The sequence below is a fragment of the Opisthocomus hoazin genome, chromosome 12 (assembly GCF_030867145.1).
Source record: "Opisthocomus hoazin isolate bOpiHoa1 chromosome 12, bOpiHoa1.hap1, whole genome shotgun sequence".
Taxonomy (NCBI): domain Eukaryota; kingdom Metazoa; phylum Chordata; class Aves; order Opisthocomiformes; family Opisthocomidae; genus Opisthocomus; species Opisthocomus hoazin.
In genome coordinates this window covers 21,877,831-22,165,714 of record NC_134425.1, presented here as the reverse complement: position 1 = coordinate 22,165,714, position 287,884 = coordinate 21,877,831, and the positions used below count along the sequence as shown (strand labels likewise).

The window sequence follows — 287,884 nt, the reverse complement described above, 5'->3', positions numbered from 1 at the left end:
TCACATTGGCCCAGTTAAAGCAGTAATAGTTATGTTAAGCATTAAACTTCATCAGTAAACTATTAATGCATTAGTAATTGTAGTAGAGTATTACTTGCAACTTAAATACTGAAATCAAGACAGTGTACATTATGAATTTATGTAAGGTTTTTCTACGCTACCAACTTGGTAAAGGGATACCCTTTTAGTAGAGCAGGAGCTACATATAATAAGGGCAGCTCTGAAGAAGTCACCACTCATTGAGAGATGCTGCTGTCAAGAGCCTAAATTAATGCAATCTCAGGACTGAAACAGAACTAGACTAACTCACACTACAGACAGTGATGAACTTCCCCTCCACCCCTTCACTTCAGCATGCTACCAACAAGTTACTATGAATCCCTTCCTCTATCCTCCCCAAAGAAAGCAATTTGAAGGTAAGGAGAGAAAAAGTTTAGAGTACATACTCTCTTTTCCAGGGAGATAAATCCTAAAGCTACTACTTAAAAGCAGAAGACAGGCATTTTATTTAAGCATTACAGGCTAAGATGACTGACTTCTTGGAGAAATGAATCAGGATAAAGGATCAGTAACCACAGCTTCATGAAAAGCAACCTGAAGTTTTAATAAATGAAAACAAAAGATTCACTAGATGAGAATGCCACAGCATAAGAAGTCTGAAAATAAACTGAAATACAGGTCAAACAGTATTTATTCTTGCTTCACTTTTAAAGTCTTTAACAAGGATGTTTAGCAACACTCAAATGCTAGCACCTACCCAAGCACATGGAAACCCTTGGAGTTTGTCCCTCCAACCTCACTGGTAAAGCACCAAAAACTGAGCAATAAGTAAACAAGTCACACTTCAGATTTGTAAAGAGAAGTAGGGGCATCTTTTAACTGCCTCACTTCAACAGGGAGAGAAACCACACTGTAGAGAAGCAGCTTACCAACCAAAGTTCATGCACAGTTCCTTAACATTGTAACAAAAGGCTTAGGTGACTAACTGTACCTGATAATTATTTAAGGTCATATTTTTGCTTTGTTACGGTATTTTTACCAATTAAAAGCATATAAAAAGGAAAAGAACTGAAGCTGGAGAACTTAATGTCTTAACAGTTAAAACAAAGGGCAAACTACTGGAAAAGTAATGGCCATTTACATTTAGTGTGATTCCAGGTCAAAATCTTTGTCAATTACAATACTAATCTCAAACTCTTTACAAACAGTGTTAATGCAACCACAAATTGCCAGGCATGATGTTCATTTTTACAAAGATTTTTTAGAACTGGAGACATTTCTCTAGGAAGTCAGGCTGAATCAGGCTTTGAATTGGATTCAAAGGCTAAGAGAAAGACGCCATTATTTTGAGACTTAATCATCTTTAAAAGGTTTTGTTATCTTCCGATTGAACTCAGATATCCTTGTGTTTCATTTGTACAAAGGGGACATGGCTGCAGCCTTCCCCATGCCCACTTAGCCGTATCTTCTTTCAAGAAAAGACTTTTATATGTGGCACACAATTGTTACCTAACTGCAACCTAGTCTTAAAGCAGCCTCAGCCTCCCTGTGTTTATGAAATGTCTACCATCTACATAGTCTCTTCAAACGCAGAATACTTAAAGCCACTGGAAAAGTAAGAGTTACAAGGCAAAAGAAATATATTATACACCAACTGCTTTTATTTAATTTCAGAAACCGTTCACAAGATGGTAGAAAAAACTTACAACCACTTCTAATTTAGTCTTCCATTGTTCCCAGTCAGCTCTAAACCCATTATGTGCAAAGCCCATTTACCATGCATCTAGATGATAGATACAGGCTATGAAATTCTTTATTCTACTTGTAGCAGCTTATGCAGGTGCAGCCAAATACCAAGCCTCAGGACAAATTGTACACAAACTTTACAATGTAGAATTTGAATTTAAAATATGAAACTTAAAATCTACACAGAACTGGTAAAAATCAAGCACAGATACGAGGACAAACTTAAAACCCATGTGAAAAGGAGTCTCGTCTTCCTTTCAAGTGCTTTATTCTGCTACACAGTCAAAATGAAGATGTAAGCTTGTGGTTAGTTTAAATTACACTCTGTAGATACTATAGACCAATTTAAAAGTTACACATACAGCAATAGATGTCCATTGGTTCATCTGGATTACTTATACAATCCAGCTGGACTGTTGAAAACAAGTCAGGCAAAATTTGAAAGAAAATCCTTGTGCAACTTTTTAGACAAACGTTTACTGATGGGCACACTGTACCCCAGGTCCATGATGGCTGCTTTCTTCATCAGAACTATCGTTATAGGCTTCACGTCTCTGGCCACCACCTGAACCACGAGTGGTATCAAATTCCTGAAGATCTACCTCTTCTGCATCACCAATTACATTGGGAAATTCTGGTCTAGCTGGCAGAAGATCTTCAAGTTCCTGCCCCAAAAAAAGAAGTGTATTCAGTACTGCATCTACAACTGCTAAATAAAGTGACCAGTTTCCCACAGCTTTAAGGTTCCCTCTCAGAGCAGGTTTGGTTTAGAAGTCTAAGCTGATGTAAACCCTGAAGTGCATACTCATTTAAAAGTATCCAAAGTATTTGTATCAACTGGAAAACACCATGTAAAGAAACGAACAGCTCCACATATCACCCACCAGAAGTGCAATCAGTAAATACAGTTGCACTCTGAAAACTTATCACACGGCAGCAGGAAGATTCTTCCTCCTGCCCCCTCATGTGCCCAACATCTGCACAGCTCAAATACAGGTTCCATAAATCCATATTCCAACGGGTATTTTCAAGTTACATGTTGCCCATGAACAAAAGAACAACTGTACTTGCATCTAAATACAAACACTGACAGCAAGCACGTGAGGTACACCACACACACTTTGCATACACTGTCAAATAAGACCACCACATTCACGCTTGAAAAACTACTTACTGAAAGCTTTTCTGGGCTGATCCAGTTATTTTCAGGAAACTGAACGTCAAATTTAATGTAAAGATCCCCTTTCTCAAAAGGATTGCGATACTGTGGCATTCCTTCACCTCTGACTACGCGAACACAACCTGTAATTCAAAGAGAAGCAAGCTGGAGAGTGCTGCTTCAGAAAAAAAATCCTTCTCTGTACAATTCTCTTGATTTCTCTAGCCTAGATTCAGTTAACAGGACAACAAGAATGGGATTAAGTGTTCAAGAATCACAAAAGCATAGTCAAAGAAGTCCTTATCAGGTCAGGCTTACCTGGTTCAATTACTTTTCCAGGAGGATATTTAACCACAATTTGACGTCCATCAAGGTGCTTAAATGTGAACTGAAATCCACACAGTGCTTCAACAAGTCCAATCTTATGTGTCATATGCAAGTCGTTCCCATCCCGCTGGAACACCTGAAAAACAAAGACAGGAGATATCTTTTCTAGTCTATAATCATATCTCCACAAGACTCATTATTTAGAATTCATTATTATTTATTCTTAAAATTCAATGTCAAAGCAACAGCCTTTGCACACAGTTAACTTGATTCTGTTAATTCAAATAGCTTAACATGCTTGGAAAGTTTGTGCTCGATGAAAGTGTCATCTAAGATAAGGCTAACCAAATTTGTAAGGTTCAAATTAACCAAGAAGGAATGTGTAACAGCAGTGTTCTCTTACCCCCAAGATCTTCTGCACAAGCAACCTATAAACAGAACTTGTGACTGTTGAACACTATTTCCCCTGCACTGGAGTACAAAAACCACATCTTTGTTTCTCAGCATTTAACTAGTCATCATGCAGATCTGCTTCATCTAACTGTACCTACTGCAGAGCTTTGATCAATTAGTCCACAGCTGTCATAAATGATCTTTAAGCCATATCACTCAGGATTCTTAATCAGAGTAAATGTAAGCTTTATCCATTGGCAGAACCATGACTCCCACCTCAAGGGAAATTTGAAGAACCTTAAAAGCTTCACTAGAAGTCAGTCTAGTTTCACTCACTAAGACAGAAGGTACAGTATTCTTCAGAACTGTTAATACTGTAAAACTAGGCGTAGTTCATTAGAAGACTAAAGACAGAAGAAGTGGCATCCACCATCTGGAATTTGATGCTGTCAGGCACATCTGACTGTTCTCCATGCTTACAGACTGTTCTCCCTTATCATAGTCAAAATCAACTGTGATGCCATGTTTCAATCAGAATTACAGCAGAAAAGAGAACATGTGAAGAACTATGCAAGACTGATCAGACAGATTCACAGTCCTTGACACAGCTTTGAAAAGCTCACTAAGTACCTAATTTTCAGATAACCAACATTACATCCTTAATATGTGACTGGAATTGAAACCTGTACCCAACGCTACTCTTTGTGTCACAACAGAACTTCCCCCTCCCATCACCATTCCATTCAACATTTTTTTCCAGAGTATAACACACAAACTATTTCTTATTTCACCATAGTACTGGCCTTTCTAAACAAAAGCATTCAAAAAAAGAAACAGCCACCTCAACTCTGCCCTAAGGGAGTTTTAACACAGAAAAAGATAAACTGCAATATTTAATTCAAAAGTGCAACGTATATACTCCAGAACAAAGTAAGCATAAGCCTTAACTAACTAGTATAAAATAATAGTGTGTGTTTGTTTTGTTACATGAACCAGCAACGTCAGCATTCTGTGTTACATTTCCACAACCACAGTAGTAGAGATGGAAAGCACCGTCTGGGGATTTTAACAGGAGTTCCCTGCCATGTCACCAGACACAGAAAAAAGGAACAACTAGCATTCTGTTAGCATCACAAGCAAAGCAGAGTGAAGTTAACATCCTGAATGGCTCTTCACTGTGTCCACTGTATCAAAATCAGCCTGAGCCTACCCGAGACAGCTACCTTTTATTAGCATTAGGAAGCACCAGAATCTGCATGTCCTCTGGCTACAGACTTGCAAAGTTTTTTTCTGGCTCACCATGAACACCACGTTATTTGCTATAAATCTAAAAAAAGCTATTCACCATCTCTCCTAGAGCTGCAACTATATAAATTACTTTAAAATGAACAGCCATCTCTATCACCTAAATATTGAAGACTACGATAGAAGGCATTTAAAATATAAACTCAGAAACATTACCTCATTCTCCTTTTCTTGGAGTAAGAGGACAATATCACCTGGTTCCACACCCGGAGCCTGATCTGCTTCTCCACTGAATGTAATTCTCTGCCCATGTTTCATGCCTTTGTCTACATGGACTTCAAGTATTTTTACCTCTTTGATCACCTTCTTCCCTTCACATTTTTTACAGCGGTCTTTTTCATTAATTACTTCACCTAAAGAAGAACAAATTTTGAGTTCAGATATTTCCTCGTAATTGCATCCAATTCTAAAGAAAAGCTATTTTAAAGTAGGCTGAATAACACATGCAACACAATTAGTGATTTAGATGCTGCTTTATGAATTCCTCACAAGAGGAAAGCCAGGCCCAATTTACCCTAGCTGGAAGAGGGGGAAATATAAAGATACATATAACTTTCCAAGCTGTCTTATCAAGGATTTTGAAAAGTGAGAGCACTTTAGAGAAAGGCAAAACAAGACTTTGTCTACAGCTTCTAGCATTCCTTAAGTCTTAATCTGACTCCAGTACCCTTATGACTCAGCTTACTACTCTGAAAAAAAGCCTACTTTTCTATTTCTTGTTGTGCTGGAATATGACAGCTACAAGAGAAAGGATGAAGCTAAAACCAAACTGAAACATCTCCCCTCCCTTAAAAGTCAGAAAACAAATTTCAAACTATTTCAATTAATTGGGAAGCTTTGTTCCACTTCAGTTAACAACAGTGAAAAAAGGATTACTGGGTTCTGTTCATTGGCAGCCACATTTTGCAGTATACCACCACCACAAAGTACAATGTAAATGCAGCCAGTAGAACTAGAATCCTGCATACAAAATGGGAGTAAGATAGCTGGTCAAATCACAGTTTCATGCAAGAGCAGTATGTAGGCTTTCCCACAGAAAGGATGCAGCATTTTCTGACACGTAAGGGATTTCACTTTTATACTGTGAAACTGAATAGTGTTTTACATTGTCCGTCACCTCTAGCAAGACAATTACTTTTTCCAGCAAACTGTATGATGACTATCCAAACCAGATTAAATTCTCTGTTGTACTTCATCTTTATTTTTCAAGTAATCTAGTCTTTGTACAGAGCAACCAAAATACTAGTCACATGCACTGTACAATTTCAGTACTTATTTCCAACACTGCTGTAAGTGCCACAAGCAGATGCACTTGGCTTAAGACATCAAACTTCCCAGCTTAAGCCACCTTTCCTGTGAAATAAAGCATAACATTATGATGCAGCTGAAACTACTGAACCTGCAGGTTACGTATGTAAACTGTGACAAAAAGATGTTCAGAGACAACATCATTTATGGAATGTTTTGACTAGTCACAAAATACAACTCTTTACAACTTCCAAGTATTGTGAATAGCAAAATCATCCACTAGGTGACGTCACTACTCTGCAAACTGCAGATCTAAAAAGGAATCACATGAAGTGCAGATCATGTGGTGAACTTGTTCCCCCAAACACAACCAATTCAGCAAAAGGTATCTTCTTAATTTGAAGAAGTTAAAATGCAACTTCAGATTTCCATTTTTAAGCTAAACCTGTCCTTGTACATCAGGACACCGAAAAAAGACAAAAAGCTCCTAAAACAACAAAATCTTGGTGTTTACTTTAACACAAGAGTAATAGCAGTAAGTAATATTCACATCTAAGTGGTTTTAAAACCCAATCAATCCCTACTATTCAAGGTTCCCGGCTGCTTTTCAGTACATTAAACACTGTAAATCTTGCTGTTGTTGCGAGTAAAATGATTTCTCCATGTTTACATCAGACTGAGACCCAACTGACTAGATGGGAGCAAAGCTGCCCTAGGTTAAGTTCCTCCTGAGATTTAATCAGGAGGTTGAATCCAGCTAAACGCACTTAGTAACACAGAATCACTTGGCCTACCTTCTCCATTGCAGTCAGAGCATACAGACTGCATCTGCTGAACCATTCCAGGAGCCAGCTGTCTGATCATGATACGTACGCCTCTACCCCGGCAAGCATTACATTTCTGCACGGCTCCAGCCTTCCCTCCCTGCCTAGAAGAGAAAGAACCAGTTGCATGAAAAGCAAGTTTTTCAGAAACATACAACAACAAAAAAACCCCCCTACATCAGTAAGTTAATGTGCCTAATTGCACTACCAATTATAATTAGGTTCTCTCCTCCCCTCTTCCCCCCAAAGCCCTTGAATAGTTCCAGTTCCATCAACAGCATCATTCAAGTTCAACAATTTTCTAGTCTGAGAGCAGGCTCCCGTAAGTCAAATACTAATAAATACCTGACACAGATGTTTCATTACACTATATGCCAACAAAGCAACCAAAGAACTAAAAAAAAAATATAAACAAACTTACCCATTACATGCACTACAAAGGACATTCTTGCTAAGTTGTAGTTTAGTTGTCTTGCCATTATACAGATCTTCTAAAGAGACTCTAGAAAATAAAGCATTTCTCCTGGGTTATCATTTAACAACTTACCTTCCCCATGTAATTAAAATACTTGCCTAGGATAAACTACAAAAAACACATCTTCATAAAAAGACTGAATCTGCTATTAAAATAAGATTTTAAAGCACCTTGTTAGTTTTCACAAGGAGTCACTAAAAACTATTCCATACATACGCATACAGACACGTAATCCTGAGCATAGTTTCAGAGAAAAGCTGTAATTTAATCAGAAGAAACCAGATAGGATTGCTTGTGTTTCTCAATAGGAAACAAGCTGATCTAACAATTTAGGTTTTATTACAAAGTCATAGTTTTGGTTTAGTTTTTTTTTCAGTTCTACCAGGCAGGTGAGAAACAAACCTCTCTAGGCAGCCCTGACAATATTTATAGTATGCATACATAAGAACACGTACAGAATTACTTACTATTGTATTGTGCCTTCCATACAAGATAGTTTAGAGGGAAGGGCTTAGCATGTCCCTAAGGCCACTTAATTATTTAGATTTGTTCATGTTTCAATTTTTTTAGAAGCTCTTGAATACACTACCAACCTCCAATAACCTTCATGTATTGACAGAACTTCACGAATACTTTTACCGTTTCTCCATGGATAGAAATTTCAACTCAGTGTACTGAAAAAAGGTTGCCTGGCATCAGTGTTTACACATAACAACAAAACCAATGCTAATTAATAACAAAGTGTGCAGTACTAGCTACTAAACTAAGCAAATGTAAAAGTAAACAGGCTTTACTAAGCAAGGTTTGCCAAACAAAGGAAAGATGCAGCTTAACTTAAGAACTTAGAAAGGACCTGCTCAGCAGGCAAAAAGCCCATCATGATTGCAAGCTAAGATCTACAAAACACAACTAGATGTAATATTCAAGCATGACTTTAAAAAAAAACAAAACCCACACACACAACAAAACCCACCACACACACTCTTCCATTAATTATGCAGTTTAACTTTAGTTCCAGCAGGTATTAGGCTATGAATGCAAGTCATCTCAAGTCCTTCCAGAGCCTTAGAAACTCTGCTTCCCTAAAAATCCAGCTACTGAGTAATACTTGGTTGTTGAATGCTTTTTCAGATTAGAACTTCCAAACATAATTACAGGAGCAAAACCAAGGAAAATAATGCTAACAAAGTCCATACAGGCTAATAACTAGGCAAAGCAAAGCATTAGGTAGTCTGTAAGATTAACCAATCGTGAAAACTGACTTGAGATGACTGCGTTTTTGGCTACACACAACATACACATCTCAAAAGTAGGTGCAGACTGCAAAATATCTCAGCTGAGAAGCATATCAAGAATATTAAGTAGCAGAGTCAAGTACTGATCAGGAAAGCTTGAAAGTACAAATTGCAGTATCAAGATACTCACTTGAGTGGATGCATCATATCTTCTCCTCTTCTTCTACCATTACGACTTCTACTCTGACCACCCATGAAATTGAACAATCCACCACCAAAGATATGGGAGAAAATATCGTCCATTCCACTGCCTCCGCCACTACCTTCTCGAAGACCCTGTTCTCCATATCTATCATATAACTCACGTTTCTCTGGATTTGACAATACTTCATAGGCAAAGCTTATTTCTTTGAACTAGAAGAGGAACAGAGTCAAAACAGTGCATGGTAATTCAGAACTTCAAGGGAGCATTTTACTACCATTTCTTGCCCAGCATAAACACCCAATTAAGAAGGTACACAATAGAACACTTTTCCACCCTCATTCTAATATGCAAGACTTAAAAGTCAGACTTAGGCTTTGTTGTGTTACCTCTTATCATAAAATATGACATTTTATTGCAAAACTTTGTTGACTTTGTTCTTTACTGTGCCTGACATAAGACAGTTTTCTTTCAAACAACAACAAAAAATCCAACCAAAGAAGAAAACCCCCAAGTATGCAATATTGCAGTAGCAAACATGCAAAAAAATCCAGTTACGTACTAATGGCAAAGACTTCAAGATATGTTAGGCACTTAAAAATATGCTAACAATTGAGCAACTTACTAAAAAGCATATGAATGTGTTTGTCCTCAAAACAAATTAACATCTTGTCATAGTCATTTCTGCTCACCTCTAAGCAACCATTAGAATTTCAGTTCTGTTACAGAGAATCAGCTGAGTCAACTTAATTGACTTATTTAATTGCTATTAGCATAACAAGTCTAATTCAACCTTCCCACATACGTAATTTGTTTTATGCTGCAGCAGTTTCAAGAACCTCCACACACACATTTTACCACGTTGGAAAAACTTGGAAAACGGACTATCTTTTTCAAATACCAATGTAGATGCCAATGCCAGCTGACATCATCTCAGCAGAAGAAGAGAGGCAGTTCTTCCCCCAGCATGACCTTCTCAACCCATTTGACTCAGCCAACTGCTGCATTTTTTCACAAGGTACACTGGTAGATCTTGAGATTGGGAAGAAGTACGCAAAACAGGGTTCCCTCCCCCAGTTATTATTTTTGAACAACTTGTAACAGCAATCCCTCAACACCTGTATTTGGTCCCCTAGATGCTACCGTGACAGCAAACTTCAGGATTTAAAAAAAAAGTCTTACTTTGTCTCCCGCATTTGGGTTCTTATCAGGATGGTATTCCTTAGCCAGCTTTCTGTATGCCTAGTTGAAAGAGGTACAAAATTAGTTTAAATTTTCATTAATGAGTTCTTTCCCCAGAAACTCAAGTAGTGTCTTTTATTCTTAAGGAAGAAAGAAAATCCTAATAACGCAAAGTGAAAAAACAAGTGTTTTGAAATCACTCATACATTGGAATGATACATCAAAAATTCTGACATTACTATATGCATAAATTAACTACACTTGGATTTAAACACAACTATAGCACACAACAGCTAGAGCTGATTTTCCTGCTTATCTTCATTAATTCACAGGAAGAATCACACTGGACTTTCCTTAGAATGACTTGCTCTACAGAACCCACTCAAAACCTACAATATGACAGTTTAAGTCTCAATCCATTTGTCTTTCACCTCAATCACAGCAACACATTAACAACAAAATGGCTGCCTCAGCTTCTCATTCAACCTTATCAGTCAATCCTCACAATAATAATTTTATTCTTCCTTACCTATCAGTAATGGCAGATTTCATCTCACTTTGATCTAAGTATACAAGTTACACATGCAGAAATGTACAGATCACTGCTTTTATTTAACTTCATTGTTCTTGGAGGAATATGTACAGCCAGATCTCCAGAAGAGATTTTTTAGAATGTGGGGGTTTTTTGACCAGTACGTTGACTCTCAGGACCATCACTTTTTCTACAGCAGTACTTAATCTGTTTTGCTTATAGTCTGGAGGACCAGAGCAAATAACAGGACAGGCAGAGATGTTTCCTACAATTTGAGTTTTTGACAGTAAAGATCTCAGCTCTTCCCCACTCCACCTCAACACCCTCCAGTGACAATCAGGGGACAGATATTAATAAATTACATGGTATACAGTCTTTTATTTTTTTAATTATACATATAAAAAAATCTACAGGGATGCAATGGCAAACAACTGAAACATTGATGCTTAGAACTGATTTTTCAAAAGCTCTATTTCTGTAGAACTGAGCATCTAAACTAGCTCTTTAGAACTACAACATTAAGAGAGTTTTACACACAAAGCTTTACAGAGGTCACAACTTTCCATTTTGTACTGGAACAACTATGATTCCTTTTTTGTGTCTGCACAGTTATTTCTCTTTACTGATTATCTTTAAATACTTTGTACTTCTGCATGCAATCAAGAAATAAAGTTTAATAAAGAACTAATGAAACAAAAATAGAACACTTATTACAAGCCAAATATTCTAAACCACAGTAAGCATAACAAACACAAATCATAGGACTTACAGGACAAATTACCCATCAGTAACAATGCAGAATCTTCCACAAACCTACATATTCTGTACTAATAATAGGTTTTCCCCAAATATTTTAAGGAGTCTAACCAAGGAGAGAGAAAAACCCAACTAAACAGAACACTAAACTGGAAACCTACATAGCATTATCTAATCAGGGGAAAAAAGGAGCTTGCATGGTGATCTCTAAAAAGAGAGAGCACTCATGTCTTTACTGATAACAGCATTCCAGTTTAGAGCAATTCTTAAGACTACCCATGGCCCAAAAGGAAGCTACCACTACTTGTTTAATCAGCCACAGATCCAGAATCAACGCTACACTGGCACTGTATTATAACTTCAGTAAAACTTAATTTAACTCATCACTGCTAAAGCCTGCTCTGTCATCCTCTTCTGACTAAGCTATTACCTATTTGTTTTCACTGACCTGTATTGGTGTATAGGTTAAAATATCAAAGGAATAAAGCAACCATGTGACCTTTCAGTGACAATAAGATATAGGTGAGCTCCTTGCTGTTGCAGGCAGTTGGAAACTTCACATTCCATGATAGGTCTAATCTATAGCAATTCGTATCGAGCAGCACAGGTTATCCAAGTGGAAAACTGCTGTCAGTTTTTCATTCTTGCAGGACGCAGATACTTTTAAGAGAATTCAGTAAGAAAAAAAAATTCTACTTGATTGCGTTTGGTATACAGCACATCTTCTCACCGCATGCCTTCCACTTCTAACAGTATTTCAACACCGCAGCCGCCTATCTCTGCACAAACTGGGCTGCTGCACGCATGCTGGGTAACGCACGGCTGTTCATACCAGCACCACCCACCAGCGGAAGCAGGTCACTGCTAGTAAACCGGCTAGTTAATTACCCTCCCTCACGTGTAAATGGCTATCAAGCCCTTCCAGAAAAAAAAGTGGTTTATACGCTACGGAATGAACCGGGCGCAGCGAATCGTTCCACCGCTTACCTGGCTCCCAGCCTTGGCCTCGCTTCTTTGTTTACCTCACCTCGTCGCCTCCGGCCGGGGGGCCTCGCGCAGCCCGGCAGAGAGGAGCCGCCCCGAGGCCCACACGTGGGGCAGACAATGGCTCCAGCCAGAACCTACCGGTCCCTCACGAGGGCTTCTGCACCCAGCGGCCTCTCGCTGGCCGCGAGCACCGCTCTGCCGCGCGACAGGGCCGACACCCGGCGGCGCCCGGAGCCGAGGCGGGACCCGGCCGGGCCCCGCTGCTCCCCCCTCCCTCCCCCTCCGGGCCCTGCCCGCGGCCTACCCCACTCCGTCGGCGCCCGCCCGCAGGCCAGGCCCCAGCGGCTCGGCCTGCCGAGGCAGCACCGGGCGCCTTCAGCCGGCGCCGCACCCTCCCTCCCCGCAGGGCCCAGCCGCGCGGCCGAGCAGGCCGCAGCCGCCGCCTTCAGGCCGCGCTCCCCGCGCCCGGGGCCTTCCCTAGGCTCCGCGCCCCTCGCCGGCCCCAGGACCGCCCGCCCCTGCCTCAGCCGCCCCGCGGGGCCCTGCCCGGGGGCCAGCCCGCCCCCTCCCCCACAGCGCCGCCGCCCGCTCTCCCTGGCGCCGCCGCCCCTGCCCCGCACCTTCTTGAGCTCGTTGTCGGAGGCCCCGGGCGGCACCCCCAGGATGTCGTAGAGCTTCGTGTCGGCCACGTTCGCCATGGCGGCAGCGGGCGCAGGCCGGAACGGACCGAGGGGCGGCGAGGGCGAGACCGGGAGCAGGACGAAAGTCGCCGCAACGTCACGCGCAAACGCCCCCGCGTCACCACGCCGCGACGCGGGAGGGGCCCGCCCCGCCCCCTTCGCCCTTCGGCGGCGCGGCCCCGCCCCCTCGGCCCACTTCGGGCGCCTGACCCAGTTCCGGCGCGGCGCGGCAGGGGGCGTCCGTCTCAGGGCGGCGGGGCTGGGGTCTCGCGCATCCGCGCGTCGTCGCCGCGCCCAGGAGGCGGGAAGGGGCCGTGAGGGGAGCGGGGGGCCGGCTGGCTCTGATCCAGGCGGCTCCCGCCCTGGCGTTGGAATCAGCGTTCCGGCGGAGAGAGGAGAGCGCTAGCTGTGCCCTCACCTTCCCTCCCCGTCATTTCGAAGACTGAAATGCCGGTGCTTGCGTGCGCGCTTCCCCGGTGCCCTCGGCCTGGCGCGGCTGCTCCTGCCCGCTGAAGTACGTCGCTGAAGTTTGTGGGGCTGAGGGCCAGCCGGCTGCCTAACCTCCAGCACTAGTGTATTTTTCTTCAGGGACATATTGCTAAGGCTTTGGCAGTTATAAATAGTGTCGGTACCCATCTGCTCCATTTTTGTGTTTTGCTTCACTTCTGAGATCTTAAAAAAAGCACTAGTTGTGCTAGGCCCAAAGCGATGCGGAGGAGCGAAGTGTACTTCAGTGGCGCAGGGGCCCCTGGGCCCTAGCTAGAGACCACTTTCGCAGGCAAATAAAAAGCCCTGTTGTGTTTAATTAGAAGATTGTCTCTCAGAGCCTGGCCGGGGGAACAGCTGCTGAGCCCTCCCTCAGGTGTGGTCTCAGGGTCGTTAGCTCCTCATTAGGCAGGGGCTTCCGGAAGGCTCTAAAAGCTGTGGCAGGTGCCTGGATGAGGAAGATGGGATGGGGTCTTAGAAACCTAAAAGTAGCTTCCTTGCTTCCCTGTGGGTAATCCTAGGGCATGCCTTGAAGAGGGAGCTCCCTGAGGGAGAGGTGAGTAAGACTGAGCCCTGAGGAGAGTCTGTGGGGGACTGATGAGTGACCTGGCATGTGAGAGAGAGCAGAAAAGGCAGTTTGAAGTGATTCTTGGATTTGTGGGGTAGAAATTTGAATAGGCTCCTTGCCTGAGGGGAGCAGATCTGAGTGGTCAAAGGCTTTTTCCCTCGTTGTCTGTAGGAGGACTCTCCATCTTTAGCTCCTTGATGCAGCTTGTGGTTGCAGTGGCTGTACTGAGAAATGCAGTCTGCTGGTGGCTTCTCTGCTCCTTAAGCTGATGTTTATAGGGCCCTAAATTCTATCATTGTGTTTATTCAGTCTAGTATAATCTGATTCAGTAGATGATGGTAATATCTACCTCTGGTGTTGCAGGTGTGGCAGCAGTCAAGAGCTTCAAAGAGAAATGGAGACTGGTCTTGGAGAGAGAAAAAACAGTGGTAGGGCAGAGAATGTCTACTGGGAAGACAGTCCCATGGACTGTAATTATTAGTCTGGTTCAGAGATGCGCAGAAAGAAAGTGGAAAAAAACTTAGAAGGAGATGTGTGTTTCTTCAGTGTTGTTGGAGGCTGTGTGTACAGCCTTTGGTAATTACATGGTTGAACATACGGGGCTGAAGCTAAGAAGGCATCACCATTTGGTTTACCTGTGTTTAGCACTACTTAGCTTCATCTTTTATGTTGGCAAGGCTGAATTCAGCTACTTTTAAGAACTGTCTGGCACTGTTTCTAGAGAAGACTCTTTTTTTTTTACCATACAACATTTTCTTTTTGGTGGGCACTCAGGTAGGGAAAAAAGTTAGAGTGTGTGGAGGAGCACTTCTTTGCCCTACAAGTCGGACTTAGAATTTTAGGAGTTAAGCAGAATCTGCAGGACTGATCTAAGCAGCATTTAAAATACCATAGCATATTATATGTGATTTATGTGTGTCTTTGTATTTTAAAGAAAAATAAATCTAAAGATCTGAGAAGGTGAGCTAGCTCAAACCAGTGGGGTGCCATTCTTATCTATGCCTGTAGGGATGAAGTTCACTAAGTGACACAGCCCAGACTTACCTGTCCTGGGACCTGAGCAGCTTGTTTGCAACTGAAGCCAGAATGTGAGCCAGCAGACTGACAGACAGTAGGAATGCTGGATGAACTTGGTGTATTGACTTGAGCCTAAGCTAAGGAGGCAGTTTAGAAGCACTGGTTGTATACTTTCTTCTCCCTTGCCAAAACATCCTTGTTTTATGTCTTACACAACCAAACCATGCAATAAATAATAAGAAAACTCCTCTAGGATGAAACTTTGTATTTTATTTTCAAGTAGAGCAAAAGAATCACGAGCTTGGATGATTACCTCTGTATTAAATTAAAATGCAGATGAATAGCAAGGTAGAGTTTCCCCTTCCTGCATACTGCTTTTATCATCGACTTGTGAGTTGTACTGACAGAACATGTTAGGCACGCAGCTGAAATGTGGTGTCCTCCCCTATTTTTTTTTTGTGTTGGCACTTGCATGTTGTCTTTGTTTTCTTTGTAGGACTTTTTCCTTTTTTTATTATTTTCCTCCTTCTCCACATAAAAGCTTTTTCATTTAGTTTCTAATGTTATTTTTATCACACAATGTGATGAAAAGCAGTTGCTATATGAAGTTTTGTTTGTTTGCTTTTAAATAGACTGCACAATGGTCAGCTCTGAGGTGTTGTTTTGGCCTTACACAAGCACTAAAAGGGATCATTGAAATTCAGTTCTTGCTTCAGACCATTTTTGCACTCCTTATATGAAACAAATTTAATTTATTTTCTAAGATGAAGGATTTTGCAATGCTTCCTTAAAAATTAAATAAGCATTGATTATCACTGGAGAATCAGAATGAGATCAGTTTCATGTTGCTGCAAAACAAAAATAAACCCCCTTCCTTCAAGTTTTTATCAATTTATGTGTTTAACATGGTCTTAACATGAAAATAGGAGCAGGCATCACAGACTCCTGCTTAAATCTAATACTCTACAGTCAAATTTAAATTTTAAAAAGTGTTCTGTTTAAATACTCCTGAAGAATGCAGTTACACTGTAGGAAAAAAAATTAAGGAGCCTACATGGCCATTGCTTTGAACCTTTTTGGTATCAACTTTCATCAGATAGGGCAGTTAGTGTATCGTGTGTACTATCTGTCTGATTTATAGAACTTTTCGACTATGGAAAGAAAGCAAGCCAGTGAAGAACAAAGAAAGAACCTGAAACTTGTAGAGAAGTTCAAGAGTCACTAGCTGAAGAGCCTGTTAGGAAGTGGGCAGCTGCCTGCGCTGGCAGGTGCAGAAGGCACAACCACCAGGGCTCTTGTGCCAGCCAGCTGTTCCCTTGCTGGTCGGGAAGCGCACCCTGCCTGCCCCTACCCCAGGTCTCCTGACCAGGAGAGCAGGCTCGAGTTTTGTGATATGGTCAGAACAACAGGTTTGGTTTATTGTCCTGCCCCAGCTGTGGTGATGAAACCCAGGGCTGCCTGACAGGTACCTCGGCAGCACCAGTAATACGAGTTGCATGCCATACTGCTTTTGCCCTTTCCTGGCCCTCGTTTTTGCTGTCCTTACACCTATGTCTTTCCATCCCAGTCTCCTCCCAAACAAACAACCCACCCCTAAATACTTATTCCCCTTTGGTTCCTAGTTTTGCTGTATCTGTACTCAGATTTGGGTTACTTAGATACTGTTGCTTAGATAATCTCAGCCTTATATGGTGTTATGGATATGGTTGCCTAGGTGCTGTTGGCTTTGCATGGCTTTACTCCCTAAAAGAGCCCTTGAATAGTCCCTTCTGATTATCTCTTATGTCTGGCAATTTCTCCCGTAATTCCCCCTTATTTCTCCTGTGGGATCCAGCCACCCTCACTGCATTATCTGTAACTTTTGTGACCATCTCATAATGTTATTTGTAATTCCTAGTGATATTTTTTTATGTCCTGTCCAGTACTTTTTCACATCATCTTTAGTTAGTCTCATGCCAAAACCTTGTCAGTGGCCTGTCATTTGCCTGCAACACTATACTGAGCATAGCTGAATAATTGGTGGAAAATCAACATATTAAATACTTACTTTAAACTGAGTTTTTGTTCTTTTTTTGTATAAACATTTAAGGGCTATGCATTTTTTAATTGCAAAATGAAAGTAGATAATCAGCAAAGAGTGGAATATTGGCAGGTAGTGTCATAACAAGCTCAGAAGACTGTACTGTAGAAATCTCTTAAGGGGGAGGGAGATAGCTTAAGGGATTTTCCTTCTGAGTTAGCAAAAAGAACTTAGGAGTTCCACATTTTTAAATGCCCAGTTATCCAGGCAGTTGGGCTCTGCTAGATTTTCCTATCTGAAGCGTATGGGACAAATCTTTTTTTCTTACAAGTAGAGTCTTTTGAGTTTGGATTTAAGTTTTGGGGTGTGGTGTTTTGTTTTTCTGTTACCCAGGGAAATGATCCTGCTTTTTGCCTGCATACAGGCTGCTGTCAGAGATCAGAGCTCCCAACAAATCCCATGTTAGCAACATGGGAGGGGAGAAAGGAGGTGCTTTGATTTCCCCCTCACTGAAAGAGATTTCTGTGTGATGAGCAAATGGTGTTTAGTGTTGTGTATAGACCTTTTAGAAGATTGGGAGGGGAGCGAAAAAATATACAAAGAAAATTCATCAACTTTGTCTTTTCCTAATAAATTCTTGGTCAGGTGCCTCCCTCTGTGAGACAGAGCAAGATAAATTGAAAGTTTCAACACTAGTTTGGCATACTTGAGAATGTTTGTGTGAAGCTTTCAGTTGGAAAAAAAACTTTTTCAAATTTAGGTTATAGAGTGAGAGAGAGATGCCACATGGTTAACTGGCAAAGAGAGCAAGGAGTAAATAATACAAAAGTTTATTCACAACTCAAATCTACACTGAACTTTTGACAAAAGAATGTCTAAATTTCAAAATCGTAATTTGTATTAAAAAAAAACCAAACCAAAAAAGCCCAACAAACAAAACCAAACCAAAACACCTTTACCCAAATACAACTTGGTGCAAATGGAAAAATCATCAAAATCAATGCTGAAAAAAAATCAGCCAGCCCTGCTGCGATCTCTCTGTTATTTAGGTTCCTGAATGAGGTCCAGCTTACTTTTTTTTTCCCCTAATGTAAAGATCTTGGTGTTACTGAGAATCACACTAGGCAAAATGTTTTTGATAAGTTTGTCTTTGGGTAAAGTGTTTCAGTTTATTAAGATGTATAGTGCATGTAACAACTGAGATGTTGTCCTTTTCAGTTATCATGTTTTGTAATATAACTGAGTTATGCTTACATTCACTGGTTTTATATAAGAATTTTCTTTTTTCCAGTGTGCCGCAAGTCCAGTAGTATTCAATACAAAACGAGTGCCTGAGCTGTATCTAATTTTTTTAATTTTTACTAACAATTTAAGTTCATTTGCACTCTGAGAACTCTTTATGTACATTACTGAGAAGTCCTGCTGGTTGTGTAGACTTTTGCCTTTAACTCTGTGTGAAATGGGAACCAAAGGCATTCTTGAGATGAAGGCTGCATTTTGTAAAACATATGCAAAACCACTATCTCTGTATACAAAGGCAGATTTACACAGGTGTTATATTTTCATACTTAAAATTTGGATGCAACTGAAGTTTACATATTCTTGAACTATAAGTTCTTAACAATCTGTCCTACTAGATCCTATGTTCTGTAATACATCTAGACATTCTCTGTGGAGGAAAATATACTCTTGTTTACAACTTTGTGTCTATAATTGAAGGCCTATTCTGAACAAAAGGCTTAATTTCAAAGGAGAGTAACAAGGACAGGTTTTTGTCACATAAATGTAAAGATACTGTTGTTATACCTCTGTATCTATTTATCTTTTCCCGGAATCGTGTTGCAACTCTTACAAAAGAGACTAGGCCCTCTAAATGTAGGGTGAGAAGGTAACAACTGTGAAGAGTGGTAGCTAGGTAGTGCTGAACAGACTGTACAAAGGTTTAAGCAAGGATGAAGGAAACCATTGGAGAAGGTAACTGGGATTAAACAGCAGTTTCTTAGAAAAGAAGACTTATTTCTGAGAATCATCCTTAGATAATCCCTAAGAAGTCATATGGGATTTAATTCTTTCTGGATGCATGTAAAATACAGATGACTAGTTTCTGAGCCACAGAACTTGGGACAGTGTGCAGAAGTGGGTTCTATATTGCCAGATCTATTTTATGCTATCATGGTGTTTTTGGAGGAAAGAAAGTGAGTGTCTGTGTGTGTGTGTGTGTTGGCAGGATGAAGAAGGAAGTACTTACATGGGTGGGGGAAGCAAGGGACAATGGGAATTGGGGGTGAAGAAATATTATAGTTTTAAGAACGCTTTAGAAAGAAAAAGAAAAAGTAATATGGCTTCTTGAGGTAATAAGCTGCCGCTGACTGTCCATCTGCAAGTGTGTATACCCTTTTAGAAGAAAGGAGGCAGCAAAGGTGGAGGTAACTAGCTCTTTATAATATTTTAAGGCTAGGACATGTATAAAATGCAATGAAAGTCTTCTGTAGAAGCAATTGGCTATTCACTCAATAGCTTATTTGTTCTACAGAAGAAACCACAACTGTTCAGTAGCCTACCAATAATCCATCAGTCAGTGGCTGTCTTAAAAAGAGACAGTCCAACTTTTGACAGAATCTTGTCCTTGAACAAGGTAAACATATTCCTGAAAGCTGTTACTGAATTCCAGCTTGATGATGGTTTGTGACTGACCATCTCCTCTATGCTTTGAGCTTATATTTGTAATTAATCTTATTACAGCCAAGAGGCAAATTTTTGCTAGATCAACACTTTCATAGTCGGGGTTTAGGAAATGCATAAGGAATTTATTAGAAACTGTTGAATATCAGCTTTTTATAAATATTTTCCATTGCACGTGCTCTTTCCAGTTATATTGTGTCTCAGATAAAATAGTTTATGTGAATTATTTTACTACAGTTATTTCCATAAGTGCAAAGACTGCAAAACAAATAACAGGGAATAATGCTTCACCTTAAGTTATGAAAGTGTCTGCATTTCCCTTCTTCCTTTCTATAGCCAAAATTTTGAGTCTAGAGTTCTGTGTTATTTTGGAGAGAGATCATCTGATAAAAGTTTTATGTACAAGACAGATCTTTGCATTTAGATAAACGCAGAGGATTGTCACATTTGGAGCTTTCCACAATGAAACAATTTTACAAGCTGGGGCAGTATTTCTTGACCAATTTTAGAGTGCAATTTCAAAGCTGTATACTGAAGAGTATTATTATATATAGATTTTTTTATGAGTGTGTTTAACCATCCACCAATATCTATGACATTATTTTAGTTCTAGAGGTTACTTCATGACTTTAGCTTAGGTCTTGCTCCAGCTGATCTCAGTTTCACTGTTGATTTCAGCAGAAGTGGAAGTTTGGAGCTTTACCAAATGTCTGTCTAGGCTTTGCCAGTTTGAAACATTTTTGAGTAGGAAGTTGAAATGGGAATAGCTTTTTATCTGTCACAGAATTAATAATGTGGACAGACTATCTGAAAGTGTGAGATGTCTGCCTTTCAGCTACCAACAAACTCTTTAGCCTTCAGGAACAATATGTGACTTAGTGGAGAGAAATATTAAAATTGTCTTGCAGATCCTCTGAAGTTTTAAAAGCAGAAGTTGTTCATTCATGTATCTATTACCTTTGTACTTTGGGAGAACGATGACAAATTAAAACAGTTATTTTTCACATACTCCTTCACTTGAATAATGACTCATTTCTGACTTCTTATGAGAGGTTTGGAAAGGAGAAAAGGTGAGGAAATAGAATATCTTGAAGTGTTATTTAGCGACCTTTCTAGTAGTTTGAAGTGGGGAAAAAAAGGCCTGAACAAACATGAAATATTTTGTGAGAAACACTAATAGTTAAGATTTTCAGACTTGCAGTCCTCAAAGATGGCTCTGATTTGGTCATATGCTGTATGTAGAAGACTGGGAGATTTAAGATCATCTAATGACAATTTCCCTGAAGTAAAGGCTAGCTTCCTTCATTCTCATCTAAAACTATTTGCAGTATTAAGCTGCTTCTCTAAAGAACTTGCCCCAGTTATGTGTATCGGTAGTGCTTTAATAGTGCACAGTAGTTATTGCTTTCATGAGACAACTGCAGTGTCTCCAGCTGAAATGTGAATTGCAGATGAAACGGGAAAGGGGAGGAGTCCAGACAAAAGGTGACTGCCAAGAGAGTCTGGCTTTTTTGTGTGTGCGATTTTCCTATCTTTTAAATGTCATTTAAATAATCTGTATTACGTTGGACATGCAACCCAGCATATCAGTAAGGTATCGGAGATTTCTTGCTTTTTTGCTTCCTTCTCTCATCTCTGTAAGGAATAGGGGAATTTTGCATCTGATCCCTGTGAAGAAAATTGCAAGAGAAAAATAAAGAAGTGCTTAGGGCTACTTTATCTCTGCAAGCAGATGCCCATTGTAACCCCCTTCGAGTTTCCACCAACATCCTGGCTCAGTTTCCTCAACCATAGCTGTCTCTAGGGAAGTACCTGCAGCCACGTTTTTTTGCATCTGAGCCTTGTTGAAGTGGAGATGAGGGTCGTTCACAAAATACCTCTTGTCTACTAGAGGTCTGAGGCTTGAGAAAGGCAGCCTTTTCTTAAGGCCAGAGCTCTTCCCAGAATGTGTTCTAACATCTCTGATTAAAACTAAGAACAGTTCTTTAAGATCATGTGCCAAAAAGACTGCTGTCATCAGGTGATATGCTTTGTATTACATTATATACTAGTGGCTCCCTTTATGAAAAGTTTGTGCTAAAGGACTTGAAATCTTTTCTCTTGCTACTTATTGAAGCAGGAAGATGTTTTTTCTGGATCTCAGAAATTTGCGATGTGGAGGTTAAGAAGAGGCAAACTGGCTCTGTGTTTAGGAATGTGCATGCAGAAGCCCGGGTAACATACAACTGAAAATAGTGTAGGGTGGCCGTGCTGTCTTGCAGAAGTCTTCCTCTTCTGCCTTGGTTATGGGAGAGGCAGTCATCCTAGTTAAACAACAATTATTGTGGTTCATCTTGGGTGTCTTCAGATAAACTTCTGAACTTTGGAATCTATTATTTCTGTTAGTAAAGAAATTAATCCCCATAAAGCAAGACAAAATGGGCGTATACTTCATTTCCGGGTAAAGCTGAAGTATGCAGCTCCAAGAATATTCTTGTTCCTTTCTCATTTTTATCAGCAAATCTTGGGGGGAGGGGGGCGAGGAGAAAAGCCTGGTATTTTAAGTGTGTCACTCTTCCAAATCTAAGTAATCTTTGGTGGTGGTGGTTGGGTTTTTTAAATACTATGTGTGTGGTGACAGTTTAGGATGCTGCTGATCTTCTCTGAGTTGAATTCAGTTGCCTTAAGGTTATGAACTTCCTTGTCTTCTGGTTGCTATTTTGTCCCTCTTAATTCTGGTCTCCTTTCATTAAATGAATTGTTGTTCCTCCGTGTTTGTATTCTTGTAACTGACCAGAGAGATAATGGCGATGGGTGACAGAGGGAGAGCCAGCCCTTGTGTACTGTCGGCTTGCCGCGACTGTCGCCGCGGTGTCCCCGGGCCGCCTTCCGTGACGCTAGAGGGAGCTTTTGCTTCTTAAATAATTCTGCTCCCACCTGTAAGGGGCCTGTAACCTGCCCCTGCTCAAAGGGTTGCCTAAAACCAAAACAAACCCTAAAACCCCCTCATAACTGTAAATGTAACAAATGTAACATGTAGGGGATGTTATCACTTCAGGTGGTCAGAAACAAGTCTTGGTTCTTTGTGAATATTGGGAGGGTTGCAAGACAAGGGACTCCTGAATAATCCCTTTAGGCGCCTGGGCCTTGGGAGAACAGGTATGCAAACTACAGAGATAAGGAGGCTGCAGGATAATCTGAAGACCCCTGCCAAGAGAGACGCCAAACAAACATGTGCGGCGGACATTACCATATATTAATGAATTCTTGGAAAAGCCATTACTATGATAAACATTTCTTGGAAATGTAATGAATATGTATGTTAACATAGCATAAATACCTAGTAACTGTGTCTCTTCGGTGCACACGTTTGGAGGAGAGATCCCCCGTGTGCCCGGTGCCGCAATAAAGAATACCTGCTTAATAGTCTGCCGACTATTGAGTCTTCAATTCCGGCTTTTCACGGCATCATTTCTGGCACCCCAGATGGGACCCGCTCTGCTCGGCTGCAGGACCCGCTGAGAACAGGACTCCCTAGGGTACCCCCGGGATTTCCCGGAGGGACTCCTCGCCTCACTCGGATCACTGCGGGAGCAGACAAGGACCATCTAAACGAGTAAAGGTATTCTTTTTTTTCCTTTCTTTCTCTGTTTTGGTATGTGAGACCGGTCGTTTGGAGAGTTCTCATAAGTCATAGGAGACGTCCTACGCTGAGCGCTGTACACCAGGCTACTAGTGCCTGAGGGTGTACGTCTTGGTACGTTGGTGCAGGCACGGGCAAGTTTGTACTTCTGTAATAACGTGCTTTTGGTAGTCAGTTGTGCGTTGGTGCAAGCATGGGCTGTGCTTTGTACTTCTGTAATAACGTGCTTTTGGTAATTGTGCGTTGGTACAAGCATGGGTTAAGCTTTGTACTTCTGTAATAACGTAATTTTGATAGTTGTGCGTTGGTGCAGGCACGGGTTAAGCTTTGCACTTCTGTAATAACGTACATTCATTATTGGTATGCTTAGGAAACCTGCTTAAGTTGTACTTCTGGTGATATGGATTTGTTGGTATTGAACTCGGATATCGGATATCTCGGATACTGGCTTGTTAACATACCCATCAGGCATGGTAAAACCAAAAAAAAAAAAGAAAAAAAAAAAAAAACACACCCAAAAAACCACCTTGCACGGTGAACCTCTTTTCTTGTGACCAGAATATTAATTGTGACATTTTTGGAATGTGGTCAGAGCAGGACAGAAGGGGACGACAGGTTAAAATTGTTAAGATAAAGACTAACGGAAGTACAGAATCAACAAAGTAAAATGGGGGACAGCAAAGCAGTGGTATTTTAAATAAAAGCCCCTTAGGATGTATTCTAGCACATTGGAAAGCTTGTGTGACTGTGTATGAAGCCTCTGTGTGAAAGACAAATAAGTCAAAAAAAAAAAAAAGAAAAAAAAAGAAAAAAGGAAAACACTCCACCATGTATGTTTGGTACATTCTGCTGATTTCCAGTTTTTGACTTGGGACTGTTGTATTTGAACTCTGAGTCTTCGGGGCTGTGGTTTATGATTTCTTAAGTATCAGTGCAGGGTCTTCCCGTGGGGGGGATTTTGAGAGTCTCTCCCAGGATCTACATGGAAACATTGGGAAAAGTAGGGGGAGACCCCTCACTCAACAACATCTTAATAATGTATGGGGCTTGGTTTGCTTAAAGAAAATCAGCATGATTTAGGAATTGAATTGGGAGTTTGGGGATTGGTTTTAAAATACAAGTTGGTATATATTGTGGGGTTACAAGTTCTCTAGTTATTTGGCATTAATTGATCATTTAGGGACTCTGGTTTTGGGGTATGTATTCAATATACTGTATATATTTGTTTTGAAAGAGCTCTATGTCTATAAACATGTTAACTGAAGTGGTTTGCATGTATATATTGTTGTACTTAGGTGATACAGTTTGTAAACAGAAGGATTTTAAAAGATCGCTTCTAGGTTGTGTGTGTGTTTTGTGTTAACCGATTGGCGGAGAAGTTGAGAAGTTATTTTATTGTTACATGAGCTTCGGAGGGATGTGATGCCCTCACAAACAATTAATTGAATTATGATATGTTGTTAGAATTGATGCGGTTTTGTGGAAAATTACAAAGTATTGGAGATGAAAATTTTCACGCAGTATTGAAAAGAAAAAAAAAAACCAAAGGAAAACCCCTCTGGATTTTACAGAGGCTTGTGTAAAGTGATTAGAACAGAAAGGTATCAAGTTACAAGCTGCTGTGCTAGCTGCTGCTCTAAATGAAGGAAAAAATAAAAAAGCAAAGTTCTCAGAAGTTAAACAACAGAAAAACAAAATGAAAAAGAGGGGAAACAAGGTAACTTTTTACAGTATGGACTACTAGTGGAGTGTGAATCAGAATACAATACTCCTGTGTTACCAGTAAAAAAAAAAAACAAAACAAAAAGAAAACAAAAACAGGTGGAACTTATTGGGTAGTACAGGATTTAAGAGAAGTGAATAAGATTGTTAGGGGCATACACCCTGTGGAGGCAAGTATGGTTTATGGTATTGGATTTAAATGATGCATTCTTCTGTCTGCCTTTAGCCAAAGAGAGTCTGAATTTATTTGCATTTGAGTGGGAAAATCCTACCACGGGTAAAAAGACCCAGCTTGCCTGGACAGTGTTACCCCAAGGTTTTAAGCATAGCCCAACGATCTTTGGAAATCAACTAACACGAGAACTTGAAGCATGGAACCCGCCCTCCAGAGATGGAACCCTTTTACAGCATGTAGATGACATTAATAGCAACTGAAACAAAACCTGACTGTATACAGTGGACTATCAGTTTGTTAAAGTTTTTGAGATTAAATGGGTATCAAGTCTCTCAACAGAAAACTCGGATGGTGCGGCAACGGGTAACCTACCTTGGATGCAAGCTGTCTGGACAAAGAGAACTAGGAACAGAACAGAATGAAGCCATCTGCAGGACTCCCCTCTGTCAGACGGTAAAAGAGCTCAGGACCTTTCTGGGACTGACAGGTTGGTGCTGGTTATGAATTTATAATTACGGAATAATAGTGAGACCCTTATGTGAACTTTTGAAAAACAACCCCACCCAATTGATCTGGTCCAAAGAAGCTCAAAACGCATTTCAGACACTTAAGCAAGATCTAATGAAGGCCCCGGCTCTGGGCCTGCCTGATGTTATTAAACGCTTCTGGCTGTTTTCTTCTAAACAGCTGGATGGAGTAAGCAAAGGATGGCCAGTACGTCTGCAAGCTGTGGCGGCGGTGGTCTTGACTATTCAGGAAGCCCGAAAATTCACCTTGGGCCAAAAGATCACACTACTGATCTCACACAGAATATCAGACAAAAAGGGAACTACAGGCTTTCCCCATCCCAGTTTCCACGATACCAGGCCATTCTAATTGAATCAGAGAATATTAATATTGTAGTAACTAATATTACGAACCTACCTTCTTTTCTCAGCGGATCAATCTCTGAACCATCGGTACATGATTAGTTAGAAACCATAGAGACTGTGTACTCCAGCAGACCAGATCTGAAAGAGGAACCCCTGGAAGATGCACAGGACTCCTGGTTCACGGATGGAAGCAGCATTGTCGGCCAAGGTATTCGAAAGGCCAGGTATGCGGTGACAACAGCAGACGAAGTAGTTTAGTCTCAATCACTACCTGCTGGAACATCAGCTCAAAAGGCTGAAACTATTGCCCTAACTAGGGCTCTGGAGTTAACAAAAGGAAAAAGATAAATATATGGACAGATTCCAAATATGCCTTTGGAGCTGTCCACGCTCATGGGACAATTTGGAAGGAGCGAGGACTATTAACTGCGCAAGGGAAGCAGATTAACTATGCTGAGGAAATCCTTCGACTATTAGAAGCTGTTCAACTACCAGCAAAAGTTGCCATCATGCACTGCCGAGAACACCTGAAGGGTAACACTGACCAGGAAAGAGGTAACAGGTTGGCTGACTCTGAAGCTAAACAGGCAGCAGAGAGAATGTAAGAGATTTTAGCCTTAATTCCAGATAACAGCAATAGAAACCTGAGTGACCAAGAAAATGTTGAGTATTCTAAAGATGATGAAGAATTAATAGAGGGATTAGGGGGCCAAGTTCCATCCCAGGGATGGGCCTACTTACGTGATGGCAGAATTATAATCCCTGCTAAACAGATATGGGGGGTGGTTAAAGAAGAACACAATAGGACACACTGGGGAGCGGACTCCCTGTACAAATTTTTAAATCAGAAATTAATAGGGAACAATTTGTATACTACAGTCCGACAAGTAACCCAACAATGTGAAACATGTTTAAAAATAACCCCAATACAGGTAACCGGGTACGATTAGGAGGTATTGGGAAGGGAAGTATACCGGGACAACATTGGCAAATTGATTTCTCTGAACTTCCAAGAAAAGGAGGGTACAGGTACTTATTAGTACTCACAGATACCTTTTCAGGTTGGCCAGAAGCATTCCCCTTGTAGAACAAATAAAGCAAGGGAAGTAACTAAGGTATTATTAAATGAAATAATACCTCGATTTGGGGTACCGACAATTATCTCCTCGGATAGGGGGATGCATTTTTGTGCAGAAGTAGTGCAACAGGTCAGCAAACTGTTAGGAATCAATTGGCAGTTACATACGCCCTACAGACCACAAGCCAGTGGGCAAGTAGAAAAGATGCAAAAATATGCCAAAAAGCGAATCTATATTGGTACCAAGCATTGCCTATTGCACTACTTTGGATATGTGTAAAACCTAGGGCCAAAGAAAATTTGAGCCCTTTTGAGATAGTATATGGGAGACCATATCAGGCTAAAGATCAGGGGGAAGATTTGAACCAGTTGGGAAATCAGTATCTACAGAATTATGTTATATCCTTAGGAAAACAATTAGAAAGGATTAGTAAAAACGTTTTGGGTACCAGGGCTAAAGGGGTAGATCACTCGATCCATCCATTTAGCCCTGGAGATTGGGTTTATGTTAAGAATTTTTCAGGTGATCCACTGAGAGAGAAGTGGAATGGACCTTACCAGGTATTGCTGACTACCTTCACTGCAATCAAGATTAGAGAACAACCGGCCTGGATCCATTATTCCCCAGTGAAGAAGGCTCCTAAACCAGGATGGATGGTCGAAAAGGCTGGCGGTTTGAAACTATGATTGCGGCGGTAACTTTGTTAAACCTAGGCTTTTTAGGATACTGCGATCACGACAACTCGAACTACATAACTGGACCAAGATTTGATTGTTGGATTTGTACTGCCTTACCAAAAGGTGACATGAGACTCCCTTTATACGGGGTATGATCCACTCATTGGAATTGTGGCAATCCCAGATATTGGTCAGCAATAATAGCTGCCTACGGAAAGCAAGATCCAACACTTGTTCGTGCCGACCCCCCTTCCATACACACAAAAATTGTACTTGCAGGGATGGGTGGAATGATTATATGATCAACAAAACTACAGTAGAAGTAGGAACTTGGGATTTGAAAGGGACAGGCGTGACAAAACCCCATTAGAAACCTATAGCCCGTCGAACTGGGATTATTTCAGGAATGTACCAATTGGCTGGGTAAACCGCGGAGCATTTTATGGAGCTAATCTCACAGCTACTGACGGGCCCTGTAAATTACACAACAGGTATTGGTGGCGATGTGGTAATGGCATTAGCAGAAAGCACTCCCCGCGGGTTGGAAGGGAATGTGTACCATAGGTCATCTAGTCAGCCAGGACCGAATATATAATCAGTCCCAAATACCTAAAGGCATATTGAGAACATCTTGGAGACGAGCCAAACGGGAAGACAACCCACTTGTAAGTAGGGGAACAAAATTTAACTTCTTGGCTCCCCTATTTAGAGTGGTTGAAACAATTACTCGTGGGAATGATCACAGTGGTGGTTTTGGGAATACTTGTTTGCATGTCTCTCAAATGTCTTCTTTGGTGTTGTCAGGATTCAGTTGAGACACACAGTGATTGGAAAAAGGAACAAGATTAGGCACCAAATAGAATTATTTGAAAATAATACCTACAAAATAGAATAGTGAGGATTCATAGCTTTCTAGCTACAAATCCTCAAAAGAAAAGGAGGAATTGATAACTGTGAATGTAACAAATGTAACATGTAGGGGGTGTTATCACTTCAGGTGGTCAGAAACAAGTCTTGGTTCTTTGTGAATATTGGGAGGGTTGCAAGACAAGGGACTCCTGAATAATCCCTTTAGGCGCCTGGGCCTTGGGAGAACAGGTATGCAAACTACAGAGATAAGGAGGCTGCAGGATAATCTGAAGACCCCTGCCGAGAGACGCCAAACAAACATGTGCGGCGGACATTACCATATATTAATGAATTCTTGGAAAAGCCATTACTATGATAAACATTTCTTGGAAATGTAATGAATATGTATGTTAACATAGCATAAATACCTAGTAACTGTGTCTCTTCGGTGCACACGTTTGGAGGAGAGATCCCCTGTGTGCCCGGTGCCGCAATAAAGAATACCTGCTTAATAGTCTGCCGACTATTGAGTCTTCAATTCCGGCTTTTCATGGCATCACCCCAAAAACCAAAACAAAAATCTTCACTTTGTCAAACTAAACAGTTGTCATTAAAATTACTTATCTGAAATTGTCTGTCAGTTATGGCAGAAGTATCAGGATGTTGAACTGTTTCCATAGTAACTTGAAAATAGATGCTTAGGAACACAATCTACTAAACTGGCAATGAATTAAATTGGCAGTAATTTTGGTAATTATAGCGAGTTTAGTGGGACTTCCGTGAATTCACTAAAGTGTCAGTTTGAGCAAAATCTGCTCCATACTGCCTGGTCAGACTGCTCTCTGGCAGTTGGTTGTCTGTGCTATGCAGGAAACCCGTTCGAATACAACCCAATGCTTCCACTTTGGAGCTGGTAACAGAAACGACAGTGAGAAGAATAAGGTCATGCTTTCAAAAAATAGAAAATAACACAATTTGAAACCTATAGGCAACAGCTGAAATGGAGGAAAAAAAGATTTGTAGATGGCAAACATCGAAATCGGAGGCTGACTTGTATTTGCTATACATCTTGCAGTGAAAGGAAAGTTTAGGCAAGTGCTGTGAATTGGAGAGTGACAGCCAAAGCTACTTTTGTTTCATTTAATGCCAAGTGTAACCATCTCTCGTATCTCATGAACATAGCTAGGATCTGTAACACCCTATGCTTTTAGTAGAGAACACAGCTTTGCTTGTTGAGGGATTTCGTGACCTCCTGATCCATTAGGACGAAAATCCTCACTCCTTTAAGAAGTGTAGAGATTGTCTTCTAGGGAACAAGAAATCACTTTATGAAGAGGCCTGAATCTCCTAGCCCTCTTGTGTTACTTAGGTGATTTTTATATGGAGTAGTTAATTAGAAAATCATTTTGAACTTGAACACCCAAAATAAAATTTTCTGTTTTCCTGCTAGTCTCATTGGTAAGAGTTCATGTAAGACAACCTATTCTATTTTGCAGTTCTATAAACCGTGATTAAATATTTTGTGGAGCCTTCAATTTAGCTCAGAAAATGGGACTAAATGGAAGACAGAGGAAGATTTTGCCTGGTATCCAAGAGACACACATTTGGCAATAATACTGGGGCTTCTGATTACTGTGGAAAAAGCTCTCCGTCTGTTCTGTACTTTACATAATTAAGTTTTTCCTTTCTGCTAGTATTCTTAATAGTAGGAATGTAGTCTGTCATTTAACAGAGAAAAAGCACTCTGCTGCCAAACCACGGGATGGGGGAAAACAAATTATAGAGTAAAAAGTCTGAGGACAAAAGAGGAGGATGCAGATTTTAAAATTCTATTATTGTGTGTGTGCATTTTTTTTAAAAAAAGACAATTTCAATAATATTTAAAAATACCTTATAGAAAATATATGGCTTATTTCTGGTCGTTAACATCAGCAGATGCTTAAGGTGGCATCCTGACTGAGTTATGCTCATATAGTTCACTAAGAAACGTGATCTTTTGATTCTAGTGTTCCAATAAGTGATTTGCTGTGAAAATTTTTATTTGTAGGTGGGTAGGTTAGAATCATGTCAGTAGGTATGATTTCAAGGCATTTCAGGTGTTGTGGACAGACTACTAAAAATACGTTCTTTTAAGAGAGTCAGCTTTACTGAGTCATCTTTCATAACCTATATAAAAATGCAGCTAAGATTTGTGGATGTATCTGCTTTTTATTCTGATATTCCAGACAACTTCACTTTGTCAGAAGACTTGCATTCTGTACAGGGAAAGCACAGAACTACTGTAGTAGTAGTTGCAGACTGGCTTCCGAACTACATTCACTGAACAGTGAAGAAGAGCTTTTTTGACCTGCATATGGGAGCACAGCATGTGTATTGCTAAGTGTTTGTTACCTTATTAAACTTTAAAACAGTCTGGCTTTTTATATGGGGGAAAAAAATATCTGAAAGCTTGGGGCCTTTAATTCACTCAGTTCTGTTAGCTAAAACCAGAAACAATCACAATTAATCAAACAAGCTGATTTTTCTCAGTCAATAAAATTAGAGTACGTGGATTTGGCATGCTGACAACTGAGCAGCTGGTTTACACTGAGTATATTGATAATCTCAGAAATAAGATGCCCTGGTTGGAGGTAAGGTCTCATAACAATAAATATGCTATTTCTAGATGGAAAAGTGAATAGTGAGCCCAGATGCCTTCCAGCATTGCTCCAGCTCACAAACATTCTACCTTCAGCATTGCCTTTTCCTGTCAAGCGTAGGAACCTCTGGACAGTCACAGCTCAGTGCTCCTGACAGGAACCATCTCAGCTAATGATTTGTGACAAAGGGATATATGCTAGCACTGCCATAACACGTAGGAGAAGGAGAGTTCACTGGCAGCTCTGAGCTGACAGAGGGCAAAGAGCCTGGCTACAGCACAGCATCAAGATGAGCTAAATCAATTAATAGCTTGCTCCTCATACTGGTAAAAGCTGTGTCAAAAGAAGGCTGATATGACTAGAGGAGATTAATAGAGGAGGGAGTCATCCCTTACAAAATGATTTAGTAATTCTTCAGAAAGAAAATGTGCTGTGTTTGTCCTGAGAGACAAGGTATAAAATAGAAACTATGTAAGTGTGAACATTTTTTTTTTTTCTTTTCTGGAAGTATTTGTATGAAGTCTTGCAAAGTTAAAAGAGCATGCTCAGAGCATGCCTGTATATGCTTTTTGTTTTGTTTTTTTTTTTTCTCCTGCTGCTAGATAGCCAGCAATGCCTTTTCTTAGTTCTGTATCTCTGCTGAACATAGGTGAAATTACTTAGCTGAACTGATTATTGAGTAACTAGGCTGGCCCTCACTTATGAGGTAAACTGTATGAGAACCTCTGTATCTGGAACTAATGTATTAGCCAGCTGTTCAAAGCAGAAGATGGTAATGTGGGTTGTAGAGTACTTCTACAAGCAAAAGAAAATTTAATGGTTTCTAAATTGTAAGTAAACACCTATCTCATGGGGGTTGTGGTGTCCTAAAGAGATGAGAAATCATAGCAGACTTTTTTTTTCTAAATTATGATTTTAATCCTAGCGTCTGTTGCTATCCTGAACAGTTACAGCGAGCTCCTCAGACCTTTGCACTAAAATTCCTGTTGCTTCTATCCAACCAGTAAATCACTACTGTTCTGAAAAATAAGTGATTTAAAATAGTTACTGACATAGCTTAAGATCTTTTGCACAGCCATCTTCACTTCATTCTCCACTTTGGCCCAATATCACCATAGACAGTAATAGCAAGATTTACATCACATATATTTGTTTTGTCTTGCTATACTTCAATTTTCCTTCCAGTGAAAGTGAATCTAATAATTTGAATGTTCTAACCTATACACTGCTGATAAATTTATACTAATACTGTTCCGATTAAAATTTTGCTGGAGGTAATAATGGGGAAGGGAGGACTGAGCTATTTTACATTTTTACATTGAGAAGGATTCAGCAGCTAAATGATACTTCCGCTCTTGATTTCAAAGACTGACAGTCTAGTTTCTCGATCTATACTAAAGCAGAAGTCTAGTTTGAGATTAAGACATGTTGTATGTACCTACCTGAAAGCAAAAATTGGCACTTACACATCTTATTAATATTCATTGAAGTCTTAAAATATTGTAATGGGTTAGGCAACGAGTAATTTTTCCTGTTTTATGTGTGAGTAGGGTGAGACAAAGCAGCCATTTTAAGACTCTTTGTGAAGATCACACAGAAAGCCTTTGTAAGAAAAAGGGACTTGACAAATATTTCCTGTTTTTAGTCTTGCTACTCTGAGCACTTGCCCATGCTATTTCTTTGTCCTAGGTGAGAATAAATACATAAATTGTAATAAATAAATAAAGTGTGCCCTCTTGGCTGCTTCAAGGAAAAGTAATAAATTTGATATATGTACCCTCTAGAACACACACAACATGTCCCAGGATTGACCTATTGCTTCCAACCGGTTCTGAATGAACCAAGCTTATCATGAAAATTCTGGCTAGAACTCTTTTTGCTAGTTATTCTTAGTCTTGGGTTGTGATTTGTAGGAGTTGGATTGTAAACCCAATAAGAAGTTATGCTAAATTTTTGGGGCAAGTAGGGTATCCATAACTGCAAAATTAGGAGTTTGTAACTTGGATCAAAAGCCAAAAAGAGGGCTGCCTTCTTTCATTGAGTTATGTAGCTGCAGGAATCAAGGGGTGGGTGATGGTTCTGTATCCCCAGGAAATGATGGTGAACAGTGGGACTGGGTGTATGGCAGTGCAAGAGGCAGCCCTGGCCACTGATTCCTCCTCCTGCTCTTTGTTCCTTATTGTTGTACTTGCAGTACTGAATTTTGCCTGCATTGGTGAAAAACCTTGAGTGGGTTTGGTGTATACCTATATTAGCAGTCAAAAGTCAAGGCATGAATTTGTTAGATACCATGCACAAATTGTCAGTCAAGCTAGATATCCATCAAAATAAAATGAGGACAGAAGAATCCAAAATGTGCCAGGCATTTTGCAGTATATAATTTTACTTTAAATATATGTACACTTTAATGCACATCAGCTTGCTTTAAAATGCACTGAAATTAATTTTAAAACAAACCAACCTTCTGATTTGCAGGAAATAAGAGGAATAGCATGCAGAAGTATCCAAACCTGCTGAAAATGTTAAATAAAAAATCAAAATATGTAGAGCTACTTGTGTTGCATGTTAAAACTAGTAAGCAAACCAGTTATGATATGCGTATGTCCCATAAATTAGTTTTAGATGATATTAAGTTATTATCTATAGATGTTCATTGTGGCAAAAAGGACCTGCATTTTTAAGAGATATTTAGATATAATGTCAGACTGGTATAGCATTTCTCTTTTTCCTGAAAATACTTCTGAATGTGGTGTTTGTCTAGTTTATTAGTAGACTTTAAATTCTGTGCAGAACCTTAAGCTTTTATTGCAATGCTAAACGTAGATCAAGCTTGGTAGTCTTTTAAATATCAAATTTTTAAAAACTCAATGTGTTTAATGAGAAGGAGTGATGTTATACAGATCAGACACTGCATCAAGTGTTGTGCAGGAAGCTTGCTTGGTAAATATCCCAGTTACATTGCAGAATTGCACAAATACAATGGAATCTAAATTTCTTCTCCTTCACATAAGTCCAGACCAGTTTTATATAACCTTTTATATATGTAATACAAAACCTAGCTAGTCTCAACTTAATAATGAGTTTCATGTAATTTAAAGTGGCTCATTAGCTGGTTGACTCTCTGCCTTCATTTCATGTTAGTCTGAGGAACGGAAAAATGTCAGAAGTCTCAGGGTTGTTTCTTGCATCCAAAGACTCTAGTGGCTTGGTGTCTTTGGGAGGGAGGTTGGGAGTAAGATTGTTCTAGAAAATTTTTTTCTTTTTTTCCTGTTTACAACAAAGAAAGAAGTGTATGATCTGAGATGGTATTTAGAACTTATTTATGTAGAAAATTTGGATTTTGTATAAAAACAAGTGTAATTGTGTACCTGTGTTGCATGTACTATACAGACTCCTCTTGACTGAACTAGTAGCCATCCTGTTTGCTTTTAGTTTAGTGAGGAGGTGAACACTATACAGATTGTGATGATATTTACATTTTTCCTGAATGTCATATTTTCTTTTAAATGGTGTGCAATAACCTTTCTTTCACTGTAGTTTGCTTTGTATGTTAAGACAAAATTGATCCCTGAGCAGGAAGTTGACACAAGAGTTACGTGCCCGTTAAATTCTATGTAAACTCCACCTGGTACATGGGATTTATACTGATATTTTGCAACGTGTTGAACTTCACCTTTAAGACCTGGTTAAAGCATTCTTAACTTGATGTCAGTAGACCACTTGTGAGGAGGAACACTGCTTGATAAGAGTTGAGTCAAGCATTGACACTTTTTCCATGCTGAATTTCTTGAAACTTTGAATAGTGGTTGTAAACAGTAATCCCTGTTTTCTCATTGTCATAAGACTTTGTTCCCAACATCTGCTACCTCATACCTACCTACTGAAAGGGAAAAAGAAGTTAACATCTTTATGTGCAAGGCTATTAGCATACTAGATCAGACTACTGTTTTGTCTGTCCATGTGTCCTGTTTGACATGATGCCTATAAATGAAGAAACGCCTGAAGAAAGTGTATTCTTAAAGGCTGAGTTCGAATGTATAAAATTTGGGGATTTAATTAAAACTAGAAATTGAAGATTTTGGGTACTTTTCAATCCCCTGACGTTGATCAGTGTTTTAACATGGACTCTTACCTGTGCTGTCAGTCAGACATGTTTGATGTGCTTAACTCTTGATACTAGTAAGTTCCACAGCCAAGCTGTTGTATGTTCTTATAAATATAGGCCAGTTCTTAAACTCTTTAAGTCGGTTTTCATATGTGCTTCTACAGTGATGAAATGGAACAAGTTTTTCTGCTGTGGCACTTTTGTTTATTGGCATGGGGATCTTTTGTTTCATTTTTGTGTTAGTTCTTGTACCCAAGTCCAGAATTTAGTCCAAAGATGTATTAGTATTAATTCCAGCTAAAAATAATCTGGAACCAAGTCGTGGTTTAGTTCCCTTCAAGACTTCAAGTTGCACAATACTTTCTATTATTTTATTGTACTGTCATTATTCAGTGGAGGAAATAAATTTTGTGTTATCCTTTAGAAAACTAGCACAATAAATGAGAATTGGTGAATACTATAGAGGTGGAGTTCGCATAGTAGTTTTAATTTAGGAAATTTCATTAGGACTGGGTTTCAGAAGTTTAGACCTGTGCCTGTACATAGGTACGCTTACAAGTCTTGTGTGTCATTATAAACTGCCTTTAATAGATTTCATAAAAGCTAAAACAGCAGTGATGATTACTGCTTTGGTAAATTTGGACAAATGTCTGAGTATTTGTATGAGTATCTGCACAAATAATTATTTGAAAAAATAAATGACTTTTTGGTTCTGATGATGCTTTTAAAACAGCATTTATATAAGGCTATCTGATCTAACACTGTCTACATTACAAATGGTTTTGCAGTCTTGCTTGTTCAACATTTGTTTCAGGGCAACCTCGTTACTACTTTTCTGACCTTCGTCTATAGCTTTGCTCTGATATAATGTCCTGGAAGACTTGCTGGCTAACACATGTTTCTGATTTAGCAGGATTCCCTTGGTGTTCCAGGCTCTTTTGGCTTTTCTCTGAGCTATTCCAGTGGCACGTGGACACCTACACAGCACAATTTCAGTTGTGTACCAAGATATCCTAAACATTCTTCTTACTTCTGCCAGTTTACTGTGGAGAAAAAATATTTTCCTGATTCACATTGCTTAGTTATTAGGCTCAGTTTGTGAAATCAGCAGCCCTGGTCTCTTAAGAGTTCCACATCAAGAATAAAATAGATAATGCAGATCAGAACTGAAGTGCATGGACAGAATTTGAAGACTGAACTTACATAGCACCCATCAGCAATTTGCCTGCTTTGAAATTGTCACTACATTCATTAGTGTTGAAAGTATCCTGCAGATCTGATAGTTGAATAATTGAAGTAAAAATAATAATAAAGGAACAATCATCCTCTCTAACTTGCTATAAAAAAACTAGCACCGAAAGTGCATCAGTGGCTTGCACCTGTGTCCTTTTAAGACTTTAGGACAGCATAGAAAGGAGTTGTTTTTCTAAGAAAACCAGTGTTGGTTATTATAGGAATAGTTTCAGACTATAAATCAAATATATTCAGAAATTGATTAATGCTTTATAAATCTCTATGCACAACTTTATATGCTAAAAGGCAGTCGTTATTTGTATAAATATTAGTGCTTTAGAATTCAAACTTCCTGAAGTGATTGCTTCAGGGAGACAGCAAGATCCAATTGTGTAGTAGAGACCTTTCATTTTAGCAGAGGTTAAAAATAAAAATACTGTACTGAAAAATACTCATAGGATTGCATCATCCAAGTCTGAGCTATCTATAGATAAATGTTACAATTACCTTCTAGTATATTTATTTTTCTGTCTGTTCCAAATCTGAATATGTATCCTATAGGGGGGAAAAGAGCTTGATCTGAAAAACTATGATGCATTCTTTCCCATGGTGCTCTCAGTCACCGCACTGGGCTGCGAGGTCATCTGGGAAAGACAGGACAGAAAGCTCTGCTGGGAGATTACTTTGCAGTCCTGTCTTTTCTCACTGCGTACTTTTGAGGAGCTTTCTCCAGCTCAGTTGTGCAGATAATGACTGTTTGTATCTTTCTGCCCCTGTGTTGACTTTGGTTAACTGTTGCATTCTTCCCGAGTCTTCTTCAAATCTTTAAAATGTATTTTTCCAGCATCCTGTAAATTCTAGTTCTCCTTTAACTTGAATGAGGCAGGGAAGGAGGGCGTACAGCTATTGCTGCTAAGCTGTTTACTGGCATATGCTTTGTTAGTTCAGCTTCCTTTTTCTCATCTCAGTATTGTTTGTAGCTTATCTGTAAATAATGCTGAATCAAGAAAAAGAAAACAGACAAATAGCAATAGGACTGGCTTTATCCATTTTTGCTGTAAAACATCATATATATATTGGGGCTGCTAGTGCTTAGGACACATCATTTCACAGTGCACAGCTTGGACAGATGTGATATAAGGTGCTTTGCCAAAACAAAGCTTGTGTTTGGAGGTTGGATAAAGTAGTGTTGAGGCAGTTTTGTTTTGTTGAGGTTGTCTGAAAAAAAATTTTCAAAGTAAGAGGGATGGGGAATGTTATATTCTAACCATATTTGAGCAGCATTGGTAAAATTTGCTAGAAATGCCTCGCAGTAGTCCATATTTTGTTTTCATTTAATACAGTATAATTTAGAGGCATTGTTTTTACACGAAAAAAGCAGAATCAGGTCTAGTACCTAGTTTTATGGTAAGAAAGAATTCAGAGAAGTGAAGGGGAGGCATGTGGTGCCTGTTTTTAATTTCATTGAGCTATTTATGTAGTTTAGGAAGCAGTACTAACTGAAAAAAGCAGGAGACACCACAACGTTTACAAATGGATTTTTACTTTTTGTATGATTAGCAGTAACTGTTTTGTTACATTGATCATGTGTGCTATGCTATAACAGAATTATAAACCCCAGGAGGAAGTAGCAAACTGCTATGACAAAACCAGTCATACGAGCAAAGCATCACTCTGACACCACTCACAAAGGTAGTAGTCGTGTGACCTCTTGCTTGGAGGTGTGGGTAAGAGTAAATAGGGTAATGTGGGCCCAAAATTCCTATTGACAAGAGAATAAAGCCTTGTCCTGTGCCATTCTTCCTCCTCTTCTCTGTAGAAGACCCCACCTGCTAGGTTCTCCAGAAGCTGATAGATATGAGTGAAAAGATTTTTTGTTTTGGTTTTGTAATATGCTTTTGCCTGACCAAGCCACATTATTCCATGATCCGGTGGAAAGAAAGAGAGCAGGTTCTTACAGGAGGCATATTTTCCTTGCGGAGGTGGAGGCATTTTATAGAATTACTGTGTGGAATCTCTCACTTTTAAAGATGAGATATTGGGAGAGTGAAGAACCTCTAAGCTATTAAAAACCCCCATAAGCTCACCTACCAGTATTTCTGTGTAGAGTTTACCACTTGTAGATATAGCAGATGTATACAGCCTCCATGTTAGGCAGCCACCTGCTTCGCCCTTGCTTAGAGCTATTTCTGCTCTTTGGTTAGAACATGGACTTGTTTTATGAGCACCTGAAAATAAGTGTTTCATTTATTATAAAAATTATATTTGTTTTTACACAGTTGTTACTTGTGTGACTAGATTCATCAAAGACAGTAGACTGCTTATGCAAGTGACTGTTCAGCTGAGTAAGTCGTGATATATTCCTTATCTCTTATCAAGCAGTTGGTATCTTCAATTGAAAACTGCTATAAAAACTTAATGTAATAATTGTCTCAGTTTTGGTAGTTGTCTTGTATTTGAATGTTCTGTCACTAGCAATAAATGTAGAAGGTCTTGAGAATTATTAAAGGATTACTTATACAAGATTTGATATGCTTCTTAAAATCCTCTTAAAAAAAATTAAAAAAAAATCCTTAAATATTCCCAATACTAAAATATTTTAAAACCTGTCATACATTTAGTTTGTTCATCTATATTTTTGATACTTGCTTTAAAAAAAAAAAATCTGTTGTTGAGACATATTTTGAGAGGATAGAGATCATTTATGGAGTTTAGAATTTCTGTTCTAGTTATCTTTCCCTGTGAGAGCAAAAAATGTGTGCTCAGCCTTTTGAGCCTGTCCATGGCTCAGGATAAGCAACAGTGGAACTTGCAGCCTTTCATCTTCTTTTTTTTTTTAATCTACTTTCATAGTCACAGGTATAAATGAAATCTTTGTTTCCATTTTCTCTAATTTTCTGCTTAGTTTCCATCAAAGCAGGCTCTGCTTGGAGGCTTTAAATAATCCATTACTGTGATGCTTTTTTCTTGAAGTGTTATGGGCTTTGTTTCATCAGGGAATGGACTGTATGTTTTGTTCAGTGTCGTAACCTATAAATTACCTTTTTGCTGAAACTGCTTCTTTTACTTTCTACCTAGAAGATGACTGATCACTGGATATAGACAACCATTTCCTGCCTCGTAATGTAACAGTTCCAAACCAGTGGTACCCATAAGCAGCCTTGTATTTCGGGCTTTTTCTAGTTAGCCTGCCATATACCTGCTGAACACAGTGCATAGCTGGTAAAAATGTGTGCAGTCCTCTGCTGAGCACTCCCTTGGAGCGACTCTCCTATGTGGAAGCATTGGCACATGGCTATCCTGTGTTTGTATGAAAAAGTTATATTGAAATATTTCACTGCAAGTAAACATTTTTGTAGACGTTGCCCTTACCTATAGTCAGTATTAGGTATGAGAGGAAAGAAGGGAGCAAGAAGGTTTGCATGGGAAAGATCCCAATTAAAACTTGTAACGAGTTTCACATGTATTAAGTGTTACATACATTTAGTAACCACCCAAATTTGCCCAGTGTTCCCATGTTCGTTAGTTTGACCAGAGACAAGCTGAATCTGAGTGTAAGTTAAAAAAAATCAAGCTGAATACGTCTAAGCCAGCAAAGTGTAATACTTCAATTTAATATCAAGTATAGTAGCTAACCCTTGCTGCCATTCTCTGTGACCATTCCAACCTTTATGGAATTGTGTTGATTGAATCAAAATTCAAAGTTACTACAAAGCCTGGATTTTTGATGATGCTGTAGAGAAGATGTGTTTGTTCTTTTTCCCACTATTCTCTGTGTTGGTGGGTTTTTTTGTTTTTTTTTGTTTTTTTGTTTTGCTTCTGAGAGAGAAATAAAACACAATTCACCTAGTTTTATTAGCAGTCTCTGCTCCAGAACAGATTTTTGTCATTACTGTTATCCTCCTTTCTGTGTCAAAACAGTTTAATATATCTTGTGACTACATTTTTCTTTGGTATTTCTAGTATTATCCCCATTAGAAGTGGGAGGAACTGTGCCCAAAACCAGATTACATGAGCATACTCTTGGCCAGGAAACAGTTTAAACAGTAATTTGTTTACAAATGTTTACTCTAGAAGAACATGACCTGAATAATGAACATCACCTTCTCATACACTGCCAAAAAGCCACTGTCAGCATAATCCCTGTAGCAATAACAATGCTAGTGTTCTGGTTGCAGACAACTTGAAAAAGATCTGTCACTAATGTACTAGGTGTATTTGCAATTTTGTGTGGATGGTTACTTGTAATTTTTCCTAATCTAAATATCATTTACTTAATAAATGCACCCTGATTTCTCATATTTTAGGACCTGGGTAAAAGAGAAAGTAGAGAGAACTTAGAATTCTAAGATGCGCTACCTTTGTAGTTGGGATCCTGCTAGTATCTTCAGAAGTGTTAACATTTTTGCAAAAAGATATATTTACCTCATTGCTTGTTTTGGCTGTTCACTTTGGACAGTTTTAAATCTAATTTTAAAGAGATCTTGTGTTTGTTACTTTCCCTACTGACTTGTCTTTTATTTCCTTAAATTGTGAATTTCCTACCTGTGATCCAGATTTGTTAAAAGCATCACGAAAGCAACGCTGTAGTCAGATTTTTTTTCTGCTCCTTGTTGCTTATATGCCACCAAACAATTATACTTGTTTTGCAGCACAGGTGATAGTAGTGGTTGCACTTTGCCCAGAGACTGCAGGAAGCAGTCACATGTATCAAGTGGAAGATGGTTAGCCATTCAGTAACTGAGCAACTTTGCTGGTTTTTTCTTCCCTTCCATTGAGTCTAGATAAAGCAGTTATTTTGTAAGTGGTTTTTTAATATTCCTCTTTCTTTGTAGTTGTTTCGATTTTTCTGTGCTGGAAAAGTAGATCTGGCAAATGGCCACAATCTTGTTTGGGAGGAAAATATAATGAGAAAAAATGTAGTTTCTTTTCAGTGACGTGCATGCTGTCTTGTTTCAGGAGCACAATACAGTCTAAAGTTGAAAGCCTAAGGAGAATCTTTCATGTCTGCTGTAACATTTTGCAGTGAAACTGAGTTTTATAGGAAACTTGTATTGTCACACCATTAGAAATATTCAGGGCAGACAGTTAACATTTTATTACTGCATCCATGCAATTAATAGACAAATTTGATCACTTGATCTCAAATAACTAAACCACGAAAATACAGTGAACAATGGCATAATTGGGAAGAAAATCCATGACTCCTGACAGAAAAGTTAATAATTCTGTCTTTTAAATCTGGACTACATCAGTATCCCTTTCCAATCAGTATTGTTTTGTGATTTGATTATAGTACAGTTACGTGCTTAAAATTGCCACAACTGCAGACAAAAATAATCTTAAAATTGTTGAAACAGTTGGTGTAGAAAGGCACATACGTAAATGTGCCTTTATTCATGACCTTTAATAATTTCTGAGTCTGCTAATGTAATGGGTACAGGAATTAGGTACTTGACTGGTAAGACTCTTCTTCCATGTTAATGCTATGACTTAGTGTACCAGTTATTACTGGAACATCACATCACTGCAAGTAAGTTTTTTCCTTTATGTTCTTTGCTTATTTATTTGGCCCTCAGTGTGCTTTAGTTGGCATTAATGGAGGGACATAAGCCTTTCATTTGTGTGCTTACCAGGATGTAAAGAGAGAGTTCTGCTCTCACTCTGACCAGTAGAGCTTGTGACCAGTCTCATGAAATGTCAGCTATGCAACTGCTGTAAACAAAGTAAGAAATATTTATCTTGTCTCTCCACTCAGTCTTGTTAGTGGAATGAGAAATATAGAATACAGTAAATAACTTTTCTGCAGTCAGAGATGGGGAAAAATCATTAATGTAATTGTAAAGGGGGCATGGCATGCCCTTTTTCTTGATTCATTTCTGCCTTGGCCTCCTGACTTAAAAGCCTGAAATGTACATTGATGTAGCAATTCAGTGAACTGCTGTCTAGCAAAAGAATTTTCTAAAAGTCTCTGTTTTGGTAGGGGTGTAATTGAGGCATCATTCCTTCTTCCAGAGTAAGTCAGAACTTAGAGGATATTTTTTTTTTTTATGTTCTCTCTTCCTCTGTATGAGCTGTGTATCCATCTCAAAGGATTTATTAAGAAGCATTTTCACTTGTTTGCATTCAGGAGGGGAGGGGAAAATAATTTCTTTGATGTTCCCAAGTCTTTCCACATAACTGAATTAAACCCTGTAACGATGTTAAGCAAAAGCTATGACAGTCACATACCCTAACTTGTTTCCCTAAAGATTGATGTGATGGGTTATTCAAGCTGACACCTCTCTTCAGTTGTTTGAACATCTTTAATTCTACATATCTGTACTTTATTAATCTTTAATGCAGATAGTGTGCTTGTAATAAAATGGGAAGTACTTAACTCCTTTGCTAGATTTTCCACAATATCCTTCTTTCTCTCCAGTATACATACTTTTTTTAAGTTTAGGTTATCCAAGATGAAAATATCTGTATTTTAAATTGTATGTGTAGGTTCTTACAGGGTTGCTGGATAACTGTTTGGCAGATTTTCTCCCCTATTTGCTATAGATATGAATGGGTTAGTATTTTAAATAATTGCTACAGGAACATAATATTGTACTTTCTGATGTTTATTGAAGTTTCAGTATGAATTGTTATCTACAGGAAGATAGCCAGTAGTCTGAGCTTTTGGTCAGATAGAGGGGAGGACAAGCATAGAACATAGTTTCACAGTCAGCAGTTTTAATGGATGTTAATACTGTAGGAAAAAGCAGAGCTGGCAGGCTTTGGCAGCATATTCAGTCTGAGGTTTATGTTATGTTACTTGGGTTAACGCTGACATGAGACTTAAATGTTACAATCTTCATTAATTTAGATGTGCTGAGTATAGACATTAATGGACACAGGGCCTATTTGGTGAGGAAATAGGTTTAGCTATTTTTTTCAACGTTCGTTGTTGTAGCAGGCTAAAGAGGACAATATTCTTGAATAATCAAATTTGTCTGTGCTTAAGGGTTTTTTTTGCACTAGAAACAAAGGACTTGGTCTTTGGATCTATGTTATGCACCATCAGGATCATGAGTGATGTGAATATTTCTGCAGCCTACTGTTACAGTGTAAAACCTTCAGTGGTGTCACTAGAAAAATCAGATTATTAGATGGGTGATAAACATCACTGGTAATAAATGAGAAAAATCTTGCAGTAGAAAAGTGCAGTGTTTCAATAATGCTGTAGTTTCTTTGAGCTCTAGAAAAGTAAACCTGTTTTCAGTTTTATATTGGCATTAGAGAGACATATGAGTTATGCCTCGGGTTATATATGCAATTGAATTTTTCACCCCTTTGTAGGCTGTTGTTGTGTAGTATCTGTTCTGATACTTTTGTAACCTAACCTTTCTTTTTTTTTATACTTTCCTACCTAGCTTTTCCCTTTCTGAAAAGGCTTATGACAAAGATTTTCTTTCATAATCCTTTTAAAAAACAGTAAAAATAATAATTAGATCACATGTGGCATTTTGATTGTATAGCTTGGCTGCTGGGAACAGAGAGAACCTGATTTAATTTGCTAAACTGTCTTTCACTTCTTCAATTCTAGGCAGTAGTAATTAATATCCATACAAAGTCTTCCTTAAGAAGAAAAAAATCAATAAGCACATCTGACCTTAACAGGGTTTTGCTGTTAATCAATAGGATCACTAACATAATGTATTACCCTTCAAAATATCACTCTAGATCTTTGGATCTGTCTTGAAATCTTTCAACTTGAGTGTGAATTAGTGTTGAAAAGTATTATTTTAGTATGTTCAATGAAGTGAATGCCTATTGTTCATAGAGGATCCAGAGGGGATCTCCTTCCTTAGGAGACTATATAATTTTTTTATCCTCTTCAGTAAAACAGAGCTGATATATATCCCACTTTATACTCGGACATCCTAAGGTGTACAACTATACTGGACAACATAGATAATGTTCCATGCTGGGGGGGGGGGGGGGGGAAGTTTGGAAAAAGAGGAAAAATAACTGTATTTTACTATTTTATTTTTCCTACTTTGAAAGATTGCATAGCCAGAGAGCTAGACATAGAGAGGACTGACTTATAACTGTGCAAACCCCAAGAGATTTGCAGAAAATCCTGATTCCAAAACCATGGATCCTGAGACAGATTTATTGTCTTTCACAGTCTCCCCTTCTCTGATGCTGTAGCTGACTGGGCAGGCCCTTGATTTCTGGTTGCTTATCCACTTAATCTGGTGGGCTTTATATGAGACCCTAAAATTTGAATGCTGTCTGAGAGGGAATCAAAGATATGTATTTTTATTTTCCCCTGGACATCATATCGGGTATTTCTGTTAAGGTTGGCCTGGGGGCCCACAGGCAAGACTGCCATTCATTTAAGATATTCTCCCACCATTGCTTAAAGTACTTCTGTGATGAAAGAAGAGAAGGTAACCTCATGCTTAGGCAAGCGGAAGACTAGTTATTACATTTGTAAATATGAGACACACGTTATTCTGCTTTGAGGTAGGCTTGGCTTTCTGCCAGTTCCTTCAATCATTATAAATTGCTTTTTGTAACACAACAAGGCAACCAAATAATCTGCGTTTTCCTGTGAATTTACATAAATAACTCTTCATTATACTGTAAATCTGAAGCAACTGTCCCATATCTTTCATTTTTTTGGCAATATTAATTTCTGTGTAGCCCGACAGTAAGGATAAGCCATGACCTCCACTTCTCATTCAAATAAAACTGAATTCAATTACCTATTTTTCCCTTAGTAGTCCTTGTTTGATCACCCTAGGTATTTTTGTTTGTTTTTAAATGATGATGGATGATCTTTTTAGGAATAGGAAAATTAATGTAGAAGTGTCTTTTACACTCTTTGTACTCATTAATGGTCCACTCTGCCTTGATGGCTACTTGTTAGCTTGAGCTCCTTGTTTGGTATCGTTGCTAAAGAACAGTTAGTAGCCTGTATTTGTGTTTCTGAGGGGAGGAGAGAGTACTGAAAAAGTAGTAGGTTTCTGCTCTTTATTTCTCTTCTTGAACATTAGTAGTTGCCAACTGTATTGCAGTAGGGTTATCATAGAATCATAGAATGGTTTGGGTTGGGAAGGATCTTGTAGATCATTCACTTCCAACCCCCCTGCCCATAAGCAGGGACACCTTCCACTAGATCAGGTTGCTCAGAGCTCCATCCAACCTGGCCTTGAATGCTTCCAGGGAGGGGGCATCCACGGCTTTTCTGGGCAACCTGTTCCTGGGCCTCACCAGCCTCCTAGTAAAGAATTTCTTCCTTATTTCTAGTCTAAATCCAGCCTCTTTCAGTTTAAAGCCATGACCCCTTGTCCTATCACTATATGCCCTTGTAAAAAGTCCCTCTCCAGCTTTCTTGTAGGCCCCCCTCGGTACTGGAAGGCTGTTGTAAAGTCTCTCCAGAGCCTTCTCTTCTGCAGGCTGAACAGCCCCAACTCTCAGCCTTTCCTCACAGCAGAGGTGCTTCAGCCCTCGGATCATTTTTGTGGCCTCCCCTGGACCCACTCCAACAGGTCTGTGTCTTCTCTGTGCTGAAGGCTCCAGAGCTGGACGCAGGTCTCCTGGTGGGGTCTCAACAGAGCAGAGTAGAGGAGTAGAATCCTCTCCCTCGACCTGCTGGCCACGCTACTTTTGATGCAGCCCAGAGTGTGGCTGGCCTTCTTGGCTGTGAGCGCACACTGCCAGGTCATGTTGAGATTCTCATCAGCCAGCACCCCCAAGTCCTTCTCGGCAGGGCTGCCCTCAATCCATTTTCTGCCCAGCCTGTATTTGTGTTTGGGATTGCCCCGACCCACGTGCAGGGCGTTGCACTTGGCCTTGTTGAACTTCATGAGGCTGGCACAGGCCTATCTCTCAAGCCTGTCTAGGTTCCTCTGGATGGCATCTCTTCCCTCCAGCTTGTTGACCACACCACTCAGCTTGGTGTCGTCAGCAAACTTTCTGAGGGTGCGCTTGATCCCACTGTCCATGTTGCCAAAAATATGTTAAACAGCGCCATCTCAATACTGACCCCTGAGGAAAATCAGTCTTCACTGGTCTGCACTTGGACATCAAGCCATTGACCACAACTCTTTGAGTGTGACCACCCAGCCCATTTCTTGTCCCTCCATCAAATCCATGTCTTTCCACTTCAGAGAAAAGGATGTCGTTTGGGACAGCGTCAAGTGCGTTGCACAAGTCCAGGTAGATGACATCAGTTGCTCTTCCCTTATCCACCCATGCTGTAACCCCGTCATAGAAGGCCACTGAATTTGTCAGGCACAATTTGCCCTTCGTGAAGCCATGTTGGCTGTCACCAGTCGCCTCCTTATTTTCCATGTGTCTTAGCATAGTTTCCAGGAGGATCTGCTCCATGATCTTGCTGGGCACAGAGGTGAGGCTGACTGGCCTATAGTTCCCTGGGTGGTCTTATAGGTGGTGCTGAAATGTTGTCATTAAATCCTGATGTTACCCATCTAGTAACTTGTAATGTAAACTATTTCATAAATGTATGTAATGCAGCTTTTGATATTTTTATAAATTGACATTAAAGCCAAGTATTTCATAAGTTTAAACACAGTAAAGCAATATTTAAATCTACCTATTATTGCTCTTTGTGGACAAAAAATCCACGTGCTTGCTTTAGAGAACATTTTATCTTATGATGCTAATAATTAAAGGAAAGTTGGAACTACAATTAAAAACACCCAGACAAACTTATTGTGTGTGTTCTAACAATTAATAAGAAATAAGTCATGTTTGGATTCTACTAGTGCAAGTAAAGGATGTGTTTACTTTATGCTAATGTCCGTTTTTTGTCCTGCTCTGATGTGGAAAGTGCAGTACAGTAAAGCTTTTCGAGTTTGCAGCTTATTAGTACTGGATCTTAAAGGCAAATAACTTGGTTTTCTGTTATTACTACTTCTCTTGCACAAATCTAATATTTGAGTGCTTGTATTCAAATCTGTCAAAACAGACATTAAATGCAGAAATGTCTGGAGAATGCGATAACCCTAGGAGTCACACAGACCTCTAAAAATTACCTAATATATGAGATTATTTTAAGCATCCATTACTTTTTGATTTGTTTACTATACACTTGAATTTTACATAGATATTTTGTGCTGTTGTATATTCCAGAATCTCCTTCACCGTTAAGGATAAAACTTAATGATGACAGAAGATAAAATAGCCTGTGCAGAATCTTTTGCCTCTGGTAAGTGCAAAGCAAACATCTTCACTCTGCTAGATCTTTGTTTTTCATTACTACTGCAAAATTAAAATTGTTTGGCTTTGGCTCAGGCCTTCAAGTGCTCTGTTGGGTTATTAAACATACAGTGGAGAGCCCATAATGAGTGGTATTGCTTATGTACCTTGTCTGTTTATTCTTTATAAATAGAAGATTCATTACAATGTTTAAGAGACTTGGGATTTGTTGACTTGTCTTTCTAAGAATCTCTTATTCTCGTAATTGCTTTCAAGAGTATTTTCCTGCTTTCTTCACTCTCATTAATCACTGAATCATCTTTATTTTAATAATCAGTGGCGACTGAGAATGTTATCCAGTAAACTCAGTACTAACAGCTGGTTTCTTCCAAATTATTTGGAGTATTGAGGGTGTTTACTGAAGTGAGGGAACCTACCATACTAGTTAAGTAAAATTGTGTGCTTTATTACCTTGAGAGTAATTTGAGCGTGTTGAAGGGCGAGTTAAACATTGTATCAGAAATGTCCAGTGGTTGGTATTTTATTGTCTCCCATTTTGTATTTAAAACCAAGAACTGTTTAATTTTCAACTCTTCTCCTTTCTATGCAAATAGCTTCTTTAATTTTTGTATGATTTGGTGTGCTTTGCCAGTGGAACTGAAAGGAAGGTTAAGCTCTGGATTCCTGTGTTATTTACAGGTGAATGCAGTAGTTTTTAGACAAGTGTTGTGAGCAAACTGAGTGTGATAACCAGGGGCAAACTAAACTTCTCACATAAAAAACACACATCCTTTTAATTCTGATATTACTTCCCCATAAAATACTAAACCTTGAGTATTAAAACTGATGTACTGTGTTCCAGTTTAGCCATATTCATTTGAGGTTAAGGAGATAATCCTCTGAGCTTTGTGTTTTCCTTGTAGTCTCTTACTTTCCAGGTGAAAAATAAGCTGCAGTATAAACTCACAAATTAGCATGACACTTGAACTCTGAAATGCTGTGGTTTAATGATAAATACTTCTACAATATAATTCTTGCTCCTAAATACATCTGGAAGGAAGACAGAAGCAACTTTTATGTAGGTGATAATGTACTTTGAGGCTAATTATAAGATGTAAACAATATGCTTGTATTTCTATATATAAATCAAATAACAAAATAAGATTTAAAACTTTAAAGATGTTTAGGAAATCTGTGTTTGGGAGAAGTAGTTCAGAGAAGATGGTGTGATGTGCATCCTTTAAGTACGCTGGCAGCATTGACAGCTCTTACCCTTCAGGAAGCATGATTCAGATTCCAAAACAGCAAATTATTTTTAATTTTTAGGTGTGTAGGTCTTGGGTACCTATTATTTGGTTTATTGTAATACTTTATTTTTTGTTGAACGAGATTTGACATAAATTTTATGGGTTTCTCCAGTGTAAAAGCTATTACTGTAAATTATGTGATGGTAATGGAAAGAAATAGAAAGACATAAAGTTCTTACTTTGTTTGTCCCTGAGCCTGGCTCTGTAAGAACACGCTTATAAAAACTAAGCTGGTTTATCTGGTATATGGTAGATTATCTTCAATAGCTAGATAAGAGGGAACAAGTTGACAATTGGCAAATGACTTGTTGATCTATGAAACAGATGGAAAACAGATTTTTGTTAAGCTGATTCTGTAAAATGGAGGGTAGCAAAGGAACTTGAGTGTGAAAATATACTTGCAGTTCCATGGTGACACAGAACCACGTATTAGAGCATACTGACATGTGATTTATTTGTGTATTTCTAGGGGGGATTTACCCTATACAGAGATGGTTATTGGAAACCACAGGAACAGAAGCCTTAAAGATAGTAGCTTTTATATTGTTAGATTGAGACAGGTGCTATAAATACTAATTTTCAAAGCATGAATCAAAGAAAGGTTTTTGATTTTAAAATCCTTTCTCCCATTATAATTAATATTCAGTTGTAACACTGTCATCTCAAATAATGTAAACTCAGCTTATCTTTCAGGTTGACATAGATTAGGAATCCTATTTTGGTAAACAGTCTACAGACCTGAGGAATCATAGGGCTCATACGTAAACTTTGAAATGAGGAGATGTAAATGGATTTGACTGAGTTTTACTGTGAACAGATATGTAGAGACTGACCATGCAGGAAGATCAAACTGTAGATATGTTTCAGTATATCCATATGAATTAAGTTGTTCCATTTCAGCAGCAGTTTATTCTTGGCTTCTCGGGTATCACAGAATCACAGAATGGTAGGGGTTGGAAGGGACCTCTGTGGGTGCTAAGATCTTTTTTTATTACTTTTGCTGTTGGTAGGCTTTTATATAAAGGATTATACTTTAATAGTTTGGAAACTTAAATGTTGCTGTCATCATTGATGTAAGAATCTTCTTAAGGACTAAATTTATTTGAAAATAAGGCAAGCCTTTTCTCCTCATTCAGCAGGAGATTTGGTGCTAATTCACGGAATTGTCTGTACCAAGTAAAAACTAAAACAAAGTGTATTTTAATGACTTAAGAATTCTGTGCCTACATGACAAGCACCTTCTCTTATAAGTCAAGGACAGCTCTTTTGTTAACCTTTCTTTGTATTGATTTAGTAAAAATAGGCAGTAATACTTATAATATGCCATTATAATTTGTATGCACTGTGAGGGTTATGTTGTCATGTTGTCTATAGCAGACAACAGAATCTCATGCATTTTTAACTACAAATTAGTATTTCTGTGATCACTGAAACATTTCAGAGTCGGTAACAGTGTTAAGTCTGAGTTTCCTGTACCACCGTCATCATATCTATAAATGCAGACGTTTCCTTGCAGAACTCTCAAGAATCATGGTTCTCAGTCACTTTTATTTTTGTATTGGCCATAGGTTTACTTCAGCAACTGTTACCCACAAAAATCCTTCATGTTAGATAGTTTGATGCCTACACTACTATGATAAAAGGTAAAAATTAATTGTAAATACCAAAAAGTAGTTAATGTTGTTGGCCTGTTCTTGGTCAACATGTTTCTAGGGAACGTACCTTTGCTTATGTGCATTCAGTGTTACAGAGGGTATCAGAGATAAGGGTACAATTGAGTGCAAAATCAGGATGCTTCTAGAAATGTACAGATTTGAGATGGAGACAATGGAAATGTGCTTACAGTATTTAGATATTGCAAGAGCATGAAAGGTAATGTTTTTTTGCTAATGCCAAAAAAAAGTTTAAAGACCACAATATCAGCTCCAACTTGATTGAGACTGCAAAACCACTATTAGATTCTTTTGCTGAAAATGTCAGCTTTCTGCACTCTGAATAATATCAAGCAGTCCACCCAGTTAGGTTTTTCTCTGCAGTGAAGGGAATTTGATTATACTGGAGGTGGAATTATGGCTCTAATAGTTACCACTCATTTCTTAAAGCACAGCTATGTAACTGAACCCAACATTTCAATGAAATGTATAGACATATTTTTTAAACACACCATGCACAAGTTTTCCTTCCAAATTTTTAGGTTCAATGTTAATTTTGCCTTCCTTCTAATAAAACAAGCACTGATATTTCATTTTCCTGCCCTTACTATTTATTGAAGCCTATAGACATCATTATTCCTTTGGGTTTCTCTCTCACATCTGTGCAAGTGTACAGCTATTGTCACAGTAGGGGTTGGGTCTGCTCTTACAGAAATAATGAAAAGCTCCCCCCAGGGGAGTTTTTGCTTTGTATTGGGATTGGGAGCAGGTGTCAACTAGGTAGGAGTATCTTGCCTTTATGCTAAAGACAAAAAACAGATTAGAAAGCCGGGGTGGGGGGGGTGGGGGTGGCGGCTGGCAAAGCTCGTAGAGCTCAGCTTGGGGATACTGGAAAAATTTACGTACAGAAGACATGACTGGTTATGGGAGCTCACCTATATGCTCTGGGGTAGCCAAAAAGCAGCTGCATTCTGAGCACATAATCAAAAAGTTACAAATGAGACTGAAATATTTTTCAGGCCATTTGGGTACCTCTTCAATAGAGTTTTCCCCCTTTTCTCCACAGACTTGGGCATTGCAGGCTTGCTATTTGTTTTATTATTACAGGTTTACTGTTCAAAGACAATATAACTTGGGAAAGAATAGGGATCACGTTATTTTTAACGCACGGACAAATATACCTTAAAACTTCATCATGCTAACCTAGCCCTTATAAGAGTTACACAGACAAAAATGACCTGTGTAAAACTATGTATTACTTGTTGAAAGAATCTGGAACTAACAGAACGTCACAAATAACATTCTGTATCATATAGGTCATGGTGAGATATTTATTACTGAAATCAATGAGAAGTAAATGAAATCTGTCAATAAATGTTTTAATTAAATATTAAATGTAAAAGTTAACTAAATTTTTTTAACACTTCTCTTCTGCATGAAATGCATCTAAAAATAGTGCCCATTTTCATTCTTTCAAATTGAAATACGTTCTTGGACCAGTATAAAAACTGATATCAGGATGCGGCCTCAGGAGTCTGATCTACAAGCTTCTGATTAAGTTCTTTCTAGACATCTGACAGGGATAATTTTGAATTTGGGAAGTACTGAAGATACTAAATTCCCTTTTTTTTTTTTCTTTCCCTTCCTCCCCCTCTTAAACTTCTAACATTCTAAGCATTTGTAAAATTTTTTTTTGTCATTCTAATGAGAATCCGTGAATACAGCTGTTGTTCATCTTTTATTTTAAAGAAAAGATTTTTCAGTTGCTAGGGTCTTTTTTTTTTTTTTTTTTTTGTACTACAGTCGGCACAACAAACATTATGGTTTTACATACACTTGTAAATATGCCCAGTGCGAACTGGCAGGTCACCTTTTGTGAAAGGTTTGCTATAAACAAAATACCAAAATAAACCCAAACAAACCAGGGAATAAAATGTAGGCTAATGTGGAAGTCATATTAAGTATTCTTGGCAAATTGCAATGTATGCAGCAACCACTGCACGTTATTCAGACCTGCTCATCGGGACACTGAACAAGCCTGCTGTACAGGTGCTAGATTTTGATTTAATAAATAGTCTGTACAGTATCAAACTATATAAAAAGTTTAAAAACCACAGTGAGAATTATTATATTTTAAAAATTTTTCTATATTGTAAAAATTTTAAAATTGGGTCCAAACTACCATTTTAAAAAAGGTATGAAATGTGCAGTTTTGCAAGTGGAAACAAGGGGCACAAGAAAGCTTCTATAAGGGTTAGTAAGAATTGCTTTGTGATTTCTCTTTATCTTCATATATCTGGCAATCACACAGACCTTAGAGCAGTTCTCTTCAGGCAACTAGGACATGAGCTAAAAGTATCATCACTGATTTCAGTAGGGAAGATTGGCTGCGATAAGGAGTAAAAGGCTATCTTAGGAGACAAATGTACAGTACAGTCTATTTATGTAAATACTTGGAAAATGGAGGAACAAAATTATTTTTGAACTACAGAGCTGTGAAATCAGTGAGCCATATGGATCTATAATATATATGGCAAAATAGCTTAAAACCCTAAACCTTCTTGAAAGAAAACTGTTGTAAGTCTGCATCTAGAATAACCTAAGTACTTAACTGTGTTTTAACCAAAAGCTGCAAAGATTACATATTTCCAAATGTACTAAAATTAATATAACTCAGTATCTTTAAAAGGCAGTAACCCTTTACACTTATTTCTCAGAAAGCATAGAGTGAGGAACCGATAATTAAAGGCAATATAAATTGTAGGCAAGATGAAACAGATGGCTGTAACGTAATTCTTGAGTCTTAACTGGCACTTAACACTAACTCTACTTCCAATTTGTTAAATACAATAAGACACCTATGTTGACATACACGTGGTGCACTTAACTACTTTTATTTATGTAACTGAGGTATTAAAATTGTCTTGAAAACCAGACATCTAAAGAAGAGAAAATGATATGAGTAGTCGTTGTTTTCAGTCATCAATGATTAGTAGTTGTTGCTTTTTTTTCTTCCAATATCCTTAGCTTATAATTTCCATGAATAGTGTCTTACTCCTCCACTAGATAGGTAGCTTCGGAAGATGGGAGGAAGTCCATCATTTTTCAGCAAGAATTAGTTATGAAGACTTTGTTTTTTTTTAAATGAAGTATAATAAGCTAAAAATGTGTGCATCTCACACACTGCATATAGTACACTTGTAATATATACACTGTCATTATACACAAGCATCTTGTATGTACACTGATACCACCTTCAATAGCAAATTAGAAGTCAATAGATAGTGAACCTTGTGCTGTATCTTCTCTTCCTCTAACATAGATTTCACATGGAATCTCCTCCATCACCCTGTCTTCTATGACTTGCTCAGGGCAGTCATGCGTTTGTTTGAAAGTGTAACTACTTTTCTTGAATGTGCTATTAAATGTTTTCATTGGCTGAGGCTGCGCAAAATCATTGCGAAAGGGAAGTTCCACGGAGCTGAGGTTTGTCCTGCTTTGTTTTATATTAGAGGCCTGGGAGCCACAGTGGTGGTCATGAATGCACCTGGAAGCTGCTGAAGGGCGTCTCATTTTCTGATAGTTTTCAAGTTCTTCTGATAAATCCGCCAAATCTGCAGAAATTTCTTTGTCCCTTAGTGAAAACAGTTCATAATGTGGAGGATCAAATACTTCCTGGAAACCAGTTTTATTGAAAGCAGTCTTGCAAGCCATAACCTTTTTGCGAGGTTGCTTTACTTGCACTAGAATTGAAATGATGAGAAGAACTAAAACTATCCCTGATGTGATGCCAATGATTGTTCCATGAGTCTTGGTGATTTGTTCAAACAATCCATTTTTTTTCTTTTCTGTAAAGTAAAAATTAGGATTATGATAAGGCTTTTATTATTTTCCACACTCTGATCATGTATTAAAACAAAGTAATCTGCATTGTGATTGCCATATAAGTGCTGTATTAATTAAATGACTTAATGGCACTGGAGACTAGCCCTGCATGTCAGCGGGATTTATATACTGGATCTGTGCGTTTGTTCATCAAGTCTCATTCCCAGTCTGCATCAGTGGCTACCATCTGATAATTCAGTGCCAGGTGGAACACTGTGGCCAGTGCATGCCGACTCAGCTGCGATGTGGCTTCAATCCTGAACCTATACTGATCAGTTCATACTCCAAAAGCCACAAGTTAAACAGGAGTTTAGACAGCTACAGATGAGATGCTTCTCTTACCATAGTTTCGTCCTGCTGGTAACGTTCCCATTGATGTCAGCTAAAGCAAACTTAGATTTAAAATTATGCATTGGTTCTTTAAAAGTGAAATATTATCATAGTGATGTCAGGTTGACTGTACTGTTTGTTTCCACACCTTTTGAAAACTTAATGACTGCGTCTATTGTGTAAGTCTGTTACTTGTATTCCAGTTTTAACCATCCACTAATCAAGTCAGTTGGAAAAAAGAAAGGGGAGGGAGGCAAGGGGGAACCAACCAACCCAAATTATATGGCACTTTTGGCTAGTACTTCATATGAAAACGCACAAGATGGCAGCATCAGAACAAGATGATTTTCCATACTTAAAATTCTTATTTGAAGATTAAAATTTTCCAGTTGGATTTCTGTTCTGTAAATGTACGTGTCCTAGGGGACTAAAAAGAATTCTACACTGAGACCCTGCAACATCTTAATGGGGGAGAAAAGCATTTAAGACTATGCAGAAGAAAATGTAGTAGCCTAAATATTGCATATTATTTTCAGATTTCTGGCTCCTGGCACCTGGATATGTGTGTTATGCATCTAAGTACTCCCCACACAGTGCATGGAGAGAGTTATATACCATCATATGCTATTTGAAACAATCTGTATACTAGAGAGAGTCCCGAGCAACTGGCTATCAAGAAGTTGTATCTGAAATACAGTTGTACTTCTTAGACTGTTTACTCTGAGTTACCTTCCTTCACATTAAAGGTATAAATATATCTCCCCTTGTCCTGCCTAGATTAGACCTTAGTGTTACTATACTTTGTAGGAGGTACGAATTTCAGTGCTATGGCAGTTGTCTCATCTGCATCTAGGTTTCTTTATTATCAGAAGATATTCCAATCAAAAAGTTGTTATGCAAAAGGTGATGTCTTCTTCAGTCTATTAAAAGAAATTGCACACATCTGACTTTTCTATCATTTTTTCTGTCACTGGGCTTAGGCATAGGGTAGGTCACAATATGCTCAGATTTAGGTAGCTCGATGTGAGCTAAAAGAGAAATTTGGATGCCTGCAGGAATTGAGCACAACTGGTGAGAAGCTTTTTTTTGAAGGCTAGGTATAGCTCATTTGATTGCATCAGTCTTCCTTCAGTCTACTTTAGCTGGGAATATGGATCCAGTCTTCAGCTGTCTCTTAATTATCTGCTGTGCAAGTATTAAAGCAGAATTTGGATTGTATTCCACATAAAACATGGTAGGTTATTCAGCACCAGATACAGCAATTTACAAGTATTGGGAAAGACGCTTTCTTCACATTGCGATACATTTTTTAAGGAATGCATTTTTTAAAATACTGCACTACGTGAGTGAACTGTGGATTCTAAGCAAGACTCTAGAAAGCAGTTGGTAGAGATGGGAAAGAGATCGAGAAATTGCACTTAAGAGGGGGAACACTGAGTATTATCAAAGCTAAGGATTGCTTAGAGGAAACTTATTTCTCTATTGAAAACTTGGGAGTTATGGATCAGTTTTGTTAACTGGAAAGCTTTCATAATATACCTTGCATCAGAGTATTTATTAGTGGTGTGAATTTTTTTGTTTACCCAAAAAAGCAATTTCAAAGTAGGGTTTTTTATGTTTATTTACTAAAACAAGTTTAAGCTGGATTTGTGTGTTGAAAAGCCATTTTATTTCAAGATTTTCTGTAGATAAGGTTTTGACCCTTCCTGCAGGGTCAATTCTCTTTGAAATGGAGTATGTATTTAAATCTTTCAGTAGTTTTGTGTTCTGGCCTATTTATGCCATTCTCTTTGTCTAAAAAAACCCAAGCTCAAGTTTGTGGTTTTATTGTTTTATTTTAGCCAGAAAAATTGTTAACCTTAAACTGGTTTTGTTCCAACTCTGAAAATTTAGTTATTGGTGAAGCACAGTTAGCAGAGTAACAAATTCCTCAAATCATGAGAATTTTTCCTACAAAACCTGATACTGAAACAAGCCTCTACTGTAGTTGTGATGGTTTAAACCATACTCCTCTACTCCATGTTCTAGAAGCCTCTACCCCATGTTCAAGAAGTAGTGATTTACATGTGCCTGTTTTCCATAAGCAATTACTTCTTGCTTCCTAACAATTCCTCCTTCCTCCCACCCATTCTCACACCATATGCAGCAGCTGCATTTCCTCTGAGATAGTCTGTGATTAACAACTTAAAACAAATGTTTTAGAATTGTATTTGAAGATTGTTGCTTCTATTTCAGCCCTGAGAAAGGCCTTTTTGTGTTTGAAGGCTTGTCTTTGTTCAGCTCTATTTTTTTCTGTCTAGTAAAAAGGTATTAACCTGTTCCTACAATCCTTGCTTCATTTAAAGTTTAGAAATGAATAGGGTGCAACCTGGCAAATACTAATTTCTGCTTCCTTTTAAGCCGACATCCTTTTAAAACAGAGAGTATATGCTGAAGAGCAAGAAACTTAATTATAAAGCAGTAAGATCAATATTCAGGATGCTTACATGTCTTCTGAGTTTAAATAAAAAATTTGTAACACCTTCCTGAGATTAGCAGAATAGCTGTCTTCAGCATATTTCCAGGCAAAAGACATTTCATGACTGCCTTGAAAGGCAAACTGACCAGCCTAGTTCATAAAGGCTACACTTTGCTCCATATTCACCTCTGCAGTGATTTTCATCCCAAGGGTATGCACAGTTTTGAATGCCATTGCAGACTAAAGAATTATTGATGCACATGTTGCTATGGCAGAAGTAAGTGTTGCCTGAGCAGGGAGCTGCAGGAGAGAAGAGAAAGAAAACATTAGGAATTTTCAGTAATTCACGCATTCCAATACAACTAGTAAATTCCTGTTATTTTTTTAACATGCATACTCATTCTTTATGTCTGTTTGAAACACAATCACTTTTCCTGCACATCACTAATTATCAGATGATTTACTGTCTCTTTGTGTGGTTGCTTTCAGGTGTATTATCAATGCTACCAAAAAAAACACCTGTCTTGCTCAAAATGGGTAGCACATAGACAGTCACACAACACAGATAATGGAAGAAGGCTTTAATACTTGTCTTTGAAAACTTAAAAATCACATGCTCACCATCAATTGTATACTTATTCAATCTGCTGTGCATCTGCTATGTAGATGGAATAGCTGGTTGTGAAGCAGTTCCTGAACATCTGCATTTTAGAGCCCATTAATATCTTAAGGCAAATCAGATTTCAGCTTGTGGAGGACTGTTTCAGTAATTGCAAGAGACTTCAGTAACTGGAGGCATCTAAGGCATTCCTGCTTGTGAATCAAAGCTCTTAGATCCTCCTATTAGAGCTAATGCAGGGATTAAGAGAGAGTACAGTTTAGCTGTTTATCTATCTGCCTATATATAGTTTGAAAATAAATAAATTATCTAAAAGTTGCCCTAAAGATTTTATGTTTCTGTGAATGTTTGTTAGCTTCTTGACATTAGAAAAATATATTAAAAATAGTAGTAATTTTTTCTGGTTGTTGTATAATATACATATGGAATTATTTACGAATTCAGGGCACTGGACAAGAAATTTATTTTCCCTTTATCTCAGTAATGTGGTATTTTCAAGATTAGTGGAGTCAGTTATATATTAAATAGCAAAGATGTATGATAGACTACTACTTGGTTTTATAGCAAGAATTTATTCTTGAGCAGTCTGGATTCTCTGAAACATAATGCAAAACCCAAAGGGTACAGCAGAGGAGGGTGACTAGTCCTAAATACAGCGTTTCCCACTTAGTCCTACTGTTAGGCTTCAGAGTCTCAGTGACAAAAAGAGGAGTTAGGCCTAAGAGAAAAGAAAATTCAAACCTTTAATTCTGAATTTGCATTCCCTAAATCTAGTATGCATTGTCTTCCCATTTCTTACTCCATTGAATTTTGGTAAGCTATGCTTGTTGGTTTTAAGATTTTGCATTAGCTTCCTGTTATGCTTAACCCCTGGCAACCTGGCAAGAAGTTCCATGCAGGAAGCTTGTGCTTCAGTTGTAGTGCAAGTGCTGTAGTACTTTAATGTAATACAGAATGTGTTTAGAAAGTATTTTGGAAGAGTTTATCGCTGTAATTTCTGTGTTTAAATATGTCACAGTAACGATCACATCTATCTTCCTCACTCAACTGAGATGAGAATTTAATTGTTGGGAAAGTAGATTTAGTCTAAAGAACACTGTTTTAAAATAGGAGCAATGCTTAGGAAGGTACAGATCACACCCATTGTATCAGTTACGAATTAGATGACGTTAGGTGCAAGAAGGGTCAGGTGCCCTGGGAGGAATACAGACACAGTGAGTGTGCAGGGATGGGGCTGGGAAAACCAAAGCCCACCTGGAGCTGAATATGATGAGGGACACAAAATGCAACAAGAAGGGCTTCAAGTGTATCGGTAACAAAAGGAAGGCCAAGGAAAATATGGGCCTACTGCTGAATGGGACAGAGGGGAGCTTCCTTTGATGCCTGGGAAGGTGATAGAGCAAATAATCCTGGAAGCCGTTTCCAAACACATCAGGGACAAGAAGGTCACTGGGAGTAGTCAGCATGGATTTATGATGAGGAAATCATGCTTGACTAACCTGATTGCCTTCTAGGATGAAATTACTAGCTTAAAGCGCTGTCATTAGAGGCACAAAGTCCAGATGGAGGCCATCACTAGTGCTGTACCCCAGGGGTCAATAGTGAGGCCAACACTGTTTAACCTCTTCATTAATGACCTGGATGTTGGGACAGAGTGCACCCTCAGCAAGTTGCAGAAGATACAAAACTGGGAGGAGTGGCTGATAGACCGGAGAGTTGTGCTGCCATTTGAGACAGGCTGGAGAAATGGGTTGACAAGTACCTTACAAAGTTCAACAAAGGGAAACAAAGTCCTGCAGCTGTGGAGGAATAACTCCACTTATGTGTACAGGCTGAGGACCAGCCACCTGGAAAGCAGCTCTGTAGACAAACGCTTGGAAGTCCTCAAGGAGAAAAAGTGGAACATGAGGCAGCAACGCACCCCTGTAGCAAAAAAAAGCCATCAGCATCCTGAGCTGCATTAGGAAGAGCACTGCCACTAGGTCAGGGGAGGTGATTCTTCCCCTCTGCTCAGCACTGGTGAGACCACATCTGGAGTGCTATGCTCAGTGTTGGGGTCACCAGTACAAGAGATGTATGGGGGGATCCAGGGAAATGGCATGACGATAAGGACTAGCAGCATCTGACATGACTGGTTTGGGTTGCCCTGAGTGGTTGTGGAGTCTCCATCCTTGGAAATGTTCAGCAACTGACAGTATATGGTCCTGGAAAACTTGCACTCCTTGATGCTTTCAAACCAGAGAGACTTCCTAGTTAAGTTTCTACATCAATAACCTTTTTTCAAGAATGTTTTATGCCCACTTTGTTTCAAGGGCCAAACCATTTTTCAGTGGGGCATGATTCAGTGAGACATAAGTTCAACCATGCAATTACCTGGTAAATGGAGGAATTAAATCATTTTCCTACACTCAGACTTAACTATGTCTTTAACTGTTTCAACAACTGCTACCGTTTAGGAAAAAAAATATAAAGGAACCTGGTTGGTGTGTTGTCAATGTGCCAAACTACCACCTATAATGTAGCAAGAGTGGATGCTAAGGCAGTTCACATTATTAATGGTTTAAGGCACAATGTAAGCATTATTCTGTAAGCATCATATGAAATCATGATACAGCAGCATCCTGGCTTGTATCAGGAATAGTGTGGCCAGCAGCAGTAGGGAGGGGATTGTGCCACTGTACTCAGCACTGGTGAGGCTGCACCTGGAGTACCATGTTCAGTTTTGAGCCGCTTACTACAAGAAAGACATTGAGGGGCTGGAGTGTGTCCAGAGAAGGGCAATGGGGGCTGGTGAGGGGTCTAGAGAACAAATCTTATAAGGAGCGGCTGAGGGAACTGGGGCTGTTCAGTCTAGAGAAGAGGAGGCTGAGGGGGGCCCTTATTGCTCTCTACAACTACCTGGAAGGAGGCTGTAGTGAGGCAGGTGTTGTTCTCTTCTCCCAGGTAACTAGCGATAGGATGAGAGGAAATGGCCTCAAGTTGTGTCAGGGGAGGTTTAGACTGGAAAGTAGGAAAAAATTCTTTACTGAAAGAGTGGTCAGGCACTGGAACAGGCTGCCCAGGGAGGTGGCTGAGTCCCCATCCCTGGAGATGTTAAAAAAACGTGTAGATGTGGCATTTCGGGATATGGCTTAGTAGGCAGGGTAGTGTTGGGTTGACGGTTGGACTTGATCTTGGAGGTCTTTTCCAACCTATGATTCTATGATACATCATGATATAAGCATTGCCTGAAATTATGCTGCAATCAAATTCCAAAGGGATTCACACCTTCTCCCTGAAGGACTAAATGATGATAGACTAAAACTTATGCAGGAGTATCAATCTAGATATGAAAACAGGTATCCCAGACAACTTTAAGCAATTCATAGAAACCGGAAGATGTACTCAACCTTTCTAACCATTATACGCAGATAATGGGAGAAAGGCTAGTAGTTTAAATGGAAATATTCATGATGCAGACTACAAAAGAAAAGGCTCTTGGCCTTATTAGCGCATATGGGGAGAAAAGACTTTAGTTTTTCCTTCTGAATTTGGAAAGAAAGATTGGGCAAGGATAAATAGCATCATAGTTTAAACAGAATAGCTTAAAAATGCTATGTATGTAACAGGCTATATATCTACTAAAATATTTCTGACTGTGTGATAAAGGAGGATCTATGAAATTCGTGTCCAGAGTAGTTATCATGGATCCATGTGTATCTGCTGATGTTTCAATATGCATCTGTATGGAGTTCTACTTCTTTTGGAGACACAGGAAGAATTATGATGTAAAACACGTTCTCTTTTTTATTTCCCTAAACAAGGGAATTTTTTCATGTTTGTGTATTCTTGAATGACTCATTCTGCTGCTGCTTCTCCATCCGCCAGCACAGTCTTTATCTTACATTCCTGTGTAGTTGCTTTAACATTTTAGGGGGATGGCTTTTGCTCACAAGTTCATGAAGACGGGACAAATGGACTTCATTTTCCTTTTGTTTGTTATTTGGGCAGTACAAAGTCTAAAAGTCACGATGATTGATTGGTTCCAGTCCAGGACTTCAAGGACATAGCTGGACTTTTCTCATAACAGCTACCTAAGTCTGGTACAATGTTCAGTGTTCTTTATATCTAGCATTATTCATGTATTGAATCAAGCCACAAATCAAATACATTGATTTTTTAACATTGCTGTTGGCTGAACGAATTAAATCTGCAAGCAGCACTAGGTGTGTGTTAGGTGACTGTCATGCACAATTAGTTCATTTATGTAAATCTTTTCAGAAATATTGATTGTTTTCATGGTTGGCTTCACATAATTACAAACCATCAGTAAAGTAGAAGAGAAAAATAGCTTAACAATCTGAAAATAAGATATGCACAGATTCACCTTTTTCAGTTAGAAAAATTGCTTATCACTAGATCATTTAAAAATATATGAAACAATTTTCAGACACATACTTTTCACCTACCCTATCCAATAAAGACAGTATCTCAAGTTAGAAGATAAATAAGAATTTACAGAAAAGAAATCTGTACCTTTACAGATTTTATTCTGCCAATGACTTTTGAGTTGCTTTAAAATCATGAGTTTGGAAAGTTATCTAGCTTTAGGACTAGTTACTGTTTCAACCTCTTGCATGCAAAAAACCAAAACAAACACCACAAAAAAAAAAAGCCCCAAACCCAACAACAACAACAAAAAACCCCACTCCAATATTTATATTATAAATGGGTAATTTCCCTGGTAAAATTCATAGCATTCTGTAGATTGAAAGCTGGAATAACTTGTGCTATCACTAATATTACTAAATGTACTGAAATAAAAGCTATGGGAAAAACAGTAACAAATTTTGCAAGCAAGCTGTGCTTAAAACTGATATTTATTGAAACAGACAATATCTAAAGCTTATTAAACGTCTACTGTAGGTTAAACAATAGAATAGTTTGAACCATGCAACTGTTTCTTACTACCATGTATGGAAAGTAAGCAATAAGCTATTTCTCTTAAGTCTTTGTTACTTTAGAAAGATTACAGAAAGTAACTTTTTCCCCATGTTACACTTTACTATTTTATGGAACTGAATATAAAATCTACTTGTTACCTATAACCTGAACTTTTTTGCAACATGATGACCAGGATTCCTTTCAGGACTGGCTACAGACATGTTCTGTCAAAAAAAGTTATTTCTTTGACAGCAAATCTGTACTATTTATTCTTCTAGCAGAACTTTTTAAAACCCGTTAGCATAAGCATCGGTCTGATTTCCTGAAGTGGCAGACATGTTTTATTCATTTCTCCCCATGTATCTCAGATCTGCTCTGCAGTTCTAAACTTAGTCTACTTTTGCGCTGAAGATGCCACTTACCTTCAGGTTCTGCAATGTGGACAATGTCATCCTTTGTAAATATATGAGGCAACAAAACTCCATTAAATTCAGAGAGAAAGCACTTAGAAGAAATCTCACAAAAAGCTTTCAATAAACATCTAATTTACAATGAGAATAAAGACTATCTCTAACCGAGGCTATGAAATCCAAACAGAAATCCAGATTGCATTTACAGCTCTGCTTTTAATACAGCCTTCTTAAATAAATTTTAATTTAACTGCTTATCCATGGTTGTGCAACACAACTGGGCTTTGCCAAGGGAGCATGTCTGGCATTTAGAGCCACAGGTGGCTGAGGAGGAGGTGGCAGCTTAGGTGTAGCTGGAGCGGGTGCAGTACCACATCAGAAATTGAGGGTAGGGCTGTGGATAGGAAGAAGATCCAGACTCTGCAGGGTCACACGTGTTTTTGTGTCTTCTGAACACCCAGCGTGGACTTGAGAAGAGCCTGTTGTGTGTCTGGCAAGGAACTGGAAGATGGGCGCTGCTGGCACAGCATGCTTTGGTCCCACTGTTGTCTTTTTTTAAGTTATCTTTTTTTAAGTAAGTCTGTGCTCATTTGTTGAACCCTCTGTGAGAAGGACATAGCCTGGGACTATATTATTACTGAATTAAAATGAAAAATAAACCTTTTAAGGATGGAAGAAAGCCTTTCTTCAGGAACCATGCTTATAACTGCAGTAAAGCAAGTATTTAATTTACCTGCTAGTATGTGAAGGAAACGGGAACAATCTTTTTTGTGTGTTCCTGCTGCGTAATGCATAGCTGGTGTTTTTCCTAAAGTACCTGAAGTACCCTAATACTAGGAGAATAGGCACTTTAGAATCTACTTACGATCCACAAATGAAGTGAACAGCATTCTGAATCTGCTTAGTCTACTGCCTTCATCTGCCCACATTCGTACCACACCTGTCCCTGTCTGCAGTGTGACATCGTTTGCTACGGTGCTGCAAAACTTCGCCTTCAGGTTTTCAATAGAACTACTTCCATCATACACAGCAACAAAGTTTCTTTTGCATTCATTGGAATGCTCCATCTGATAGTCGAGAAATCGCAAATAAATCTGTTTTTAAAAAAAAAAAAAAAAAAAGAAATGAATGTCTCAAGGAAAAGTAATACAGAGAAGACAGTTTTCTTTCCTAGCAAATCTTAAAAAAGATGTTTTGTCCCCTTACACATATAAGTAATTCTTCATTCACAACACTTTTAAACTTACGTTTTCTCATTAAATGTCAGTGTGGATTATTACTTCAAATTTGTCTTAACTATCTGTTTCACTTCTCCCCTGTTCCCCCAAACAATATTTATTTAATATTTACTCCGATATATTTCCAATCCCCTTGGGGAAAAAAGTAAAAAAGCAATACACTTGCTGAAGAAAGCCCTAAGCAGCTCTGCAAAATGTGCAATTGCTCTAGAAGAGATATAAGGAACACATAAATGTGCTGAAAGAATTTTAATGGTATTTTGACTGTTTTCTTTCTAATTCATATAAACAGTGTTAAAATATAAGGGAAGGAGTCTAGTCAGAAAAGGTCTGAAGTAAAATAAGGAAATAAAAATTTGTCGCTTCAGAATTAAAGCTAATTACTGAACCAGAACAGTGCTGCAGAAGACATAAACCATGAAGTCATGAGTAATTTGAATAGAAATGGAAGCAGGAGAAAAGTAAGCTGGCTATCTAGGAAGAGTTAATAAGTTTAAGCCAATCTTAATTCCTCCAAAAGCTGCAATCTAATCCAAGAGAAGGCAGCATATGTGGTAGAACATATGCAGCAAGAAAATTAGAAGACCAAGATGGCACTTGAAGAGTAAGCAGGTAATTTATTTTGCTGGAGCAGGAAACATGCAAGATTAATTCAGTTAGAATTACATGAAAAGATCGTAGGCCTTTTTAATCTTTTGAATGGTTTGGTTCAATTGGAATTCTCAGAATTCTAGTGCAAGTTGATGAAATGTGTGACCAAGTCACCGAAGCATGCTGCCAAGTCCATCTTTAAACTTCAAAAATTCCTCAGATAGCCATTACTTTGACAGAGAAGTCTATCCATGCGGAGGCTGAGGTCTCCAGCTCTGTGGGAGAAGAAGTGCTCCTTCTCTATCCCTGGGGTCTTCAGTATGTTCCTCAGAGAAGCTTGGGTCTAGACTGTATGCATTTGGAGTACAGTTTGCAATTACCTCTCTGGCTAAGGATGCTAAAGACCTTTTGCACAGTGCAGTTTTCCACGCGTCTGCCCAATGCCAAGAGCTGCAAGCTCTGGTTTAGTTTGTGAAGCATGGAAGACAGGGTAGATGATTACCATGCTTACTACTGCTATATTACCTATGTTTCTGACCTTTTGCCGTATCTCGCTTTTAGCCTCCACTAGTGCCAAAGCCTTTTAAAATTGAGTTTTAAAGAGTTCACTAAACCAAAACCAGCCACCTTGGGGGGGGGGGGGGGAAGATACCTCCCACATACATTTAACAGGCTCTACTGAAAACAAGGTAAAAGAGCACAGTAAAAGACAGGTGGCACTGGTACATCCTGGCTCCTCCTTTCCAGTGTTTTCCAGAGGCACGTTGCCAGCACTGTCTCCCCTTGCACACTCTGTAAAAAGGTGCAGCCTGTGCCGTATTATCTCACACTGCATCTCACTGTATTGTGATTTTCAGTAGGGTTTGGGGGTGATTTGTTTGTTAGGGTTTTTTTTGCTGCTGTCTTTGTTAGATTTACTGGTGGAAATTCTCAATACACTGAGAACCTGTCTTCCATTGATGTCTTATCTCACGAACATGGGTGTGAGCCCTAAGTGCTAGTATTTCGGCTGAGAAGATGGTATTTTCATTTAATGATTGACCTTACGTATCTGTTGTGAAATTACAATGGAAGCTAAAAATAAATCAGTATGCTTTTAGTAGAGCTATTCTGTGTATGAAAACAAAGGAGTAATTCCATTAAAAGCTCAGCTCTGCAAAAGCTCCTTCTGGTTAGTGTGTTAGGCAAGTAAATATAAAAGGTCCTCATTCTTACGTTATATTGATTATTCCAATAATCTGAAATCTGGAGGTAATTGTATTAAATGTTATGCAGATTTAAAAAATCCTTTTGTTGCTGCAGTTGTGTTGGTTTTAAAATTTTATTTTTATTGCAGAATCAAATTTGAGGAAATTAAAAATGTCTGTGCTTTTTTTTCTCAAGAGACTGCACCATATCAGATCTAATGGTTTTTATCATCATAATTCTGCCAGAATTTAAGCCTGAAAAACCACTGTCAGAATACTAGGAATTATTTTTCTGTATTGTTTTAACTCAGTAATTTAGGATGATGATCTAATCTCAGGACTGATCCAACTATAACTCTGCCTTCTGGCAACATTCAATAATTTATTGAAATACTCATGCATAAGACCTGGTGCACTCAAGTGGCAATGTAGAGAGAAAATGGTTTTATTATTGTTTCTGGAAGAACTGCTACTATTACTTAGACTAATATAGAGCTCTTGGGAGTTCAGTCGCTTCCTCAAAGGCTCAAATCTATTAATGGAGTTTTAGTTTCTTTCTTGTCTTGTCCTCTTATTACCATATTTTAGATTGCTGTTTTAGAACTAATTTGGAAGTTGATGAATAGGGCTGGTTGGTTAAATATCAGGAGTGTGTAAGAAGGCATAGAGTAGGTTTGTCATCTTGGCAGCTACTGCTTAAAAATATTTTTTTAATTTTTATGCACATACAAGCAGTGGTATGTGCTTTAATACACAAACAGAAGCAAAATTACAGATGTGTATGTTATATGGAAAAAAAAGTATGTATTCTTTAGTGCAACTCACAAGTAATTAACAAGTATATGATTCTCAAACATACGGCTGTTGTGGGTTTTTTAAACAGGCTACAGCTATTGTGTTTTGGAATTATGAATAGGATTTTATGCTTCTCTCTGCCCAAAAATAAAGGTCAAGTTGGTTTTAATGAGCATAAGATAGCAATGTTTTTGGAAGCAGTCACTAGTTCTGCAGGCACAATCATAAATATCAGGTACCTAGGTAACTAATGCTGATTTTTGGCTCAAGCAGCTAATATGCCCCTTTAGGGCTTGGGCAGAAAAGCTCTAGCAAATTTTATTGTGGCACTTCAAGAGGGTGTGATCCTATAGCTAAGTCAGAAAAGAAAGAGTGATAATTCCTCAGTTGTTCATTTTAGCTTAGACCACTGATGAGAGTGGGTTTTGAGGTGCTGGACTGTGAATTAGACTGGGGAGGAGCAAGTACGTGTTCTGTTGACTTTGAAGAGAACCAAATTCTCCAGTAGAAGCAATGGAGGCAAAATTTTAAACCATGACAGCAAGACCTACTGGAATTTATCAAAGGTGTTAGCCAGCATTTTTGCCTGTGGTCTTAAAATAAAACCACAGTGTAAGTCAAATGCCCTCAAAAATTGTTGCTTAAACAGTTTTCACGGTTATTTTGTATTTGAAATTTCAAATAATGGAAAGACACCACTGTGGACTTGCTGTATATGTTTAATTTCAGAAACAATCCTCTATCTGGATTTCCTAAGCCACTGATACATAATTCATTTTAGTGAAAGACATTATGCAAATCACACCTAGTGACTATTAGCTGTTCCTAATGACTTGGAAGCCCATTATATGCCGAATGTTACGAATGAAACCCACCTTAGCATTTGGAGTAGCCTTAATTGTCCATATGCAGTCAACTGCTTGTCCCGGTTTTGTTTTTCCTTCCTGTTCTACTTGACTGGAACGTACTATTCCATCAGCTCCTGAGAGCTCAAATTGGCAGTCTAGGGAGAACATACACCTTGCTGTCAAATGCAGTATGGTATTAATTTAAAACTTCATGTATAAAGAAATTGTTACTGTAATACTAGACCTGGGATGGGATTTAAAATACCTCCTAGGTAAGTGAAGTCAGGATCTGTAATAGAAAGAAGTCATGAATCACAGGGGCTATCAATACTCAAGAATCATTTCAAGGTTTAGTATACTCTGAAGATTATGTCCATTTTTATTATGTCACAATAAAAATTGCCAGAAAGTTTACTGAATCAGTTGGAAGGTACAGAGACAAATTTTTTTTAAGATGATACTAATTCACAAAGATTGACCTTATCTGAATAAGGTAATTCTATACTGACAGCTCAGATTTCCAGCATAACACCAAAAACTACAATTTGGTATTTTGCTCCTAGATTACATTCTGAGTTTAACTATGCCAGTTTTCACTGAAATCACTGGAGCTCCACGAGTGCAGGGGTTCTTTTTGTGCGCATTTTTATCAGATTGCTGTCTGCCTAGTTCTGAACAATTCAAACTGGAGTAGTTTAGTAGAATATATTAACACTCTGAAATTGCTAATTGCTATTAAGAAAGAATATAAAGAAGGACAGTTCAATACTAAAGGTAATTTTTCCTTGAGTACCCATGCCTCTTCTGTTAGCGCAGGTAGCACAGTTTGAGACGTCATTTATGAAGGCAGAATTTCACCTTGGTTGCTCCTCTATCTTCTCTCTTCTAAATGCTGTGTGTACGTAGTGTAGGTATCTGTAGTATATACTGTAGTAGTATACGATATGCATACTACTAATGAAGTAAGAATATACTTTTTCATAACAGTTAACTGATGGTACTTGACTTTACCGGGACTAGGGCTTGGCTAAAAATTAGTCTGTAATGGCCTGGGATGTCCCAGGCTTACATTTCAGTGATCAGGTCAGTGTTTCCTCACAAATCACCACAGACGCTCACAAGATGCACCCATTCGCAGCTGTGGCATAGAAAATCACCACAGAAATCACGCAAATCATAGCATGTGTATGTGGGTGAAATGTAAGCCTATGCAAAGAAAGCACTAGTTCATGCAAATTGCATGCCTGCTTTGTACAAAATTGTTTTCGAAATGAAGATCCAGATTTTGGCTCTTTCTGTGGTCCCCTAAATGTTTTTCCGTATAAAGAGTTTATTACTTCCCCTAAAATGCCTCAGTCCGGAGCTTGACTCAGTACAGTTGAGAAAATGCCTTCTTTGCCCTCCTCTGTTTTAGTTACCTCTAGTGAAATCTGTGATCACTGTATGTAAAATTCTGAAAGAGATTTTCAACCTTCTTTGTGAACTGATTTTTTTTTTTATGAAGTGGGGGTGTATATGTATGTCCCCTTCCATTTTCATAATCCCAGAATATTTTACCACACTCCATGTAAATATAGAGGAAAAAAAAAGGAATGGAAAATATCAGTCCTTCAGTTGCTGCAATCTATTGTGAAAATAATATACAGTTTAAATGTATATTTAAAGTTCCAGCCTGGAGCTAGGCTCAGTTAGTTTTGAAAGTGATGTTAATGCAATGGCTTTGGAAATGGACTTAGCAAAATGCGTAAGTACTGTCCATACTAAAATATTTTAGCACATTATTCCCAGTGGACTGGTCACCATGTTAATCTGAAGAGTTTCCAAGTCTAAATCCCTAGCAAGGTCTACAGTTCTCTAAGCAGTAATACATAATCACGTATAGTGTTTACATGTGGTGTACGGGTAAAGACGACATTAAAAAGTTATGCCTGTGTATACATTTATAGTAGTAGTAAAGCTGACATTTGTATATTGTCTTTTGTCCCAAAGGACAATAAAATGCGGATAACTACAGGTACAGCATCTATGAAGTACAGCAGTCAAGCACTGCACAAGGACATCAGGTCAAATTTTCTTGTAAAAAGAATGCTCTGCCAGTTTTAAGTGGCCCCACAGAGCAGATGTACTTTTTGTTTGTCTAAAGGCACTGTCAGCACATTATCCTCTCCTTCATACCCTGTAAACGACACTGTACTTTGAGCAAAGAACAATTCTGTTGTCTGAGCCTGTGGTTTGAGGGAATCTAGTTCTACTGAGAGCTCATGCTTGCACTGTGTAGGCGGTATTTCCTCTGGCTTTTCCGAATGGAGATTTAAAATGTTCTGCATCTGGCTGGAAGTGCTACTGTAGATTTGCTTCAGGTGTTTTTGTCATAGCAGCTTATATTCCTAGAAGACAGGCTGTTGAAAATGCCAGCTATTTGTCTACATAAACACTCTTTCCATTAGTACCACTGGTGAAACTGGTATAAGTTACGAGTAACAAAGAGGGAAGTTGTTAAAGCCTTCAGCATGAACAAGATCAACGGACTTCTTCACTAGGAAACTACAGACCTGTAATTTCCTTCAGTCAATTTTCCAATGTGGTTTTAGTCAAGTATTCTGTAGGATTAGCAGGACTTAGACTGTATCTATCGCATTGTCATTTTGCCTCCATAAGCACCTTTGGTGAAATACCACTCTAGACTGCCAGCATAAACACATCCACAGAGTTTAATGGGAGCAGATCATTGTTAACGCGGTCAAAATTTTAGGCTTCTTTACCTGGTATAAATGAGTACTTTGCTTGAAATCCCTTTCCTTCCAGCTCCTCATCAGAAGTAAACTTGATCCACATAAATCTCCCTGTTGATCTAATTAGTGTAGGACTTTTCAGACCACAGTAACGATTAATGAGAGGGGAGAAACCAAAAGGTCCATCTCGAACCTCCAGATGATCAAACCGACATTCAAATGAGGGTTCTATGTAATACGGTTCATCAAAGGTCAACTCAATTCTTTGTCGTGGAGCAGCTAGACATAAAAAATTGAGCAAAAGATTAAATTAAGATCTATATAAAAAAACCACATGAAGACATAAAATAATGAAGAGATAGGCTTCCAAAACAGCGAAATAAAAGAGTTTGGAAACTTCTCCAAATACATCTGGCAGTCTGCTACAAAAACTCCAATACACTGTAATAGGAATAAAAAAAAAAATATATATGGAGTAAAAGATACTGTTTAATGGAATTTTACGGAATTTTTTTGCTTGCTGATCTTTATTGTTGAGCATTCAGAAATGACATAAATTTAACACAGCACATATTACAGATATTACCATGCTAAATGCTGAAGATAGTCTTCAGCCATCTTTTGCAGTTTATTATTAGCAACATTGGAAGTGATATTAAGATAACAAGCTCCAATTTTTATCTTAATAGTTCCGTGCTTTCGTAGATTACAGTAGATCTGATGCTGGCTTTTCTGGCTGTAAGGGTATGTCTTATTCCATATAGCCAATTCCTGATTGTTTGCATTTTCTGTTAATGTTATTACTTCAGAGAGAAAATTTAGCTGCTTCTTCAACCAAATGACTGCAGAATTTATTATATTACATTATGACTATATTACATTATATTACAGTATGACTATACAATACTTGACAGTATAGCAAAATGACACAATTTTCATAGTCCAAGATTATCTAATTAACAGTAAGATTAGAACATAACAAAACAGAAATACAGCACATACCTTCTAAGATATAGATGCACTCTTGATTTGGTGGGTACATGTTAGGGTAGTTTGGTGAAGCAAAATGTCCTCCATTACTTGTCCGTACCCAGTTGTCACACTGGGTAGGAGGAATGCGATTTACTCCAATATTTTGTCCACCTTAAGCAAGAAAAAAAAAAAGTGATCAAATAAATTTCTCCTGCAAGCATGCAAATTTGATTTTGTAAGAGTAAAACACTGACATAACACACACCATACAAAAGGGGAAAGTAATTTATTTTGGTTGAAAACCCTCTTCTATGCCACTTGTTAATATCAAGCTAGGACAATCTTACGTTTAATTTAGTGATGTGGTGTATCCTAAAGACATCACAGTTTTTTTAATATCAAGTATGTCCAGTAATCCCTGGGAAGGGAACAGAGGGAGTAATTTTTTTTCCAAATCAGTTTAGATTTTTTGATACTCTTCTTTCTAAGCCAAATAGTCACAGTGGCTGTCAATACAGCAGCATTATTTTATGGCTTCTGTCTTCTCCATTCCTATGCAAATATCTTCCCAAATATTTGTTAGCTTTTACTATTTTTGGCCCTCATTACAGAGTATACTGAAGTACATGGCCCTTTGTTTGAATATCTACTTACAATAATTTGCTGGAATACAGAATGCTTGTAATGCAATGAATTATAATATGTAAATAAAATAAATACAGCAATGGTAGTTTGTAAAATTACTAGCAACAGGTAGATTGCACTGGTAGCAAAGAGTCTCATTTAAGATCAAAGCTCCTCTTCTGGGTGTACAAGGAAATACGATCTTTGAGAGTATGCAGTTTACTAAGCTAGTGCACCACGCTGGACCATTCACAGCAGCTTTGTTAGTTTGGATTTCCTTATCCAAGGAGAAGGGAGTTGGGAATAGTATGATCTCCCTGACATTCTTCTTAAGTACCTTTGAGCCTTCTCCTTGATATCAGCAGAACTGGAGAGTATAATTATGTGGTTTCTGCTAGATTTTTCCTAAATCTGAGAGTGCTCTCAAAATGCTATTTATATTTATGCAGTTTTTCTTTGCAGACCTTTGAGAGGGAGTCCATGCTGATACAGGTCTTAGCTGCCTCCAGTAAATTACATCACCTTCCACGGGTATCTTGGCAGGTTTTTGATTTATGGGGGTGAAAACTTAGTCTCTCCTGCAGAATTTGTTCAAGTAAATTCTGTAGGTGTCAGTTCAAGGAATTCTTCTCCCCTATGTGTGGGTTAATCCCACATATGAGAAAATAAGGTTTGTGAAACCGATGCCTTCCCCACTCAGCAGGCTTCAAAAATGTTTTCGGGTGGACTATTTGAAAAGCTTGTTGTTAGATACTGAAAACATACATTTCTATAGTGTTTTTTTCCCCACCTCTAAGGTCTAAACCAGTAGAATTTTAACTGGGTAAGTGAACTTCCATGTTATTTGTGACTGGATGTCTTTATTCAGTTCACTGCAAAAAAATGCAGTAAATACGGGGAAAATGGAAAACACTAGAATTCATATTGGTAATTCAAGAGCTATTAATACCTGAACACAAATACTTTCACTTATATTGTTTAAAAATTACGAAACTGTTACATTTTTTTAACGAAAATCATCAAAACAAAATTGTACCTTGGGTCTTCTGTGCAACAGCAATCCCTTCCACTACAAGGATTGTTACTAGCAACACTGATGAGAGAAATGGGACAGGAGAAACATCAAAAATTCATCAAAATTACAGACCATTTTGTGCAGTCCTGATTCATGCAAATCCTAGAATCACTAACCAAAACAATGCAGAACATACACGCTTTCTTAAAATTTCAACTTTAGAAAACCAGTGCAGTCTAAGTGCACTGTCCGTTCTTCTAGGTTCCTTAAGAAAGTGTGTATGAGAATAGCAATTTATTGTCTGAGGGGACTTTAAGAATATTTTCTAGAGTATCTACTAATTTGCAAGCATTTTATAAAATTAAATCATATGTATCTTCTATATAACTTTTATATCCTGAAACGAGATGTTTCACTGCTATATTGAACCATATTTATCCTAAAACTCCATATGCATAACAGGTACAAAAGACTTCTCCAGCTTCCAAGAAATTAATCAGGACCACAGCAGACACTGCATGGTTATATCCCTACACGGATTTCAGGAGCACTATAAACCTGTGCTTCCTAGACTGGTGGTTGTGCTGCTGCCACAGTGTCAGTGATTTCTGCAAACGATGTGACAACAGAAAATGAGCAGATACAAGTTCTAACAATAGGGAGACCTACTCTGAGCAGTGACAACAGCTAGGATGTGGACACTGTCAGGTGTACACCGTTGCAAGCATTCTGGTTTGCTGCAGCGTTGTGTTAGTCTCCAGTGCTGGTACATGCTGGTGTTTTCTAGATTTGAACTGACTGAATATCGGACATGTTAAAGATCTTGTTACGCTCTTCCCCCTCCCCTTCCTCTCCTCCCAAGAAGCTGTCTAGATGATTTTGCTTTTGGCCTTTCCCTTATGTTTGCACTTTTGTTGCACCCAAGAAGTGTGAGTCTGAAAAGCATGTATTAAAGATTCCATATTCCACTATTCATCAACAGTTTTAAAGCAGGCTTGATGTCCCAATTTTCCCAAAATGCTTTGCCTCCTCAAATTGTTAGGGATTACCAGGAAGGAAAAAGAGAATGAAAGAGAGCATATAATTATGCCACTCTTCAAATCTTTCATTTGCTTCCATCTTGAGTATCTCTACAATTCTGGACACATACCTTGGAGAACTACCTAAGTAGGCTAGGACACTTTGCCCTGGACAGAAGCTGGCTGAGAGCAGACAGGACACAAATTATAAAATCACGAGTGTCATTGAGATGGTAAGCAGAGAGCAACTACTTGCGGTCTCTTCCAGTACAAGAACTAGCGGGGTAACAGACAAAGTTAGCAGGTGGCACGTTCAAAGTAAATGAAGAGGTTTTTTGGTTTGTTTTTTTTTTTTTTAATGCACATACTTCCTGACGCTTCGTTAAGGTAGAAAATTCTGTTTCAGAAACCCCTTCAGCCGTAAGTTGTTGGAAGTCTGGTATAATATTTGGGGCAAATATAATTTGCTCTACTTTTATACTCTTTCTGAGACCTCTGCTTTTCTGTCTCCGTGAAAGAAGATACCAGGCTAGATGGGCCTTTGATTTGACCTGGTACAGCCTTTCCCATGTTCTTAATCTACTTGTTAATACTAAGTCAGAGAGGCATGGCCTCACCACTGCTGGAGAAAAAAGATTTCAGCGGGAATTTTATCGTCGCATTCAAGAAATTCATTTTATCTTGCCAATTTTCCCCTCTCATTGCTTAGGCATTTCAGGGGCTTGTGCTGAAACAGCGTTTTCTCTGTGTGCTTTTCCCTGTGTTGCTGTGAGATTTTCAGCCCTTTAGAGAGTTCCAGAGTGAGCATGCGCTGACTGTGAACTACAGTGATCTTGACTGAACTCATCTAGATGCTACTGTAATGCTGGCAGAGATATATTATCTTGGGGAAAGACAAAAGGAATGACAGTCTGCCCCGAAAGTGTCCCCCTAGCATTTGTGTTTTATTATCTATGTTTCTGCTGCCCTTTCTTCCCTCTACTCATATTAAAACACATTCTGTATGAGACTTTCCTCACCAGCAACTGCTTTTTCCCTTGTAAGTCGAGTTCACAACTATAGGTGTTATAAATTACCATATGGGTCTTGCAGACAAGCGTTATGTTCGTAGAAGCTTATTTGATTTTTAGGGATGGATTATGAGATAGTAGGTTAAGACTTAGGTAGTTTTGCAGTTTCCATCTTTGCAATAATTATGTATTTTCATCAATACTAATATACTGAAAAATATACTTCCTGTCATTATCCCAATACAAAGTATAATTGCTGACTCACCCTATATTGAAAATTCATCCTTCAGAAGAAAGCATCTGGTATCCATTACTGGTGTTTAAGGTATGGATGCTCACTGGTCTTTAAAGCAAATAAATTAAACAAATGTCCCACCTTTATTAATATATGATTGACACTAATTTTCAGGTATTTTTCAGTTTTAGTATTTCTTATATAGATACTACTATTTCAAAATGATTTGCAGTTTATTTTTGCAGCTTCTGTGTTTAAACTGTGCACTCAAAGATCTGAGTTGAAGTGCGTGATCTTGTAACGTATTTGTACTACTGAGATCTCTTGTCCCTAACAGAGAATCTTGATAGTGGTTATAAAGTTGTCTACTTACTTTCTTTGGGTTTTTTCCTGCATTGGTTTTGGAGCAACACTTCAAAGTTGTCTTTTATCATTAAAGTAAATGCAGTTTCCACAATCCTAAGCAAATCATGTGTCAGTATGTTCCTCTACTGAATTAATCTTTCTTAAAGACGTACTATGCCCACCCTCTATTTTGCAAGAACACAGGAGCCTCTTTACAACTGTGCCGCTTCTTAAAATATTAAATGGGCTTTATCTTTTTTTCTTAAAGCAAACAAACACAGAAATATGAGGAAAATAAATACTTTCATGACAACAAAACTCATGAAGATAGTCACTTTCAAGTAATGCTGAAAAATCTAATGGTTTGTTGGTTTGTTTGGGGATTTTTTTAGTACAGCTATCTGCTATGGCTAACACGGTTATAGTATACCTTTTGTTTTTCTTCACCTTAAAAATATCGGTAAGCTTCTATATTTATTTTGGTGATTGTGTTCTCTTGTACAGATAGAGATGGCCTAAGAATAGATGTTCAGTTACACTCACTAGCGATTTCCATCTTTGAAATGATGCGGGTACAGAAATAAGCCTCCTAAAAGGACTTCAGAAAATCTGACTGGCTTTCACTACAGCCTGTGCCGTTTCTATAAATAGTCCAGAGCTGTGTATGCGTGTGTAAGTGCAAAAGAACAGTGCATGTTTCCTGCAGAACAGCATGGATACAGAGGCAATTACAGAAGATAAATGGGCTGAATATTTGTCTTACTGTCTTCCTTTTGTCATGTTATATGGATGAGTGGGTACAATAAGCGTGGGCCACCTCCTCTTTGTTCCATGCCCTTTTCATCCTCTTCATTTTTAATCTCTTCCATCTCTTGCCTTTCCCTGGCAATGCCTATCCTTCTCATGCTCTCAACAACCCTTAAGATGCATTCGAAGCAGCCCAGGTGGCAAATATTTAAGGGCCTTCCTTTGCCATTACTTTTATCCCAGGTGATAGTATGACAAAGAAAAGAGGTGTCTCTGACTAATACTCTGTATGTGTGCTGTTCTTATCTCTGTGATGCTGCTAGAAAAAAGGCGGAGAGAAGACTTGTATCTGTTCTTCCTGAGAGAACGGGGCAGGGACACCTGAAGTAGCACTGCCTTAAACTGCATGCATTTAGATGACACGGTGGGGGATAGCAAACAGGAGGCTTTTGGCTGAAAACAAGGCCTATCAACGTTCAGGATGAAAGGAAAAGAAAGAAGGAAAAAAAAAAATCCGTCAGGATATTTTTAGACCGCTTCCATTAACCCATTTTTGTGTGCATTTTAAAAACAACAAAGCAATCACTTGGTGTCCTAAATCCATACCACTTCCCGGGAAAATATTTTCAAATCTCAAAGACTAATTTGCACGATACAAGTCAGTAAAAAGGAAGGAAGATGTTTAGAGAAGAGACAGATCCTGTAGGGTGCAATGGAGAGCTAGTGCTGAACCAGTGTCCTGGGACTGCATGTGGGGACACAGACACCGCGATTAGGACAGACATGAGACCCTGAACTACTTTCACTAAAAGTTTTGTAGCATTTTCAGTAGTATGAAGAATGATCTTGTTAATTCTGCTAAATTGAAATTCAAATAGTGATAACGCACCTGAACTTGCAATGGGACACAGTATTCCTCTGCTCCTTTTTTCCTCTTTTAAAGTCTTTTACCTATCACTGCGACATGACTGTTCTTCAGTGTGGACAAAAAATTAACTCTAGACTGGGCTCCATTTTCTATTATGGTACAGGAAGCAGAAGTACTGAGTACCTAAAAATGCCACCTGAACATGGCTTGCGAATGTAAGCAACAGCACAAACAGTGCAGGATTGCATGACTGCATTGAGTGTCAAAGGGAGAGAAGCGTGGGTTTGGTTGGTTTGTTTTTAATGGAGGAGTGTGGTGAGAATTCTGCTAGAGGACACTGAAATACAGGAGACTGACCTTATAAACTTTGAGATATTTAGTTGATAAATATAAAAGAGGTTAGTGCTTCTGCACCTTATATTGTGCTTCTACTTCATGATACGTAAACTGTAGAAGAGGCTATCATTAAGCCAACAGCAGTAAAGCCACTGAGGCAGACAGATTAAGAGGGGCTTCTTTTATTAACGAATCTGGTATTTGCTACAGACTTTCATTCCACAAATTAAGGTGCATAGTTTTGTACTACCATTTAAAGCTCGGATAGTTTTTATCTGTGTGAACATTAACTACAAATAAAGAAAAAGCCGCAAGCTCCTGTCTGCTTTTAAAAGAATTGATTTTTCATTTTCTTCACTTTTTTTTGCATGAAATATTTTAGATCACATAGCCTGCAGACAGCTGTATAAAATTTTAAGAGTGAAGACACTAATCATACATTACAAATTCTTATTACTATGCTATTGTTGAAATAGGCTTATGGAATAATAGGAAAGAATCTCCCGAACTGGTGTAATAAACGATGCATTGTTTGCAGGAGTCAAGATTTTCTTTGCTAGCATTTCTTAAAACTCTCTAAAATGAATCTAAGATGCAAAAAAATATGTTAATTTGTGTACTGATGTATACAGAGAGAGATTCAGCAATGAGCGGCTCCTTTTTAAAGATGAGAATAACGTAGTTAGTTTTATAGTAAACGGATGCTCAACCCAACACGGAGAAATCAGTGTGCTGCTTAGAAAAACAAGTGCTTTAGGGTGCAAATCTGACACATGCTTGTACTCTCTGGCAAGATCCATTCTTCAGATTTCATGGGATACAGTCCTGCTCTGCGCTCCCTACGGTATGTCTTTCCTCTGCTTTTTCTGCATGCTCTAGGGATCTTCACATACAGAGAAAACAGAGCAGATTTTCTGTGTGGCACTGAGAGCAGTGTCTGTCTTCAGCGATGATGGGGGGGATCTGTGCATGCAGGGCAAGCTGAATATCAAACTGGGGAGCAGTCATGCACAAATGAGAAACAGAGTGAAAAATTCCACCAGTTTTTAAAATAAAAACTTAATCATTTAGAGTACTAAACATTCTTAGTGTAGTGGTAGTCAGAATCCTAGGGATAAAGATGACAGACATTGCTTAAAGCACAATCCACTTATTTATCTCTCTGCTGTACTCCCTGGATTAGGCAGGACCTTGTATACATATAGTCCAAAGAGACAGTAATTGGCAACACACAGGTCATGCACGTTAGAAAGTCTTGCCAGCATGCCTGCTTCTTTCTGGCAGATACAGCCTAGAGTAACAAATGCTTGATCTTAATTATATACTATGTTTTGCCTTACGGGAATGAATTCTTTTCTGTGTACTGTTCTAGCTCCTAATTTGCCCCGTGTGCTAATACTGTTACTCTCAGTAACTGCTAATCACAGTATCCCAGCTTCTACATGCATTTTCTTTCGTCACATATGTCTAAACATTAATGTTAGCTATTAATGTGGTGGGGACATTTGTGATGTCATATCCTATCTTATTCTCTGCCCAAGATTTACATATAGAACATAAATTACTTATATGTGTTTTGGTTGCTTTTAAGGACTTTGATCAAGTGTAGGCTCCCCTGATGTTACATGCTGCACAAATTTGAAGTGATCGACTGGTCTTCTTGTAAAGAACTTCTGCAATTTAGACAGACAATGTGAAGTCAGGGAAGGCAAACAGATGCTCTGGATTTTATCTAATTCTGTGTGGATGGTCATCTCCTTTTCTTTCAGAAAGCTTATTAAGTGTATTTCTGATTCAAGCCATTTTTAGCTCAGAAACATAAACTGTAAATTCCAGGGAATGAGTTTTTTGTCTCTCTTCTTAGCATTTGGTGACATTTGCTAATTGATGAAAGGAATACTGAATCTGTTGCTGCTTTTTTAGGCAAACAATTGTATTGCTGAGGATGAAAACATAGCAGTTTTCAAATCCCACATGCTCTTATAGTTCATAGTCTGTATATATTCCCTAATCTCTTGTGGTCTCAACAGGACATTTGAAGATTGTTAAAATGAATATCAAAGAGCAGTTAAGGTGGCTACCTGTAACCCAGCCTATTAACAGCTCCAGTGATTTCCTCATGGTGGAATATACCGCAGGATTGCCACAGAACAGAGTAACAGAGGTGAAGGTGTGCATCAGGCAAGACATATTTTGGCTGTTTGGATGTCTTACCCAGAGCATGCTAGTGAAGCTGCCAACCCATTTTTAATCCTCCTCACAAAAGCTTGACAGCAGAAGTGGGCTTCACCAGCTATTAACAGTGACTCTAGTGCCTTTCTAGGATCCAAATCTTGTTAGCCATTAGCATGCCAGCAGGATATCTGAATGCATGCAGGTCTATTCTCAGATATAACAGTTTCATCTCACTCCAGCTGTTTCCAGTAGGGATTCCTCTCTTTAAGATTGCCAAATAAACAAATAGGGAGTCGGTATCTCTGCAGAGAAACCAGGTTAACTGATTCAATAAGTAAATGCAGTTCTCCCGCATCCTTTTGATAAAAATCATCTGCAGGAAAATTCATGCTTGGATGGATCTATGATAGGGTCCCTCTCCAGGTTTGTGCAAAACATTTAACATTTCTGATCTCTTCCTCTATTAGAAACGTAGAAGCAGCTGTGGGCTGTTTCTTTTTACCAGTTGCTCCACATCCTGTTACTTATAATCCATTCCTGGGTGTGTCTGCCAGCAAAACTTCTGCTAGAAGAATGGTATCTTTCATTTTTCAAAACACAAGCGTTCGTTTTTATAGGGAAGATCTTTTTTCATCTCCAAGCGATGTGCAGCAAGAGTCTGATGAGACGGCTGCATGTGCAAACCGTGTTGTTGAGGGGTTCCAAAAACCTTATTAAAACATACACACTGACTTAAAGTTCAGATGGTTCCCCTATAGCTGACAGAACTGATGCTGCTGTACATGATTATTCTGAATACATCCTTCCCAGAGATTACTTATTCCTAGAACACCTGGATAGTAATACTTTTGACTAAAAAATAGATCAGATTGTACCAAATGTCTTCATCTCTTGTTCTTTATTATCAATGTAGTGTATTTTCCAGTAGAAATCTCTTCAGGAATGTCTATTACGGAATTTAGTATCAAAAGTTCTGCTGTCTTCTGTCACGTCTGACAACAATTTGTGTACAGAATATAAATTTTTCTATTTCTACTTCTTTCAGAGTATATTTTTTTCTAGCTACTCACTCTCAGTCCCTTAAAAAGAGACTTCTCCGTGTTTACGGACTTTATTATATGCTAAAGAAGGTTTTGTGAAATGTACTGTTAACATTGGCAGTCCTTTCCGGCTGCATACTGGGTCAACTTTGTAATAACAGAAAATGGAGTGAAGCATAAAGATAAACTAGAAGAAATGTGCGATTTTTTCATGAGAAGTTACCTGCTGCTTTTTTGTTGAAAAATTTAGACTCCCCCACCCCAATCATTTGCAGTATTTGAGGCGGCAGTTGTCAGTCATATATCAACAGAAAGAGGTAGCAAGCTATTTTAAGTTGTCCAAGACTGTGCTTCATTAATTAAGAAACAATTTGGAGTATCCAAGACAGAAAAGCAGCAAGCTTGTTTGCAGTGCTTGAACCCCACCTGTATCCAAGACACTACAATTAAGATTTTGCTTCAGTCCAGATAAGCATGTCCATCACTACATGTGTAACCTTTTTTTATGTGTACAAAATGTGCACAAGAGTATACGCAATTTCTGCTACAATTGCAGATGTTTATCAGCTTTCTTCACCATTCCTGCAATGAACTATATTGTGAATTTCTGACAGGTTCGTAAGTGATGAATAGCTTATGAAGTTTCATTTTGGGGGTAATTCTTCTGTCTAACCTCTCTCTGTGAATTAAACCTTACAGAAGGTGCTGAAAATCTTAAGCTTTTTCATTAGATAGGGATACATAATTCAGTAGCTCCTTTAGCTTCAATCCAGTGTTAGTCTGTACTCCAGCTTCAACTATATACCTGATTTATACCCTGAACTTTTCTATTAATATCAGTGTAATTATAACCAACTTGTTCTGTAAAAAAATTTAGCAGTCATTGTCAACTATGTCTTAGGAAAACTAGGGAATTAATGTTTTTGAAGTTCTGCTACTCTGGGAGCAGTGCATTTTGGCTATTAAGTTTGTATATGTATTAATAGCAATGCATAATACACACCACCAAGTACCTGCCCTGTTTGTTAACACAGCAGCTTTTTGAATCCTATTCTACAGTTACTTGAGTTACTTCTGCTTAACTGCTTAGCGGTGCATGCTGTTTGGTGCTTACCTTTTTTTTAGCGCCGCAGCAAGGTTTGCAAGTAGATCCTATTTTGAAGTAATATTCTGACTTACACTTGATGCTGCCTTCGTTAGGGCCACTGTAGCCTCTACAGTCAGTACTTTGCTTTTGGTTTCAGTGGACAAATCATGAAATCCTTAACAGATTTCTGAATTATCTTTTTTCTCTGCTTGTTTTTAGCTTTTTGGGCCATTGTTACACCTTTTGATTTTGGAAACAGGAGGCCATAATTCCTAGCTTTTGTGTGGAAGAAAGCATTACTTCCTAACACTACTTGTTTGTGAGAAATTAGCTGTTAAAATCGTGCCAAAATGCAAATGAGGGGGCTGAGCAGAATGGCAGGAAGTTAATCATAGTACTCCACATTCTTGCAACCTGCCAGAGTTGGAAATAATTCTGTACCTCATTGGAAGGCTGGGAATGTCGACTTTCCAGAACTAGCAGTAATTTGTCCTAGCCCTGGCTGCTTGTTGACTTCTCAGGACAGAAACTACCGAACTTTCATTTTGACTTTTTAAGGGAAAGCTGTATAATAACTGAAATAGTCCACAACTAGTGTACAGTCAGGATTTAACTTAGGGTTCGTTGCTTTTTTTAACCAAATAACAGCATATGAAGATGAAAGAGGGAGCCTATTTGAAGAATGGGAACAAGTTCTTGGCAAACACATTTTGGGGGAATAGCAGATATGAGGAAATTCAAGATGGATGTATTTACTTCCAAAGCACAACAGAAGCATGGCTTTATTAAGAAAGCAGCTGCTTTTCTCTCTTACGACACGGAGGGTTATAATGCTTTATTGCTGTAGAGCAGTTGCATTTTGCAGGCTGCGCTAGGATTAAAGAATGATTCCATAGTGTGTTTAAAATCTCATTGAGAACTGAAGATGGGAGGAACTGGCTTTGCCTTTAAACAACCAAACCACAGCAAGCACCTTGGCCTCCAGTAGGTTCCATGCACTGCTGCGAAAGCAGGTGGGCACTGGCTGGGCTCCACTTCAGCAAAACCTACACCTATGGCAGCCTCACCGCTGCTGTGGTCCACCACTGCTTCCACCCACAACTACCGGCAGGTAGGTCTGGATGAGAGCAATTAATCAGTGTAAGAGGATGGGACTCAGGATGAGTCTTTATAAAGTTTTGCTGAACACTATGGAGAGAGGCAATAAGAATGATATTAAGATGTTTATTTAAATCAGCCCTTATTAATGACAGCTGAGGAAGAACATAGAGTAGTTCTGAACAAGCATAACAGAAAAAATTTTAATTGCCACGAAGTGAGCATGATGGGCTTGCTTCTGTCCTGAGGAATACAGCCAAAAAATATAACCTTTGTGGATGACAGCAATGTATAGATGCGTTCCATATTAGGAACAGAAGATTAAACTGTTTCTAACTATTATTAAAAGATATATGACTTCACACAATATACTGAGCTTCACTGTTCTTAGCAGAATTCTCCCAGTTCTGCACACACAGCTATTTGTATGGGGGGGGAAAAAAATTACTGCCACTGTAGGTAAGGTTTCCATGCAGCATTTAAGATGTGACTTGTAAGATACAGAGGCTCACTTTGAATGTTATTCCCAATAGTTTCCTTCTGGGATTAAATCCACGTGTCTGTTTACAAGGGTCTTTTTTTCTTTGTGATTCGATGTAATAATTGGACTATATAAAGTCTTCTAGTGAAGAAGAGATAAAAGGGAGTGTATGATGCTAAGTAATGATAGGTTGTTTCTGTAGGCATGGCAAGTGATGCATTTAGAATACTAACAGCTTATTGATTAATGGCTTTATTGTGCAATTTATAGATGATGAATAATACAAAGAAACTTACTGTAGAAGGGCATTTTACCTGGATACCACTGTGATTTGAAAAGACTGGCGTGAGGTCTGTTCAGGAGAAAACCTGTATAGTCAAATTTGCAGCAATCACATATTTCTGAAATGTAATTAAATCTGCTTATGTAGAAAGTAATTAAGAAGCAGAAATGTCAGTTGTATTTTATGGCTGTTTTGTAGTGGTTTATGGTATTTTACTACAGTACTTAAAGTAGAAAAAAAAATCCAAATGCCTTTTCTCCCCCATGTAAGTCTTATGTTCCTATCTTATCTATACTCAGCAGATGGTTAACACCTATATAGAGACAGACATTTATCGAGAGCAAGTATTTTCTGTCTCTCAATTATTATGCTAATAAATGAAAAATATTTATTTAAATTTTCAAGACATCTGTGTTCAGGCCAGGAACATGGGATTTTATGGGGCCAAGGAAACAGTCTGGATTTAAAACAGACTTCTTTACAACTTTCATAGTGTGGGAGGTCATCAATGCGTATCAGAAACGGTCCCTCACTCTGCAGTAATGCCTTGTTGGCTTCAATGATGCAAGCAGATGCTCCAGAATTTCCTAACAGAATAATTTAATAATAATAAAAAAATCCCTGATGGTTCAAGTCTGCCATTGCTAAATAAGATACAGAATGCTGGAAATAATCTCTTGAGGCACAGGATTAACTGCCCTATCTAGCTTTATTTTCTAACAGAAGACCCCTGCCCACTGTCGAACTGTATAAATAATACCACAGACAAAGAAATTCTAGCATGAGGAGCCTTCCTCAGTTGTTTACCTCTGAGCCCGAAGAAGTTAGAAACAAGATTTAAAAGCCTCCAGAGGAAGGGAAGCACAGGTGAAGACCGGTCAGGCAGCAGCTCGTGACTCAGGTGACTGATTTGGAGAGAGCCCTGCTGAAAACCGCTCCTGCTCCTGCTAACAAGGCTGACGGCTGCTCGCTGTTCGGCAGCGCGTTAGCAGAGTTCCGGCAGCAGACACGGTGTTTTTACTGCGAAAAGGCTGGAGCGTAGGAAGCTCTCCGCGTCTCGGGAATATGCGGGGCACTGGGGCAGGGACGCTGCCACCGCGACCCGCGTTTCTGCAGGCTGGGACACCCCCCGCCCCGACCGAGGTGCCCCCACCGCCCGCCCGCGCCCGGCGGGGACGGGAGCAGCCCGCGATGGCTGCGGGCTGCCGGCAGCGCTCGCCCCGCAGCCCCGAGCCGGCACCGCAGCGCCCGCTTTGCGCGGAGCGGGGCCGGGGAGCCGCCGGTCATCCGGCGGGGATGCGGGGGGTGGGGGGGCAGAAGCCCCCGCGTCCCTCGCACCGAAGTTTCCGCTGGCGAAGGGCGGGCGGCCGGGGCAGGGCGGACGCCTCTCGGGGTACCGCGCTCTCCCCGCCGGCGGGGCGCGGACAGCTCCTACCTTCCAGCACCGAGCAGAGTTTGTGCAGGGCCATCGTCTCCCGGCGGGCCGCGGCGGCGACTCCGCGGCGGCGGCGATCACGGGCGGTCCATGGCCGCGGCCGCGCGCGGCGGCCGCCCCCCGCGAGGGCGCTGTGGCCCGCGGCTACGGCTGGGCCGGCCCCCGCCCGCCCGCGGCCATGCCCGGCGCCCCCGCGCGGGGCGCGCTCAGCCTCCGCCGCCCGAGCCCGCAGCCGCTGCCGTGCTTGGTCCCATCTAGAGCGGGGCGCGGCCGGCCTGCCTGCCCCGGGGGGCGGGGGGTCCCCGTAAGGCGGGCTGAGCGCAGCCCGGCAGCTCCCGGCCCGAATGGAGCGGCTGCCGGTCAGTGAAGCTCATTTAAGATGTGAGGGGTGTTTGCCTGGATGAGCCGCTTGTACGCATGTGCCCGCCCCCCGCGGAGCCCCGCAAGCAGCCGCAGCCGGCGGGGCTCCTGCGCTCCTCCCGCCCGGCCGGGGGCGGCGGCGGCCGTCCTCGCCCCGTGCTTACGGGGGTTCGGTAGCGGCCCCGCTGAGGCACCGCGCCTCGGCCCGCCGCGGTGCATCACGCCCCAGGCCGCATCCTCCCCGCCCGTCCGCCGGGATTTTCCCATCTGCGGAGAGGGCCCCGGCGGTGCCGGCCGTCAGGAGCGCGACCGGGGCGGAGCGGGCGAGCCTTGCGGTCCCTCTTCAGGACACGGTGGCTCGGGTGAAGCTGGATCCCGGCTGTCCGCCTTTGTTTGGGATCCGAGCGGGGTCCCGGTGCGGTGAAGGGGAGCCAGTCCTCCCATTCGTCTTCCGTTCCTCCCCTTCCTCCCCTCGCTCGCGGCAGAGCCCGAGCGGCGTGCCCGGCGGCCGGCCTGGCTGCAGCGCGCTGCCCGCGGCTCCGGCGCCGGGAAGAGGCCGTCGCACGCTGTCGCGCGGCTGCTCTCTGACAAGAGTGACAGCTAAAATGGAGCTATTACTTTACAAGAAGTTAATAAAAAGGCGCACTTAGCCTGCTGCCTGCCCTGGCTGCCGTCCCTCTGGTGATCCATCACATCGGGTTCGTTTGCGAGGGGAGATGTTACTTGCGGAGGGGGCAGGTGGGCGGTGTCGGGGAAGGGCGGCTGTAGCCCCGGGAGCAGGGCTCTCCGAGGGCGGGGAGGCAGAGCCCCCGGCCAGCCGGTCCCGCCGCGGGGACACCCGTGGCGGCCGGGGCTCCGCGCCCTCCCGGACACCCCGAGCTGGCGATGGAGGTGTGGAATTGCGAGAGCCGCTGCTGCTCCGGACAGCCGGGAGCGCGGCCGCGGGAGGCTGCCATGCCGATAGGCTCCGCGTGAAACTGTAGCCACACATGGAAGCCCGGTAGAGATTTTTCCGAATCTCCCCTAGGGTTGAAGTATCTCAGGGTACTTCATATAGGATGTCCTTTCCCTAGAACTGCTGGTGAGGCAAGGCTGAGGGCTCAGGATCCCCAAGTACTGAAACACGGGGGTGTCTGGGTCTGTGCCTGGAGCGTGTTGCGCAGCGGGCAGGAGTGGTCCGAGCCCTTCGGGCCTGCCCACCGCAGGGGCTGCCGTGTCCGAGAGCGGGCGGGTGGCGGGAGGTCATGTTCTGCACCGAACCCAGGTCGCCCCTTTTCTTCATTGCGGTCGTGTGCAGAGATGCGAGGCTGAACCTCCAGGAACCCCAGGCGGAACCCCACTGTCCCAGCTCAGGCACTTTGTGGAAGCGATTTGGGACTCACTCGATGGAGCCATCAGATTTTGCAAACTGTAAATTAGATGCACGATTGCAATTTGGGATTCCATCTCCTTGAGGAGCAGGGCCGCTCACTGCAGTCTCGAACATGACTGTGAGAGGTGAAACTCTGATTTCCTTGTGGTTTGGTGCTATGTGTTTGAATGTTAAATTCTTTCTACAATGTTCAAAGGTCAGCATATCCTGTTAGAAAAGGTCATTCTCTTCCTTCAGATTATCAGTTAAATATTTCGGGCTCTTCAAGTCAATACAATGGTTACTGAGGGTGAACTATGCAAGGAGGGACCGCAGGGCAGGTGAACGCAGCTGGAGTGGAGCCCAGGGGGCTGCGGGCGGTGCAGGGGCTGCGGGAGCTGTCATTCCTCCCTCCCAGAGCTCCTGCGCCCTGCTCAGCCACGGGCCGCTGGGGAGACCCAGTGAGACCTTACATTAAAGGTCCTGGGCTTTTCTGGGTATTAAAGATCTATTCGATGTTCTAAGGAGCTTGATGAAGTATTAGGCTTGATGCTCTGGCAAAATCCCAAGTTACGTAATTATATTATTCCACTGACTCGAATTGTCCTTTTAATTTCAAACAGAGATGATACAGTCCTTCTCAAAGGGTAGTTTTTCCATGAACTGTTGAATAGCTGCTGCATTCCAGCAGCGGATAAAGCAATTTCTCTCTGTTCACCTCTTAAAAATGTTTTTATAGTGGTGTGATGAAATGTTAAATTCTATAGTGAACACTCCTGTATAAAGAGAAGTCCTCATTAGGTGGATCGACTTGCATTTTTTTTTTTTACTAACAAAAATGTTTACTGTAGTAAATCAAGAAAATGCCTAACAGACGAATAATTTCTACTGCATCTGTGCATCATCCATGATTTTTTATCCTCTCTGAAAGTACATAAGCACAAAATTAAAATCTGACTATGCTGTTGTGCAGATTGTTAGGAGACGGGGGGGGTTGCTTTTTTTTTTTCTTTTTTTGGAATGCACAGGGTAGCTGATGGCAAAATTTGGCTCAGGTATTTTTATTACTTATGGTGATATAAGAAATGAGATAACGAGCCTGATTCTCAGATCTCAAATTGAATTTGCATTGAAGAAAACTATTTGTGGTCGATTGTCTCACTCCAACGAAATAGGAGAAAACCCTAGTAATAGCTTGTGCTCAGTAGAAGTTGGTAGTAATTGCAAAGTCCCAATCTGCTACAGTCAATTTAACTGAAAAGTTGAACTTCCAGTTTGTGCATTAGAAAGCTGAACAGAGCTATTATGCACTTGGGGAGGTGTAGTAGCTTTTCCATCCTGTGTTTTTTCCCAGGGCTGTGTCAAACTGTCAGTGTGGGAGACATAGGTAGTAGCATCAACTCATAGATCTGGGGCATATTCTGATAGCGCTTACTGCTGCTTTCACAGCAATTTCTCACGCGGACATCCCTGTTGCTTTGTTTTGCTAGAGTGGTGGTGCTTTAAAAAATTGTATAGCAAACTAGTGATGGGTCTAAAGAAACTTTCACTTCCCATTTTCTGTGCCTGCAGCATGCTAGTTTCCAGGGAGGAAAATGCTGTGCCACCACGTCAAGCCCGCAGTAAGCTTGAGTTAATGAAACTTGAGTTTGGGAGTTAAGAAATAGAGCTTTTGGACAGCCACTTGTGTATTGTTCTGCTGCTCTAGGGAGTCATGATGATTATTTCTGAATGGGAGTAGTTCACGGAAGGCAATGGGACTGCTTGTTTTGATTTAGGTAAATACCTGCATGAGCAGTTAAAGAATGACTCAGTTACAACAGGTGCTCTGCTGTAATAAAAGGTTTAAATTTCCATTATTAAAACTGGTTTTGCCTCCTCCTAGCAGTTCTTCCATAAAACTTCCTTTGGTTTGCTGTTTTGCTAGAAGTTTTAATTTTAATATTACCTAAAGTATTTGCTGCTCTTGAGTAGCAGATTGTACATCACAAATAGCCTTAGACCAGCAGGTTTTTTACTATGTTTGAGGCTCTTTGGATATTGTTTTTAAAAGAGGTTGAAAAAATATAATGTCAACAGTGAGTAATTGTGAAAGGAAGTTAGGAGTTACATTGTAACTGTTCTCATACCTGGGTTTATCAACAGGATTTAGGTGCATTTGATAAATCTTAATCATATACAATTTCAATTAGAAAATGATAGAAGGTGCAAGTGCCTTAGTGTGGTAACGTAATATGTAATCATACATAAATATGTATAATTTGCTTTGTTATTTATGATTGAGTTAATAAGACTGCAAACTTTAGAACAGTCATGAAGAATACTGAAAGTCTTCAGAACACTTACAGTGCACTTCACTATTTGCTAGACAATATAATTAGATCTGAGTATTAGAATATACCTGCAAACTTTTCCTGCTTAACTCGGGATTCAGGAATAAGGTTAGTGTATCTTTTACAATTTTTATGGATTGTATCATAGATGAGATCACATTTTTCACTGAAGACAGGAATTAATTATAAAAATAGTACTGTGTGGTTAATTCTTTTCAAAGTGACAGCTCAGGCTGATATTACTAGTGCCTCAACAAAAAGATGCTGTTGCCAAAATGGAAAAAAAAAAAAAGAATGGATAATAGGCCTCCTGAAACAGCATAGCAATATTTCAGATTTAACATGTCTGTTGCTGTTGATTTCTTAACATACTTCTCATCTGATCAAAAAATTTGAATTAGTAAGAATAACAAGTGGTACTATTGATTTGCAAAGTTTGAGATTATTTTAAACATAATTTTATTTTCTAGATTTTTAAAAGTAATTCTTTTGGTTATTAATACCTTTAAAACTGGAATGGGTAATGCTTTTACGTTGCTTTAGCAAAACTAAGCTCTGATGATTATAATGTAGTAGAAACTTATGGATTGACTTCTCGTGTTCTCTTTATGTGTCATTTATTTGAAAGTAGTTATAAAATTCCTGAACTGATTTGGTGCATTTATAGTGATTACTTTTCAATTAATTGTAGCAAATGTTTTAAATAAAGCTGCCTGTTAAGAAAGATGGCCTCACTATAAGATTCTTCCATACCATCCACTCCTCCATTATTGTCAAACTATACAGAATATGCCTACTAATCTGCAGCAGCAAAGTTGGTTCTTTTGTTGGGGGATTATAGTGCATTAATGATAAATCTGGTAGGAAGATTCAGTCTTAAAGCTCCTCCTGGAAAATGAGAACAAAGAACGATGGTATTTCAACTGCCATCTGTCAGTTGGCGTGTCAACAGTATTTTTATATAGGTGAGATTTCACACCGAAGAAGCCTTCCAATAGCATTTCTCACCAGGGCTGTGTTATGGTGGATGCATTTTGAAAATTTATGTAGCTAGAACTATTTCTCACTTTTCAGTTACTGTGACGATCACCTGGAACTACACTTTCTAATTGATGTTGCTTTCTTAAACTTACTGGTAGAAAAGTAATAACCTTACCTAAAGATATTTTTGATGCTTACAGAATAGAAAACCAAAGTACGACATGAAACCTTTGACAAGAGGTTCAACAATATTTAATGCCTTAATTTAAAATAGTATGCATATACTGTTGTGAGCCAAGCCATGAGTAGTTAGAACCTGTAGTAAACTTTATTATAAGAAAGCTATTAAAGCACCAATAATGTATTGTATAAAGTGATGCAATGATGCACTACTGAGCATGCAAAATACCTTAAAGCAAAAGATACCGAGTTCATTGTTTTGTTAACTTGATAACAGCTTAAATGTCAGCATGAGGTTATTTAATTCCCAATTGTTTTTCCAAAAAACATAAGGAGGCTAATCTACGTTTATTATATTGTGATAGCGGGCTACAGCCAACTTTGCTGCCACAGTGGCATTATGTGTTTAGCCTTATTCTCCGACTATCTGAAAACGACAGGAAGATATATTGAATTGTGTTTCCTCTTCATTACAAAATCTTTTATTACTCTTCCTGTCGGGAGCAAATTCTATCAGTGGGGTTTAAAAAGTCCAATAGCATTAAGTATTTATCTAAAAAATCTTACCTTTTCATGCCACTCTAAGAGAAATATTAAAGGCATGTATTAAGGAAATATGCTACCCTGAATAGTAACAGTAATGTAATATGCAAGTCTCCTTTGTTGGAATCTGATCAGTTCATATTAGAAATACCTAGAAATATCTTCATAGCTTAGCAGACTGCTTATCAGTAGTTCTGTGATTTTTGGCTTGGTGCTGCTGTATGAATGGGTCACTGTTCAGCACTGCCATGGTTACAAATCGTTTGACTGTGATTCAGGCGGACAGAATGAGCTCACCTTTGTACCTGCACTCTCTTTTCTGTTGCTGTGTTGACAAGCAAAGGCAGTGTTACAGGACAAGTGCCAGCGTGGAGGAGAAGCCTGCTGCAGAGGTCATCGCCTGTAAGACCAACGCTTGGTAGTTCATTGAGAAAGTATGTTCTAGTTTATCCAACAGTATTTATTAAAAATGCAAACTGACAGATTTAAATGCGCAATTAATCATGTAAACTCATACCACTGAGGAATAACTGCTAATAAAAGCATGATTATTTTTGGAAATTCTTCCAGGATCCAAAGTACACTCAGCAATTGTAACTTTATCACCATTTTAAATATATACAGTTGACCTACTCGTCTTAAGTAATTATTACAGCCTCATGAAATTTGGGCAGAGTAGTGTACATAGATAATGTACACTGCTTATTCTGAGCGTCTTATTATAGTCTTCATTTAATCTTTGTGTATCTCATCCCTTAGCAATAAATGTTTGGGAGTCAATCCTCATTCTCCTTCCACTCCAAAATGTTTCTTTTAACTTCTTTAAAAACAAAACCAAACAAAAAAATCCTGTACCTTTCTTGTAAGTAAAAAACCCCAACCAACCTACTTTCATAATGACTTTAGGCCTTTCTAAAATACGTGTGGTTATAGTTTAATTATAAAAGAAGTTTATGTAATGCCGATACATTTTTATTATTTTAAATTTTTAATGTGCTGTCCTCTCTAGAAATAACACACATAAATACTGCATCTATCCCATGATGAACTACTGAACTATCATTAACATTGCAGGTTTCTTTTAGTTCTCCAAGTCCGAAATTCTTTAACTATTGCACATATGGATTTAAACAGAGAAAAATACAGAATACTTCAGGTTGAGCACCATTTAGTACAATCAAAATAATTAATGATCAAGTAATCTGAAATTGCTCAAGCTTAATTTTCAGAAATGCAGGTCATTTTGCAGGAACGTATACATGACAAGACCAATTCAAGTGGTACAAAGTATTCTGCTTGCTGAAATGCTGAACTTTATTTACACAGCTTTCTTTCTATCAAATATTACTAAAGAATTAGTGGTACGTAAACAATGGTACATGCAATTTGATCCCTTTACTAAGAAAAATAAATTCACAGTTCTGTTAAATAAAGACCAAATGTTATTATATACAGTCTGTTAACTGAAAGGCCTTGCGAGACAGTCATGTCTAATTTTAATAATTTCCAAATAAATACCAAATAATGCAACATTTACAAATAACACACCAGCAGTATTTTCACGGTAATCATTTTACAAATCAGAATTTAGTATTTTAATCAAGCAAATGAGTAGCAGCTCCTTCATAAATATTAAGGCATGTCACATAGCATCAAAATGGAACCGATGAGCCTCCTGTCGCTTCTCTCTGTCATCAGCTTTCTGAAAAATAATAATAAAAAAAACACTTCGTGAGATCTAGCACAATGCTGTTACAGAAATGAGTTGTCAAATGTCAGAGAATGGTTGATTTTTTCCAAATCACGCATTTGACAAAAGGCAAAAAGCTTAGTAAAAGCCCCAGTAATTGGCTTTTAAACGATGTCAGTTTGAAATAGCAAGAATCTACTGAAAATTGGCTTCTGCTGTTACTGCTCAGCTGTTTTAGTATTTATGACCCATTATTTTCTATTATTTCTACCACTGCTTTTTTAAAAAATGAAAAATGTTTCCTAGTATGCATTTATTTAGTCAGCATTATAAATATGAGATAAAATTACTCTGATTAACTGTAAATGTCATCTGTGTTACACTTAGAATTATTTTATTTTTAAAAATTTCTGTTAAAATAGAAATTTAGACAAAGGTGGCAGTTCAACCAACAATTAACAGCACCAAGTAGGTTAAAAATGTTCGACGTTTTTGTTCGTATTACGAAAATGTGAGGTAGGATGCATTTCCCTGCTTATTTATGCAGAACACACATTGATCTGCTGAAAAAGTAGTGTTTTTGATGGTGATTGGAAAAAAGCGTATTTAAATTGTACCTATAATCCATGTAATGTGTAAAAACATGTCCTCTCCCACAAGCCTCTCGTGTTCTAAAGCAGTAAGGGAGTATGAAAGCACTTATTAAAGGATTTTTGAACACATAGTGTGAATTTTTCTAGAAAACAGTGTTTTTGTCATGACAGACAGCATGTGTAAATCCTAGCATAAGAGAATATAGCAAAACAGATTTAAATGCTTTTTAGCTTGCTTATGCATAACTTTTTTTTTAATGAATAAAATGAAGAAAAGCCTTTACAGTATGCTGTTGTGTTGGCATTCAGATTTGTATCTCAGTTGATAAATATACATGACAATTTTGGTAGAAATTTGTGCATGAGTTCTGCTGCAAAAGTTTGTCATCTGCTTTGGCTCGAGGCCAAAGATTTCCTCATCACACAATGTTTATTTATGATAGCAACTCTGTTCGATTAACTATGGATTTTACTGCATTTTGTGGCAGCAGCAGAGCTGTCAGTGAAGTTTAAGATATATCAGTCTGGCTTTTTGGCAGGGACTTTATCAATGTCAGTAGTATTTTAAACGTCAAAAGTGGGGTGGGAAGAAGGGAGTGGCATACTCTTTCCCACACTGAAATGTTTGTCACATTCCACAAAATTTTATAGTCTCACTTAGAAAGCAATTTTCATTCCATTTCTTGTATGCTTCCTGAAAAAATTACTACTTCAAATCTGACAGTAACTGATACTCTGATGAATCCATCAAAACTTCTCTAGCAGTATTATCATCAGTGTAGTGTTCACATGACTAGCCTCAAGACCACAAAGCAGGTTATAAACAATCAGAACACAAGAATATCAAGGTCCTTAGCTAATGTAGCAGACTGTATTGTTGTAAGATGAATAATGGTGTAAATTCTTCCTCAAGTTCTCCTTCATTTGATGTATCAAAACTGAAAACTAGTAACTGAGATTTAAAAGGTGGTGGTTTTTTTTGTTTTTTTTTTTTTTTTTTTTTTTTTTTGAATGGATCCAAAATTTCTGTGGCATGACAGAGCAACACCCTAGTTATTTAACAACACAATACTTGGCTGGCAGATGAGTGTATAAGAGCTATTGCAGATGAAGGGCTCCTCCTCCTACTTATCTGCAGGGGTCAATGTACATGGTTTATTTTAACTGCTGAATAAAACACTGCAGCTTACAGACAGATATATCCTCTGGGGCAAAAGGAGATATTGTAACTGCCAGTACATTTCCCCTTCCTTTCTTTGCTATAGGTACTCTAGAGATCTGTAAGGGAAAACAGCATTTAGGCAGAACAGTATTTTTATGAGAGGATGACTGAAAGAGGCAGTAAACCGAGAACAAGCTTAGAAGCAAGGAACTTTGGAGTTTAACTCCCAGTCATGTCAATGATGCACAATATGGCCTCGGTCAAGATTCTTATTTGATCTGTACCTCAACCATTTCTTCTAAAAATTTGGAAGGTAACAATAAATAGGAGGGCATTGGAAAATTATAGGAATTAACAAATGTTTGTACAGTAGTCTGAAAATACATAGAATTTATACAAATATTTGTGCCTATTCTGAGCAAGATGTAGCTGTTGGAAATGAGTGTATAATCTAACCAATATGCCACTTCATTCACATACACCTAATGGGGTTTGAAATAGCTCAGAAAGGACTCACTCTGGGCTGAGTGCTTCTTTGCATTACACTACATGAACTATTATATGAAGAATTGTTTTAAATGTTGACATTGAATCTCTGTGTCTCCAGATAGAATTACACGTGGCTAATCCTTCCCCAATTCAAAGTCCAATTATTTTTTCTGCTACTTGTGTTGCTTAAGATGTGTTGGAGACAGAGTTAAACGCAGCCAGTGCACAGTCCTAGCTACCAGTTAGCAACACTTTCTTGGTACAGTAGGACATGCCAAGGACAGTCATCACAAACTTTGTATTTCTTTGCTTTTTGTATTTTATTCCCAGCTTTACTATTATTTGGAGATTGTATTTAATGTTTTGAAGAGTGAAGATTGACAGACAAATAACATTTAAATATGAAGCATGCGCAAAGCTTACCTGAATGTTTAACAAGGTCATTTTATTTCCACAAGCACAAAATAACAAACAGTTCTACCATGTCAAAATGTGCAGTAATTTCATCTGACAGCTAAGATTATGGTTTGGGTATGTAGTAGCATTTATTGGCAATCCTGCCAGTTGGGTATGATTGCTAACCGAGAATAGTTAAGAAAAATGGGAACGCATTTCTTTTGTGACATGAAAGGCCTCTTTCAAAATGCTTCTTCAAATCAATGGATTTCTATACACTGCATGTATAATTCAGACACACAGAGGAAAGCAGCCAATATGCACACGATTGACTTCCTATACAGTCTTGAATGCTAATGTCAGTGCAATCAGCAGAGAGAGATACAGAAAAAGAGACATTTTCCTTATTTTTAGATTACCAGCAGAACTCAAGATAAGTAAACTGAGTTTATGTTCCATTTTCCAAAACAGTACTCCTTAAAACTCTGCAAAATAGAAAGCTTAGATGTGAAACAAAAATGTCTCATTTAGTTGGGAATAAAAGCTTAATGGCAAAAGCTTATCCATGTTGCTCTTCATTTCCCTTTTTAAGTGTCTCAGAGCTTAAATAAAAACAATTCAAATTTTTAAGCTTGCAGTAAATACTGAATTAATAATAAACACATTTTGGGAATTAATGCAGCCTGCGTCAGAAATTCCACTGTAGAAAACTACTCAAAAAACCCCAATGTACAAGATGCTAAAATATTAGGAAGTGTTAAATAGTACAGAAAATATAGAAAAAAAAGAGTAATTAATTAAGCTTACCTTTTCTTGCCAGTGTAATATGCCAATTATTGCCAGGATGAAAACGCAGACACCAATTAAGGCTATAGCTGTTAGCAGCACAATGTTACTTGGGGTCAGATACAGCTTGGCACTCCAGCTATACAGAAGAAGAAAATCCAAGGAAACATTAATACCTTTCATTAGGAAGCAGAAAACAGATTCATCTCATGAAGATGAAAAGAACCTGATAGTGTAAGACAGGTACCAACTTAGTCTACAGAAACTAGTGGCTATACTTAGAGACTGAAGCTTCATGGTATCTACTTCGAAATTTATGGCTTAATATAATTACTTTCAGGTAATGCCATGTCAAAATTCAGTTTCTGTTTAACTTTCCAGGAATGCTATGGATATCCTCAGGGACTGACTTTTTTCTCATTAGGAGATTTATCTCCTGTCCCTGCCCAAGACAAAGTAAAATGTGAAGGAAAATGTTCCACAAAACTGCTTGGGGCTTGAGGAGATGGAGAAGCAGCGTGAAATAAGCCTCTAAGATAGGTTGTTTCCTCCACACGAGAAGCTCCTCTTGGACAGGCTCATGGGGTCCAGTTGGTTAGGCACCTCTCAGCCTGAAGTTTACCCAGGGACAACTGCAGGTGTAGGCAACAGAACCAGTTGATTATGGCAGGAAAATGCTGGAGACCAGCAAAATCAAGCACTTTAAGGGCTTCTGGAAGACATTGCTCAAATGTTGTGGGGTCCTGAGGCTCAGTTAACATGCTTTTTGTACGGTCAGCTTCCTATCATGGGAAGGCTGTCAGCAGGAGGCTTTATTTTGAGGCAGCACTGAGGCCTCTCAGGAAACAACATATCCTGTTGAAAAAATGTATAAATTTAAGAAGTGTTTATTAAGAAATCTGATTTCTTCTGGGGATTCGATCCTCTGCTATTCTACAGTGTCCATAAACTTACTTTATAGGAAAGCAAAAATAGATTAAGGGTAAGATGACAGAAAAATTTCTGCATAACACATACATTCAAATACCTCAAGACTGTTAGTAAATTTTCATCTGGCAGATGTTATTCCTGTGGTTGTTAATTAGCAACTCAAGTGGCACATCACTTTTCAACTGTTATTTGTCCTATAGGAAAATTAACTGCTGAAACTGATGTCAGAATCATTTCTGCATGTTAAATGCAACTGACCTCACTAGTAGATCAAGCGGCAAAAAGCAGCTGGAATACGTGACTAATGTTTTCTCTAATAGCAAAGAGAGAAACATGCTCTCGTTCTGGGATAAACATTTTAATTGCAAAGCAAATTCAGTGTTCAAGCTCTCGTGTAACCAACCCATTCACCTTTACTTGAAGAAAAACATTCATACTTGTGGCAACAGATACTGCGTTCAGAGGGTTGAACTAAAGCTTTTACATGCAACTAGACATAAATTGTATGTTTGGTGAAACAAAAATGCTTGCTTCAATCATTACCATGCTTGCAATTTGTCAAAAAGAATGTTGGTAAATCTAGCAAATATGATTTACAGGAGTTGAGCTGGTAATAGATTTTGATTGTCTGTATCAGCTAGTAATAGATTTTGATTGTTTATGGGCACTATCTACGAGTCTGTGTAAATACCTGAGAAGTATTCCGTCTAGTCACAGAGGCAACAACATCTATAGAACTGAGCCCCCTGCCACTGTTGTTACATTTACTTTCTGTAAAAGTGACTATTTTTAAACTTACACATAATGTTTAATTTAAGCTCTGTATTAATGTAATTTTGTGAAGTGCAAATCAAAACGATGAAGTTACCTTCGAGGAACATTATGAGGATAGGGGATGACTATCAGCTGGGAGTTTGGTATGATAGCTGTCCATTCTTGTTTTCTTATGGACTGAAAGAAAAACAAAGGCTATGTCAATTCCTAACAAATCAACGTACTTCAAAGAAATTGTCTGTTGAAACATACAAAAGGAGAAACAACAAAACAGTTGCTTTTTTAAAATTTTAAATATAAGTGATTATTCCCTTACGTTTGTATAAACCTTCTATTCTGAAAGCTCCAAAGTGCTTTAAAAAAAGCAAAAAAAAAAAAAAGCAAAGTAACTATTGCTGACATGAAACACAGCATCTGCTTAAAAAGTACAAAGCAACAACATAATAGGGAAAGAAGAAAAGAATCAAAGGAGGTAGGCAAAGCAATTATCCCAATCAGAATTTGTCCAGTACACTAATTTGGATACCTCACTTTTTACATTAGTACCATCAGATCTTTAAAGACTGAAAATGGTCAGGACCCTACTTTTATGTTTCATCTGAAGATCAGGTAATCACAGTAATCTCCACCTCTCATTATACTGATCATGGTTTTATCACTGAGGCAGAAAGGATTATGTGAGTTTACAAACCAGTCAGGCCAACGCCAGGGAAGTCTTACAGCTGAGACGGTAACAATTGGACCAGCAGATCTAATAAACATTTATCATATAAACAAGCTCTATATACACCTATGCTAACATTTATAGACAACTTCAGTCATCTTTTGGTCTTAGTGTTAGCTTCAGAGCTTATACACCCCCCACAAGACAGGCATACAAGGTTCTTTTTGGCAAACTTTTCTGTATTCAAGCTTACTTCTTTGATATTCTTGCTTCTGGAAAAAAGGAAAAAGTGTCCCTAGCAGTATTTCCATCCAAACTCTATTAGGAAAGGTAATACCATAAATATTAGCTTGACAATCTTATATCTCAACTAACCTTTTCTCCTAAAGGACGAGGAATGCCAACGTACAAGTGGTCAAGGAAATTAGCACTACGGCCCAAGCCTAGCACGTTGTATGGCAACTGGAGAGCAAAATGTGCTGACTGGCTAAGCTGTCCAGCTGAAATAAAGTCAGAAAAGAAGCCCAAGTAAGTATTTTAGAAAAAAAAGAAAACAAACCCACAACCTCAAATCCATTAACTTCTTACACAAATACACATTTCAGAGTCAGTAAAAAATGTTTAAAAAATTTTAACCAAACGTGTGATTATTTAATTCTTAAAGGCACAATCCCACATTTCCAAACTACTTGTGGGCACTCATTTGGAGAATAGCTTAAATGCTTTCAATTTCTAGGCAAGATGATTCTTTGGAGCACCATTTATATACTAAACTAAATCTCTACTATTTGTTACAAGTTGAGAAGAAAGCAGCTATCCACATTTATTTTGATATAAGTAGTGCCAGATCTTTTGCTCCATTGATTTACAAGCTCAGATTCAACATGTGAAGGTTCACTTTAATTCTTCTTAGTGTTAATCAGTAACTACTGGTTCTTCTTGTGTCACAAAATTTGCTAACTAAATTCTCATGAACAAATTCTCAAATTGATTTAATGAAGACAGGATTACAGAGGTTACATGTTAGGTCCTAGTGAGAGCATGTAATTATAAGTAAAGGAGAGACTGCAGATAAAACATAACTTTCTTTGTTTCCTGAAAAGGCAGTAAGGAAACAGACAACTCTTGCAGCTATCAACAGGTTCACTAACATCCCATTTCCAAAGTATCCGATTATTCAATTTAAATAAAAATCTTGTAATCTTTTAACTTCTAGCAAACTGATTCAGATCCTGTGTAGATTCTTTGTTCATTCTCCAGAAAGCCTCCCAGTAAGTGATCTGGTTACACAGCAGGATCTGGTTACCAGCATCTCTTAAACATCGCAGTGAATTCAGCCCTTCACCAGATTAATAGAAATGAATTCAAGGCATACTTGACAACCACAAGTAGGTTACCTCATCAATAGAAACAGTTTTTCACAAAGATACGATGTACAGTCAGTATTTTTAAAGTGTCAGATTTTTCTCTGCTTTGACATCTGACAGATTATGCCTGAAATTGATTATTATAAGTTAAGTGACAAAATACAACAGAATGTGAATTAAAGAACATGAATTCCCATTTTGTAACATGTTTAGAGGCAAGTCCTTTCTACCTCTCCACACCTTCTTTCAAGGCTTGATTCTGAAAGTTAGTATTTTTCTTCAGACAACTGGCTGCTGGCCGTAGTACTTGCACTGCATCTTGCACAGTTGCAGTAACAGCGGGGGATGGGGAGGAAATCCTGAACAACCACCACTACAACTTTTTTGGCAAAGCCAAACATCCTTTCAAGAAAAAACAGAAACAAACTCCCATTCTTGGCTGCTGGAGACAGCCCGATAGGTGCGAGCATGCATTTGCCACTACACAACAGCAGTGATCCCAGTGGGAAGTCTCTGGAAAGTGACTGTACGAGAGTGTTATAGAAGCTCTTACACCAAGGGACTACCAAGATATGGCACCTACTTTCAGAAGCAGCTCTTCAGCTTTTGCATCCTTTTAAGGGGGACAAACTACTTTGTATATTGGATGATGATACTTTTGAACCCCTATTCAATACAATGATTACTGCATGCTTCTATTTTCCTGAACCTCCCCATCCTCCACCAGTTTTTTAGGAAGAAGCTTGCCATATGCTGTCAGGCATGTTTTGAAACAAGCCCATTTAATCATGAGGTACATATTCCGTATTACTGTCGTTTTAGAGCTATGATAATTTTCTTTAAAAAGGCAAGATAACTATCAACTAAATACACTTAGATGAGATCTGAAAAATCAGCTTGACGCAGTTACCTTTTTATTAAGCTAAATTGTTATTAGCAAAGAGAAACAATAACAGTTTTCCTAAACATCAGGCATATTTTAGATGCAGCACCATGTAATAAGCAAGCAGATGTGGAAATATTTAAATAGGACTCGTACTTTCAGGCCTCTGTTGAGAGGGCAGGGTGTACTGTGTACATTGTTAGGTGAATTCCTAGATCATGGCATCTGTGGCAGACAGCATTAGCTGAGCAGCTTTTCTCTAAGAATGGGGATATTTCCAGTAAGTTGAGATAACAGTATAGGACTTGAGTCTTGAGTCTGGCCCTGCTTTGTCATTGACTTCCCTTACATGATCTTGGCTAAATTGTTCAATCTCTAGGTCTCAATTTCCAAATCTAAAATTTGAGTAATTATCAATTAGAGTAAGCATGTATTATCTGAAAGCACTGGTTACCAACATAAAAGTAGCAAGGAACAAAGGTAGGTTTATTAAATATGACTTAGTTATAAAAACAACAATTTATGTATTACTTGATCATGCTACAACATAACCAAGACTTTTCTTTAAAAATTTTCTTCACTAATGCTGAATGCTGAAGGACTTTTCCCAAAAGAACAAGGCGTTGCTGTAATATTTAACATTGAAAAGCTTTTAGAATGACTTTTGAGTGAAATATTTAGGATTATGAGGAGACTGCAACTGAGATCTTCCTTTTTTTCCTTCATCATACAAATGAAATGAATGTCAACTAAATTAAAGGAAATAAAAGAAAATGTCATACACTGTGTGCAGTCAGCCTTAAAGAGGTTGAAGAGGCAGATACTGCAGCTAGAATTCTTAAAAGCATTGAATAATTTCATGGCTACTAACACTAGTTCTTACGCCTACTAAGATAAGGATCATGAAATGCTTCACGATGTAAATAGATCATTTACAAAGGTCACAAAGGAATGTCTTCTTCTGCACAGTGGACAGAAAATGTGCACATACCTTTTCTTTATCTGCCTTTAAAATTGGGAGATACTAGCTAAGCAGGCCTTGGGATGATAGCATATAGAAGGTTCTAGCTTACTTTACAGCTGACTATAAATAAAGAGATCTTTGAAACTATTTCTTGCTTTACTCCACCTGTACCTATCATATATTCTGTGAGAGTTTGATAGGTACTCAAATGTTCCACTTAGAATTGCAAACAAGTAATTAAGAATGATAAGTGTTCATCTAAGAAAAACCTTGAACAAAGATTAAAAATAAAAAGAGAGATTACAGAGTAGTGTTAACAGTCTATTGTAATTTCTGAAGTTCTCGGTCACCAGTAATTAATTTACTTATGAAAGTATTTCAAATTTAATTAGCAACTGTAGCTATTTGCTGTGTTGTAAAACTATTGTAAAGAGTTTTCTACTTGTTGCAAGATTTGAAAATACCATTCCATCTTCAAGCAGGAAGTTGGGATTTATTTCTTATATTAAGATTGTTCTTTAAGCTTTTAGAAGTCTGTGCAAGCAAGATGGAGAAAGTGGCTGTTGCTTCACAGCTTGTTTTTCTTTATCAGTAGAACTGTTACTATAAATAAGAATTTAAAAAATCTCTTGCCCATGCTGCACATTATTACTTTTTAACACTACTTTAAAGACTGTTCAACACTATGTCTTTTGCCTTATGCTTCTTGTTTCAAAAAAGTTATTTGGAAGCCCCCACATATCGTGGGCTATGATACATGAGGCCTATGGTATAGGTGTTGGTGTTTACTGCTTCAAAAACCTTGGGCAGAGTAAAAAAACTCAACATTTTAAGACATGGTTTTCAGTGGTTTCAGCTTGTCAGAGACCAAATTTTTAAGAAATACCTAATGATTTTGGGCAGTCAAACCTTACAATATTTTGCTAGTTTGGTATTCAGAAATCATTCTGAACATCTCTGAATCAACCTCTTTATTTTTGAAGTCCGATATATAAAATCTGAAGCAATAAATATCATGAATGTCAACTAAATTAAAGGAAATAAAAGAAAATGTCATACACTGTGTGCAGTCACAATTTCAAAAGTGAAAGTCTTGACTGAAAAACAGAATTATGTGTCGTCTATGACACATATAGTACTTGTTCTTTTGTATCTGAATTAAGACATTTCCCTTCTGTTTCCATTATACTGATGTAAACTTCCTGAAAGCTTAAGAGTAGCACAATATGCCCTGGGTTAAATTGCAATGTCGTCAACAGCTTATTTCAGGGTGACTAGATATAAGTAACATAAGTGCTTAAATGAAGCCAATTTAACTTTATGAAGGGATGGTGATTGCACTTACATGTAGAAGCAAAGCTTTTTATTGTTTCTTTAAACAGGACTGATAATGTGTGATACTGGATGTACAAACAGACTAGTTGAGCCTACATAAATAGCTTCACAAAACTGGTATTGTTCAGTCAGTTTAAAGAAGCTTATTTTGTAGAATAATAGAGCAGAACACGCAAGATCACTACACAGAGCTGAAAGACTAATGGAAATTGATTTCAAACCTGTGGTCTCCTGAAGCACCATTCTTTTTTCTTTTTTTTTTTTTTAGTACACTTTTCTTGACAAAATATCATTTGCTTTTAAGTAGTCCATTAAAGCCATTCAGATTAATTCAAAATACAGTAATAATATATAGACTTTCAAAAGTCCCCCAAATTCAATATATTAGAGGACTGAATAGCTAAATGTATTTTCATAAATAAAAATGTTATGTCATTATTTCTTCCACTTGCTGTATTTTCGTCTAATTTGCAAAAAGATGCATTTATCAAAAGCTTTAATACATTCACCAAAACAGTAACTGAAGATATTTGTGAAGTGTGAATCAACTTGTCACACCCTCTCCCCCCCAATCTAACAGAGTTAGAAAATATAACAAGGAGTTGCTTTGTTTTAGACATACATTCTTTGTACCTGTTGACAATGTAGGTGGCTTTTCTGGCAAAAAAGCAAGTTTAGTGTGTAAAACATAGTATCTGAGTTGTTGTCCATAGTCTCAGACTTGCATCTAAATTCTTCTGTACCGTCATCTGCCTTAATACGGAGGTCAGCACGTGAATGACTGCTTTCTTATAGATTAGATACACATATGCATTCTAGAAAAACTGAATGTTATTCCAAAAAACTACATGCAGAAGTTGCACGAATTGCTGCATAGCTGTGAACAACATGCACAGAACAGCTGGAATATGACAAAGCCAGTTCGAGAGTTAGGTAAAATTTCACAGTGAATGTGCAACACTTCACCTGCATGGCCGAAACGCTACAGTGCTATTTACCTTACAGCGATTATCAGTAGCATGCTACATTGCGCACCAAAGTGTTTACCCATCTTTTGAAGCTGGCAGCTTTGAAAATATGGCAGAACCACTTACTGCAGAAGAAAGGGAAAATATAACTGCTACTAATGAAATACCTGGGTAATATGCGTAAGAATTTACAAAACAGCTTTCAGAAAAAAAACCAAAACCCCAAGAACTCCAAACTTGAAAGCTTTTTAGAAAGTTGGAGAATTTGATTTCTTTGGGTTTAGTTGAAAGCTGTACATCGGTTCCCTTATTACTGCCTTTGGAGTTGTAGGTCACTGATTGGGGAAAAAAAAATATAGTGGAGAGAGCGCTCTTTTTCTGCTTAAAATTGTGCATTGACAACTTCAGCTTTCTAAGGGCTGTCCCCCTCTTCTGACTTAGCTGTCTGCCTCTTTTCATTTGTCCACACCATAGGAAATTCTAGATTAATGCAGTATGCAATTTCACCTTTCAACTTTTTCTGCAATACCTTTTCCTGGAGTTCCAGAAATAACTGAGGGGAGGGGATTGAAAGTGCATACTTGCAACTTTGATACCTATTACTTGCAGTGCTGCTAGCACTTGTGATACTTCTGAAAGCCAAACTCCAAATGTGATGCATTTCTATGAGAATACGTGTTTTCATTAAGCATAACTTTACACCATAAAATTATAAAAGTAAAACTAGAAACTCTTTAAAAACTCTTAAAATCCCCAAACAAACAATAAATTCATCATATTGCTGATATTCCAACCCTTTGCACAGGGGAAAGTTGTCTAACTTGTAATGCCTAAATACTTGAAGTGTGGTAATATTGCATGCAACAATACAAGTTCAAATAAGTTTTCTAAACAAAAGAGAGTTATTATAGAAAAACACACTAGCAGGGTAACCCCACCTATAGCAACCAGAAAATCCCTCTTAACAGAAACCAGCTATTCAATTATTAAATGATTCCAGCTTGTTCCATGAATACAGTCTTCTTTCTATATAGTGAAATTTCACGTAATGAATCCTGCAATGTCAAATGGCTATTGAAATTAAGCTTATTTTTCTCTTGTCTGGTACATATTGCAATGTTTATGTTTAAATTCATTACTGTAATAGCTGCTAGACATTTGTGTTCACCTCAAAATCCAATTTAGTTAAACAGCATGAGAACTCAATGCAACAACAGGGAAGACTAAGCAGATTTCAAAAAACCAGAAGGGCACAACTTAACAGCATGCAAAAGGTCATTCTGCCATGGAAGGCTTAAAACAAAACTGAGTGAAACCAGCAAAATGAAAGAGCTCTGAAATCAGAATTGCAAAGGCTATCAGCCCATACAGCTTCAGTCATACAGATGCTTAAATTATGACTTGATCAATATAAGCAATTCAATTAATCTAGTCACATGATAATATTATGCCTACGTATGGATATTGATCTTTTAGTAAACCTTGAACATTTATTGTTCTGTTGTTCCTGGCCCGCAGGATTACTATTTTTGGTAGACACAAACTGCAACTATGACCCCATGTATTTCAAACACTATCGGCATATTTTTACTTTAAGAGAGAAAACTAAGATGTCCATAGCACAGGCTGAAACACAGATGATATCTCCCATTTTAAGTGGAAGCCAAAACATGAAACAATTTATCAACCTGAAGCTCCAGCCAGCTTGGGCCTGGCTTTCAGGGTTCATCTGGTACATACAAGACACGTACATCAAAAAATATGTAAGAAAATATTCTGGGTATGCCACATGATGCACAGAATAACAGGCCCTCCCTGCCACAGGTGTCCTTATCACAACCATGGCAAGAGGGAGCTGTGAGCATTTTTGCTGCAGCTGTCTGGCTAGTCAACACGCTACAGAGTCGGCCAGTACAGCTGTGGTTATGGCAATGCATTGCTGCCAGTCTTATCCTTCTAACTGCCTGTCTGCAGGCAGGCAGACTTCAAGGCCAGGAATTCCTACAAAGAAGAGAAAAAGAAGGTATCTGAGAGTTCAGATGTTACAGAGAAGAGGGAGAAAGCAAGCAGGAAGACCGAAAAATTGCGTTGTGGGGAAAAGAAAATGGGTATCAGAAGGGAACACAAGGTAAAAAGATGCTGATGGCTAAAGGCAGCCTGATGTTCATAGTCTGAAGTCTCTGCAGGACTACCCAGTCATTTGACCTGTTTAGCCCCTGACCAGGCAACATTGCAATAACAAATGAAAATACCTGTTTTGTGCTGATGCTATAATATGAAAACATCCTTGTGCAGTTTCTGAAAACATTTCAGTAAATTAACAGCTGCTCCATGTTAAATTTCAAATATCTGATGTTTTTTATGTTGTTCTGGGTCCACTAGGGCATTAGTTCTAAGAAAATCAGTTTGTGTTACTGGTAATAAAATAAATGAAACCAAACATATCAAATAGGTAGCCTTCTCAAGAAAACACAAAGGATCATTATTGGGACCCACTTCAGCTTGCAAAGATGACATGCCTGCATTTTAGCTAAGGTCAGAACTGTTAACAAATAGAGCTGTATAGATGTAATCTGCAGTAATCTAACTGGCATCAGTCATTAAGCAAAGTTCTATTCAAAACTAAAGAGATTTAGCAGGGCTACTATTTCATTATCAACGATCACTTTTTTTAGGATGCTGAAGTTTACAAAAACCCCAACCAGCCACACAACAACAACCCAACAAAGGCTGACAGCTTGCATTTGGTTAGCTTTACTAAATTAATGTTATGTATCCCTCCCTGTCCCCACCCCAAGAACAGCTTCAATTTACTCTGCGCTCAGCTTCAGATATTACACTCTATGCTATGCATTGTTGCTTACAGGATTCAGCTGAAAAACACCATGTCAGAATTATACTACAAATTTCTTAGAAGCCAATGAAAGCATGGAAATGCAGCTGTAGAGCTGAAAATCCAGGCTGACACTCATACTTAACCGTGGGGTCTCCTTAAAAATAACCACTCCAGAAATGGGGAGTAGAGAAGGCAGATCACAGGAAATGCATTAGAAAGCATGACTTAAGCTTGCATTTGCGTACTTCTCCTAGATTTACACCTGGATCTGATCTCAAGCATAAAATTCCTTAAATATCTGAAGAAGCTGTTGCAATTGAATTTTCTCTCAGAGAGAAAAGGTCTGTGGAGATATTAGCCACAGATGTAAGACCCAGTGCTTCTCAATTCTAATGCTCATTTTGGCAATTGCTATTCCTTGGAGCTAATTTAACAGTATTTCTTGTTGTACGATTACAAGTGAATTGAGCAATGTGAAAGTAAAAGCACAGAATATGTGCTAATTATTATTCTGCTATCTTTTAACAACATACTGGAGCTTTAATAGGAGAGAAAATAATTCTAACAATGTTTAAAAAACTCCCCCTGTTGTAATTATGCAAATTTCCTGCAGTTAAAGCTTGGCAGATCAAAGAACCTTAATACGAATTAGATAAGGACAGCCATATTTGCCTTTTTATTTTACTCTTTGCATGAATGTTGCATACATGAAAGATATCATAATTCAGAACTAAGGACCTGCAGAATTATGAAGATCAGAAGCAGAATGCTGGACATTTCGTTGAGTACCATATGATTTACTTTATCCCAGGGCTGGAAGGATAACTTAAGGTGACTGCATAGTTTGCTTTCAGTCGTCCATCCAATTACCCTTCCCCTGCTAAGACCAGTGGTAAAGACAACAAATAGCATCATATGGCTTGGGGGGAGTAGGGGGTGGGGTTAGAATTGAAGGGTGAGCACTGTTTTCATTAGAAAAACAACTATGTTGTTACTCACGTTACTTCTTGGGAAAGAGATTATTTTAAAAATATGATTACAAACAATCAGATTATTTTTTTCAGATTCTGCTTTCATATAATTAAAAGCTTCAGATATGGATTGCTCCATGGTATTATATAAGGAATGCAAATAAGATGGTGAAAATTAGTTTTTAATTCATATATTGATGTCAAACCTTTAAAAGCTTAATGTGGAAAGATGTTTTGTAAGCCTATATATAGCCAAAAAATGCCATGTGGGTTTGGTATTGCCCGTCAGTACACATATATGAAAGTGTTGCTTGAGGTATTTCTTGACAGTCAAACAGAAAACGATTCTGATGTAACAGACTGTTTTTCAGGATAATAACCTATAGGCCAGTAATTCTACTTAGAAGAACATTTACTGAATTTTATGAATAGGAAGTGTAAAAGAAGAAAGTTTAGCTACAAACTTAATATAATAGCTTCAGAAAATGTGACTTTGAAAAGTTCTTGCAGGAAGTATACAGATTCAGAAAATCTATTAACATATCACAGTTGAGAAACTGATCAAAGACAGTATTATAAAATTCCCTGTAGCAATACTGCTAGGGTCATAAATGCACTTGGAATTCATTACTGTTATTTCATAATGCCAAAACAAGAAAGGAAATTCATCATGATTGGACTCTGTTAGGTTTTTATTATTGTAAATACGGTAGCAGTGAAGATGAATGGTACTATAGCTGTAGTAAATCATATTTGATAGCTGTTTCTTAGAGTAAATTGTAAAACCATTGCATTTCTAAAAGAACTACCTCCCCCCCAAAAAAAACCCAAACAAACTCACCAAACCTTAATGTTCAAGAAAAATGGATTTGTTTTTGTTCTTGGAAGAGAGAATCAGGAAAAAAAAAATTAAGAAAATGATACCTGAAATAGGTCCAAATTTTAAGCTAGATTTATTCCCCACAGATATAAGGAATTTGTAAGTTCTATGTGCATTCTTCCATGACACAGAGGTCTGTAGTCGGAAGAACATCTTTATTTCACCACTGCGTTATTCTGTAAGCTTGCTTAAGTAGTAAGTGCCAACCAAACCCATCTAAACTTGTATTTCCTCAAAGTGGATGTTAGAATCAGTTTATACTGCTGTGAATTAATCTTTTAATAGATATTCTGCTCTTGAGATCCCACAAATCCATTATTTTGTCATCATCTGATTAAAATTATGTCAATTTATAAAAATCAAATTTATTTTAAAAAGCAGCATGTATTATATCATCGAGATATGCCAAGTTTCAGTCCTCTACAGTTATATCCCAAATAGAAAATATTTTTAAGAATCTAATAATATAGATTCTGATAGCTGTTAGACATGATTTTTTAAGTGAATTGTATGAGTTCACTTAAAATATGAGATTTTTAAGTCTGAGACTGTGTTAATTACAAATACGTAGCAAGAGTTAAAAACTTCTCTGACTACATGAACAATGAATCTAAATGAGTATAATTACATCTAAGCAAAGATTATGTTGTAGTTTTTTTGATTTATAGCCATTTTATAACACTTTCCTAAAGAAGAAAAAAAAGGGTCAGTTTGATGGTTTTACTAATGTGGTTTTTTCCCTCAAGCAAAAAATAGCTTTTTTGTTACTTGAGCAAATAGTTCTTCATCAGTACTCCTGATTCTCTCATAATAAGATTATGTGTAAGTATCTATTCACAAGTCACATGGCCAAAGGAACTATGAAGCTGCGTTTTCATTACGTTAGTTCATATTCACGCGGCTGCACCAGATTAGGTAGACCTGTATTCAGTCCCAGCGAGCCTCAAGGAATAAATACATTGCACTACTTTAAACCCACCGATTTCTTCGTTTAGGTGCATGTTCACCCAATGAATGCACTCAACTAACTTTTAGTGACAGGCTTGAAAGAAATTTTCTAATACAGAGATTATACTAGTTTCCAGTAACTCTGACAGCAGCTCTCAAGAAGCAGCTTTATCAGTAGGTCCGTATTCCAAGACAACAGCCCCCAGGAGTGCAGAAGGGCAGCACTCAACTGCAAGTACTTTAGTTACCAGAATCACAGAATCACACAGAATCACAGAATAGTAGGGGTTGGAAGGGACCTCTGTGGGTCATCTAGTCCAACCCCCCCGCCGAAGCAGGGTCACCTACAGCAGGCTGCACAGGACCTTGTCCAGGCGGGTCTTGAATATCTCCAGAGAAGGAGAATCCACAACCTCCCTGGGCAGCCTGTTCCAGTGCTCCGTCACCCTCAGAGAGAAGAAGTTCCTCCTCATGTTCAGACGGAACTTCCTGTGCCTCAGTTTGTGCCCATTACCCCTTGTCCTGTCACTGGGCACCACTGAAAAGAGCTTGGCCCCATCCTCCTGACACCCACCCTTCAGATATTTGTAGGCATTTATAAGGTCCCCTCGCAGCCTTCTCTTCTTCAGGCTGAACAAGCCCAGTTCCCTCAACCTCTCCTTGTAGTGGAGATGCTCCAGTCCCCTCACCATCCTTGTAGCCCTCCGCTGGACTCTCTCCAGTAGCTCTTCATCCTTCTTGAACTGGGGAGCCCAGAACTGGACACAGTACTCCAGATGAGGCCTCACCAGGGTAGTGTAGAGGGGAAGGAGAACCTCCCTCGTCCTGCTGGCCACACTCTTCTTGATGCACCCCAGGATCCCATTGGCCTTCTTGGCAGCCAGGGCACACTGCTGGCTCATAGTTAACCTGTCGTCCACCAGGACACCCAGGTCCCTCTCCGCAGAGCTGCTCTCCAGCAGGTCCACCCCAAGCCTGTACTGGTGCATGAGGTTGTTCCTCCCCAGGTGCAGGACCCTGCACTTGCCCTTGTTGAACCTCATCAGGTTCCTCTCTGCCCAGCTCTCCAGCCTATCCAGGTCACGCTGAATGGCAGCACAGCCTTCTGGTGTATCTACCACACCTCCCAGTTTGGTGTCGTCAGCAAACTTGCTGAGGGTACATTCTAACTCTTCATCCAGGTCGTTGATGAAGAAGTTAAACAAGACTGGGCCCAGTACTGACCCCTGAGGGACACCACTTGTCACCAGCCTCCAACTAGACTCAGCGCCGCTGATGACAACCCTCTGAGTTCTGCCATTCAGCCAGTTCTCCATCCACTTCACCGACCAAAATCAAGGGGAAATCGGTGAACTCCAATCTTTATTATGCAAATTTGTGAAAGTAAAAGAGTTTTTATTCTTTACTAAGATATGAAGTGCGTTCCAAACTGTTTATACTTCTGTTGTTTTGAAAAACAACTACTCATACATCTTTTAAAAAAGGAATAGGTACACAAAATTGCTTATATTTAACAGTATGGGTCTTACCGGTATCCTATCAGAAACTCAACTCTAAAGTCAACATGCAACATGGAAGCAAAAAGAGGACAAAACCCAAGATACTTGGTCATCAAGAAGAACAGAACAGAAAAGGCACTCCAATGTGAATTAAAGTAATATGGATAACACAGTAGGAATCTCTAGAAACCTGTCCTGAGGCAAAATGCCTTCAAAGTGGGATTGAAACTGTGAAACTAAGGATGTCTGTATTTGTGTGACTGAATCCTGCATGTCTCTGCAAGCAGCCTTACTTCTGTATGGAACCTGCAGCATCTTTTAGCCTTATCTTCTCTTTCCCCATAAACCCTCCCCAGTACGCTAAGCCTTTTTCTGCTGTGCTCCCTCGTTACTGCTTGGGCAACAGCATGTCAGGCTATGGCTAATGGCAACTGCACGCGTGCTGAGCATATGGCCTGCCTGAGGGCAAAACAAGACCAAGTAACTGTTGATCTCTAAGTAAAGTCTTTTTCTTGTGTAGAATTCTGTCTTCTACCGAACTGCTGATTCTTACAGAACTGGTACGGTTTTATTTGAGGCGTGTATGTTCCAGTTAAAATCAGCTTAAGTAAGCTAGTGGATGCAAAAGTTATTAGGGATCACAAATAACCAAAAAGACAGCGTACTGAAGTAAGTTTCACACCCGCAGGAATCCAGGCTTTTGAGGGATAAGGAGAAAGATCTTGTGTAGGCCTTTATCAGTACTTTCTGATATGGTTAACAGATAAGGCTGTACTGAGACTTGGCTCTGACAAAGCTTGCCAGCCTTCATCTTGGTAATTGGCAATAATGAGATATGCCAGTTGTTACCCAGTGAGAACTGGCTGCCTAAGGGCATGGGTCGGACAGTCCAACAGAGTGTAGCGTGACTGAAAGTCTCTAAACTCATCATGGGTTTTTAAGTGTTTCTAACTAAACATGTAAGCTCTTTTTAAATTTAGCTTATGAAGAAAACCTTCAGAGTGATGAAGCCGAGTGTACAAGTGGCAGGCCAATTAGCAGTTAAAATGAATTTGTGCAACGATTAGAAAAAATACTCTGCATTTTCATGATAGCATTATTTATTAGTTTGATTACAATATAGGCTAATACTTTCAAGCTTTCAAATCCATAGTTAAGCATGTATGAACACAGAAATGTTACAGAATATCTGGATATGCATCTATCTGGTTTATATTTCAGGACGACATCTTTATTTTTTCTAGGGTGGAATTAACAGTCCTGAGCACAGTATTCAAGGTAAGAGCGTTATCACTGATTTAAGACCTTAATCTGTCAGCAGTTTTTCCGCTAAATTATTGCTATTATTTAAATTAACATTATAAAGAATACAGTTTTCCCAGTGAACTATTTAAAATTTGAGTTTAACTTTGAAATAAGACTTGAGTGACAGAATGCAGATGACTACCACCACTGATCCCAACTCAACCACTAGGAATGAGTTGGAATGGTGCTATTTACAGACACACATACCTGATCATGTTTTGGCTTGTGAGTTTGGATTTTTTGCCTAAGCAAGAAGTGAGTCCATTGTGAGATGTGGTCATAAGATTAACAGTCAGAAGTTAGACTAATAGACCACTTGGTACAGATACCTTTGTCTTCTAGGAGTACTAGTACATATCTAGGAAGACAGCATAAACCCAGGACATTCTTCTAACATCATAACTGCCTGGACCATGGCATAATGATTATTCTTTTTTTGTCTACTTTGTTTTTGGACTCATGTAAACTGTGGCATCTGCAACATCACACGCAATTAAACCTCTAGTTAAGCTATAAGTTGCATGAAAACACTGCTTCTTTCCATTTATTTTGACCCTGTTACCTAATGATTATTTGATACCTTGTAATTCTTGTATTATATGAAAGGATGCAGCCATTCTCCCTCTATCATCCTCGTGCTACTCATGATTTTACAGATGCCTGTTAGCCTGCCAGATGTAGTGAACAACTCCAGAAAAATACAGCCTCAGTTCACTGAGTATTATGTTGATCCTTTTCCATGTGGCTATAAGATTCTATTTGGATATTTCAAGGCCACTGTTGTTTCTTAATACGTAATTGCTAAGGAACTGGTAGAAAAAGCAAATCATTAGAAGCTTACGCTATTTCACAAACTGATGATATTGTACCCAACCATTTTTCAGATTGGGCGATATAGCCAACTGTTCAAACCCTATTTGCATGGAACAGAAGAAAGTGAAAAAGAATGCAGTTGCAATGTTTGTAATAAACATGCAATCTGTAAAGAAAGAAGGGAAAGTTAGGGGTTTTTTGCCTTGTAAACTGCAGACGCTATTCAAAACCATTTCACTTTGTAGACTTCTTTCCACGTCTTTAGTTTGCTGAGAAGTGTATACAGACCGACCATGCCATGGGTATTCTCATTATGAGGTTATCTTACCTGACCCATTTTTCAGGTATCCATTTGCATCTACAGTAGTGTACATGATGTAAGGACCAGGCTGATTAACACCAAAAGGCTAAAGGGGGGGAAAAAGAAAAAAGCGGGCAAAATTTCAGGAACAGTCAAAGCTATAGTAATATAACAGTAAGCCAAATAAAAGTGTTTCCAGATTAATGATTTCCTGTTGATATGGATAATTTTGAAATCTTGCAACTGTTTAGGTGATAGCATTATGTGGAAATTAATTTTCAAAATAAGGCTAATGGGTTGTCTAAGTAATGTTTAGTTTCTCACGAAGAAAGCAACACTATTCAGTCCTCTGGCAAGAGGTTTAATGTTTCCTTGGAAGTTACAAGTAAAATAAAAAAACCCTAAAATTAAAAGAAATAACTGCACGTTCTGAAAAAGCAGAATTCATTCGATATTGTCTGAGAGAATGCACTATCTTGATGGTCTTTCTGAATTGAAAAATACTACACAAATTCAAAATTTTGTTATTGTTATTTAGCAGTGTTTTATTTAATTCATGAAAGTGGTTGAATAGTTAGTTGTTGAGTACCAATATCTATTTTAAGCAAATTCTCTTGAGGGAGGAAGTGTACTTAAACATCAAAGTATGGGGGGGGGGGGGGGGTCGGGGGCGAAATCAGAGTTGTGGATTACTGAGTGATGAACCACAACAAATTCACCTAAGAAGGAGGTGGGGGGAAACAATTATCTGCTATGGTGGGGGAAAGAAGAGGAGCGGGGACAACTGTAAGAACAGATTTTAAAGAAAATTTTCTTTTTTTTTTTTAATGCAGAATTCAAGCTGATATTAGGGTATCAAATCCAGTAAAGATCTTTCAAATGAGTTACAGAAAGAACACCTAAAAGAAAAGATGATGAGACATTTCACATCATGCCTCAAAAACCAGTAAGTTCTAAACTGTAAGAGTGATAATGATCAAAAGCCTGAAGAATAACTGATTAGAATGAAGAGTAAGGAGACCACAAAGGTGATGTTAATGCAGATCTATGAAAGATGAGTAAATAAGGTGAAAACATGATGCCCCCCCACTAAGTAGCTGTATTCTGACATAATGTAATTTGTTACTTTCTGAGAGAGGATTTCTTTTACAGTGGAGGCAATAGTATTTCTATGATCTTGCTAATGAAACGTTCATCAACATCTGCTGTCAAGATTTGCTTTTTAAGCCCTCTCTTTAGTTTTGTAATTAAGCTAATAATACTATCACCCCCCCCTCATTATTTTATACCAGAAATTAAAACCTATGTCTTAAAATAGGTATGAAGAAAAAGTTGGTCCCATTTGAAGCAGCTTTTGTATTTTCAAGTAAAAATTTAATTTCATATTTTTGCAGAGCTAAAGTGCTAATGCTAGTTTTGATTCCTCTAAGTTCCTACTTTAGGCCAACTTTCACTGTGAACATTGGTGAACATTTGCTAATTGAAAGGTTGGTGAGTGAGTTGCAGGGTCTCTGGAGATGATTAAAATAATTAAAATAGAAATCAGCACACGTTCATGTAGCTATCTGCAGAATCATCAGAACCAAGTGTTTTTCCTGCCCTTCTATCCTTCATTGGACCCACTTACTGTATTTTAGTCCAGAAACAACTGTATGGCTGAATCTGTCCCATAATCAGTTTTGCCTGGCCTTTCTGACTGCCCAGAACAAGACTTGGCACAGTACACAGTTTGGGCATCCAGCTGTATTACACAAGCTTTTCTTGTATCTGGTATATCCCAGCCCCCATGATGCTGGGTCACAAAGCTCACTGCAGAATCAGTCAGTTGATTTTGTCTCTGAGCAGGCAGCTGGTGAAAAGCATGAGTCTCAAACATGCAGAACTTGGCCAATCATGATTTGGATTATACATTCTTCTAGTCAACAACTGTCTTAATATGTGGAAAGCTTTTGATTTAATCAGACCTCAGCTTATTTGAAGCTAAATAGTAAATGCAAAGTTATAGTTATACTTACTGTTATTTTCCGAGGACAGTCATTACAACAGAGGCCACTGAGAACTGCAAAAACAAAAAGTGAGCTTGTAGTGTTTATGTTAACAAGCCATCTTATAAGGTCTGCCTCTGAAATCTGTCAAAGTACAGTAACAGCATCAGGTATCCATTAAAACACATAAAGACAATAAATGTCCTCTATATCAGTTATATTAATATATGAAAAAAATTCCTAGTCTGTTTGAAGCATACTACTTTGCCAGAATTAATCAGCTGGTCACTGTTTTATCATACCTCATTGGTTAACCAGCTTCAAAAGGAGAGAATTGCCAGTTAAACAAATTCCACATTATAATATTTTTAAAATGATGGACTGTACATTTTATTCATTATTCTTAATTTCTAACCATTTAAAAATATTGGCAGAGATTCAGCTTTACTATTTAAACTGGTAAAAAGGTAAGTAAAGGCTTTTCCTTCTATACAAGGAATAGTTTTAAAACATGATTTAAAGCAATTCACAAAAGCTGTAACAAACAAAAATCTCACTACTTATTTATTCTATGATTTCAAAAGTATTGTAAGCAGATGCATGTAATCCTACTTAATATCTAAAGCCTGTGACAGTTGTTCAATTACTCGTTTAAAACTTATTAGTTTGAAAAATCAGTTAAATTACAGAAATATCTGTTAAACACTTCTTTATTATCAACTAAATAGCGGACAATGAAAGCCATCTGGTCTATAACCTAGAACATCCTGTCACATTGAGTACTAGAACATCAGTATTAACACGTCTTTAAAACAAATAACACACAGACACACAAAAATCTAAGGTATCATTCTGACGCAACATTTGGACTTCGAATGACAACGGAGTGGTTGAGCAGCAGCCCCATAATGGCTATGAGCAGGGAAGAGGATACAGACCAGGCAGTATCGAAGCCAAGTAAAACCAGAACTTTTCCATGAGTTAAGGTATCCCGAAACAAGTGTGGCAGACAGTGAAAACTAGGATTTGGACCAGATTTAAGGGCAGGTCATCCTAACCACCAAGATTTTTTTTTTTTTTTTTTGAAACCATTTTCTGTCTACTTTAAGGCTTCATGGAGCTTCTGGTACAAAATGTTTGGGGACAGGGAAATACTAAAAGGTGCACATAAGAAGTTCATAGCATAATAGTCTGATTAGAAATCATTCCCTACTGGTGTAAGAAATGGCAGTGTTATAGTGAAGGAATATTTCTAATATTGTGTGCAAATATTAACAACTGTCATGATTCCCAAGTCACCTGCAATTTAAAAATGTTTAAATTGCCAAATACAGAAAAATCTATTATTTTTATACAGTCCAAAACAAGTATCTGGACATGTAAGAGGAAGGTGTGGCAAAGCAGAATGTGAAGACTCTGTGTATCTACAAATAGACTTTTTAAGCTACAAGCTTATTTTATATGTTCTACATAGATGTGTATGCAAGTGGAACCAACTGTTCCCATTTTGATGCAAAATGCCACACTGCAATTTGCTGTTCAATTTCACTACTGGAACAAATAATCTGACCAAGTACATTTGACATCAGTTATAATGAGCAAAAGTGTTCTCATTGTCCATATGTCAAGTCAGTGAACACAATGCATTTATTGATACGCTAACTCACACAAAACATGTTTTGTTAGAAATACTCTCCCCTGTATCACAGTAAAAATATTTTTAGACCACTCATTAATTCCCATTTCCTGGGGCTTCTATGCAAAAATACTCAAGCCCTAAAAGGGTGCTAAAAAAAGGCTTGCTCCAATTTTTAAGATAGATTTACACAGAGTGAATCAAAAAGCATGTTGCCAATTACTCCTTTCCCCATTAAAATATCACACAATTATAATTCTGATATGGCTTTGGGAAGTGCAAGATTTTTCTAGAGGATTTTTTGCATGCTTGTGTGAATTACACTACCCATATACAGTATTATTTAAAAGAAGGCTTCCATCAACATGACAAATCATTATAGTGTATTACGGTGAGAACAAAGCTCAGGCAAAGGAGAAAGTAATAAATGCATCAGCCCCCAGTAGTAGCTGCAGTTCTGTTTATCTTACGGTGTGCAGAACGTGTGCTTTAGAAGGATTAGATGCATTTAAATAACATGAAGGCAAATACAATTTTTGAAGGTGAACCTCTAGCTGTTCCTGTTTAGCTTTGTCCTCATAAGCTCACATACAGCCTCATTTTTCACTTGTTCTCCAAAAATCAAGGAAGACAGACAAGCAATGAGCTCAAAGCTCAACACCTCTGCAGTCTGGATGAACATGGTAGGGCCTGCAATTTGAAAACCTAATTACTTTCAATTACAAATATCATCATTTAACTCTAGCCTTTTAAACCAAGCATCTAATTAATTCACACACCCTTGCCACGTTCATTGTCATTCTGTGCTTTTATGGTAAGATGTATTTTGTGCCATGTAGTGCTTTCAGGACAAAAACACCAAACTGACAGACACATGGAAACAAACTGGCTCTCAGAACAGATCATGCAGCATAAGCAAAACATACACCATGCTCATCATCACTGAAATGAAACCAGTCCATTTTGTGCTAGATTCTGCGTCATTTCCAGTTGATATTGGAAAGAACTCCATCACTCCTTGTCGACAGGACAAGGGGTAACGGCTTCAATCTGAAAAAGGCTGGATTTAGACTAGATATAAGGATGAAATTCTTTACTCTGAGGTTGGTGAGGCACTGGAACAGGTTGCCCCCTCCCTGGAAGCATTCAAGGCCAAGTTGGACGGGGCTTTGAGCAACCTGGTGTAGTGGAAGGTGTCCCTGCCCATGGCAGGGGGGTTGGAGCGAGGTGATCTATAAGGTGCCTTCCAACCCAAACCATTCTGTGGTTCTATAAAGTAGGCTTGATATTACAGAAGTACAGCAAAAAAGACAGAACTCTCTGCTGGAAAAAGACTGCAACCACTTCGGGCACAGATGAAAATAAGTGTAATTGGTTATTGTTTCTTGCCTAGGTTTCTGAAAATATGCAGAATAAAAAGGCAGTCACTGTGGACAAATATAGCATGTTCCTTCAAGTCAATATTGCTGTAATTTCTTCTGGTTCCTTTCTGTGTCACTATGGCATACTTACTTATATGTGCAAACAGAATTTTATTTTTCCTCAAATTAGTGATGTATGAGCTAATCTTCCTCCAAATTTAAAGCAGCATCTCACATTAAAACAAAATAAATCTAAGTTGAATGATAGATATGTGTAGATCTAATGCCATTTTTATATAGACAACATTATGTTATGTGAGGAGATAAGTGAAGGTTTGTATAAAACATTCACAGAAGGGGCCTCATACATTCAGCTAGTCCAACCCTTTCCCTCAAAAACAATTAAATATACTACATAATTTCTTAACCTAGTTGTCAGGATCTCTAATATTGGTAACTCTGGTAACTAAATTCTCCAGGAACTTATGCTTGTATTTCACAAGCCATCATTGTGGAAATTATTCTTACTATTTACTCTTCATAGTTTGTTACTTTATGTTGCATCCTGCATGGACACACAGAACACTTCTCCCATTGTTATGCATCATTATGAATTTAAGACACGGATGTTCCTTACATTTTTCTTTTAGGCTGAATAACTTGGTTCCATGTGCTCTTTCCCTGCAGATCATATTTTTAGACACTTGGTAATTCTCTTTTTTCCTTCAGAAGCCAGCTGAGAAATGAGGTTTTAAAGACCTAGTATCTGTCTTTAGAATTTTGCTAGGATGCAGAAAGAAAGCTCCAGGATGAAAGGAAAGATTTAGCCTGCCTCCGAGTGAAATAAGACATGCATTCTTGTAAAATAAATAAATAAAAAACAATTACACACTCAAGAGATGATGAACACTTAAAGGTGATTGTGGTCACCACCAATATTAAAAACAGCTAAAGCATTGAAAATAGTGGGCAGAATTACTTTGAATTTTAATAAGTACACTAAAATAAAAACAAGAAGAAACCCTTTGAAATGAAACATAAGCAATTTATCCAAGTTCAGATTCTGCAACAAGAGATTTCTGCAATCCCTAATATTTTCCATGCTGTGTTTTTTCTTTTCTAGGATTATCATACACAGCATTACCATGATGTTGTTATATACAGAGGCTCAAATATTCACATTCCTCTCAAGGTCCCATTTTGACTTCACTATACAGTGATAACTTACCGATAACTTTAACAAAATAGGCATCTGCTTCAAAGTTATTTTTTAATGTATGGATAGCAAAGTCCTTGTTGGAGTAGCCTTCGCTTAGCACAATGATATCCAAGATTCCCTAGGGAAAAAAAGTTTACATTAGAATGCTGATTTACTCTAGATATAACATCTAAATTTAACAAACAAATTCCTTCAGAGATACAAGGGAAAAAATAAGAGCATGTGCAGCAAAGGTTACACCTTCACTACTAATTTTAGTATCTTTCAAATCTTATTAATCTACGGCAATTTAGGACAGAGTGCTCCATCCACAGCTAGCCAGGCCAACGTGTGTGGTCCATGGCTTGCTTCCTGCCACTGAAGAGGGCAGCTCAAATGGAGCACCTGGAGGGGCAGCAGACTCTTAGGCAGTGATGGGCTGCTGCTGTCTGCTCACCTTCCAGGAAGCATCTCAAGAGTGAATTTGCCAGGCTGAAGGCACTGCCTGCCATGTGCTGTGAAGCCAACGTTTCTACAAAGCAGTCTGCCACTGGCACACAGACAGACACAGCAACACGGAAAGAGAGCTGCTTTTTTTGCTGTAGTAAAGAGTTGAACTTACGTCTTCATATATGTCAAAGAAGGTTGCTACCACTGCATCCTTGATTTGATTTAGATCCGAGAGCTCCCAAAATACTTTAAACATACGACGTGCACTCTTGCAGCTTACATTATTGCATGGGACATTTTCTAGTAAAAATGCTTGTTGATTGCTGTAAAACATGTATATAAAACAACTTACTTGCTATGAACAGTATAAATAATAGACATTACAAAAATATTGTAATTAAATAATTTAAGTCTGCTGAAGTTAAGTATAATAAAAACAAAGCTAGCAGCCACTGGATACTTTAAAATCCATAAGCATTTATGTTAACTTTACAGACAGAATTATAATTATTATGTCATGCCTGACTTAAACCAATGAATTCACTAAATAAATGGGTCCAAATCAGCAGGAATGATTTCATTAACCATCCACTCAAAAGACTGAACATATTCTTACTTCATTCTGAAACAAGTGCACTTATCTGCCATTTTCCTTAATTCCTCCACGGTCCTTCAGCTTAAACACTACTTTAAAAGTGTCAGTGCTTTTTGATTATTTTATGACAATCTCTTCCCACCCCAGCTCCATTAATACATTTTCTTACACATTGCATGATGTTTTAAACAAATTTAAGATTAAACCAAGTCTCTATGGTTATTTTTCCATTGTTTCAAAGCAAAATAGAAAACACAAAACCCAACCTACTAGCACAGTACAAATAGGACAAGAGAAACCATGCTGACGACTAATAGCATTATACGCCGTCTCTGATACTGTAACATCGCCACTCTCACTGGCAGGTCTGTATCCTGAGAGCCCGCTAGAATCCATCATGGCCTTGGCAATGGGAACAGCTGAAGTTTCCTCCTCTCATTCTGGGGGCAGAGCCAGGCAATGGAGCAGACAATGCTCTGTAAAGCTAGCTAAGCATGTCAGAGCCCAGGGCAATAACCAAAAACACTTCTTCATTATGACCTTGAACATACTGCTGCTTCAGAGGGTGACAACAAGGTGTTCTTCTGTATCTCAGTGGCATCCAGTGCCTCCAGCATGCAGTCACACACACAAGCATTTCGCCTCAGGATATTGTTTTTTGTTGTTGTTTTTTCTTTTGTCCCCCCCCATTCCCCCCCTGTGTTTCTATAGTATATTTCAGATAATTTGCTACTCATAAGAACTATATCCCATGATATTAATATTTCTGCTCCATCCATTTCAGAAATAGAGAAGGACAAAACATTTACCCCAAAAAAAAACATTTGACAGCAGAATAAATCAGTTTCCTTGCCTGTTGCCAAGTTAGAACCTCAATAGGAAAATTTTCTTTCAATTCACATTTTTCAAATTGTCAGAAATTATTAGATGATAATTATTTCAAAGACAAAAGATTGTCAAGCTTGCATTACACTTTACGTACAGAGTATTGTTCAAGTCTAAACTGTGCACGGTTAGACACAAGAAGTTTATTTACTACATGAACCCTTTTTATTTCCTTTCCTTGGTAGTGTGATTTAATGACTTTCAAAACATCACAAACTGGACAAACAATAATGTAACACCAACTGCACTGCGAGAACAAAGGAAGATACTAATCAAAGTGGCACTGAGCAGGGAAATGCTACTTTCCTTCACCTTCTGTATCAAGAAGAGAAACAGAAGACAAACAGGAAGAAAAAAACCAATCCTGAACCCTAAACAGATGCTGAAGACTGAAAAGTGCACTGTAGGAGAGCTACCTTGTAGAGGGGAAGAAAAAAAAATTCATAGTCGTAGTGTCCCTTGTGGCAGAGCAGCGGAGGTCTGGAGAATCCCTAACCAGAATATAACTGAAAGTCTACTAATGTTTATCGTAATATGCAGCAGGACATTTCATACTACTACTGATTTATATCTATACAGTCCCTTTTGAAACACGAAGACAAGCTTACCTAGTACAATTAACAACTCCAACATGTGACATATAAATGTTAAGGTACAGCAAATGTTAACTATACCTGCAAGCACATACGCATAGGTTTAGATTCACTGCTGTGAGTCATATGAAGCTGAAATCTAATTTCTTTATTTTGATTTTTTAAAGAGTCAGTGTTATTGCTTACTATAAAAAAATTAAGAACCTGCAGGGTAACAAACAAAAACAAAGCAATTCTAAAGTTAATGAAAACTATCACTACTGGTGAGAAAGATGGGATAAAACAAGGCTCAGGTGAGAACTGCAATATTAAACTACTTTTAAGTTTAGTGTTTTGGTTTTTTTTTTTAAGTGGCATTTACAGAAACGCATCACTTCACTAGAAGCAGAGGGTTTTTTTTTTTTCCTGTTTACAAGCTAGCTTTTATTAGCTTATAATTAAAGCTGAGCCTTCTTTCCTGTCAATTTCCAAGGCAATTCCTTGGCATTTATTTATTGATGTCTTCTAATCATTTTGACATCTATACCAGCATTAAATTCCTCTTATTTCCTCTAAAAGTATCTTTGAAAAGCACAATGAGAAGAGTTAATAACTTATTAGATATGTAGCTTCTAAACAAATGCTTTAACTTGAGAATATCATCAGGTGTCTTCTACAGCATTTTGTTTTTCCTTTCAAAAACACCAATATTATTTATAGTAAGGAACTAAGTTGCAGGCTCACATTTAATTCCAAAATGATTCCATTTGATTCTTAACTTTCCTCACATTTCTGGCCAAGATTTTGAATGATATAACCTGCCATTAGTATTTGAACAGCATTTGCCAACTAAAATACACTCTTGAAATATTAGTAGTTTCTGCTGAAAATATTAATTTCTGATACGTTTGCTTATGTGTAAATAATTCCTTTTTTGATTGAAATTGAGTGAACATGACTTTCCTTTTCCTAAAGTATTTTCAGCCCATTATTTCTTGATAATATACTAGATAAGGATTTTATCATGAAAACATAGGAGTAATCCGTAACACAATTTCAAAGTAACTACCTCTAAAAAGCAAATGAATGCAATGTACTTGCAGCCTTCCTCACATCCACATATACAAACAGCCTCAGTGCTTTAAAGTCCCATCTAGTTTTCAAGGTGAGCTACATTCTGAGTTCCACTGAAGGCTGCACATATTATAACTAGTTGTCTTTGTGCACAAATTTAATTTTTTCGTGGGCACAGTCAAGTAATTCTCACTTGACTCAATACAAGATAAAAAATAAACACTGAAATAAAATATTAATAAATTATTTTAGGTTTTGATTACATGATAATGAACACTAATGGACACCAGAAACTATGTATGTGTACATGTGTATAATGTCTTAGTAATTGTTAGCCACGTTATGTCCTCCTTGATCCTCCTCCCAGGGCAGTGCTGGTACCGGAGTTCCCGTGTGCTACGCCTCAGCATGGGAGGAGGAAATCATGGCGTGTTGGCCATTTGTTTGAAAGGCTGCAGCAACAGGGGCAGTTGCAGTGCCTTACTGTTTGCAAAGGAATTATTAGTTATTTAGGGCTTTAATACACAAGCATCACTAGTATCTACATCCGTGTTTTATTTCTGCTACCTACCACAATAACCAAGAGCAAGTTTATGACCTTCCTATTATTTTGAACCAAATTTTAAAGATTAACACCATCAGAAAAAAAAATCTCCCTGTAACAATGAAAATCATCAGTATCCTTAAAATGACAAAACAATGCCCCTGAAAGCCTACGGGAAAACACATAATGACAGACACTGCTACGATGGTAAAACCTTAAAATCAATGCTAAACTGCTACACAAATCTGTAACAGTCAGTATCGAACAATTCAGCTTAAATACTGAGAAGAGGCAGAGAAAAAAACTGAACTAAGAATAGCGTATCACCCTTAACATGCTACTTACAGCACATTTAATATCTAGGTATACACACCAATGTGTATACACAGTAGCAGCTAAATTGTGTAATACCTGCACAACTTAATCCCATAACAGCTTACGAATCATGCTCAATAAAGTCTAGAGTTGTCTACAATTTGGAACCTTCTGACCAAAGTCTGTGCAGCAAAGCCAAATTTCGTAAGGCTGAATAACTACAAGCAAGGTTTAACACTGAAGAAAGACTGAAGACTTATCTCAGTTCTGTTCTAGCATATTTCTTTGCAATTGGAATTAAATATTTACTGCTTAATTTCACACATCTCTCGTTCTATCATTTTTAGGCTAGTTCATTTACAGTTATACAGGGGACATCTAAATGACTAATATCTTACTCCAGACATTCAGAATAATTGAATTTACCTCTGGTTTTTGCTCAATTAAAAGGTGCTCATCAATCCTACATTTAAAAGAAGTCTTCAACCTTACCTCTGACAAGTGACAACTAACAATGACTTAGGAAGAGATAATTTGGTCAAATAAGGGTCCTTTCAAGTATACCCATAAAAAGATTAATACATGTACATTAATTTAAAACTAAGCATGAATACCTGGAAAACTTTCTAGAAGTGTGTTATACTCGAAGTGTTTCATTCAGCTGCCCATATGCAGCTGTCTGCTATCTCCAAGTTTCAGTCTTTACTGTTATTTATCACCAATGTCAGAGAGATACTGTATTTCCACTTTACCATGACTTTACCATTGAAAAACACTTCCTTTGAATAAAAGCATAACTGAAAAAATGCTTCCTTAGATAACATGTTTGCAAAGCAAGATGCCAATTATTAGCATCTAATTTGAAAACAGCTGGTTAAACAAAATTTGTTTCATGTAATTAAGTGGGAAAAAGAGAAGTGTTTATAGACTCACATGCAGTACTTACACTTTCAGTGTTACCAGAGTCAATTTAAAACCAGCATGTGAAGAAGTGAACAGATTTAGATAAGATAGGAAGTAGAGATGAACCAATTAATAACTACTGATAAAATCCCTTTACCTATTATTATTCTATATACATACACAGTTTCTAACACAGTCATAACTAGGGATGAAAAATTCATGTATGTATCTAGCCTGAAGAAAAATCTATGGACTGGAATTCTAATGTGCAGGTTTTGACTCAAGTCAGAAGTTTAAAGACTTCATAATGGACAGATAAATACGTAAGAATCGACTGTGAATTTAGCATCTTCACTTGTTGGAATTCATTGAGTTTCTGGGTTCAAACCCCCACCACACCTGCAGCCACAAGTGATATTCCTTTTTTGTTGTTGTTGCTGTTAAGGAATGTCTCCATGCGGTCAGAATATTACATGATTTTATTTGAAATCGAAAGTATATGGCAGGAGATGAAACAGTGTAGTCTTATGGTGGTTCTGAGAATACTGGAAGCTATCAGTCACTTTCCTGACTTACTCACCTGGAAGGACAGTAAACCAACATTATTTCTATCATGTCATTATTTCAGTGTTTTGTAGGTATTTTTAAGGATTTGGTCTAAAAGTACGTTCCTGAATTGTGGTGAAAGCAAATAATTGGTTTTAATAATATTCTTCCATTATCACATAGCAGTACATTTTCAGATGAATAAAATAGTTTCTGCCTCCTTTAGTTTCTGTAAGTTACAGACAGCAACTAGAAGCTAGGCTTCCTAGACTATAGCACAGATTGAGGTCAAGAGTTTACAAAAATGCTTTTATCATTTAATCACAGTAATCAATCACTGAAATTAGATCTGTAGATGTAGCATGAAAGGCTTCAGAGAAATAAACAAACAGCTTGATCCAGAAGTGTTTAAAATCAATTAAATAAGGTTTTCATTTTAATTTGCTCTAATTTAAGAAGAGCTTTTAATTTAATTCCCACACCGTTTAAATTCTCTCCACTCTGTGGCCCAGTTACGCATTTTAAAAGGAAGCAAAGCGTAAGTCTCTCAGACACAATGAATTAATATCACTCTGAAAGTGACATTTGATGGCGGGTCAAAAAGCGTGACTTTCATTTCCATCCCGAAGTACGAAGAGCCTGTTCCCATCACTTTTCTACAAACACTGGAAATGTACAGTGTTAACATGCAATGTATTTCTTAATTCTTAGTTTACTTACTCATTTTTTGCCAGACTTCCTCAGCTGTCTGAACTTCCCTTTTAATAAACTGTCAGATCATCTGCCAGTACCTTCAGTCCTTATGCCTTACTGTGTCACTCAACTTTGAAGTCAAGCTTCAAAATAGCTTTAAGACGCACCCAATTCAATAAATAAACAATTGCAGAAGAACGGAGAATAAAGATAAGAGTGTATCACAGTAATTAATTGCAATGAGATGTAGGTATGAGACATAAAAGCCTATCCTATCCTGGGCTTTTATAGGATTAACTAGTTATAAACTAGTTAAATCTTTTACATAGTATTACATTGCCACAATTATATGCCAGCCAGAGGAAAGAGGCTCCTAAAAATCTTAAAAGATAAAATAACTTCAAATAAACTTCTGAACTCCGTAAATCTTCATAAAGTCCTTCTGCAGTGTACTAGCCATCAGGATATACACTAGAAGATAGCCTATAGCACAGCTCAAAACACAAGATTTGTGGGGCTTAAGTAAAAACAGACAAGAACAACTTTATAGTTTACTTGTCATGGTATTTCTATGGAAAAGGAAAGACTTTGATTCTGGTCTTTATTCAAACTCCCAGCTGAGCAAGGCTGTGGAGTGAAAAACCTGACATTCAGGGCCACAGTACTTCAACTTTGCCTACACAAGTTCTGGGCAGTAACAGCATTGCCTCCTTCTCCTCTGCCATATCTGAATATAAACAGCTGCTGTGCTAGTATTTTAAGGCTCAGAGGTACAGAGACAGAGCTCAGCTGCTCACTGCCTTGTCTCTGAATCATATCACGTAGGCTGAACACAAGCACGTAGCTCTTCAAACTGGGTCATTTTTAGATATGTGTCAGTATCTGAAGAAATCTAACACAAAATTGTCAGTGGGTGACGTGTTTAGGCAACCACTAGAGGATCTGATTTGACTTCTTTGACTTCAGCATCTAAATTCTGTCTATATATTGTTCCAAGCTCCTCAGTTTTTGTACTTATGGACTATTAATTCAAACTATGGACATGCACCCAAGCTCATCCAAAATACCATACAAAGGAAGATAATAAATACACCTGCAAGAGAGACTTATTTTGCCTTGTAATGCACTAGTGGAAGTATCTGTCATAGATCCCAGTAAAGATGATGTTGAGACTCCATAAGGCATTGATTAAAATACCTTGTACAAGCGATGACATGAGGAAGAAAAAGGGGATAGCACAGATAATCTTACATCTCTTCTAGAAAACCCAAGTTGTGCAGCATGAGGCAGACCTCTAGTCAGGGCATGGCACGCTGCGCATATCCTGTCTGTAAGTGAGGTTCACTGACAATATGGTCTCTAGAGGTCTTTTAGGTTTTTCTTAGAAGTAAACAATTCTATTCATCATTTCTACTGTCAAGCAAAAGGATGTTCACATGAAAACATGCTGCGTCGCTTCAAGGTAAAGACAAGGACATGCCAGTGGTATCATCACCAGGTGCCAAGTGAGAGCTGCCTGCAGGCTTCTCCGTTCCGATTAGCTGGGTAAGTTTATCCTGCAGCCAAGTGATATGTGCAGCACAGCACAGGCATGCAGCTACTCAGGTCAGCTGTTATGTGGATCACTAACTCCTCAGTGTACAGCAGCCTCCCTGGAAGCATCACTACATGCCCACTCCCACCTAACACCAGATGGTAGCAATACAAAGTATTGAGAAAGCAAGTAATGAAGAAAAAAGAAAAAAGTAAGAGAAAGATTACACTGACAAATTTAATAGGAAAGGTTAGAAGGTTTTTTTGTTTTTTTTGTGGGGGGGGGTAGACAGTGTTTATTTATTTCCTTTAAATTTGGGCAATATAAAATCACTGGTACGTTACTAGGTATATCTAAAATTCCTGGTTGTCAAAAAGGGCAAAGCACTATTGCATTTTTCAGCCACTCAGCATTCACTCCTTGTGACAGCATGGAACAGGCTCCCCAGCTGTCAGCAGCCTGGTGTTACTAGCCAACACTGAGAGCTGAAGTCAGGATTTTACAGCAGATGATTTGGGAAAGGACAGGGAGAGATAATCAGCTCCTGTAATCCAGAAGGAGAGCCTAAAATGGTACTTCATACTCCCCTCCGCTGTGCAATTCCCCACCAAGGGTCACAGCCTGAGTGTATACAATTATGGATTCTGAATATACCATGTAAATGCATACCTTTTTAAAAGGGAAAAATTTAGGAGAGATCAAAAGTCTTGTTCACTTGATAAAATGAATGAAGTGCACTGAAATTAGTAATTTGTATGACTGATGATTGAACATTCAATTTGATAGTCTTTATTTCTAGGTTTACATATACTCTACCTTCCAGATGTGTTTTTTAGTATAGCAAGAGCATCTGGGTAGCCATCCATATTGTAATCTCCAATATGAAGTGTAATTGGAAATGAAATTTCTGCTGAAGATTTGGTATCTTCATATGGTACAAAGCCCCAGAGTGTGTCTTTATTTCTGAAGTCTTGCAAGACTGGAATCCACTGTAAAATAAAACAAAAAAAAAGAACAGCTAGGTTAGAAAATACATTTTATTTATTAAAGCAACCTAATTATTTTTAAAACAACTGACATTTCTCCACTGCATCAGGGCTCTTAACCATGTCCAAATTTCCAAAGAGGAAATAAGGATTATTTCCTAACTCTGTCATCAAATGAAAAAATTAATTTGAAGACTTTTCTATGCAATAAAGTATTCCAGAACAGAAAAAAATAGGTAAGGTTGTAAGAATAAAGGACCTGTGTTTTAGAATATGTCCAGTGCGTGGAGGTATTCAGGAACAACTTCACTAAAATTCAGGCTTGCCTGGAATTGGTACTGATCTTTAGGTTTAGGTAAGCCCAAACCATCAGGGCCTCGAGATTCTGAGTGCCTTTGTTTTTCTTGGAATTGCAAGCAATAGGCAGCATTAAAGCTGGAGGAGGGATGCACCTTCATTAAATCTGTGGACAACACCAAGTTGTTCAATCAATCTGCTTCAGGACAGGATGGCCATTCAGAGGGGACCTAACAAGACAAGAATGGGCAAACAGGGACCTCAAACAATCAAAGAAAGTCCTACACAGGGGAGTAAACCCTGTACAGGCTGGAGACTGACCAGCTGGGTAGCAGCTCTCCTAAAAAAGAAGCGTGAGTCCTGGTTAACATTCAAGCTAAAACTGAGTGGCAGCTATGACAGCAAACTGCATACTGCACTGTAACTGCTGCCTACTCTCCTGCTGATTGAGGCGACTGATTATTTCTCTTTATTCAGCGCTTGTTATTTTGCATCTGGATCCTGTGTCCTGTTTTGTGCCCCAGAAGAAAGATTTGAGAACACTGAGTGTTTAAAGAAGGGTCACCAAGATGGTCAGGCGCTGAATATTTACTTAAAGGACAGGCTGAGGGCACAGGGTTTGTTCAGCCTGGAGAACAGAAGATTTAGGGGGGACCTCATATTGCCCTTCCGGTATCTGCAAGGAGGTAACTGAGAAGATGGAGCCAGGCTCTCTACTGAGAGATTTATGGCAGAGGTACAAGAGATAATGGTCGCAGACTGACATAAGGGAGGTTCCAACTACAGATAAACAAACAAAAATTCACTGATCATGATAATTAAACTAGGAAAGAGGCCCAGAGAAGTTGTAGAATCTTTGTCCTTTGGGGGTTTTCAAAGTCTGACTGGACAAAGCCCTAAACAACACGGTCTGAATTCAGTGTTGACTCTGCTTAAAGCAGGAGGCTGGATCTCCTAAGCTTCATTTCAGCTTGTATGATTCTGTTATTCACGGATGTTTAGAAGTTCAGGAGCTTCAATTCCCCTCCTATTTTCCCAGCGGCACCAGATACTGAACTGTTTGATAAGACATTAAGATTACACTACCAAATTGAAACTACAAAAGAAATGCAAAGTATAATTTCTCCAGGACAAGAACTAGACCGTATCTACACTTACTTTCCACGAAGTGCTGCAGAGGTGCTAAATAGGAATTTATCTTAATTAAAATCAAAGTAATTTCACCGGGTGGTATGAAGCTGAAGTACCTGAGTTAACAGAGCTACAGAAAATTCAGTGCCATTTTTAAAGCCAGAAGTAGTTTTATATGTCAACTAACTGACAATGCCTTCAAAAGGACAGAAGGGTGCCATCTTAAAGGATCACTATCACCAACATCAAAAGCACTTAACAACATCTTAACTGTCTCTCATCCAAGCCTTAATTTAGCTATTTCAGGAACCAGAATGAGATCCCCGACAGCATCGTTTCCTGCTGTGGAGAGACCCCTCACGAACACAATCCAGTAATCAGCAACATTCCTGCCACATGGCAATTGTGTGCGACACGTGGACTGGTCCCTTGAGATTACATACAACCACATGCATATTAGAGAAGCCCTCAAAATTATTGAAAAAGTGCACTAAGGTCAACTGTGTTTGGATATCACAGGTGGCTTAGAAGCCTGGAGCAGCTCTGCCAGACACTGCACATACTTAGGGCCTGTCTGCCTGTGCAAGTGACGGCATCTGAAGTGCACCGACGATCTACAACATTCTTGATGAAAAGTCAAAGTTGAAATTAAACACACTTTGACCCTCGCCTCCCCCGCAACATATGCATGCCTATTTAGTTACTGTTAGCTGCTGAAGGTTTGGAAAATCTAAGGAAAGAAACAGAAAATGAGACGACTCTTAACCTGAGGGAAATTTTTCAAAGGATTAGATTTCTTAGTACTTATTTGTCATGCAGAAGACAGATGAAACAGTATTATTGCAAAATACTGTAATTTTGAAAAACACTGATTGAAATCAGAACCATGAAATATAATCTAGTTTTTACTTTACACGGTATCATTCACACAGTCATTGCAGTGAAATCCAATTATATCCCTCATATACTTTCTAAATGTTCCCATGTATGATAACAATATTTTAAAGAAACAAAATTAAAAATGAATTTTTAGGTGCAAATCTGAATCTGTATTCTGTTTTTACTCTACTCAAAGAGTGATTCATAGAAAGCAATTTTAGAATCGTAAGGTCTACAATGAAATGCAGAGATTAAAACAGTAGGTGAGCAAAACAGAAACCTCACCTATTGCTACCAAGCACGCTAAGATTCATCCATCTCACTGTACCAGTTGTGGGACTGTTTATAACAGCAGTTGTAAAACATTTCAAAAACATCAGTCTAGCAGTTCTAGCACCATACGCAACTTAGTCCGACAGTTTAAACTCAGACTAATCCGGACTTTTGGTGAAACTCAACTCTAAACAGCAGTATGGTGTAATGTAATGCAAAATGAATTGTTCGTATGCCTCAGAACATATACTTCAGTGCAGAAGACAAAAAACTAACATCTGTTTGTCAATAATATGACTCTCCTACTTCTTTTATATTTCATAATTGAGACAATTACTTTAAGCTTCATGTTTGCTGTTACTATCTTAATAGGAAAAAGACTAAAACTATTTCTTTTCTATTACTTGAAGATAGGAACAGGTGGGTATGAGGACGACACATAAAGCTATTTTTGCAGTTTTCTCACTGTATGATTTCTTTTACCTGGTTCAGGTGAAAAAACAGATTGAAAAATGGGATGAGTATCTAAAAGAAAATTTAAATGAACACATAAAATTCAGTCAGAGAAATCAAAGATTTACTAGTACTCCTTCTGTTAAATTGCACTGCATATCACCACTAATAATTACTTAAAACATTTATATAGATATTTTACTCATTCAATTCATGATTTTGTAGACTAAAATAAGAAAAATATCTTTATTTAAGTGCTTGAAAATTTGTCTTCAAACTCTTCAAATACTTGTTTTTCAACACATAGAACAGAGAATGCTTTATTGCCCTGTGAAAACAACATCTTTTTCATTTTGAAAAAGATCTTGGGTACTTGAGAAGACTTTAAAAGTAGTTGCACTCACCCCATTTGACTTGAAAAGGGCTCATTTCTTTCAGAGTCCACATTCTTCTATATGTTAGGCAATGCAGTTCTCTTGCTCTAAAGCGCATTAACAGGTCTTTGAACCAAAACTGTGGGATTAACAGATCTCAGTTTTTAAACTATGGCCAGAAACCAATGAAGCACAAACCCCACGTCCAGCCAGCTGCCCACTTCCAGGCCACCTAACACAGGCAGGGAGCCAGCTGCGAGTCAGAAAGCATTTGGAAATTGGTAGCCCACTCTTGGCCAATACCTTTTCTGGAAATGCCAGGGTTTCTCCTCCTTTCTATAACAAACACTATCCCAGGCTATACAAAGATGAGTTATCAAGAGTGGCGAGAAAGAACTAGCCACAGCAGCAGATGTCTTTTTCTCTAGGGGCTCCCTTTCTACTGTACATTGCAGTTCAGCTGCACAAACAAAAATAAATCCAGTGATTTCAGGATGCATTACACTTTCAGTGCATATGAAGGTCACCTGAATTCCATATACAGTCAAGTAGCCACTGTTGCATAAAAATAAACTAAGTAAATTACCTATACATTACACCAGTAACTTCTGATGTTCAAAGCCTGGAAGACCGCAATCCCCAACATTGATTTAGCAACACAGAAAAAAAGTAATAAAAAAAAAAAAAAGTAATCAAAACAGCAAAAGTCGTATTTTCGATGCTGGAATGTGGCTTGCAGCTGCACAGCTGCTTTGAGAAAGACAAGCAACTTAGAAATGACGACAGGAGCTTGTAGAATCTGAGATTTATCAAAATTACAGCAGCTGCCATCTCTCCCCCTCCAACTGTTATAGAGGAACAAGGAAAAATTTCAAACAGTGACCAACTGCAGCCGATAATCAATGCTGTCAGATGTACCTCTCCAGCCTAGAGAATGACACCACAAAGACCCGTGGTTTGCTGTAGGATGCACTGCTGTGTTCTACTTCAGAGCTGTTAGATTTGTAAGAGGAATAAAGCTATGACCTTTCTATTGTACAGAGAAAGGTTATAAGCATCATCAAGCCCACAAAGAAACACTCAAATGAAGGGACTGAAATAATACTGTTTGCCTCAGGAAACAAATGAAAAATCACACTGAATACTTGGCAAAATTAAAAGAAAGATTAGCCATCTCTAAGAATATCACATCTAGAGTTTCTACAACAAGCAGTTCTAGGGACTTTAAAACCAGTTTCAAGGAGGACTCAGTCTAATTTTCAGAATCTAGATGAGATCTAAATTGGCTAGCAGATTAGTCTGTAGCTATTGCAGTTGAATTTAAAGAAGTCTGAGGTGTCCTAACACCTGCCCCAATCCAAACCAGTGTAGGGGATTCTACTTCAGATCTGACTGCAATTCTTCTATTGCTATGGAAACACATTCTTTTAAAATTTTAGTAGGCCTGTATCTCCTTAAGTCACTTCTACGTATTTTGTTGGCCTTTGCTTTTGCTCCATCATCCAAAAGAAGAAAATTTATCTGAGATATTTTCAATATTTATAAAGATTAAATAATTAAATAAATTAAGACTTATGGTAAAAGATCATCCTTCAAATAATTCTCCTAGATCTGCTTGGCTTTCCAGTAGCCATCAAGCTGCGCCAAAGACATAATGAGAAATATACTGTAGACTGACAGACATCAAACGAGAGCTTATCAGAACAACTCCAAAGTCTGAGCCATTCCATGCCTCCCCACAGCATATTTTCAGAACCACAAATTCTACAGATGCGTTTTTCTGATCGCTGTGTATTTCATCCCAATGCATCACACACTATCAAGGAACTATGTTAACTGTTTTTCATTTGGTTTCATCACATGTCAGAAGAAACAAGCGGGAAGGACAGAATCAGGTCCAGTTACCACAGGCAAAGTATTTTTTGTAGGACAGTCATCTAATCTGTGATCTTTCAGATCTGAGAGCAGTAAGTTTCTTAAGGGGAAAAAAAAATAAATAATCTGGAAACCAGAATTCTCAGCTACACTCTTAACACTATAAATCCCCCCATTAAGACCCTACAGCAAAAACGGAAGAGAGATAGTGGATATATAGCATCTTCTACTTTTTCAAGAACAGACCTGCAGTCTCTCAGTTTCCCATTGATCCCCTATCATTACCTACCCATTCTTATATTATGAAGAGTAAGGCACTAAATTTATAGCTAAAGAGCAGTTGTCTCTTGACATAAGAGCACCCCAACTACTAAACAGTGAAATGTAAGCAGCCTGTTACAGCAATATAATCAGTGTAACCTGCTTATCAAAAGTCTGTGTTCTCCCCTTTGACCAGAAAGCAGTGCAGGTATCATGAACTGAGCATCCACTTGCTTCAGACAAAGGCCATGACCTGTAAATCAAACTCTACTGCAACACTATAATCCATTGCCTCTATTCTGTGTTCACAAGGAATTAATGTAAAAAAACCCTAACAAAACAATCCACAACCAACCAAACACAGTGCACACAGGAAAAACATGCATTTCTAAGAACAGAGATGCCAAGAGGAGCAGACGGAGAGAGATATATTACCAAATTTAGAGTTACTCTTTCTTACACTGATGGTATATCCCATCCTAGTTATACTTCCTTAACTGACTGGTAACTGCATGCTCTCTTTTGCAATACAGAGTGATTTTCTAGCCAGTAGGAAACTATGCTGTGGCCTGTGTTCTAGAAATTCTGACTCTTTAAAAGAGAAAATCTACACTATAAACTTGGGCTGCAGACCGTAACAAGAAGTACCTTATCAAAATAGGTACTGTTCCTTGAGCGAACAGTCTGTTCACCTATAAATTCTAAAGTATAGATCAGAGAGGTACTATGTATACAAAAAAATTCTACTTTTAATTTGTCAGTAAAGAAATAATCAATAATTCATAACGTGGTTAGAAACATGTATGGCATCCATTAGAAATTTCTGTAAGTACACAATAGTGAGTTTTGCTGTCAGCTATAACCAAGTTCTTTATGGGTCACCTTGGCTTTTAGGTTCCAATTGCTAAATATGAACTTAGTAAAAACATTTATTAATGCAAAGAAACGAACATTAGGTTCATTTATTTTAAGCTGTAACATTATTATAAAGCAGGGCAATGTAAATACTTAAAACTTTAATACTTTAAAATAAATGAATACGTAGTAATCTATTCCATGAATTGTGACCATTTCTCTCAAAACAAGTAGTGTTGTGAACAAACAAAGCTGAAATAGTTTAACAGAAACCCAATCCTCAAGATACATAGCCTTAACAAGTCTTCATATACCATTTGGAACTCAATTAATAACAATCAAAGAGACAGTAGAAATAAAGCGTAAGAGGTGTGGGCCGGTTTGACTTGTGTGTGTGTATAAAAATAACTCCCTAACTTAAACTGAAGAAGCTTATTTGAATTAATGAGATCTGGTTTCAACTTTTAACACAAACCTTGATTGCCATTTCATGCTAGGGCAGTTATGGTGCTTAGAATGCAGTGTCTTGCAATCAAGAAAGTGACTCATCAGAAACATACATAATTTTCTTGAGTGGAATTATCTACTATATAGAATCTAGGTATGCAACCTCTTCCACCAAACCCATATCTTTTTAGATAGGTAATAAGTAAGTAAACAAATAAAAGTCTCTTATGTGCAATAATTACAGGTGAGGACGTTTCATTTTTCTTTCCTGGAAAATTTCATAAAGCACAGTATTCTCCTTTGTCTTTGCAATTCTAAACTCTCAGTACCTGATCCAATCCTAGCTTAGTTAAGTAGATGGCACTTTTTTGACATGTTTTATCTTCACAGACTGGTAATAAATGTTCACTTTGTCCGTCCCCATCTGTCAAAGAGAAAAAAAAAAAAGACCGTCAGCTTTGTATTTGCAAAATCATAAGCCTTGTTTGCAAGAGATAATCAGCTGTGAATAACTTATTTTTTAAAATATGAAAAATTCATGAGATGAACTAGACCTTTTCAAAATCCTTAACCTAATCATCTAATTTGGGTCTTTTGTTTGAAGATTGTCTTTGTTGATGTATTTTCATCTTGACCCATCACACAGAGAAAGTTTTACATTTTGTTTCTTATGATAACATGATATATTTAGAAGAATAAGTGGTTATTAATTTACTCAATCCCTGTGTTTTGCTGGGAGGAAAAGTACCTTTAATACAAATCTACCATCACAAGTCTATCATAAAAACTTACTTAATTTTCTGGACTAGTTTTAAACTCTTGTGCTGTCACAGCAAGACTTTAAGAAGAGTCACGAGTTCACATGCCATATGTTCATCTATAACGTAAGATAAAAAACAACACTGGAAAGTTGACTAACACAATGGCTAATAAATTCCAGGCTTACAGAATTAGGCAAATCTGAGTAATTTACAGGTTTTCAAAAATGCTCTTCAAGTGCCTTCAATCTATGTATTTCCAAACCCTTCAGTAGAATAATGACTGTTTAACGTTTAAGCAAGCAATGCCTATTTGCATGTAAAATTCTGTCACACAGAGCATATAAGGAAAAAAAAAAAAATCTATTTACTGCTCATTATCTGCTCCAGGAGAAATGCCTATGTTCACATTTTCACCCTGCAGTCCTGCCTAACATATTCAGAAATACACTGCCCTCCTACAAGAGGTGCGCCACCACAAGTTACCTCGTATGGCCTGAGCAGGAAGAACAGGGCAGTTGAATGTAAGCAGTCAAAACGCAGCAGCTACAATTGCTGCATTAACAGCTACTGCTGCAAGTCCTGATCATAGCCAAATTTGACTTGCTAGGGAGATGGTATGCCCCAGACCAGGAAAATTTCAGGGAATCTGCTTTTCCAGGCTAGGAAATCAAAGCTCATACTGTAATAAAAATTAAAATCATCTTTTCAAATTCCCCCTTAGCCCATACAGTTCTGAGGAGCTTGGTATTAATGTTTTAAGTGGATTTCATAAAGTTGCTTGATAAAATCTCCTTAGTTAACATACAAAAACTAGATTATCTGCCAAAGCCACCAACTCCCTTATTCACTTCCCAACTTTCACGCACCAGTACAGGCTTGGGGTGGACCTGCTGGAGAGCAGCTCTGCGGAGAGGGACCTGGGTGTCCTGGTGGACGACAGGTTAACCATGAGCCAGCAGTGTGCCCTGGCTGCCAAGAAAGCCAATGGGATCCTGGGGTGCATCAAGAAGAGTGTGGCCAGCAGGAGGAGGGAGGTTCTCCTTCCCCTCTACACTGCCCTGGTGAGGCCTCATCTGGAGTGCTGTGTCCAGTTCTGGGCTCCCCACTTCAAGAAAGATGAAGAGCTACTGGAGAGAGTCCAGCGGAGGGCTACGAGGATGATGAGGGGACTGGAACATCTCGCCTACGAGGAGAGGCTGAGGGAGCTGGGCTTGTTCAGCCTGAAGAAGAGAAGGCTGCGAGGGGACCTAATAAATGCTTATAAATATCTGAAGGGTGGGTTTCAGGAGGATGGGGCCAAGCTCTTTCCAGTGGTGCCCAGTGACAGGACAACGGGCAATGGGCACAAACTGAGGCACAGGAAGTTCCTTCCGTCTGAACATGAGGAAGAACTTCTTCCCTCAGAGGGTGACGGAGCACTGGCCCAGGCTGCCCAGGGAGGTTGTGGAGTCTCCTTCTCTAGAGATATTCAAGACCCGCCTGGACAAGGTCCTGTGCAGCCTGCTGTAGGTGACCCTGCTTCGGCAGGAGGGTTGGACTAGATGACCCACAGAGGTCCCTTCCAACCCCTACTATTCTGTGATTCTGTGATTCTGTAATAAACTACTGACCACAGTCCAAACGTTCCATCATACTTTACCTGTGCTGTAAAAAATGCTTTCTCAGCCTGCCAAATTATATTTCTATGAAGCTGAACCTCCTTTTACTATATATACGTATCTATCTCTGCGCATAGTTAAGTTTTCTAGGTCCCTCCCTTATTACATAAGGAAGCTGAGAGATGGAAAGTAGGATTATGAGGGGGAGGAGGAGTGATGAAAATATCAGCCTTCCCCAAATATCTCCAAGTGATAAAGCCAGTCACCTTTAGTGGCTTCCTACATCCCATCTGCCTCACGCATTATTTTACCTCACCACCAAACCCCTCCCAAACTATCACGGCAGCTCTGTTATCAAGGATAGACAATTTAGGATGCTGAGTAGCCCAGGTGGCAGAAATCCAGTAAGTTTGGATCCAATGAGATGGGAAAGGAAATTACCACTGAATAGAAAACTAACATAGCAGCTATTGCATTTGACCAGTCTGAAATCAGCGCCAACTTCTGAAGCTGTTTGCTTTCCTTCTGCATCATTCAAGAACAACAGCTAAAACATGTTACTCACTTTAGTTTTTGCTTACATGAACTAGAATAAAATATAAACTTAAAATCTGAGAAACTGTTTAATTTGCAAATTATAAACTATGGAAATATAAGCCCTAATCTTCTAATGACATTTCTACAAAAGTTACAGTCTAAAGTCATTTTAGAAGACTTTCAATAACGCATGAGGACAATGAGTCTTCAAATACTAACTTCTTTTCTGGCTCTTTGTTAGTTAGACAGGCACAAGGACAAGGATGTTCTCATTTTAAATTATGCTGTGGAGCAGAGGAGAATATAAAATGTTTGATTCTACTTAAATTGCAAACATTCATCTTGTTATGCTGATAACTCAGTTTGATACTCTTGTTCTGGATTGGATTGCTAGCACTTTGCAGACATGAGCAAAATGTTGGAAAGAAGGCTTCGTGTCCATGGCTTTCCGTTGAAATACAGTGAACAGGCAGTTACAAGTTATGAGTCTCACATGATTCCTAGATGGCATACGACTGCTAATTTTGTCTTTACATATTTTGACATAAGTACAGATTTGCAGCTGATGAGTATGTGGGACTGTTCTTTTTCTGGCCTCTTCCATTGCCTATAAAACTTCATCTTTATTAACCTTGTGATTCTTTAGTATCACAGTCAAGCCAGAATCACGTGCCGAGAACATGCTAGCTGATAGCTGAGTTTTTATTTGTATGTCAAACGTGGTTTAAGTCGAGCATTACTAGCAAAGGGCATTTGGAGTTTAGTGAATATTTAGCCACACCTAGCACTACAAATTACACTGAAATTGCAAGAAAGGATGACCTTGAGATTTCCAGCAATCTGAACTGAGACTGCTTAAAATCCAAACAGTAACAGATAGACTAGTAGGCCCTAGGAGTCGAGTGAAGACTACAGAGGATCTCCAGAAATAGATTTCCTAGGTAGACCTAGGCTGAAGTACTTCATTAAAGACATGTTACACAAGGTGTTTTTTTAAAACCTGAAACTAGTGCAGCTTATTTCAGCTGGTCTGATGGGTTCATCTGGTCATTGTCACTAATGCATGTTTTGTCACCTAGGAATAGCTAATTGCGCTAGAGCAAATGTGCTAATGATACTAATTTTTAATATGTCTTCCTCCTCCTTTATGATGGAATTTAAATTCAAGATTAGAGTTTAAAATTGAAGGATGTTTATTTAAATTGAGATTGAAACCATGCATGAAGAGAAGAGTTAGCATTGTGGGTCCAAGGTAAATTTGTTGTTAGTGAGATTGAGCTCTTCTGTGAGCAACTGCTGGAAGTTTTTGGTGTGGTCTTCAAGATCAGCAGAGTTCTGCCAAAGGTCTGTATTTCAGCAGGTGCTTCCAAAGTGGGAATCACATAAGGATTAAGAGTAAATTATTTTCTTTCAAAACTGGAAAAGCTGCTCTATCAATTTCTTGGTTTCACACATTGCCTTTGAAAAAGCTTCAGAAGTACAGAAAACACTACATTTCTAGTTATTACAGATCAGGACAGTGTAAAATGGCAATGGATAGTGAAACAGATTCTGCTTTAGCTTTGTGCTTAGGGCTGGTTTTTGGGGAAGTTTTTTTTCTTCTTAGGCTTTTTGAACAAAGATTCATGCAAGATTTGCATTTAAATTAATTATCCTACAGCTTTAGCCAATAGTCCAGGTGGGATTTATCTTACTTCTTTTTATAAACGAATTGCTGCAGTTGATTTGTAAAATATGTGTTACTATTTTTGACAATCTCCGATTTTTCTTCAGAAAATTGCTTTTGATCAAATAACCTCAACAGAAAAGATGAATCTGTACATCATAAGATGTGCCTTAGAAATAAAAACTGGAGAAGAAATAAGAGATAATAGTATGATACAGATGAAGAATGTTGGGCTTTCCTCCTTTTGACTGCTACTTTTCTGTAATATGGTATTTAACTAATTGTGGGTTTTCTTAAACTACTCTGCTGTGACTCAGAAGATATTCTTGTTTCATACACTTCTGAGGAGGAAGGAGATGGAAGTGCTTTTAGACAGCTCAGCATCCTCAATCACCTCACCATGTAGTCACCTTCAGCTGAACCTCACAACCTATATCACTTCAAAATAAAAGTGTCACACTGTAAAGCCATAGTTTTATAGAGCCATATAAAATGGATTTTATTAAAAAATATTAATTCTAAAATACTGATTTAAGCAATTGAAAATTTACAAAACCACACATTCCTAGCTTAAAATTTAGTTTGAGACATCTATGCTTAACACAAATGTAATCATACTAATTTATTGGACTAATACTTTCACATCTCATTTCTTTGTTATCTTTAAATTCAGCTGAGCACAGTGTAAAAAAAAAAACAAAAGAAACCCCCCCCAAACCCCCCAAAAAAACCTCAAATCCCCCCAAAACCTCAAAAAAAGAATCAACCAGTCTAGTAACACAGATTGTGCACCTCAGAGAGATTGAGAAAAATTACTTGCAGCTGAAGCTTTAACATTGATTGTGAATGTTTACACCTGCAAAAAACATAGTTCAGATCTTTTCAGTCTATTCTAAAAGTAAATTTGAGCAGGAGAAAGCAGAAAATACCTTCTAAAAATCTGATTAACAACATCATAACATTATGAAAAAGTGTTATATGTTCATAAGCACACATTTTAAAATTAATGCACAAATAGCAATTGGTGTCTCAGTGGTTACTCAGAGATTCAGCGAGGTCCCAGTATTTCACTGACTTGCACATTAACATGTAGCTATTGTGCTGTCTGCTAATTTGTAATAGTGACACTAGAGTGTTTGGGTTTCGGCTGCCACCGGCAACAAAAGCGCCACGTGGCCGCCCCTCCCCCCGCCGGCGTGCGGAGGAGAATGGAAAGAAAAAGGCAGAAACTGGTGGGTCGGGATAAGGGCAGTTTAACAGAACAGCAAACAGAGGGAAACAGGAACAACAACGATACAAATAAGGAGAAAACACAACGAACCCTAACGACCCAGACAGCCGCTCTCCCGAAACAGGACCCACGCTGCACCCCCCCCAAGCCGCGAGAGCGTTCCCCCCGCGCCGCCCCCCCCACCGGAACCCAGCGTGATGTCACATGGTATGGAATACCGGGCTCTGTTTGGCCAGGTGGGGTCAGCCCCCACCCCCTGGCTGTGCCCCTTCCTGGATTCCGGTGAAAATTAACCCTGTCCTGGCCAAACCCAGGACATTATCCACCCCTTATTCCATACCATCTACGTCATGCCCAGGTCCCCCATTGCCCAGTTGATCACGACCACTTCTCCTGTCTCCAGATATCATTCCCTTAGTCTATGGATCATCACTCTAAAGTGTCCGTTGAGTTCATTTAATCCATGACTTCAGGCTCCATCTGTCATAATGGTCTTCCGTGGCAGGAGAGGTGATGTGTGGTGGTGGGCGGTCACTTGCTGCATCCGGAGCTCACGGCTGATGTATCTGGTGCGGCCCGTGCCCACAGTCTGCAGGAGATGTTGATCTTGATGAAGTTCACACAGAATCACACAGAATAGTAGGGGTTGGAAGGGACCTCTGTGGGTCATCTAGTCCAACCCCCCTGCCCAAGCAGTGTCACTTACAGTAGGCAAGTTGCTGGATGCCAGTTGTTGAAAACCAGGTCCAGTTCCATCATCGCTGTGCTCTGCTAGGTTTTCATCAAAAAGTTCATCCTTCTTTAATCTGGACAATTCTTACTATGCTACTACTGGTACAAAATATAACAATTATAACAGTGATAACAGACAGTGACAGGGTTATTTAACAACTAACTTTATGCAATTTATTTATGGACTATTCTCGCCCAAAATCAAATCCCCATGAGGTACACATTGGACTTCCCCATCCTTCCGCATTACCCACCAGGTACACCCAGGTCCTTGAGCAAAAGCAATCCCGTGGACGGGCTTGCCTTTGCCCGAGGCAGGACTAACCCAAACTGTCTTCCCTAACATGTTCCGCATGTGCACTACAGGAACTTTATCCCCTTCCACGGGGCGCTGAGGTTTTGACTGGGCAGGACCAGCCCGGTTGGTGGACCCTCTGGTGTTAACCAACCAGGTGGCCTTTGCTAAATGGGTATCCCAATTTTGAAAGTCCTACCCCCCATTGCCCTCAAAGTGGTTTTTAGCAGCCCATTGTAACGTTCGATCTTTCCAGAGGCTGGTGCATGGTAGGGGATGTGATACACCCACTCAATACCGTGTTCTTTGGCCCAGGTGTCTATGAGGCTGTTGCGAAAGTGAGTCCCGTTGTCCGACTCGATTCTTTCGGGAGTGCCATGTCGCCACAGGACTTGTTTTTCCAGGCCCAGGATGGTATTCCGGGCGGTGGCATGGGGCACAGGGTAGGTTTCCAGCCATCCGGTGGTGGCCTCCACCATTGTGAGTACATAGCGCTTGCCTTGGCGGGTTTGTGGCAGTGTGATGTAGTCAATCTGCCAAGCCTCCCCATATTTATATTTTAGCCATCGTCCTCCATACCACTGAGGCTTTACCCGCTTGGCTTGCTTGATTGCAGCGCATGTTTCACATTCATGGATAACCTGTGCGATGGTATCCATGGTCAAGTCCACCCCTCGGTCACGAGCCCATCGGTATGTCGCGTCTCTTCCTTGGTGGCCCGAGGTGTCATGGGCCCACCGAGCTATAAACAGTTCACCCTTATGTTGCCAGTCCAGATCCACCTGAGCCACTTCAATCTTAGCAGCCTGATCTACCTGGTGGTTGTTTTGATGTTCCTCAGTGGCCCGACTCTTAGGGACGTGGGCGTCCACGTGACGGACTTTTACAGCCAACTGCTCTAGCCGGGCAGCAATATCTTGCCACAATGGGGCAGCCCAGATAGGTTTGCCTCTGCGCTGCCAGTTGTTCTTCTTCCATTGCTGCAGCCACCCCCACAAGGCATTGGCCACCATCCAAGAGTCAGTGTAAAGATAGAGCACTGGCCACTTCTCTTGACTGGCAATGTCTAAAGCCAGCTGGATGGCTTTCACCTCTGCAAACTGGCTGGACTCACCTTCTCCCTCGGCAGTTTCTGCGACTTGTCGTGTAGGGCTCCATACAGCAGCCTTCCACCTCCGCTGCTTCCCCACAATGCGACAGGACCCATCCGTGAACAGGGCATACTGTTTCTTATCTTCTGGCAGCTGGTTATACAGTGGGGCCTCTTCAGCACGTGTCACCTCCTCCTCTGGCGATGCTCCAAAATCTTTGCCTTCTGGCCAGTCCATGATTACCTCCAGAATTCCTGGGCGACTGGGGTTTCCCATTCGGGCGCGCTGGGTGATCAGAGCGACCCACTTACTCCACGTAGCATCGGTGGCATGATGCGTAGAGGGGACCCTCTCTTTGAACATCCAGCCCAGGACCGGCAATCGTGGAGCTAGGAGGAGCTGTGCTTCAGTGCCGACCACTTCTGAAGCAGCTCGAACGCCTTCATATGCTGCCAGAATCTCTTTTTCAGTGGGAGTATAGCGGGGCCTCGGATCCTTTGTATCCCCGGCTCCAGAACCCCATGGGTCGACCTCGAGTCTCCCCTGGTGCTTTCTGCCAGAGACTCCAGGTTGGGCCGTTCTCCCCGGCTGCGGTGTAGAGCACGTTTTTAACATCTTGCCCTGACCGGACTGGACCAAGGGCTACGGCATGAACTATCTCCCGTTTAATTTGTTCCAATGCCGGTCGTTGCTCAGGGCCCCATTCAAAATCATTCTTCTTCCGGGTCACGTGGTACAGAGGACTTACAATCTGGCTGTAATTTGGGATGTGCATCCTCCAAAAACCCACAACACCCAGGAAGGCCTGTGCTTCCTTTTTGCTGGTTGGTGGAGACATAGCTGCTATTTTGTTGATGACATCCATTGGGATTTGATGGCACCCATCCTGCCATTTTATTCCCAAAAACTGGATCTCTTGCGCAGGTCCCTTGACTTTACTTTGCTTAATGGCGAAACCGGCTCTCAGAAGGATCTGAACTATTTTCTCCCCTTTCTCAAAAACTTCCTCCGCTGTGTCACCCCATATAATGGGGCTTTCACAGAAGGATCTGAACTATTTTCTCCCCTTTCTCAAAAACCTCCTCCGCTGTGTCACCCCATATAATGGGGCTTTCAGAAGGATCTGAACTATTTTCTCCCCTTTCTCAAAAACCTCCTCCGCTGTGTCACCCCATATAATGATGTCGTCGATGTACTGCAGATGTTCTGGAGCTTCACCCTTTTCCAGTGCAGTCTGGATTAGTCCATGGCAAATGGTGGGACTGTGTTTCCACCCCTGGGGCAGTCGATTCCAGGTGTACTGGATGCCCCTCCAGGTGAAAGCAAACTGTGGCCTGCACTCTGCTGCCAAAGGGATGGAGAAGAATGCATTAGTGATGTCAATTGTAGCACACCACTTGGCTGCCTTTGACTCCAGCTGATATTGAAGTTCTAGCATGTCTGGCACGGCAGCACTCAGTGGTGGTGTGACTTCATTCAGGCCACGGTAGTCTATTGTCAGTCTCCACTCTCCAGTAGATTTTCTCACTGGCCATATGGGACTATTAAAGGGTGAGCGAGTTTTGCTGATCACTCCTTGACTCTCCAGCTGGCGGATCAGCTGATGAATGGGGACAAGGGAGTCTCGGTTGGTACGATACTGTCGCCGGTGCACCGTTGTGGTCGTGATTGGCACCTGTTGTTCTTCAACCCTCAGCAACCCCACAACGGAAGGATCCTCCGAGAGACCAGGCAAAATGGACAGCTGTTTAATTTCTTCTGTCTCCACAGCAGCTATGCCAAAAGCCCACCGATACCCCTTTGGGTCCTTGAAATAGCCTCTCCTAAGATAGTCTATCCCAAGGATGCACGGAGCCTCGGGGCCAGTTACAATGGGGTGCTTCTGCCAGTCCTGCCCAGTGAGGCTCACTTCAGCCTCCAGTACGCTCAGCTCTTGGGACCCGCCTGTCACTCCCGAAATGCAAATGGACTCTGACCCTTTGAACTCTGATGGCATTAAAGTACACTGTGCACCAGTGTCCACTAGAGCTTTATACTCTTGTGGATCTGACGTGCCAGGCCACCGAATCCACACCGTCCAATAGACACGGTTGTCCCTTTCCTCCACCTGGCTGGAGGCAGGGCCCCTCTAATCCTGGTCAGAAAATTTGCTGCTCACCTGCTGTAAAAATGACTTGGAGGTCCCCTCCAGAGGATGGGAATCAAGGTCAAACTGTCTACCTGGTCTGGAGAGCTGGCTTCTGGAAACTGGAGCGGCATTTTTCCTAACAGAATCCCCTTTTGTGATTGTTTTACCTCGCAACTCACGGACTCGTGCCTCTAGACTTGAGGTGGGTTTTCCATCCCACTTCCTCATGTCCTCTCCGTGGTCACGCAAGTAGAACCAGAGGGTGCCCCGGGGTGTATAGCCTCTGTATTCCCTCTCCTGAGCAGAGAAACGCCTGCCCCTAATAGCTGAGACGCGGGCCCGCACAGGTGGGGAGTAGGACATATCCTCTTTGAATTGCTAGAACTGTCAGGACAATTTATTCACAGCTGAGACAAGGGAGGAAGAGAGACTTTCCTCATATTGCTGGAGTCTGACAGCCACCTCATCCACTGTTGATGCCTCCTTACCTTTCCAGTTTACAACTGCCAGTGAGTTGGCATGTGAGGAGGGTGCGCTCCGCACAAACTTCCTCCACATGGATTGTGAGCACTGGAGTTCATCTGGGTCTGTGGGTACCTGCTCATCGTCTGTGTCACAGTAAACCAGCTCCCGCACAGCTAATTCCCTCAAGTACTGAATACCCCTTTCCATATTGGTCCACTTGCCAGGATAGCATACAAAATCGTCACTGAAGGGGTATCTCTCCCTTACGCCTGACAGAAGTCTCCTCCAGAGGCTGAGGACTTGTTCCTTTTTCCCAATGGCCTTGTCAATGCCCCCGTCCCTGGCCAGGGATCCCAGCTGCTTGGCTTCCTTGCCCTCTAATTCCAAGCTGCTGGCCCCGTTATCCCAGCACTGCAGCAGCCAGGTGGCAATGTGCTCTCCTGGGTGGTGGCTGAAGTCTTTCCGCATGTCTCGCAGCTCCCCCAGGGACAGGGACCGGGTGATGATCTCTGTCTCCATCTCCCGTGATGACCCTGGCTCATCATCATCCCTCCTGGAGCGATCTGCTCTCTTTGCGTCTTTCTTTAGTTTTACAGGGGCGACTGCTACTGGCACAGGTTGGTCATTGGGCTCAGCCGCGATGCGTGCAGCTAGAACTGGGGCTGGAGCAGCTGCTGTGCCTGCCAGGGAAACCGAGGCAGACCCTTCAGCTGTGGCAGCGGCGGTGCCAGTCGGGGGGGCTGTGACTGCCTGCTGGGCTGGAGGGGCTGCAGGGCCGGCTGGGGGGGCAGCGCCAGTTGCAGCGCCTGCCGCTTCGCTTCCCCCCCTTTCCCCTTTAAGGCACTGAACAGTGTTGAACATGGCTCGGTAGGCATGGGCCAGACCCCAGCACATTGTGGTGATCTGTGTCTCTCTGGAGTTCCCAGGGTGGCAGCACACTTTTTTCAGATGTTTTACCAGATTGTCCGGATTCTGTATTTGTTCAGGGGTGAGTTTAAAACACACCGCAGGTGCCCACTGCTCTAGACATCTGCCCATGCTGTCCCACACACCCAGCCACTCACAGCTATCCAGCCCCGGGACAGGTCTCTGCAGGATGTTCTTAACGACTTGCTTAACCCTAAACAAAACCCAGAACCCGTTCAGGAGGCATAACAAAAGGAGAGTGCTGCCCTGGTACTCGAAATTCTCAAAAGCAGTTAGGACCAGCCTGAGGAAGAGAGGGGGGGCGAAAGAGTGGGGGAAGGTATCCCCTTCGGTTTTCCCCACAGACTGGGTTTGATTATTAACAAAATCTAAGACATAGGATCCGAGGTACGGAAATGACCGCAGTGCCGCATGCAAATACAAGACTAATTTCATGCACAGTGATGTTATCATACCATAAGTCGATATCGTACAGTACAGCAAAATCATCATCTTAATCCTTTTTCCAGTGATGATGAACAGCATGGCAGTAAACACATACTGCAAATAAGGGTTCAAAAACCACAGCCATCTAAACAAAGTCAGCAACATTTTTACCAGCGACTATTTAACTAACACAGAAAAATGCCTATAACAAAATTTAACAAAATCTAGGAAAGCAGTTTTAACACCCGCTGCTCAGCCCTGCCGTTATCCCCGCTCCACGTCTGGGCGCCAATTAAATGTTTGGGTTCCAGCTGCCACCAGCAACAAAAGAGCCACGTGGCCGCCCCTCCCCCCGCCGGCGTGCGGAGGAGAATGGAAAGAAAAAGGCAGAAACTGGTGGGTCGGGATAAGGGCAGTTTAACAGAACAGCAAACAGAGGGAAACAGGAACAACAACGATACAAATAAGGAGAAAACACAACAACGAACCCTAACGACCCAGACAGCCGCTCTCCCGAAACAGGACCCACGCTGCACCCCCCCCAAGCCGCGAGAGCATTCCCCCCGCGCCGCCCCCCCCCCCCCCCCCCCCCCCCCCCGGAACCCAGCGTGACAACACATGGTATGGAATACCGGGCTCTGTTTGGCCAGGTGGGGTCAGCCCCCACCCCCCGGCTGTGCCCCTTCCTGGATTCTGGTGAAAATTAACCCTGTTCTGGCCAAACCCAGGACATAGAGTTTGTGTAGTTTCAGCTCTGACAGTTAAGAAATTGCTGTAGCAGGTCTATTAGGTTTTTAGCCTGGTCAATTTGAACCAACTGGATTATCATCTCTCATTGGTATAGGGCTTTTGTGATGGGGGGGTGGGGGGGAAACTATGTCAATTCTGTCTGATAACTAACTTGTAACCTACATCTATCCACAACTAAATAGAAATGTATATATATATATAAATTAACCAGGCTGCACAGGCAAATAGGCAGCAGGCCCTACAACAGATAAAAGACAGAATATAACTGTCCACTACCAAATTAATTTTTTTTTAAAGAAAAAACTGCTAGTGAATTATAAAGTTTTCACACTTTAAGAAAAAGATATACATACATAATCAACTTCTTCCCAAACCGTGTCAGAGATATGCTTTTAAAGCAAATGTGCATATAATTTACTTAGCATGAGTAAACATAGGCAAAAAATACTCAATCTAAATCTTCAAATTCCTTTAAAAAAATGGAAAAAGGTGCCAGAAAAGTGGCATTTGTCAACTAAGTTCAAGGGTTATTAGATTCATTGCACACGCTTGTACAATGTACTTTCCAACATGGGCTTTGAAAGAAAGATGGGACCTGAGGAAATGACAATAACCGTGATCACTCAGTTCAAAACTGATTTGTAGTACAGCAAGATAAAGTTGTAGTTATGAAGAGCAAAATGCTTTTGGTGGGTGTATGGTCCAAATCTTTTTTACTTCAAACAGCTATGTAGTGTTGCTGCAGTGTAATCGTACTTCTGCTCCTTTATAAACAAAAATTGAATCAACTTTTTTGATTTGAGACAACAGACTGATTATTATAACTTACTACAGTTGTGTTAAATAAAAAGAAGTTGTTTTCTGGCAAATAGAAATAAGCTAACTATGCAGGCTAAGACAGTGAGAACAACCTAGCTTTCATAATTCTGAACCTGATACTACATAAGAGCAAGACACTTCATATACCATAAAGTCCTCCTGCTTTGAGAACCCACTGTTCTCATTTGAGAATACATATTCCAAACTAGCTGTGGTCCCTGTATCCCTGTATTATTAGACTGTGTCTGTCAGTGCAGTTTTTCCAGTTCCCTTCAAAAAGACGAGAAACGTCCTCAACGTAGTACAAAAAAAGCCAAGAAGTTGTTCTCTGCTGTTGATTTAAAGTCCAAATAAATATAAGACATCTCTTGTTTAATACAACACATCCTAATGAAGCTTTATATGCTCTTTATTTCACCATACATACAGCTTGCTCACATCTCTCCCTCTTGGCTTTGCACAGTTCTCATTCTCCTTTGTCATGGTCCTTTCATTTAAAGTTCTAAAGAATAGTAAGAAAATAAGGAGGAAAAAGCCCTTTTATGGTAGTGCTCAAAACAATACCCTTCTGGGGCAGGCAAGACAACTACAACCAGTACAACTGAGTTTGATATTCAAACAAAATAAAGGTTTGTTTGAAAGCTGATTATCTTAAATTTATCTTCTGAAGTAATAAAATGATTAGAATTCTTTTGTCACTCTGCCTTTAGGTGTTCAACAAGATGGTCATGACAGAGACAATTATCATAAATTGCACATTATTAAAAGAATTAGTCAGCTGCTTTTAGAAAATGTGAATCACAACTTCAAAAAAACAGATGAAAAGAGCTTTTACAGATGATTCAAAGTTCTGTCGACATTAAAGAAACCCTTATAATACTCTCCTTCACACTGAATCAGTTCTGACTTTAAGTCTGTCTCTGTCCTTCCAAAGAATCCGTATTCACACATCCACTGCAAGAAAAGCATTTAAACACAACGTGCCAGCGAACTGCACAAAGGGACTTCCAGGCTGCATCTGATCCACCAGTGCAGTCTTCTCTCAAATGGAAAGAGTGTCTCAAATGTACTAACTGGAATCCAAGCAGGAAAAAGAAACTAGCTTAAATAGAAAATGAGAACCCTCCTGGACACTAAACAAGAAGTAGCACTGAAATTCATTGTAGCTTATGCTGAAAACTACTAGTTCCAACTATCTTATATTGTTATAACAGAAACTACAAAGCCTGACTGTACAGCTTGGAACCTAATGCTACACATTTAGAAAGCTCACATAGCATTAAACCTTTACATGCTAACAAACGAAGAGGGTAACACTAATTAAAGTCACTTGTGTGACTAAATTTTGAGTTCAGACTTCTTGTTACATTAACCATGAAGACTGTCAAAGAAAATTAAAATCATGAGGAGATAAAGTTGTTCAACAAAGAATGAATAAGCAAGTAGCACAAGTACCACTCCTCTAATTTTATTACTGGAAAGAAAGTAATTCTTAACATACAAGCCCCTTTGACAAAGATTAATATAAAGCAACATCAATTTTTTTTTTCCAGGACATGTAAGTATTTGTCAGCAACATGTGAAAGAACTTGGCAAAATATGGGAAACAGACCCCCCCCCCCCCCCCCCGCCATGGACACTGCTTGGAATTACATTTAAAACTAAGTGTACTAAAATATCTTACTGTATCCAAGTCATAATAAAGACTTGGAGAGAAAAATAACAGAATTAGTGTTTATGTTTTGGAGGGAGTCAAGAACGCATATAAAGTTAAAGTTAGATTACTGAGTAGCACATGTCATCTAAGGCTGTAACTCCAGGCAGTCTAGGCCACCACACAGCGCTCTCACAGGTACCAGGACATGCCAAAATGCTCTGAAATATTTTGCTCTTGCAAAATTAGACAATTTAATCCCAACTGTATCTTTATTATATTATTATTTACCCTGTGCAGATTCAGGGAAAACAAGAACTGTATCAGAAAAAAAAAAATCTACTTAACGTCTGCCCTATTCTCAGATCCATACCATGACTGCAAAAATGAATGATGAAGTTACTAAGGCAGTCAGATGGGGTGCAATCTGTAGAGCAACATGATCTATTTATAACAAACATGAAGTTTCACTTTCGTTTGTTTGGTTGTTTTTTTTGTGTGGTTTGTTTGGTTGTTTTTTTAAAGTAACTGCAAAGGAGTAACACTTATAGCTATGGCCTTAAACCTCAATACAGGATCTTTTTCTAGAAAGGACTGTCCAAAACTGTAGAAATTTAAAAGATAGGACTAATATTAAAATGAAAAGGTATCACTGAACAGCATTGCTGGTTACCAATTAACAAGACAAGCTTAGCTTCTAAATACACTTTCATGGACTGAAACACAAGTGGCAATTAACTTGGTATGTATGCACTGCTGTTTCAGATGGACTGAAGTGCATGTGTTACTAAAACAACTTCTTCCTTACCTAAAGTCACTTAGAATTCTTTATTATCAGCAGCTTTTGTATCTTTTTCATGCAAACCGATCACAGAGAAAACAGTTTTCTACATATGCAGAGCGTTTCAAACACAGAGGTGTTGTCTTCCGGCATCTAAAGGTTCTCAGAGAATCCTTTTGCTGACTACAAGAGCACTAGTATATTTTCATAATACAGTGCTCGAAAGACAATTGCTTTATAAAGGGGTTATTTCCTGAAATGCACCATTAAAATTTTCCTTTGTTACATAACCACTACATATGAGGATACAACATTCTGAACAAAAAGAAACTCAGATGATAAAACAAAGTTGATATACAAAACTAAAAGCTACAAAATTGAAATGCCACTGCAGGCAGAAAAGCAGTGCATTTAAGATATGATCAGCTGCAGGATAATCAAAGTCCACTTCAAACATTTTTCACCAAAATGCATTTTGCATGGTGCAATGAATGGCTTAAAAAAAACCCAAAGGTTAGGCACTCTGTTATCCTGTTTAAACATAATCAACTGGCAGTAATAAGCTATCATTTCCTATGAGAAAAATGATAATTTCTACCATATGTCATACAAGTAGTTAACATACACTAAACAGTTCAATGACTTGGTAGGGAGAACAACAGAGAAGATTGTCTTAGGACTATTAGTTGGATAACTGGATTTTAAGTATGAGAAAAATTTGAGTTCAGGTCCCTAAAAGACTTCGAACTTAAACAATTCCTAGCCATGCTTTGCCAAAAAGCAAGCAAGTTTGCATAGTAGGAGTAAACACAGACTTCATAAATTAGGGAACAGCACAAAGATAAAGACTCCATAGCAGCCAAGAAAACAAATGGTGAGTAAAAGATAAAGAACTGAGGTGGTGTCGGCTAAATCTTACCTTGAGAAAGTAAAGAGTTGTGTTGTATTTACTTACGAGGACACTATCAACAGTATGAGCTAGTTTGATTTCGAAAAAGCTATTTTTCATTCTCTTTACATACAGACCACAACAAATTTCTTTGCCTAAACCAAGCAAAATGAATGACTGATTAATCTAACTTTTACATTCTTAGGTCACGTATCACAAAGGATGCTTTATCAATCTCCACTATCCAACTCAACCAATCATAGCTGAAGAGCAGTTATAACATTAATTCCTTATAAAAATGAATCAATAGACTGTATAAAGAACACAATATTCGACACTAATTGCTTCTGGGTCACTACTTTTAAAGACATCTTTCATTAATCTTCAAAGTAACAATAAAATAGCAGGTTCGTCTGTGCAAAATATAGTCCACATTCATCTCGTCACTAAAAAAAATAATTTTGAGCATCCCACTGAAATCCTTAAATTTATTTAACAAATACAAAACTTTCTGCTGTTTTAAGTGACAATTGATTAAAACTCTCTATAATTGCAATTATTATCAGGATTCTACCCAACATCTATGATTTTCTCTGAAGACAGTACAAGCAAATCTTATAAAAAACCTCTGCTAGCATATAGATAACAACGGAGGATTAATCATTTTTGCTATAGCAACCACTGCTCTGCAATTACCATAGTGACATGAGATGAATAGAAAAAGTAATAATGGAGAACTCTTCCTTGTTTGGAGCAATGTGTCAGCCAAGTAAGTGCAGAATTCTCTAGTGCCCAGCTCTGCTCACCTTAATCAACCAAAATGCCATTTGTAGTAAATATGTCACAAAGCATTTCTGATTTATTTTTAAAAGGGTAATGCAAATTTGTCAGTTGTTCACTGTTCTTTAGTCAAGTTAATGTACAAATCATTGCTATCATGTAACAGAGGGGAATGCTACTTATTTTTGAGGTTCCAATTTAGACGTAAAGTCTAAGGCCTACTATATTACCATAGATATATTGATACATATACACCTGCTTTCACATATTTTTCCCTTCAGATACACACACATAAATGTAGTAGACCTTACAGATACATATATAAATATAGACAAACATACATTTGCATATCTTTTTCATGAAAAAATGTGTATTGAGTACTTCAGGAACACTTGGTGCTAAGACTACACTAACATTTGTGACAGTTTCTCATGAGTCACCTAATTGTTGTTTTTTCCAGCTCCACTTCGCTAAATAATTTCTACTTGATAGCTATTGTTTAACCTGCTTAGTTTAGGAAAGGAAACCTTACCCAAAATTAGTTGCCTTTAGAGATTCTCAGTCAGGATCTTATTCACTCCCTCCTTTTATCTTATGACAGGTAAATACTTATGGCTGGAAAGGGTACTTAAAAAAATCCCACACATCTGGAGGCAGGAAATAATGTTAGATAAAGTCACCTTTTGAAACAAAACATGCTTTGCTAAGATGTAGGTGATCAATAAATCTGAATCTCAGACTGCAGAAGTGCAAGGGTGTACCAATAGAAGGGTGGGTGTAAACGAGCGGGTAGCAGCACAAGTGCCAAACTCCCAAGCTCATGGCTGGACCTCACATTGTTCTGGAGTCAAATATGCACAAGGTTAAGTAAATGAGAAGTGGCAGAGCATGAAAGCACAGAGAAATATGGAATCCTTTGAGACCTTTAGCGAATGGCAAGGCTGGCACATCAGCTATGAGGTACAGAAAATGCCAAGAGAGGGGAAGAAAAGAGAGACAGGCAACACAGAAATAAGGTAACAGGCTTGTGACTGTATATTGAACATGTTTCCAGTCACAGCAGCTGTATCCCCATTTCAACAGGGAAGCTGCTTGCAGCATGCATAGAGCAAAGCAAGAGGCTATGGTATGTTATGCTTGGTGTATCACACATAGTTTGGCAAAAGCTACTTAGGTAGGAAGTAGTGCAATCTTCTAATGCATCTCACTTCACATTTTCATTGTGCTATTTTGATTTGTTGTGCAATGAAACTTCTTTCAGGCCCCATTACAGATAACCAAATTACTATTTCAAACTGCACATCATCATACCTTAATTTCCTTTGACTTACGACAATCATTATTTCATCATTTTTGAAACAGGAAAAACTGAAAAAAGGAGATGTTCAAATCTGACAAACCATTTCTAGTAAGGCATTTTCTTTAACTTCAGCTCACTACAAGCGCAATCTGTATGATAACTGCCTACCTTTGGAAGTATCTAAACCTGTACAGACACAGCACAGTGGGTAAATGTAGTTACTCTGGTACAGTGTTATTCCAGTAGTGTCAGATTTTGCCGCTTTATTGTTAGACTGGTGCAGAACAAAAAATACTGGAATGAAAATGAACATGAGCAGAACTCAACTAAGATCCTCCTTTGCATTAAAAGGTTTTTTCCTCCTACCAATTACTGTATAGCCACACTTGCACAGAACTATTTAGCTGTAGGTAGGATTTTTTTTTTGATGGTGGTTGGGTATTATTCAACTTCCCTCAGACTGCATGTCATAAAGCACATGGAATTTAGAATTATAACCCTTCATTACTCATACACATTTTTTTAGTACCATATTCACTTCGATATTCTCTAAAACTTTGTTCAATAAAAACATAACTATTTGTTGTTTTGATTATTTGAAATTAGTGCTGGGAAGATGAAGAAAAAAATTGATGCACTACTCAATTTCCTACCGATTGTTATAACAGAAGAAAGACTGAAGTCGTAATAGTACTCAAATAGTAAATTTGACATCATAAGTATTTCCATAGTTATCCGAATAAACTTTGTTCCTCTATCAAGACACACACACACATTTATAGCAGTCCTTTCACTCGCTTAGGAAAATTAATGGGCAGAAAGACCATTCAACTATTTCCCACTCTTCACCCTGGATGACCTTGAGTAATGTGGAGTGAAGATAAAAGACGACAGTGTGTAGGTAGCTGTTCAGGAAGAAGAAGCAAGACCCTCATATTGCAAGACCTGTGCTGCGTGTTCTCTCAGAGAGGAAAGGGCTGAGATCTTTCAGAATAACCACGTCCAAAGAGTCAGCTTCTGAAAAGCTATCATCTCCTCCCATAGATGATACTGATGACTCCTTGCCTCTCCATCTGCTTTGCCATACATGCTATCCCTCTGCATTTATTTGCATGCATTTCTTAAGTCCCTGAATGCATTTTCTCCCGTTACATTTATTCGTACTAGAAAGACTGCTCCACTGTTGCCTCACACCAGTGCGCTGCCTATGACTTTGATGACAATTAACAGAGCAGGGTATCAAGCAACTGGTGATGGAATTTCAACACAGCAGCCCCCGTGGCTGCGCTAGCTATACCAGCCGCTGTCTTCCGCAGCCTTGGCTGTACCAAAACATATGGTGTACCACACTGCTGTATCACTGCACATTCAATTTACTCACATTTTCAAAATTTTAACTTTAACATTTGAACAGTTCCACTTCACTTTCCAGCGTTTAGTACAATGCCATTAATTATGATAATTTTCTAGAATTATGATATATCATTTGGGCTCATTAGTTACCTAACATAGAGGAGAAATTATCCCACATAAAGATTGCTTTCCACATTCCGCTGTAAAAAAAAAAAAAAATCTGATTTCTCCTTAGTACTTATTAAGACCCATTATTCAGAACATCAACTTGGAAAATGGTTACAAAAAACCCAACACAAAAAATTTTTTTAACTGCAAAAAAATGTAGTATTCTGTTCTTTCCTTCAGATATTATATACACAAGTGTTTACATTTGTAGATAAACAGTAAAAGATTTTACAAAAACTTTTTACAAAGATTTTAGAAAACTTGTTAAACATTTCACAGAAGAACCTAGAGCATTGTTCAGCTTCTACCTTACTTTGTATAGTATAGATCTGTAAACCCATCCATAGCTGCTAGAGAAGGACCTAAGGAGAATTAACTGTCCAGCAGAGGTGTCTTCTAGTTACACACCAGGAAACAGCTTTGCCAGAACAGTACAGGGCAAGAGAAGCGGACTCTGGGTCTAATATGAAGCCTGGCTTTTAATTTAAAAACTGTGATTTTCTTTAAAACAGATTTTAAATCAAAATGATGCAACAAGGCTACCATTTGACAACATTTAAGACAGGCTGTCTCAATTAACAAGCGCGTGGTAGAAATATAATACATCAGTTCTTTAAGAAGTTATTTACATTCAAAAGCATCAGCAGAATCAGGCCCATAGCACTTTGCCTTCGGTTGCAAAATTCTTATTTTAGTGCACAAAAAAAAGGTATTTTTTGGACTATGAAACAAACATTTCTTGTTTGTAACATGACACACACGTTGATAAGACGATTGACTGAAAAAGTACATTCTAATAGAAAAATACAGGCTTTCACTAACCCTTGCAAAAATAGATTTACATATAAATTAAGTTTTTCTTCTGTCCAAAAGCCTTCCAGAATTTTCAATTACAACCATTAAGACTTTACCACGTTTCATCAATCTTCATACCAGCCATTTAAATTCATTTACATTTTGGCTTTATTAGCTTGTACAAGTGAAGAATTTATGAACATTTACTCAAATAGTATCTTCTGAACAGGATTGGGGAAAAAAAACAAAACTGTGAAAACAAAATACACGTCTGATAAAAGTAAGTCTGGTGTTGTACCATGCCTCAGGGTAATAGTACATGTCCTTAAATGTGGCACTCCAGAGTAGACACATGTGATGCAGAATGAACTGGGATAACCAAAGTTGAATTTATTAAGAATTGTTCCCCGATATTTCAAGTTTTACAGTCAAACAGATATAACAGAGAGAAAAATAAAAAACCCTTTTAGAGCTAAACATCTTTATTTGTTCCTTGATTTAGAGTACGTAACCAAAATATGAAAGAGAAAGAAACACTCAGGATATTAGAAAAATAAAACTCACCAAAATCCGCAAACACGGACTGTCCAACAACTTTCACACCATTAGGCGCTTCCTTACTATTTCCAGCTTTAGAGAAGTTCCCATCCTATCAAACAGGACAAAGATGATGAGAAACTGAATTGCAGACTAAGTGATTAAAATTGACTCTCAAACCAAAGAAAATACACATCAATAAAAAAGCACCTAAGTAGATAATAAAGAGACACCTCAGCTATGGAAAAAGATGCACTCTGAAAATTCAGACTGAGTTTTTGCATTTCTAATCCTTCACAGAGTCTTACGGAAGTTCAGTAATAGTACTATTCAGATACAATTGTCCAGATGTTTTGCTGTGTTATAAGAAAGATTGGGTTATATCAGCAGCATAATCTAAACCATCATTATTAATTATTATGTAATTAAGTGACATCAGTGGACAAGGGAAGAGCTACAGATGTTGCCTATCTTGACTTCTGTAAAGCCTTTGACACAGTCCCCCACAACATCCTTCTCTCTAAACTGGACAGAAATGGATTTGACGGGTGGACTCTTCGGTGGATGACGAATCGGTTGGGTGGTTGCATCCACAGAGCAGTGGTCAATGGCTCAATGTCCAGATGGAGATCGGTGACAAGTGGTGTCCTTCAGGGGTTCGTACTGGGACCAGTACTGTTCAATATCTTCATCAATGACATAGCGGGATTGAGTGCACCCTCAGCAAGTTTGCTGACGACACCACTGTGTGGTACGGTTGACATGCCTGAGGGACAGGGTGTCATCCAGAGGAACCTGGAGAAGCTCAAGAACCTCATGAAGTACCACAAGGCCAAGTGTGGGGTCCTGCACCTGGGTTGGGGCAACCCCCAGTATCAGTCCCTTCATCCCCCAGCCTGTATTAAAAGCAACCCTGAGGAGAAGGACATGGGGGTGCTGATGGATGAGAAGCTAGACATAAGACTGTAATTTGCGCTTGCAGCCCAGAAAGCCAACTGTATCCTGGGCTGCACCAAAAGCAGTGTGGCCAGCAGGTCAAGGGAGGGGATTCTGCCCCTCTGCTCTGGTGAGACCCCACCGGGAGTCCTGTGTCCAGCTCTGGAGCCCTCACCACAGGAAAGCCATGGTCCTGTTGGAGCGGGTCCAGAGCAGGCCACAAAAATGATCCGAGGGATGGAACACCTCTGCTGTGAGAAAAGGCTGAGAGGGTTGGGGCTGTTCAGCCTGGAGAAGAGAAGGCTGCGGGGAGACCTTATAGCAGCCTTCCAGTACTTGAAGGGGGCTTATAGGAAAGATAGGGACAAACTTTTTAGCAGGGCCTGTTGTGATAGGACAAGGGGTAATGGTTTTAAACTAAGGGAGGGTAGATTTAGACTGGATACAAGGAAGAAATTTTTCACAATGAGGGTGATGAAACACTGGAACAGGTTGCCCAGAGAGATGGTAGATGCCCCATCCCTGGAAACATCTGAGGTCAGGTTGGATGGGCTCTGAGCAGCCTGATGGAGTTGAAGATGTCCCTGCTCACTGCAGGGGGGTTGGGCTGGATGACCTTTAAAGGTCCCTCCCAACCCAAACCAATCCATGATTATGAATACTAATGTTGCATTTATGCATGCTGACGTGTGATTTTATAGATATATTTAAGATATAAAAACACACCTGCACACCTGTTAAAAATAGCTTCCAATTTTACTTCTAATTAGGAAATAACTTGATTTTACATTTAAGTCTGTTTTATGTCTTGTTTCAATTGTCTATTATTAAAAGCTAAGCCTGCAGAAAACAGTATTCCAGTATTTCATCAGAAAGACAAAAGAGGAGTGCTAGATCCTTGTTCATTGTAGAACTGGATCACAACTGGAACAAGACCATTTAAAACGTTAAGTTTTTGTAATCAGGTAGGATGAACTAAGACTCACTTTTCTAGTCACTGCAGTGAGCTCATATGAAATGCCATGCACACAGGTATACATAAAGCCATGGAGACAAATAATACTGTTTTGTGGATTATGTATAGTTAGCCATAGTGCTTACTCGTGTCATACTCAGTTTGTAGACTTCAAAGCTGTTGAAGATGCAACTCTGCAGACAGTTAGCACATGGACATTGGACTACGTATCTTTACCTTGACCTATAATTTATAATGACTCAGATGAAGAAAAAAACCCCAAACTCAGGCAAGTCATCTCCATGTAGAAAAGACGGCTAGGCCCTGCGCTCATTTGGCCAGTAAAGCATGTATCATATAAGCAAATATTTTAAAAGCATTTTGTGGTGCATCAGTGAAGGGAATTACTTTGCCTAAGTTTGTAGAGCAATTTAACAGCTTTTACTCGATCAGTTAAGGTATTTTAAGATTGATATATATGTACATATATTTTATATGTATGACATTTTACTGGGTTGATTGATTCCAAATAACAGAATTCTTTCTCTCTAAAGATAAGCAAATCTATGCATAAAAAAATATATAATGTAGGATAATATTTAGAATACATGAGTTTGGGAAATCCAAGATTAAGAAAATGAAAACAAACCCTAGCATCTATAGAAGAGACAGGCCAAATGCGTTGTGTAGTCACTAACGCTCAATCCCTCAAGAATTAAATTTACCAAAGTGAAAAATGGTTCACTTTTAAGTCTATATAAAAGCTAGAAATATGGAATTCATGACCCACTACTTTAAAAAAAAGTGGGATAAAAAAAATATTGGGAGAATACCTGTCAGCTGGGTTTTTTTTTAAATATATTTTTAGTTCAGCTGCTGGTTGAAGGTGGCCACGTTGTCCCAGACAAGACTACATTCCCTGTTCTACAGTGACTCATTGTGATATGATGGATAAATTTTCAGGTAAGTAAAGCCTACAAACCTCATTCCCTAACTAATAAGAAACACATTGAGCACTTCCTGTTATAACAAAAAAGTAAACTTTTAACATGCATGTGCTAAGATTCTTATAGTCCTTTTGGATAACGGAGTTAGTATAAAGGATACACTTAATTTCAAATCAACTAATTTAATTAATAGTTGTTAACAATGAGGTTGGTTCTTCACTGACCCTGGCTAGGTTAAGCAATACAAAAGCAGAATCTCACTAAATAAATAAAATCACAGAATCACAGAATGTTAGGGGTTGGAAGGGACCTCTGTGGGTCATTTAGTCCAACCCCTGCCGAAGCAGGGACACCATTGACCTACTCCTCCCCAGCCTTGAACTGCATTTGTGATATGTGGTTAACATATGAATCAGGATTCTCTCCACTGTAACTTGCATATGTATTGTAACAGTCAGAAGTGAGATTTTGAACCTCTGTCCCACAAAACCTTACCCAAGACCTCAAGTCATACTTCTAAGAAAGCTTACTTAAATACATCAATCTTTGAGACAGCAAGAATAAAAAAAATCTGATCATCCTTTTCTTCATAAATCACTACGCTAAGTGTCAGTAACCTCCTAGAACAGCTGATGACCCACCAGGAGTCCTGCTAAGGTGTATGAAGGCAGTCTCATTGATTCTCCTAGTAGTCATGTTAAAAAAAAAAAAATCTGCAGAGGAACTTATGATCTGCTGATGAGTAAAAGATCTCCTCCAATGATATTCTGCAGTCTGACTGCAATAGTGCAGTTAGTGCCTCTTAACATCGGTTCCACTCATTTCTGAAACAAGGAATATCAGATTACCCTTTTTTTTTTTATCTTGTCTTGTCTGTGTTTTAACAGAATGGTTATTTGTGTTTTCTCTCTCACCTTATTTATCCATGTCTCAAACTCAACATTTCCTGAGGTTGGTAATGTAGTAAGGAACAAATCTGCAAGGAAAAAAGTAAGAGAAAAAATATTTAATGGTAGACTACTCAAATATTTGATCACTTAATAAAGAAATATTATATAACTTATTTAAAAATGTATTACCTATATTTTATGTTATAAATATATTCCAGGGATGTTTAGATCTACATATATTAAGCAAGAAAGATTAAAACCCAAAAACCTCAAAAAACTATTTTCATCCCTCCTACTCTTCTCTATAAATAAATATACCTTCTGCACTCAACTTCTACATTTGTATAGGTTATACACAAATTAAGGTAGCCTCACGTGAGATAGTAAGTGCTAGATGTTATATATGCATGCTGAAAAACATTTCTTAATAGTAAAGACAGACAGATCTCAAAGGTAGAAAAAGTATACCATAGTTATATTTTTAGTAAGTCAAATTTTAAAATAAAAACCTCCTAACAATCCTTTTATTTTGGACATGTTGAATTAAGCAACAGATATGCTGTTGACAGGAGGAGAAAAGGAGATGGAGAAATATTTCAGGCTTCCTTTACACTAAAATTCTCTCAAACATCAAAACAGTGCAAAATAATGCTTCAGAGGATTTATCTGACAATGCCTACTTAAAGAGGAGCTTATTCATTGCCATTTAGGAAAGCACCCAAATTAGGAAAATCAGAAGCAAAAGCTTTATAAAGGAGGTTAAAAATACATGGGGGGATGAAATTTAAGAAAAAGTAAATAAATTATGAAGACCAGTGTTAAGAAGTCCACATTTTAAGAAAACTACTAAACTACTCTTAGATTTAAGCAGTAGTTTTAATTTTCATTGTGTCGTGTGTGTGTCCCCCCTCCCCGCCCCAGCAATTTAAAATATCACTATTTGAATCAGAACACAATGGTTACTTTGAAGGCAGGAAAAAAAGTGATTTAAAAAAAGAGAGAAGATTAACACCTGACTCTGAGGTGGTTTACTGAATAAGCAGGTGGACTGCTGTACAGGGAATTTCCAGTAACACAATAAAAGATACTGTCTTCCAGGGAAACTAAACCCAACACCATAAACCTTCACACCAAACAAAGGACAACACCCCCCCCCACCTCCAAATCCAGCAAAGACTTTGCTTACAGGTTTTTCCCCCCTTCCCCAGCTTGAAAGTTGCACCATTTCATTTTACTCTCCTGAATGTCTGAAATGGCAATTTCCTTTAGATCATACAGAATCAGAATCACAGAATCACAGAATAGTAGGGGTTGGAAGGGACCTCTGTGGGTCATCTAGTCCAACCCCCTGCCTAAGCAGGGTCACCTACAGCAGGCTGCACAGGACCTTGTCCAGGCGGGTCTTGAATATCTCCAGAGAAGGAGACTCCACAACCTCCCTGGGCAGCCTGTTCCAGTGCTCCGTCACCCTCAGAGGGAAGAAGTTCTTCCTCATGTTCAGACGGAACTTCCTCTGCTTCAGTTTGTGCCCATTGCCCCTTGTCCTGTCACTGGGCACCACTGAAAAGAGCTTGGCCCCATCCTCCTGACACCCACCCTTCAGATATTTATAAGCATTTATTAGGTCCCCTCGCAGCCTTCTCTTCTTCAGGCTGAACAAGCCCAGCTCCCTCAACCTCTCCTCGTAGGGGAGATGCTCCAGACCCCTCACCATCCTCGTAGCCCTCCGCTGGACTCTCTCCAGTAGCTCTTCATCTTTCTTGAACTGGGGAGCCCAGAACTGGACACAGCACTCCAGATGAGGCCTCACCAGGGCAGTGTAGAGGGGAAGGAGAACCTCCCTCCTCCTGCTAGCCACACTCTTCTTGATGCACCCCAGGATCCCATTGGCTTTCTTGGCAGCCAGGGCACACTGCTGGCTCATGGTTAACCTGTCTTCCACCAGGACACCCAGGTCCCTCTCTGCAGAGCTGCTCTCCAGCAGGTCCACCCCAAGCCTGTACTGGTGCATGAGGTTGTTCCTCCCCAGGTGCAGGACCCTGCACTTGCCCTTGTTGAACCTCATCAGGTTCCTCTCTGCCCAGCTCTCCAGCCTATCCAGGTCACGCTGAATGGCAGCAGAGCCTTCTGGTGTATCTACCACACCTCCCAGTTTGGTATCGTCAGCAAACTTGCTGAGGGTACATTCTAACTCTTCATCCAGGTCGTTGATGAAGAAGTTAAACAAGACTGGGCCCAGTACTGACCCCTGGGGGACACCACTTGTCACCAGCCTCCAACTAGACTCAGCGCCACTGATGACAACCCTCTGAGTTCTGCCATTCAGCCAGTTCTCAGTCCACCTCACCGACCACTCATCCAGCCCACACTTCCTCAGCTTCCCCAGGAGGATATCATGGGAGACTGTGTCGAAAGCCTTGCTGAAGTCAAGGTAGATAACATCCACAGCTCTCCCTTCGTCTACCCAGCCAGTCATGTCATCGTAGAAAGCTATCAGATTGGTCAGGCATGATTTCCCCTTGGTGAATCCATGCTGACTACTCCTGATAACCTTCTTTTCTTCCACTTGCTTGATGATGGCCTCCAGGATAAGCTGCTCCATCACCTTTCCTGGGATGGAGGTGAGGCTGACCGGCCTGTAGTTCCCTGGGTCCTCCTTCTTGCCCTTTTTGAAGATTGGAGTGACATTGGCCTTTCTCCAGTCCTCGGGCACCTCTCCTGTCCTCCAGGACCTCTCAAAGATGATGGAGAGTGGCTCAGCAATGACATCCGCCAGCTCCCTCAGCACTCGTGGGTGCATTCCTTTGGGGCCCATGGATTTGTGGACATCCAGATCACTTAAGCGATCCCTCACACAGTCCTCCTTGACCAAGGGAAAGTCGTCCTCTTTGTAGGCTTCTTCTCTTACCTCCGGGGCCTGGGATTCCTGAGGGCCAGTCTTAGCACTGAAGACTGAAGCAAAGAAGGCATTCAGTAGCTCTGCCTTCTCCGCATTCTCCGTCACCAGGACACCCGCCTCATTCAGCAGCAGCCCCACGTTGTCCCTAGCCTTCCTTTTGCTGCTGATGTAGTTGAAGAAGCAACTTCACATGAGAAGCATTATACCGTGCTTCACTGGAATTAATTATATTGATATTTAAGTATTTCCTGAAGGCAAGAGACAGGAGTAATAAAAACAATCTGAAGATATCAGATGTAACTTGGAAAACATATATAAACTTTCAATTTTTAACTTTGCAGGAAGTTTGTGCAATATTGTTCATGACTATCAGATATAAACCAGACAAATATTAAAAAATTCCAATACATTCACAGTGAAAAAGAGAAACATGGAACAATATAAGCCTTAACTCACTTTCCTACAGGCCAAAATGCCACTAGAGTACTGTGTGTGGTTTTGGGCGCCTCACTACAAGACAGACATTGAGGTGCTGGAGCGTGTCCAGAGAAGGGCAGCGAGGCTGGTGAGGGGTCTAGAGAACGAGTCTTATGAGGAACGGCTGAGGGAACTGGGGCTGTTCAGCCTGGAGAAGAGGAGGCTGAGGGGGGACCTTATTGCCCTCTACAACTACCTGAAAGGAGGTTGTAGTGAGGCAGGTGTTGGTCTCTTCTCCCAGGTAACTAGTGATCGGATGGCCTCAAGTTGCATCAGGGGAGGTTTAGACTGGATGTTAGGAAAAATTTCTGTACTGAAAGAGTGGTCAGACATTGGAACAGGCTGCCCAGGGAGGTGGTTGAGTCCCCATCCCTGGAGGTGCTCAAAAAACATGTAGATGTGGCACTTCAGGATACGGTTTAGCAGGAGTGGTGGTGTTGCGGTGACGGTTGGACTTGATGATCTTAAAGGTCTTTTCCAACCTATGATTCCATGATTTAAATCTTTGAAAAGAGTTTCTGAGGTTCAAATAAGTATTTCAGGTAGGGTTGTAGTATAGTCATCCTGTAATTTGTGCTGCAATTTGCAACTAGTTATGTGCCACGTCTCATAAAGAGCCTACTGTGGCATAATCTCTAAGTGCTGTATTTAAATACACAGCAAACGACTAGCATTTGATTAGCAAGTATAACAGGTTGTGTAACCTTCAGCAGAGATGCTGGCTGGCACTCCAACTGGTTTCCCACCCCGTCTCCGACTCAGTTTCACTCACCGCAGAGCTGAGCTCTCACCTTCACCTGCTAAGGCAATCCTCCCTCTGCCCAGCCCTCCGTGCAAGGACTGATCCCGGGGAGCATGAACTCAGCATTCTCTCCGGCAATGCTATGTTTATACATGTTTTGTGACTGTCCCAGAATTAGACAAAATGGTATAGCTGCCAACATAAGACATAATTCACCCGGTATTATTATGCTAGAAATTCAGCTCTGAATAGTTGGTTGTTACTAGGTTAAGTAAATGCATCAAGTTTTTATGCAGCACAGTTATGCTTCTGGAGGTGGATGGGGAAACAAATACAAAAGGCTGGGGGTATTACAAAGTCCTTAGCTCCAAATCATTTAAGATTAAAAACAAAACCAGCAAAAATACAACAGCACTATGTCTTGACTAATTCAATATGCTATGGAATGTCATTTAACAATTATTCTTAATTTTAAAACCTATACTAATGCAGCATACTATGAGAACTTCTCAGTAAAAAAAAATTTAAAATATCTTTTCTTCAGTGGGAAAATGTAGTACTACCTATAGTATCCTTACAATAGAGCTTTTCAAATAAAGAGAAATTGATGTCCTTAATGTCTTAATGGGAAGTCATATAAGCACTACTATGAATTGAACTATCTGTAAGTAGTAATATATCTTGTTTTCATTTGAGCTTTATAGACTAAATGCATCAGTTACAGCTCCTCAGAGATAATGGCCATGTTTGACTCAAAAGACATTCCACACTGTTCATCCCAGACAGAGTTACAACAGGCCACAGAAAGTCAGCCACTCAACATGACTGGGCAACAATGACAGCAGAGTAAAACACAAAAGTACACCAACCCTACTTTTGAGACACAACCATTACCAACTCACTCAAGTATTAGTGAATTATTTGTAACAGAGTATGTATGCGTACTCTATATTACACGTATACACCTATTTTGTAAAAGCATGTAACAGATTTGCAATGGATTTTTCTTATGCATTGAAAAAAAAATTTTTTTTCCCATTCTTAGTCTGAAGCATATTATAGTAGTTTTTCCCTCCTCATTTAATCTGATTTCATATTAAGCACATAGTCATATTTCTGACTATTTCTACACAGGGAACTGAAGTCATACAGGAAGGCAAGGAACAACGGGCATATAAAATCCCAGATGTTAGGACCAGAATCAAAAGTAGTTCTAAAATAAACATTAAGCTCCATGAGAAAAAGAGTGATGAGAGAACCACGGTGGCTGGGATGTCACACAACTTCATAAAATCAAAGAATACATTTAGCTATCTGCAGCGTAGGAGGAATAAATCAGGATACTAAATGCAAGTCAAACTACAAAGAGCTAGTAGAAAGATGATAAATTAAAACACCGAAAATGTTTACTATGTTAAAAATGGGGAGGTGCTTACAGATTTAAAGTCTTTGTTCAGCCACTGTACAAACCAGTTATTTTAATGTGAACACATGTTCCACATTTTGAGAGTGGGAAAAGAGAGCCATGTTTTCAGAGGAGAAAATCTACCACACATGTCTTTGGTTTGCAAGAGATCAGTGCTGAACGTGGCCCTCCACAATAGCTCAAAGATGATTCAGTTCAGCAACGTGCCTGTTTTGCACCGAACTCCCTCCCACACCCAAAACAGCTTCTCTTCAAAGTTAGTAAATCACTTTTGCCTTTTGTTCCTCTTCGTGTACTCCTCTGTCTCTCCTTTTTTCCTAACTTAAGGCACATAACATTATATACAATAAATGGAACTGACACACCAAAGCAGCTCCAAGGCGCCTGTAATATTGCACTGGACTGGTAAAATGCAGAGGCAGGCAAACACAGCAGACACTGTTCCAGAAATAGCATGGAGAGGCTTGTGCCCCGCTGCTCCGAAGTTAAAGCAACAAGCTGTGATTTCCCATAGCTGCGTACAGGTACAGCAACACCATCTTGAGCTGTAGAGCCAGCTGAACCAACTCAGCTGCTACCTCACTGCCACTTTTCCCCCTTTTTATCCTTAAGCCACCTTAGAAGCTACATGGCTCAAGTGCTCATGGGTGTTTTTGTGGTTAAGCCCTCTTGCACTGAAATCAAATCGAATGCTTAATGTTTACAAGTAATTTTCAATTTCAATCAGGAATGTCAGAGACTTCAAAGCAAGCAAACAAAAAACCCCCAAACTTTGCAGCAGCAGCATAAAAACACAATGTAATTTAGACACTCCAAGTAACTGTTTATGAATCTCTACAGTTCAGAATTACAAATGTTTTCTTCAAGTTTGTAGGAAAGAAATCTGTAAGGAAAGCCAAGCCCTGCCTCGTACAATGTTTTAGATCAGATGATTTCCAAAGGTTACTTCCAACCTAACTTATTCTATGATTCTATCTGGCTTTATTATTTAAGTTTTTGTCCCTACGAGCCAAAAGCATGAGAGAGGAAACAGTCAAGAATCTGTGCAATTCATAAATATCATTTTCTATACAGCTACTGAAAAAACTCCTTGCAAGCACCTCCTTCCCAAAGGATCAGTGTTCATGGCAGATGCCACTATTGCTATAGCTTTCCATGACTACTATTACTAGATTTTTTTAATATAAAAGGACTGCAGGTAAAACAATGGAGCCAAAAATGCATTAAGATCTATACGTTCAATACTTGGATTACACAACAACGAAGACATAAATTCATTTCCACACTTTTTATATTTTAATACACTAAACATCTTGAAAATGGCCACATTTTTGCTTTGCTTCTTGCTATATCAAGAAAACTCAACCCCTCTTTCCTACAAGGAATGCCTATCGTATTACATACGCTCAGGAAAAGTCACTTGTCTAAAGACATGCTGCCGCATCACCTTTGGAAGTCAGTTCTGGTTGCAATTTCAGCTGTAGAAAACAAAATCATTTGCACACAGATCTCCAAGTTTAAAAAGCACAGATAGAAAAAAGAAAAAGAACAGAGTGCTATGCTCAAACACCGATGAACCTAACAGCACCATGTAAGATATTTACAACCTGAGGTTATAAAATCAAATAATCTTAACAACAATCCTAATTATTTACAGAATACAATGGTGATACTCTGGATGCTTTTACTAGGCAATAGGTACATAAAGGGATACTAAAAACAACAGGCAAGGATGTACCTTTAACAACGCTATGCCACTTGCGGGTTCTGGATATACAATAGAAATAGGCAATGGGAGGAGGAACAATCAGCCTGGCCACTTTCCTATGCCACTGCCAGAGAAAGAATATTGGATTAGCTGGATGGACCACTAGACTAAGCCTGCAGGGCATTTCTTACGTTTTTAATTTGTGACTTTATGTAGTAAAGACAAGTAAAATCCTTGATAGCTGGGATGAGGGGAAGATCATGTCAGACTCGGGCAGATTTCCTGAAAAGACCCACAGCCTAAGAGAATGGCTAGAAATAAAAAAAAAGCAATACTGTCTGAGAGGAAATGTTTCTCTTAAACAAATGCAAAGTGAAGCGTGTTCACATTTAAGTATGTTTTCCTGTTTTTGATTTAACAGGCAGCAATTAACATAAAAGCAACATAAGCAATAGGAAAATTCATAAACAAAATTCAAGAGCCTAGGAATAAGATCAAGAATTAAGGAGGTTACCCAGCATTTTAGATCCACAAGACTGAAAAATAACCTAAATATATACCAAACACTTCGTACAGATGTCCAACACACACTGTGGTTTTGTGTCACAGCATATTAGCATTTTACTCGTAAATTTACTTTCCCTAAAAAGTGAGTTGGTGAGTAAATTTGGCTATTCTTAATTTGAATTAATTGGCTTAGTAATAAAATGATGCTATCCATTTTCTACTACATCTTATGAACAGTAAATAAGTATACTGAAAAGCGCTGAATTCAGCATTCATTCTTACAAAAAAAGGAAACGGAGATTATTAGAATTTATGTTTCAGCTTGAAAAAGGGAAGAACATTGAAGTACTGTATTGCAAGTTCCAGTAACCTAAAGCTCATTACAGAGGAACTACAGCAGTTCCATCCATCTTTACTTGATGGGATCAGCTAATTTTGATACAGTATCAACATATGGCTCAGTGAGGACTGAAAAATCTCCCCAGAGCTACGTGAAACTTGTACGGCTAGACTGCATTGAGCCTAGTGCCTTTAGATTGATCTTGTATCAATGCCAACGTCATCCCACATACATCTACAAACACTGAAATAATAATTTGAACACAGAGCACCCATATCTTGGCTAGACCCATTTCTGACCATTTCTGTGTAATACAGCTAATGGAGCATTATATAACTACTAATGTTTCTGGTGGCCCATCTCAGGCAAGAAAAGCATGGCATTCTTGCTACAGGGACTCAGAAACCAGGCACTCACAATAAAGATGTCCAAGAGATTATCACCTACTGAGAGCTCAACATGTACTTTCAACAGGTTATCTGTCATGACAAAGGAATTCCACAGAAAAGATGATTAAAATGCAGGACAGCATTCAGACACCTTGAACCTGAAAGCATTTCTACTCTTCCTGTAATCTCTAGCTCCTTACACCACGCATCTTACAATTTTTGCTGCAGATACAGAAATAATCATATAGGCAGTTTCCAAACAAACAGCTGTACGTCCAACAGCAGGTCCACGTCCAATCCTTAGCCCACAGCATTCTTCACACAGACAATCCTAGTCTTCTCTCAACCCTTTCTTAGGCAACTACGCTTCTATTATTCCACGCACCACTAGGTCAGTCCTCCTGCAGTAACTTCAAGTCCATCCGTTAACATCCTCCTGTTTCAGAAATTCATCCAGTGTTTGCTCCTCATCATTTCCATCTAAATTCCTTACCTCCAGCCTGGATTTCTTACCCACTTACCAACTTCTGTTCCCACTTCCTGCACGTCCTCTCTGCCTTTTGCCCCCTGCTCTCAGTTATGCATCCAAACGCTGGCAATACCCAGAGCCGCAATGGAAGGGAAGGCTTCCATAATCCCTGCCTATGGTACGTCCACTACTGATGGCTGTTTTAGAGAGGCAGTAATAGCAGTTAAGGAAAGCAACAGACAACCCCCAGCTGATATTTCTAAAACCTGCTTCAAACTGGCTACATTTGGATAGATCTCATAATTAAAAGAGCAAAAGAAGAGAGACCTTGCTATCTTTCAGGAAGGATGTTTCAAAAGCAAGTGCTAGGTCACTAAGGAAAAAATTGCCCTAAGTTATCAAATCCCAAACCAGCTCCACCACAGCCTCAGTTGCGAAAGTATAACTGAAGGTTAGTAAAAGTTCAACGCGGAGGTAGGCAGAGAGCTTAGAAGACTTCAGCCCAACTGGAAAACTGCAGACAATCCTATTAAATAAAGCAGAGAGTATTATAAAGCCCACTTCCAAACATTGCTTTTTCTTATTAGGACTACTAGGAAATTGCAATAAAATATAACTATGCAGAGTCTGCTCCAAGTTCACTTCTGATTATCCTTGTTATTTCCTTCACTTTTGAGTGTTATAAAAAACAGAACTATTTATAGATGTAGCATTCATTTCACTAATGACTGATTTGACCTTTCTGTTGAATGTCAGAGGGCTTTATTCCAGAATGAAAACTCTCAGCATCTACGGCTGTCTTCAGAGGCCACCAGGGCACAAGCAACATTCTTAAGTTACAGCTTGATTTCACATTTACTTCAGAAGTTTAAGTTAACCAAGGAATAAAAGCCCCCGTTTTTAAACACTAGCAAAACACACAGGGTATTATCCAATTAGAACACAGAAGTGTACACTCCAAACATACCTAAAAAATTTTTCATTTGTGTGGAAGAACAGGTGTGTCTCTGTGTATTCTTCATCCAGAAGTTACTTGTGGATATGAACATGTCTGCTTGTATGTACTGGTGTATGCAAATAATGTGCTGACCTAAACATCTGCTTTGCAGTGTGTTGACAGAATGGGTAAGGTGACAAACGTATTAAAATCATTAAATGCCATAATACCTAATGACAAGTAAAAGATAACATTCCTATATTTACATTACAAATTTTCCTCTGTTTACATTACAGTTTGAACCACCAATAGGAAAAAAAGGCATTTAAAAAAAATTAAAAATGTTATTCACAATTTTTTTAATTGTACTTACACAACTTAGTTTGTTCAATACTTTTAATACGCACAAACCTAATTTTCTACAAAAAAGTTAGATATAGCCAGTTTTATTGCTTTACTGCATGGAAACGGAACACCAAACTTGACAAGTTTTGTGCTTCATCATTTTTTCATTCAGGTAGAGAAACCCTCTATCATTTGGAATTCAGATTTGTTTGTCAAGTTGGCATTAGTAGAGAAAATGGACTACATCTACTGCCTACCTACTGCAATTCAGCTTTTACAATATAGATGTGAGTACAAGTTAACTGCAAACTCATTAGGTTGGTACTTGTCATGCATTTTTGGTGTTAGTCACATGAAACAGTAAGTTAAGGAAACACTCCTTCCAGTGACTTCCTCCTCTGAAAAATTTAAGCAAAACAAAAGCACTTCATGTTCCAAACAAGCTAACTTGCATTTGCAAATCTCTAAGAAACGTGCTTCTAATAAAAAAAGCTGTGAATTTATCCTGCTTTTCAAATGGGTCTTTCAAAATGTAGTAAGTGTTTATTGGAACTATTTAGTAAAGCAGATGATAAACCATTATAAACAACATAATTAAGCACTAAAATACCTTTAATTATTAAAAATTACTACAGAAAAAATCGATATATATTAATTTAAAAGCATCACTTAAATAGAAAACTTTTAAATTAGATTTATGCCAACTAGTTATTCTTCTGAATATGCAGAGCAGGTGGGACCATTCCTCTGTTTTTTAGCACTTCAAACATGAGTTTTCAGACAGAAAATTCTGTTCATTTTCAGAATAAAGGCAAGAATACTGTTTCAAGCAACAGAAGATGACCACTCAGTGTTAAGAGTGCTTTCTGAACCCATTTTCACATTCATGCTTTCTCAACAAAATGCTGTTTGGGGTAGAACCAATTTACTTCTCACCTATATTATTTATTCCCATAAAATATATTAGTACCCTCCAGTGTATATAATTATATCAGTATGTAATTAAAAATTTCAAAAGGAATAGCTTTTGAGACACTTCATAATGGCAATTTTAAAAGTAAAACTGCTAAGCAGATAGCACAGGTGATGGGTTCTTGTAGAAAGATTAGGAAAAACATAAGTTAAAATTGCTATTTCTTTTTCTCTAAAGATCTCTACTCATTATTTAATTCTTTTTGAGGTAAGCTATGAGCAAGAAAAGTGGCACTGGCAGAAGTAGACCAATGTCAGCAGCAGCAGATGCAGCTGATCTGAGCAACTCTGGTTTCATCTCATGAGCAGCAACTCCCTGTGGTATTGAACACTGTGCAGGAGCCAGTGGAGGAATGGAGGTAGTGGGAGATTGTGTCACACTGAGCATTTTTAGTTAGAGATAACAAATCTGTGAATACTAAAAGTAATAAAAATCAAACAAAACTTTACAGACATAGATTGAGGTCCCCCAAAATACATCCTGTGTATCTTACATTACATATTTTTTGCCCCTATTATTTGCTGTAAACTCTCAGGTAAGCTCTGTTATCAGAGCTTAAAACAGTTAAGAAATTAAACAATGTACCCGTTGAATGAATGAAACTGTAACATGGCATTACTGAGTATTTGTTCTGGGAAGAAAAAATAAGGGAGGGAGGCAAAACCAAAGAGAACAATTTCACTTCATGTACATATGCACACACCCCCAGTTTTAAAACGCCACTCAGGATAAGTTTTAAAAGGCCAGATAATTTGTTTGCAAACATAATGAGCCTGGTTATTTTAATAGAGAATAAATGCAGATCTATTGCATACAATAAGCTTTGATGATAATATTACATGCAAAGAGGCTACCAGCTTCCATCAAGAGGAAACTCACCAAGAATATAATCAGTCAGACATCAAGCATTACAGTGTCCTCAGAATTAAGCTTTAAATGATTACAACAGAAAAACCACCTGTGAATTGAATGATTGGTTTTCAAGAAGAAAACTATCTACATTTATGCGTTTAAACTAAGAAGTGGGAATCAAAAAGAAAACACATTGTAAATGTTCTGGTACATTAGGTTTCTAGATTCCCAAAGCAAAACAACATAAGAAAATTAACCACCAGAAATCAGTAAAGAGCTTAGCAATTAGCTTATAGCAAGCTGTTTCTGACTAATGATTTTTCCACTTTAGTTTTCCCGAACTAAAATTTATGATTTTTTCTTCATTTTATATAAACAGTTCCAGAAATATGTGCAATTGTGCACATCATGTGCTAGTGCTCAACATAAGACAGGTTGTAAACACAGTATTTTCAAACTTTGAATCACATAGCCAAATAAGGCACAGAGTATTTACTACAGTAGCTATTTTTCATAGCATTCAAGGATACATTGACACATGTACAGTATGAAGCTACAGTATGATTCAGAGTCCAAGGCAGTCTGTCTCATACATTTGAACATTTTAAAAATATTTGCAGGGCCACGGCCTGATTTCTTGGTAGAAGACTTGCAACTTTAAGTGCACACAAATTTATTGTTTATTAATAACTCTTCACCCCCCCACTTTTTTTTAGTACTAAAATTTTGGCATAGAAAGACAGCATTAGACCTAGCTGAACATGTGACATTTGAAGATGTTTTAATTGGAAACAATCAAGTTAACTAATTAGAAAAACAGACATGTAGCAAAATAATTGCTATCATAAAAATCTCAGCTTCAGATAAAGCACTCTCGATACACCTACGAGAGCTTATGTTAAGAGTCTAATCAGTGTTTACCTAGTGACCCATGCTAAATTTAAACTTCAGCTTGGTCCAAAGTATTTATCTGAAAATGCTTACTGTGATGCAAATCAAAACCAGCATAAACAAGGTATGTTTGTCTATTGTCTAGCTTTAAAAAGATGATCTGTATTGTCACCCAGCTCCACATCATTTCTGCGTGGTCCTTATCAAGTCCTTTTACCTATCTTGGCCTCAGTTTCTAGCTATAGCACTTTTCTCCCTGTTTTGGTTCATGTACTTCAATTGTAAAATCTTCAGCATAATGACCATATTGGGAATAGTGTTTATTCAATTAAACAGTATTATTCCATCTCTTGACTAACACATCTGAAACGCATTTCTGAGAAAGATGGAGTTCCTGTTTACTTTGAGTGGATTAATGCAAATAGAGGTTACTTTTCACCTCCTCCACTGTAAGTTAAAAGGGTTAAATCCTGTTCACATACATCTTTTCTTAAGCCACATGATGTATATCTATCAGTTTGAAGATGCAACATTTTTAAAACAGGTCCCTTACTTGAGGAGCCTTTGGAAACACTCACCTGAACTGTCATGCTCTATAAAACACACCTGAGCTTAATCTGTTCAGATAAGCCTATTACTATTAGCTTCAAGATTATTTTCTTAAGCCAGTGTTGAAAAGAACTAATGACAAGTGTAAATATGTACTACTAGACACCCAGTAGCCCTATCCTAATATGGCTCATGACCTTTCTTCATTATCTTTCAGTCTCAGTGCATGTACAAACAGTGACACTGAGAGTAGATAGGTTGACTAGACCATTTCCATTCCCTTCCAGATTGGAAGGGATCTTCCAATCTCAGCCATTCTGTGAACTAGTTACTCCTCCCCGGAGCAACATACGCTTAATACACATGCAGAAGACACTTGAAAATTTTGTATTTACTTTATCCACAAAGCACACGTAGACCCTTGGTAGAAGTTTTATACTGCAAATTTTTGCACGGGATATATAAAATTCCTGGCCTAACTTCACGTTACTTACTGAATAAAAAATTATAAGCTGAGATTTCCGCATGATAATGCTCTATTTGAAAACAGCAGCAGCATTAGTATCTGAAACAGCCCAGCTCATATCTCACCAAGAAAGATTAGTATTATCTTTGTTCTGGTAGTATTATCTTTGTTCTGGTTAGCGGATTTTTGGATTATAAAATCCTTACATAGTTAGCCTTTCATGAAGCATTGTTAGAGATTAAAAACATCTTTATGAACATGTTCTCATATAATGAAATCATAACAATTCAACTTCATTTTACCCAGAGCACAACAAGTGTGCCAATTAAAAACTGTTTTGAGGGTTTAGTATTGTCAGGTTGAAAACGGGTTAGGCAATAAACTAGCAAAAAGATTCTCGGTCTAGAGAGGATTTTTTTTTTTTTTTTTTTTTTTTTTTTTTTTTATGTCAAGCACTCTGTAAATCTCCTAAGCTGTTTATAATGATAGAGTTGCCAAAAATAGTCCAGCTAAAAATCACTGAATTGGCTGCATCTGTTACAGAATACAAAGCATTCCAAACCACTGCAGATGATTAGAAAAAGGTCTTAAAAAAACCCAGGAAACAACAAGCAAAGATGGTGTACTCTGGGGGTTTGCTTTTTACTAGTACACAAAACAGTGCATCCATTTTAAGTACAGCTATATCTTCAAATTCATGAATAGTACCATTGCCTGCAAGTAAATACTCTGATTTTTTTTCAGTCAAAAAGTACCACAGCAGCATCAAATGTCACGACTAAGTCTTTCGGACAACAGATTTCAGCATGCAGACTATTCCCCTGCATCCTCATTAATGCTATCTTTCTAATTAATATGATTCTAATGTGTACCAGGACCTATTAATTGAGGTTTTGTTCTAGCTCAAGAATGGTAGTGTGGGTGATTGTTGTGAGTCAGAACAATCCTCTCCTCTCCACTAGCTCCACTTAAACCAACCAGTAAGTAACAGACTCCAGTGAGAAGTCACACGGTATGACTCGTGTCCCTCTCCGCTGGCGTAGAAGGGCTGTGCCGCCCCAGCTATGCTAGCGAGGAGCAGAGCTGAACGAACAGCAGCAGCACCCAGCCACCTGCTGCAAAGCCTACCCGGGCTGCACAGGGAGAGACGCAGCACTAGCTGGGGCACACTACGGCCACATCAGCACCTTATTTTGGCACCGCTTGGCAGAGCGCATTTAGAATCACAGTGCTGTCAGTACTGCACAGACAGTTACATACAGGTTGGTTTTTGCTTTGCCCCCCACTCCCCCCTTTTTAATTGTATCAGCTGACCACTTCCATGAGTCACTTGCCCAACTCCATACACACTAACACAAATTAAAGGGGACATGGTGAGAACACTGAACAGGTATTTTTTGGAGGACGCACAGTAAGACTCAAGGTGCAATTTCATGCTTGGTTAAAGGCAGGCTACAACTGCTGCTACTAAAATAGGAGTCTGTGTTCCCTCTGCGCTTACATTGGCTCTGGCAGTCCTGAAGCTGCATGGCGAGTTGGATCAGCTTAACTCAAGGGAAAATGAACTGCTCCCACCCACCCACAGCTCCTCAGCAGTTAACTACAGCTGATGGGAGGGAACTGCCATAAGTGTGCAGACAGGACAGGACCAGACGATTTGTGACTCCTCATTTTGGCAGCAGGCAGTCTTGGAATAACATACCAGTCATGAAATATCAGTTCTCACTGATAAGGTATTATTTTTTCAGCAACACATGACTTGTTCACAGTTCATCCAATTTTCACAGGGACAGCAAAAAAGCAATTTACCATTCCCATCTTAGAAGCAAAAAATTATTTTCAAGAAAATAATTCAATGGTAATATTTTCTCCAGTCTTCTCTGAGAATGAATTATTTTCCTTGAAATTTTCCTCAGGTTGCTGTAACATAACACGTATTTCAGCCTGAGGTGTTATATCCTTGTGTTACAAGTAAATAAAAGTCAGGATCTTTCTATGGGGAGTGCTTCATAGAAGCTTCTATTCACATCTTCAGATATTAATATAGATATGAATCTATAAAAGCTCCTGGCACTCCCTACACAAAGATCCTAACTTTCATTTCTATTTAATAGAGGAACTTCCATACATCACTAGCACTAACTGGAACTCTCTGGACGTTCTTTAGGCTGTTCGCTGTCATAAAAACCTTTGTGTACTCTTGCAAAAATTAATCAATCTGTGATTGATTTACGTAAGCAACTTAAGACTTCCTACCTCTACCTATCTGTGAGTTTAGACTTCAATATATTCATCTTTATATGCTACTTGGAATGCTCGTCTACACTGCCTGTGCCACTAAAACAAAATTCCAAAGGATTTATAGAACTGTGTTAGAATTGGTTATTACATGACACTGATTATGGTAAACAACCGTATATTTAATTTTCCAGTTAGAATTTCCACTTGACAGCTTCATGCAGCAACGTGCCAGAACTGAATATTAAGATTTGACTATGTGCTAAAGCAATTAACTTAATCCCCAACATTTCCAAGCATCTTAATTAAATTTATGGACTCTTTCCTCTTTCATTCCCGTGCTACTAAATAGGAGAAAAATAAGCTCTCTTTCCAAAATTACCATATATGAATCGATGTACATTGCACACCTAGCAGAAGAGAAAGCATTTCAGAATTCATTTAGTGTGTGAAGAAATTAAGTTTAGCATGATATTTACATGTGCTTGGAGGTATGAACGAGGTATGGGATAGATTCATCATGGTAATCGAAGGCTAAGTTTTATTGTGTATTTCATGAAGAAACCCCAAACAAAACAAAGCCACCACCAACAAAAGAAGAATAGTTTATCTACCATAAGAAAAGTTGTCTCCAGCACTTGTTTGTGAACACTGAATTATAAATAGGTTATAGGATTACTTATATAGTAATAGAAGAATAAAATCTCACGTGCTATTTTCTCAGTGATAAAATTAACTACAATAAAATAAAACAAAGTAATATCGAAATCTTCAAGAAACAAATATATAAGTCCAGTCTTGAAAACATTCTTCTGAATGAACTACAAAACTATTTTCAGACTCAAAATGAAAATCCAGCCCTGCTTCTGATTGTTACAAACTTCATACTAGAGTACAGCATCACGAAGAAGAAACAATGCTTTAATGGTGAACACAAAATTATTCAAAACAAGCATTAGTTCTGATGAAATTATCATCAAGAAGCAGAAAACTTTATTAGATTATTTATTTTGGCAGTTATTTTTTTAAACCCCAGGATTTTCAAATTGTAGATATTAAAATAAAATAATTAAAAATAATAAAAAAAAATTCCAAAGTAGCAAAGTCATAGAATTACTGACACAACATTCCAGAACGAACTCTTTACAATCATCAATAAAATTTACTAAAATATTAGAAGCAAACTGCAATACATCACATTGTATACTTAGTGATAAATATTTTTAGGAAAGTATTTAACACTTATGACTTACCAGCAGTGAAGTCATTATTTAAATCTATAAAAGCATGAGAGTGTGGTATATACATTGTACTTCGAGTTTCCAACGCAGCATGCCATGATAAGTTCCTACAGACAAGAATAAAAGGCAATACACTTCATCAGCACTTAGAGACTGTTAATCATGACAATCACCTTTTAAAAAAAATTTGTGAATTTTTAAATAAAATTGAACAGAAAGCATGTTCTCCTAATGCTAAGCTAAATTTACTACCTCGCTTACAGTATATTAAGTAACTAGCGTAATTGAAAGCTTCTCTGAAGGATGATTCATAGCACAGGGACTTCAGTTAGATTTTATTAACTTTCTAAAGCAACTTTTTTTGTACACAGAAAATGATCACTACCCACGAAGTGAAACTTAGTGCCTAGACTTCAACTGTAGATCCTGAGACACTGATTGCTGTCCTCTCCGGTCTCCTGAAGCAGTTTCACTATCAGTACTAGCCAGTTAGGAGTAACAGGTGTAGATTGTTAAGCTCACTGAATGGGTGTGGAGGCAAAAGCCTTATTTAAACCGTTCTTGAGGGCCATGGAGACAGATACATGTTAGAAAGCCGGTGTGTTGTTGCCATAGCAACAGAGTAATCATCTCATTGATTTCTCTGGTGGCAACAGACCTCTTTTGAAACAATAGCTAAAGCAAGCCACACAGGAATGCAAAGACTTCCTAATACATGCTTTCTTTTACAATAAACTTAAGCGTTTAGATTTGCATGCAATCAATAAGTTGTGACACCAACACTTGGATTTCACACAGCTGCAAGTTTCTACGTTAATGTTACTAAATAACATTCTATACAATCTTATCAAGTTCCACTTAAAAGCTGCAAAATAGAAAGTTAGAATAGAAAGATGCGAACTTCTTCAAACAACTGATCTGAAGAGCCAATCCTCTAAGAAAATGCAAGCCCTGTTCTTAATTTTTCCAGTTTTTCACTGGAAATTATTATCAGTCAAAAGAAAATAGTTCCAAATGTCACAAGAGTGGTTTTCATTATCATCACAAAGGTAAGAACAAGGTATTTATGTTGACATTTATAATTCAACTTGCATCCTAAAGATAATTTTTGTTATCTTTTGAAAACATTCTTTGACAACTGAGGGGAAAAAAAAAAAAAATCTCTAAATCAGGACATAGTTTTAATTCAAGTATCCTTTTTCAAAGAATGCCCAGACCCACAACACTATCAATGAAGTTCTCCCTTACAAAAGTCAATGACTGAATGTCTGCTGAGTTCGGTTTGGCAAATGTCACAGGAAAAGATGTACAGAGCCATATGTGTAGTTATTTAAAAAAAAAAGTCATCTTGTACAATAATGACACTTTCACTAACTCAGTCACACTTATTTGTGTCCTTGAATATCCAATCCTAATAGCTCTCAAAAGCCAAAGTTTTCTTTTTCTTTATCAGGCGACAAAATTCAAAAGCAGTATCAAGAAAAGTGAACAGAATGTGAACTGTCCTTCTCTAGTGTCCAGTACTGGTTTTAACAAATAACTTATTTTCAAAAGACAGATTACAAGTTCTCTGGCATCTTGCCCAATATTAGAGACATTGCTACTTGTTAATTTTTTCTTTAATTTTAGACACTGGTTCTTCTAAGTAGAGATCCATTTTCTTTTGTTATGCTTTGATTTCAGCATTTATACCCAAAACACAAACAAAAAATAATCCTTTCCATAGTCCTTACTAACCACTTAAATATGCCTTAAAATAATAATTTTTATCCCAGTACTTGCTAGCTAGTCCCATTCTAGAAATTCCAGGGCTAGCAGACACTTTAATAATGAAACTTAGTTCCCTTTACTGCAATCTCATCTCATAAGACTTCAGTCAACTCCTAGTCGCAAAACAGTGGCCTTAGCCACTCCCTAACACAAAAGCTGCGACACAGAGAACATCACTTGCATGCACACTTATATCGCTACTTCAAGTTGCCTCTGCCTTATGTCTCTGTATGAATCTCTTCCCCCAATAAACAACCAAGTATTTTGCTTAATATACAGCTTAATATCCTTCCACTTTGCACTTCCCATGCTTTTGATTTCCCACGTTGCCTAACCTTCCCATTACAATTAATTTCCTAGGTAAATGAGAGCTGAATTTTGTTTGAAGTTTACCCCAAACTCTTGCACATTTTCCTTTTGCCATCCCTTACAATATAAGATCTGTTCCAGTACTTGTACCATCGACCTGTCACTTCAACTGTTAGACTAAATGCAGCTTAAATTCTACCGATGCTACTTAAAACCTTTGGTTTGTATTTTTTTACAGCACAGAATTCCGTAACACAGACAATAATAAATATCAAAGTGCACTAAACAAAGGAGACTATAACTGTTCCAAGAAACAATTATGCTGTTTCTCATGTCAAATAACAGGGTTTTCATTTTCTCAGCTCTCAGAGTGTCTGCTTCCCCTATAAAATAACACGACACTTGAAAAATCAGATGCAGTCTCATAGAATGTTTAAGATAAACATGGAAATGAGAGAAGATTCATATGTTTACACAGTTCCAGTTAAACATGAGTCCTACGCCTCTTCAATAAGAACAGAAGTGGATGCACAATGAATCAGTTACTGAAATTCATGCTAATAAACAAACCTTTAGCTTACCCGCCTATCAATATCTGTGGCTTATTTGAATCACTTGTGACACCAAAGACATCAGGAATCAAGTCTCCATTAAAGCTGAAAATGCAAAACAGTTTAGTATGACCTTAGTCATTATAGGAGTCGAAATTAACTGTTCTTAAGTTAACCTGTATTTGGTTAGCATTTTCCCACCAAGCAATGAAGAATTTTCAGCTGTGTAGCTTTTTCTGAATTTTGGCTCTCATCTGAGCTGCTAGTACTAGTATGCTTCTTTCAATATTTTACACTATGTCACGCATTTCATTTTCCAGCTATATTCCCCCCTCTCTTCTGTTCAGCATTTCACACAGAGGGAAATGCACTGTGAAAAGGCTATTTGCTCAGTCCGATAAGCCATGAAGGTTTTTGTTTTACAAAATTCACCAAAAAAATGAATGGCTCTTTCTGCATAAAACAAAGTACTGAAATTAAAAAAAAAAAAAAGCTTATTGAGTTACTATTTCCAGAATGATACAATATACAAGATTTGTAAAGATGACTTCTGTCATCTTTTGTTAGACCAGCTGACATTACACAAACCACCCCATTCCTAAAAGATAAAGAGCATGTGTTTCAAATTTTAGTGTTAAAATATATTTAAGTTGCTCTTAGTCACCATTATAAATATTGTTTTGTAAAAAAGTAGTTCACTTACTCCATTACTAGAGGCTCATCATGAAAAGTCTTATTTAACATAGTTCTATGGTTAAGATCTGAAAACATAAAATATTCACTTGATTCAGTTACCGATGTTATGACATTTACATTTTTAACTTAGATATTCTTCTATTAATTTACAACCATCAGTTTTATGATTAAAAAAAATCAGCCACCACTGAGCATAAACAACTAAATGGCTTCCTGAAGTTATGCAGGAAAGGCGAGTTAGTTAAAATGCTGAAGCTTCTTCTCTCTCTCTACTAAGTTCTTCAACAAATTATTCTAAATAGATCTTAGTAAAAACCTATTTCTGTGTATGATTGCAATCAGATAGACACACAAAATCTGAAACAGTTGGGATGTAGACAGTCTGAACATCTAACATTGCACATAAGACCTCTGTTTAATGTTTTGTCACTGTAAAAGACATTCTTGGTCACATACCCTGAGTGTTTGAAATAAAAATTATAGATAGACTGCCTAAATGGGAACTAAGGATTTTAAGTCCTAATCAGGTTATCAGCTCTCAGACTTCATTGTCACTTGTAATCCAAACTCCTTGCCACATGATCCCTGTTTCCTTCCTCTCTCCATAATGTTTGTCTTCTGTCCAGTTTCCACATCTTAGATGACAGTACCCTCCTACTGACTCGTCACACTTCCATTACCCAAGCAGGCAGCACATACCTTCCCCGTAGCCTCACTACATACCAACCATTGCCTGAATTTTTAACCTCCGGCTCCTTTTCTCATATGCTCATTTGTGCCTCTCCCAATATTTGTTCATTCAGAAGCAAGACAGCATAAATTAATCCAAATGCTTCATGTTCTTCCCAATACTACAGACACCTCCTATTGTCTTAACACTTGAGCCAGTGCACTTTCACAGGTTGCTCATTTCATCTCTGATTAAAGCCGGAAGCAATGGTATCTAAGGCCATCACTTGCCTCACCTGTAACCATTTTGTAACACAGCTGTTTGCAACAGTGATTATTCTTCAGTAGTTTTTCTGGACTTAAGAGTATCTTCTTTTGCTTTTCTGTCCTTCTTCAAACTCTAAACTCTTCCCAAAACCCTTTTCTAGCAAAGTCAACAAAAAACAAGAGACTTCAACAGTTCACATAGTCCATGACTCTACCCTAAAATAGAATCAGCTACACCTAGAACACTGCTAAAAGATTCTTGAAAACTTGATTCTAAAGTTCTCGAAAACTTCCAATGACAGAGACTCTAGAAACGTCTCTCAAAACCTACTTCAGCGTGTCACTGTCTTTAAAGAATTTGGTTTACAGAAGTAAGAATGTTATATTACTGTTGGTAAGTTTAGGTATGATACTTTGAAAGTTTATGTACTAAACTTTACACCAGGTTCTCAACTCATTTTAAATGCAAGATAAATCTGTTGAGATAATCTTTGTGAAGCTGACATGTATAATGGGGAAGCCATGAGAAGTAGATTTTCAGTTAGTAGGTTACTGTCAAATTGCAGCATTGTTTGGTTATGTCTGTTGCATGATATACAGCAAGAGTTTTAGCTTTGTTCTCTTTCATTAAGTATTAAATACAGTTTAACAGCGAGATAGTATATGGGTATGAAGCTGAATAGCTGCTAATGCCCATTTAGTTGTAAAAACAATCACTACAAAAAGAGTTACAACTTTCTGACAATACTTTGAATTATTAGAAGTCTAACAATCTTATTAATAAGCAGTCTTAGCAACTCACCTAATGTTTGGTTGTGGCCCCAGAAAATAAATACTGAAAGTTCATCTCTGCCATGATTTTGTGCATGGGTAGTCAGGAGGACATCCATTTGTGAATCACCATCATAATCTCCAGGAACTACACTGGTTATGGTAACACCAAGAGATCTAAAATTAAAAACAAACAAAATGCCACATGCAAATATTTCTACAAATGTGTGCATGAAAACTGAGAGTACTTGTGTGTTCAAAGGCTTGCCTTTTTGTCCCAATTATTATTAAGTTGATCCAATACAATATGTTCCTTCCACAACCTGGCTTTTCTTAATCTATCACAAAAGCAACTTTAAATCAAGCATTCTGCAGTCTGTCTTCCTCCAAGTAAGGATGACACTTTCAGCTCACAGGCATTCTTCAGTCATATTCTGTTTGTTAATGCTATCTAGACTTCACCAAATCCCTTCATTTGTTGGAGAACCAGTCCTCAAAAAATCTGTTTGAGAGACCAGGATCTTTTGGTTGCATTCCAAGAGCAAGACCATAAAGCAAAAGGAGCAGTTAAGCAGCGGGAGTCAGACAGATAGCTCAATCTTTTTAAAGACAATCTGATCTCCTCCCATCTTCTGCCACGTCTTACCACTCCTCCCTGCATTTGTTTGTTCTTTCTATCTTTTTTTTTTGGTTACCTAGTCAGAGACTCTGCTTTACACACACAAACATAGATCATTCTGTTAAGAATTAAATTAACTTTTAATAGACATAATAATACTAGTAGCAATCATTATTGATAAGTGGTAGTGTATCCTGTAATACTATTATAGTTTGAAACATACATAGAAGTGTACGTAAACACACAGCTTGTTTTACATTTATTAAAACTGATGCTTTGTTTAAAGTTATGTTTAAACTTTAGTAAGGAACAGATCTCTACACAGAAGTACCAGAACACCATTCTCCATATCTCTTCTTAAAGCAGATGATATTGGCTGGATTCCATCAGTTACTACAGCGACCAGAAGAATTTTTCTGAAGACATGTCTTGGGTCAGAGACTGATACTACTTGCCAAAATGACTTAACCTAGGATATGGATGATAGTTTGCTTTACTAGGAAATAAAGTCCTGAAAAACCACGTCAACTGCAAAAATATTCAAGGTATGGGTATTTTTAATACTAATTAGAGGACAAAAAACAAATAATAGAAATTTCATAAGGGGGTGGGAAGTCACACCTATTAGTTAGCAATGTGAATGACAAAACTCGTCTCCACAAACTGTCATCTTGCTGTCAGTTGAACTCAGCATTATACAAGTATGCACAGAAGGTCAGTCTGACCTAATTATTTAGCTAAAATATGTACTCTAGGGTTAACAGAAGGCCAAGATGTTGACAAGAGTGGCTGATACAGGAATGTCTAACCAAGAACTACTATCCTTGGGAACAAAGTATATCTTGGAAAAATACATAAGCTAATTAAGATGTTTTTGAACAATTTGGAACTAACAGCAGAAGAATGATGAAAAGTGACCTTAAACGAACTATCCTCGTTATAATACTAAAAATCACACCCCTTGAATTGGAGATGTCGGCCCCAGCAGAGATCGTTATTTACTGAGCATGCGTAATAAATTTTCGGAGCACTGTATCTTCAAACCGAAGTAAGAAGCAAACTAAGCAATCATAGTGAGGAGGGTATGGCCAACAGGCGGAACTGACATTTTAAACTGTATAAATATGTGATGTGATAGTAAGTAGCTTTGTGGAGTTACCACCTAGCACAGACATGAAATCAAGTGATTATCTCAGCTCTGTGTGCATCCTGGATGTTGCACACCAGGTAACAAACTCAGTTTCTGAGACAACAGTCTGACTCACAAAATCCAAACAAATCAAATCAAAAGCCTATCAGGAAATTAACCAGGAAACTGGTCAAAGACCTGGAGCTCTAAGGGCAAGCTGAACAACATAGACAAACAGGTAACAGCAGCACAGACAATTCCACCCACATTCCCACTGACTACAGAGATGCACTTTCAAGAAAAAAGGTCACTTCCATTGTTTCACCACTGAGTATCAATACTTACTTCATTGGTAACTTAACACGGGGCTTAAAGTAGGGTTCCTTTTGGTCAGCCAAAAAGATAATCAACTCATTTCCTACAAAAGCAAGCAAGACGATGAATAACAAAGGAGGATTGTAAGTGGTTTATATAGAAAAAAAACATTCAAAAAGCTGTGCCACAAATAGTCATTCCTCACAGTAGCAAAAACTTTGAAAGACTTCCTATACAAATACTTCCTCCTCATTCAAAGGAGCACCTCTTCAATACCAATATATCGCTTAAAACAAAACTTCCTATAACAAGTTAAGAAACATTACACGTGGAAAAGTGGTAGGCATCAGTTCCATACAAATCATCCAAGCTTAAAAGCTAACTGAAATGAATTCTTCTCATGCTGTCTCTGACATAGCAGGATCCAACAGCGCTTTCCCAAGTGAGCGGACAAAAGCACTGTAGGTGAAACTCACAGACGTAACCTGGTTCCCTGCAGGATTTCCTCGCTCAGAGGCAGTGATACAAGACACTATCATTTAATTATTTCAGGAAGATCTAAACACTGGCCTGTATTTTATGTTGCACAAATAACTGAAATTCGGGGAAGAAAAAAAAAAGTTTAACCTGAACAATTAAATGTATTTTCAGTCGGTAAACCACAATACATATGCACTTAGTTCCGCAGGTAAAAGAATAGGTCACAGCTAAAGAAAAAAAATACAATTCTTTTACTCATCCTTTACTGTGTTTGTTTTCTTCATGCTCCAAGAAACTCACCTGTAACATCCCAAACTGCAAGAACTATGTTCCCCAATTGTAAATAATTCTACATCTCCAAACTTGAGCTACCACAGAGTATTTCAAAAGCATCATTCTGTGGCAAAGTTCACAGCTGTGAAATAGCTGAATACAAGCTTTCCGGCTAAGGAAAAAAGATAACTGCCATAGATGTATTTGTCAAGGAGAATATGCCAACAACTGAGTAAATGAAAACAAACCCTTTCAAAATGGATAGGGGCAACTAGTGCAGTCCCATCTGGCAAGCTAATAAAGCCTGGGTTGCACCACACGTTCACAGATGATTGAAAAAGTTGGCACATGCAAAGGTGAAGAAGCCTGCTGGCTGGTTAAGCTTTTGATAATAAAGCTGTGGGTTGACTGCTAAAACTTGTAATTCCGATTTCACACTATAGCCTTTCACCTGCCTTTTACCATCTATGTGGTAAAGCTGTGATGATGATGAAGCAGCAAATGTGTTTTTACACATACCAGGTTCCAAGTCATACCACTCAGAAATGAGATTTTATGGTCACTAAAGATAGATATATGAAAATTTCAGCTCAGTGCTCATCTATAGTCAAAACAAACTGACTACTGGAAATTGTTAGACAAACAGAAAACAAAATCACTATGCGAGTACATCAATCCACAGTGCATACATCCTAGATGCCGTTCTCAGTTCTTGTCCTCTCATCTCAAAAGAAATACAGAAGAAAGGAAAAGAGTACGTAGGAGGGTGTGACAAAAGGGAACGGTTTCCATACAAACAACAACTATGTAGATTAGAGATCCTCAGTCTGAACATCTGAGTGAGGACACCACAGAAGCTCTCAGAATTCCCCAGTGAAATGCAGAAGGTGAAGAGGGGAGCAATCACTCCCTTCCCTGTGCTATTAGAAGACGCCTCAACCACAACGAGAAGGTGGTAGGTGGAACAAGCAAACAGTACGAGCTCCCCCACTTCTCCCCGTTCGGCAGATACACTTACAGAACAGGTAAGTGTATGCACAATTCTATTTGTTTATATACTCTAGTGTCAGAAATTGACAAAAACCCAGAGTCCACTGGTAATTTTGAATTGTTCTTGCAAGAAGATATTTTTGGATCTAGCTCACCTCCTATGTTTAGCTAGTTTACCCTCTCTTACAAAGCTCTGAGTACCAGGTGATTTTTCTTTCATGTATCTGAGCATATGAAACATAACTCTCATTCCAATAAAGTAACTCAAGATCAGAACAGTAATATAAATCCAGCAAAAGGCCCAGGACATCATGCCCATTTCCTTATTAAGGGTCAGGATTGTTAGGAATGGGCTTCTTTACCAGATCACAGCTCCTCAAAGTCTAGCATTATCTCCAGTGCTCGCTTCTTCAGTGCTATTTAGAATTAGCTATTACTTTTGGTTTAGCAGGTGTGCTGTAGGTTTTTCAAGCTACTTTTTGCCAAGACTTCAGTTATGTAAAATAATTATTTCAAGTACATTCTTTCTGGCTGATTTTTAGAGAGAGTATCAAGCAGGAAAACTCTCGCAAGTGCTGCTGTGCAGCGCTTCTTAGAAAGTACGAGCCTCGTTTCTAAAACTTCTAACTATTCACATTTCTATACATTCATTTGAAAGATGAGGAAGTAAAAATTAGATCTCTTATCGCTGACGTTCATTTCAAATCTAACCTCACAGGGCATTTTTTCAGCAGATGAGCCAGTGGAGCGTTTCCAGGGAGCCACGCATTTGAATATCTCAACTAGATGGGAAATTCACTAGTGCTTTGCTGCAGCTACTTACAGAAACATTCTTGAGACTGACGAAACAGAAAAACTGAATTTGAAAATAAACTTATTGTCTGAATGTGTAGCTTCAAGCGAATAAAATAATCCAAGATTAACATCTGCAAATACGACTGACCACAAGCTCCGATGTGGGGTCCCCCCACCTGAAGCCCAAGCAGAGGCATACCCGCTGTGAGGGGCCGATTTACCCAGCCTCCCACCTGAACACGGCCTTCAGGGTGGGCCAACGTGCAATTCCTCCTCCTCACAGCTGCCAGAGGTTTCCCAAAACACTGCAACAGCAGGAGCAAAACACCGACCTGTGACCGCTCGCGAAGTCCTCGCCTCAGAGGCGCAAGTTCAGCTGTAAGGAAAGGCGCTTCGCCCCTGCGCGAAGCCGCGCCGTAGCGCGAGGTGCAAACGCCCGACTCGGCCCCGACAGCAGCGCTGCCGCTCGCCACGCCCGCAGCCCCCCGCTCCCCCCGGTAAGCCCTACCCCGCCACCGGCAGCCGGGGACGCGTCCCGAGGAGGGAGGCCGCAGCAGAACAGCGCCGGTCCCACCGCGGGGCCGCCCGCTGTCCCCGAAGCGCGCCTCGGCCAGGGAGGGAAACCCCCACGGCAGCTCCCCGCCGGCTGCCGCCACACCGCTCCCGCTCCCGCCGCGGCGCGCTCACCGCCTCGGAGCACGAACAGGTCTGTCTGTTTGTCCGAGTTGAAGTCCCCGAAGGCCGCCAAGGCCCCGTAGGCCTCCGGCCCGAAGAGCTGGGCCGTGACGTTCTGCAGGGCCCCGCCGCGCGCCGCCAGGGCCAGCAGCAGCCACAGCGCGAGCCACCGGCCGCGGCCGCCCATCCTGCACAGGCGCGGCACGGCCCGGCTCGCCGCCCGTATCACTTACGGCAGCGCGGGGGCGTGCCCGGCGCCGCAGCCGGCTCGCTTCCGGGACTGACCCGGCGGCTTTGCGACAGCGCCGTGACTGCCTGCGCGCGTCTCTTTACGGCTGGCGGGAGTAGCCGGCTGGCGCTGGTGGGGTGAGGGCAGCTGTTCTGGCCGGAGCGGGCTGACGGCGGTGGCGGGTCCTCGTCGGGATGGCGGCGGCGGCAGCAGCGGCGGCGGCCCATATGGCCGATGTGAGCTGGAAGATGCTGGAGCTGCGCGCTCGCTCTAAACGTTCAGGTCTGACCTCTTGGCTTGCCCGAGAGGAGCTCCGGGGCTCGCGCTTCTCGCCGACGCCTCTACCCCCTCACTAACCGCCCCATTCCCGCTCTCCGCTCCTCCCTAGGCCCCCAGCTCTTGGCCGACGCCGCCCCCGTGGCTGTCACCCCCCTCCCCGCAGCCTGGCTCGCCGCCGCCCCGCTGGGCCGGGCTCCCCGGGGCCGGGGCCGGGGGCCGGGCGTGGTGCTCGGGCGCGGTTGTGGCTGCTGAGGCAGCGCGCGCGCGGGGGAGGCGGGCAGCGGCTCGCGCTGGGCCTGTGGCGAGCTGGCGCGCCGCGGGGGTGTGGGGACGGAACGCTGCAGGCCCCTGGGCCGGCCTGCCCGCTGTGGGCAGGTGCTCCTCTGGGAAAGGTGACTTGTTTTTAGCGTGAGCATTGCTTGTTCTGCGCTTGGGCTGCGTGGCAGCTGCCTGCTGGGCTGCACTAAAGGGCGATGTTTACCTAGCTGGCTGGAATTGCCAAACTTCGAAAACCCCTATTTAAAAATTTTTTTTAAAATAAAAAGCTCTCTTTTAGGGCTTTAATTATTAATGTTCTACTGGAAACAGTTTCCAAACGATCGCTGTGGTGTTTACTTACATGTCATACGGGCTTGTAAAGGTCAATTGTCATTTCCTTGCACATTTGATCGATTCTGCTGTGGTAGTGACTGATCAGACAGTGTGAGAAGAAAACGGAGCTTTACGAGGGCTCTTGGAATTGGTTGATTAAAGACTGGTCTGATTCATATGGCTTGAAAAATTCTGCTTATGTATAGTATTACTTTGCAAAATGCCATGATCAAGACTGTCCAGTAAATGAGTTGATACTTTGTGGCCAATTGTAATTAAGCGGTACTGTTATCCGGAAATTGATTTACAAGTGTAGCCACGGAGCTCTACAAAATGAGGTCTGGAACCTGCGCGGTTGGAGTGCGTGAATGCTGAAGAGCAGGGCAGCAGGCAAACTTTGGGACTCCCATGCAGAACCGGGCCCTATGACTGTGGAAGGCATTTGGATGGTGTTAAATGCTTGAGTTTTTCTTGACTGCTGCTGCCTTCTACTTTTTTGTTAGACATACAAGAAAGTGTCTTTTGTGACAAGGACAGTAGTTCACTTCCTTCTTTAGCTGTTCATAGAGATTTTGTCATTTATATAGTAACTGAAGAAATTTATTTACTTGAGAAATAAAGATTATTTTAGTCAAAATGCTTTTCTGATGAAAGAGTTGACTTAAAAATAAAATTTTATATGTAATCTTTCAGTTAACATTCGTATCTGAAAATGAAAATCATGTTCTTGTTTCTCAAATTTACTCCTGCATCTTTAGAAGTATGTTGAAATTTGTATAATCTCAGCGCTTTTGTACTTCCTTTCTGGTGCTGTCAGGAAGAGCTATGGGTGGTATGGGCACTGAAAGTGGCTGAAACTCCCCCACGCTGTTTGGAATTAGCTGAGGTCTGTGCTCGAGAGTCCCAGTTTACAAACAGTACTGTTTGTTCGGGGTTGTGTGGGGGTTGTTTTGTTTTCTTTCTTGTTTTTTTTTGTGTATGATGCTTGGAGTAAGATATAGTAAACATGGAGTATAGACTCGTGCATGAAATGCACCAGTGATTCATGGTTTGTAGCCGACACGAAAGTATCATTTAAGACCCCGTGCTGTAGGAGGTAATCCACATCTTCATGTTTATGTATAGTAAATTATGAATTACATTTTTGCTGGTAAAAACATATTTTATTGAGAATTTTTTCTTTCCATTCCTTGAGCAATAAAATACCATTTCATTTGCTGCTACTGTGGTAATTAACAGTTAGGAGCTGAAATACTGAAAGATATTCAGTAGTTGGCCATTCTGCAACCCCTGAAATTTTGGTTACTTTAAAAAACATAAACTTCTTTAAAGATTTGGAAAACCTTGTCATCATGGTTATAAACATAATTTTCTTATTTTACATTCCAAACTGGAAGATACTCTACTTCAAATAACCAAGATATTCAGTACCATAAGCAATAAATATGACTGCAAGAAATATCCTAGTGTAAATTACACGTGGGATAAAAGCAGCACTATGCATAAGCAGAATTTTAGCGCCCCATGATTACTATTACTTAACACTTTGATATGCCCTAGTTAAATCAGTGTTTTTATTCAATCCTGAAATAAGTCAGATTTTGTTCAGCACCTTTTGACATTAGTAGCAAATTTTTTGTTGAACAAAGCTACTGTTTAATGCCCAAAAGATGGCCTTTGTCTAGACTGTGTCACTTTACTCAGAAAAGTTTTATGGAAGTAAAATAGAGACAATTTTTAGGGTAGAAGAGGGAAACATTAAATATAATGAAGCTTTAACATCCTTTGTGCTGTGCACTCTGTCATGTTAATAACTCCACTAACATTGCTTTCACTTAATTAAATGCTGGTTGCCTTTAACATTTACTAAACAGTTTTGAAAATCGCTGTAGCGTAGCCTGAGACGTTTGTGATTAGCTGCACCAATTTGAAATGGCCAATTTGGATGATGACAGAGCCTCCTCTGCGCATGCTTTTTTAAAATGTGGTAAGTGTGCAGTTCTGTGTTTTGTTTTTGTTTGTTGCTATGTATTTCAACAAAAAATTATTGTGTTTTGTGTTTCATGCAGTGTTTTGTGCTAGCAGTTTTTTAGCACTGTACAGTGGAACTTAAAAGTTTGAGCTCTTTCAGTAAAAACTTTCTGAAATTTGGAATCTACATAGATTGAGATCTACTGTTCACATTTTTTTATTTTGTTTGTGTTTTGTGTTCTTGTAAGTATCTCTCTGTGTAACGATTTCTGAACTGAAATTTCTCTGAAGATGATGGTCATGCGAAAGGTGCACTAAGAATGGTGTTTAGAATTAACGTCTAAAAAAACCCAGCATGAGTGGTTTAGAGAAATGAAGTAAAACTTCCAGTAAGTCAGTCATTGTTCTGAAGCTTGACTTTTGGAAATTAAGTGGAAGCAAAATGAAGCCTCCTGGCACAGCTTCTCTTTAGGTACAGCAGAAGCTAGAATGTATGATGTTGCCAAGACCGTTACTGATTTAGTTCAATATATTTTGAGAAGAGTTTGACTGGAACAAATGTGCCCCTGTGTGAAGCTCACTGATCTGGGGAGAACTGTATAGGGCTCCTGTTTAGTCTGCGTTGAAACGCAGAAGCAGTACAAGTGCTAGTGAGGGTAACCAGGTAAGGGGATTTCAGCTGTCTCTTGCCGCAACTGAGTCCCTTGAGCTACTCTGCCCTGCCGCTGGCATTTGTGTTTTGCCCCTCTAAATGTCAGAGGACATCTGAAGTGGTGACATTGTACTTTAAAAATTGCTCTTTCCTAATTATTATATTGATACTTGATGTTTCTGTTGTTATGATGCAAAATAAACATTTTTAGTAGTTTTAAGAGCTATTGTTTTTAGTTCTTAGACAGGGCAATGACTGCCTTGGATATCCTGAATGGTTTTCTGCCTTGCTTGTAGCAGTTACAAGGCTTGCGTGGTAGACTTTGGCATTTTGGTGTATTTTGATTATGTGAAGCTCCAGCATACTGGCATGATGGTCGGTGTTTTATATCTAGTGTTCCATAACTTCTCTGTGTTGTTAGTTACTGTAAATCCTGAAATCAGTAATTTCCATTAAGTATAATATACTGTAGAGAGAAATCGCCTCATAGCAAAGGAACAAAATAAACTGGGACTTAGTTTTTCCATGAAATTCTGACTGAATTATATGCACAGTCTAACAGAGGATTTTTCTTGATAAATGATAGTTGAAAAGTTTTGTCGCTTTGGAACTATTTAAATGAAAGTATTACAAGGTTTTATTCATTTTTATCTGTGTCGTTATAATCACTCAACCTAGGTAACACTTTGTACCTTGTGTTTACTCCCAGCCCCTCTCCTGGGGTTTCCTTACCGTGTTTTCATTGAATTGTAGAACAGTTCCGTTTGGAAGGGATGTTAGGAGATCATCTGCTTCAGCCTCTTGCTCAGAGCAGGGTCAGCGATGAGATCGTAGCTTCCTCCTGTAGGTAGTGATTAAAAATCTCCACCAGCAATGGCACTGACAGTACGTGTTAAGTTCGTGGAACTGGAGTTCAGATATGGGAGAAGGGAATTTTCCTTCTAGTGGAAGTGATTCTGAAAATTAGTTTCTGGTACCACCTTGCTCAACTACATGCGTTTGGACTTAAAAGCAGATGTGTTTCATGGCAGATAGCTATTAGAATAAACTGCATTGTATCTAACAGTGTTTCTCTCCAGTACTGTAGTAAGTCTGAGCTCAGGAGAGACTGCAGAAGTCTCAAAGGAAAGGAAGTCTGATGTTCGGAGGATGTGATTCGTTTGTGTGATACCATTTCTTAAACTTTGCTGTGTGAAGAAGTAGAATCCTCTTTGGTCCCAATGACTTCTGTAATGTGAAGATGTTATTGCCCGTACTGATATTGGGTAATGAAAGCTACTGTGATCTGAGATCCAGAACTTGTTCCTGTCTGAAGTGTTGGGTTACATTCAGATCTAGTGTCGCATTAAAGGACTGTGGTCAGTTTTTACTCTCATCAAATCTAGAAAGCATGCTGGTATTCTCGGCTTTTTTTTCGTTTGGTCTGTGCTGATTTAATTGTGCAAATAAACAACTTCTTTTGTTCCTCTGACATGTGAAATGTTGGAAATAAAACTCTTGTTGTGTTGCTTCCATTTGTTTTGTGATTAAACTTCGAGAGAGTGTGTGTTTGTAGTGGGTTTTTTAATTAATTTTTTTACTATGAAAAATGTAATTAATCCTTGTTGAAATACATGAATCTTTATCCATAGACTAGGTCCAGAATTCTGTTCTGATGCCTGTTTTTCTTTAACATCTGCAATTGCTGCCATCTTCAAGGATGTGTGGGTTTCAGAGCTTCCGAATGTACCAATTTGGGAGCAGGGTTTCAAAATGTTGGCCATAGCTTTTAAATCTAAATATCTAGGCAGTTTATAGCTCTTCCCTGAAGAGCAATTAATGCTAATCTCAAGTATAACTGGAATAAAAATGAAGTAGATGGGAAAGTACTTGAACATCAGGATGACATAATGTTCTCGGCCTCCAGAGGTTGTATGTACATAAGTATTTACAGTGGTAATAGCTTACCTCAGAGAACTTCCCTTAATTTCCTTCAGTTTTGTATTCTATGTAGAAGAGATAATTAACTTGTAAATTTTTCCTGTAATTGTTGTACATTTGAGTTTCATCTGCTGGCTGATGTTCTCTCACAGTTTTCGTGTTTTAGCTAAGTCAGAAATATCTTGTCTGTTTATTACTTTAGGTCTATGGTAGTATTTGATGTCTGTGTTATCAGTTATGGGGCTTTTTCAGATTTCCTCATTTATTCTTATACTTTGAAAGTAAAGGACTATCTTTTTTAGTATTCTTCAACTTGAAGAATGGTGAAATCGTATTACTGTGGAACCTGTAAGTAGTAGGAAATGAAAGGGGATTAATTTTTGATTCAAAGTGTGGATATGGTATATTTTAGTCAGTGCGGTATCTGAAGACAAACAGGAATTTCATTGGCCTTGGGGTGAGGATTTTGAGTGTTCACTTATCAGACATTAAATACATTAATGCGGGAGGCAACACTGATTTCCTGTCTGGTTTTTAAGTGATTTTGAAGTAGTTGCTGACTTGCAGCAATCTACTTCTGATGTAAGGAAATAATGGACATACTTCATTCTTTGTGGAGGAAAACTGAACTACCATGTGCCCTATTTAAATTTTGTACAGGGACGTTACACCGTTGTATAGCTGAAGAAATACGGAATCAACAAAGTTTTATTTTTTATATTCCTTCCTAGCATATCTGCTTATTTACCTAAAATAAACCTCACACTATATGGTTACCATGAAATGAGATATTTATGAAAAATAGTATTTGAAATTAATGTCCTCATTCTGTTTGTTCTGACTGCTAACGTACAAATTGAGAACTCAAGGGTGCTGTTTGCGTATGTCATTCTTTTATGTTCAAGTTTCACAGAGTCTTGCTGCTGTCATTTTTTTTCAATTTGAAAACCTATTTTAAATATGTAATTGAAAATAACTTTCTATGGCTGGTTTTTGTCTTGCTGAAATGAACTATTAAATAGATTTTGGAGAAGAATATAGATGGGCTTCTTTTAGCTGTCCTAAAAATAGCTTCCACTGCAGTGTGGTCTCACTACAAAACCACACGGAAGGAGCAGCAAGCTTCATGTTGGTCCTGTCTGTTTCTTGCTTTTGATTAGATTGTGATGCTGATGAAGCATGATTTACCCCAGGACTTGCCGAGCATAATGCTGTAGAGACCCAAGCAAAACAAACTATGTAAACGCTAATGAGGAAGTAATGGAGAGTGTGTGGAAAACTTTGGTTTTAAGTGTTCCTTTAAACAAGTTCTCCTACTTGTAGGAGTACTTTTGAGGAATACATTCAAGACATAAAACTTCACTTTTTGTCAGTTTTCTTTCAACTCATTTAACCTTTTTGTTTGATGAACAGTCTAGTGTGGCTGTTCTAATTTCTTTCTGCTAGTAAAGTTTCAAACATCTAAAAGAATATAATTTGTAGGTGGTGGTGCTTTGACATTTTCACCCTCTATTCTGTTCAGTCGTCTTTCTGTACAAAGTTGAAATCTTTGAATGCTCTGAAACAGAAGAATATGCTTTTTGTTCATGATAACTTTATTTTGTATTTTGTTGGCCACAGAGGGTCACAGATTGTCTGGTAAGTATGTAAATTAGAACAATTTTATTTTAGAAACTTTGGACTTGTGCCTGTGAATACTGAGCTGTATTTCATGGTGCAGTACTGGGGTTACCATCTGGCAGAAATAGACTTTCTGAACCTTTTTCACACACAAAGGACGGTGTACTATGTATGTGTTACACAGTTAACAAATCTAAGAGTAAGAATTTTTATTTTGCCTTTGAAAATCTAGTAAGTAAATATTTTTCATAAATTTGCTACTTTTTATGCAAAAAGTGACTTACAGAAGATTTTTTACCTGTACGTATTCTGTCCTACTTTCACGGAATTGCCTTATAAAATTACAATTACTGCTGGTCACTACTGTGTGCTTTCACAAGATGAGTTAATAGTATAGAGTAGAATAGAGTTAATAGTATAGAATCATAGAATGCTTTGGTTTGGGAGGGACCTTTAGAGACCATCTAGGCCAAACCCCCTGCAGTGAGCAGGGACATCTTCAACTCCATCAGGCTGCTCAGAGCCCTGTCCAACTGGACCTTGAATGTTTCCAGGGATGGGGCATCTACCACCTCTCTGGGCAACCCGTTCCAGTGTTTCACCACCCTCATTGTGAAAAATTTCTTCCTTGTATCCAGTCTAAATCTACCCTCCCTTAGTTTAAAACCATTACCCCTTGTCCTATCACAACAGGCCCTGCTAAAAAGTTTGTCCCCATCTTTCCTGTAGGCCCCCTTCAAGTACTGGAAGGCTGCAGTAAGGTCTCCCCGCAGCCTTCTCTTCTCCAGGCTGAACAGCCCCAGCTCTCTCAGCCTTTCCCCGTAGGAGAGGTGTTCCATCTCTCTGATAATTTTTGTGGCCCTATATATATATTTCTCATTCTTCCTCCTCTCAAGTGGCCCTGCAGGAGATCTTGCCATCCAGAACCCTGAATAAAGACAAATGGATTTATGGAAGGAGAGCAGTATGTTTATCTAAAATCAGAAGCTGGAAATGGTTTACCCCAGTAAGTTTTAAGCAATCACATCTTTCTGATAAGTAGCTCATTTCCGCTGTCAGGAAGAGAGACCTTTCAGGTGCGGACAGGGAAGCAGTCAGTATGTTGGACACTGGAAAGGAAAGGTGTGGATTCGATAGCATTGTGTTTCTCTGGGATATAGGTAATTTGGGGCTTTATCTGTTGGATAGGCTGTTTAAGCTTTGATAATACATGAGAACGAGCTAACCCTTCTTTTGGTTGAAGGCGTGAAATCAGTTAGGCTCGTTGTGGTGATGGGTGAAAACAAGGTTAGGAGAGGTGAAACGTTAATACTGTTGTACATGTTCGCCATTCTCGAATGCAGGCAGGGAAGTAATAGTTAAATTTGGGCTACTTTTGTCCCTCTTCCTTCTGTTTTTCTACATATCTTCAGGAATTCTGTCTGTAGTATACTTAATTTTTAAGAAGATATTCCTAGAAAATTCTTAGCATTTAGTAGGCTGTCTTCAGTAATTAAACTGTACATTTGTGTAGCATTTGCTGTAGCTCATTGTCTATCCAGGTGGAGGTCTTGTTTGTGTGGACAGGTACTGTAGAAAAAATGCATATAGAAATCTTCTGTTCTCTGAGATTTTAGAAATTACAACTCTTTTTTTGAATTGAAACTCTATAAATTGTGCTTTTGTATAACAATCATGATAAAAATCACATTGCAGTAATTTTTAGCAATAGTAGAATTATGAAACTGATTCTGATCTTGATTTTGTTTTTTCTCTTCTTTTTTTAGGTTCGATTTATGAGCCACTTCAAAGTATTCATCTTCCAAAACCAGAGGGGGCAAGTCTGTGGGATAAATTAGATCATTATTACAGAATTGGTAAGTTAATAATTGTTCCTGCCATGAAAGATGTAACTTACTAAAATATTTACAGTTATGGTTATGATAGTAATTAACTTTGCCTTAAAATGATATCTGCAGTATTTAATAAGGATTTTTATTTTCTGAAAAGGGTTCTGTCATTACAATTCCTCATAAGATTCTTGTGATAATATAATCCATGTATTTGGATATTTTATACATTGCTTGAAAAATCATGACCTGTAAATAATAATCAAAATAGTCATTTGCGTTTGTCAAATGGTAGAATAGATTCAGAGTTGCACCTGATGGTCTTGGCTGGGGAGGGCTAAAGGTAGTCTGTTGACAGTTTTTGATGCTTGAACTAACCCAGATATGAATTAGAATTGATATTTACATGTTAAATATCATTGCTATGTTATTCCTACTTGAGGATAGTTTCCTAAATTTCTGCTGAGAGTTTGAAAGGCGCAAAAACTGGAGGGCTGAATTACACTTCTTGCTGAAGACAAAAATGTATATTGGAAATCCAGTCCAGCTGTAAGACTGAATTTAGAATTGTTTTGGATAAAATGGTAGCCTAGTATGGCGGCATTAGCCAGTTGCAGCTGAGGAAACATTGAAGTAGAAGAAAGCTTTCATGTAGTACTTACAACAGTTTGACAGGTAATCAGCGAGAAGTTGTTTTCTTGTTATTAATGATGCTGTAATGTGGTTTTGTGCTGAAATTTTATCAGTTTACTAACTCATTTTAAACCAAATTTAGTGTTTTTCTTTTCATGATGAGATCATTTTAAGCCAAAAACATACACATTGAAGAAGCAATAGCTTATTTTGATCCTTTTGGATGTTGGGGCTGTTGTGTTATAGTGAAGTCCTGTCTGTATTCTAAAATCGGGGTTTTTTTAGAGGCTGTGCAATTGACTGTTTAAAACTTGTTTTAGTCAGGCAAGGATACAGAATAGTGAACAATTTTTCCATTCCAATTTCCATTCTAAAGATGTGGGATGAGACTCCCTTCACTCAAATCCCTTTTAAAGTTAAATTTGTGATGTGTGCCTCGTCTATCCGTCGATGCGTTGCTTTTTGTAGCTGCACTGCTTTTATCTTTCTTACAGAGGAGATGACTGTCCAGTTTGCTTTTAACACTTGGCAGCAGCAAAAACTTGCGCTCATGCTTGCTATTTATCTGTCGGGCACTTATGTTGCAAGCATTCTGCTGCCTCACTAAAAATTTACTATTGAATTTATACTTCGTGTTAAAATAATTTTTATTGACTTTTTTAGGTAACATTTTATCAAAGTTCTAGTTATGAGATATTAAGTCACTGAAGAATATAATGCAAAAAGCCACAAACCCCTGTAATTTTAAATTAAAATGCTTGATTTCTAATACATCGACAATAAAGAGGCTTTTTAAATTGGTGTTTTATAACTTTCTGGAAAAAAAATTGTTTTCTTGTCTTATAATGGACAGGCTATTATTAGAAGGGTTATTTTCAAGGACATTAAGTCCAGTTTCAATCTTGTAGCACGCTGGTTATTCTACAATTTTAGAACAACAATTCACAAAATGCAAAATATTAACGTATAATAAGAATGAAAGTAATACTTAGCATGTTTTTCTATTTTAGTTACGACAGCTTGAATATTCCTGTCTTATTCTATTTTTATTGTGTCAAGATACTGAGTTAAATGATTCTGTTCATCCTTTCTCATTGCTTACCATTCATTTCCTCTTTTAAACATATTGATACAATCATGTGGCCTAAGTTAAAAGTTTGAATTTTATGAGTGTGTAGTTCTGCAGAGTTTACCTAAAAAGGGAGATTACTGGTTTGCAATGTAGAGATTCTGTACGGATTGGGTAGTGCTGGAACAGAGGCTTATAAATAGCTATGAATACTGATTTTTTTGTGAAAACATTATGTGGACTTAAACAGCAGTGTGACAAAAATTGTGTTGTGTGTCTCTCTCATTACATTTCTTTCTCTTCTGTTTTATGTTGTGTGCGCTCTAACAGGTTGTTCATATCTTGATTTATTCCTGAAAATCTGTGTGGAAACAGGAAGAAACAGAAGTGTTGTCAATACCATTTTTTCTTTTTTCCAGTTAAGTCAACGTTGCTGCTTCATCAAAGCCCAACCACGGGTCTGTTTCCTACGAAGACATATGGGGATAACCAAACGGCGAAAGTACACGACAGTTTGTACTGTGCTGCATGTGCCTGGGCATTAGCCCTTGCTTACAGGTGAGCAACTTCTAAACTCACATCTCTGCTATGTTACATTCTGTTATGCAGTACCCTGAGAATGTTTTAAAAGATGAAGCTGTACCAAAAATAGTTTTGTAAACCCGTAGAGATGGTACATGTTTCCAAATCTCAACAAAAATATTTATGTAGCTGCTAGGTTAAAAAATGTCACTCTACTTTTGCTAAACATGTTTTCTATAACTTAATTGGTACCAATGTTCTGAAACAGGGGAATTACTGCATGCTGTTAAAAATAAAGGTTATTGTGGCAAACTGTACTCAAGGAATACTGCTCTTTTTAAATGTGGTAGGAGAGTTCAGAGCAGAAGCAGTCTTGTTGTAGGTAGTAACAATCCGGGTACTCACAGAAGAATGAATGCTTGAATGGTGAGAAGTTTATATGTGGGAAAGAAGTGACCATCTTCCTTGGTAGGTACAGAGGCTGGGCAGTCTCAGTTGTTAGCTCTTCTTCTTTTGCGTTTCTTCCATTTCCACTGTTAACTTGTTCGAGAAGCAGGTTAGTAATTTGTATGGGTGAGTACGACCTTAAGAACTATGGGCGAGTTACCTCCCATAACAATTTTTTCGTAATTCCCTCTGCTTTAGGACAAATAACTATCAAAATTGCTTCCTGAGATTTAGTATTCCTTGTTTCCAACCTTGATACCCCAGCCACCCAGGAAAACACAGGCAGAGGTGATGATAACTCAAATGCAGTGTATTTAAGAAAGAAGATGGTGTGCAAACATTGAATAATTTACTCTCATTAGTGATCACCTTCTTCTATTAAGGTAGTGATCACATTCTTGAACAAAATTCTAGTATATTTTACAGAAGAAGGGTCAGAAGTAATATGGGGAGCTACTGTTGAAATAAAGATGGTTTACTGGGCAGATAAAAATTTTTGAGTTACTTTTTTGTCCCTATTTATTGCTTTAGATTCTGTATCTCTGACGCCAATGTGAAAAAACAGTTATTAAAATTGTCTTCTAGGAAATGTTGTTACAAAATGATGCTTTTTGAAAAAGGAGACATACACAAATCTCTGTTTACCTCTGGAGATGCTGTGCCAGAGATCTAATAGGGTTCAAAGTTTTGAGAAACTTTCAAAAATTAGAAGGAAATTAACGTTCAGAATGTGTAATTATTACTTTCATTTCTTATACTGAAGTCTTTGTGTCTTTCTTTTAATTCTTCTTTCTGTTGGTCAAATAAAAGCATTTGAAGAAAAAAACATAGGAAAAAAAGTAGGAGGAATAAAAGAGGCAGGGGTGATTGTTTTGAATTTCCAGCAACTCATAGAAGAGAGCATGGCATAATGTTGCCCGAGTTATTCAGTCTTTAATTTCCAGTGTGTAGAATTGCAGAAGATACGTGAAATTTGTGGCAGTTTGAAGGAAGGGCAAAGTGGCAAGATAAACTGCTTGTGTTGCTTCCAGTTGTGCTCAGAACAGGGTCCTGCACTTCAGGTGCTGTGTGATGAGTTTTCTGTGATGGGCAAAGGTTGATGACTGAAATTAAGTGAATAGCTAAAATCTGAAATGAGCCAAGATAAGAGAAGCAGATTACTGTGCTTGATTCATGCCAGTGCTACTGTGCATGTTCATAAAAACTAAATTGCTTGAGACTGTGTTAAGAACACAAACACAGCTGTTGTGAATAGAGGAAAAATGTTGTAACATGAAAACTTCAGAGCTTTTACATGTGCTTCATATTGGTCTTTGGATTTGCGATAAAACTGAGAATAAATCCTACTGCTCAAAAAATTCTTAATGTTAATTTTGTATTGTCTGGTTTTATTTCTTGTGGGGTTGCTTTTACTCCCTTGTTTGAACTTTGTGGTTGGAAGCAAGTACATTTCTTGTACCTAAGGTTATTATTTAAATAGCATGATTTTTGGATGTGTAGGATTTTTGAAGTTACCACTAGCTTCCCAATTTGCAGTGTAGGCAGCAGAACCTCAGCACAAACTATTAACATGTTAAGTATGGTGGAAGAGGATACGCTGTGTTTACAGCATGGTTATCATCCGCTTACCTGTAATCAAATTTGTAACAGCTATAAAGCAGACTGAGAAATAGCAGTGAGCATGTTATTCTGTTTTGCATATTCGTATCGGAGACGCGTTGTTGTAAGTTACAAAGGCTCAATCAAAAATTGAGAACTGGAAAAGACAGAACACAATGCAATGATCAAGGTTGCTTACACACTACATTTCTTAAAATAACTGGATTTGGCATTGGTTTTAGTATACATTTAGTAATATAGTAGTTGTAAGTGGTGTTTGATTTCGTGGTATAACAGTACTAAGGTATCTTGAAACGCATTTCTGGACATTTGGAGTGTTTAACTTTCAGACTCATGTGCGCAGCTGTGTTTTTTTCAACATCATCAGGAAAGTGGCTGCTTGATTATGAATGACAGATACTTTGTAGAGTTAATGAGAAATTGCCTTTGTGTCTTGGATCTCTCAAGACAGTGTCTTGCAATGTTATAGTATCAACAAGGATTTTCTTTTCTTCTTTTTAAGTTTCGAAATAGAAATGCGTAAGTTGCAACATAAACTAAAAAATGTGGGTTTTTTTTTTTTCTATTTTTGTTGTTGTTGTTAGTAAGGAAGGATGGGTATGGCTATAAATCTGTTGAGATGAGTGTAGGCACCACTATATAACAGTGTTAGTTAAATACTTAATATTCCAAAGCACTAATGTGTCCTCGCCCCCCAGTGAATTTATGGTTTATTTTATGAGTTATCTCTCTTACCCAGGCGTATTGATGATGACAAGGGAAGGACTCATGAACTGGAGCATTCTGCTATAAAGTGTATGAGAGGAATTCTCTACTGCTACATGCGTCAGGCCGATAAGGTAAAGCACTGTAGTGTGGACACAGGCACTCACTTAATTCTAAAGGATTAATTAAGCTGTGAAAACTAACTTCTAAATGCAGATAGAATTCAAAAGGGGAATGGAGCATCACTGTGTGGCCCAGCTAAGAACAGCTGCTTTGTTATTGTCAGGTTGCAGCATTGTTTTAGGGTAGAAGACAGAAGCATTTCGCAAAGTAAACCTTAGGGCATATTTGAAACTTCTTCAGGTTCCTTTTGCAGTTATTTATCCCATTTAAACATTAGACCATTAATTATTGGGTTTCTTGGATGTCTTTTTCGTGCTTTAATGGCAAGATGTAGAATTTCTTTTACCCAAGACTGGAGAGTTTTCTTTGCACTGTTAACTTGGATGTTGCATTTGCAGTTGTTCTCCTTGTCTAGGTGATCATTTTGATGATTTTGCTTGGTTTCTTTAGCAGCCGCTTTCCAGTATTCTTTGCCTGAACGATGTAAATTGAGAAGGGCAGCAATCCCAAATGAATAAGGAAACAGGGTACTTTACTTGTGTTAGAATACAGTTGATATATTCAGCCTGTAATCCTCTTGTGAGTATAACCTTCTCCTCCACCACATATTTTAGATGTGATGGATTAATTTTGCGTAGTGGTTAGCAGTATTTCTACAAGTAGTTAATTATCTGTATTCCTTGTGATTATTTTAAGTTTCATGTCACTGACTTTTAATTGTATTATTAAGAAGAATTCCCATGTTACCATATGGTTTCCATTACTTCTAAGCATGTAATGAAATGTCCGTAGGCATGAGATATCAGTAATAGTAATGATAATAATAATAATCATAAGCAAATCGTATATTGCCAGTTGTATTTATGCTGATGTGGTATTTTTTTCTCAGTTTTCTTGGTCTGTTTGTTTGTAGTATTCAATCTGTAATATCTTGACCTAAATTGATCATGTTACATTTGAGCTGTTGTTTTTCTCTTTGATGTGCAGTGGTTTGCTTTGAGGAGGATCAGTGCAGATGTGAATAATGAGCATTAAATTAACACAAGTGTCACGCTGCTGACATGCTGGTTGTCAGATTTTGCCTTGATTACTATAAATGCTTCTCTCTTCCTACAGTGTAGTAATAAGCACTCTCAGGTACCTAACAGACATGGTCAGATTGGACTTTATTCTGAGAGACTCTGTATGTGCTGGCCTCATGTAGAAGGAGGATATTTTTAATAGTATGAATTATATGTGCCCAAATGCTGAGGCATTACTTGAATAGATCACAGAATTACAGAATGGTAGGGATTCGAAGGGACCTCTGTGGGTCATCTAGTCCAACCCTCCTGCCGAAGCAGGGCCACCTACAGCAAGCTGCACAGGACCTTGTCCAGGCGGGTCTTGAATATCTCCAGAGAAGGAGACTCCACAACCTCCCTGGGCAGCCTGGGCCAGGGCTCCGTCACCCTCAGAGGGAAGAAGTTCTTCCTCATGTTCAGACGGAACTTCCTGTGCCTCAGTTTGTGCCCATTGCCCCTTGTCCCGTCGCTGGGCACTACTGAAAAGAGCTTGGCCCCATCCTCCTCACACCCACCCTTAAGATATTTGTAAGTATATATTAGGTCCCCTCTCAGCCTTCTCTTCTTCAGGCTGAACAAGCCCAGCTCCCTCAGCCTCTCCTTGTAGGAGAAATGTTCCAGTCCCCTCCTCATCCTCGTAGCTCTCCACTGGACTCTCTCCAGTACCTCCTCATCTTTCTTGAAGTGGGGAGTCCAGAACTGGACACAGCACTCGAGATGAGGCCTCACCAGGGCAGTGTAGAGGGGAAGGAGAACCTCCCTCCTCCTGCTAGCCACACTCTTCTTGATGCACCCCAGGATCCCATTGGCTTTCTTGGCAGCCAGGGCACACTGCTGGCTCATGGTTAACCTGTCGTCCACCAGGACACCCAGGTCCCTCTCCGCAGAGCTGCTCTCCAGCAGGTCCACCCCGAGCCTGTACTTATGCATGGGGTTGTTCCTCCCCAGGTGCAGGACCCTGCACTTGCCCTTGTTGAACCTCATCAGGTTCCTCTCTGCCCAACTCTCCAGCCTATCCAGGTCATGCTGAATGGCAGCACAGCCTGCTGGTGTATCCACCACACCTCCCAGTTTTGTGTCATCAGCAAACTTGCTGAGGGTACATTCTAACTCTTCATCCAGGTCGTTGATGAAGAAGTTAAACAAGATGGGGCCCAGTACTGACCCCCGGGGGACACCACTAGTTACTGGCCTCCAACTAGACTCAGCGCCGCTGATGACAACCCTCGGAGTTCTGCCATTCAGCCAGTTCTCAGTCCACCTCACCGACCACTCATCCAGCCCACACTTCCTGAGCTTCCCCAGGAGGATATTATGGGAGACTGTGTCGAAAGCCTTGCTGAAGTCTAGGTAGACAACATCCACGGCTCTCCCTTCGTCTACCCAGCCAGTCATGTCATCGTAGAAAGCTATCAGATTGGTCAGGCGTGATTTCCCTTTGGTGAATCCGTGCTGACTACTCCTGATAACCTTCTTTTCCTCCACTTGCTTGATGATGGCCTCCAGGATAAGCTGCTCCATCACCTTTCCTGGGATGGAGGTGAGGCTGACCGGCCTGTAGTTCCCTGGGTCCTCCTTCTTGCCCTTTTTGAAGATTGGAGTGACATTGGCCTTTCTCCAGTCCTCGGGCACCTCTCCTGTCCTCCAGGACCTCTCAAAGATGATGGAGAGTGGCTCAGCAATGACATCCGCCAGCTCCCTCAGCACTCGTGGGTGCATTCCTTTGGGGCCCATGGATTTGTGGGCATTCAGATTGCTTTAGCGATCCCTCATGCAGTCAGTATAATGCTGCTTGTGACAGAAATTGCAGTTGTTATATTCTGTTGCTGATGAATGTATGAGTTGTGACCTAAGATGTGTTGAATGTGTTCATGGACTAGACATAACTCCAGAAAACAGTATTCACTTTCGTGCTTCTGGGACTGTGCTATATGCTATGTAGAGTTTGTTGGTGGAGAAGAATATCCCATGAAGAGAAGATCAGTGTTGAAAATATTGTGAAATGTGGACCAGGTACTGGCAATGATGGTTAGAAAATTCAAAAACTGGTTGTTGGAGAGCTTAGCATGACTTGAGGAATTATGGAGAAGGATCTTCTTTCATTAACTTCATTCTTCCCTTTGTGAATTTGGTTTCCTTCCTCTGCCCTATTGGCAGCTCTCTGACAATCTAGATTGTTTTCTCAAATAGCCTTGTAAGGTAGCAGACATTGTATTTCATGACAAAAAAGGAATCAAAACTACTTTAAACCCACCATCTTATTTCACCTCTTTGTTGTTAACCTCTTGTATTAGTAATTAATGTTATTGCATTCCCTCTCCATCGTAAGAGATTCTGCATCATAGAGGCTCTTTCTGGGGTCCAATCATAGTGTCCATGAATAAAAAGTTATTGTAACCTGGGGTACTGTTCTTCCTACCCATGACCTTTATGTTTTCTTTTTAAGCTATCAGCTTTTCCTTCCAGTATCTGTAAACGTTTCACTTTACGTCTGAATGTCACAAATTTTGCTTACCAAATAGATCTTTGTTTTCCCATGTACTCTTTTATGCTAGGTGTTCTTAGCTCTTGCAGCTTTTGATTTGTTACAGGACCTACAAGTGGCAATTTCTGAACGCTTTTGTACGTCTATAACCTGGAAGGCTTAAAAATTATTGTTATTAATAATAATTTAGTTTTGTTTTAAAACCTTTGTCAAATGGTTAAATGGTACAACAATAATTACTGAATTGTATGGCTCAAGATTCATAAATATAATTACAACTGTTGTTCCCAATGTAGGGTTTGGGCTCTTACACTCCAGTAACAGCTTTAAACTAGGAATGGTGAGGGAGAGATCGTGCTCAACAATCAGGCGAGGAGGTGGTGGATGGGTAGGCAAGCAAAGGGCGTGAGGTGATGCGAACAGAAGGCACATAGCATTAACTGGAGTGGAATTGTCCCAAGTGTATGTGTGGAAATAAGGAGGTACCTATGGGACAGCTTTATGGAGAAGAAAGCTTTCATACCTCTTCTGGGAAGTCGGCATGCTTGGTTGCTTCTCAGAAATGCCCGTACACTAATGCGTGCAGCATGGGGAGCAAAAAGGAGGAATTGGAAGTATGTGTGCAGCTCCAGGGCTATGATCTTGTGGGATCTCAGAGGTGTGGTAGGCTAGCTCAAGTGGCTGGAACACTGTGATGGATGGATACAGGCTATTTAGGACATGCCAGGAAGGTGAGGAGGGGAGTTGCCCCAGATAGTTTCTGATAAGTTTCAGGAACTGTTGTTTATAAGTTTTACATAGTGGTCATGTCAAGAAGTTATAAAATATCTGAATTATACAGTGATATTTGTGGTTGCCAAACATACTGAAATTATTGACTTTGCTTTTATGTTTTGCCTTTGATTCACCTTTAGGTTCAGCAATTTAAGCAAGACCCCAAACCATCTGAATGTCTTCATTCTGTTTTCAGTGCACACACTGGAGATGAGGTCTTCTCCCATAAGGAATATGGTCACCTTCAGGTAAAATATGTATGTGTGTGTAAATGAAAGTTTGGATGATTTTGAAGAGTGTTATTGTTGTCTGCATTCCTTCATGATGCAACTGTTTCAGTTCGTTAAGATTTGTGTTAGATGTGTTGTACTTGATAAAATTGAGATTCCTTCTGCATTTTTTGGTAAAAAAGGCAGACTGCTTTGAAATGTAACTCAGTGGTATGTTTTGGTCAGAAGGTACTGAAATAACTGTGGGATTTGCGGAGGTAGATGGTTGTGTATAAAGTTGTTTCTTTTTGAGACCAACAGATGGCTGTCAATAAGTATCCTGGCAAAAAACATTGAAGTAGTCAGTAAAGTGAAAGGTTTAGTGTAATCTTACATTGAATATTGTGATTTTTATTAACATTCCCAGCTTAATTTTACGTAAGTCTGAGCAATTTTCATTCATAGTAAAGATTGAACATACACTGTCAACAGCTTTGTCTAGTTACAAGTTGTTGTTCACTGTTTCGTGTAGTGGTTCCTAGTCAGATTCATTGCATAATTGATTGTTTTATTGTCTTTCATGTTCCAGTGTTGATTTACTCTTTTTTTTACCCCTTTTCTTTACCTGCAGATCCTTTTTTTCATTCATGACCTTGTTCTTTTGCATTCCATAACTCTTCGCACTCCTTTTAGTTCAGAAATTGCTAGTGAGATTATTCAGAATTGACAGTAGGTTGATCATTATTTAATTTCATGTTGACAACATCACTTAAATAGTTTGTACAGTAAATGTGTTGAATTCAGGAAATTAATGTTCTGAGAAAAATGATTTATGGAGTTATCCTAAGTTAGCATTTTGGACTTCTGTGTAGAGCTTCCTGAACATGCACATCTTTTGTCTGCAGGAGGAGACAATAATTTTGGAACCTGGGGAGCATGCTGTGATAGTTCAAAGTCTCTGGTTTTTGTGGGAACTCAACTCTTCCCATAAACATGAATGCACATCAGCAAATCTCAGAGAAATGCAGGGGTTTCAGCTCTGTAGAGACAATAGAAAACAGTAACTGAGGTAGTTTATTTGGAAAGAATGGAATATATTACGTAGCTGGTCTACTGTTAGTGCTGTACTAGGTGCTTTACAGATTGTATTAAGAAACTGGAGTCAGTGGTCTTTAAATCTTTTGGAATGTTTAGAATGTAGACCTTATTCTTAATCTGGTGTGTTTCAGAGAAGAATCTAATTTTTTGTTTTAGATGGTTTCTCTAAATTTCATATGCTTAGATTGTGGTTTTATAGCTCATTAATGAAAGTTATTGTGGTAAACTTACTTTCTCGAATGAAGTTGTACACATTTTCAATTATACTAGAATTCTGTGCAACAAAAGCAGTTTTCTTTGGTTCATTAATAAATTAACATTATGACGCTCATCTACAGCTGCTGAAGGTAATTACTGTTAATAATAAATGTATACAGATACAAAAGAAAACAGTTTTTCACAAATGTAATCACATCTGAATGTTGTAATTATACTTCTGTCAGTTGATAACTCTAAAATTCCAGTTAGAGATAAAGTTATTTGCCTTTTAGATGTGCTGTGTGCTATTCAATATGCTGCTTGCCTTCTTGGTGCTCTGCTTGCTAATAAATTGTCATAAATGTAAATGTGAAACAGCTTGTGACTGAAGTGATTGTTTATGGGTCAAAGCAGTATGCCTAAGCAAAAACATTTTAATATCATAGTTTCAAATTATTTAAAAAACGATACTGCAGCAGGAGTTGTAGAGGCCAGTGCTTGTTTGTGGCATTTCCTCTTATTGTTTCCATGTCATTATGTCTAGGATACTGGTAGATTAGGATAATATTCTGGAAGAACGAAAACTGTGTTATAGCAAGACTGTCTTTGTTAGTCATTATCACATTTAGCTTGTTTGTTTATTTAACTCCAATAAACATAAAGTTAATTATAGTATCCTTTCTGTCTTTAATTACTTCAGATAAATGCTGTGTCGTTATTTCTCCTCTATTTGGTTGAGATGATCTCTTCGGGGCTGCAGATTATCTACAATACAGATGAGGTACAAAATTATTTCCAATGTTAAAACACACACCTTATTAAGTTGGGGTTTTTTTCCTTGGTTTTATTTACTTACCAACTCTAAAATAATTGTTCTGGAAATGCACTGCAGATATTCTTCACTTCTAATGGAAGTCACAAAAGATAAATAGAATGAATGGGTACTGAAGTAAATTAATAGATAATAAAGTGTTAGATATGCAAAGAGTGAATGTAGCATGACATTAAAAAGTGTTACAGTTGCCTGCTACTTCTGAAAGGTACAAGGTCAAGAATTAAAAGGTCTGTTAGGACAGTTACCTTACAGTTATGCTCTCACTTTTCACCTTGTTTCAAACTGTCAGTAGTATATGCTATCCAGTGGAATTTCAATGTAATAAATAATAGGGTTAATTTTGTAGAAAGCTGAAGGACTTTCTTCAAACACACATGAACTAGTGGGTGTTAAGAAGTTTTTCTCTATCTTTAATTGAAAATAAAACCGTTTTATGTCATGGTAAGAGATGCTTGTAAGTTTAACTGTTCTGTAAATAATATAGTAGTAGCCACCATGGCCCTGACTTGAGGACAAGTCATATCAGGACAACCTGCTGTCCTGCTCTAAAATGAGGTTGTGTTTTGAGACAGGAATGGAAAGCACAGATTCGCCCCTGCCCCCCCCCCCATTTCCTTAATGTGGAGTCTGTAACTTTACTCTGGTCTCTTGAACAGTCACTAATATATATTGCCTTAAAAAGCTTAAATGCACTTATACCACTTTGAAAGAAACAAGGTTTTTCCAGTAATTATGTATTTGCTTTATGTTTTTATGCCTCTTCATTAATGTTTTTTTTAGTTGATGAGAAAACAAAATGACGCAGCTTGTCTCCTTTCTTGCTTAGTTAGATCATATGATAGGTCTATATTATTTTCTCTGAATTGCCTTTATGTCTGTGAGGAGGCAAATGTATATAATTATGTGTTTACTTAGCTTGACTTACAGTTTATGTTATCCTCTAGATGTTTGCATTTAATTACAGAATCCACAGAAATGCCTGTGTATAGACTCTTCAGTCAGTGGATATTCTCCACTTCAGTGTCAGCCTGTAGTTTTCATTGCATCCATACCCTAGAAATCTGTGGACTGTGAAGATTTATACGAAGATTATCTCACCACAGAACTGTACATTCTATTAGTCTCTGTGTAGCCTCAACAATTGAATATATTCTCAGATCTTATTAACACCACATAATTATGGTATTTCCAAGTTTTCCTGTGTGTCTAGATAATAGTCAGCATAGTGGCATTGGCAGCGCTGTGGATGTGGCAATCTGCTACCGAAACATCAAGATGGATATTTCTTTCCAATGATATCATTGCACAATGTATTTAGTCTCCTCTGTCTTGTGGAGAGAGGGTTTTGAACCAGTGTGAACACAGTGGAAGGTGCTGGCAGATGGTTGCGATTTGGCCAGCTGTCTGCATGAATATGTTTGTACACAGAACTCTTGGCTGAGGACGCAGTCGCTGTATACTAGGCTGCTTGATGTCAGGCATGGCAGCTGTCAATGCATTACCCTCAAGTTGCATCTGTTTGCAGTTGAAAAATTAATTTAATCGCATCTTTGCATCCGTAGCAAAGAGAACAGTATACGATTGTGCAAGTGAACTGATTTGAGAGCAGTTAGCTGCACATCAAACAGAGTAACACTGGTATTTGCAGTCATGCATGCTGTGTGTGCATTCTCTATTGCATCTTGCTTTCCACGTGCTTGATGTCTGGATAAATAAGCTAAACACGCACAATCCATAATTGCTGTAAGTGCGTTAGCATTGAGTTGGGTATAGTATTTACATGCCTATGATATGAATGATTGTTCTCTGAAGATTTCAGTTTGCAACCAGTTATCTGCTGACTTTTTTCTGTAAATCTGTTATTTGGAAACCCTTAGTTTCATGAAATATCTGTAATCGGAACGTTTTTTTTCTCATGTTCTGAACATCATCACTGGTAGAAAGTTATCGGTAAAGTTATATATTTCTGTGTGGTGTTCTTGTGCTCTTTGCTTCTTCATTTAGCTAATGCATCTGAATTTCAGTTAATAATAGAAATAGGAGAAGCCACACTCTTAATCACTGGGTGTTCTAGCTTCACTCAGAGAAAGTTTTGTTTTAATACAACCAAATGCTAAATTCCAGGGATGAATGTTACTGTGCATATCTGAAGAGTGGGACAATCTGTTTCCTAGATATGGAAAGATTTAGTGTACAGATAACTGTACGTGAGCACCCTGTAGTGATATTTCAGCAGAAACATGTACTATATAGGGAGACAAGTAAGTAATAGAATTATATATATTGCTGGTGGACTGGTATTAACATAAAGAGTGTATCTGAAATAGTAACGTTTTTTAAGATTTAAAGAAAAGTGGAGAACAAAAGACAAAACAGAGGTATGCAGGTTAATGAAAATGGAAGCAAAGATCTTTCAGTAAAAGATTTGGTTTTAATCTCATAGTTCACTTGGAAAAAAAATTATTTGACTGCAGTAAAGTGGCGGCTCCTCTGTAGTTCTCCAGTATGTTGTGTTTATAGCCATTGCAAGATTCTCTTTTCCCGCAGAATCCCCTAGAATAACTTGGATGAAAGGGGATGAAATCCCTGCTTTGGTGGATGAACCAGTGTAAATCTTGTGTTTATGGTTAAATTTCCTGTAAATTCTAAATGTGGACTCTTTGAAGTGAAGTATAAAATTTAATCATCAGTTTAACTTTTCTACTATCAAGCAACTCCAAATATCTCTTTCAACAGCGTAAATGAGGAAAAAGTATCTGCTTAAATAAATCCCCTTAAATACCTTAAAATACCCTTTAGATACCTTAGTAGTCAGTTGAAACATGTTGATCCAAGAGGAGATTTGAAGTGTAATGAATTGGTTCAGAGTTTTATTTGTGTTTATAAGTGAGTGTGTTTGAATCTGCAGAAGTATGTATTATCTGGAACTAATGTAATATGCTTTGGCCTATCAATTCTCTTGAATGAAGAAACAGCACCAAGATTTCTGTGTCCTACTCTTTCAGGATTTAATTTCTTTTGCTCTTTGATGTTGTTTTTAGGGCAAATCTTTTTTAAAAGATCAAAATGCCACCTTTTTGGAGCTCTTCAAATACATGCCTTGAATATGAAATCATTTTTATCCCTGGCTTTGTAGGAACTTTTCATAAATCACATCATCACCTAATTTGGGACAGCTCTCAGTAGTTTGTGAATAAAAACCTGCTTTAAAGAGAATATCTGAACTTGGGAACATCATTCTCTGGGGGCAAGGGGGAAAAGTCTGGAAGGCACATTTAAGATGGCTGAGGAAAAACAACTTTGTCTTTTTGAAAAAAAAAAAAAAACAAAACAAAAAAAACCAGAAGAAAATATGCTGTCATTTTCCTTTAGTCACTTTTCTTTCTTTCCTTCTTTACTGTAGGTGTCCTTCATTCAAAATCTTGTGTTTTGTGTGGAAAGAGCCTATCGTGTACCAGATTTTGGTGTCTGGGAAAGAGGAAGTAAATACAACAATGGCAGTCCAGAGCTACATTCGAGGTAGGTGAGCGACTGTAGCTCTTATGGTCAAAGCAAGTAAATGTGATACAAGTAAAAAGAATTCATGAGATGAGATAAAAATAGTAATGCATTAAAATACTGTTTGAACTAAATTAAGGTTCTCTAAAGACTAAGAGATGTATTTTGGGAAAGTGTGAAGCATAATTTCATCATAATATGCGTGCTGAAATAACCACAGAGATGCTTAGCTATTTGAGTATTCAAATTCCAATAATTATGTGCAGCTGCATGCATATAATTCTGAAAATTGTGTTCAGAACATTTCAGACTCTTGAGGCCTGTGCAGTAGGTAGAATTCACAAAAATCTTTAGGAATATCCTGATTTAAGAAGTCGTTGAATCATGAGTCTAGATTTTCTCATCACCAAGCTGGGAGGAAGATGGACACTGGACACTGTGGCAAATATCCTAGTGCACAAGTTCTTTTCCAGGTTCTTCAGCTGCTACAGGTAACTGGGCATTCTGAGTCGTCCCGGGAGGCAGGGGGGAATGTTCTTGACATTTTAATATTGGAGTGGTCCAGTTCACTTCAGTGGGATTGCTCACATGCTATCTTGAAGGATCAAATCTGTAATCTGACAACTTGCTTTTTTTAGCATTACTATTGTTTTCTTCACTTTTTGACTTCTGAGGTTTTATTAATCATAAAAATGGCTGTAGTTTGGATATCTTAAGATTTTTAAAATATCATTGATCATCAGAATTATCGTGGGCTTGCAAATAATACATATGTGTTTATTCCAGTCTTTGATGTTACCAAATGAATCTGTGTTCTCTTTTCAGAATGAAATAATTTTTATTAGTTTGTATACAGGCATGTATTTTAAGCTGTAGATATAATTACATGTCATTGCAGCAAAACACTTAGTTTAGGTGTGTTTTTTTCAGGGCCTTTGTAGATCTGTAGTACCAGTATGAGAACTCAAAACTCCAAGTTGTTATTATATAATCTGCTTTATTAGTTTGCTGGGTATTTTTCTTCCTCCTGTGTCTCTAAAATTGTCAAATGCCAGACTACATGAGCATTCACTTAGGGAATCATATACTTCCTCTGAATCTCACCTTGTACAAATCCGCAAAGGAACACTGGAACTCCTGTGTCTCCTGCTGTTAGCAGCATTCTGGTTATTCAGTATGTGAATTTCCTCCAGGGAAAACTGAACATCTTTCAACCAGATGGAAGTGGGCATGTTGTCTTGTCTTAATCTCGACTGACGTTTGTAGGTTGGTTTTTCTAAGGGTGAAGTTTTATGAGATGGACTGAGCCAATCTGGCAGATCATTGAGCTGGCACAAAAGGCAGTACACAGTTTGGTCCTGATTTAAAAAATAGACTTTGGTCAACAGAAATGGGTATTGCCCCAATTCATCTTTTCTTGTGTGCGTCTTGATACTCTGATTCACTGTAGGAAGCCAGTAGACAATTTCCCTTGTTCTCGTAAATCAGAAAAAATGGAAGAGGAACATACATCGAAAGGAAGCCCTGGGTACACTAAAATATTCTCTAGACTTTGTTATGCTCCTGTTGTAGTGTATCTACCGAAGACAGCTCTAGAGAAAACAAAAAAAGAAATCGAGAAGTGATTATAACTAATCAGGGTTAGTCATGAGTGATGTGTGTCTGTCTTCAGTGGTTATAGACTCCAAACCAGTCACTTAAGTTTCAGTATTAAGTATGCTGTACTCCTGGCCCTTAAAACTCACACTGTAAGTCTACATACAGCGTGTGTTCACTTTCAGAGTTAGAAGTTCATTCTTGTCTTTTATTGAAAGAGGTTTTCTTTTTAAAGAAGATATTATATAATACAAAGTCCATGAATAATAGCTACAAATTATGGCCTGTGTTAGAAGATGCAGATATTGTAAGTCTTTACACAGTCTTGGTATTCTGTCTTAGTACAGTTCAAAATATTTCTAATAAATGATAAATAGCGAAACACTCTGTGGACCAGGTCTTCACTGATGTATGCAAATTGATGTCTTTTAACTGGTTCAAAGACAAGATTTGTAACAGCTTTTATTATAGTGTGATCCCCTTCCCATACGGCTGAACTTCTGAAAAATTAATTTGTCCTGTAACCATTTGATCAAGCTGTTCTCCAGGCATCTGCTACTCAGCAGAATGCTACCTCTGCAAAATGTCTTTGACATCTCCCATATGTACTGTGAGAATAATGGAGTTGCCAAAGTGCAGTATCTTCATATTCCAAATCTAAGACTGTAGAGACTTGATCTTGCTTTTCTCTGTGGTGCAGGTATTACATTGCTGTAGTGCCGTTCTTGTTCTGTTGTGTTTTGTCTAGTTACGAAATTATTATTATTGTTGTAGGATTGTTTTTTTGTTTTGTTGTTTGGGGTTTTTTTTAACATCCCTTTTGGTGTTTGATGTTCGAGTTGAATTACACAGTTCTTGGATGGAGGCAAGAAACTGTGGATGGGAGGATTAAGGATGTATGTTCCTTAAGGTGTGTTTTGATTAGCAGTTGCTAAGAATATGCAAATTTTAGTGCTTGCTCTCAGATATTTTACTCAGAGGGTAAATCTAACAAGTAAAAGTTACTGGGAATTATGAATGATGTTTGAGTGAATTTACTAATGCTTTTTTAGCAAACTGGAATTAAGATTTGTCTAGGTTAGTCTCAGCTTCGCCTGCCCCAAATATGGATTGAGGTCAAATGTTACCCATAGTGTTACGATTGCAAGACTGCTCTTGATAATCTGTGACAAATCACAATAGTCGGCAGCTACAGTAAGGTCTACAGATTGTACCTGAGGAGTTTCGGTATGGACATTAAGAAGAAACCTTTTCACTTGAAGCGCAGTGAAGCACCAGAGCAGGATACTCAAAAGAAGTTACGGTATCTCCATCCTTGGAGGCTTTTGAGACTTGTCTAGCTGAGGCTATGGTTTACTTGAATTGGTCTTGGTTGTTATAACTGGCTTCAAGTGAGATTTCATGTTGGACAATGTTCCATATGTCCCTTCCCAACAATGACTTGATGATCCTGTGAAATTTTCAGAGGAATATTTAAAGAGGGTTTGGGTTAGGCTTTGTTTTGGGGCCATCTCCAAGTAAGCGATTTTTTCTCTGGGAATACAGTCCAGCACAGGTTAACACAGCATGCTCATAGGGGTTTGCTGAGTGGAGGAAGGAACATACTTGTTAAAATACTTTTTGCCTTTAATTCCTACTGGTCAAACAGTTGTTTTTTCTGTTATTAAGTTGTAGAGTGTGAAGAATGTATTTTCTGTAGAAAGACATGAGCCCAACAGGAAGGCATTAGTCAGGATGAATGAAACAAGTGTCTGAAGGGTGATCTTCATTCTGAAGTGTGTTATGTTGTGTGATAGATAGATAGGGTGAGTAGTTTTACGTTACCTGAATACCAGCAGTTATAGAATCATAGAATGGTAAGGGTTGGAGGGGACCTTAAAGATCATCTGGTTCCAACCCCCCTGCCATGAGCAGGGACACCTTCCACTAGACAAGGTTGTTGCTGTTGAACTACTATTAGTTCTCTACCTTATGTCAGTAACTTTTTTCCCTGCTCTGAAAATATCTCGCTGTTGATATTCAAAGTGTTGTTTGGAAGGGAAAAGAAGAATGTGAGATTTTAACATGTGATACTGATTTCGGTGTGTGGGATTTCTCTTTTTCTGTGTATGCAGTTTGATAATAATACTTACCTCCTATGAAAAGTTCTGTTCTGAGTCATCATGACAACTTGTTTGATCAGTTGCTAAGTGATAATTAAAACAGAACAATTGTTAGAGCAGTTACATTTTTGTTTAGGTATTTGAAACAAAGCCAGAAAAATAATTACATTCACAACACTTCACTGAGTTCAGTTCATTACTTCACCACATTCGCCAGTACCAAAAGCTTTCATAAGCAGAAGATAGTGAAACAGAGGGATTTCACCACTGTTTGGTGGCAGCTGCTCACAGCAGAACTTAGTTAACCGAATCAGCTTTCTCTTGTTGAACCAATTAGAATTAAATCCCGTAAGTACTATTTCTGGCAGTGTTTCAGAAAGGAAGGTGGAGGTTTATAAACCTGTTGGCAATAGTTAAAGAATGATAGAGTCTGAAATCGGTGTCTAAAGTCCTTCTAATATTGAAACCAACCCAGATAAAACGATACTTAAAATAAACAAAATCTGTAACTCTGTACTGTATTATTTTCAGTATTTTCTGTGTAATCATAATTGACTCCCATCTTTAAAATATGGATTAGTTAGTAAGCTTCTGATATTTTATATTTTACGGGAATAAATAGTACAGTTTAATACATTAAGGTAAAAAGTTTGCTCTGATCCCAAAATGCCACATGGAATATAGGAGAATTAAGGTTAAAACACAGTCCCTGTTTGCAGTTTTCTGACAGTTTGGTTGGTACACATTTTTTGGGCCAAATTAGTGCAGTTGTTTGTCAATACTATCACATTCTTACACAGAAGACATCACATCTTCTCTTATACAGAAGTTGGGGATTATTAGTGATAATTTTCTGAATATTTTTTCTAACTCAGTGTTGCTTCATTAATTGTTTTTATAAACAAAATATCTAGGACTGTCTTGTTCAGAAAGTACATATTCCTAACTGTTAATTTGATTATTTCCCTGCAAATGGACTGTGGCCCTCAGACTCTTAAGGACGCTTTAATTTTTCACAGGCATGGCTGTCTCTGTGCCAGCGTTGTTCTCATGTTGTCTGGCATATGGATCCTCTGACAAACTGTTTTGGTTTTCATGCCTTGTTTGGCAGTACTGTGTAATTTTTATCACAAACGAGATGGCAAGAAAAAGGAAAGTGTGGTTGGCTGAGTGGATAATCAATCTTAGAGAAAAAAAACCATATGAACTTTTAACTGCTTTTTTGTTCTTTTTTTTCTTTAAGAGAGTATTTCAAGGAATTGCTGTGCTAATAAATAAACTTGCTATATTATGGGTTTATAATTGGTATATTCTGTTTTCCACGGACTTGTCCCAGTTCTTAAAACTTCAGACTTTTCAAGCATCTATATATAGCAGCATAGATGTTCTTGTTTGTTTGTTTTGTGCGTCTTTGTGTGTGTGTGTGTTTAGTTTGGTTTTTTTTCTCTCCAAATTTGTATAAGGTGCACAGTTGGAAAAAACACAGTAGCTGCATCTAACTGGTTGTTAGCCGAGGGCAGCATCACCAGCTTCCTCTCCCTTATAGGGAAAGGCTTTATGCATCGATGAGACTTTCAGGTCTTATTCCCACTGATTCCTGTCTTGCTAAGGTTGGAGGTTTTCTTCCTGCACTGTTGATCCATGTCCTCATACTATGTTCCATCATTTTTGTTTACCCTTTGGGTCTTTTTTAACTCTGAATCTTTTGTCATGTCAGCCCGATTAATTCTGCTTTTTCCTTTTTCAAGCTTTTGCTTTATGTCTTCAGATCTGTAAACTTTTAAAGATAACAAGGTAGACATCCATATTTTCCTGTTATCCCACTGTCTTCCTTTTGTATTGTCTCATTTATTGTCATTTTTTGACTAAAAATATTTGAGATTAGTTGTAAGCTACTTGGAAAGCAGAGCTCCTGTCTAAAGGAATGGTCAGTTAGGGAGAAAGATGGAACTGGATTCTGAAGGAGGAGCTTCAAAATTGGGAGAGACATTTAGGGATAGTACATGGGGCATCAGTGAAGTCAATAAATCGCTGTTGTAGTTTGTATAGAAATGAAGCAGAGACAGATAAAGATGCATCGGTCAGAGGCACTGTATGTAAGTGGAGACAAAGGCATAATTTAAAGTTTACGTTGGAAATTGGAAGAATTACACTAGGCTTTGTTTGGCTGGATGCTCTCAATCTGTTTTACCACATCACCTAAGAAAATGTAAAATGTGTTAGTTTTATTACCTAGACTTCTGTAGTATTTCTAGTTCCTATACTTTTATGTCATCATGTAGTAAGCAGTCCAGAGTCATTTCCCTACTTTGAATGTATTCGATAGTAGAACTGACAGAAATCTGGTAGCATTATATATTATGTTTTTAAACTCCAGTGCTGTTAGGAACTAGCTCGTTTAATATTTTACTCTTTGATGTCCTATGACATTAACATCTAGAATTTTTGAATCAGTGTCCAACAATGTAGCTTTCTATGTGGATGTTAATGCTTTAACTCCTTATTGCAGTTGAATGGACACATGTGAAGTTGGCCTATCTATGATTATGTATTCTTTAAAACAGTATTTCAAAATTCTGCCCTCTGTCATACTTCAAATTTCACATAAAACTGTCAAATGCATGTGGAGTTCTATTAGCTTAGCTTGAGCTTTTCTTTAAGAAAAATCATCAAAAGTGTGTGTGTTGAGAGAGAACGCTTATTCTCTTTTTTTTTTTTAAATAATCATAAGGAAAGTCGAAGACTACTGTTAATGAAACAGCCTTGCAAAAGTCTTTTTGTGTATATTTTTATATGTTCTGTATAATTTTCATAATCAGTAATATATAATTTGATTTTTAAATTATGTCATTATTAGTGATTTTAGTAGATATGACCAGTGCTTAATGTCTTTAAACATGAACTTGCTAACTTCAAAGCTTGTTGATAGTATTTCTGGATCTTGTTTTTGTTGTGATAGATACTAGTCATGGAGTAAATGAAATAAAAGACGTTTCACTGTATGGTTGACAGCAGAGAATCCTCCTTTTCTGAATCCAGATTGATGAGTTCTTTTACTGTATCAAAAGCTAGGCAGAAATCAGTCTTTTAAGTTTAGTGCTTGAAAGCTGGGTTGAAAAAATGTGCTGAAGTAAATCTTCTGTTAATATACTATTAGCAAGACCTTGAAATACATAATGCCAGGTGTCTAGTAGCAAGGTGAGAGCAGAAGTGCTTTTTCCAGATGGTCTCTGACATTTGAAGACAAATAAAAATGCTGAAAAGTATTTTTCAAAAAAAACCCCAAAGCAACCCACCACCAAACAACCCAAAATTTGCTGCTTCATGATTTTATTAACATAAAGCTTAAGCACAAAATTCAAATCAAGAAACGATTAAAGCTCTGAAAGCTGTCAAACATGTCATATTTTAGTCTGGGCTTGAATTATGATAACTCTGGTTTTTTTGTTGTCATTTTGTTTTCTCCTCAGCTCCGTCGGACTGGCAAAAGCAGCTTTAGAAGCAATTAATGGTTTCAATCTCTTTGGAAACCAGGTAATAAAAATGTTTGTTCTCTCTTTTTTTTTTTTTTAGCAGTAATGATTTACACTGTGGATCAGAGGATATTTAGAAAGAATTTAGATTCCAGTTTCTTAGATTGCAGCTTTAAAAAAAGTTAGTTAGCAAACTGAGTGCTGCTGTTTCAGGTACAGAATTTGTCTGATAAAATTGTAAGTGCCCTTACTATCAAGAAGGACTTTTTTCCTTAAAAAAAAAATAATCTAAAATGTTTGCGTCTTACTCTGAAAAAGGACTTGGTTGCCAAAAAGCTTTTTCTTGCAGAATTGTATCTGTTGATCATAATACCTCCACCTACAAGTATTACCTTACTTCTGTCTTGTTCTTTCTTGTGGCTTTTGACTGAGACTTTAAACAAGCTACTTATACATAATCCCACTGGTTTATTGGGTTTTAGTTTCAGTATGTTGCATAGTGGTAAAGTCTTTTCTCATCCTTTCGCATGACTTGGATCAATTAAGAAAGCAAGCCTTTACTTAGATTTTTATCTCTGACTTGTATTCCCAATCTATGTGCATCTTTTTTCAGATATTATACCTGCAGTAGTCTGTAGGTAAAATAAAAGAATACTCTTCCAAATTAATGATCTAGAAAATTTACAAATGTAAGAGATATGTCATTGTCAAGCTGTTGGTGTTACTAATGAATGGAAATGAAGGGTAAAAAAGAAAGTTGGATAGCATCGGAGGTGTGTAGAAATAGTTATAGAACTTGCTGGTGAGTCTTGTCTGTGAATTGTGCGGAAGGGAGGGCAGGTTGGGCACAAAGTGGGGAGCTCATCACACTTAAATAAAGGTTCCATATTGCACTGTTTTCTTGGAATCATTCATCCTTTTTGACTTGTAACTGACAGACCTTGCTCACATGCCCAAGTGTCTGTATTTTATACAAAGTAAACATTAATTGATGAAGCATGCTTTGTCTCAGGGTTGAGTAACACTTGAAATGTATGTTAAAAAAAAGACACTGGTTTACCTGAATAGCTTGGTTTTTATACTTAACTATTTTTTTCTGCAATTAGGCAGTATATGATCCTTTTGAGTCTTAATAATTTTACAGTTGTGGCATTGACTTGAAGTACTATTTGTATATTTTTTGTGTGAAGCTTCCGTATATTCTTGCTGGCTTCAAGATAGGATTTTTTTTTCCCCCTCTTACTGTAATACCTGTGCTCTCCGTGAGAAGAAGCTGCCTTTCAGATTGTGATACCTGTCTGTTTCAAATACTCAGCTTTAAGAAACTGGATTAAATGCACTGGTTTGCCATAGAGAAAGTAGTACAAGGGACAGAAGATATAAATGGTAAAATGGTAAATGGCGAAGGGGAATGCTCAGGTGCTCTTTGATTGAGCTAATGAGTATAAGCTAGGTCAGCTGTAAAGGTGTGCCTGGGTGACAGTCCCAGTTGCATTCCAAGTTCCTTTCTGCACTGTTTGATTTATTAAAACATTCTTAGTTATTTGTGTCTCCATTTTTCTGTTGATTAAATGGAAAGTATGGCTCATAACAGTCATATAAAATAATTATTAGCACTATTGGACAAAAAGTTCTTCCTTTTAGTTTATAAATATGAAAACAATGGTTAAACTAAAACTTTTTAGAGCTATTCAGATGCCTGGAATGAAAAATATAAGTTACAATTGGGTTTAAATAGTGACCAATGACATGGAAGTATGATCTATTAAACAATCTTGTCTATTGATGAAAATCTATACAACTTACTGTTAATAGAACCTTCTTTCTCTCATGGCATAAAACAGGAGATCCTACTAAACAAGGATTCTGACTCTATAGACTTAGGTATCCATTACGTTTTTTGTGGATACCTATTCATGGTGGGTTTCTTGCTTATGGGTTGTTGGTTTTTTTTGTAGGGTTGTTTTTTTTTTTTTTTTTGCAGCTGTATCTTTGTAGTAGTACTGTAGCACAATAGACTCTATTCAGAATCCACTCCTCAGGAAAGATCGATGGCTGTTTGGCGATGAGTGGAGAAGTATGAAAGTGCTCTTTATGCATACACAAATACCGTGTTTCAGAAAGACTTAGCCGTTTGGTCTGGTTTGGGTTTACTCTATGTACATTTTAAAAACCGATGTTACGTGTTAAGAACTAGGAGCTAGTAAGGATCTTAAATAATGATCAGATGTTGTATGCACATTGTCATATTTCAGAAAAAACATATATCTACGATCTTTACTGTCCCAGCAGTCTCAAGCACCAGTAAATGTGTCTGCTAGTTTTTTTTCCAAATTATTTTTTACTAAATTCTGAAAAAAATGAATAAATTGCTGAAGCAAAACCAGTTTAAATGCTGTGAGAGTTAATTTCCAAGATACTTGGCATAAACAGAAACCATTTTGACCTTCAGCCTGCAGCAGGGTTTGCCTTTGTGCTTAGCTCCAGCTGCGTTCAGGAGCTTTCAGAAATCTGTGGAGCCCCTCGAGAGGAACTTGTGTGCACCTGCGACTGCGGGAGTGCAGCCTGCACAGATCGCTGCTGAGGACGGCATGCTGCTCAGCCTTTTCCTGCAGTTTTTTTCACTCGCACTCTGGCTGCTGGAGGAGACTAATAAATACAAATCTGTGGTGTTGTAGCTGTGCTCTCACACGTCCCTGGGTGTTATATATCTTTGAGTGTATCAGGGGAGGGCACAGGGTTTCCCTGTGCGTTCGTGGATGCACCCAGAGAAGACAAAATGAAGGTACTTACTGTTGATATTCACATTAACTGTTCCTTCCCTTCCTCCCTGAATTCTAGAAAACATCAAAAAAGAATATATTGCTGTAAGAAATATGCTACTTTTTGCTCTGTAACAAACCACTGCTTAACTGATGTTCAGATAATTTTAGTGCATCCTTTGCTATACTTTCTAGGTGCCAGATACAATAGAGAACAGGTATGAATTGAAAAATAATTGGCTTTTTGTTTAATCTAAATCTTACATGCTTTAATGTAAAAAGGAGTTAATTCATGGTTTTTAAATGCTGTTCATTTCCATCTCCATAATACTAGAAATATTTTGCAAAAAATGGGAGTCCAAAGCATAAAAATAGTCAAGCTGTAATCCTAATGTTCCCTCAGTAAAAGATTTATTTACACATTGAGAAGAGAATGTTTCCTCAGTAAAAGATTTATTTACACACTGAGAAGAGAATTTTCAGTATAACAAAGAAGCTATATAGTTTCTTTATTTTGCTTTATATCATATGCTAAATTTCTTAAATTTGTTCCCAGTGTATTGTATCTCTGAAACAATAAATCTATAGGAGGTAGTTAATATGTATGACATTGGCGTAAGAATTCTGTTATAATCTTTAACTGTGCATTGATCGTAGCCAGATCCTGAAGTCACCGTATTGTCCGAAGTTCTGCTAGTGACAAGATGAACACTGTTTCACACAGTCATAGTATAATCAAATAGGTATATGAGCTATGTGTGTGGAAAAAATTATGTGTTAAAAAAATCAAGCCTTTGTGAGGTGTCTTTACTACAGAACTTTACAGTCTTTAGAGACATGAAAAATAGTTCAGTTGTAAAACAAGATGCTTGTGGTTTTATGAAATGCAAATTAGTCTGCTTCTGAATCCGTGCAGAGTCGTTTACTGAAGCACAGATTTTGAAACTGCATGTTCACACGTGTAGACAGAGTGCGCTCAGAGTTTGTAGATGAATTTGGAGATTTGTGGATAATCAGAATCTGGGTTAAGAAGAAAGTAGGAAAATAACAAATCATCAAAGCTAATGCAATTATTTATGTACATTCTTATCTCAGCACTATTTGATATACCTTCCTGGAATGATTAAGAGAACAGAGAGATTATTTTCCATGAGGACAGTGGAAAAACATGTTTTGTTTAGTCTAGCAAAGCAAGAGGTGACTATTTGTATGATAGCTATGTATAATTAGAGTGCGGGTAAAGAGTAAGAAAGAAAAAAAACCTCAGTTGTTTGGAAAGCCAAGTGGATGCTAGTACTGGCACAAAAAGAAGGGTGGTTAGATAGTTATGTTAGAAACTTGGTTGGAAATTAAAGTTTTTAATAGTTAGAGAGGGTGGGTTCTGGAACAGTCTTCCTAAGAGAGTAGTGAACCAAAGAGACTCACTGCTTTTTAGGAGTAATTTGGTGAATTTATGAAAATCTGTTGTATGGTATGTATGACAGTAATGGAATGAGCTCAGTATTGAATGTATCTTCCATTGGGACAGTGATGCGGAGATTCATTATGAATTACAACAAGTATGAAGATGTCCATTTGTTAACAAGCTGCATTGAGTTTCCAAGCAATTGGAATAAACAGCATTTAAAAGTATCTCAACTGTGGGAATTTTTCTGAGTGTTTTGGGAAGTATCAAGAAGCTGACAGAGAGATATGGTGTAAAATTACAGAATTTTACTAGGAAATGGGTTTTCCTAAGGAGTTGATGTTGATAACATAGACTTTACAATAGCTGAAAGGTAGATAATTTTTATTTGCTCTGGAAGTTCTTTTCTGAATGAGTACCTCAGATGAGTATCCGATTATTTGTGTTCAGACTGACATAGTGAAATATTCAGCATCACTATTTGGAACATTTCCTGCAATCACAGGGAGGGACAACTACTTTTTTTGGTTTGTTGTTAATACAGTAATTGTTTTTCAAGAATTAATGACAGAGTTCATAGCTTGAATAAATCGTATAATTCAGAATCACTAGTAGAGAAAACCCTCTAATTTTGGCTATATTTAAATACATTTCAAAATTCAAAATGTTTGCAACTTGATGTTATGGTACGTTTTCTGACTAAAATTATCTGTGACTATTACAACATAACCTAAATAAAACCAAGAACCAGTTAGTTTCACCAGGACGTGCTAACCTCTCGTCCCTTCCTTTTAAATAAATTTAATGTTCTGTTTACAGGGCTGCTCTTGGTCTGTTATATTTGTGGATTTTGATGCCCATAACCGTAACAGACAGACTCTTTGCTCATTGCTGCCCCGAGAGTCAAGGTCTCATGTAAGTAATTAAATGAAATTCACCTCAACAGAGCGTGGAGAAAATAAATGGATGTGAATGTAATTCTTAGTTCTGTGATGGCCATTGTGTTCTGCTTGATAGAGATAGGAATTCACTGGGAAGATGTGACATTTTTGCTGCTTAAATGTCACTGTGGTGTCATTTCTCTGAAGTGGAAGTATGGTGGCATTCTTTGTTTTATGAATATTCAGGTTAAAATGGTAGCTTTCTAAACAACTTTAAAATAAATTTAAAAATAATAATGATCTGCAGTAACTTAAGAAGGGTTTGCAGTCTTGGTGATTGTTTTTCTTTTGGCCTAGTTTACACTGTACACTCCGTGCCTGTGTTTTTGAAACAGTTTATTTTAGCTTTAATTCATTCTTTTGTTGAGAAAAGAAGCCTTTAAGGTTGGCTTATCATAACTGGGTGAATACGGAGGATTTCTTTTTATTATAAGCTACTGTTATAAATAAATATTTCCTCAGTGAGTAAATCTAAGTGACATAAGTACAGATCAATTAAAAAAACCTCTAGTTCAGTACTACCATCAAAGGTAAATTTGGTTTTTGAAAATCAGTAATTTAAACAGTGATAATAGAGTTCTACTGCTTTTTTGTTCTTTCTGGGATATGATAGCATTTTTGCTCATGAAACAGACTATTAATCTTCAACATTAATAGTTTACTCATTGTATAGAAGAATTATAGCAGAGTTGTAATACTGGATAATTAAAATAAAAGGCACTGTCAGCTACTTTTTGTGTTTCTGTAAGCTTACCTGTAGTGGTGATGCTCTTGTTAGTAATTTTTCTTGTGGTTTTAATTCATGATAGTTGCACGTAATTCTTGAGAACGGCTACTGATTTTTTCCTGAAATTATTCCCTCATCACCCTAATTGTAAATCAGATAGGCTTGTTTGTTACAGCACCTGAAGAATATTCCTGAAAAAGCTTTATAGAAATGACGATTTAATCATAGTAACTTCTCAGCATTGCACCTTTATAAAATGTTTGTGATTCTTTTTGAGCATAGGATAATCAAATGTTTGTGTTTCCTCCAGGAATAACCCGAAGGATATTTTTTGTTTCTAAAACCATGAAGTTCTAGAATTTATTCATTTATCCCTGCAGATTTTAAACTGTAAAGTAGGTCAGATTCTGAGTCAAATGAGTTCTCTTCTAAATCGTGTATCTGAATATTGGATTTGTAGTTTTTCCTTACACATCTTTAGAAGTCTTATTTTGCACACTTTTAATCTAGGAGTACTATGATTTTGAAAAAGGTAAGATAATGTTCCAAGTGTATATTTCACTTACTTAAACAGTCTTTGCTTGTGCATCAAATAATTGTTCGAGATCTAATTAGATTTGTAATGTGCTGTTTTTCCCTCTCCTTCTACAGAATACTGATGCAGCTCTTTTGCCGTGTCTTAGTTATCCTGCATTTGCTTTGGATGATGAGGTTTTGTTTAGTCAAACACTAGATAAAATTGTTAGAAAGTTGAAAGGAAAATATGGGTTTAAAAGATTTCTGAGAGATGGGTACAGAACAGCGCTGGAGGACAAAACACGACGTTATTATAAACCAGCAGAAATTAAGGTAAAGGAATGCCTGGCCTATGTAAGGAAAATTCTGGTTTTCTAAAATGTGTAGGCGGTACTGCAAAAAAGAAACAAAAATGAACAAACCAAAATCCCCCCCAAAACCCAAAAGAAAAGGAAACGATAATGGACACCCCTGTTAGAGGGGGAGGAGGTGCATGGAGATGCATTTTGTAATTTGGCATGTGCAGTTCTTAGAGATTGCTAAGTCAGCAAGTTAGTCATTGATTTGTTTTGTAATGAATGTGCTTCCATTTACGTTTAGGGTACAGCTGATTTCATGTAACAAATAAGGAAGTTATTTATCATTCTATTTAATTTCACAGCTGGCTACAGTCTGAGTGTATAGAAAACAGTTTTGGTTTTGACCACAGTATTTATCAGTAAAGGTGATCTAAATGAAAATTTACTTTTTTTTTTCCTCCCCAGAAATTTCTCTGTGGAAAATAAAACGTAGATTATATAAATATTCTGCTTGAGAATGAGCCACAGCTCATTTTACAGTATGTAAAAGCACAATTGAAGTGCCCATAGAATTAAGAAGCTGCAACCTGAATGAAAAGCTGATGTACTAAAATGTTTCTGCATTCGTGTTTGTCTTTTGTTACTTTGAAATTATTCAATGGGATATTCAAATATGTTTCCTTAAGCCAAAATGATGAAATATCTGATTAATGTTTCTTCTTTTTAGCTTTTTGATGGCATTGAGTGTGAATTCCCTCTGTTTTTTATTTTCATGATAATTGATGGTAAGTACGGTTTTACATTACTGTTCTGTAAAGACATTAGGGAGATGAGCCCTTAGACGAAAGATAAAAAATGATTTTCCTGTCCTGCTAAAATAAACCATAATGCAGTGACACTAAATGTCTCATTGAGAGTTCTGACTCATGGGTTAAAAACTCCAAGCACCCAACCCCCTATATTTCAGCATTTTTAGTGGGAACCGTTTTTAGAATATAACCTGATACAGGTTTTTTAGAGCTTAAGTCTGTGACATTCAGTCCTGCATTGCCTTTTAAGCCTTAAAAACTTTGACAGTGTATCAGAACCTCACAGCAGCACATGAGAGAAAAGGAAGTGGAAGAGAGAACGGATTGACAAACTGAGTGTTTCAGCAGGTCTTTTCAGGTTGGATATTCTGTGGTAATTGAAGCAGAATTCAGAAGAGAAGAAAGTGAACCAGAAAAGGCCTAGTTTCTCTTTGAAATGTCTGTGCTTCCTGGCCAGGTTTTTCCATGTAGCAAGCTAGCCTGATATAAAAAGAAAAAAAAAAAAAACCCACACACAAAAAACAACCACCAAACCGCAACAACAACAATGAGAATACCACTACCTAGACCTTGTCTTGAGGATAGACGACATACCAAAAATGTTTACAGGGTGATTTCAGGATGGAAGCTCAAACTCACGCAGAAGAACAAGTCTGAATAAGAAAATGAGTAAGGGTTATAGCCATCAAAAAGATTTGTAAATGGATGAAAATCTGTTCATCTGGGTTTTTTCGCTTTAGTATGTGGAATGGTTTTCAGACAGAGATGGTGAGGGGCATAGAAATCTGATCTCTGCCTGGACTCCGCTGTGGCCACCCACAGATTAAATTTTTTTTTTTTTTTTTTTTTGAAGATGTAGTAAGGTTTCACAATTGATTTTTCTAAATGAATGCTTGACATTTTTCGAAGAGTGATGCCCAAAACTGAGGAGAAAGGCACTGACATTTAATGCTGCCCACTTGCAGTTTTGGGAAGAACAAGAAAGAGAATCATCCTCAACTGAAGTTAACAGAAGAATAAAGCAAGCATTTTACTCTTGTATTACAAAGAAAAAGTACAAAATACGTATTTTGCACATACTGTCCTTGTCTTTTTTCCTGTACCACAATTTCATCAAATAGAACAACTCTGCTAGTAGCTTTCGTGCATCTCCAAATCCACAAGCTTCCTTAATGCAAAATCTGACGCATATACAGAGTGACTTAAACTGCAAGTCTTTGTAACGAAAAGGTTGAAAAAACCTCAAGCTGTTACATTGTGAATACTGGTTCAGCTGAAAGGCTGTTTGCCCATCTAGCACACTTGTGGAGTACAAAGGAAAGCCTTTTCAGCAAACTAAATTAAAACTACTGAGTATGCGGGTAACTCCTGATGGCTGGATTTTGTTACCTGTGTACCAGTGGGACCGTGCTCCATTAAATAAGGAAGGAAGGAGTCCTATAAATCGTAGTCCATAATCCCCCAATTTTGTTCACATCAGCAAAATTTCTTTCATAATTTCCATTTTGAAAGATTAGCAGAACATATTCAAGTAACTATATATTTACTTATACTTTCTTTTATAAGACAAACTAATTAACTCATTAACTTTTCTGTTCTGTCAATGACAGCTTGTTAAGATTTTTAAGATATGGAGAGTTAAAGCAGTTCTGGCAAGTAGATACTACTGAGTTAGTTATGCATTTTCTAGTAGTCCTGAGAACACTGTTTTATTCCTTGTGGATGATGATCATTATTACCCAACTGTTATCTTCGCTGGACGATTCTAAATACGAAAGCATTTGTATTATCACATAAATGCATCTTTTTATTCTCTACAGAATCTGCCATTAAGACAAAATTACAAATAGTCAGAATATCATATTGCTCTTAAAGTCATGACTGTGCTCAAGTGTTTTGAAAATAGGTCAGTGCATCACTTAAAGACATGCTTTCTGTGTACAGACTTTCATTGCATTTGTTTCTCTTGGCAAGTGATTCTATTTCCTGTGTATATACTTGGGAGTATTTACAAATGTAATGAACACCGCTTGTCAAGCTTTGCATTTGGGTAGAGCATTGGAGAGCCATGGGAAGCAAGAACTCTCCATACAGTAGTCAGACTCCAGCTTTCTACTGCACTCTGGCTTTTCAGTAGAATAATTTATTGGATATTCTTAGAATAATGTAAAAGAAAAGGTTTTGTGACTTTTTAATATATGTTTATTGATACATATACTAGCAAAAAACATACCTAAACTTAAACATAAGACCAACAAATAACATACCTAAACATATCATACCCATAAATACGTCTGTATGTATACATAAATACATATCACATGCACATAAACATATCTAACAAAAAACATATCGAAACTTTTTTTAAGAAAGATGTTCTAGTATATTTGTTCTCAGTGAATGAGTCTGTGGTTTCCTTTTGTCTTATTTTTGCCTTTCAGAAATCACCCTTCTTAAGAATACAAGAAACTGCTGTAGTACTAATTTCCCGTTGGGGTTTTTCTCAAAAGGAAATGATTGAGGACTCTCTGGGTAGTAGATAAGCATCTGTAGCTGTGGGAAAGGATTGAACTAAATAAATCAATATGACTATTTTTTGGATAACGCATGTTTGAATAGCATTTTTGAAAGCTATTTTACATTTCTGGTTGAATGTAGAGGATTATGGTAATTTTCTAAGGTAAGATAAGGAGGGAAACATTACAGCTATTTTTAATAATGTGGAAGAATATGATAATTGAAAAGGAAAACCGTGTAAGGAAATGAGTGAAAGGTGTACAGTGAAAAGTTTTCATCTGACATGTTCACCTTTAAATGTTAAAAAATGTTCTGTTTTAAAACATTAGTGTGACTTGTGAAGTTCATCCACGTTTTCCTTGATGAACAGGAATACTTTTGGTATTTTTGATACATCTTTTCATGTAAGAACTTTTGGTGAACTGAACATCGGTCATGTTAGTATTCATCAGATTCATTCTGGGATGACTGAGTTCTGCTAGAAAATAATTTCAGATACTGGTACTCCCAAACTTACCAACTTCTCCCCAAAAGCAGCTCATAGAGTTGACTGTTCTGTTTAATAGCTCAAGGTGTGTTAGCAGTTCTGAACCTCTATAATACAAGGGTATAACACCTATATAAATTATCAATGCAAACATTCCATCTCCTCTTTGGAGGGGAATTTCTCAATTTACTACTTCAAATTCCTTTTGTATTTATTTATTGGGATTCCTAGGCACCTCGCTTCTAAATCAGTTTGCAACTCTGTCCTAAAGATTTAGAGCCAGCCTGCTTGCCTCCACCCTGGCCCACAGGCTCTGCTTCTTCCTTCTGCTGTAATTACAGCAGGTCTTGGCAGCTAGCGGGGCCGGTTGTCTGGGTCCAGCTCCCGAGCCTCTGTAAGTTCACAGCATTGCGATCCCGACCGTCGATTTCAGTTTAAGCTGTAAGAGTGATTCATGATCTTTGTGAGATTTAGCTGTAGCAGTAAGTGAGCATCTACAGTTTAGTCTTCTACTTTGCCTGAACTATTTAGTGTGTAGGCACTACCCCATTGAAAAATAATCACTGGATTTTTTTTGTCTTCTTTTATGAACATTAAGCTCACGGAAAGTTGTTTCTTCCATTAAATTTAGTATTGTTTGGTTATTTTTAGGAGTTTTTAGAGGAAATCCTGCACAAGTAAAGGAGTATCAGGATCTTCTGGATCCTTTGCTTCAACATACATCTGAAGGTATTATCTGATAACCATTATTCTAAAACACTAACTTTTTATTTATCTGAAATTATTAAAATACTGACATTCCTAGTAATGGATGTTGCAGTCAGAGCAAAGGAGAAGTAATAAAATCGCTGTGTTTCCTGATGGCAAAATACTAATACTAAATAATCTCTTTCATGTAGATACATTGCATCATAAAGTGTGATAATAAAAGTAATGTTGTCTGGAAAAATGCTGCTGATACAAATGTAAGATTTACTCTGCACCCAGCCATTCCTTCCCTCTTTTGCCTGTGCTTTGTTATTTAGAAAGTTCACTGTGGCGTTGCAGGAAAATAGTAACTATCAACAGTCAGTTTGTTTGTGTTCCACCTGGGTATGGTTGACAATTACTTGCATCATTCATTCTCAAAGTCACAAGATATAAAAAATAATTTGGCATACACATATGGAATTGTTTCTAGCTTAGAGCAGCGAAAGTGGCAACTTGTTAGTTTTAATATAAACAGTCTCTTTCTTAAATTATGCACCCCAGAATTTTGGTGGAACTGAGTACAAGGCTATTGATGGCCTACAGGCACATCCATCCAAAATTCAGTAAAAAAAAAGACCAGAAGTTTGGGTGAGAGGAAAAAAAAAATGGCCTAAGAACAGAACAAGCTTCAATATACTGACAATGCAATTTTAAAACTCAGATTCTTTAGTCACCTGTTCTTGGTGTCTGTGGTACAGGTACACAAGTAGATGCAGAATATTTTAGTCTGACTTGTTCATTAAACTTAAAATACTTGCTGAAGTGAACTAGTTTCTGTAAGAAATACAAACACTTCCTTACCAAATTTTCATTACATAGCAAATTTTCTGACCTTGCTGATCATTGCTTTTTTCTGATTATCAATGAGTATCTGAAGTTCCATGGACACTAAATTAAGTTCGTGGCTCCTCTTATTGAACATCATCACAAATGTCTCATCTTAAAATTTCTGGGTGTGTTTTAATGCCTCACTCATTTGAATAGTCTAGTAACTCCCGCTTTTCAATTTTTCTCAGCTTCTTGCCAGTAATTTTTTCTTTTGTCTAAGCAAATAGACGCTGCAACTTTATTCTATTTATCACCTGTTCCTTATTCAACTAAATTCAGAACTAAAGCAATATTAAGGTGAAATTTAATTTTGCAAAAAGCATAGTAATTTGCTTTTGTATTGCATATAACTAGGTCAATCATTTATAATTATGTTTCTAAATTCCTGACTCTTGTCCACTTAAAAAGTGTTGAAATAAAGGTTATTAATCTACGATGATCAGTAATATTCATGGCATAATTAGAGATACAAGATTTGCCATCTTCCGATGATAAAATTATGCCATTTTGTTTCATGATGCTTCAAAATAAAAATGCTGGTTTTGATTTGGTTTTGCATACTTGCGAAAAATTATGATTTTCATTGAATTAAATGTGTGACTACTTTTGGCCAAGATTTTGGTTGTAAAAAGTTGTCTGATACTTAGCTGGTGTTAAGTGTGGGGAAGAAAAAACCCAGGTGTTTCACTCTAATGCAGCTTTTGTTCCTTTTGGTTAGGGTTTGTTATGTGTACTTGCTTTAAGTGAAAAATGTTTTTTTTTCTTTTTGCACGGTAAGGTGCTACACAGACAACGTGTGTGTTCTGGGAAGAAATCCTGTGGGAATATTTGGTGAAAAGTAATGTAATGTACTCTATTGCCCTGGAATTCCCACACTGATTGTGGTTTTGAGAGGTTACAGTGAATGACAACACTCCTTCTATTCAATCAAATTGCTGCTAGGGTAAAATTTTTCCTGTTTTGCCTCCACTTCAGCTTTATTAGGGGAACGTAATCAATAAGAAGGGGAGTGGAATTTATTTACTTACTGTACTTAACTTAAATCTCCATAGGGTGTCCTGTTGTACCCAAGTATTACCATGTGCCAGCTGATTTTGTTGAACTGGAAAAGAAGAACCCTGGCAGTCAGAAACGGTTTCCAAGTAACAATGGACGCGATGGCAAGTTTTTCTTGTGGGGACAGGCAGTTTACATCATTGCAAAACTCCTGGGTAAGAGGCTGAGGAAATTATGTCAGGTTTTGACTCGTCAGAAGTGAAGGATATTTGTCTTGTTAATGTTTTTCTTGAATCTGAACAAACACATTGGCTTGTGTTTTGAATGGGCTGTGGGTGGAATGTGTGTCCTCTGCTTTGGTACATAAGTGACAGGCAAAAATTGCTTTTTATTCTTTATGCTAAAGTTTTGCGCTGCATGCAGCGTAGTATGAAACGTACTGAAATGTTCTATAGAATACCGAAAATCTTCCGAGCGTGATAGGTTTCTTTTTTGCTGTTTCTTTTTCTGGCTTTCCCTCTTATTTCCTTTTCTTCATGACAAAATACATGAACATGACACTTGCTGGATTAATTGTGTCAGCCCCACCTGTACAGTGATGTTTATAACTGATCTATAGCATTTAATTTGAATTATTTACTGCCTTGAGCAAAACGAGTTTAAATTTTGAGTAGTTGCAGGTCTTGGATAAGGTTAGTTTTCTTCAGCCTCTGTTATTTTTACCCTTCCTTTAAAACAGAAGGGACTAGACGAGCATTTGAAGGTGCCTTTCAAAGTCTGGCCGTTGGAGATTGTTATGGTGCATTTCAGTCACAAACGATCTCTTGGTCTCACTTGAGAGGATTCAAAGGCTAATGCAAACCCACGTGTTAAGCCAGAAAAGTCTTCACGGTTAAGATTTTTTTTCTTAATAGATCTTTTAGGAGAAAGATATATTACTTTATTTTAACATGCTCAGCATTTGCCTGGTGATCAGTAAACTGAGTTCTAAAAACTTTTTCTGTGAACACTGTAAAGAGAAACAGGCTGTTGGTAGTGAAAAAGATTGAAGGGGAGTTTGAAAAATTCAAGACTTGGCAAGAACAATGGTTGTATCTGTAGGTACGGAAGAACAGTCCGTCTGGTGCTCCACCTGCTTGGTTTCACTGTATTCCTTGCATAATTCCTTTTTTAGCCAACACTGTAAAGTAAATGCAGGCAATCTCACCTTTAAGGAAAAAAAATGTTAATTTAGCCTCTTAGCATTAACCAAGTCATCTTCAAATGTGCATGCAGGAATCCTACTAGTATTTAACTTGTTCTAATATTTCTGTGTTCCTGTACCCGCAGAGTGTTGGTGAAATAAATTGTATTTATTGTTTGCTAAATGCTGTTTGAGTAACATAACTTGCTTTTGTTTTGTTTCAGTTCTTTCCTTTGCTGAATGTTCTTACACTTTTTTTAACAATTGTGCTAAATCTTTTTGAAATGTTGTCTTTATTGACTACTTCCTTTATTGTTTTAAAACTTTCTCTTCACTGTATTCACTCCTTTTCATTCCTCCCTTCCCTTTTTCAAAATGTTTTTTTTTTTCATTTCTGTCATAGTCATTGCAAATATGGTCTGGAAGTTTTATTCAAAGCTAAATCTATTCACCAGTGATTGTTGTATCAGGAACTCCATTTATTCATGTTAATTTATAATTGGTATTTAATATTGCTCCTTTCTGGATGAAAACCTACCTGAGTAACGATCTTGTCCTTGGTGGAAGCCTTTGTGCGTGTTACTTGCTTGTTGGTGGTTGCTAATTGTGGCAGCCTGACTCCACACCCTGTGGTTTCTGGGAAGGTGCTGCTTTCCCATTTCATCACCCATTCCAGAAATCGTTGTGTTTCCTCACGGGCAGCAATGAGTTTGCGTTCACTTGGCCTCCTCGCTTCGGTTGCGTAGGCAAACGTACTACAGTACCTTTTTAGATTCTTCTTCTGCCTGGGGGCCTGGAGGCTGCCTGCTGCGGTTCACATTTTCCTAAACGCAGCACCCTGGAGCGGAGTCAATCCTCGCCCGCCTCGCTGCCTCCTGGGGGGACGAGCCGAGGCACTGAACTCACCTTTTTGACCCTGCTTGTGGAGGCTGGGAGGAGCGGAGGCAGTGAAGGGGTCTGCCTGCCGCTGCTGGAGGTCACCGCCTGCCCAGGCAGCTCAAACAGTGCTTCATGGAGAAAAGCGGCTGTTTGGCAGATGGGGATGCAGTTTCTTGTAGAATTTCTTTCTTGCTCTGGTTGAGGAGATTTGTAAAGTCTTTATGGTCGGGCCCCCGTTTCAGAGCGAGAGGAAGGGATGCCAGGGATTCTGCTCTTCTGTGCAACTGAAAATTCACTCAGTTTAGTCTTTCATTTAGTAGCTCTCTTACCTTTCCTGTGCTTTTCCTTGTAATTTTTATGGCTTGTTCTGGGGATTCAGTGCTGCCTAGAACTAAGTTGAGAGTTTTTAGCGATATTTTTTAGGGTCCAGACCAAATGGATTAAATGTTGTCAGCAGTTGCTGATGTAAATAATGAGCTAACCAAGAAAATTCTGCATTTGGATTCCGAGACACTTGTGTTTGTGGTAATGGTGAGGAGTATTCGCTGAGATACTTCTTTTAAATAAGATCGTTAATATTAAAAGTTAGCTGAAATTTTATGTTAGTCTATTGGTATAGTTGTTTTAAATCTGAGGTTATTTTGACTATCTAATTTAATTACTGAGCAGTGTAAATCAATGTAAAAACCTGGGGAAATAGAACACCTATTCGGGAAACCACTGTTGCTTTTAAGAACTGTGAGGCAAAGTCTATTGATCTTGCAGTCATTCGATTAATCAATTTTGTAGCATCAGCAGTACTACAAATAGTTTAAGTAACTTCCATGCCTTTAGCCACTGCAAGAAGTCTGACTGTGTGGGCTGTAGCTTAGATGACTTTTCCGTAAAATGTATTTTGGTAACTTATGTGTCAGTATATTAATAAATTTTCCACGGTAATTTTTCTAGCTTTGCACTTTGTTGGTGGTGTTTTTGTTTTTTATAACACCGCCACTCGTTGATAGCCCATGACTGGGCAGGAGTAGCGCCGAGCAGAGGAAGAGGGTCCTGGCCTGGCCGGAGCCAGGCTGCAGGCACTCCGTGGAAGGCTGTGGCCAGGTGACGGTGGCTGTGTTTCCAGCCGCCACTGCCACCGCCGTGGGCTCCTGTTGTGGCCGTCTGGGTGCCGTGCCCAGCCAGCGCCCTTCCGCGCCTGCCCCTGCAGGTTCTTCTCGCTGCGCTGCCCATTCGGATCTTTCTTCTTCCCTACCATGGATAAGCTTGAGCCAGGACACGCTTTTGAGTTTCTGAATAGCGCTCTCAGTTTACTATGTGGTGTAGTATTCAAAAACATTTTGCTTATCAAGACAACGTTGGTTTCCTGTTGTAGCTGAATTAAGGGAATGGAGTCATGAGTTACTTCTCTTTTAGATGAATAGCTGGCTTCCTAGTGTAGAGTTTTTTAAGAATATGTGCAAAATTATAGACTTACATATAGACGAAATGAAAATGCACTGTGACCTCTGTAGCAGAAATAAAATAAAGATTGGATGGTTTCATGTCAAAATGAGATTTTGATAGGAGAATATTTTTTTGAAGGGCATGATAGCTCACAGTAGATTGTGAGCCTTTATTCGAGGCATTTATTGAAACTTTTTAATAGTAGACTTGTATTGGATCACTTAATATGTTTTTCAGGAGAATGTTAAAATAATGGAATTTTATGGTTTTGTTGTTTGTTGTTTTTTCCCCAGTAAAAAACTCAGTGTAGAAATTGCTGGATTTCTAATGTATTTAATGATGTGGTTTTTATTTTCTTAATTACAATTTCTTCTTGAGATACTGTATTGAGAAAGAATTTTGGTATCCTTTGTCACTTTCAGGATTGCAGTTGTGTGATTCCCTTGAGTTCGAGGCCGTCTGCTTTTCTTCAAAGCTAAACAATTTTTGATGGCAATCATTGAGTTTCTAGTTAAAGCTCTAGAATAATTCCATGGTTCTGGATTGAAGGCTTTTTATGTGACTTGTGTGTTGCGGAGTCTGTTGTCTGCATATATTCTTTTAACACATCTCTGTGAGAAAGTAAAGGATTGTTTTTAGGTACTACAGTATTATAATTAGCTGTAATAAGCATGGTGCTCGAGTCGTTAGTTTTAAAATCAGTATAATTTTGCAGAATGCCCTTTGGATCATTGATCTAAACCAAAGACTATAGCAGCAGAATTGACTACATAAAATACTTTTGCATGTCTCCTTCATGAAAGCTGCAGAAAATAATCAAGTCGTTCTGTATTTTATTATCATTTACTTTCAGCTGACAAATTAGTAAGTCCTAAGGATATTGACCCCATTGGACGTTATGTACCTCCACAAGATCAGCGGAATGTTAGCATGAGATTTTCGAACCAGGTAAGCATAAGCTTAGTATTAAAATATTTCTGCTGAAAATTTGTCATCTGTGTTATATATGGTCCTCTAATATTACAATTAAAGTGCTAGGTAAATATTAAATGAATGTACATTTTCTTAGTTGCTGGAGGATTGCTTTTAAAAGGAAGGTTATAACTTACGCATTTTTGGGGAAGTGGTGCATGTTTGCCTTCGAATTGATGCAATCAAAATGATAGATGAAATGTAAGTTTAAGTACCTGGTAATAGGTATGTTTCTTTGAGTTACAAGATATGTCAGGAAGACGAGGATGAGCCTGCTTTTTTTTTATTCCTTCAAATTAATTACCATTTCAATGTATTAATATTTCTTGTAAGAGCTACAAGGATGAGATTCTCTTTTGGTGTGCATGGTACATATGTGTGCTCCTGTATTTGGCTTAAAAGCACAGAATGAATGAGTGCCCAGGGATGGGGAATGCTTGAAACGCTGTAATTCAAATCTGTCGTAGATAGGATGACAAGACAGAAGCCTGGCCTGTATGTAGGGGACTTCTTTTATTAAAGAGGCAAGAACTGTGTGTATGGAAGTGGGTAGCTAAGAGATTTTTTTTTAGTTTTTTTTAGTGATTTCTTCATATAAGGAATATATATTTGAAAAGTTCCGTGTTCAGCATTGTGAATTTGTTATCGAAGCATAAAATATGAAGCATTTATCTTAAGATTTATCCCAAGATCAGAAGTGAACAATGTTTTTCTTGTTTTATGTAAATGCTGCTTAAAGCCTCTGTTTCCTACTATTTCTTGTTGCCAAGGTAATCTAGGCGCCTGGGTGTTGGCTCATTCATAGCGAGACTTTAATTGTTCACAGTGCAGCATTTCGGCTGTGTTCATAGGAGCTAACAAAAGCTCAGTGACTTCGGTTGCTCCCAGTTTCTTTCTTTGTTCTTACACTATGGAACTGCGCATGCTACAGAAATGGTGAGCTGCCAGTATCCCCTGCCCTTCCAGACCTGCTGTTAGAAGCAGCCTCTATCGAGTCAGTGTGGCGTGCAGCCCACCAAATTTTTTTTCTCTGGTTCTTGAAACCAGTAACTTCTAATATGCCACAGATGAACACTTTGAAGATGATGGTGGTTTGTTCTGAAGACACTGTGTGACTCGTCAGGAAATGTTTTAGAATAAAAATGTTTTTACTGTTTTTTGGGGGTACCTGTTACATGATAGGGTTTTTCCAGATCTTCAGAAGGAAATAGCCTCTGCCCTGGGAGCTTCCCAAAATAGATACTAAATAATGCAAGAATAATTTCTTTTCTCATAACTTCTTGGTGGTCAATTTGTGGGTCAATAAAGAACTTATTTAGTAAAATGCAGTTATCTGGTAAAATTCAGCAATATGATAGGGACTCTAAAAGCCCAACAGTGTTGAAAGAATTGAAAATAATTTAAACAGCTACATTTTGATATTTTGGTTCATCTGCAAACAGTGCAAACAAAAAAAAAAAGCTTTGTCACTGTTAAAAGGGAGATCAGACCAGATGGTTTGTCATTCTCAAGTGCTTGTGCAGTCCCTGTGTTCTTTCAGTGCTCAGCGGTTCTCTGCACTAGAATTCTTTGACAGAACAATTGTGCTTTTTCTCAGACAACTTGGTGGAGCTGATGCTTGTTAATCTTTCCCTTTAAAGGCTGTCTTTAGCTGCTTAAATTTGCTAAAACTTTGACAGAAATTTCCCACAGTTGGGATCAGCGATGTTTTTGTAGTTGTCAGTAGAAGAGAAAGAGAAGACCTTCCCAGGGTGATCCTTGAGTGTATTCCGATGTTAGATTTGAAAGCTAGAAGTCAAGAGAGGATAAGATTTTTTTTTTTTCCTTAAACCTAAAAATCTTTATAGACATCTGGCTTAGATCAATACGTTCAGCAATTCCTGTAGCTGTGCATATCCGTTTGTATGCAGGAGGTTGTGAGATGGACTGTCTGTTGTTCAGTGGCGTGTAGGTGGAACGGTAAATAAACGAAGAAAGAAAGAAGCTCCGGGATTGCCTAGGTGTGCTCGTGCCTCTGTTCTTCCCCGTGACGCTACTGCTCTGCTGTGGTGACTGCGCGTGCTTTGCTTTGACATGTAAAAAGTAAAACTCTCCAGGGTACTGTGTGTGCTTCTCGAGGTGGGTTGGAAGAAAGAGATGCACTTCTGGATTAGTGGGAATTGCAGGCGGCTGTGGCTGTGGTGTCAGGCCTTGGTTGGCGTGGCCTCTGGGCAGCAATGCGGAGGCCATGAGCTACAGTCCCGGCAGCGCTGACCCGGCGGGCGCTGTGGAATTCCATGGGGGTTGTTTGTACTGGGACAGGCGCTACTGTGCTTTGTGTGGTTTTGCTATTACAGTAGTACCAGGGCAACATGTTTGTTGATACAGGCGTTAGTTCAAGTTGGTCATTATTAAGAGAAGGTTAAAAGATGAAGGGCAGATGCATAGATGTATCCATGCAAGTGAAGTGTGCTCTGTCAGCAAAGGTCTCGCAGTTAAAGTCAGCAAACTTCAAATTCCAGCTGAAAGTCTTGACCTTGACTTTTTTAACCCATGTTTTAAATTTGCTTAAACAGTTTTTCTGAATATTTGATTATGCCATTTTATCTAATTGAGCTAGTTGATGCGAAATTGGTGTTTAGTATTTGCCTTAAAGTGTTAGGAAAAAGACTAAAAATAAAATACGAAATGAGAACGCAACCCATCTTAGTCAATTATGTCCTTGGAAATCAAAAGCAGTTTATTCTCTTTAATGGTGTCTTCTCTTTTCCATATAGCTAAAGAACTACGCAATTAAATTGAACAGAAAAATGTTTCCACTTTTATTAAATTTCATTCCTGTAAGGAATAAATAAGGACATGTAAAAATTTCAGATGCCTGTGTATATATAAAATGTGTTGAGGTATGCTGTTTTGGAAGGTGACGTATGAAAAAGAAGGCTTTTTTAATTTTTACTTGAAGCCTTATGCTGAGGAAATATTTATTTGAGAAATGTATTTTCCATGTAGGCAATTTTCATATTTTGGTTGCATTGACTATCATTTCTATAAAGACTTGCCATTGAAAAATGTAATTTAGTGTATTTGTGGCTTTGGTGCCACTACAACAATGTGTCTAATGCCCATACAATTTTGTAGATTTAAGCAAGCAATGAGAAGTATTTAAAATAGTCCAAGCTTAGTTTTAGAGTTTTGAAGCACCAGTGAACAATATTCTAGAATTAGTTAAAGGAAAGTAAGGTAATACAGACCCACAAAGACAAAATTTCTATGAAAACTCTACCTATATAACTACATAACTACAGCTGTGAATGCATCACTGAACCTAGAAATCTGGTAAGAGGACAGCCTCGTTTGTTGTAGAAAACTGTGGAATGAAATGAGCAGTATAGTAAAAACGTAATGGCCAGTAATACTTAAATGTAGTCTATTTATGGTTAGAAGAGAAGGAAATGTTTTTTCTCCTAATGTAATGCCCCAAAAACCTTACTTTTCATTTTCAGGAAGAGATCCCCATATGTTCCCTCCTGGGGAATCACTGGTGTGGGGCTGGAGCAGGATTCTTGTTGCTAGTGTTAGTCAGCATTCCGAAACACGGTGCAGCCGGACAGTGATTGGAGGGGTTTTCCTCTGTGCTGGTAATTTGCTTTGTGGGGCTACATGGTCCGTAGGGTTTCAGGTTAAATCCCATTCATGAGCTAAAAAGTAAATGGAATCATCCATGCTCTGTTTCCTTTATCGAAGGATGATAACTGGATGGTGTTTTTCTTTCAGTGGGGATAATGCTTTAGAGCTGGGTTCCTTAGAAGAGCTTATTTTATTATTCCTTTTTAATGTCTCCATATCCAGGAGAGATTATATTATAACACAGTTTCGGTTGTTGCGTTCTGTTTTGGGAGAATTTAGTGTATAAAAGGGCATGTATAGTAACGATAGCATTTGAGAAATGTCATGAGGTGGAGTGGGGATTTTCTGGTTTTGGTTTGTATTTCACTGGAGCCCATGACAGCTGATTTATTGCTGTCTTGTATGTAATTTTGTATTCAACAAAAAATTACAACCTTACTGAATTGTTGAAGTAAGACAATTTATATTCTGGGGTAACTTGAAATATTTGCGTAGGGTTGGAAGTCGTTAATGAAATTCTCTGCCTGCTTGTGATGACTGTGTTCTTTTAATGTTTTGCTTTGTAGACTTGATAATCATTTGTGAAGAGTTCTTTTAAGTTACTGGAAATTGAGGTTAATGCCCATTGGTGGTGTTGGGAAGAGAACAGTCAAAACGATAGACTACTTACTTTTTTATTTTCAGGAAAGAGGTAACATGTGAAGGAGGAACTAAAATCACTAAGTGTAGGTATACTGAGATATATTAAGATTTTTCAGCTACCTAAATTATGTTTAGGGTTAGAGCTTGTCTAATTTTGATGGTTTAGAGAGTTCTGTCATATCGGAAGGTTTGTTTTGCAATGTTAATTATAAGCATATTCTTGCTTTCATTTTTCTTAATACAATTGTCTACCGCAGTTCTCAGAATTCTAAAATTGTTGAATGTTCTTTTAGAATTTAGGGCACATGTGTCTCCATATTGTATTTCATTTAAAAAGCCGGGTGAGTGAGTAGCAGTGACCGTAACCCGTTCAGCGGTATTTAGACGCTTCCAGAAGCAGATGTGTTTTGTAATGGTTTCGTTGGGGTTTGGTAGCAGCGAGGTGGATTATTTGGGTTAAGGACAGCTTCTTCTGTTGCATGCTATTTCTGTTTTCCTCATCTCGCCCCACATGCGTGGAAGCCCAGCAGGTGCCATTTTAATCGGTATTCTTGAATATTGTGCCCACTTTCTCACATGTTTGCAATGAATGGTTTTTTTTCAGAGTTCTGAGATTTCCTGGGAATGTGGGCAGGGAGGCAGATAGCGACAGCATCTGTCCAGGGAGAGTGCAGCGAAAGACTCCTGAGCGCTGAGCTGCTTTCTCTGCTCTGCCAGGAATAATGGCATCAGGGGTTTTTCCCTTCATCCTGCCTCCAACGGTTTATAACCTTGTTTAAAACGATCCTGCCTTTTTTTTTTTTTTTTTTTTTTTTGTTGAGAGGAAGAACAACTCATCTGTCTTTTGTCTTGTTCTTCTGAAAACAGTGGGCTGTATTTATCATTCGCCCAGCATGCAGAATGCAGTTGAAACGGATCCTTCTGCCGGCTGTGCAATGGGAGAACGCCAGGCAGAAGGGTGAACCGGGGGTGGGGGTCTGTCACAGTGTCCTGGGGAGACCGTGATGGATGGTGTGTGAACAACACCTTAGCTCATGTTGATAGGCGAATGTGAAATTGAACACATTAACACAGAGCTTTTAACAACAACAAGATTTATTTATTGGACTGTTTAGGAGTTTATGCGTTTCCACATCTTATTTCTTAATATATAGCAAATGCTCTTTACCACTGTCATTACTGAAAAGGGTGACATACTTTTTCATGAGTATTATCTCTGTTACTTTGATCTGTGCTTTTCTAGACCACTGTTTGTGATCCTCCAGGCCTTGACATGTTAAACGACAGCAGAAGTAATTTTCTGTTTAATGTTACAGCAGCCTTGTGGTTGTGCAACAGTTATAGTTACATTTTTCCACAATACCTTCTCAAAGCCTAGCTATTTTTCACAGTGATTTGGTGTTGTGCCGGTTGTGCTGCAGCTGCATTTGCGTAGTTACTGCCCACGGTAGAGGCACCACTTGCTGGCTGTCGTGAGTGAGTCGTGCCACGGGTGGGTCCGGGTGTGCAAGGCAGCAGTGCTGGTGTCGGAGAAGGACGCACCTCGACGGAGGTACAGAGCGCACAGGTTTGGGTACAGCTTGCGGTCTGTGGTTCCACAGACCCACTCAGTTTGTTGTTAATACAGTAATAATCAAGTTGAGCCTTAACTTGCAGACCACTCTCCAGATTAATGACAGGCTGTCTATAAATCAGTACAGTCTTGGAGAGGGCACTCTCGTTTTCTGGGGGATCTTTGCTTTTTGTTGTATGAACATAGTGCACTGATTGTGGTAGAGAACTGGTTTGAGTTTCCTTACTGTTTGTGTAAATGCAGTTGATAGCATGATCAACTTAACTCTGCAGAGGAAAAATGTTTAATGTCACTTGAACTTCTGACTTCTTTATCTGGTCTCTATGTGCATGTACTTTCATCGCAAGCTTATTTCATGAGGCAAAAAATCCAGAATTTTTACTGGAAATGTAACCCTGATAGACTTTTGCGAAAATGTTACCAAGAAATTCTTCTGCAAATCCGTAAGATCTAACTTGATCTCAAGGCTCACAGCTGCCTGAATAAGCAAACGTTCATTCTGAACTTTGTGTTCTAAATCAATATGTCTATCCATCTGTCTTCACAGAAAATGCTGTATTTTTGTACAATCAGTTGATAGAAGATGCATTTAACCTTTGTCATTCATGTTCTGGTAGTTTCTGACACAAGTAGACAAAAAGCATTTTAGGGATGAAAATGTGTGCTGCTTGGAATTCTGCTGATTTTACAGCCATTGAATGCCAGAGAGAAGCGAACAAGGAACAACTCGGAGCTCTCGCTTTTTTAGCTAGTCATGCGTGCTGCCAGGGCAGAGAGAGGTGAATTGCCATGTCAAGACCCAGGGAGTCGAGTCAATGATTTCACCCACGTGCTTCGTTCATCCTATTTGCGTGGTTTCCTGATGTTAAATACTAGTATTTATTTCAAACATGAAGTATCTGTGCTATAAACAACGCAAGGAAATGCTGTTATCTCCTGTAAAATGCAATATATCTCTCCTATAACTTGAAAGAGAGCTGTCTGGTCAAAAAAACAAAAAAAAACCAAAAAAAAAACCAAAACCCAAACAACAAACCAAACCAAACAGTGGAAATGATTACCAGAAACTTATTTATTATTTATTCTCCAAAACGCTTCTTGTGGACTATTATTGGTAGGACAGTCTTCCCATAGTTCTGAGATTGACAAGTTTTAGCCCTGTGGTGTTCTTTCAATTTGTTCACACAGTAAGAAAAAACAATGCAGAGAGCGATGTCTGTCATACTTGTGAACTGTTTAAATAGACATTGTTCCTATTCGCACTAGATCTAACAAAATATTTAGTTAGCAATGCTAATAAATATTTTTTCATTGTTTTCTAGGGTCCTTTAGAAAATGATTTGGTAGTACATGTGGCCCTGATCGCAGAAAGTCAGCGGTATGTATTTACTTTTATTAAGAATGTATCTATTAACAAAGTGTTGAACAATAGACATCTTAAATTTGCTAAAGGGCTTCAATGAACTGTAGAATATAATACTGCTACTTGTGTATCTGCTGCCAAGATGATTGTTAAAGCTAGGACTATTCTGTGATTTGTCATTAAATTTATCATTATTTCATTCGTAGCCTACAAGTTTTTCTGAACACATATGGAATCCAAACTCAGACCCCCCAGCAGGTGGAACCAATTCAGATATGGGCTCAGAAAGAACTTGTCAAAGTAAGGAATTCTGCTTTTAAAATTATTTATCTACCTATAAATTTCTTTGGTAACAATAGGAATTAATATCAAGCTATTAGACTTGTATCTCCTTAAGCTAGTTATCTACCTTTTGTGTTACTCAGTTGCAAGGTGTGCTGACGCTGGTCCGTTAGACGTGCCTAGTTAGAGCTTTCAGTGACAACCTGAAGCCTGGGTGTTCTGTATTATCTGATTAGGCTTATCCCCTGGGCCACTTTCAAATAATGAATGAATGAATAACAACTTTTTAATAACATCAGTAGCACAGTAGACCAAGTGAAACCAATGGAGAAACACAGAAATGAGCAATAGTCAAAGAAATGGATTAAGGCAGTAGGCATAAACCATCACATACCTTCATAGCCCCTGTAACAGGCTTTATACAGTCTTCTGTAACTGTTTTTTCAGACGTCCTTTGAGTTGACGAGATCCAGGAAGTTTGGTGTTTCAGCCATTGTTGGTCTACCCCTTTTACTCACCACATTTAAAAATCTACGGTCAAAAATCACTTGCGTGAAGTATGTCTTCAGAATCCCCTTCATCCTCTGTGAAGGCTTCAGGTTCTCCTTTCCCTGTCCAGGCAGGTCGTCTCTGAAGGCAGTACCATAGCCTTTCGCTGGAAGGCCTGGCCCTCCTAGCCCTTGTCTGTGCTGCGCCTCGCTGGTGATGGCAGCCGAGATGCTGTCAGGGCCACGTGAAGTCAGCAGTCGAAGGTGAATGGCACCTGCAGACCGTACGGGTCTGTTTCAGCATTCTCGTAGCCCTGCCACAGGCTCCTCTTTGTCCAGGCGGTTTTAGTGCTTTATATATAGCACTTCGGCTACGCTGAATGTGTGCTTCAAGTGGTCCGCTGCTGTTTGTCCTGGGAATACATTGAGATATAAGAGACTCTGACAAATACCGACTGGAATGATAAATGCCTTGATCAGCATTTCTAGGTAAATTTATCAAAAGTCCTAATAAAAATCTGTATGATTACTGGGTGCCTGATTACCTCTACCTCTGATACACCTGGACCCCTCTTCTGAAAAAACCTTGAAACTAGTCCCACTGTACATAAACAAGCCTTAAGAAGCTGCAGGAAACTGTCGGACGAGTAAGCTGATCCAGAATCACAGACATGCACTTGATGTATTCCATACTGCACCACCTGGAGATTGCTCATGGATCAGGTCAGCCCTGAGCCGGTCAGGCAGCTGGACTAGGGGATCGCTGTAGGTCCCTTCCAGCTGCGATAGCCCGTTCTGTTCTAATGCAGTACATAAAGCTCTGGTCTAACTTTGCATTGTACAAATTCTCAGACAAGAGTCATGAATTCTGAATGTCTGGGGGAAGCATAATGGATGTGGTTAGTTTATCAGTCCTGAAGTTCCAGTTGTGGAATGAATCGCTACGTGAGTCTCTCCATCTGAAATCCAGATCATATGGCTCATGGCATCATCAGTGTCAGAAGTCCGGACATAGGAAAAAGTAAACGCAAAATAGAGAACGTAGCAACGTGTTTCGGGCGTTGTAAGTTTGTGAGGATAACTGATGTACCAAAGCCTTGCTACCTTACTCACAAAAACGCTTCCCCCCAGTGATGACTGCCAGTAACGCCTGAGACACCTTTAAACAGAGCGAAAAGAAATATCTGTGTTTACATTCAGCCTTGTTCATTTCTCAGCCCGGTTTTGCTCACTAGTTTTCTTTATAATATATTTCAAAATGGATTCTCTCTGACTGTATTTGTCCTGAAATTCTGTACCGGAAATTTTGGTTTAACGAATAGATACTCTATAAATTTACTATAGATGTATCTATCATCTCACTCAGTCATCCATCATTTCTTTCATCTCCCTGACAAAAAGATGGGACCTTCATTAAGTTTTATTATTATCAGTTACATTCCTAGCTATGACAACTTTTGTGTTAGGATTTATTTTTCAAAAGCTGGTGAGACATCTGGCAATTCTGACAATTTCTTTATACTCACGATGGGTAGGTACATCGGCCTCATCAAAATTTACCTTTAAAGAGAACGGCATGGAAATATTAAATTGCCTGATGCAATCCTCTTTCCTAGTGGGCTTCCAGAAAAGGCTACGCTACAGCTGTGAAGCTGAAGCAATGAAAACGTTTGGGACATGATGAGAACTGAGGTTTGATCTCTGGGCTTACACAAGAAAATGGTACAAACCAAGCAGCAAGCAAACAAAGGACTCTGGCAGTATTTGTTGTTCTTTGGGGGGAGGGGGGAAAGCTAGTGCTGGAACAATTATCTGTGGTTTTGGGAAAAGAGGGTTGATCCATAAGAATGCGGATCTCAATATTTCCTATTCCGATGCTGTAAATTCACAGCTGTGTTTAATGAGAAACTTTTCAACTGGTCTAGTGGCACATGATAACCAGTTTAAACCTCTAGACTTATAAACAGGGATGTGTCCAAAAAGTGATGTCAAAAGAAACAAAGGGATGAGGGAAAGACATGGATTCAGGAAAACCGGGGACTGAAAGTAGGACTGGGTGCCGTGTTAACAGATCCACAAAGTCTAGGGGGGAAATGAAAAGAGGAAGATGATGAAAACAAGAAAATGACACAAGATGCATGCAGTATATAGGAAGAAAGTATCTTTGTAGTGGAAGTAGAGTACAGGAGAACAGCAGAATTCTCCATAGGCAGAGACTGATACCAGACAGAATTGCTCAGGAACAGATGGTGTGAAAGACCACACCAGTTTGGTTCATGCTCATAAATCAACCCAACAGTCCAGTCTGCTTTCGCAGCCGTTTCTTGCTATTAGCAGCTTGAATCTTCCAGAGTTGAAGGGCATTTTGATCCAAAAAAACCTGCTTGAGGCAGCTGGCGTTGCATGAAACGGTGCTTTTGTTCAGTGACTCTGGTGCTGGATCTGAACTGACCTTTTGACCGTAACAGATCAGATGGAAAGCTCCTACGAGAAGATGAAACTGCTTCTAGCAAAATGAAGGCCCTTTCCTTTTAGTGTTAAATTATAATATCTACTGCCATTTTTCTAGGCCCCATTACTTACTGCGAAAAGGGGTTCAACATTGGTTTGGTTTTGTTATGTATAGATGGGTTATTTAAAGCTGGTAGTGTTTTGGTGTATCCATTCCTTTCCCACTCGAATATGGTTGCTTAGTCTGGATGAACAGGTGATTGAGGTAATTCTGTTTATTTTCTTTTTAAAATAGTTTTCGGTATTAATGCAGAAACAGTATCAGGACGGCCCCAGGCTGACAGCAGTAAAAAGCTATTGAGTGTGATAGTTGTTCAAACGTTCACTTTCATTTGCTTCTGAATTCTCTTCCTATAACATACAGAAAGATTGAGCTTAGGAAAATGTTCTGAATTCTGAATGTTCTGAAGTTTTAGCAGTGGGGGTTCCTTAGCTAAACCAGCCCGAATAAGGAGAACGTTACACCTTTCAGTCTGGTTTAATTGATACTTGTATACTGTTATGCTCACAGCTTAGTTGGGTTTTTTTATGGTTTTATTCTCATACACTGTAATAAAAGAAGATTATTTCTTTCATATGAAAGTCTTACAAAATTATATTAGTTGAAGTAATACTATGCATACATAATTTAACTCGTGTAAGAATCAAGCAATGAATAATGAGATAATTCCCCCGTGCTTGTGTTGTTAATGCATTAATTCTGCAGGCCTTTACTAAAATTAGAATAAAAGTCTTTGAAGAGTTCCTATAGTACAATTTTACCTTTGTGTCCACATCAGAAAAGCATTACAGAAGGAAAATTGGCCAGATGCAAATGATCCTTGAAAAAATGATCCTTTAAAAAATTATTTCAATTTGCAGTTTGAAGATTTTTAAAATATTTTAATTACATAGACTAGAAAAATAGTAGGAGTAAGAAGGTAAACTAAGATGTAATATAGGAAACAACAAGTTGTAGCTGAATTTTGAAACTATGCAGCTAGGCAGGACTCCGGTGCTTTGCCCCAGCCCAAAGCTGCACCCATGTGTCTTCATCATAGCATCAGGATCCTGCCCGGCGCTCCTGCCTACCCGCGATGAAGACATATCTCTTTTAATGTAAACCACTACTAACTGTGTTTTCACCTTCATGAGTAAGGTGAAAATCCTTCACTCTCTCGAATTACTATCAGAAGGAGGGAAGGGGAACTGTTACACTGTATCTTCTGGGGCCGAGCACTGGGCTGCCAGAAGCGCTATCGGGGGGGTGGTCAGGGAGCAGGCTGCTTGGGCTGCCATTCCGGCACCGGCAGATTCCCCCTGCACTTACAGCGCTGGTTTCCCTCTGCTGTAAAGATACCTGTTGTTATCAAAAGAATTAAATTTGGTCTTTGAACTGTAAGTTTACCGAATCTAGTCTTCTCTCACTGTACTAATTGTTGTTATATAGATGTATGGTTAAAAAAAGGAAAAAACCCCAATAGAAGTAGTGATCACATTTTACAAATCTTGCATTCTCATTAAAGCAGAATGCACACAGCTTTCTATGTGAGACCCGGTAGGAGCCTAAGAAAGGCTCATCTATGGCTTTCCCTTGGTTTTCATGCTTCTTTCTCACAGGCTTTCTTCCATTTGGGAGTCAATGAAAAACTGGGATTATCTGGAAGACCAAACAGGCCTATAGGATGCCTTGGAACGTCAAAGGTTGTTGCAAGAAACTTCTATATTTTTGTTACTAATGTATATTTCAGATAAACATTGAATTAGTCTCTGAATTATTTTAAATAGAATTGAAATGTATTTTTCTTTTATGCATACATCATATTTCAAAGTCCTTGTAATGCATTTTGCTGTTATGAATGTGCGTGCTCTGCCTTACTATTAAGCTGTCGTATGCTCCTCGCCATCCAGTTGCAGTAATACTTGGCCAGAACAGGCCGAACGGTGATGACATGAGCTCCTTTAACTGAAGCAGAATCTAGATCCGCATAACTAATAGAAACCAGAGTACCTAAAATCAGATATGTAGGCTTTATCTTAAATATTTCAATTCAACTGTTCTACATTGCTTATTACTTTGATAGTTTCAAAATACCTTTTTTGCTTTCCAGCTACTTCAGTGCTTCCCATATTTAAAAAAAAAAGATTAATGGAAGCTTTCTCTCTCAACAGATTTATCGAATACTGGGAAAGACTGTAGTTTGCTACTCGATCATTTTTGATCTAAGTGATTTCTACATGTCTCAGGATGTTATGATGCTGATTGATGACATTAAGGTATTTATCTGTGACTTTTCCTTTCAGAAACTGACGAAAATAGAGTCTGTAGAAGAATGAACTGTGAAGTTTGACAAAATAGAAGAGTGAAAGGGGAAGACTGTATAGTGTGTATTCTTCTAATATAAAAACAAACTTGCAGTTTATGCTAGCAAGTGTATTAAGATGAATAGCCTGTCAGCCCAGTGTGAGTTCTGCTGACTGTCTGTCTCCGATGAAAAAACTCACCCAAAAGTGACTGGGAATGCTGTAGCGCAGCGAGCGAATTATCATTTGTTTCTTTGGGAAAACAAATGTTCCTGGCTGAAAAGTGGAACGAGGCTGGCTGTTTAAGGGAAATATTATTCGACTTTGCACAAATATTAACGTTGCCTGCCTTCCCTACGGCGGGCAGCGGCACAGAGTACCCCATGCTTGGGCAGCTGCTGCCCGTGCGTAGGCAGTGGCACTGGCTCTCCCGTGCCCATGGCTGTGCTTCCAGCCCGGCATTCCCGTGCACGCGCACTGGGTCATTCCACCTAGTTCAGGACTCCGCACTCGGTCGAGTGGTTTGGTCTCTCATCAGTCTCTGTGCTAGGAGTATTTTCAAAAAACCTGTGACATAGCAGCGCTTGAAAGCAGCTGAAATTCTGTGCAGAAATCTTAGTGATTTTCTAGCTCAGGATTTTTTAATCTGATGGTTTTTCAGTGCTGTTATTTTAAGATAGCTCTTCTGACATCTTGTACTGTGTATTCTGGTATGTTGTGCTTGGGTACTTTTTTTTTTTTTTGACTACTAAATTATTTCTTACCTAGAATGCGCTGCAGTTCATTAAGCAGTACTGGAAAATGCATGGTCGTCCACTGTTTGTTGTGCTTATCCGTGAAGACAATATAAGGTAGGGAGAGATAAAAGCATCGTTTGAAGTGTGGTATTTACCTAATTGCAGCATTAATGGAGTTCTGTTTCACATTTCAGAGGGAGCAGATTCAATCCAGTATTAGATATGCTGGCAGCCTTCAGAAAGGGAATTGTTGGAGGAGTGAAAGTTCACGTTGACAGAGTACAGGTAGGACGTTTCCCCTGAATGTTGTGTTCTCACCTCCTAGCTCTGGTACATGTATTCGCACTACTTTTGTTTTTCATGTGACTTCTGAGTATTTTATTTAGTACCATAAAATTAAGGAGTCGAGAATCAAGACATTTGGTACAATTTTTGTTTTATCTCAAAAAAACCATGGGTTTATTTTAATTCCTTTTGATGAGTTTTCTGAAAGTAATAATCTCCGTAGAGGATTTTCAGAAGGGAAGTGTTTTTTATGTTTGGCAATCTTGTGAAAATACCACCAAAGGATAAATCCGTGATGTCAAGCATTGAGGAATTTCTTTTGATTAGATAATCAACAAGGGAGAAAAAAGGTGCTTCACATATATTAAAAAAATCTTACAAGAACTAAGATCTAGTTTTAACATCTTTGCTGTTTGAATTAATCTTAAAACAGGAACATTGCTTCATTAAAATGTGAAAACTACTGAGTCAGGTACTGGTTTGAGATACTAGTATGTGCTAATTAATCTTAGTTTACACCTATTGAAGAACGCTGCTTCTTGTGCAAGAGAAGACCAAAGACACAGTTATCATTTCTTGTTCCCTAGAAAATCAGGAATTTGTAGAAGAGCTGGGTCATTTGTAAATGAAATACTCATAGCTGTATCTGTCAAATATTTATGTATTTCTACTGGTCACGGCTAGGTCACGTGGCCTCTCTTGTTCCCATTTACTTTTCCTATAGCAAATGCCATTACTGTCCATGGAGAACCTTTCATTTGTCAACAGTGTTTGTAGTTGTGGTGTGGTGTTTTGGGTTTGTTTTTCTTTTTAATTTAACTGCGATGACTTTCTTGCCTTGCATTTGCTTGAACTGATGTATTAGCAGGTGAGAAATTTCTCATTCTATGTACGTGGTCTTATTTTAAGCACTACACTGTTACAGTTGTCAGGGAGTGAACTTCCCCTTCTGTACTCACTGAACTTCAGGAAAGTTTTGTGGTTTTTTTTTTTGGAAGTAATTAATTGGTAGTTCTAAAGTATTTAAGATAGCGATAGTCATTGGTCTCTGCTTTATTTCTTATCCATTAAAAAGAGTACATGGCAAAACTACAAATGTTTATTTGGCTTTAAGGCACCTTAACAAAAATAAAAGGCAAAAGTGTATGAGCTATGATGTTTTACAGTTGTACTGTGAGCACCCTGAGGCTTCGTCTGTTACCTACAGCCATGGTTTACTGTTGAAAATAGTTTAAGATGTGGTTAAGTGACCCGACGCCTGGCCTCTGCTAAGCAGCAGTCGTGTTCCCTGCTGGCGGTGGGTCAGGCAGGCACGGGAGCTGGCAGAGGAGCCACGCGGGCAGGAGGGACGGAGGGGAGGGAGGATTGCTGTCCGCCTGGCTCCGGCTGTCTTGTGGTGCCAGATAAGGCTGCAGTTATTTGAATTACTGGTGATGGGTCCAGCACGGGCAGTTTCTGCCCTCCCAGGTTTGTCGCTGCCCTTGCTTTAGTTCGGCTGATGAATTTGTGTCCAACCCCCCTGTAACCCAAAACTGCAGAATGATCAGGTCTGAAAGCGAAGCAAAACCAGATTTGGTTAGTGACAGTCAGTATTGCAGAAGCAAAGAGCTGGTGGCTTTTGTAGATCAACAGAGCAGGTCGAGTCATGTGCAGAAATCTCTTCCAATGGCTTTGCCTTAGAGAGACTCATTAGCGTAACAAGGCCCTAATACAATACTTGATTAAACACAGTTGCATACTTGCTGAGTCCTCCTGTAGATTTAATGAAATCACAAGTATGCCTTGTACTCTTCCCAGAGACAAATTCTTACCACATCCATAAATACAATGTGCTAACTTCCCTGTTAGTCAGCACAACATGTTTAATTATGTTGCAGCATATTAGTTATTAACTGTAAGATTTAATTACCATTAGGCCATGAGCTAAGGATATAAAAACTTGTTTGGGTCAAATGGAAATTGTCCTGCGTCTCTTACTGTTAACGTCCCTTTCTCTTTTGCAGCTTTCCAAAGCCTTTATGGCTTTCTTTTACCCATTTTATAAATGAATGGTAGATGCTGGTGATCAGTGTGTTCACTGGTGAAACGTGGGGTGCCTCCTCCATCAGTTTAACTATAATCTCTCCATCTTACTGCACAGTTGTCACATTTTGGAAACAGCCTTGTTTCATATGGGGGAGGGCTTGGGACAGTGAGAAGGGACATGTCTAATTTGCGGTGTTTTCTTAAACAATCAGTCTATTCCAACAAAATATATATTGAAACTTTGGGAATTGTGTTCAGCTGCTTCACTTAGAGGCATATGTGTAAACGCGCCTAGAGGCAGAGTGTATTGTCTCTAATTGGGTGAATGCTCTTTTTTTCTTATAAAATATACAAAATGTAATTTCATTTAAAAACGTCTATGCTGAGAAGTATTGTAGTCCTATTTTCACCTTTATGGCTTGTTTCCCTTGTCGTCATGTGTTCAAGCTGATACACAAGTCAGAGAATGAATGACACCAGCAATAAAAGCAAAGCATTTTTTTTATATTCAATCATTCCACACTGTAACAGATCAATATTTTACTGCAACTTGTGTACAATGAAAATGGAATTTTAAAGTTCACAATACGTACTCCATTTTATTTAGCTAATGAGAACCATCAAAAAGCAGTCTTAAGAATGCTGTGGTACAGTACATTTCCTCTAGGAGTATATAAATAGGACATTCATATACATTTGGAGTGATTGAATTGTCATGACTACATCAGATAAATGCAACATTGAATTTCAGGTATGTAAATATTCTGAGACAGAAGTATCTGTAAGGCACATTTGATGTGCAAGCTTCGGGCAGGCATGTTTGGATGAAGCAATGACCACAGAGTAGGAAAGCTGTTGCGTTGTGTTTTCCTCTAACATCAGGGAGACTGATGGGAAAGCGAGCCATCCTTCAGCAGTCCCCGGAACAATGAGTGGTGTGATCCAGCACACGGGCATCGTGCAGGGCTCTGAGGAAGGCAGGTCCTTATCTCGGGTGTTTTCATCACACCTGTTCCGTTAAACTGTACAGTGCAGGCAAAGGAACAGCAGAACGCCAGGCAAAAAGAGACAGCAGCCCCCAGAGGCTTCCACTGTCTCAAGCGAGATCTTAAGAAAGAGGAAAACTATTCTGAAAGTGTAAAGATATTTGGAACTGTACATAAATAAACTACTTTCTCTGTGGAGACCACCAGCAACATATTGAGATTCAAAAGACAGCTATATAGTTATGTACATTTCTGCATCTTTTTTAATTTTTTCAATTTTTCATTTCAGACATTAATATCCGGAGCCGTTGTCGAACAACTTGACTTCCTAAGAATCGCTGAAACAGAAGAGTAAGGCTATGTGTAAATAATAATGATGTAGTATTTGATAATTAAAATATTTTCTGAACTATGAAAAAATTAAATGTTATTTTTCAGGGCTCCTATATTTAAGAGTTTGGAGGAGTTGGAGCTTCCAAAACATTCAAAAGTCAAGAGACAGTCTAGTACTCCAAATGCTCCTGAACTTGAGCAGCAACCAGATGTAAACATTAATGACTGGAAAAACAAGTCAACATATGAGATCCTGCAGAAACTTAATGTAAGAAAACTCTATAATGATACAGTGTAACTTCATTCTCATGAAATGAGAAATTATGTGCTGGTATTCTTTTTAACAGTGGCCTGCCTAGATCAACATGATTAGTATCACGGTTCAATGTTAACACTATAGCTAGTAACATAAAATGTCTGATGTTCCTCTTCACACCTGGGGAATCTTCCTCTTGACAGTCCCTGATCTTACCAGCACAGAACTTGCTGGCCCTTCATGCTGTAACTGCTGGCTTCCATTTCTCCCAGCTGCCCCAGTCTTCTGGTAATAAATGACCGTCTAAAAGGGGATCCATTTGTCATGTGTCTTATGAAGAGATATTTTATTGCCAGACTAAAATTCAAAAGACTTCAACAGCTGGTATTCACTCTGCTAGACTCTTCACTTCTTAATGTCACCAAGGGCAAGTTCCAAGCTGACATTTTTCATGCATCTAGAAGAAAATTACCAGTGACTCTTTCTAGGTCCAGTGTTCCGTAGGCACACCCAAAGTACTCCGCTTGGTTCCCTATGTCATTACAAGCATCTCTGCTGTAAATGACAGGACCCACGAACAGAAAATCAGGAACCATTTCTGAGGCCAAGTTATTACAGCTTAATTTGAATCATGGAGGAGCAGTGACAAGGATGCAGCATACATAGGGTATGAAATAGTTATGAAGTCCCCTTAAAAGCAAAATCTGTAGGATATTTTTTTTTAATTAAAGAAAAAAGGCTCTTTGCTATCACTTGAGCTTTTTAATAGCTTTTCTGGTTCTGCTTCACTGAAAATCTGAAGGCTATTTGTGGCTATGTTGTTGCTGGTTTTTTTAAGGACTGCAATTGCCTAGCAAGTCAAGCATTACTCTCAAGTATATTGCTTAAAAGGGAAGGACCGAATTTTATCACCAAGGAAGGTAAGAGCTTCTTCCATTTGACTATTCTGAGTATTTTGGGAAGCAACTGTCTGTTTAGTTGTAATGAACATGAATAATAGCTGTGCATGCAGGCAGTTGTGTAGCTATTTTCTTTGCCATTGAAAGCAATTTCTGCATTAAATGGGACATGCAAATTCGTAGCATGAATAGTGGTGGGGAATGAGCTGCTAAATATATGCACTCTTTTAGATTGTTTGTAGGCAGCTGCTGTATCTGGTTGTAATTTTGAACACAGAGATATAAAAAACAGGGGATTTGACCTTGTATAGAAAACTGAAACTAAAAAAAAGTGTCTGCAACATTTAGTCCAAAATGTGTGAAGCTTTATATTGAATTTTTATTATACTTTTATGTAATCACAGTTTAATTCACTATCTCTGTGAAACTTACTCTGCTTTTGTATTACGGCTTTGTATTAGAGCACAGGATTTAAACTCATGTAAAATAATTCAGAAGAGGCTACTGAGGCTTGTGGTTTCTGTGCTACAAGGTTTGGTGTGGGTTTTTTGTCCCCCAAAGACTGCTTATTAGCTGCCTTTGTATATATGAATACTCCTCAGAAAAAGAGGAACGTTAAGATCAAATAATACTTTCTCAGTTATTCATCAAGCAGTGTAACTTACCACCTCATGTTACAGAGCCCTGCTTCATAATTTTGATACAGAACAGCTGGTTCTTGTGATGAAGCGCTGTCATTGTGACATACATTATACCCGTATTGCTACATGAAAAATATCATGGAAAACAATGTACAGTGGAATAAGATCTGCAGTGCGTTATTGAAATACAATGTGAATGCAAAGTCGTGGTCGGAATCTGTGCATTAGACACGTGTAGCCTCTGAAGCAGGCTTTTTCGCCACTGTTACCTGTCCCGTTGCTGGGCCTTGAGAGCCTCAGTAGCTTTCTTTTGGCCTTTGTAGGTTGTTTCCTTCTTTGCCTCAAGCTGTTCCAAGAGCAGACTTCCTAACCTCTGTAAGCAACCAGCATAACCACTTTTGACCAGCAGATCACGATGATGGACTTAAAAGCTCTCTTAAAACCTTTTAGGTCAAAGTAGTACTGTTGTGCCTCCGACTGTTCAGAGCTAACTTGTATAGACCTTTTTGTGCCATCCAATATGAAATAGTAGGTGATGATAACCTTTTTAATAGGCACCTTGCATTAAACAGTCTGAGTCACTGACTAAAAAGTTCCTGTCCTCCTACGACTGGAGATTACCGAGACTGACATTAAATAATCTCACCATCAATAAAACATAAATCTAAAAATAAAAGCTGAAGAACCTTGGGTGTTCCAGCTGACAGGCGCAGGCTATGATTTTGTGAGTCAACTTCCGCTACTGTTGTCGTTATAGATGAACTTAACTGTTCACCAGTAAGTGCCTGTCATGCAAACCGCTGCCATTCCATCTAGGTATTGAAATCTAGAAGCTAAATGAAGTCTAAATAGTGGAATGTTTGTCACCACTTTTAACATAATGGTCCCCACTTGATCGCTGCGCAGTTGAAGAGATGTCAGTATAGCAAACTGATGACCTACGATCAACTATGAGCTGACAATAGAATTGTATCTATTGTTCTGATTAATCTAATTAATGTACTTCTTGCCTTCTCTGAATCCTGGGCTTTGACTTGGAAGCAGCGCTCTGCCCATTTCGTGCCCTCTCTTTTTTAGGTCATGTCTGTACAGCATGATGCTACTTTAATGCATAACCCTTCACAAAATGTTCTCTTTGGGTTTGGCACACAGAAAATCAACTTGGAGGAGAGTGGTAAATCAGTAAGATAATGTCTTCTGTATCTGTCCAGCATCCCCTGCTGTACTTCGCAAGAGTGATAATTAGCTTTACTAGAGTAGTGCTGCAATGCCCGACTACCAGCACTAGGTCACACAGTCACCTGTGTTTTGTGGGCACCTTATTGTGATTGTTCAGGGCCGAGCCGCAAAGCAGTGAAAGAGCCTCCCTTTCACACTCCCCCACCTTCCTGTGAAATGACAGTCTCATGTCCCACATGATTAACCGGGTAAGCTGTTGTTCATATACAAAGCTGAAAACAACTTGTGTCTTGGGTATCAGCTGTTACAAAGTTCGGCCAAACGTAACGGCACTGCAGTGAACTACACTGAAGCACAAGACTTCCCTGTTGCTTCCTGTTGGTTTTGGCTTGACAAAGAGGCAAGACAGCTGAGAGAGTATCTGCATCCCATATCTAAAACCTAACCTGCAGTCTGAGGCTGTACCATGTGAGGGGGTTGTATGTAGATGAATCTTCCCCAATACATTGCATGAATAGGTGACATCATAGGTCTGTCTATAGCATGAGCAGCAAATTTGGCTGAAATCTGGTCTGGCTTCATGCATAACAACATACAGCTGGATGATAGGGGACTTGATTGCATCTAAATTTCAGATGTTAAGCACAATAGGTAAGTGCTTTACTAAAGCAGATTCATAATTAACTGATCTCATCAAATTTACCTTATTACTATTAAGTAAAAACCTGTGCATCTTTTTTCCTTGTGTTTTGTTGGTGTGTTTTTTTTAAATGCATTTAGGTACTGTTGCGGAGCATATTGAAAGAATCTATAGACGAGCTGGCAGCAAAAAGCTCTGGTTTGTATACCTACATCATTTTCCTTTTCTTTTACACAGGTTTTTTTTCCCCTGATTTGTTTATAGAGTAAAGCTGGATCGTTATGCACTTAAAGAGGGACGAAAAAAAAGGACAGCTTTACTGACAAAATTGTATTGGTTCATTGCAGCTGAAGGTCTAGTATATAATGCTTTAAAAACAGTGAAGAAGTATTTTCTCAGTGTTCTCTCTTAAAATAAGAGTAATAAGCTGGTTTTGCTATGAGTGCTATTGCTGATGTGCAGTTCTTGTTAAATTCAAATAATGAGAAAAGACTACTAATATTCTTATTTCTTACAGGCAGGATAAAATATTACCAATAGCTTTCTCTAGCAAGGCTCGTGATCAAATATAAATTAGTTAAGTTGATACACTTACACAGTTTGTTTATTGCCCCAAAATAATTTGCTTTGAGCCTGACTTTGTCACAATAACTTTCAAAGGTTTCAGCATGTAGGTTGGTATTTACATGTTGCTTATTAATTTATTTGCCCTGAAGCTAAGTAGAAGTTTCTTTTTTTTTTTATCAAAGAAATGAGTTGAGCTATCCTGAATTCTGTTCTCTAACTCTGTAACTGTTCTTAACAGATGAGTCTGTAAATATAAAAACTGCTTTTAATTTTTCATTTTAGTCTGTTGATACAGTTAAATGGGCCTTTGCCAATAGTAAGGTAGAACCAAAATACCTTGGTGGTATTTTTTGTAAAGAATTAAAATCAAGTGTTTTTAGAAACAAAATATGTAAACTGTTTTTCATTTCTCTTCCATGATTGCCATGTGACATACATATAGGTTGGTGTTGCGCTACAGTGCTGCATTTGCACAGAAATTTTCTTCTTCTATAGCCCCACATATTACTACTTTACTGGTACATGGGAAACAGGTAAAGTGCCCAGAGGTCTGAAATGGAGCTCCGTGAGATTTTTTTTTTTCTTATTTGCATTTTGATAGTATCAGCTAATGCATTTTTGAAATGCTTTGCTCTTGGTCTTAAGAAGTGTGTAGCAGTTTTCACAGGAATCAACACTGACTGTTTGAACTTTGTACTAACACTATAGAATATTGCAACTCGTTCATTATCCCTGTGGATAAATGATTCTTCGTAGCCTCAAAGCCTGTGCTAGAAAAGCTCAAACACGGGTCTTCTAGGTTTGTATTTTGTCAGGAGATTATTATTAAAAGTATTTATATCTTTAACCATCAATTGGATATACAAAATAATGTTTTTCTTACACGTTGCAGCTAGTTTTTAACATAGCAGTTTATGTAAGTCTCTTCCTTTCATGCTACACATGTAAAATATTACCTCAGCATGGAAAACAAAACAAAGGCTTGATGTTGTACTTTCTCTTGCAAAATCTTTCTAACTTTTCCTTAAATAGCCTAAAAAACTACCCAGGTTATTTTGCAAAGTGATGAAAATGTCACAAAAGAGAAGGTGGCATCTCTTACCTGTCTGTTTTCAAGATGTTGCTGAGAAAAGAACGACAACCTTTTTATGGAGCTGGTAGATGAATGAGTTCTAACTAAATTTATTTTTGATCCATTAACCTATATGTAGACTAAAAAAATGAAAATCCATAGATTACATAAAGTCTGATCCAAATTCCTCTTTATAAATTCTGTATGTGTTTACTGTGTTTTGAGATCTCTGCTGTGGCAAACTTCAAGCTTGTACATGAATTCATTAAACTAGCTTTTGATACGTAGTGGGATTGCTCTGTTTTCTGCCCTCAGGTCTGTTGTGCGCTTCGCAGCAAGTCTTTTAGGTAAACTAGTGGACAGCCTTGCACCATCTATTACTAATGTTTTAGTTCAGGGCAAGCAGGTAAGTCTTCACTTCTCAGAAGTGTATTAAGGAATGATAACAGACAAACTAAATAAATAGGCTTTTAATTTTGAAGGCCTCTGATGCTTCTTTTAAAAGTACCCAATGGCTTAAATAATCCTTATTGAAGAATAAAATCCAGATAAAATAAAGATTATTTAATACTTGCATATACTATGGGCTAAGAAGTTTACTTTTATTTAATGATGTACTTAATACTGAAAAGACAGTTTAGTGTCTAGATAAGAAAGGAAGAGGCATGATTTACATAACTCCTTAGATTTTTATATATATGGCCTATTATTTCACAAAAGTAGATGGAGTCAAGTAACAAAGCCTGTTTGTAAGACTTAATGAAGATGTAGGCACTCTCTTTCTAATTGAGCATAGAACAGATGGGTGGCAGTTGAGCAAAACGTCTTTCAGGATTTTAGTTTTCTGTTCAAAACAAAGTTTAATCATCAGTGTTTCTTCCTTTCCGAAGGAGGACTTTTTTTTTTTTTCCCTCCCAGGACAGTAATTTTAATTAAGTTAATGAACAGCTGTTTCCAAATAATAGCAATTAAATATTGTGTATTTTTGAACTAAAATATGTGTATGTGTATACTTACCTATGTGCAATGCTGTTAGGACAGATTTGTCTTTGTCTTACTCCAGATCGAGATCTGGGTGTGTGCTTCTGGCACTGCATAGCTATAGAGGAATCTGCATCTGCATGCGGCGTGATTTGTAGCTGTTTGTTTTCAACTTCTTAATGTAACTTGCCTTCATTGCTTGCTCCCTTTATAATAATGATCTTCACTAGAGGAGAAAAATCAGTGACAGTAGATTAAAAGTAAATCAGAATTTTAACAAAATTCCTTTTTTGTGGTTTAACTATTGAGTACCAGCAATACGTATTCTTAAAATGAAGGCTGTAACTTTTAGGGTGCTGTTAGAAATAAGAAAACAAAACTATGAATTTAATTTTCAATTTGAAGTGAGCTCCACAGCTACAATGTCGGAAGACTGTCTAAACCTAGTGTGCAGTCATGATTATACAGCCAGTTTTAAAACCAAAGCAGTGGTCTTGTACTTTTATTTTCATTTGGAGAAATATATTCCATTTACTGTGGTCTTTAGTGAATTTTGTTATTTTAATAGCATCCAACTAACAGTACTAACAAGTGTCACTCATTGACAGAAAATTGTTTTGTATTGTGAAATTTTAACAAGCAAAGCAGAGTTAATGAAGTTTCATTTCTGCATTGCTTCTACATTGCTTTTGTTCCTGTGCATATCTTCTGAATTGTTTTCAATATACTGTAGGTGACACTAGGAGCCTTTGGCCAAGAGGAAGAAGTTATTTCTAATCCCTTATCCCCAGGAGTGATCAAGAACATAATCTATGAAAAATGTCATTTACAAGATGAACGAGAAGCTGTAGTTCAGCAGGAACTTGTTATACACATTGGCTGGATCATATCAAATTCACCTGAACTTTTCAGTGGCATGCTGAAGATACGGATTGGGTCAGTAAAGGATTTATTGTTGTTCTTACTACTAGTATTTCAGGGGAACATACATACTTCAACAGAGATTACTACGTTGCACAAATGGTGCAGCAAAACTTGTATACTTCAATTTTACATTTCTAGGAAGCCTGTTTTAAATTAGTGTGCCAAAACCAGGTACGCAACTAATCTCAAATTTGCCAATCAACAGCATAAAGTGGAGGAGGGGCAGTCCTTGTAATAGCCCCTTTAACGCTTTCCTACAGGCAATGCAGTGAAGTAGAGGATTTTTCAAAGCTTGATCCCTGTCATGTTAGGGACACCAAAACCAGCGCAGTGGGGTTAGACGCATTCCGTACAGCAGATGAGCAGTGGCAAGTGAGCTGCCTCCAGGTCACCGGGTCCTGCCAGCAGCCAACAGGCAGAATGTGCTGCCTGGGGCCAAGGAGGCAGTGGCTGGGTAGCAGTCGCTAACCAGACTGTGCACAGCTCTGGCCTAGACAGGGTGAGGTCTCTACTAGCAATGCAGTGAGTTCTGCAGCGGTTCTGATTTAGACTGAAACTGGTCTCACCATAAAGTGTGCACTCGAGCGTATTAGTGGTGCTTCTGCAGAGTTTCCTACCTGGCAGCAGACATACAGCACATTGGGGGCCATACAGTTTCCCAGTTGCAGAGTGGATACGAAGTCTGCTCAGTTTGCTCTCTGTGCTTGGGCAGCAAGGCAATCTACAGAAATCTTTTTATCGGGTACCACATACAGGTGTGCTGCGCATCTTAAGGCCGGTAACCAGCATGAATTTCATCACTGGTAAACATGGGATGTGGGCATAGAGTCCTAGAAGCATAATGAATCACACCAAACCAAATGCTGGTTCTTCCTTTACAGTGCCTCACAGGTAATCTGGAAGTACACAGGGTGTGCTGCTGCCTGCCCACCTATCAGGCAGGTTCGAGGGACACAGCCAGAGGCTAGGGATGATGAGAGGGAGGGAAGGATCAAGAGGTGGAGAGGACAGTAAGAGCTTTTACTGTCATAGACTTCCAGGACTTGAGGAAGAAGGAGGGAAAAGTGCAGTCTAGGATTAAGGCTCCTGGATGAAGCCTTTAAAAGTTTTTTGCTCACTTGAGCAGTCACCTGTGTCATATAGGTTTGAGGGAAATGAGTAAAGTGTAGAGACCGCATAAATGCAATCTAGGAAGGACGCAGCATGAATTTGATTCCCTTCTGAAAACCACATCTCCAAGTCAACATATGCTTCTAGTTGCATTCTCTGGTTTGTAGTGAGTGCTGAGCTCATAATATAGTCGTGCCTCAGTCAGTCTTAAAAGTCTGGCAACCATGAGCAACAAATCCCTTGGAAACAGTGTTTCAAGGTACTTAAACTATTTCTTTTCAGAGTTTCAGCACAATAATCTGCCTGAAACGACAGGTTGTTCTTTTAGAGTGTTGTCTGTAATGTGGACTTCAGGTGATAAAAGCCTTCCGCAGTTCAAATGTGTTTACCATTACCGCTTTTCCTAAAATAGTTTGAGGCACCGAGGTGTACTTCAGATACTCAGTGAATCTGAGTATCTGGTATCTGGCATAATGAAGGCATTGTTCAAGAGCAGTTTTCTACATAAAAATACTTAACTGCCATGGTAAAGAAAAACCTGATTTGTCCTATAAGGTTGCTAAAAATGTCTTTTTGTTCTTCAAAAAACCCCAAAACAACTGCTCCACCCCCCAACTGAATAGCGTCCCTACTACAGACACATACAAACACTTCTTGACTGTTCCTCAGCTACACAGTTGTCCAATTCTGTACTAAATAGGTAAGGCAAAGCTATACATAGCTTAGGGACCACAAACCTAAATCAAGTTTAAACCATCATTTACCTACTGGATTGTTCTATTTAGTTCTTTGATAAAGTGACCTACAAATGGTGGGTGCTGGAGTGTTATCATATTCCATGGTATCTGCATTTACTTTGCTATCTACAGAAATTATTTTTTTCACATTTAGGAAGAGACAGATGCATTTGAATAAGTACTTCGTTGAAGAGGCCAGGTGCTGCTGACTGAGTTTTACAGAATTAGGGAGCAAGCTTTAAAATTAGAACTTAAGTGTTCCATATTTTTTTCATAGGGAAAATACAGCATTTCAGCACTGGAGGTAGATACCAGCAGTCTTTTTTTCTAGCACACAAGATTCATGTTGCCACTGTAGCAGTACATTCCAGTCATCGTAAACCCAGAAACTTTTCAAATCCCCTGTACTACATTTAACTGCAAGTACATCTATCCTTCTGCACTTAAATACATTTTTGGTACCCTCTACAGACCCATGTTACTTCTCTTTCCTCCCATTCCTCATTCTCTGTAGATAATCCTTTTTGCAATTTTTATTTTCTTTCTTTCAAGGTTAATGCTTAGAGATTCAATTTCCTTTCTTTCGGTGTTATCACCCACTCCAGTGAGCAAAATTAACCTTCCTGCAGAAGCACCATTCCAGTTTGATAATGATTTGATTTAGTGTCTTGTTACTGATTTGTTTTCAGGGTTTCATGTTGAAATAGATCAAGTTCCTGACAGCCTTATTACTGTAAAAACCTCCAACCAACTGACTTCTACCCACCTCTTATCAGTAAAGAATTTGGTAGGAGGTCCACTCTTGACTTTGCTATGTTGTGTAGGCCACTGAAAAAAGAAAATACTGGTGAATGACTTGCACACAGATCCAGTTGAGTCATCAGTGAAAAAAAAACGATTTCTAAGCCAGTTGTGTCTGTTAATCCTAGTAACAAGGGGACACTATTCACCCACCAAAACAAATAAAAGTAGCATGTTCTGGATAATGTACTATGTCCATGTTGCCTAATATTCTCTTGTATCTTGCACCTTCAATGAACGGTCCTAGAAACCTCAGATTTAAAGCAACGTTGAATCACTTGGCCTGATATCTCAGAATTCTGTGTAGTTACTAAGAATCCTTCAGAAAAGATTGTGACTTGACTTACATAAACAAAAACATTCTGTACCTTGTAGACTAAACAATTAAATGCCCATGGAGCGTGGCTAACTGATGACAAGGTAACTCACTTAGAATACTCTGCGTTTCTGACAGAGTAATGCTTTTTGATGTAACCCAGGCTTGATCAGATGGACTGCTTGAAGAAAAGCCAGTTAAGTTTCTTGCCCCTTTTGATAGTAATACCTACTTGAACTGAAGCAATGTGGATGGTAAGAGACACCGTTATCCTGCTTCAGACAGATCTATACATTATTTCATCTTTGATATTATATTAGGGGCTGCAGCACTGATTTTCTGTAATGTGCAGAATAAAATTCAGCATTTTCCTTCAATAATTTGCAAAGTTGTAGCTCTCTGATACCTAAGGCTGAAAAATCTTCACTGTTGCCATATTTTTGTTTAATTGAATCTTTTCAAAAGGGAGTAGCAAAGGAAAGAAAAGTGTGATAGACTGCAAAAACGAATTTCAAAGGCTAAAACTACAAATATAAGCCCTGAAGTCTTTTTAAATGTAAAATAATTTTTATGTGTGTTTTTCTTAACTCATCAGCAAAATGCATATACTGTCAGAGCATAATTTTGAGTCAGAATTTTAACATCAAGAGGCAGGTAAATGTTTGTCTTAATGAACATGGGACGTAGGGGAATATGTGGTCAAATATATCTTCCCTATGAAAAGCGTGCTTCATAATCCATTTCTTAAAAATCTATAAATTATCTCAGTTTGTATCATACAGCAAACAAACACAAAATCTGAATAAATTCCACAACGCAGTAAGAATAGTATTTTGTTTGGTATTTTGTGCATGTCCTGAAAGCCAAATAGCAGGATCATGTGGAATTCGTATGAGCTATTTTATTAGACTAATTTTTCATCTTTTAAAACTTTGTATTTAATTAATAACAGTATTCCTCCCTTTATTTCAGATGGATTATCCATGCTATGAAGTATGAATTGAAAATCCGTGCTGGAGATATGCCAGCCAAGGACTTATACCAGATGTCCCCTAGCGAAGTGAAGCAGCTTCTGCTGGATATTCTTCAGCCACAGCAGCAGGGGAGGTAATAACATGTGTGGGTTTGTGGCACCTGATTTCATTCATAATAGGCTGTTCAAGTAGTTTTCATTTCTGAAAGACTTTGTATACATCTGAAATCACCAGGCATCTGCAATCAGTAATACACTTACTTAAGGAAAGGTAGCAAAAATGCACTTCTTCATTCTTTCACCTGTGTCAAGGTTCTACAATTATTTCTTTTATATTGCAGCTTCCCTTTTCAGCTTTATTTTTGTGGAATTCTTACTTGATAGTAGTAATCTCTATACTTTGGCATTAATGTGAAGCATTACATTCTTTGATGTGGGGAAAGGAGCCAAAAATTATTTGATACTGTCTACTTAAGTAACGTGTAGGAACAGTTTGTCTGCTATTGAGTGCCCTCTTTCTTCTAGTTTGTTATGTGAATTAAGAACAGATGTTCTCTAGAATTCTCAAGAGATAGCGGCACTGCCTGAAACTCGTCATCTTTTCTCCAAGTTGTAACTAGCTGCCATAAAGAGCATTCACTGCCATACAAAGTGTGGAGAAAAAAGTTAAAATTACAATATTTCCACTTAACTATATTGATGAGTACTCAAAAGTCCTCCTGTAGGTTTTACTTCTAGTTAAATTAAACTTTGGCACGTAATACTGCTGATAATTTCCGTACTCCTTGACTGAATGGATGATGGCCTTTTTTCTCAACAAACAGGAAATATACCACACGTCATACTACTTACGTTCCTGCTTAATTCAAAACACGTTCTGTTTTTTTCCCTGGCCTGTAATGCCTGAGAAACAAGCTCCTTCAGTCGGTGTCTGCCCTCTCTTACCTGATTTGTGTGATGTAGAATCTCTTAAGTCCAACTGACTATGTACTCTGCAAATCCTACATGCTTTTCAGTGTCTTGGTTGTGGTTACTAATGCTTGCTGTTTAGCTGCGGTCTCTACTCATGTTGATGTTGACATTATTCCTCTAAAATCTTAGCAAAACAACCCTAAGTTTCTCTTTGCAGCATTTTGCATTAAATATCATGTTATTTAGGAAACAATTTGGTCCATCCCAGTAAGCAATTCGAGCACCATCCTTCATTAGAAGAGATCCTACCTGAGTTGTCACACTGCCTTCTGCTTTTGATTCCTTTAATGTACAATAGCTGGGTCAACCAAGAGCACCCTGGTTGATTTTCTGAGGATGAAGATTCTTTTTGGGCATTATCTGAGTACAAAACCTAGCCAGCATGTCCTTCAAAACCTCCTATCTTTAACTTCTTCCTGTGCAGTATTACTAGCTCATGTTTCCTTACCTGTTAGTGACTTGTTTTTAAAAGTTCTCTTCCTGCCAGGAAACACAGAACACTGTCTGCTTGCATTTTCTTTCTGTGACAGTTTTTCCTACTGTTGTGATTTTTTGAAAAAAATCTCTGCTACTGGGATACCATATATCACTGCCAATTAATTTGTCATACATGAAGGGCCAGTGGTATATTTACCTCCCTAACAGTCTCTCCACAACTAACCTCTCTCCAAGTTTTCATGGAGGGTAAAATTTTTGCAGTTGTCCTACTTACACTGGGCTCCAGGATATACCATACAGATAAATATATATTTATATAGAAATTGCCAACAGAGTGCAGAGATCCACAGATAGTCTTTTTGACCTATTTATGTAGGTCACAAGATTGCAAATAGCGTTTTTTAAATGGAGCATTGTTCTTTTAATGGTCCAAACAGTTATAAAACTCATTTTGCTCATGCAGTTTACAGGACTCTCTTCTTTACCATAGTAACGTAGCTAGGACAGAGTATTTTTTACATCCTTAAATGCTTCTTTCTTTATATTAAGAAAGCAACCTTTTATTTCTATTACAGCTTGTCTTTTTGTTTCTATGAATGTTTTTTTGTCCTAGTCCAAGGACAGAGCTGTGTAGAGAATGAGATGGAGCTGTCATTGCAGGCACAAGTTTTTGGCAGTTGAGTGTTTTATTGAGAAGTGATTTATGAGACTTTTTTTCTGAATTTGTCATGCTAATCCAATACAGTTATATAGGGAAAAAATGCTGCATATTGGCTTGATTCTGGCAGTGGTAAAGTCATTAGAAGTCAGTAGTAAGTCAGTGACATCTATTGTATCACAAGTGCTTTACAGCCTTAATATTAAATATCTTCTTTGTTCTCATAAAGCATATCCCAATTATCTAGAGCTAAAGCCTGTTCAGAAGATGCACCACTTAGTCACACTTTTTTTTTTTCTTTTTTAAAACAAACAACAACACACAGTTTGCTTGGTCTTCTATTGTAGCTGGGAGCTAGGCTAAGAAACTTCAGTGTAAGAACACACATGGAATTGTCTGAATTAGAGTTCTCTTTCCTGGTCAGATCTCAGAAGGAATTATTGCCATTTCTCCAGTATTTAAGATTTTTCAGTGTAACATCTTTTGGTTACTTCATCAGGCACACTAGTGTCTGCATAAACAAGTAATTTTACTGATAATTAATTTTATTCTGAACATACAAAGTTAATCTAGTAATATAAACAGAGGAAGAACTAAAAAACCCCAAAATACTAGTGATTAATTTCATTTGAGCTAGGCTACAAAAGTTCTGCAGAACAACAAAGTTAAAATTGATGAGAGTATTTTCCTTTCTTCCCTTTTGAACCAGGTCTTTGAAATACAGAAAGCCATGTTGCCAAGAAGTAATTTATATGTTTTCCTTAAAAAAACCCCAAACAAATCCACAATGGTAAATAATGTGTTATAGTGTGTTGATTCCTGTGCTGCAAATATCCAAGTAATTAGGTGTAGAAACTTTCCACCTTTCCTGAATGAGATGCTGCCTGAAGTATTTGTCCCTCTTATTAAGGTTATAAAAGAGCTGTTTGTGACCTGAGAAGACATGGAACTTTTTTAGAAAAACCCTTTTGCAGGAATATTAAGCCGAAACACAAAAGTATTAGTTGCTTTTCATCAGAGCTTTGCTTCCTAGGGGAGCTCTCACTACTATCTTACCATATAAAACCAGATTTTTTTACTTAAAATCAAAAAAAACAACTAAGGACGGTAACTTTTAGGAAAACTCTTCTGTCAAATATGTGCAGTACTGCTACACAAGACTTAACTCTGTACTGTGAATCCACCAATTAAAATCATACCAATGGCTGCCATTTCTAAAAGTTCCATTGCTGGTGTCTGAGACATTTTGGCTCAAGCCCCCTTGCTGTAGTAACACTGAGAAGTAAAAATATGAAAACTAAATTCCAGACTTCATGGTTGTAAGGAAAAAAAACAGGTGGGGACAGTATGCTTCTGAAAGCAAACAAAATTTGTAATTTGTGGAGAATATAAAACTCAGGTTGTTCAAAGCTTTAACAAAACCATTCTTTTGAATTTTCTAAATTTAAAAGCCAGTTGTTTTTCTACACACCGTTATATATGAAAAAAAAAACCCACCTTCAGCAATCCTGCTGAAATTTTTCTAACCTGATACTTCTATTGTATTTATATAATAAATTGTTTTGCCTGTTGTAGTATGATCAAAAAATGTCAATATTACTCAATACTGGGTTTTTTCCGTGTATAAATTTGGCTGTCATAGGTGTACTACACAGTGACTTCTCTTTTGTGTATGTTTTAGTTTATGGTGACTTAAATTGATTAGACATGGTAAATTCAGTACTGCACTGGATAGATTTCACAGTTAATTCCCTTCCTCCCTTTACATAAAGCGCAAACACGCACATAAAAATAATATCTCTATAACCTCTGTATGCTGCGCATCTTGATTTTGTTTGCTTTAGAGCATAATTTAGCAGAAAGCACAACATATATTGCATATACATCATTAATATGTATCTGATGTCACCGCTTACCTTACCGGCTTACACCCCATAACATGGCTTGGTTCTGCATCTGTAACAGGTTTTTACTTCAAGTTCTCAATTTTCTTTGTCCACAGAAGCTGGCTAAACAGAAGACAAATAGATGGTTCTCTCAATCGAACTCCTGCTGGGTTCTATGATCGGGTGTGGCAGATCTTGGAGAGAACTCCTAATGGTTTAATAGTGGCAGGGAAATTTTTACCACAGGTAAAACTAGCAGAGATGCTCAGTTATTTGAGCATTAATAATGGTGAATTACTTTATTGTTAATGTCTATTTTATGTCATAATGTATTACTTAGGGTAATTTGTTCCTTTTATATTTAAAAAAAAAGTGTTTTCAAGTATTCTTTTTGGTTCTGAGTAAAATATAATTAGAATAGAATGGAAGTCAGTTATTTCTATTAAAACACATTTATAAAAGTGTAAGTCTACAAGACCCTTTCCAAGCATTGGAAACCTGCTCCCTTTTTGATCCTACAGTGGTCATATTTTTATTCAGCAGGCAAATAGCCTCTACCTGGGGGTGGTTTTGATTTAATACAAATGGTCTTTGAGTAAAAGTATTATTTGTTTTTCAGCAACCAACCTTATCGGATATGACGATGTATGAAATGAATTTTTCCCTTCTAGTTGAAGATATGCTGCAAAATATCGACCAGCCGGAATACAGGCAAATTATCGTAGAGGTCTGTGGCCTACGATGAATGAAATTTTATAATGTACATGAGTATGTTACAGCTTAAAAGAAAAAAAAGTAACCGAGGCTCAAATATTTGAAGAAATAGCATTTTCAATATAAACCCTTGCTTCTCCATAGATTGTGTATGATTAAACAGGTTCCTGTTAACATGTGCAGAATATACGAAGTTCTTGATGTTCTTCCCCTTTAGCAAATAGATAAATATTAGTGACAGTGCCAATACCGTTAGGTCACAGGAAATGAAAACTAGTGCACGAGAATAATAATTCCAAGGCAGCTTTCCTTCAAGTCCCTAGCCCATGCCTTTTCCTAACAATTTTATAGGTCTAGGGAAAAACTGCTCTAGGATACCAGTTTACCCTGCACTAGAGTCTTCTTACCGATTTTGCTGTCTAGTAAGTTGCTTTATGCTACTGAATCAACTAACTTCCAGTTTCGTTATGTTCCCATACCTAACAGTAAAGTAAGAGGCTGTTTAAACTTCCCCACCACTGCACATAACGTGTACTTTTTGAACAGATCAAGAGCATCTGTACCCTTGGTAACTGACATCTGTGCTGTCAGCAGCGTTCATTGTTAGTTCCTAAGTATAAGCCTCTGGTGCTTGTGAGTATTCATCCACAGTAAAATCAAATCCATCTCAATTGTGGCCAACGTGGTGCTTGCTGGAACATCCCCAATTTTTGCTAAAAGATAGCACAATTATCAAAACCCAGGATGACCCATAGAGATTCTACTGCCCACTTGTAATTATTAAGACAGGTCAATCATCATGTTCACCTTCCCATTTTAAACCTCTTTCAGATATGAGAACGTAAATTCTCTTGAACCAAGACTTCTTATTGGTGTCTGTTGACTTTGTTTTTTACAAACTTTGTCATAGTACTGTTATACCTTATGTGATTATGCCTCAAAACATCAAATGCTGAAGTTCAGTGTTTGCTGCTTTTCGCCCTCTCCATTGGCTGAGCACCACCGTTTGTGCAGCCACACAGTGAACTGAATAAACTGGAAAATAACTTCCCTGGCTCCCAGCAAAGTTAGATGTTAATGTCAATCATTTACTCAGTGCCCTTAACGAGGTACTCACCAGAAATTGTAACCTTTCGTAAAAGCCTGCTTTTTCAGTGATTCTTTTATCAAAGTCAGAATTCTATTATCTGTGCACTATTACCTGTGCCATTATTAAATGGCTTCCTGCTTGAAAGAGGCATATGCAATTATTAACAGTGCTTTTATGTAACCCAAATTTTAGAAAATCAAATTTAAAGTCTTACAGTCTTTTTTTGCCTTCTAGTTGTTGATGGTTATATCTGTTATTTTGGAGAGAAATCCTGAGCTGGAGTTTCAGGACAAAGTGGACTTGGACAAAGTGGTGCAAGAAGCATTTCATGACTTTCAGAAAGATCACAGCAGTCCACAGGGAGCTGAAAAACAAGTGAGTAAAATATTACTGTCTTACAGAATTTACCATTCTTATCGAAGCTAGTTATAAATGTTGATTCTGTGCAGTTCAGAATAAAAAGCAATTGATAGGCATTCAGAATGGAACACAAATAAGAAATGAATATAGCCAAGCGCTGCATAGGTCTGCAAAGAACCTATAAGCAGGGATAAAAGATGTGCACTTACTTTATTCCTGAGTTGTGAATTCAAACTGGTATGGTAAGAACCCTCACGGTGTTACACAGGTCTGAAATGAGAGTCTGGTTATAGTCTGAGAAGTAGTTACAATACTCATTAAAGGGAGAAGAAGTAATTATTGGGGACACTAGAACAGAGAAGAGTTAACAAAAAAAGAAAGAAAATGTAAGCTCCTCAAGGAAGTGTGAACTTAGGATCTTATGTACACAAAGAAAAATTTAGTAACCAAAGAACTCATATTGACAGTACTAATGTAAGAACTTGAAATCTGAAACTTCTTACCTACTGATTTTTGTGCTACAGTTGCGCTCATGACGTAGCAAGGTTTTAATCGCTAAGGCTTAAAATCCAATTAAATGAAACTTGATCATTAGGTAGCTTTTAAGGTTTTCTTCACTAGGATTTCAGGTTTTATGCTTTAAAAACCTCTAAATAGTCTCGCTACAAGTTTTGGTGCCTCAAAGCTCTGAAATTCTGTAATAAAGCCAGGTTCGTTGAACTGGTTGAAGGAGGAAACATCAGTAAAACAGTGGGACGAGTCCCTGTACTACTGAGGATGATCTTCCTTGCTCTGTCTGGCATTTTATTGTGCACAATATATTCAGAGATATCTGTACTAGCTCTGAATAATCTAATGATTTGTAATATATTGATATGCAACAGCACTTCCTGTTGCTGAACTTAGCTCCCTTAAATGATGAGGATGTGCTCCTTAAGAATTCTTTCAAAAGTTTCAAGGTTCACTTTTTCCCCACACTTTTATGTAATAAGATTTGAAAGCAAGCCAGATATCCAGCTTTAGCAACATATCACCTTGCACAATACCTTTGTTTTTACAAGGACACGATTTTCTTGAAGTTATGATTCTTTTGGCCCATCCATTTTGGAGAGTAATGGCTGTGGTTGCAGCCACAGCAAAATCAGACTTATCATCCATGCAAATGACTACTAAGTGCCAGCTCCGCACTGCATCTTGAATACGCTCCTGACTTCTGTGACAAGCTGGAAATCCCCAATGGCTATAAACAGAAAGAAAAATCCCATGCAAAACCCCATTTTTACTGGTGCTGCCCTAGCCTCCATTGAAGTGATGGATTTTTTTTTCCAAGCCCAGACCTACTTCAAATGATGCCTTTTTGTCTCTTAGAAAAGAATCCTAAAATATAGTTGTGAATAGTATCTTTCTAGATTGATGTTGTTGGAAATTCCAGCTCCTTATGTTAAAATTTTCTGCAACCTGACTCCCCCCTATTCCCAGGTATACGTCTGCTGGCTGTTAACTGTAGCCTGTTTAGGATTGTTCTGATGATAGTCCGCCTCAGGTTTTCCTAACAAACACTGCTAAAAGAACTCCTAGTTTGTCTGAACTGTGCTCTTCCACTAAACTGACTTGCAAATATTTTGAACTTTAACTTCCTGTTAACATAAGTCAGAATTACTTACTCCAGTAATTTCAAACACACCCTAAAACTACAGAAGTCTAATATTTTCACCACACAATCTCTGCCCTTGATTTAATAAAAGTAACCAATTTCCTGAATTAAAGTGTTAAGCCTTTATTATAACAGCCAATATATCATTTGAGAAAAAGCAGATGTTTAAACATCATTAACTGTGCAAAACAGGTGTTCAGGGAAGGAAGCCTATTTTGTTGATCTGATTAATGAATTAGTTCATGTGCTACCTGTGGTTTGGTTCTTTTTTCTTCCAAGTAGATCTTTAGTCAGTATCTCTACATGTACACCTCAGGACCTGGCTCACAATCATACTGTGGTAGCACAGTAACCATCTGGCTGCATGTTTTAAGAGAGAAGTTGTTCTCTGACATCTATTACATTTAAAAAAATATTAAGAAGGTGTATCTGTACAGGACTGGAAAACTTAGTAAAGAAATATATGCAGTGCATTTTAGTAATCTGTTTTCCACATGTTCAGGTAAGTATATGTGGGAAATTATACTATATACTGTATGTGGGAATTACACTATAGCTTTAGGGTCTCAAATTCTAACATATTTGTGATGTTCTTCTTGTTCACCTGTGTGTGCCTGCTTGACATAATCAACACTATTGGAAACATCTTTTCCCTCTCCTGCAGGATGACATGACTGCATTCTACAACACTCACCCGATTGGAAAAAAGGGAACGTGCAGTTACTTGAGTAAGGCTGTGATCACTTTATTACTGGAAGGGGAAATGAAACCAAGCAACGACGACCCTTGTACCATTAGCTAAAGCTTGGAACACAACATAAGAATTGTTGCTTTATTTAGTGTTCTGCGTATTTTTCATGCATATATTAAAATACGGGTTTGAAGAGTAACCCTGGCTAGCAAAACAAATGCATACTATCCTTTGCTGAAAGAAGTGCCATTAAAGATATTAAGTGCCACCTAATTTTTTTCCAACTATGTAGCATAAAGCTCTGAGCAGATGCAGTTAGTCCTATGATATTTGATTAAGTTGAATGGGATTGTATTTATGATCTTAATTTATGCATTTAACATAGTCAGTAACTTCAAGACAAATGCACTATGAGATTTTAGATTTTACCTTTATACCTCTATTTATTTATAATTAAAAAGAAGTTTATTGTAAATTCTAAATGAAATTCAGAAAAATATCATAATTAATGTGCATACCAATCAGTGTAGAAATACAAAAATTGGATTATTTTTTTTATTATTCTACACACAAATCAGAGGTGAAGGTTAAATAGTTGTTATTCTTTAAAGTTTGCCTGTATAAGTTCAATTGGCAGCATACATTTAATAGCTTTTTTTTTAATTTACCGGTTGATAACTTGCTATACAGGTTCAGCCTAATAGAGTAATGTTTTACCTCTAGCAATGAGCATCACTGCAGTTTCACAACCTTTGTTTAAACATCTGTAAGTTAACAAGGGAAATGTAACAAGATGCAAGTTTGTTAAAAAAAAAAAAAAACGAGAGCAAACAAGCTGTACTTAAAATTAACACCAATTAAGAAAAAACTTGGTATCACACAAGTTATCAATGCATTAAAGAACTCAAGATACAGTTACTTATCTCCTGAATGTGTGAAAACGCTGTATGCTATATGCTTTATTTTGGTGAAAGTAATAAAAAGCAAATGCTTGTAAAAAAACCTATCAATAAAAATACTTTAAGTTACATGCAAAGACTCCTGTTGACTTCAGTGGCAGTGCTACTGGAACCGTCTTGACTGGATCATTGAAGTGCCTCTTTTAGCAGCACAAAATATACTAAAGTTTTAGAACTGGTCCTCAAACATTATGATAATTAAATTAATCGTGACCAGCTGCAACTCAACTGTCAATAAATTGTTGCCATATTAATATTAAAGGCAGGTAGTTTAACCTACTTAGGAGATACAGGGCAACACCAATGGTAAAAGTGATGGAGTGAATCTGGGCACAAGAGGAGTATTTATTTGAACACCCTTAGGCAGTGGTTAGTAGTTCCCCAATTTGCAGAACTTCCCCAGAAGTCCCAGAATCAATCCTTCTCAAACCAAAATGGCAGAAGACTTTGTTACTGAAGGAGGATGCTACCCCATTAACAAATCTCTTTGTCAAAAATGTGGAGAATGAGTAATGTTGGAAAAGCTAATTTTAGGTAAATAGAGTAGGGGTTGTACTGCTCTTCCTTGTTGTAATACATTTAGCATTCATAGAATAGTGGAGAGGCGGCAGGGGGATAGGAAAGGCAAATCCAGAAGAAACACTAGTTACTCACTGTTGGGTATATTACTGTAGTGTGTTAGTACATTTAACAGTAGAATGTTGTCTGAGGGCCTACAGCATTTCTATAACTCTAGCAAGAAGGCTACAATTAAACAGCAGACTCAGTTGGCAGCAATTCTAAATACTGAATGAGGCACTAGTTTAAACAGCAATCCAACATATCCTCAAATTTTTTACTTCATTAATGCCTTAGGAGTATGTTGCTGGCAGATCTACAGCTGGTCATGGATCAGAGATTACATAGGTAACAGGGACATCTATTTCTAGTGTTTTTAAAAATACTCTCTAAAATTGATGTATCTCTTGCCATACAAACACAGAACATAACTCTTGTCTACAAACTGTAAGTCCTATAGAAAGGACGCAATCCTTTAAATACAACATGTACAGCAGCACTGTTGTTTGGTGTTGCAATTGCTTGTGATTTAAAATGCACGTTAATTCTTCAAATGTCAGGATAGCAGCTTTGTGGTTTTTACATCACTTACCACCTCCTACTGCTCCTCTTCCGCTCTTACTGCTTTGTTCTCCAGTTACCAATAAGCCTGAAGTTTGCTGATCTTGGTCAGAACTGTGTAACTGCAAGTGAATGAAAACCCCAGTCACTGCTTTTCCTTATACAAACTGGCAATGAAAATCCATGCAAACTGTTTCTGTTTTCCTTTAGAGCCTTGAACACATCGTTTATGAAACTGTGATTGTGGCATTTTTTCAACTTCACAAAATAAGTACCTAGATTAGAAGAGGAAGATACCAAAATCCAGCAGAGCCTGTGTTCTCTGGAAAACGTTCTCGTGTCTTAAAGGACAATACCATTAAATTTTCTCTTCCTGAAGTAGGGACAAGAAAGGAGCTTGATACAAATGGCTCTCACATAGCATGCCTACTAAATTAATAGTTTTAAAAGCCAAAGCAAGACAATTGGAAGAGAAACTAAAATTTCTACTAAACTAAACATTTTTCCTACATTATAAAATGTTTGAAATCACAGAGGAAAGCGAAACCTTGGTGAGAATAAAGAGGGGAGCAGAAATAAATGGTAAACCAGATAGATAGCTTTTAAATAGCCATAACTTGAGTAATGTGTGGTTAATATTTAACAAACTTGGTCCTCATTTCTTCAAAAACATTCTTCCTGAAGAGGACATGGAAAGGGTTTGCATTTGGGGCTGCAGATTAATGACCAGAGGTGCAACAATCAATACAGTCCCCTGTGTACTTACAAGAGGTAATGGCAATAGAGTTGCTGCAACGATTCAAGATGTCCCAGAGGGTTCAATATTGGTTCACACCATTCAGTTCCCTGATTATACACCTTCAGAGTGCTCAAAAAAAACATTCTGCGTACCAGAAGTAGGATCCATTCAAACAATGGGAAAACAATAGTTGAAACACTTCATTGTGTAAAAGGAGGTTGTTTTTAAACACCTTTTTTTTTCCAGATTCCTTCATGAGATACTCGAGAGTAAAATGGAATGAATTCAGCTAAGCAAACCACAGACAAAAAAATAATACATTTTCCTCTGTTATTAGAAAGAGGGGAAATGCCAACTTGCAGTGGCAACTCCTGATGTATGTACATATAACCCATCCCCTTCTGCAACCCCAAAGTCAATCACTGATTTTGCCAAAACCATCATCACACTGTGGATTACTGTGACAGTTAATAGGTGTCATGTTCACAGTACATCAGACATTTCAATCTGCTCTGTTCCTCGAGAGAATTCAGAAGGTAAGAAGTTGATGCAATTCAAAGCAGACTTTCTTGGCATTTTTCTGTTAGCTTTGTTGCCTTCCAACATATGAATTTTCACTCTTATTTTACCTAGATACCAGTTTGTGCAACTGCTACAGAACTGATATGGAAAAGAAACAGACAACCAGATTAATAATAAATCGGTCTCTGAGAAATCCTCTTCATTACTTGCTAATCCACCACAGTACAAAATGTAGTGAGAGATCCTGATTTGAAGGGGCTTTTGTTGCATCAATCCTGGAGCATGTAATGAGATGCTATCAAAACACTGACGGTTGAGGCATTTTTCCGAATAATGTTTTCTCATCAAGGTCTGTCAGCATGCAGTGTATTTGATAACAGCAAATTTAGGATTAGTACGATAATACCATTAGCTAGCTACCACTCTCCTGTTGTAATTTAGGTGTCAAATATTTTTTTGCTGTCACTGCTATTTAAAATACTTTCTTAAACCTTATACATGGAGTTCATGCCATGAAAATTCCTCAAGAAATCTTCAGCATTCATCATCAGTGTCATACCTCCTACAGTTTCCAAGAAAGTCTACCTGCTTCACCAACACCGTTTCTGAGACTTAAAATTATCCTTCTGTAAAAATGCTTTTCAGCTACATCAGTATTACAGTACTACAGTATCACTGGAAGGCATACACTTAACAACAACAAAAAAATCAATAGTTAGAGCATATACCTAGAAGAGTCTTTGTATGCTAGTTTGTAAGACAAAAAAATTAACGTACCAGAAGAAGTGGGAGTGGTGGGTCAGTCAGATGCCTAAAAATATAAATTAAGAAGATACAGAGGTGCAATTAACTCCACTGAAGCCTGTATATCTCATCCCAAAATCAATCAAGACAATGGATTCATTGGATTTTTACAAAATTATGATCCACAAAACCCCCACCAAACTTATTCTCATCTTCAGAAGTGTGACAGTCTTTTAAACTAATGAACTAAGCCTTGCAGCATGGGAAGTGAAAATTAAATAAGCAAGAAAGACAGTCTATGCTCCGCCATAAACACAAAAGCGCAACAGTGTTGTGGAACACTGCTGAGAGCTCTAAGGAAACGTGCTGGACTACGTACACTGTTACCTACTTCTGCTCCTTTCACTCTCAAATGGGAAAGAAGTCATGGGCTGTGTGTGTGAATATGGGGAGAAGGTTAAGAGGGAAACACAGCTGGGGTCTTAACTAGTGAGAACACAAAGGATTTCCCCTGCGTGTTGTGGTCTTGTCTTTTTGTGGGTGTTTGTTTTGTGGGAGTGGAGTAAGGAAGTTGTAGTCTTTTCATTCACCCATGTAGCAGTCTGACATTAGCACCTATAAATGATACATATTTTTTCCACCTGAGCACGCTTTTTCTTTTGCACATTAGCAAGAGCTAGAACAAAAACAAATGTGGAAGCACCAGATATAAGGAATGTAAAAATCTGCTTGTGGTGGGTCTTTCCTGAATCAGTAAGGCTCTCCTAACCGGTCTGCAAGAATTCCTTATGTAAGCATTCTGTAAAAGCGCATGCTCCTCACAAGGGAAGGGAAAGAGGGACAAAGCAACTTCCCTTGTCTTCACCCAAATACATACAGGATAATTTTCGACCTGATCTGAAAAAAAGTAGCAATTAAGTCTCTTATTTCATAAAATTACAACCATCTAAGACAACAGAGATGCTATTTAGAATAATGTTTCCTCCTAGTGCGAGAGTAAGGATTGAACTCACCTAAGCCTGATCCCTATGGACAAGTGGCTTGAAGCTTAGATAGCCTTTTCAGAATGCCCCTAGCTAGTGTTTTCAGTGATGAAGTTGAGGCCAAACAGAGGGAAAACAGGGTGACATCATGCATAGCAAAAAAAAATAAAATATGTGGGAACCATTTCTTACTCAACTTTCACATTAGTGAAATAACCAAAAGAAAGAGGCCTGGAGGCTCTATGCCTAGGCACATCAAGAAACCCACTCAGGTGCAAGCATGTTGAGGAAGAGAGGACATCATATTGTTTTACAGCTGTACAAGACCACACACCTAAACTTGCGTATCACTCCATCCAGGCAGGAAAAACATAACTTACTAAAAAGCAACTCCCAAGAAAATTATTGACAAAAACACACCCAAAACCCAATTTCTACCACATCACTGGAGTGATGAATAATGCACGTGTGCCCACTCCGGGTTATGTTCCAGAAACTGAAACATAATCTAATTCCACTTTGAACTGGAATGGGACTATATATTGAATTATCTTTTTTGACTTTGCTGCCTAAGGTAGATGCAAGCATCTCAAGCTCCTGGCTGGCTTATGGAAGGCTACTATATCACTAAGTGGTCTCTGCAACAGGGCTGTCAGTTAGCCATCCCAGTGGAACCTGAAATTACTGGTATTGCTCATGCATGAGTCATCTGCCTGCACTTCCGACTCTCATGGGAGATGACTAATCTGACTCCTAGGCAAGCAAGCCCAACAATTTTCTGTGTTCCAGTGATAGACAGTATGTATTTAGTTAGGTATGCTGTACAGTTGAACTTGCACTTCCTGAAGACAAATCATGCTGCAAAATTTATAAAGGAAATATCAACAATGTATTTAGGGAAGATTTGAGCACATTCTCTCAACCTACAGTGTTTACATGCATCTGTTCTATAATCTATAATAAGTAATAAAAAGAAACTATAAAGAAAATGTTAACAGGGACTCACATATTTGGCAGGTATCTAACATTCCTGGCTAGGACATAACAGCATGCAACTAAGAAGAAACACAACTGTCTTTCAACTGCACAAAAAAAGATCCTTAAGGTCTTCATGCAATGCCTCCAGATTGACCTAGCTTACTAAATCCAAAATGCTTTTCTTTTTGAACAAATGTCTATCCCAATTACATTGTTTTCTTCTCAGTACTAGGGACCTCAGGGGTTTAAATACAAGTGAAATGATCAAGTACTTCCTGTGTTTTAGTCTTACTTTTGGTGATTTTTACCCTGTATTTTATTTTCATTGCCTGAACATCAGATAATTAACAGAAGGAAAGTCAACACACTCTTAGCTGCGTAATTCCATCTGCCTGTGTTCTTCAGGGGTATTTTAGTCTTTAAATCTGGGAATTTTTATGAAAAAGTACAGTTATCACACTGCTACTCACTCTTTATTATTTTTTGTTATGTATCTTTAAAGGCCTTAATAAAGGACTCATTCTCCTTCTGTCTCGTACTATACAAAACGCATTCCCCCTTCTCGAAGGGCATGTAAGATTTCCGTGTAAAACAAGAGAAGAGAGATGAATAGAGCGAGCCAGGCAAAGGAACACAAGAAAGGTGTGTTGTCATGCGACTGAGTGTGACTGCTGTAATCCCTGCAAGCACCAGGCACAGGAAAATCAATTTTAAAAACTGCTTCCTGGCCTCCTTACTATCTCAGAGCACATCTAGAAGATACGTTGGTAAAAATATCAACGAACAGTCTCACGTCATCATCATTTGTGCTCCCACCACTGTTATCAGCCAGCAGAACTGCACTGGAGGTCTTCGGCTGACAAAGTCCTAAATGGGTAGCACCCACATCTCAAACATAATGCAAAAATCTTCTAATATGGAGCAAGGAAGATAATCTAGACCTGTCTTTTTATCTTAATACTATTAGGACAAATTACTAGTGTGCTTCTGGGAACAAATGGCCTTTTATCTCAGCAGTCCTTTGTCTTTTTTTTTTAAGCTTACGAAATTTAAGGTTTTTATTTTTTAAAAAGACTTCAGCCTTACACCTGTTCCTTTTGCTATCACTACTATAGTTTCTGCTGAAATCAATCACAGCACAGTAGAAGTTCTGTGGGATTCATCCAGATTCTCAGAGCCACATCCAAGAACAACATTAAACTTAACCAATCTAATGACAGCTACACAAAGCCTCAGTAATGAGGATTCACACTGGGCAGACAGAATGAAGGTTTCCTGGCAAAAAGTCAGTGAATCACTAACAGAACGACTGGCTCTTTGTATTCCAGAGACAGACAAATTAGGGGATTTACTAAAACTAGTGATTTTCATCTCAAAGGTCTCATCACAAAACTAATGAAACCACAGCTGTTACAAAACTCTTCTAAAAATCAACATGTTTCAAGAGGATGAGACAAACCTGCAGTTCTACCTGTGAATGCTCTACAATACGTGTTTGAGCTTGGGTTCATAAATTCTTAATCTCAGCATCACACTGGTCATTCAAGAAGATGAATTACACATTATTTGTTTATGAAGTGTTGAAAACACATAACAAATAGCTGTTAGCTCAACTTACCTTGTAAAAACTCTTGGTGGAAAGATTAAAATAGAGATATTATTGGCACGGATATGGTTGACATGTGAAAGTACTGAATTACCTAGACTTTCCCCAAGGTAAGTACTCACCCTTTCTGTGACTTTATTGCTCCCATAGTGCTTTCTTATCTGTAGGACATATTGTATAGAAGTAGAGATATATTATTACATTTGACTGTATAAGTAGTCTAAACTACATACATTAAGGACTCAAATTTTATTTTTACAAATTTATTTTTAATTTGATGATGTTCACTGGTCTGCTCGATGTTCTCCAGCTTTTCTTTGGCTTATAGCACTTACTCCCCAACACTGGCAATGCCAACACAACTGATGTTTTCTCTTGTCCCTACACTCCACAATCCCTTTAGAGTACGTACACTAGACATTTCTGCATCAACGATAAATGAAGCAAATGCTCAGACTTTTTTCTGGTGATGTTTTTGAAAGGCAAGTATGAAATCATCAAAATAATCTTCTACTTAGCATTGGACTTACTATTACTGAAACTCATCTTAAACTCCATGTGGCTCCTGAACATGAAAAATTAAGAGTATTTATGGGAATACTTCCAATGTCACTTTCCAGGGGAACTATACATGTTTCACATGAGTCCAATGCCATTCATAGGAATCATTCAAATTTTATGACTTTTATACGAGGCATTGAAGTAAGAGTCAGAGAAACTGACATTGTTTTCAAGGAATCAGCATTGATATTTGTCCGTGTTCTCCTGCATCTAAGTTTGCTTTGCAGCAAAATTTCAGCTGAGTAGTTTCAGAGTTTACAGGTATTTTACATTCATGAATTCATTTTTTCATTCCACAGGCAGGCAAGAGGCAGAGTAATCATAATTGTGGACAAGACTGACTATTAGAAGAAAGTCCCCAGAGCAACTGAATAGCACACTACTCTCTAAATCAAATGAGCAGCTATTAACATCAGTTGTATACAGTTTACAGTGTGGTGTTACTGCTGCCTTGCCAAATTCCCTAGGAATTAGGTAAGAACTTTAACCTACCTTGTTAACTAATTTTAAAAAGGCAAATATTCTTAAAATACAAAGCCTCTAGTCACAATGCAGAGGAAAAAAAAAAAAGAAAGATAAATTTAGGGGAGAACAAGATATAAGTCACAGGTTTTTTATCGTGCAAAACAAATGTCAATACCTAAATGTCTTTAGTCAGATTTAATGTAGTCATTCCTAAATAAATACATTTTTGCTTACACAGAAGCTTTCTGACTTCATTTGTCATTTAAGTGAGGAATGAGAGAACACAAAGAAGAACATGAGTATCTAGGCACAAATAAGGACAAACTTACAAGCATCTTTAGCATGTATAATAATCAGTGACTACTAATGCTGTTACCTGAATCATTTTTGGGTTATAATTCAGAAGCAGATGTACTTAAAAAAACATTTAACATTTAAATGTTCACTCCAAACTGAATCAGCTCAATACAACCCACAGAATTCAGCTTCACATACTCAGAGGTCTAAACTAAGTGAAGTCATTGCGTTACAAGGTAGAAAAAAAATATGTATTTAGAGAGCTGTAATCTCCATTACCTCTCAGATGACTATACTGAATTTCTAGAACCCTCAAACTGGTAGGTCATATCTAGCATACAAAACATAACAGTATTTTTTTTCTTTCTTTGGAAGCAGAGGGATAGTAGCGGCAAGTTCTATCCCTTGACACCATTTGATATTCACGTGAAAGTAGTGAATTGTACAGGCTTCACACTTGAAGGAAGACCAAGAAACAGCCAAACACATGATAAACTGGATAGAAAAAAGTTATTAGTTTAGTATCTATAGAGTAGTATCATTTTGCAATAAACTGAAATCCTTGTCTTTACAAGTCCTCCTTCCTGGGCTCAATATTCCTAATTTTCCAGTTTCATGATTTCTGTTGCTTTCTTCTTGTGGTTCCACGACCCAGGATACCAGGTCTATAAACTGCTGGATTAATCACCAACAAGTGTAATACTCACCAAGGTTACCACCATGGAGTTTAATTAGGGTCAAGCATATGTACATAACCACATTTGTATTTTATGGGCCAGAGTACACATTGCAGAGCTTGTATTTACCTTACCTTGTTGCTGTGGGACAAGAGTGAATATGTAATCTGACATACAGGGGCATAGATAGTACTTCATATAACATGCAGGCCACAAGAACGAAGTGAACATACTAAAAATACACAAACCACAAAAAATATCTAACAAGTAGGACAAGTTTTACACTAATTCTTCTTGTGATGTTGGTATGACACTTCTGAACCTGTGTAAGATGCTCTCAGATCACTAAATATGACCTTGTTTTCATCACATCTAATGCAAACTTCTTGCTTCCAATAATATCTATAGCTTACAGAATTAAGTAGTGGTTTGGCTTTTTTTAATCTCATAGTTCCTTTGCTCTGCTGCTGATACCAGCCTTGATCACCAGATTCTCCTCTCCTCTGTTAGGCACTTTCTCATTTCCTACTATATTGATTTTTAAAAGCGTGAAAGAACCTACTCAAAGCAGAAAGCCACTTGGAAAAAGAGAGATCCCCTTTAACAAATTGCATATCTTGCAACAAATTGCATTCGGTACCTAAAAACCACATTTACACTAATTTCCACCCCTTACTTTCACATCCTATTTTCTGCTAGTCTCCTACTCCCGGCATTCTTTTTGAGACATCATTAGGTATTATGGATACTTAGTAATTTTTTGCATATTTATAAAAGTACTTTTTTTTAATGCTATATATGATATTCTGTTTGCCTAATGAAAGACAAACATTAATGGTTAAGAAACAGAGAAACAGGAATATTATCCAGGACTACTTTTATGCTGTTTCACTCACAGTGACATTACTCTTCGGTCCTACCATTTCATATAATCTCAGAGCCCAAACACTCTCATACAGCATTTCTAATAAGTAGCGAGACTGATACTCTTAGTATTGTTTTCAGAATTGTTTTTACTCCAACATGCCTGAAGACTGGATGAAAAATGATTTAGAGCTGATCTAAAAAAAAAAACCAACCCAAAACTAAAAGATCCCCAAAGACTGTTAGTCAAGTACATACCCCATTCTACTTCCAAGCTATGGCACAACTTCTTCAACTATTATCAACACTCCAGGTCAGTTCAGAAGAAAATATGTTCTGCTATGACAGCTGTTAGCAACAGAGCGAGGATTACACTCAGCAGACAGCTACAGAGTTTTGGCAACAAACTTTGAGGCCACCACTGACCCTGGCTAAACCTCTGATGGCAGACGATTCTTTCCTCAAATTCTCAGAAAAGCGTTTGTTCAGAAGAACAGAATCAGATAAAAATACTGAAGACTAGCATGCTCGTTCTGTAGTAAGCAATTTACCTGTAACTTTAAGCAATTTATCTGTAACTATAAAAGCAAACAGAAAGAAAGACCTGACTTCTGTCAGCTATTAAATCCAAATCCTACACAGCAGGACATAACACACACTTGAGAAAAAGTTTGGGTTTTTTTTTCCTACACCATCATCAGAAAAATAGCCCTGATAATCCTTCCAAATAGAAAATTCTCATCAGTTTGTGACAAACTTGAGTAAATATAGCCAATCATATTCTCATGTTCCAAATCGTGTTCTTCAAACACTTTCATCGCTTACTACTAAATCACTAGTTAATCTAAAAATTGAACAGACACATATATATAAAAGAAATGCTAAGTTAGTGTGATGAAAAATTGATTTTTGTTTCAGTTCATTTTTCAGATGCAACTTCCCCTGCCTCAACTGTAACCTATACTACAGCAACCATGCTTAACATTTACTGTGTGTCACCATTCTATGATTTACAAATAGTGGTTGGGATACTACAGGAACCTGAGACTGTACAGCTGCTGAACCGGTACTCATCTACTTACGGTCTGTGCCATGCTGTCTCTCTTCCCCCAAGATGGATTTAACATCAGCGATGTGTCCCATAGATGTTTCCTGTTGGTCTGTAGGCCAAAAGATTTATGGCAGAATGAGAGGATACTTTGTAAGTTTTTATTGTATACGCAGTCTGCAGAGGGTACCACGAACTAGCCTTGTTTCCATGTCTGATTTTCTCCAGCCAAGGCATCCCCAAAAGACTGTACACAAATCACTGCTATGATGCTGGAAAGGACTGATATGATGCTGGAATGGGTAAGTTATTGTATTTACAAGAATGCTTCAAAATGATAGTAAAATGGCAAGTCTTATTTGGCAGTCTGATTTTTTGATCTCTGCTGGAAAGAACCTGACATATGGCTAGGATTTTTTTCTTCTCCCCACAAGAAGCAACTGTCAAGTAACTACACCCACAGCACCTAGTAGAAGCTGCATTTCCAGTGTAATAAATAGTCTCCTCTTCAAAAACGCAGATGTTCTACAGAAAAGATGCAAGAGACTTTTGCTCCACAACCCTGGTAGGTTACTGTGACTCTCATTAATAAGTAGGAAGACATCTGTTTAACTAGAAAGCTAGGGAGGTTAAAAGCCCTCCTAATGCATACTTTTGATTTCAGTTTTCCATGCCACATCTAAACAAACATTATCAGAATATGTTTTCACCCCCTTCAAAAACGCAAATACATTGTGAGACCTTAGCCTGAAAAGTCATTTCTTCCAGAAAACTGTACTTTTATTAAAAAATATTGATGAGGTATCAGAACAAGAAAACACATAATAATAGTATTTAGATCTCATTTCTCTTTGAAATTGTTTCTGAAACCCTGTTATTATGCAGATTTTGTCATGTTAACCTTCCTGTCTTTTGATGGTATTGGCCACGACAAAGAGAGAAAGTTCACTAACTCTTGTAAAATTAAGCTTTCTTCACAATGCAGGTTTTCAGATTCAGTCCTGTCCAGCCTCTGTATCAGCTCCATGATTCACATGAGCTTTGGGTCAAGCCTCAAGTGCCAGAATGAATTTACTGCTTATGGATGGCTTTTTTTTTCCCCATCATCACTATCTGCCCCCCAGTACTGGAGTATTCATTACTTTAGATCACGTTAATACCGTGCTTGTAAGAAGTAATTTTCCATCTTGAAGCCTTTATATTAAGCATCCCATTGCCTAAATTGGTTAAAAAGTTATTTACCTGATACAATTCCAAGTCCT

The 287,884-nt window shown here is 38.5% G+C and overlaps 4 protein-coding genes and 1 long non-coding RNA gene across 15 annotated transcripts; 2 read left to right on the top strand and 3 right to left on the bottom strand.

The window, feature by feature from the left end:
• Positions 1 to 1,639: 1,639 nt before the first annotated feature.
• DNAJA2 (DnaJ heat shock protein family (Hsp40) member A2) lies at positions 1,640 to 13,194 on the bottom strand. The gene is made up of 9 exons (XM_075434104.1): positions 12,992 to 13,194; positions 10,097 to 10,156; positions 8,903 to 9,126; positions 7,424 to 7,504; positions 6,973 to 7,106; positions 5,087 to 5,283; positions 3,224 to 3,368; positions 2,921 to 3,048; positions 1,640 to 2,411 (listed from the first exon to the last, which is right to left on the bottom strand). Exons 1-9 carry the CDS (start codon positions 13,067 to 13,069, stop codon positions 2,223 to 2,225), a joined length of 1,236 nt encoding a protein of 411 aa, XP_075290219.1. The 5' UTR covers positions 13,070 to 13,194; the 3' UTR covers positions 1,640 to 2,222.
• A 35,784-nt stretch (positions 13,195 to 48,978) lies between these two features.
• Positions 48,979 to 86,808, bottom strand: NETO2 (neuropilin and tolloid like 2). 2 transcript variants are annotated; one of them, XM_075434208.1, is made up of 9 exons: positions 86,748 to 86,808; positions 73,604 to 73,660; positions 71,974 to 72,114; positions 71,002 to 71,250; positions 68,484 to 68,528; positions 68,267 to 68,394; positions 64,446 to 64,674; positions 57,815 to 57,928; positions 48,979 to 54,803 (listed from the first exon to the last, which is right to left on the bottom strand). In XM_075434208.1, coding segments are annotated over exons 1-9 (1,545 nt in total). In that variant the 5' UTR covers positions 86,749 to 86,808; the 3' UTR covers positions 48,979 to 54,222. The 2 variants fall into 2 exon arrangements, with proteins under 2 accessions (XP_075290323.1, XP_075290322.1); XM_075434207.1 differs by lacking the exon at positions 86,748 to 86,808 and adding an exon at positions 85,742 to 85,849.
• On the top strand, positions 86,743 to 125,260 carry LOC142362933 (uncharacterized). Its single transcript, XR_012765391.1, has 4 exons — positions 86,743 to 86,799; positions 112,869 to 112,902; positions 114,877 to 114,989; positions 122,339 to 125,260. It is a non-coding gene; the product is annotated as an uncharacterized LOC142362933 (long non-coding RNA).
• Positions 91,929 to 189,569, bottom strand: ITFG1 (integrin alpha FG-GAP repeat containing 1). 3 transcript variants are annotated; one of them, XM_075434204.1, is made up of 18 exons: positions 189,347 to 189,569; positions 186,152 to 186,224; positions 184,090 to 184,235; positions 182,359 to 182,416; positions 181,686 to 181,760; positions 179,038 to 179,132; positions 161,601 to 161,662; positions 157,876 to 157,960; positions 136,495 to 136,589; positions 129,151 to 129,323; positions 120,846 to 120,996; positions 120,254 to 120,362; positions 116,059 to 116,102; positions 114,071 to 114,149; positions 99,349 to 99,473; positions 98,404 to 98,486; positions 96,627 to 96,744; positions 91,929 to 93,191 (listed from the first exon to the last, which is right to left on the bottom strand). In XM_075434204.1, the coding sequence occupies exons 1-18, from the start codon at positions 189,519 to 189,521 to the stop codon at positions 93,132 to 93,134; spliced, it is 1,806 nt and encodes a 601-aa protein (XP_075290319.1). In that variant the 5' UTR covers positions 189,522 to 189,569; the 3' UTR covers positions 91,929 to 93,131. The 3 variants fall into 3 exon arrangements, with proteins under 3 accessions (XP_075290319.1, XP_075290320.1, XP_075290321.1); XM_075434205.1 differs by lacking the exon at positions 189,347 to 189,569 and adding an exon at positions 188,893 to 188,911; XM_075434206.1 differs by lacking the exon at positions 186,152 to 186,224 and having other exon boundaries at positions 189,347 to 189,428.
• A 90-nt stretch (positions 189,570 to 189,659) lies between these two features.
• Positions 189,660 to 276,088, top strand: PHKB (phosphorylase kinase regulatory subunit beta). Of its 8 annotated transcripts, none has more exons than XM_075434201.1 (33): positions 189,759 to 189,845; positions 192,308 to 192,420; positions 196,597 to 196,614; positions 198,363 to 198,452; positions 200,547 to 200,685; positions 203,456 to 203,555; positions 208,008 to 208,115; positions 210,073 to 210,153; positions 213,611 to 213,726; positions 220,874 to 220,937; positions 225,863 to 225,958; positions 227,363 to 227,560; positions 228,254 to 228,311; positions 231,991 to 232,068; positions 233,970 to 234,128; positions 238,269 to 238,363; positions 245,531 to 245,586; positions 245,778 to 245,871; positions 250,452 to 250,535; positions 251,004 to 251,108; positions 251,904 to 251,986; positions 252,067 to 252,157; positions 255,458 to 255,519; positions 255,607 to 255,769; positions 256,596 to 256,677; positions 259,257 to 259,314; positions 261,071 to 261,161; positions 262,470 to 262,672; positions 266,597 to 266,731; positions 270,668 to 270,797; positions 271,171 to 271,278; positions 272,590 to 272,730; positions 275,034 to 276,088. In XM_075434201.1, exons 2-33 carry the CDS (start codon positions 192,366 to 192,368, stop codon positions 275,169 to 275,171), a joined length of 3,279 nt encoding a protein of 1,092 aa, XP_075290316.1. In that variant the 5' UTR covers positions 189,759 to 189,845; positions 192,308 to 192,365; the 3' UTR covers positions 275,172 to 276,088. The 8 variants fall into 8 exon arrangements, with proteins under 8 accessions (XP_075290312.1, XP_075290311.1, XP_075290316.1 ...); XM_075434198.1 differs by lacking the exon at positions 261,071 to 261,161 and adding an exon at positions 260,126 to 260,216; XM_075434199.1 differs by lacking the exon at positions 261,071 to 261,161 and adding an exon at positions 260,126 to 260,216 and having other exon boundaries at positions 189,780 to 189,845; positions 192,326 to 192,420.
• The last annotated feature ends 11,796 nt before the right edge of the window (positions 276,089 to 287,884 follow it).

Excerpts from the sequence above, each read along its gene's own strand:
- DNAJA2 (XM_075434104.1), bottom strand. The coding sequence starts at position 13,069 with ATGGCGAACGTGGCCGACACGAAGCTCTACGACATCCTGGGGGTGCCG. Across the intron at positions 9,127-10,096 it reads ACCCAAATGCGGGAGACAAA|TTCAAAGAAATAAGCTTTGC; the intron begins GTAAGACTTTTT and ends TTCCTCTTCTAG. Across the intron at positions 7,107-7,423 it reads CTTTGTAGTGCATGTAATGG|GCAGGGAGGGAAGGCTGGAG; the intron begins GTAAGTTTGTTT and ends TTTCTCTTCTAG.
- NETO2 (XM_075434207.1), bottom strand. The coding sequence starts at position 85,775 with ATGGCCCTGCACAAACTCTGCTCGGTGCTGGAAG. Across the intron at positions 68,395-68,483 it reads TATTTTAAATCCCATCCCAG|ACTGCCAATTTGAGCTCTCA; the intron begins GTCTAGTATTAC and ends TGTTCTCCCTAG. Across the intron at positions 54,804-57,814 it reads GGATGAAAATCACTGCAGAG|AAAAGAAAAAAAATGGATTG; the intron begins GTGAATATGGAG and ends TTTACTTTACAG.
- ITFG1 (XM_075434204.1), bottom strand. The coding sequence starts at position 189,521 with ATGGGCGGCCGCGGCCGGTGGCTCGCGCTGTGGCTGCTGCTGGCCCTG. Across the intron at positions 186,225-189,346 it reads CCTGTTCGTGCTCCGAGGCG|GAAATGAGTTGATTATCTTT; the intron begins GTGAGCGCGCCG and ends TTGCTTTTGTAG. Across the intron at positions 99,474-114,070 it reads ATACCTGAAAAATGGGTCAG|CTGGACAGCTTAGCCAGTCA; the intron begins GTAAGATAACCT and ends ACTTTATTTCAG.
- PHKB (XM_075434197.1), top strand. The coding sequence starts at position 189,758 with ATGGCGGCGGCGGCAGCAGCGGCGGCGGCCCATATGGCCGATGTGAGC. Across the intron at positions 225,959-227,362 it reads CCCGAGAGTCAAGGTCTCAT|AATACTGATGCAGCTCTTTT; the intron begins GTAAGTAATTAA and ends CTCCTTCTACAG. Across the intron at positions 271,279-272,589 it reads ACAGGCAAATTATCGTAGAG|TTGTTGATGGTTATATCTGT; the intron begins GTCTGTGGCCTA and ends TTTGCCTTCTAG.